The sequence below is a fragment of the Homalodisca vitripennis genome, chromosome 2 (assembly GCF_021130785.1).
Source record: "Homalodisca vitripennis isolate AUS2020 chromosome 2, UT_GWSS_2.1, whole genome shotgun sequence".
Lineage (NCBI taxonomy): Eukaryota > Metazoa > Arthropoda > Insecta > Hemiptera > Cicadellidae > Homalodisca > Homalodisca vitripennis.
In genome coordinates, this window is record NC_060208.1 from 171,658,825 (window position 1) to 171,947,182 (window position 288,358).

Genomic DNA, 288,358 nt, shown 5'->3' on the forward strand with positions numbered 1-288,358 from the left:
AATTTAACTCATACTTAACCTATAAGTTTCAATTTGGTACTGTATTTAACTTCATTATTTATGTACTGTACCGTACACAATTTGTCTTAATAAAATATTGTATGTCTATTTAATTAAAGTTTTCTTTGTTTATGTACGAAATGATGCACCCATTTTCATTTTTTATGTAATTAGTTCCTATAACTGTTCATTATCGTTATAAATAATTCCTCCTGGACCTGTTCGGATTAACCGACGTTCGGATTGCACGTGTTCGGATTAGCGGGACTCCACTGTATTAAAAATCAAGGTAACAATTATTGAGCCACGAAAATACCTTAAGACTGTAATTAAACTACAATTATGAAAAATAGTCGCTTATTGACCAAAGTAGTCTTTTCAGACCAATGTATTATTATATTTTCTTAATTGATCTGGACAATACAAACTCCACTACAGTACCATAAGCATATTACAAGAGCCAGAGGTAGAAAATTGTTGACTGAAGCAGACTTCTCAGACTAAATATTTAATTTTTTTTACTGTGGCAACAAGGCAATCTATACCATGGTATAAGAAATATAATTAACTCAAGCCATAAATGCTTCTTAAATAAGAGCTAGTGTAAAATTTGTTTAGCTTTTGAACCTCTTAACTATGAACAATGAAATAATATGTAACATAAACAAGTCTACTTTCAACTTAAAATAATTGTTATAGGCAAAGGATTTCATGAGGCTGTAGCTTACCAAACTACTTTTCGAAGACAACAGCTATAGCAGCACTCATTTGTCAATCATCTTCAAAAGCAGCGGATACACAATGTGAAAAATCAGAGTCGCTGTTCCATACTTTTCTATTATTTTTATTATGAGTGTCTATATCACTTTGATTCTGGGATACCAAATTTTTTGACATCTGCTCTTTCTATTTCAAATTCTTGATTGTTCAGTAATGGCTTTACCTGGTTACAGAGCTTAGTTACCTTTCTCATATAATTAATGATTGTGTCTGTTTTGTTTATATGAAATCCATCTCTAGCTAGAGAGGAGTAGTCGAAGCAAATTGCAATATCGTAAACTAAATCAGAATTAGTAATATTAATATATTCAGATTAGTTGAATAATTTAAAACGTTAATACCATTTTTAAAAAACTGAACAACTATTGTTGGATTAAAGGTCAAAACAAGGAGGGATCGATTGGACTGAGTTTGTACAGTAAGGTCTGCTCAGTGGATACCTGGATCCACAGTGCGAGTCTCATCCAGGAAAGATTTTTCTTTTGGTACGTGATGTCTGCTTCGAGAGGATGGAGCCAACCAAATTCGGTCGCTATTCCTTGACATGGTCTTTGATGAATGGCTGGAAGAAAGGTCTTACATTAGGAGTATAGAAAGGGTTCTGTCTCATGCCTACTAAAGAGAATTAAGATCTCTCCAATCAATCTATCCTGATTCCTTCTAACAGCCTGGGGAAAGAGGGTGGCTGTGGTGCTCACAATACTGATTCCACAATTCCACTAGGCTTAACACTTGCTGGTCCGTTCTGCATGCACAATATATGGCAAAGCCAAAATCAGACCAGATTGCAGGTACTAAAACTGTTTTTTTTTTTATTGGAAACACTTAATAATGCAAATATTTATTCCTACACTTGTTAATATTTAGACTTAAGATTGTTATAGATATCTAGCTGTCCTACAAGGTAATGGTAATAAGTGTTCTCAATCCATTAAAAAAATAATATATTTAAAATTACTTTACAAATTTTACAGAAAATGGTATGTATTCATTCAAACAAAAACTTTCAACAACAAAAAAGTCTACACGCCAGAATTAATTACTTTCTTTTTCTAAATTGTTTTAGACTTAAAGGTTGTAATGAGTTATATTATTTGTTATCAATACTGATTTGTTCAGTTATTCACTAAGTAAACATAGGAATATTTTAATAAAAAGTTAACTGTATAGATAATAACAATGAATAACAGAAAGGCAGAGGTTAAAAGTATTGTTTACCTTTATTTTTTAAACCAGAATCTATAATATTTGCTGTAAAAATATAATTTAAACCGGTTTACTTTTTTAATACAGTTGTCACAACTCATCTAATAGATAGTAACTTCAATGTATTTAAATTTGGGAGTTTCAATTTATAATAATAAGATGTATTCTAAAATACTAATGTTTAATTATAGATAATAACAATAAATTACAGTGAAAATACACATACCAGTGGTGGTGTTCTAAACAGTTATTTACAATATGTACAACACTGTATTATAAAGTTTAAAACTTTGTACATTGACATATTATTTTTTATTCGCATATAGTTATTACAAAACAGCTTTACTACAAAATATTTATTCTATTTGTATTTTTTTTTCTGTGTAACAATACAAACTAGAATATAAAACTGAAATACTTAAAGAAATTAATTTCAATAAATTAAACAAAATGTTTCTTATAAAAGAAATAATAGTTAATGTCAACGTCTGATACAAATTCAATCAACATCACAATTAAAAAAATGTCATGACCCCCATGTGAAAGTGTTATTTCTTACAAATATATGATTATTATGCCAAAGGATCGTTTGTAGATTCCAGTGTACTGGGCTCTTGGCTGGTTGTGCTCAACGAGGAATCTCTGTGTGTTGTATAAGGGCCAGGTAAGGTTGGGGAGTAGTAAGTGGTGCCTGCCTCAATACACCGTCTCTTGGAGCTGATTTGGTTTTCATTAGGGGGTTTGGTCTTTGCGTAGGGATTGTCTAGAAACAAAATTATTGTGTGATATACAAACAATAAATACTAAAATTGTAAATCAAGCATGTACACAAATTATATAATAATAGTTATTAATCTAAAATATATTTGCTAGATGAAGAATCTATAATCATGTCACAATAATTGGCTGAGTGCTAATGAAGCTTATTAATCAAGAGGCTGGAAAAATTGTATTTCTGTCTGTCTGTCCACATGATAATTAGAAAACAAACTGACCTATGGATTTAAAATTGACATGAAGCCTACATAAAGGCAACACTGAGTTCAATAATAAATAGTACATTCCATGGAATTTGGCTGAGCGTTAGCGAATATTTTTACACTGATTGGTCCACATACCGAACAGCACTCTCGATCTGCTAATGTGGAGATAATCGGTCTGCCAAAAAAAAAAGACTGACAATGAAAATATTGTCGACTGTCTCCAGCACATTGCCGGTGCCCCTTGGACTTGAGTTCAGGATGGAGGACATATCGATCGCTCATCGGCTGAGAGCTTACTCCACGAGAAAGGCATGTACATCCGCCGATTATTGTGCAGTTCGTCTCCAGACGCGTCAAGGAGGACTGGCTGAGGGCAGCGAGGACGAAGAAGAATTTAAACGCCGCGGACATCCACCCATCTCTCACACGGAGTAATGTATACGTGAACGACCACCTGACACCTCACAATAAAGCGCTTCTGGGGAAGGCTCGCCCGGCTTAAGCGAGAGGGGAAGATCGTCCTAGTCGGATTTTTCAACGGAAAGGTCGTCCATTAAGGCTGTGCTGAGGGTGCTGAGGCTGTTCGCGTCACCATGATGGAGGATCTCGACAGGTTTGACAAGAGATAACTTTCCTCTGTGGTCCGCATTACATAAGTAAGTTTATACGTCTATAAAATAGTTGTTTTTCTTTCGTTAGTATAATAATCAGGCTTTTTCTTTTGTTTTATTCACTTTTTATGTCATAAAGAAGATACTTTTAATTTTCATTTGTATTGTATTTATATAATCTAAAACTACATTTATAATTTTACAATACACCTTCTTATTAGAGAAAATAATATTTCATTTTTCTCTCGATAGGTTATTGTACGAGGAAACGATAAATTAAGTATGACAATGAGATTGATGTAATTAGTTATTATTAGTTTGGTGTATGGTTTTGTATTTTAATTTCTATGAGAAAGTCAAGTTACTAATAGGTAAGAGAGGCTCAAATTTTATATACAATTTTTCTTTTCATGTAAAATTTAATATCAGTATTTTTCGGAGTATAAATTCAGAACATAACTAACTATTTATTACTAATCAATTAAATATTTTCTAAATTACATATTTGCAATATTTTTTTTTCTTTAAGTGAGTAAAACATTGAAAAAATAAATTCAATTATTTTAGTATTGTTATATTTGCATTGTCTGTTTTTGGTAATAAATTGTCAGCAACTTATACAAGCATACGCTTGTTTATTATTCTTATTATTTTATTATGGTATACGCATCATAGGCCTAGGTGTAAGAAATTATGATTAATATTATATAGTTAAATACATTTAGTACTATTTTAATTTATGTACACAGATGTCTTTATTTAGTCTGTCTTTCCACTATTTAATATCTTTATTATTTAACCAGAAACTATTTTATGATAAAACTTAATGTTCAGAATTCACAAACTTCTAAATTTGTCTATGTAAGACTGCAATCTTTAAATTTGAAAAACTTTAAAATGTATAATTATGCAATCTTTTTAATCGTCTACTGAAATTGGCCATTTTAATGTAGTTACATTGTAATAATATGGATTTATATAAATGCATCTTACTGAAGTATAAATAAGTAACAGATTATATGCAATATTTAAGTGCTAATTAAACTTCTGTGTATGCCAGGGTACATATACGCATTTATAAAATATACTTTTATTACTTTCAAATATTTAGACTGGCCGGAGCGGGTGATTGGGCTTGAACGGCATAAATGGGTGAGAATGATGACAACTTCTTTGTTTTTCCACAACGATTGTTTAGAACTGGAAATCATATTTTGAATACAAAGATTTTTTTTTTAGTAGTAATTCTGTTGATAAACTTAAAATATTCCATTGCAATATAAGAAGTATTTCAAAAAACTTTGACGAACTTTTGATTTATTTAAATGATCTTCCTTCGCTAGATATAATAATATTGACAGAGTGTTGGTTGAGGGGAGGTGAGGAGGGGTGGACCATTGACGGGTTTGACTTTGTACTTACTGATAAAGCAGCGTAACAAGGCTGATGGTGTAGTAGTTGTTTACTACAATAACCGGTTGTCAGTTGCTGCATCACAGATTTCTATAGGTGACACGTACGGCATAAAACTCTACTTTAATTTTTGTCATAAAAACTTTTTGTCTCGTGGCTCTCTACCGTACGTTTGACTGCGACATTCAACTTTTTTTTGATTCTCTAGAACATTATCTTGACAGTTTGAATAAGGACGGAATAATTATCTTAGCTGGAGATTTCAACTTTGACTTGCTTGAAACAAACTCCCCTTATACTGACAGATACTTGAAATGTATAGTAGGTGCTGGTCTCATTCATTGTATAGATAAACCAACAAGGGTAACAAAATCAAGAAAGTCATGCCTGGATCACTTTATTATACGATATAAACGACATGAACAACGTACAGGCAGCTGTGTTACAGACTGAGATAACTGATCACTATAGCACTGGTCTTACAATTACTTTTTCCCCGTTACAGCACCATCGGTTATGACAAATACAGCACAGACGATTATAGACTTTGCACTCTTGTCCCGTAATCTTGCTCATATTGACTGGAAGACGATTTTTCAGAACGAAAATGTAAACGGTTCTACATACGAATTTGCAAAATTGGTAGGCCAAGCGATCGATAAATTCTAGAAAAAACCAATTAAAAAGTCATCTAGAATTCAAGAGGCTTAAGCCTTGGATTACAAATGATCTGATCAAATTAATTCCGCGATAGAGATAAATTGAGCAAAAAAATTAAAAAACAGCCTTTTAATATAATTCTTAAAAATAATTATCGAACGTTAAGGCAAATTTATTGCCAATTCTATCAAAACGTCTAAAGCGTATTTACTACAGGGCTAAATTAAACGAATATCAAAATAATCCTAAATTGTTTTGGACTGTAATTAACGAGTTGGCAGGTAAAAAAAATAATAAGGGTTTATTTCCGGTAGAAAGATATCTGCCTAATGTACCAAGTGTTACTCACGGTGTATGTAAAGAAGTCGCTAACGATTTCAACATGTTTTTTGCTAGCGTTGGATATAACTTGGCAAGTTCAATTAACAACCGGGGGTGCATTAATTATCGATGATGCAGATTACGGGCGAGACTCCACTGTTCACGCTTCGGACTGTCACTGAACTGGACCTATTCAGATACATTACTGCACTACGTGGCGGGTCCGCTCCTGGTTATGACGGCGTCACAGCTTCTGCACTCAAGATAATATTCATATTTTCTCTAAACCTTTTCTACATATTTTAAATCTTAGCTTGGGCGTACGGTATATTTCCTGATAGTTTTAAGTTAGCTAAAGTAATCCCACTTCACAAGGCTAGCACATTTACGGAGAAAAATAACTATGGTCCCATTTCTTGTTAAGTGTTTTCTCTAAGGTGCTGGAGAGATATCGTCAAAGAGCAGTTTGTAAATTACCTTCAACACAACCATATTTTAGCGGAGTGTCAATACGGGTTTAGGGCTGATAAAAACATTTCAGACGTTCTCTTTGATGTAAACAAAGAAATTTATCATACTTTGTCAGATGGTATGAGGAGCTTTTTAATTTTCCTTGACCTAAAGAAAGCATTTGATAGTGTAGATAGAAACAAATTAATTTACAAATTATCAGCTATAGGTGTAACGGGAAACGCTCTCGCATGGTTTAGGAGCTACCTTGCGGGACAGACGGCAGTTTGTGTCTGTCTGCGGTGTGAAATGGCGATGAGCTTCTGTGGATTATGGTGTAGTTCAAGGAAGCACTCTGGGCCCTATATTATTTTTAATATACATTAACAACATTTCAAAACTGCAGATTCATGGTAAAACCATTTCTTTTTGCTGACGACACGCTAATTTATTATCAAAGGTAAATCTTGGCAGGATGTTCAAAATAAAATCTTTAAATGACCTCATGACAATTAAAAAATGGATGGACCAAAATGTTTTATCACTTAACATCTCAAAAACTAAATTTATGCCCCTTTCTCTTACATCAAATTCAGATTACAACTTACACGATTTAATTATTCATAATTGTAATAATCTCTATAAACAATGCCTGTGGATGTAATAAAATCGAGAGAAAGTGTCGTCATACAAATATTTGGGTGTGTTGTTTGATTCTCGAATGAAATGGATAGATCACATTAATTTCTTAAAAATAAAGCAAGAAAGTATATATTTGCTTTTAGGCAGTTAAATAGCCATTTTGAGTTTTGATGAAACTAAAATCGTTTATTTTGCTTATGTGCAATCCCTTTTTTTATGGCATTCTAGCTTGGGGGGGTGCTTTTCCTTCACATACAAAAGTTTAGATATAGTTCAGAAATCTATTCTGAAAGCCGGTTTTGCGAAGTGTAGACGATATCCCTCTGATTTATTGTTTCAAGAAACAGGAATTCTGCCAATTAAAAAAATTTTTATTAAAGTCTTATTTATTCATATTTACAAACATTTCGGCTCCATTTTTTCTACAATCCCACATTTTTATAAAACAAGATATGCAAAATATAGTCGGAATTAACACTATTCACCAACATAAATCATTTGCGACAACAAACAGTTTTTTATCTAGCACACATTTTATATCGAAATTATTCTTAATAGTTTTAGAAATTTCAAGCTGTTCGACTCCCTCTCTTGAGTGGGTTTTTAAGAAACATGTCAAGGAGTTTTTGATTCTCATAGCAGCAGTGAGGGCCCCAGTTACTTATCATCTGTTGACTACAGACGGACCTAGACTATCACTGACAACTGACTGAGCATTGTCATTTCCCTCTCTCTCAAATTCCTCTTCCAAAACAATCCTATATAATTAATAAAATCCAATCACTTAAGTAATTAGCCTATTTTTTGTAATTTCTCACTCAATATTTTTATTTGTTTTGTCCTACTTTCTCCTCTATATTGCTGATTATCGGAATTCGAGGTTCATATCCGTAGTTTATTCTGCTTTAGATGTCTTCTTTCAATTATCAAATTTTATAAAATTAATCTACACTCTGCTCGAGATAAAAATTCGAATCGTAACAATTCAACTCGAGTCTACGCACAGGCCATTAAGGCCCATGTAGGCTCTTTTCCCTATTTGAATTTATCCAGAAATTATGTAGCAAACTTAATGCTGTTTATACTGGGTATGCGTGTATGTATGGGATATGTTTGTATATGCATGTGTATGTACATGTATGTGTGTATATATATGTCTCTTTATTCTATCATCTCTTTATTCATTATATTGATTTATTTATGTAACACAAGTCTTTTTATATTATTTAACGTTAATTATTTAATTTTAGTTTTTTAATTGTATTCTAGAATACTTCTGTATGTTTGTTTATATGAATTAGATAATATACAAATGCTACATTTGCTATCATTTCAATGTAAAGGTTTATTTTGTATTTCATTTCTTTTTGTGTGTGGAAAATAAACGTGATTTGATTTGAACGTGATTTGATTTGATTTTACACTGATTGGTCTATAGGTAGCCATAACGGCAATGAGAATGTAACAGAATCAATAACTTTGTAAACAAACTGAATATAATCATATGCGATTTTAACATGTGATATTTTATTTACAGAGTTGAAAGAAGAACAATGAAATGGAAAATCAATGTTAAAAACATTGGTGAGAAGATTTGATTTTGACACACTCTTGCGATGTAGTATCCTCCCTAGTTTACCGGAACCTTTTTTATTTGAATACTGCAATGAAACCTAAATTAATGAGCAAAAATATGAACTTATCATGTGGCAAGATATCTCGAGAACGATTTCATCAATATATTTTAAATTTTGCATAAACTCATTTCTATATAGACAAAAATGAGTGCTACGATGGTGTGTGTATATGTCCAACTATGAAATTTTGCTGAGTGTCATTTTGATGTCAGTATCTTTTCTATAAATTGTCTGTCTGTCTATCTTTTCACAGGACATCTTGAGAATAAAATGACTTTGAAATTTTCCATGCAATAGTCTGTTAAGTGACATGTATTGTGGCATGTTACCTTATATTTACTAAATACATAAAAATTTCAATTTTTTTAAGGACAATAGAACATTTAAGGTCATTCAATGAAGAATTCTGTAATAGAAAACCCAGTTGCAGATTGCTATAGAACACTACCTCCACCCACCTTACTACTAGTGGTGCCGTTGTTGCTTATAAATATATTAAATCCTTCAAAGCTAAGTACATTATCTTCTATGTATGGCGTTAGGTTTATTTCAAGTATACGATGTCATAAGAAGCAGATACAGATTGATATAAGTATTTAGTATATTCTTCAGATTCAGATCATTGACATTTTGAAAATAATAAGACACACATGAAAGGAGACCCACATGTTATTTGAAATTTTACAATTGAAGAAATATAATTTATGAACTTTATAGTGATGTAAATCTTGCCACCAGCTTTCCAGTTCATCAGCAAAGGTAAACCCAATATATAGCATAAAAATAAGTGGGCCTAATATGGATCTGTGGGTAAATCTCTTTGAATTGTTTTTGGTGATAAAGTGACCTTTGTACGTAAAATTATTGTAATACATTATTTCTCATACCATGATTAAAAATGTATTAGCAACAGACTTGAACAATTTCTACAGTTTTAAATCCAAGTATCAACCAGAAATTTTACATTCTTTCAACTTTATTTTCATACTATATTCATCCAATTTCTGTTTCAAATTAACCATTTACATGCTGTAAATAAGCTTTATGTGAACGGCAAAACTCTCCAAGAGACACAATACATTATTTTAAATATAATTTTATTTGGAGTTTATGTCAAAGTCTACCATTAAGTAAAAAATACAAATTCAGTTTTTATAAGGGATAATACAACACCGTCGTTTTATTTCTTAGCTAATAACGATATTGTGTTACCAATGTTTAATTCACAATACTTTTTATTTATTAGTTACTGTACTAATACAGAACCATAAAAAAACTAATTGAAGATTAATTAATTAATTAATTTTAGTATTGTAGAATGACTTTCCCAGTTGGCTTTTAGTGGATTTAAATTTAACCTTTGTTGGGTATTACTGTCTAATTTAATGGGTATGGAATGTTTCTAATATTTATATTATTGCTACATATTATGATTAAAGAATGACTTATCACCATTGAATGCTCTTTGTACTAAAAAGAAGGATCTAGCGTTCTTTGAAATAAATTGTGATAATGTTTTAACTTTATATATTCAGGTAAAACGTTTAATAATCTGAGCCTAGTTTGAATTATAGTTTGTAATAAATTTTAATCTATGTTATTAGGGTTTAGAAATGTAGTACACGTTTTATGTAATTATGAAAATTCTTTCATACATTAAAAAAAAACATTCCAGGTATAGTCGGTATCTATAATTCCAAATATTTTTACATGAATCGCTTTAATATCTTTATTAAATGCTCTGGTTTAATCTTTATTACAGCTTTGGTTTGTAAAACAAATAATTCCTAAAATTCGTCAGTATTCTGATTTTCTGTTCCGATTACTCTATAGGATAAGTGCGAGTACAATTCTCTTAATATGCCATTTTCCTCTTAATACGAGTACATGATTCCATAACATACAATATAATAATAAAGTACCTGGGTGCTGTTCGTTCTGGTGATTTCTCAAATCTTGACTGCTTGTAAATGATATAGAACAGAGAGAGCATACAAGCACACGTTCATTGTTGGTCTGATATGTACAATGACTGACTGCTAGGAGGTGGTCTAAGTCTCTCGGTCATACTGCCAGTCATCCTGCTCTAAAACACGCAATCACAAATCATTTTATTTAAATGAAAATTTAAATTTCAACTATCAGTATTTGGAACTTAATTTGCAGGTATACAACACTATCCAAATGATTACTTCCCTAGCTTAACCCTTTGCGCTCATGATATTATACACCTAGTTAGCCCCACAGCTCGTATTGACTGTATGCTGGTCCATCATGAGTTTCCCGTTTAACTCGGATTTTCTCAAATTGACCATTTTCTGATCCAACTATGTTAGAGCAATAATTGTGCTGCAGTTTATTTAATTTTGTTGTAAATAGTCCTGTATTTACCTCTTTAGGCTGCTATAATTCATGGACATTATGAACTACTTCTATAATGTGTTCTGTCAGCTGATTTATTCTTTTACCGACAGCACATTCAGGATGGGTAATGTTAGGGGGTAGGGGCCGCCTCCTATCGAGATCCATGAGGAAGAATTAGGGCACTAATCTCAAAGTCATGTCCCCCTGGAAGAAGGGGAGGCCAGCTCTGAACCAGTCTCTCCAGTCAAAGCATGCAGGGGGTAGCACAACCTTGTTGAGGTTAGCAAGAATATCTGATACTTAGGAAACGAACCCCACCAACTCCCAACAGTCATCTCCCGCAGTAGACTAAACTCATCAAATTGCCCTTGCACCCAGAATCTTGTTATTTGCGGTTAGTGATGTGCTGCTCCTGGACATACATAAAGTTGCCCATATTATTTAAATGACACATCAGTTTTAGCTGGAGGGGCAAGACTAGCGAAGGAGATTCACAAATTGATTCTGAATATTTGGAAAAAAGAAGTGATTCCAAATGAATGGAAGGAAGCGATAGTCATCCCTGTCCATAAGAAAGGTGACAAAAAAGAGTGCACCAACTACAGAGGAATTTCTCTCCTAAACTGTACCTACAAAGTGCTATCAAAGATTTTACAAAAAAGATTAGAGGAGTATACATCCAATATAATAGGTGACCACCAAGCAGGCTTTACTAGAGGTAGATCAACTACCGATCAAATATTCATACTGAAGGAGGCAATTGCCAAATACCATGAATTCAATAAATCCTTTCTATGCCTTTTTATTGATTTCTCCAAAGCATATGACTCGATTAGTAGAAGAAGACTCTGGAAGATTATGGAAAAGTATGGAATACCCAACAAATTAATAAACTTGTCAAAATCATGCTTATCAGGATCTAGATGCAAGGTTAAGATAAATGGGGAAATCTCGGAAAAGTTTGATGTAAGCACAGTCGTAAGACAGGGGGATGGATTGTCACCATTGCTATTTAATTTAGCTTTAGAGGAAGCATTACAAGAAGTAAGACAAACAGAAGCTGGAATTATAATAGGGACCAAAATAAATGTTCTTGCATTTGCGGATGATGTTGCAATAATAGCGAAGAGTAAAGAAGAACTGAAAGTGCTTCATTACTCAAGTGCTTCAAACTGAAGATTCAACCATACACAAAAAGTTGGTTTAAGCATAAATGAAGAGAAAAACCAAAATAATGGAGTGTGGGAGAACAACCCAAATAAACAATGAAAATAATATAGAAATAGAAGGGCACAAATTTGAAAAAGTAAACAACTTCACTTACTTGGGAGTAATGCTGACGAATAATAATGAAGAAGACATGGAAATACAACAAAGGATAAATGCAGCACACAGAAGTTTATCAGCATGCCACAAGCTATTAAGCTCTCGACTACTATCACACAAGACCAAACTCCGTATATATAAAACCATTATAAGACCAGTTCTGTTATATGGCTCAGAAAACTGGGTGTTAAGTAAAAAAACAGAAAAACGTTTGATAGTATTTGAGAACAAATTATTGAGAAAAATCTATGGGCCAACCCTTGAAGATGGAGAGTGGAGGATAAAACATAATGTGGAGTTGAGGCAACTATATAGGGACCCAGACATAGTGGCCGAGGTGAGAAGTAGGAGAATGAGATGGGCTGGCCATTTACTAAGGAAGGAGGAAAACTCCTTAGTCAAGAACGTCCTTGTAAACAATCCGGAGGGCAGACGACCACCAGGAAGGCCCAAGTTGAGATGGCGAGACCAGATCAGAAGAGACATAAGAAAACTAGGAAGAAGGGAAGAAGAGGCAATGGATAGAGAGATCTGGAGACAGTGTGTTGGCAAGGCAAAGTACCACCTTGGGTACCAAGAGCCACGGCAGTAGTAGTATCAGTTTTAGCTGTGCCCAATGGTAGGTTCAATTGGAAGATATAAACCAGCCAGAAGTGATCCCTGCTGGGTATTCATATTAGTTTAGTTATGACCTGTTAAAGTCTAATGCAAGTCTAAGAAAAAGGATATATTATGTAAACTTCCAGTACATGTTTATATGTCCTGCTAACCAAAAACAACAGTCATATTTTTAATCAGTACCAAATGCCTGTAACATATTACTACATATAAATAAACACAAGTGTATTACTTAACAATTAAGAGTGTACTACATGGTGTTTTTCCTTCAACTACTCTCTCTCCAATTAGACGACACAATATCTTGTAACCATAACAAAAACCTAAACTGATTAGCGATCACACTAAAGCATAAAATCTTACAGTGTATACTATCATACCATCCAAATTTATGAATATTTTATTTTAAGTGTGAGAATATGTGCTACTGGATTAGATGTTATGATACTCTGATCTAAAGTTCATTTTCCTACCATCCAAGTAATCACACTCGAATCTCCCTAACAAACTAGATCAGTGTGACAAACCCAATTGTTCAAGTTTATTCAAGAGAATTTGATGATTTAAAATGAAATTCAACATGAAAACAGAGAGATCATAAGAACACATTATCTCAACTCAACAAAAGACAAAATTAATATAGTTATTGAAGCTATTGTGTCTCTGATAAACAGGCCAAACTGAATGTGGAGCCAAACTGACAAGTAGAAATCAAACTGTATTTCAAAATAAAATCATACAACCTTTTGAACACAATATCAGACACCATTTCACTGCTTCATGACTTAAACCTTTATTTACCAAAAAGTTTATTCTCCAACATTGTAACTTATAGTTTTAGGAATTTTTGTACACACTACTATACAAATTTACAGCATTCCCATTTATTTGCTGTATTATATTATTTGTTGAATTAGTAATATTTGAAGTTCAGTCATTACTATTCCCGAATCTGTATGGGATACTATATTTATGAACCTTAAAAATATAATTTTATCATTTATTAATCCTCAGAATCTCCAAAAACTAAAACTGATTCACTGATTTATTCATAACAAGGTGTGAATTATTAGGGCTGAAAACAGAATTATGATTACTTGTAATGGGTAGGAAAATCAGGAGGTCTATCTTGAAAATTTCCTACTAGGGTCCACTGACTTGAAAAAAACACGCAAAACATGTTTTCTTTTATTTGTTTCTTTTAAAGGTTGACCTTAGGAGGAAGTTTTGAAAGTAAGCCTGCTGATTTTCCTATTCATTAAAATAATATTCCTCATAAGTGTAAATTTTTAGTAGAGAATACATATTATTACCTCTTTGTTGTGCTCACTGCTAGTGAATAGTGCACTGTCTGACTCTTCCATTTCAGACTTAATCCCAATAAAGTCTCCTTCCTGAAATATTTCCAACCATTATTTACAAAAAATCCAACTTTTAAATTATAGTGTATATATGATAGATTATGTAAAGATATTGTATGAATACAGTGTAATTATTTCACAAAATCTAAATTGTATTATGTAATGAGCAACATATAAAATCAGGTAGAACATAATTAATTAATCTTACAATTTTTTGTCAGATAAAAGGTTCTTACAAAGTCCATTTTCCCCTAATTTTTGTAACAATTATAGATATTGTAATGAAACTTAGTTATCAGTGCTACTTAACAAGGCAGTTTATTGGGAATTTCTTAACATAAGCTGGCACAGTTAAGGAGTTCACATACGACCTTGAATAATTCAAATTTTAATTAATGAGAACTCAAATTAAAACAGAATTTATATACTTTTTAATTATGTGTCTTAAAGTGAGAAGGTGAGTTGCTACAGTAGACGCCCTCTTAACCGGCTGCCGCTTTAACCGGCCACAAAGCAAACGATGAGTCATCGACAGGTCACAACTTGAACAGCTATTTTGGGATGGTTTAGACAATGCCTGTTCAGTTGAGAAGGTGGTTCCGACCGTGATACACACAGTTAGTTGACAGTTTTAACTTATGCAGTTTAGTGTTGTGTTGTAGTTTTTGAGGTGTGCAGTTTTTATTAAATGAACTAAAAGTTTGAATGATTTATACTTTTATTAGTTTAAAAAATGAGTAAAAGAAAACGTAAAAAAATTGTTTTAACTGTAAAAGAAAAGCTTGATGCGATGCAGCGAATTGACAAAGGCGAATCAGTGAAAAAGATATGTGAAGAACTTAACGTCGGGAAAAGCACTGTCAATGATTGGCGACGTAATCGCAAATCCTTACAGCATTTTTGCACTAGCGTCGAAACAGAAAAGGTGTTGACGAATCAACGAACTTAAAAAAAAAACCAACAAATGAGATGGCTTTGGTTATGCAGTGCGGAGGAACTCCGATAACTGGACCACTTTTACAAGAAAAGGCAATTTTTTTCATTAGAAACTAGAAAAACAAAATAACGCAGAGTTCCCAGCCAGTGGTGGATGGTTAGGAAGATGGAAGAAGCGACCTGGAGTAAATTTTGTAAACATTTGTGGGGGAAAATTTTCCACAGATATCGTTGCAGCAAACGAGTTTGTAATCAAACTAGGAAAGATAATTGACGAAGAAAATATTTCATCAGAACAGGTTTACAACGTTGACGAGACTGGTCTGAACTTTAAACGTCTACCACAAAAAACATTCTCTGTTGGGAATGAAAGTTCAGCTCCTGGATTTTAACTTAACAAAGAAAGGGTTACACTCGCCTTAAGCACAAATGCTGCAGGATCACACAAGCTCTCATTTTTGGTCATTGGGAAATCCCAGAAACCACAAGCGTTTAAAAATGTAAATGTTTCATCACTTCCTGTGTTTTATCGTGCCCAGAAGGCAGCATGGATGGATGCCATCATCTTTAAAGACTGGTTTGTGAATGAGTTTGTTCCAAAAGTAAACAAAAAAAAGGAACGTAAATTACCTGAAAATGCCACTCAATCTTAGGAGACAATTCTGGCACACACTTGCCTGATCTTGAGTGTGAAGAAGCGCCGGTATAAAATTGGTTTTCCTTCCAGCGAACGTCACAAGTCTCATTCAACCTATGGACCAAGGAGTCATAGAATGCTTAAAGCGATGTTATCGGCACAAACTGCTTTCAGAAATTTTGGGGAAGATGGACTCGGGAATGGAACTTATATCAGCTGTTAAGCACTTAAATATTAAGGATGTTATCTACATGGTCGCAGAGGTGTATGAAGAAATGTCTAGCACAATGTTCATTAAATCTTGGCGAAAAGCCTGGCCAGACATAGAAAACGTGGTTGCTAACCCAGCTGAAGATGAAAATGAACAGCTCATTTTAATAATTGAAGAAGATAACAATACAGCTCTACTTAACGACTTGACGAAAATTGAGTACAAGTGATAATCAACTTGAAGAGAAAAATGTAAATGATTGGGTGACAGGTGACGACGACCTTAAAAAAAGATTTTTTTAGTGACGATCAAATCATAGAAAAAGTCGTTGAGGAGGGAAGTGAACAAGGCATTCCAGAGGACTCAAACTCAGTCGATCAAGCAGAAAGAATCAGTCACAAAGAGGGGAAAAAAGCACTTCAGTTGGCCGCAATGTATATTGAGCTGTGTATGTGTTGACAGCTGTAGATGTGATGTTCATTAAAAAGTGGAGAAACTATGCGTTCATTAAGACGATGGAGAAGAAAACATAAAATAAAATAACAGATTTCTTTTAGTATTTATTGGATATTTAATGTGATGTTCTGTTTCTGTGCCTAAAATTATTATACTTCGGAAACAAAATGTAAGTTTTACTTTTTTTTACGTTTTTCTTATACAATGTAGTACAGTATTACTCTATTGTTACTATGTATTCTATATGCCACTGTTCTTTAAAATATTAAAAGTAATTAGGTTTTCATTAAAATAACCTTTTGAATTAAATATATATTTGTTTTTTTTACTGGTACAGTATTACGTAGTTGGTACGTATATACATTATACCAATTAAGGTTATGTTCGTCGGATTAACCGGGCAAACCACTTTCCGGCGGGGGGTTCGGTCCTGTAATGGCCGGTTAAGAGGGCGTCTACTGTACTGAAAAATTGTATCAGAATCAGAATCAGAATCATTTTTATTGCCATTTTTCTTTACAGAATTGACAAAGTCAGTCATAAAAACAATACATATTACAATAATGTACAGTTAAAAAACAAAAAACAACACAGTAAAATATACTGGCCTACAAAAGTATGGACATTTCATATGATGGGATAAACGCTAAGCATTAATAGCTACCTCTGAATTCAGAAACTCGTTTACAGAGTAGAAGGCCTGAGTGATGAGCCATTTGGAAATTTTTGATTTAAAAGTTTGTAAATCTAACACCCTCAACATTTCGGGAAGCTTGTTAAAGAGCTTGATTTGCAAATATTTATGACTCTTGCTGTATTTGGTTAATCTCATTGTAGGCAAAACTAAGTCATTAGCATGTCGTGTGTGATAATTATGTATATTGTTAAAACTTGTAAAATCTTCTACGTTTTCTCGTACATGAATTAAATTTTGAAAAATAAAAATGCATGGAAGAGTCATTATATTATTGTTAATAAAATATGATTTACAGCTATCCCTATAACCTAGACAAAACATAATTCTTATAGCTCTTTTCTGCCACAGGAAAACTCTTTCTGCACCTACACTATTACCCCATAAAATGTTAGCATACAACAAATGAGAATGAAAAAAACTAAAGTAAGCAATTTTAAGTAACTTATTACTAACACAGCTCTTTAGTTTACGTAGTAAAAAACAAACTCTTGACAACTTTGAAATTACATTATTTGTATGCTCATGCCAGATAAGCTTATACTGTAATTGGGAGGTACCCTGACATTGGCATGAAACTCAGAATATATAAGAAAATTTTCCTTGAATAGCTCATATTTTCTAATCTGTTTGTATTTGCAACTCTTAAAATATTAGCAAATGAAGTGACTTCTTGTTCACATTCTATGCAAATGTTGGAACTTCAAAGCTACTACTGCAGTATTGCACCGTTAACTTCAAATCTTAACATATATCAATATAGCTAAACAAATTCCAAATTTATTTGTAAATAAGACCATATTAAAAAAATTCTGACAGTTAAACATAAAAATAAAGTGTAGTACAAATTATAAAATATTAGCTACATGTTAAAAAAAGAGATTTTGTGTAAAACTTAAACAATAATAACAAAAATATGACAATTCATGTTATATTAACAAAAAAATTAATTTTCAAAATACTATATGTTACTAAATAGACTTAGTTCGTAGCTTTCAAATTGATGTACACAGTATTATTTAGAACAATAGTTACATGTATGAATCTTGGAATGTTGGTCTTCACATGACTAGATATCACTAGTCTTTAGAGCATCTCAAGCGTAACTTGTCATGCCAAATAGGTCCTCCCTGTACCTAGATCAGGAGCTTCTTGGATTTATACATTAAGAATGTTTTACTGGGAGATTCTATTACTTTTTATTATTACTTGACTATTATTATTGTGTTTTTTTTAGTTTTTTTACAAACTAGCAAATTACACTCTTTAAACTTTATAATCTACGTTTCTTATGTCTATTCTTTATAATGCTTTGGAAATATTAATTAGGAACATTTACTATAAAATTGGAAGAACTTTTAATTAATTAATTGTAGGAGGCGGTGAACATTGGGTGTCGCCAATAGACATCAAAACAGAGGTGACTGGTGATATATGGTTTGAGTGCAACAGTCGTATAGGAGCTAAGATGCACTGTGATCTTGTAATGGTTGACATCCATGGTTTGTGCTCTACCATGGTTTGATTGTAATCAAAACATGATACAGCACAAATCTAGTTACAATGTGTAAACTACAGTGCAACCTCGTTGTCAGACCCTTTAATGTTGGATCTCCAGGTAAATGGATCAGTTCAGGAAAATTAAAAATTAGCTTTTTCTCTTCCACCTGGAATGCCAAGTGTGGGACAGATGTTTTTTTATCAGCAGACTGCTCATATTACTCTATGAGTCAGCCGGATACATGACAATATTTTGGAGAGGGGTGGGAATAGCCTACCTGCTCAGTTCGGGCCACCACTCACTACAGTGTACGTGTCCCGATACTTTTCACTGCAATAATGTATCAGTTCAGTTTCTGTTAGCTCATTTATAACGTCAGTAGCTTTTATTTTCTCTGTTGTGTAGTAAATTTCTATATTTTAAAACAATGGCAACAAAATGCAAAAATGTTGTAACAATGGAAAAACGGCTCGAAGCTTTGGGACGGATTGATTAGGGTGAGTCATTAAAATTAATGGCACCTGAATATTGAGTTGGAACTTCTACAGTCTCAGATTGGAAGAAAAATAGGAAAAACATAGAAGGGTTTTGTTTTTAAATTATGTCTAAAGACAGATTGGATAATCAATACAGAGCAAAGTAAGCTAAAAATGAATCACTAGATGAGGCATTGTTCATTTGGTTTTTACAGAAAGGGAAGGGAGCTAATTATTGTCAGGTCCCATTGTACAGCAAAAGGCTCTTAGTTTGAGTAAGCATTTGCCAGATGGTGATCCAAATTTTACTGCCAATCAATGCTGGCTCGATAGGTGCAAAAAAACATCATATCAGCAACTTACTGTAACTGGCAAAAGCTTATTTGGCAATATTGAAGCAGCTGATAAATTCAAGAAAGAGTTTGAAGATTTTGTAAAGAAAGAAAATTTATCAGCAGATCAAATTTATGTAATGTATTTAAGAGACCGGTTTATTTTTCATAAGTTACCAAGCAAAATGCTGGTTATGAAAAGTGATGAGTCAGCAAGACTTAAAAAAAAGCAAGGATCGCCTTACTATAATGGCTTGTAGCAAATGTCAGGTGACCATAAGTTAATGTCCACTACTTTTAATAGGAAAATATAAAAACTCTTGAGCACTAAAGTATGTAAATCGTGAGTCTCTACCAGTAATGTATCAATCCCAAAAGAGTGCGTGGATAGACAGCGTGATTTTTTTAAGACTGGTTCTTTGAGTGTTTCATTCCTGGAATCACAAAATATTTAAAAGAGCATAGCTTTCCAATCAAAGCTGTCCTGTTTATTAATAATGCCCCTACATCCAGCTGCTGAATCACTTGTCAAAGTTATCACAGTTAAATGTTCACTGCCTAATGTAACTGTGCTGATTCCGCCAATGGACCAAGGTATTTTAGAAACCATCAAGCGTGCCTACAGCCAACACATGTAAGGCCAGGTAATTGAAGAGGGCGAACAGAGTGTGGTGGATATTTTAAAATCATTTAATGTCAATACAATTTTGCTCATGGTCTCCAAGTCATTGGAACTATTGTTGGCAGAAGCACGTTCATAAAGTCATGGAAGAAGTTATGGCCTAACATGTGTGACTTGCCAGAGAACCAAATTGAAGCCATGGGAAAGAAACTGACAACAAAGCGCGCCTCAGGTTATTATGGATGTTTAAAAACGTTGATAGATGCTCAAACGTTGACATCAATGATATTGAAAGTTGGTTAGAGTCTACGGTACTCTTACTGATGACCAAATTACATGTATTGCAAATTTTTGCGATAAAGATGCTGATAACAGGGAAGATACTGGCAAAGAAAACACTGAAAATATTGCAGTTATAAACCATGCAGCAGCAGTATCTCATTTGGGTGAGTTAATGGTTATTTCGAGCAACAAGAAAAGACAACACCGGCGAGCTTGTCATGATGAAAAGGAAGCATGGCCATATGGCACAGATAAGGCATTCAAAACCAATGCATCTCAAAATTAAAAAATTTATTTCAGAAAAATTAAACTACATGTACTGTATTATATTTTATCATGATGTGTACTTTCCACAATAAAAACATTTTGTATTGTTTGTACATGTTGTTCTTATTCAACATTCTCTCGAATATTCGTTATGTTGGATCGGCCAAGTCCCGGCTTGCCCGACTTAACAAGGTTGTACTGTACATACAAATTTACTAACATAACCCATTAGGGAAGGAGTAGAGCAGCTACAGTCAGCAGTTAACAAGAATTGGGAGTTTATTCATATTTTGATAGTTTTTCTAAGTACATCATGTTTTGTTTACAAATATTGTTACTCCTTTGCTATATTTTCAAATCATAAGAATAAAGCTTGGCTGAAAGTTTCACCAAGCAACACCAATACATTAGTTGGTTGGAATCCCATTAAACTCAAAATAATGACAATAAGAACCATAAAAGTTTTTTGTATAGGTTTAGATAAATTCTGATGGGTATAAAGCTGTTTATGGTTGCATAAAAACTGGTACAAAGCTGGACAAATGTAATGCATGCATAAACATAGCTAGTACTAGTTGATACTTAGTGGTTCTAATTAAGTTATTAAACACAATACTTACTTCAAATTCAATGCTAGCAACATCTTCACTTATTCTGAAACAAATAGAGTACACTAAGATTAAGGGATAGTATCAATAATGAAATACATTGTTAAAATGATATCACTTTATTTTTTAAAGAATGAGACTATGTAATCATGTTAATGAATTTTTTTTTAACAACTTCTGCAAACATTATTGGTAGTAAAGTACTTCAACAAGTACAGATTGTGATATCTCAAAGTAAAAAAATAATCAACAAAAATCTAAAGGAGAGATTATAAAAATTATTAAACTGGCTATAATATGCATTCATGGCCAGTGTAGGGTTTCAGCTGATACTAACTGTGTTCTGTTAGTTCAAGTCTGTATTATCTTCTTTAAAAAAAACATTTCCATTTCCATTTTCATCTGTTACAAATACCAAACTTGGAATTGTAGCAATTGCTATAAACAAACTAATCCTAAAATAACTATAAGAAAAATATTGTTTACAGTAAATTTGTAATGCTTTATATAAGAATGTTCTTTTAAGATTGTAGAAGACCACTAAACATTACGAACCCACAAGTTTTCAATCATATAATGTACAAAACTAAATTTCAGTAATGGCATTCCTAAATTGATATTGATTGATGAACATGCATCAAAGCAAATTGCATTGGCTGCTATTATTGAAATAGGCAATTACAGAATTACCTCTTTTTCAACAAGTTCATAGGAGAGGAAAGATCAACTAAAGTCTTCAAAGTGCAGTAGTTGATTTTAAAGAATTTACACTATTTATTGCTATTTCCACATAATTTTTAGCTGTCCCCAAAATTGTACCAATCCAGATTGCATTTACTATAAGTAATTTATGTTCTCAATTAATAGATTAAATTATAAATTTGCAACCAATTGTGAATGTTCAACAATTTAAAACAGATTTTGCAGGCGTTTATTTGTAAGAAGACATTTTAATGTACTGGTAGTGCAATCAATTTTGGATTTGGAATATATTTTCTAATGTTAAATACCTTTAGGTATTATAAAAGGTTTATACCTTTAATATAATTTATGTGAATGCAAAAAATAATACATTGCTATCATTATATTTAAAAAACAGGCTTTTAAAGTAGGAAATTCTGTAATCAAGCTCAAATAAAAATGGCTGAAGATAAAAACGTCAAATTTTTATATTATGCACATGATTACAGCCTAAATAAGTGGATTGTTTTCTTATTTATAAGAAATTTAAATTTTTTAACAAAATATTTTAAAAAGCATGTAATTTTCTTAAATTATAATTAATTAAAAATATATAATTTTCTCAAATCATAAATGAATCAAATACAGGTCACTTCCTATAGCTGTTACTCATGTACATACTGTTAAAATTCTGATGTGATTCTGATTTGATGTAAGGCCCTTCGTTGCTGCGCCAATTGATGTATGTCAGATTTGAATTGATGTCAATTTGATGAGAGTGGCAGATTATAACGCCAATTTGCTATGTGTCACCTTCACTTTCCTTGGGATAATTTACTGAAAGTCAGTTCTTTAGAGTTATTGACTCACCATGTAGTTGTACGCCCCCTTGTCACTAGTGGCACGTTGTTGTACCATGTTCCTCATCATGGTATCGGTCGCCATCTTGCCCAATGCTAGCTGTATTACTCAAAAATTATTAGATTTGAACGTCTCTGGTGTTATCACCAGAGACAAGTCTGTGTGTATGTCAGGGTTCCAAAATATGTTAAGTAATGATTACAAAATTTAACATCACTCCACACTTTTTATAAAAGGGATATTTAAAGAAAGTCAAACCAAGTGACCACGAGATTAATTTATTAAATGTCACACTCTCAACACATATTATAACTTCACTCACCTTGCAGTGCTTTGATAATTTTAAAAGTCTAAACAATATCCCATCCTTGATTAAATTTCAATATACTATACAACAGATCATTACTATCCCAGGAGAACTAACACAACCTCCTTGCTTCGAGTCTGGTGAAAGAAGAAGTAATCTCCGTATAAAACGACGGATACCGACTCAAAACAATACTCATCCCTTCTCTCGTTCAAATCAGCGTCTTCACGAATAAATTTAATTTAACTCTTTTTTTATAATTGTCGAAATTTATTACGTTTACTATAATTAATCAATTTAAGTATTTCTATTTTCTTTTTATTATTATTTTTTTAAAGCTTTTTATTTAAATTTTTAGCAACATGTGCTTTATGACGTCATCAATATACAATTCATTCATACCACAATTGGCTTTTCTGCGTAATTCTATTTAATGTTTTTGTAAAACGCGAATTTTGGTTATGTTTACTTCATTTTAATTAATCAAATCTTTCCCCGAATAAAGTTCAATAAATTTCTTCGTTATTAAATAAATCTCAATTCCGACAACATGTGATTCACTGACGTCACAGTCTGCCGATTCATTGACGTCATAGCCTGCCAATTCCCCGCGAATATTCAAATGTCGTAATTTTACCTGTTACAATTCCAAATGTTTATCTTCAGCCATTTTTATTTGGACACAATTAAAAATGGACCAAATTTTTTACTTTAAATACCTGTAATTTCACATGGAAAGATCAAAAAGTTTTTTTTAATTTTTTGTATTTAGCGAAGTTATTTTATAGGGCTATGCATTGAACATAAAAAATATATTCAAAATCGATTACCTAATCTTAATTGATTATATTGAAGTTAGCTTCTACACATTGCACATTAGTAAACACTGAAAAAAGATTACATAATATACTTACACTGTGCCAGTATCTGTAATTTCTTTATCTCCCCTTAAATCAGACAATTCACTTTCTTCCACTTCCTGTTTGATGTGTAGTGGAGAAGAGGGTTGAGCACTGAAATTAGAATTATCTTATTTAGAATATTTTCTTATTTTAAAACTATGTCATATTGATAGACAATATACTTTAAGGAAATATTCTTTGAGAACAGTAAATCAAGTCAATGTTTTTAGGTAACTACATAGATTTATGAGCCATTATACACATAAAATTACACATGTTTTATTGAATTCTCTAATAGGTTGCCACAGTTAACAACCTTACAGTGCAACTAGACAAATAAGAGAGGCTTATACAAATCTTGACACAAGATTTTTAAGATCTTCCAGAATTATAAGACTAAAGCTCCAAAGAGGTGTGGCTTGTTAAGCAAAATATATCAGAAAGATATTGATGGACAAAACTGGCTACCGGTTTCCAGTGGTGTAGCTACCTTGGGTGGAACCTGGTGCGGAAGTTGGTGGTGTCACCCCATCGAAAGTAAAAAGCAATAAATTGTATAAGATAAAGGTCATGGATCATTTATTATTTAAAATATCGCCAATAAAACATGACACACTTCATGAAACAAATTACAAATAATGTTGCAACTGAAACGTCAAAGATCAAGAGTATGGGACGGGGATTCCCCCACGACAGCGTCAGGCTCTTTTGCGGGAATCCCCGAAGTATACATAGAGCTGAGCTAGTACTAGTGGAGGAATCCCTGAAAAAGAAATTTTTGTGCTAGCGATTTATTTTTTATTTGTTTGTACATTGTTCTTAAAGTTGAGAGACCGGGTGGGTGTCACCCCATAAAAGGTGACACCCAGAGCGGCCTGCCCCCGCCGCCCTCCCTTTGCTACGCCATTGAATTGTACATCTTCTGGCCTGAAAACCAATGCCAAATAATATAATTACTAAGAAGTTACTGAATTTTTAATTTAATGCATTTTATGAACTTTTATACTTTCTTGTTCAAGACATTTCATTCAAAAATCTAACAGATAAACTCCAAGAACAATAGACCTTATTTAAAAAAATACAATTTAAATATTGAAATTTGTTTTACCAATACTTATTAATTAGTTATTTAAAATAACTTCCTATAATTATACTTTGAATTTTATGTATATGCCTTTATAGTTGTATTTGCTCCAATCCAATCTTTGTTGATCAGCAGCATTAACCATCATTCCCTGAATTCTCATTGTTCTACTAAATCTCATATACAGTATTACAATTTAATAACCTTTTAGGCTCTACCCGAACTTCTAAACGGCTTACAAATAGAATATGCCAAGATGTAAATAACAAAAATGTTGAAGCAAGTCTTGGCTCAAATAGTGACTCGGACACTACTCGGACTGAAACCTCTTTGGTTGCAAGTGACGATGTTTCTCCTTCTAAGACAGAAAATAAGTTAAATAAAGATTGGAAAGCTGTTGGGCCTAGAAGGAAAAATGTGAGAAATAAAATAGGAAAGCTGGACAGTGAGGTTAGGAATGGACTTGGCAAGGCTAATCTAGGCCTAAGCAAAAATAGGGTAAGCCCATACCCAGAGTCATCCAAATACAAAAAGAAACACTCTATTATAATCGGTACAGGTGATAGTGTCTCATCAAGCCTTCTCGGTGCTAAGAAGGCTTGGTTTCATTTGGGAAAAGTCGCTATGGGAACGAGTGAAGAGGATGTTCAATGTTTTGTAAGTAAAGCCTTCCTAATATTAGTTTTAGTGTTGAAAAACTTGAAAACAAGGGAGTAAACAAGAGCTTCAAGCTAGGAGTAGATTTTTTACATAAAGATAAGGTTATGGATTGTACCCGCTGGCCCAGAAATGTAACACTGAAGCGTTTTTTATTCAGAAACACACAAACTCTCAGTGTAACTTAGTTTCTCATTTGTCTAACATTCAGTCTAGTGATATTATTCTTCCTAGCTTAAACTCCCAAACAACTAGACATAGGCCTAAGTTAAAAAAGCCTATGAAAAATTATAGCTCAGACAAGGTAATAGCCTCAATAAATGTTCAATGTTTAAGGACAAAAATGGAGGTTCTATCTTTCTTTATATTGGAAACTAGACCAAATATACTGTGCATTTCAGAGCATTGGCTAGTTAAAGATGAAATTGATGTGTACACCCAAATTGAAGATTTAATTTTGGCGGATGCCTATTGTAGACAGGAACATAAAAATGGAGGCACAGCAGTTTATGTTAAAAATAATCTTAGATATAAAAAACTTAACCTTGAACAATTTTGTAAAGAACTAACTTTAGGAATTGCCGCTATTGAGCTCTTGGACTCTTTAATGATCATCATGTCGATTTACCGCTCTCCTGATGGTGATTTTGATGAGTTTATCCAACTTCTGGACAAATGTTTTACTTTTCTTTCTCGAAATAAGAAAAAACTTGTGGTCTGTGGTGACTTTAATGTACACCTGGAAGAAAAATCACGGGAAGAGAACATTTTTACAAACATGCTCATTAGTCATGGCCTATACATTTCAAACAGACTACCCACAAGAGGCACAGCGTGCCTAGATTATATGGCTACAAATTTTGATTCTTGGGATTATAAGGTGGAAGTCATTGAACCTATGATTGCGGACCATAGTGCAGTTATTATGACAATAAAGTCAAGTTTGGAAAATGGTAAACACAAAGAAGTTTCATGGCATGATAAGTATAGTTTTACAAAGCGCGTCATCAAGGATGAGCAGCTGCCTACTAAGGAAGGGCTCTAAAAAACGTAAACTGGCCAATTGAATTGGGTGATCACTATTTATCTGAGCACTCCTTTGATAGATTTCTTCAAACCTTTAATTACAATTTTGATATAATTTTTCCATTAAAACCTTTAAAAAAAATCCAGAAAACGGAACTAAATGTCATTTCAAAGATAAATCTTGGTATACAGCAGACTTAAAAACTTAGTAGTTCTTCTAAATGATCATTATAAATCAGCAGTCTCACCAAAAGACCGTGATGAGTACTATGCATTATATTGTAAAACAAAATAAACAATACAGACTGGAAGTAACAGAAGCTAAGAAGGCCTTCAACGTCCACACCATCAGGTCATCCTCCAACATGTGTAAAGCGGCCTGGGATATTATAAACTCACACAGACCTAAGAAGCCATATGCTTCCTGCTCAGAAAGTCCTGACAACATAAACAATTTCTTCATAGAGGCTGTTGAAGAGATAGTGACAAACCTTCCGGAGATGGACTTTAACCCTCTGTATATTGCAAATAGGCCTAAGCCTATATTAGACCATTGGTTAGAGGTGCGGCCACTAGATATTATAAAAATAGTAAATAGGCTAAAGAACTCTAGAAGCCCGGATATCTATGGTGTTCCTTGCTTTGTTTTGAAAGCGGTGATCCATGAAGTAGCAAACCCTCTATCAGTAGTAATAAACAAGTGTCTTAGTCGAGGTATCTTTCCAGATGCTTTGAAGATTGCACGCACAGTCCCCATCTACAAGAAAGGAAATCCTGAGGAACTGGTGAATTACAGGCCAGTTTCAGTTCTGCCAGTGGTGTCTAAGGTCATGGAGTCAATAATGAAAAAACAGTTGGTTGATTTTTTTTGAGTCCAACAATCTGCTCAGCAACACCCAACATGGCTTCAGAAGTGGACGTTCTACAACCACTGCCTTATTATCCATAGCATCAAAGATAATGGAAGCTTTCGAGGCTGGCGAATCAATGGCTCTTGCGCTCTGTGATCTGAGCCGAGCATTCGATTGTGTGCCGCATAAGATACTACTTAGCAAGCTAAATTCCTATGGGATCGAAGGAACAGTTCACAAAACTATTTCCAGCTATCTCAAAAATAGACAACAGAGGGTATCGCTTGGTGGGGCTACTTCAGGAAGTAGAGAAGTCATGCATGGAGTGCCACAAGGTTCCATCCTGGGACCTTTGCTCTTCTTAATTCTTGTGAATGATTTAAGACTGGGAGGCAGGGCAGTGCTGTTTGCAGATGACACTACGCTCCTGTCCAGAGGAAAGCTGATACACTCCGTGCTTCAGGAAGCCGAGGACTTGTTAGCAGATGCCAAGAGGTGGTTCACCACAAACAAACTAAAATTAAACGAAGAAAAAACACAACTGATATTCTGTACTCTAAAAAATGGAGATGTCATAGAGGACTGTGATGAGGCCGTTAAATTACTTGGTTTCTGGCTGGACCCGAAGTTAAATTGGAATTGCCACATAGACAAAGTCTGCACAAAACTCTCCAGGGTTATCTTCTTGCTGAGAAAACTGAGAAACGTGGTACCAGAGCGGTGCCTGGTAACGGTGTACCACGCACTTTTTCACAGCCACCTAGCCTATGGTATTCTGCTCTGGGGCCATGCATCAGCATGCAGCAGAATACTTGTTCTCCAAAAGAAGGCGCTACGCATCATTACATCTTCAGACCATCTGGAGCATTGTAGGCCTATTTTCAAACGCCTCTGGGTATTAACGGTTCAAGGCCAATATGTAATGAACTCGCTTATATACGTAAAGGAGAATGAATCTCTGTTTGGGAGAAGACAAGATGTCCATGGCTACAACACCCGCCATGCAAAAGACCTAAACACCCTAAAATGTAGACTTTCAAAATCGTTGAACAGTTTTCCAATAGCAGCGGTCAAACTATACAACAGCCTACCGGAAAGCATCAGAAATATGAACACTATTAAGTTCAAGGAAGCCATATGGTCCAGACTTACAAGTAGGCCTATCTATGCACTCAAGGAACTTGAAGATGACCCACTGTTCTAGTCCTGCCACCATAAACCTTTGTAAATAGTGTATATAGTTTTAAATACTTGACAAAATTGTTCTGAACAAATTGCAAACAGTTTTTAAACAAAATTGACACAGTCTATCTGGTTTTATCAGTCAAAGACGAAGACATCAAGTATCAAGTAAGTAAGTACAATATTGTATTTCTTCATTGTAGTGTAAATACTTGTCATATTATCAACATTTTGTAATTTTATAAATAAATACTTCATTTAATTCATTTTGTGCAACAGAATCAAATCAATGGTTTTGACAGTCTTTAGGCATTTCTCAAAAGATCAATGGTTTTACTTTTGGAACAATACAATCTCAACAGAAAAAAGGAATATCATTATAAATAAATCTTATTTAATAAAATGATGATTATTGACTATTTATAATTAATAAGAACAAATCACTAGTACCAAAATAATAATCAACACAACACAATTTAAAAGGGCTTATCAGAACATACCAGTCTTGCCAACCAATCCAACAAAGTAACTAAACTTCATCACATGTGTTACTCTGTCTGGTTGATAAAAATGTCATATAGTTGTATTTAGTTTATAAATTTGTTTACTCTTTGATTTTCTCCTTGTCATAATGGTTAGCCATAAGACTATGTAAAATTGATATAATTTTTCTTTTACCTTTTGACTTTGATCTTGTGACCACAAAATTCCTTCAAGTGAACCAAGTTTCAAATCTCTAAGACTTCTTATTATCACACGGATGGACAGACAACCACATGATTTTAAGAAGGACCTGTTAAATCATTAACAACGAAGTTAAAATGTTAGTGAGATGTTCCGCAACATAATTGTAAATTGAGATTGAAAAACATGACAAACCTTTTCTTATTTTACAAGTGTGCACATTGATATAGGATTATTTACTAGTTTTGGCTATTTCACACTACCTCTTGTGAAAGTTTGTTCCAGATTTTAACAAGTGCATATCGTGATTTTAACCACAGTTGTGTAGTGTGGTTTGTTTAAACAAAATTAACTCTTATTATTCATAAATACATAAAGATAAGTTGACAATGATTCCTTAAATATTTAAACCAAGTTTACATGTACCATGAGGAAGATGTTTTTCTTTTTCTCCTTTTCCTTTGACTTGTAGTGTTGGGACATACCACAGTATTGGTATGGTTAGAGACAACAACAGGAGCTGTTGTAGTGTTATTCATAGAAGGCGATGTCCTGAAACAAAATTAAAACTCATAAGGACAACATTAAAAACCAAAGCCCTTACATAGATTGTTTCAAATTCCCTCTCAAAGTTAGAGGATCCTATATCCACAATGAAATAAATTACTTTGACTGTGGCGTTGGCAGCTGTGCTATAACAGGAACCTACGGATGTGCTGGCTGGTAGAACGCTGCAGAGGTGGAAGTCAATGAAACATGGAGGCAACAAAAGGTCAAGACAACATTCCTCAAGCTTTTCACCTATGATCTGGAGTGGAGGACTTCGTCATCTTCAAATTCTTCATGATTAGAAACCTCATAACTAACATCCAAGTATATCAGTAGCAACATTGCTCTTTAAATTCTTGAAAGGTTTTGACCTTGTTGTGGGGAGCCTTTTCAGTCAACGGATGTTACAGCCTTCACTAAGTGGAGCAGGCTCTCCCAGGGAATCAGGAAAAGCCTCATCATGGTGCATGAGGTACGTAGTCTCTGTTTTACAATTAATTCCTATCTGTTAAAATACCTTGATATTGTTTTGTTTGTTTTTTCTTTTGTTTGATTGTATACTTATTATCTATTGTTGGTTTCATTCGGATCTACTTATAATATTTGTAAAATTGGTGTTGTACCGTTGAAATAAACTAAATCATAACTGACATCATTTTTGTTGTTTCAATATTCAAAACACCATATCTGCTTGTTTCCTCAAACACTTGATGTATGGAATTAGAATATAGTTTAGTCATTATTACAAATGTATTATCCGATCACAGTAAATAAAAGTATAACTTCACCTGCAAAACAATGAACTAGATTATAACAGGCCATTACATGAAAATCGTACGAAACTAAATGAATTTTATAGAGGTGATATTTGAGGTCGTACCGAAGAATTCTCCGTACAGAAGAACATCTTAAACCCAATTGTTGAGAACGGCGACGTATTGATTTCGCTGGACTAACAGCCACACTGTCACGAACCACCTCAATGTTCTGTTCAGTTCGGGCACAACGACGACGTCCAGAACTTTTGAGGTCGACTGTTAAACCCGTTTCTTGAAATTTTTTCATGAGTCTGCGAACTGTTGATTCATTCGTTGCTTCTTTACGTCCTAGAGTACCGCGAAGTCGCCTAACAGTAGCCGCATAACTCTCTCCACTCTGATAAAACGTTTTCACTATTAACACTCGTTGCGCACAAGTAAACTTCTCCATGGTTAGACACAGAATGCACAATGCACTAATGAGACTATGAGAGAAATATCAGCTGCGCCAACAATCGGAATGTAGTCAGAAATAGAATCAAGGTCAAACATTGTTGCCAACCGATAAAATAAAATTTACTGGTCTTTTCAAAACCGGCGCTCTTTTTGAATCACCCATTATATTATGAAAGTACATATATATATATATAAAGAAACATACAATTTATGCAACACATACACAGTTTCTGAAAATGAAATGGTAAGAAGCACTGGAATGCTGTATAATAAAATGGCCATTGTGTTTATGAACTGCGTAAATCATCCCCCCCCCCCCCCACCCCCCCCCCCCCCCACCCCCCCCCCCCCCCACCCCCCCCCCCCCCCACCCCCCCCCCCCCCCACCCCCCCCCCCCCCCACCCCACAAACTCTTCTCATGGAGGTGAGCAATTTCTTCTATTGTAGTTCCTCTTTTCTGTATCGTTTTCACAAATTTCCGTAATCAAATCATATGCTTTGTTATTAAGTGTAATGCTCGGATTTTGGGAAAGTCTCTCAGGTAATTAATTATGATCCCTCCAGTGGAAATGAAACTAATATATATATAGTAACTATCACTATATATTAATATTTTCCTATTTATTTTGTTGACACTGTTTAATAGACAATAAAAAAAATATTTAATTACTGCATTTATTCATTAGATTAGTAATTGCACTATAGTAATAATAGTAGGTGGTTATGACATGTTTGAAATTTTACATTTTTTAAATATCACACTAATGTCCTTTGGTGGAGAGAATCCTGATGGTGAATAATGATATTCAGTGGTACAATTATCTCCATACAATCTTGATAATCTGTTACAGGCTTAGTATAATAATGGTTTCTTATAACGGTCTACAGTATAATGTTATGAATGCCTAAATGTATGTGCAGGTGTTGATTGGATAACCTTGGCCCTCAGCAGTTCATCCACCGAAAGTTCTCCTGAGATACCCACCCTTGTCATCGGTAACAACATTGATATTAATAATTTGTTGAATTATTTATTATACTTCATTTTATTTTATTATGTTATGAGATCGTTATTGATAGAACATAATTTTCTTTCAGGTTGGCAACTGCTCTCTTGAATTTCCTGCATCTTATTAAAGATGATTCAAAATGTTATTTTTAAATATTAGGTATTGTGTAAACTATGAAATAGTAGCGTTAGTTTTGTACTGTATATTAACATAAATTACCAACATTAGTAACTGTATCGCTTTGGTAGCCATACCAATCATAAATCCATAGTTAAATATGTCAGTTACTGAAAAAAATTGTTTCGAGTTATTTTGTTGAATTAAATATTTTATTTTAATTAAAACACTAAATAGGACATTTAACAAAAGGTTTGAAAAAAGATTCTCTGGACCAGTCATACATAATTATCCATTGATGTAATTTCAAGTTTAATAGTTTTGGAGGTTATTTAAAGAAATTAGTTCCATTATATATACGGATGTTTTCTATGGAATTTTATCCAAAAACGATTTAATATCATATATCACTTGGATATATTGATGAACTTCTCTGTCTACACTGTTGTTAATAGATTTATGTTATCAAGGAAAATAATAAATGTATATGCCAGGAATTTGTTTTAAAATTTCTAGGTTTCTAGAATCCCTGTAATGTAACAACATAATTATAATAAATTAAATGTAAAAGCGTAAGTTGTTTATTTTAGTGCAGTTTTTGTGGAGTGCATACACAGTCAGGTCAAAGAGGTATACTACAGTTTGCATTTTAAGTTTTATTAATAAAAGTTTACAATAAGTTTAAGTGATTGGCACCAGTTATTCTTATACCTTGTTTTTGTATTAAAATGATAATTGATTTTAATATATAGTTTTGTGAAACACAAGTAATTAGGCATTTCAATAAATAAATACCTCTTGACAAACGAGTAGCTATATATTCAACGTGTGGTGTCCATGTTAAGTGGTTGTTATGAAAATTCCTTGACAATTTATGGAAGAAGAGGAAATCCACCTCAATGTTAAGTGTAGGTTTAAAACTAAAAACTACATCTAATGTCTTTTCCTCATTTAAAATAAATAAATTGGATTGGAACCAACCCTGCTGAACAATTCTTTATTGTATTTTAGTCAGCCCTACTATTCTTCTTTAACGAGTCATAAAATTGTAGGAGATGTTTTATTTTTAAAATTTGTATGCATCCAAATGCTTTTGAGTTTATTCTCATGAAGTGTATACATAAAATACTTCAACAATGAGCTAAAAATAGTTTTGGGATTTGTTTTTAACAACCAATAACACATCTGAAAACAATTAAAACAGGTTTTGGGTGCTTATTAAGTGTCATTAAAATGAGACATCTATTCTAGGGGCAAAAAATAAGAATGTAAAAGTGTGAGGTTTAATATTGCTTTTTATGGAGCTGATATGAAGAAGACTGCTAGTACAGACAGTTCTTAAAAATGTTCTTTCAATCCGAAGGTAACATAGAAAATTTATTAATAACATTTCAAAATATTTATGAACATATTGTTACAACACAAATTTTCGATATGTTTATAATAAAAACTGATGGTTTGATAGCACAGATAAATAGAACAATTTTGTTTGCAGTCGAGTGTATGCCTTGCGCCTAAGGCTCGGTGTGTTTTGCTTCGTTACGCCAAGTATCTGGAGTTGTGGCGACTTGGTGATACGCAAGGCTGGAAACCCGACCACTCTCAGCACAGCCTGCCACTCTCCCAGGACGTGGTGAAGTTGGTACAATTACACAGCAAGGACAGCCAACACATCCGATGCGCTGCTGTCTCTGGTGATGCTCACTGGATAGCTTATTCCACAGACTCTTTGTTCAGGACTATACTCTCTGGATCTGGATACTGTGAGCATGTTTCTTTAAACTAACTACTCTACAGATTTTATAAATTTAAATCTCATGTACCATCTTTTACATTGATTTAATAGTTTTTGGACACATCTAATTCTAAGCTGGTTAATTTATATTACCTTCCATATTACAGGCATTTTAGTGCAGAGGGAAGTCAGCTTGCTATTTCCAGTAATTTCTGTTTATGTTTTCTTACGCTACTGTATTATCATATTCATCTTTATAAATGAATATTGGTAGTAGAAGAGACAGTAAATTAACTCATAATTCTATAGAAGTCAGACAAAAATATGCAAAATGATAAACAATTTGACCATAATAAGTTTGACCATGGAGCCTGTGTCAATTAGTGAATATAAAACAATAATTATATAAAAAATAATAACATCTATAAACTATTATTCTTTAGTCCCTTTATGACCGTAATCAAAGTTGAAACCCTCCCTACGTGTAAATAGTTTTAAAACAAGTACAGACACGAGTCACTTACTGACTTTAGAACAGCCGGAAGAGTAGTAATGTTGCGTCCCACTGCAGTCAATGAGTAAAACTATGATACCATTCTGTGGTCAACACGTTTACTGCTACATGAATTATGTACCGACTTAGGTTAGCTGGAAAAGTAGTAAATGTGCGGCCTGTAGCAGTCAATGTGTTATTTAACAAAACTCTCTGGAATTTCATAGATTCAATATCTTCTATAATTGTACTGTTGATGATTAAATAATAAATATTGAAGTTATGTAATTGGCAAACATTGGCTACAACATCAATAACTGTATTATCGATCAGTATGGATGAAAAATTGGCTGTCATTGAACAAATATCAATCACAATATGGTATATGAACAATTAAGTACATATTGTTTTGTGTTCTTAACCTTCTAAAGCTTAAATTCTACTATGTGTGCATTAATAATATAGTTTGATTTTAACATAATATAACTATGCATCATACAAATGATAAAAAATAGTCTGAACATCAGCAACCAAAAAACGTCACTTTTTTTATCCATCATTAATTAGGTTGTTGAGTAAACACAACGGACGGATCTACAACTTGGTGTAGAGGAAACGCCTTACACAAGGCAATGCGCAAAACAATCTCCCAATACTCACAAATTCTGCTAACTGGAATTCTGCAGCTGTTCTCTTGTAGAACGATTTGGCTAATTAAAACTGTCATTGAATAGCATAAGTTAAATAAAGTTTGATTGTATGTTGTGTTGTATATAATGTATAATGAAAATTTTACGTTCAGTATAGGAAATTCATATTGTTTTTTCATATTCTGTATACTACATTCAGTTATCAAATGAAGGTAAATAAATCTGCTAATACTTTAGAACAATTTTAATTCTACTGGCAATGATCAACATTTTTCAGTGTCCTGTTTTTTTGTACATACCTAATTGTAATTGATAGTTAAAAATAATTTAGGTCCAAAAAATAATTTGTGAGTGGTTTAAATCTATCAAAATATAATCTTAAAATTAATTTTTTATTGAACAGTTTATGTGTATTCCATACAGGATGAGAAAGAACCAAGACTGACGAGAGTGAGCGGTCTGGAGTGCCGAGTGCAATGCTGTTCACTGCGCTCAGTTTGGGCCAGATAGCAACCTGCTGGTGTGTGCCAACCATTCTCTCCACTCTCATGGTGTTTTGAGCTCAGTGTGGACACAGGACCCAATCTGGTACATACATTCTCACCCCACTCAGATAATTGTGAGTACACTCTATGGCTGGGTTTATCCCCAATAGTTTTATCCTTTTGTTCCTAGCAATAAAAAAAAAAATCATAGTAATTACTTAATGATATTACAACATTCCGGGACTCTGACTGTTCTGCAGAACTTCTAAAAAAAATGTTTATTTATACTAAAGGCATATATTCTGGAAGCTCATATTTATAATCTATCAAATGAAAGTAAAAGTAGATGATATAACTAAGTTCTTTAAATATAGCTACTGTATTTTGCTGAACCTCTCCAAATCCCTTTAAAGTAGAGTGGTATTCTTAGATTACTTATTGTATTATTGGTGGGAGGGAGAGAGGGGGGGGTGATAGGGGGGAGGAGGGGTTTGAGGGAAGAAGGAGAGAGAGTGAATGAGATAGCATAAGCAAGTAAACAAAAAGAGAGATAGTAGAAAGATCTTATTTACTTACATTGTTGTAAAAGTTGTGAAATAAATTCTAGTAACTTGTTGTAATATAGTCAATAAAGAATTTGTCTATTGTCTATACGTAACAAATCTAGCAGTTATATATATATTAGAGTGATTTTTATATTTTTGTTACAGTAATGACTGATATCATCCACTTAATAAACCATCTCGCCTGACAACAAATACATTGTTGCAGCTGATAGGAAGAGCAACATTGTTGTCTGGTCCAGTGGCAAGGTATGTCATTTATATTTGTTAAGTTGGAATACTATTGTCTAGACAGATAAATAATTCTTATTTGAAATATAAACAACGAAGTAAATTGTAACTTATATTACATTTTATCATACAGTATGTTGGAAATCCTTGTTATATATAATATTAATGGAAATATGTGTAGTGAAGGCCTGAAATCACTTTCTTGAACTCACTTCAAACAAACCTTGTTTAAAAGTTTAAAAAAGTAATTGATAATTTGGATGATTGTCCTTTAAAAATATTTGTTAAAGTATATTTTTAAAGAATGGAATATCTGATCATGAAATAGAAATAAGAATATATTTAGATTTTGTGACTCTGTATAACTTTAAATCAGTTGTCGAAATTAATGAAAAAAAAAAATTCAAATTGTACCTAAAAACATTATGTGATAAATATGAGTCATCATCATGTTGGTGGTGGCCTGGGCAGTGGCCACAATAGTAGTGATTGCCATCTCAAGGTAGTAAATACTGTAAATTAATTGAACAAAAAGTGTACAAGTTTCTTGCAATTGAGTTGGCATCACCTTAAATAGGTGTAATAGGGTTTTAATTAATTTCATAATATGGAAATGAATTTTCTTTAATATTAAGCACTACATCAACCGTATATTTGTTTTCGAAAGAACTGTAAAATGGACAAATTTAAAACATATTTACTACCTCACAGAGACATCCCAAACTCTTGAAATTGACTGACCAAAAAATAAGCCAGTATTATAATTGAAGATGGACAGACAAATTTTAATTGATCATGCTAAAAGTGATTTAATGTGAGTACATAACGTCATTTTCATACGTTTTCAAATAGTCAGATCTAGATACAATTTTTCAGTGCATTTATTTGTCACACTGCAAGCATAGAGGTTTTTTCACAATTTTTATTGGATGGATCTTTAAGACTATACCAAAATTATCAATGTAGGACAAAGAAGTAATCATGTGTAATACTTTTGGTACATTAAAAAATAACTTGTCATTAGTGAATAATCTATCATTTTATTCACATCATTAGACATCCCCTTGAATATAATTCATCAGCTGATAAAGCACTGTAGGACAATGTTGTACTGTGCCTTGTTCTAAGTACTAATATAAGTGGAAGGATATTGTTTCACAAGAACGTTGTTATGTTCAAGATCTGATGACTTCTGTGGTACTATAATATGATGTTTGGTTGCAGCACTACTGTTCTCTACCCAAGTACCAATGCGCACCCACCGCCCATGGCGATACAACCACACACCAACCATCTGGTGGTGGTCCTATTGTGATCATAAGGTAAGAAAGTAGTCTGTTTAAGCCATGTAACGGGTATAGGCCTAGCCTGTAACCTAAATCAACTTTTACAATTAACAATTAATTCGAGAATAATATAATACAATAAACAATATTTTTCTATTAATAATAAATCTAAATGAATAGGAATCCAAACCGACAATTTAATTGCTTAGTTAATGTTATCATTCTCATATTTGAGAATAATCAAATTTCAATTCATTATGAAGCTTAGTTGTGCATGGTGACATAGCCCGTCACTGAAGTTTTGTAACCTCAAACATAAATCTCGAATGGTAAAGTGGCCATATTTAATAAAACTCTATAGTTGCTCATCAACATCAAAGAACAAAGGTAAACACGGCAAAACGCGTGCCACGATTGGCTAACGTAACGATTACTCTCATTGGAGGGTAGCGACCCCGCGGGAACGCAAACTCGTTCTCTGCGCACCGAATTCGAGTGGGTTTGTTAGCCAGAAGTAAAAAGCGGATCATTTTTCGACCAGAAAAACGGAAAATTTCCGTTTTGAAGGGTATCACTTTTCCCTCTCTGCGCTACTGGACGCGGAGTTTGGGAAAGAGGAGAGTCTTCTTCCTCGACCTCTTGATGATGTAGTACGTTGTGAAACAGTTTTCAAAATTTTTCAATTATTAATCAGTCTTTTTTCAATGTGATCCAAATTTAAATTTTTCAATTATCTGTGAGGACCGCCGTGTCTCCATCATGGGATTTGGTGAATATGTTTAAGAGTATTTAAACCTTTTTGATCAACATTTTTTAACTAATCAGACTCTAAATTTTAACTGCTAGGGAGTAGGGGTATTTTATAATTAATTATTTCAAGCTAATTGGATTTTGTGTTGTAGGATGTTATTTTAAGCATAAGCCATAATTTCATTTCATCAAAATCATGTTTCATTAGTATTAGTTATTATTCAATAAATCTAAAATTTGTATTCTATCAAAATTTTATTTTCATTTTAACCACACATAGCTGCCCTACGCCGCACCCATTGTAAAACGACCCTGTAGAGACAAAGAAGTCTAAAGCTAATATATTTTTCACAAAACCTATCTTTTTAACTATTTATTATAATGTAACGTATCCGTTACAAATGGCACCCAGCAACGTGGGGCAGCTAAAAGTGGTGTAGCTTAATAATTGTGTAGGGGGTTTTTCTAATTTGAAATAGACTAAATCAAAATTTTAAAAATGATGGATCAGAACTTGGAGAATATTGACAATTCGGACAGTAGTAGTGAGATGAACGCTCGCGGAACTAGCTAATAGGCCTAGATCAGACAGCTCTTTGGCTAATGCGAATAATGTTGAAACGATGGTAAGGCCTAGATAGAACTGATGGCATATCAGCAATTGTTGTTTTTGATGACACAACTCAATGACAAATTTGATGGGTTAAATAACAAGATGGATGAGGTAAAAACCGATATTTATAACAAGATGGATGACCTAAAAACCGATATTTATAGCAAAATGGATGACGTTTCAAACGGGCATGACACAAATTGAACAAAAATTAAACACAAAAATTGAGAACGTTCAAAGTGAATTGAAGGGAGAGATTAAGGTTGTGGGGGAAGAAGTTGAAACTAAAATTGCTAAAGTCAATCAAAAATTCGATCAAGAGGTTTCACAGATTAGTTCTCGGGTTGATGAGATAGTAAATAAAATCGATACACCATGCAACGGAGATAATGAGCATAAAAGATTATGTAGGGATGAGTGAAAGTACTAAGGTAGGCCTAATCCGAGGAAGAATCTAAATCAAATTTAAAAGAGGAATCAGACCTACTAGTTGAGTCGAACAAAGTTCAGACCACTGTGAAAAGCGTAAAAATGGAGGGTAGCGGTCTTAATCAAACAACCGGCTTGTAATATTATGGCGGAACTCTATTTGACCAGAGTTTGATGAGGGTAATGATAGGACTCACCCTATGAATTTTTTGAAATTGGCTGAAAAATTTACTAATAGTAAATCAAGAACACTGGGAAACAAAACTTTTGTATATTGTAAAATACTTGAAGGGGAAGCATCTGAGTGGGCTCGGAGAAACATTGACAAATGGGAGAGTTTTGAACAATTTTAAAAATGATTTCAAAAAGAGATTCTGGGGCATTACTAAACAAAAAGATTTTGAAAACAAATTGATGGGTAATGGGAATTTTTGTGAAGGTAAAACCGATTTGACAAACTATGTGCTTGGGTATTTTGACATAGCAAAGAAATTGGACAACCAGATGGATAACCTTACGTTTGTTGGCTTTATTTGTCGACATTTGCCGCCACAACGTAGGTGCCAGTCTGGCAATTCTACAATCCCTTGCTGGTAGGGAAGAACTAGAAGTAGTAATTTAAATCAGCTCAGTTATGTAAAGCCTTTCAAAAAAGAAAGTTTCAGGGATACATACAACACTAATCATGAAAATGGAAATAGACAAAAAAACATACACAGGAAGGCCAACACAAAACTTTCATGACAGTACCCAAGGACAGCAGTATAAGGCCCAAATCATGAGAACAGGGCAGTAAATACCACACAATTTTCTCATACCAACAATGGTAGGGCCAATCACACTAATGGGAATCATTTTGAAAGGAATCGGGAAAATAATAGGGGATACAACAGACCCGAGGGTTTTCAGAACATTTCGAGGTAGGGGAAATTACAGGGGTGGACCAAATTACCGGGGGGGACACAACTATAGGAACAATTCAGGAAAACTTTGATGGGCCTAGGGAAATTGAAAATGGTCAAGATTGAACAACCAACAATTCCAGGGGAAATAACTCGGAACTTAAATTTTGACGAAAGACCAAAAATAAACAACTTTGAATTGATAGGCGATAGTCAGTTTTGTAGACTATCAAACAAAATTTTGCAAATGGATACAGTCAAAACCCCTGGTGGTAGAACATCAATAGGACTTTGTGTGGGGGGTCAAACGATTAAAACAATTATATGAGCAGGTAAAAATACATTCATCAAGTTTATCTGAAAACCTAATGATTTTTATTGGTACAAAATGACATTCTAAAAAATAATTCACTTGAGCAAATGAAAACTGACATGAAAGATTTAGTTGAATACCTAATAAATAGTAATAAGAAATTAATCATTTTGACTCTACCTCCAATTCCGAAAGTTGCCAAAGACATTGGTATCAGAGGAAAGGTTAAAGATTTTAACAGGTTCATACGGGCATTAGACAATGGGGATACAATCAAGATTAATCATGTCACACCACACTTTGTTGACCACAATGAGTTAGGGTGTAATTTAAAATATTTTTGAACAAAAACATCAACTTTGGGGGAAAAACATTTGCTGATTTGGTTCATCTGAATAATTGATGGGTTGAAACTTTTAAAAGAAAGCATTGATGAGTTTTTTCAATCAAACAAATGAAGAGTTGAAAGGGGTTTGTGCAAAGTAACCAGAATCAAATCATTATGGATCAAAATATAGCGGATGATTTTTTTAGATGAAAGCAACTACAATGATGGAGTAATGCGTGATAAGGTTCAGTCGTTACCAGAAATTGATATTGGTATGGCGGGGTAAAATACAAGTGTTTAGTAGATTCAGGTAGTCAAGCATGTATAATGTCAGATGAATTCTATAAGAAAATAAAAAATCAAGTGGGGTACAACATTCCAGAGCTACCTGTTAGTAATCTGTCAATTGTAGGTGTTACAGGAGTCAGGTCCAAAAGAATAAATGTTTAAATAAGACTAGAGGTAAATAATTGGTGAACAAGATGTCCCAATAACATTTTTAATTGTTCAAGGACTAAAAATTGAGTTGATACTTGGTTGTGACTTTTTCAGCAATCATAAGGCTGTACTAAACTTTGATACCAATACTTTATACTATAGAACATGACGGGAAAATATCTAGAGACTAAATTAGTGTATAGAAATGGTGAAGAATTTGTGGGGGGGGTTAAGAATAATACATATTAACAGAATTAACTTGTATAAAGATGAAAATGAAATAGACAATACTTTAGCAAATTTAAAGCCATTTTTTGAACACAGATCAAATCAAGTAGGCCTAGAACAAAAAATTACTAAGATCAAACATGAATCTGAATCAGAAGCAATTGAACAGAGGTTAGTAGACAGAATAAGTGAATTAGAAGGCAGATAATGTGAGTATTAAGGATGAGGAACTAGAATTATTAAGAGTAGTACTCTTTGAAAATAAAGAAGTTTTTTCGGATCAACCAGGGTGTGTCAAAGGATACACAGCAAAGCTGAATGTTAAAAGTGAAGTCCCATATATTGGCAAGTCTTATCCGGTTTCCGTTCAGTAAAAGAAAAATCTGTAGAGGAAGAATTAGAAAGACTGAAACAACAAGATATTATAGAAGAGTCAAATAGTCCTTTTTCTAATCCCTTAGTCTGTGTAGTAAAGAAAGATTTGAGTATAAGATTGTGCTTAGACAGTAGGAAATTAAATTCGTATCTTGTTTCCGGATAGACAAAGTACAGAAACAACTGATGATATATTTCAAAAATTTATGGGAGTTAAATATTTTACAACATTAGATTTAACGCAAGGGTTTTTTTCCAGATCAAACTCGATAAAGAATCTAGAAAATTTGTAGCTTTCACATTCAACGGAAAAAATTTGCAATTTAAGCGATTACCATTTGGTTTGAATGTAAGCACGGCTTCATTTTACTAAAGCGATGAATAAAATTTTGGGCCATGAGTTTAGCAATTTCGTAACTTGTTTACGTTGATGACATTCTAATTACGTCCAGAACTTTTTTGGAACATTTAGATCATATCGATAGAGTACTGAAAAGACTGCATGAGTGTGGAGTGACTGTTAAACTTAAAAAATCAGATTTTTTGAAACAGGAAGTAAAGTTTTTAGGTTTTGTTCTTAGTAAAGATGGGATAAAGATGGATGAGGATAAGGTTGAAAAGATAAAGAATTTTCCAACCCCAAAGAACTTAAAAGAACTGCAATCGTTTTTAGGTTTATGTAATTATTACAGAAAATTTCAGAAGAACCATTCAGATTTGACGGGTCAGTTTGGTGACATTTTGAGTTCTAAAAGTAAATGGTTTTTGGGATAAGACAAAACAAAATCTGTTTGAGAAAATAAAAGAAACATTTTTAGACTCAGTTATGTTACATCATCCAAATTGGAGTAGGGCATTCTATTTAAGTACAGATGCATCAGACATCAGTGTGTCAGCCATTCTTTAATCAAGTAAATGATCAGGGGGAACATGAAGTGATAAGTTTTGCAAGTAGGACTCTTTTAGCAACAGAGAAAAATTATAGCATAACAGAAAAAGAATTATTGGCTGTGGTCTTTGCTTGTAAAAAATTCCGATCTTATATTATTGGACATTTTCAAGTAATTGTTCGTTCAGAGACCACAAGGCATTATCTTTCCTTACAACCTGTAGGCTATCTCATGGTAGAATTTTGAGGTGGAGTTTGGCATTACAAGAATACAATCTCACTATTGAGTACATCAGCGGAAGGCAAAATATTCCCGCTGACATTCTTTCAAGAGTAACGGACGAAAATTATAAAAATCCAGTTGAAAGGAATTCGGTAATGGTTTTGCAAAATAAAATTGAAATTGAAGTTAGCGATAGGAAGATTAAACCAATGTTCAGAAATATAGAAGAAAAACAAAGGAGTGATGATAAATTTGGGCCTATTTTTACTAAATTGGATGGTAATGATCAACAAATAAAAGATCAATTTGTTATTCATAATGGAATACTTTTTAAGAAAGATTTAAATGATGGTGATAGTTTTAAAGTCTGTATACCAAAAGCAATTCAATCAGAATTAATTCAATTTACACATTTGAAATATGGTCATTTGGGGGGACATAAAATTTATTTAATACTAAGGGAATATTGTGTTTTTCCTAAGATGGAACTTTCGGTAAAGAATCAGTTAAAATGTTGTCAATTGTGTCAATGTGCCAAACACACCACTGTTAAATCAATAGGATTTTTACAACCAATAATTCCTAAAAAATTGAAAGATATAATCTCAGTTGACTTGATAGGAGAATTGCCTGTAGGAAGAGGAGGTGTAAAATACATATTTGTTGTGTTGGATTTGTTTTCTAAATTTGTGAAGTTGTATCCGGTCAAAAGAGCTACTAGCCGAGTATTACTAAATAAATTGATCAATGAATACATACCTGAGGTAGGTGAGATAGGTAGTGTTTTTGTCCGATCATGGCTCGCAGTTCACTAGTAATTTATGGTATAATACCCTTAGAGACTTAAACATTAAAACTATTCATAGTTCTGTTTGGCATCCAGCCTCAAATCCAGTTGAAAGGGCTAATAAGGAAATTACTAAAATATGCAGGATATATTGCCATGAGAAACATACTAAATGGCCATTAGTACTAAATTTCATTGAAAAGTGTTTAAATCATTCCGTGCATGAGACCACGGAAGAAATCCCGTTTGAACTAATGTTTGGTAGGAAAGATAGGAATTTTTTACAGGATATGGTTCAATTTCCCAAAGAGAAAAGAATGTTAGCTGACTATCCAGGTAAAATAAGATTAGTCAAAGATAGACTAGTTTCAAAAGGGGAAAAAAGGAAAAGAAAATTTGATAATAAGGTCAAACCAATTAGATTTAGTATAGGAGATGAAGTTCTAGTAAAAACACATAATCTGTCTGACAAACTTGACAAGAAAATTAAGAAGTTCTTTCTGCTTTATGAGGGCCCGTATAGGGTGTCAGAAATAAAATTGGAAAATGCATATGTTGTGGTCAACGAAGATGGTGGTGTGATAGGAACATTTAATGTAACACAATTAAAAAAGTTTTATCGAAATTTGGTTTAGTTCAAAGATGGAGGGTTAAAACAATATGGGTTTCGTGATTTTTATTATTCCTTTGTAGCTTTTTCCCTTCGAAAGATAAAAAAGTCTTACAAAACAGAATAAAATGGCATGGCTGGATTTTGTACGATTTGACGGCCATGGGACAAATAAATGTCAAAAAACCACATATCACACACAGTTAGGTTTCTGGGTGGTTAACACAAAAAAACATACTTGAAATATGATTTCAAGACAAACAGTACAAGGTACACGATCACACACAGTTTATTGTTTCTGGGTGGTTAACACAAAAAACATACTCATCTAAGACGATTGAAGTCAACTTACAGTACAAGGTACATAATCACACACAGTTTATTGTTTCTGGGTTTGTAAATAGTTAAAAGTGTAAGATTCATAACAAAACTATTAAATATGGTTTGGATTGAATAGGAGAATTACATTCAAGTAAGGAAACACAGTTTATTTAAATTGAAACTACAGTAAATTCTAAAAAAAAAGAAAGAGAAGTGGAGAAAAGTAAAAGCACAAAAAGACTAATTAAAATATTCATTATTGAAATAATGTATTGTTTTTCTGATGAGTTAGTTTATTTTGTTGTACGGATAAAATAATAATAATAATGAAGTAACATGGGGGATACTGAGATGATAATAATAATAAAGCAAACTGGGGGGTATACTGGTATAAAAGTAATTATTCTTAAAGTAAAATGTTAGAGGTAGGTCAAGTAGGCCTGTTTAATAGTTAATATGATAATGATAGATAGAGGGGTAGTGTAAAATACACTGAACAAAGGCTAAAGGTGAAGGATATATTGTGAATGGAGTGGATAAATAATAGTAGAGAATAGGGAGTGGAAATTGAGAGGTTGGGAACAATTTAAAAGTGGAATGGAAAGTAGGAGTTACAGGATAATGTATATCCTGTCATAGAATTGAGCCAATAAAATAAATTCAAAAGTCAGTACTAAATTAATTAATTCAGAGGGGGGATGAATAAAAAGGAAATATATTAGGCTAGTAAATATTTGGTTTAATAATCATTTAATCAACTTATAATAATGAAGTGCAATGACACTTAAAAGGGATTTTACTGTGCGAAATGGGTATTTTATGGTATGAGGAAGTTAGGAGAATATTGTATTAAATGAATACAAATAAATGAGTAAGAAGAAAAGAATTCAGCTAATATAAAAAAAAAAAATAAAACTCAAAACAAAGGGACAAAATTGTATTATTATGACTTGGGGGTGGCAAAGGAATTTCATTAGTTAAAAAATTGGTAATTAAAAAATAGTACAACAAAATAGGTAACAAGGAGGGTAAATAAAATAATAAACTACAAAATAGACAGGTTATAATTATTATAACCTCGATTAAAAATAAACAAAACAAAAATATTTAAATTATGCAAGATTATTACAAAGGATAAATAATTAAATAAATTTTTACCATTTATTGTGTATAAATTTCTAAAAAAAAAAAAAAGGAGAAACAAATTTTATAAACTATGTGGAGAGATTGTTAGTCAATTATGAATGAATTTGTAAGATGAAAAATGCTGAGAATGAATTCTTTTTTTAGTAACAATATAGTAGTAATAATTTATTTGAAAAAATAATGGTTCATATTTATGTTATGTTGATTGTTTTTGACTTAGTTGTAAGAATGTTTAATAAATAATGTAAGTACTATTTGTGAAAAACTTTAATTTTAAATATTAGGAAATGTTTAGTGTAAGATGTGAAAGTGAGTGCGCGAATATCACAGGCAAATCACAACAAATTAAATCACCAAAGCAACTGGACTTGGACACTTTTAAAGTCATGGTGTGTTTTTTTTATGAATCTCCACAAGTATGGACACTTTGAAGTCATGGTGTGCTTTTCTTTATGTCTGAAAATAAGTCTAAGGACACATAAGTTTGAAGAAGTTTTTGTCAGTGAAGATGAGAATATTGTTTAAAATGGAACATTTTAAAAGCATTGGATGTGAGAAAAGTCAAAAACGTTTGGATCAATTCACTGCAATAATACAATTCACTTTGGTAACAAGTGATGAAATAAAAACTGTTCTCCCCAGAAGGAAATAGAAATGTGGAAAGGCAAGAACTTTTAATCAAATTCAACTTCCAAAGGTGATGTTAAATGAAGTAAATGTGGAAAGGCAAGAACTTTTAATCAAATTCAACTTCCAAAGGTGATGTTAAATGAAGTAAATATGGAAAGGCAAGAACTTTTAATCAAATTCAACTTCCAAAGGTGATGTTAAATGAAGTCAGACAGATAAAGCGCTGGGCCAATAAGTATAGAAGCTGTGATAACTCACCATGACTGTAAGTCTATGAACTAAGAGAGTAAACTGTGATAACTTAGCCTGTAGACAATAGCAAAACTTGAACTTTCACAAAATTTTAACTTTAAGTAAAAAATTTGTTCGTCAAGAAGCATGAAGAAAAATTTGTAATATTAGATTTAATTAACAGTTGTTTGTTCTTTGTTCTTCAATTTATTTGTTTTGTTTGTTCGGATTGTTTAATATGTATATCTTTGTTATTTTAAATCATTCACTGTAAAAGTTTTAATGAGTAAAATTTTGTAATGAAAATTTTCAATTTTACCACAAAATTTGGGGGGTATCTGTAACGGGTATAGGCCTAGCCTGTAACCTAAATCAACTTTTACAATTAACAATTAATTCGAGAATAATATAATACAATAAACAATATTTTTCTATTAATAATAAATCTAAATGAATAGGAATCCAAACCGACAATTTAATTGCTTAGTTAATGTTATCATTCTCATATTTGAGAATAATCAAATTTCAATTCATTATGAAGCTTAGTTGTGCATGGTGACATAGCCCGTCACTGAAGTTTTGTAACCTCAAACATAAATCTCGAATGGTAAAGTGGCCATATTTAATAAAACTCTATAGTTGCTCATCAACATCAAAGAACAAAGGTAAACACGGCAAAACGCGTGCCACGATTGGCTAACGTAACGATTACTCTCATTGGAGGGTAGCGACCCCGCGGGAACGCAAACTCGTTCTCTGCGCACCGAATTCGAGTGGGTTGTTAGCCAGAAGTAAAAGCGGATCATTTTTTCGACCAGAAAAAACGGAAAATTTCCGTTTTGAAGGGTATCACTTTTCCCTCTCTGCGCTACTGACGCGGAGTTTGGGAAAGAGAGAGTCTTCTTCCTCGACCTCTTGATGATGTAGTACGTTGTGAAACAGTTTTCAAAATTTTTCAATTATTAATCAGTCTTTTTTCAATGTGATCCAAATTTAAATTTTTCAATTATCTGTGAGGACCGCCGTGTCTCCATCATGGGATTTGGTGAATATGTTTAAGAGTATTTAAACCTTTTTGATCAACATTTTTAACTAATCAGACTCTAAATTTTAACTGCTAGGGAGTAGGGGTATTTTATAATTAATTATTTCAAGCTAATTGGATTTTGTGTTGTAGGATGTTATTTTAAGCATAGCCATAATTTCATTTCATCAAAATCATGTTTCATTAGTATTAGTTATTATTCAATAAATCTAAAATTTGTTTCTATCAAAATTTTATTTTCATTTTAACCACAACATAGCTGCCCTACGCCGCACCCATTGTAAAACGACCCTGTAGAGACAAAGAGTCTAAAGCTAATATATTTTTCACAAAACCTATCTTTTTACTATTTATTATAATGTAACGTATCCGTTACAGCCAACAATGTTCTGTTTAACATACACATTCTTGTTCAGTTCATTTACATTGTTTGCAATAAATATAAATATTTATTATTCAGAGTAAAGTTATGAAAGTAGCAGTATTAAAAAATTGTAGTTTATGTTGCTTGCATATTTGTACAAGTTAACAAACATAAATCATTTTACTGTTGTTGACTTGTTTTGTGATGTTAACTTAGAATTAGCATTATTTTATAAGAATGTAATAAATTTTCAGAATTAAGAGTAAACACTCAGCTTGACCCTTTCCTCTCAGTTGTTGCTGCTCTGGTGACATCTCTGATTTTCACTTCCATTCAAATGTTGCCAGTCCGGAACTTATAATCCGACTCTTTTGGTGATTTGTGTTAGTATTTTATTCCTTTTCAATGATTTTGAGTTTATTTGCAGTTACTAACATTTAAATTAGATGACATCTAGATTACTCCATGCCTACTTCAAAATAGAATATGGTTGTCATTTCGTGTGGATTTTAACTTACTAACATGATTTTAAATTATAATTTTCCATGTTAGAAACCTAAATAATACTTATTGCAACAATTTATTTTGCAGTTGGTAATACCTGTGCTGTATCACCTAAAAATAAAAAACTTTATATTAATACATAATATTTCTAAACATTTATGTGTGTGATATTTAAAATTTCTCTTCTTTTTGATTAAAAACTTCAAAATTTTATTTTAATTCCTTTTTTAATTCACAAATTTGTTTTAATGTAAGGCTTAACCAAAATCTACAAGTTGATACAGAAAAATGGTTGGGTTTAACTTTCAATAGTTATAAAAGACAAACTAATATCTAGATAATTAATAACACTGGACCAGGATATACTATGTGAGATTAAAATCAAAATATTTGAAAAAATTTGAGCCTGTCATGTCTCTTATCTTATATACAGAGAAATAGAATCATTACTTCTGTTTGTATTTCAGATTGTGGAATTTGCCCTGGACAAGAGAAAGTACACAAAGTTCTCCCGGAAGCTGAGTGGGAGCCACCCTAAACAATGGTTGGCTCGCAGTTTTCCCGTTTCAAATATTGTGTTCGATCCATCAAACAGTAACGTCATCCTCATGCATGACGACTCTAATATCTGTGTCATTGATAAGTTTAAGGTAGGACATCAAGTTTTGTTATGTCTCAATTATATGTTCAATTGGATGAAGTAATGAAATGATATAAAATTTAAAAAATGTAAGACATGATGGTTTGTTTTTGTATCACTAGCATGTATTTTGGCATCATCCATACATGCTCAGTTTTTTGGGATATTCATATCCCAGTATTTAATAATAATCAGTGACAATTTCAAGGTATGTTTTATGAGAATTAATAAATTGTATCCAGCCATAAGTAGTTTATGCGTTTCAAAAAATAGGTAATTATCTACTACAGACACATTAAGACCATTTCTCAAATGTAAGTATTAATCATCTCACTGGTATAATAATTAATTAGATTCAAAACCCAACAGCTACAATAAAACAAATACAACATCACATTAAACATAATGTTAAATTGGACAGATACTGTAATAGTTGTAAATATTTAAAGTTAGATGTACTGTAAAATAATGATCACCTCCCAATAAGAAACATACATTAATAATAATAATAAATTCGTTTATTTGTCGTAAAACATGTTACATGCATTGACAAAGTCTAATTCAGCTACAGACTAAGTAGCATTGTCTCTAAATAATATTTGTTATACTTATACCCCTAAGTGGCTTCTCTTGAGTAAAAACCATGATATGTCGTTTTGTGTTCGTTTTTAATGTGATTCCTATTTGCCTGATAAAAATTAAATGTCTTGACTAAGATATTCTTTGTATTACAAAGTCACAGGTAGGTCATAAAAGATGTGTTAATAAGGCGAACAATGTGTCATGTACAGATATCAAATTGCTCTTATCAAACTTAAAATAAGAGCATCTTATCAAGAAAATGTATTTGAATTTATACTACATAACTATAAAGTGAGTAAATTTCCCATTTCAAGCTTAGTTCTACTTGGTAAGTACACAACAATCAGAGACGATCCTTTCTTTGATTCAGTTGATGCAGTTTATTAATTTTAACCTTTTGTTAATATCCACAGAACTTGCCATCTCCGGAAGCCAAGATTCCCCGGCTGGTGTCATCCCACTCCCACCCCGTCCCAGACTCTGGAGACAATAGTAACCAGTATCCTCCAAGTGACACACCTCAACATGCCTTCCACGTTGTCAAGAAATATAAGGTTCATTGAATAATCAATTTTATATTCTTAAAATAAAACAAACAATGTAATATAAAACAGAATAAGAATGGGATATATGTTAACACTCTATTTATCTATTTATGAATAATATCATTCAAGCTGTGTACTGTATGTCTCGACAATTTATTGGACAATTATGTGAAAGAGTGGGCTATTTAAGAATTGGAATTGGAAAGTGTTTGCTCAGAATTTGGTATTTTTGTTACATCAAACGGAGAGTATAATGTTGGAAGATAAGTCAACCTCATATAACTCTCATTCATTCTAAATTTCAAAATGTTCAGTGTTGTCAGGTATAAAGTATTGGACATTACTCATTGGATGTTTGTTAATTTTCTTATATTCAATGAAATTCAAATACTATATAAAATAACGTACTAAATCAATAAAAGACTATATTACCAATATTCATTACACTGTTGTTATTGGTTTTAAAATTCTGACAGACAATTTTCAGATCTCATGTTGAATGTATAACAGTAACTATGGGTGACACATTGAGTGGTACATTAGCCAACTCTTCAAAGTTCTTACACATGTACATGTTGTGTAATAGCATGATCTGTGCCAACTTATGTTTATATACTAATGATAAATCAACCACTATTATTACTATCCATTTTAAATCTCTCTTCAGCAGAAGTTGATGCATTTGTACAGGACAGCTAGTTATCTTCAGAAATTCAGTAATAACCAGCTTACTGGCAATACTCTATGAAGAGAGTAAGGGTTTGAATATGATAGAGAGTGCAATCTTAGCTTCATCAGATTGGAAAAGATTTTCCTCTTCTTAACATAGAGACATTAAAAAATAGACTTAATGTCTTTTTATTAAGAAGAAGAGGAATGTACTATGATTGCGATGAAGGTAAGTCTGCTCTTCCTATTCTATGGAAGACTCTGGCTTATTGCCCTCATTAATCATAAAAATCCAAAAAACAAGGTATTTTTTCTTCATGTAGTGAGTGAGTGTAGAGAGTAAAGAACTGCCATTCATAGAGACAGCCCAGCCCAACCCCAGTTCATATTCTACCTGTACAAGCTGTCAACTTGGTTCTCTATTTACTTATTGTTGATATAAACATGAATAATGTTCCAACAAGTCAGGTTTTAGCTTTTTCCACTGTTTTTGCCAGGGTAAATAAAATTATAATTCTTCCCTGTATCAGTGCTGAAGGTTTCTACTAAATAATGAATGAGTAAGTATTGTATACTTCAACAAGGAACATATTTTTAGTGTTAAATAAACATTAAAACTATCCCTAGAGGAAACCTCTGTATAATGGTTGAGGATGTCTGTTGCAGCACCTGGTCTACATGGGCAGTCTGGGAGAGGGTGAGTTGGTGGCTGTCGAGGTCAACCCTCTGGTGCTAATGGAGAAGTTGCCCCCACCACTCAAACAGAAACACTTTGGAGCAATGTAATATTGTTTTGGTGAGTGTGAAGAATGTCTTCAGTATGTTATGTGTAGTTCAAGAGCCAATTCTCATTGTATAAACATATAACTTAAGGTTTTTTTATCAATAGAGAAGTTTTCAATCCGAAAGAAATTAACTGTCATCCATGCAGGTTTTTGGTTGAGGTTAATGGGACAGTATCACTCAAGTACTAGTCACTGTTACTTTGCTGACTCTGTTACACTTTTATTCTTAACCCTGGAACTGGCAAACGCCCGATATTGGGCGTTTTAGTCGCATCCTAAGATGGCAGCACACAATATCGGGCGTTTTAAATGTCTTTTATTTCTCAATATTACGTACTTAAAACACGATCAGAGTATCGGTATTGATACCAATCGAAAGAGGAAGTTTCAATTTATGTAAATAATACACTAATAAATAATTTCATCGTTTCGTTACACGTCCATATGTTTTATAATCTCTGAACTGTTTGTTTACATTCTCCCGCGTACCGCGCTAGTTGCGCGTGCAGTGATGAGTCAACTGGTTCATTCGGCTATTGTTATTTCGTTAGCTACATGGTGTTCTGTCTGGTTTATTGTTTGTTTGAGTTCGTTTCTAATGATGGTTGTGTATATGACACAATAATAGTAAGTTTTTTGTGCGTGTTTATGTAATGGATCGTAATTTCCGTGATCGTTCAAGTGGCATTCGAAAACTAGTTGTACATGAAATAAGCAACGATAAGGATTTCTGATTTAGACATTCAATCAGAACATAATTAAGAAAATATATAATGAAAAAATATATAATAAAAAAATAGAAAATTAATATGAACTAATAGTTACAAGAGGGTACAAAATCCAAGTGAGCTTTGAAGTTCTTACTTTTGTTGCCAAGTAGCACTTTCGAATGTCAGTATATGATTTTTATATCGTTTACCACATGTAAAAATAAATACCTTATAAACTACGTGTTGTTTTATTTTTACTCAGAATTAAATGCTCTTCCTTTGTTATATTTTGGATTTTCCATATCACTAACAACAACAATTTTACAAATCAAAAACTTTGAACTAACTTTTTTCTTTTTTATAAAAAAAAATTTTCATGAAGAGGTAGAGTAAGGATATTTTTTGTTTTAATTATATCACGTAAAACATGTTCCTTGAACAGTGCTGAATAAAAAAATATATAATATGACATAGGTACTTTTATAGTAAACATGTAATAATAAAATAAATATAAGATGCAATGTATGAAGTACTAAAAACACTCTGCCACTGAGAGAAATATGTCGCCAGTTTCCAGGGTTAAGTAGATCCTCTAGGCTTTCCTGCTCTGTATTACTAATACTTACTCTTCTGTTGCTTTCCTCTATCTTAATCTGATCAACATGTAACTATTTAGTTATTTTTCAATTCTCTTCTTTTGAAAACGATCATTTAAATATCTCAGGCATTCCAATATGGTGGACCATGTTAAATTTTTTAGGCAATTCACAACTCTGTTATGTATGAACCTAAAGCTTAAAAGTTAAGTGTTTTGGAATGTATATATTTTTCTTAAACTTCCTGTTACAAACTGTTACTTTTGTATCTCAAATTGTTTTTAAGATATCGATTACATGTAAATCCCATGGGAAAGAAATGCAGAAACAAGTTCAAACTTGGTACAAAAATGTATCTGATAAAAATCTTGACTAAGTTCATTTACCAGCCTGGAACGCCATTTCGTTACAATATGGCTGCCTTAAAACCTTTAAAAATTTCACAATAACAACTCCGTTACTTATTATGTGCCTAGAAATTGATTTTTTACAAATGTAACTCCAATCTTGTATTTAAAAAATAAATCATATTAATATTTCAGTTGTCACCAAATCTACCTGCTTCTTCTGGAAAAGTACTATTATAGCTTTAAACATGTTTAAATAACCATGAGACACATAAATAGTGGTTGTATCTGCTTTAGCCAACAAGATAAAGAGATTAATATTTCAAATATTGTAGCCAAATTTGGATTTCATCTAATTACATGCAATTGGATGATGTTGACAATTTTTATTTGTCTTACACTTAATGTTAGTGTAAAACTAAAAAATTATTGTTTGATATTTTTAATCCTTTTGTATTTATACTCGTTCATTTCGACTCTCAGAAAAAACTAATGTGACTAACAGTTGATTTCTTTCTTAGGTGAATTCATTCGTCTATCAGTTTCACTAAAAATCACATTTGTGTATAAAAAGGCAAATTGACTCCCACACTGACATTATTGGAAGATTTCTGAAATAAAGAACTACAATGTGTAAAAAAACAAACTGTACTAAAAAATTCAGTAGTTATAGGAATACTTAATTTGCTTATTCCTTTGACGATTGCTTTTGTCCACTATTTATTGTAATTATTTTGTTTTGAGGTTTAATAAATGTAAAAATTTAAGAAATAATTTATGATTCTTATATGTATCTCAAAAGACAATGTTTATTGTACATTAGTAAAATACTTACATTCAATTTTATAATCTTCAATAAACTTCAATACTTAATATAATTTTAGTATTGTTTGTTTTTTTTAAATATTTTGTATTATTCTGAAATCAGCTTTATTTTCAATCATTTAACAGTTTCCAAAGTTGAATAAAATACATGTGTATAAAAGTTACAAATGTGATCTCTACAAACATTTTTAAAAAGCTGCTACAAATTGCCATAACATTTATCATAACAAGACTGAGTATGAAATACATTTTAAGTTTTATTGTTTCAAAGCTGCAGTATCAGTATCTAATCTTTTAAGGTTGTGCTCCCTCTTTGAGATAAAACATTTCAATAAACAAAATTTTCAATATTAAACTCTTTGGTTATTTTTACATTTTGTGATGTACAGTAATGTATCTAAAAACTGTAAAATAATCATAAAATAGTCATAACACCTTCACTGCAGCTCTGTTCCATTTCTGAGTTAATACTGTCAATACTATTATGAGAATGTTGTGTGCCATCAACAACAGTCAATGTGTTACTGGTTCACATGATTGTTCATGTACATATCAACACTATGTAAAAGATAATACACACAGTTCACTGTCATTAGGTTTCAGTGACCCATTACATTTTGGAATAACAATTTATAATTTACATATAGAACTAGAATAGGTGAAAGATAATATACACAGTGCAGTGGACATTAGAGAAGGCTGTCAGTGACCCATCATTTTTTGTAACATATTGTAACATATTTTGTGTTGCCATATATTTTTGTTTCAACATACAAAAATTGTAATTGACACATGGAAAAATCTAAATTTTGGAATATAAGCTTTTACAGCTAGTTTTTGTTTGTTTGTAATGTTCCATCCTAGTGTAAGTTGTACAGCTTGTTTCAGTGACATACTTACTGTCAGAAAAAAAAGTATGGCAAAGTATTTATTTGTATACAATGAATAAAGGGGAAATTAGTACAAACAATTTAAAGGGCTTCTTAATTTTTCAAATCTTAAACCTGGTGATCAAGATGAAAAGTTTGCTTTAAAAAACATAATTACTAACACATTCATTTTTAAATGTTTACAAAGTTCAGGTAAATTCATAAATCACACATTAATTATTGTGAAGATTTATAATTTTATTCTAGTTATTTGATTAATTGTTAATTAAATAAACCAGCTGAAACTATTTATTTACTTATTTTATACCTAAAAGTTCTGTTCAAATGGCCAGTAGCATATCATCGAGAAATATGGTTCGATCTGTACAGTGTGAGGTTGTTTAAGATTTTCATGCAGCCCAATCCAGTAAACGTTTTGAGAGAGTAAAACTCTTTATTGATATTGTGTAATTCTGAATAACATGTAATGGATTTCTATCCACTATCAACATTGTATTAAATTTTGTCATAACAGTAGGATCAGGGTATCTGAATTTTAGGCATTGTACAGCATTAATGGAAAAAAGGTTTTTAAAATAATTAATAAAATCAATAAATGAACAAAACAAAATTATGAAACATCAGGATAACATGGTTTAAGAGTATAGCTATATAGTGTCAAAATTTCAAAACTAATCTAAATATTTTAACTGTACTACCAGCCAAAACAATTGTAAAATCAGGATTCTTATATACATTTCTCAGTATTAGTAATTCTTATAAATCAATCATATATTCTAAACTTAGCTTTTATGTATTCTATGTGATAATGTTTGCTATGAATTATCATTGATTTTGTACACAGTATAAGCTTATCTATCAGTGATGGATTGGGATGTCCATTACGTTTGTTTCATAATAAACATTATCTGTACAGGGTGTTCCAGAACACCTTTGCATTATCTGTAGCAGCCTGGTAAACCGATCTGCATAATTTGTATCAAAAGATACCACACAGGACACTTTTGGGGGTTTAGGAGTTGTTTTATGGAAAATTTTCAAATAGAAACGTCATGTAAATACCTCATTATAAAGGCATATACGCTGAACATTTTGGCACCTAAAAAGTTTAATATTATGGTTTTTTTTGTACATCAGACCCATCAATTTTCTGTTATGATGTTTATTACATACCCTATCAGGAAGTGTTTTTAGATTTTCTATGTTTTTAATTTATATCTGTGTTAATTTAATAAACATTTTCAATTTAGAGTTGTACTATAACTGAAAATTGTTTTGTATTTTATAAATAATAATATATAGTTGAATCTAATTGTATGAAATCTAGCATTAGCTTGATCAGAAGCTCATTCCCTATTTATTAACAGTTTTGGTTAGTTAAAATAACAATTTGTGAAGTTGTAGTTAAAGTTGCTCCTATTTTAACCTTTAATTTTAAATTGTTTAAAAGGAATATTGTGTTTCTCACACAAATTCAATTTGATTATTTGCTCGTTTTATTTTTAGATTTCGTTTAGATTTATTTTTGATCTCTTTTGAAAGAAGTACAAATGAATATTCGCACCATTGCAAGTATGTAGTTTTACTAAAGATGTTGGTTGCTGTTATAATACAGTTTTTAATGTAAAATGAATTCGACTTTTTCTAAAGAGCTGTCTGGATGGTTGAAGATTACTTACCAATTTTTTAAAATTTACTGTTAGGCACTGTAATACAATGTTTTCAAATTTCATGGATTTGGCTTCTACTGTGTTCAGAGCTAGTTACATTGATCATATTTAGCCAGAAACTGCCGTTGCAACCAATGTAAGCTATGTTAGTGTGTAAGATGTTGAGTGATATGGGTAAAGATAAATTGTAAGAAAGACTATGTGCAGATACAGTTCAGCCAAGATGGATATTTGTTTTGGTGAAGGGGGCAGGTCCTGTTCACGCCTTGGAGGGTCAATAGTTGATGTTGGAGACACATACAGTGGCCCAACCACCTCTAAGGAACACCGGTTGTCTGACGATCTCCATCCAACCATGCCTGCAACAGTTACATTCTCCGCATTTTTTTTTTTTAAAACTGTATTTTTTGTTTGTACATGCATCAGATGTCTAACTGTTTTATATCATGTTGTTTTGTGCTATTGTTCTGTTTGTTTTGTACAGAAATAAATCTATTTTTTACTTGATTGTGTTATATGATTATTTCATAAAAGTTGTTGATGTATAAGGGTCATCCATAAAGTAAGGCCTGTTTCGCGATAACAACTATTCAAGAGGTAAAGTGAATAGCGCATGAACGCCAACTTCCAGCATTGTTCAATGTCTTGCATATGAAATGACGACCATTTGCAGTGAAACTCATTGTGCGAATTTAAGATGTCCAACATAATTGATCTATGAAATATGATCAGTTATTCGGTTTTTGACAGCAAGGAACGTTCCAGCAGCAGATATTCAATAGAAAGATAAAGTGAAGTGTTCGACCCTGGGATGATTGACAGCAAAGTACGGAAGTGGGTAAGATTTTTCAAAAGATGGATGGGAAAATGTCCTTGATAAATAAACCGCAAGTTAGCCTGATATAATGTATCAAGGAAAGTTTGATCAATCATGTTAAAGAAAAGATTTGTGAAGATCGGCGATTAACTATTTCATCACGACATTGCACAAAATATTGTCTCTGAACATTTGAGTTTTTGGTTCAATATCACTTTTAAAGAACATTGCTCAATGGAATGGCATCACATGACGTCATCGGTTTAAAGTTAAGGCCAAAACAACAATCCCAACAAGGTTATGGTGACCATGTTTTGGGATAGATATGGAATATTGTTAGTCCCCCCACCCCCCCCCCCCCCCACCCCCCCCCCCCCCCACCCCCCCCCCCCCCCACCCCCCCCCCCCCCCACCCCCCCCCCCCCCCACCCCCCCCCCCCATTGGTGAATTTAAAAACTACATTGCTGGACTTTTCGATTTCATCAAGACGCAATGACTCTTTGAGTGAGGGTTGGCGATGCAGAGGTTTGTTTTGAGCAGATGGTCAAGTTTTTTGGCCTAATTGTCGATAGGAATTTTAGCTTCTCCTTTAGTCATGTCGCACGTAAAGTCTGTGCTGGTATTTTTGTTTCTTTCGTAGACTTTCATCTTTCACGGGGAACCGATGGGCTTCTGACTTCATATTTTGCATTGGTTTATCCCTACCTTTCATACGCTGCACATACGGGGTATATCACAAAAAAACCTGGCCAAAACTACATTTTTGTGATTTTGGAAACAATTTAGTGCCCCAAAATGACTTTTTAGAACAATAATAATTATTTACTATACCATTTTTCGAATTTATATGCAAACAATTATTAGTAAAAAAAATCAAAAATGGGATAAAAATAAAAAAACCAATATTATATATATATATATATAAAATTCATAGGTGTCTGATTTATTGTTATATTTTTTTAATCACCAAAGTAAACTAAAATTAAATATACTCTATACATTACAAATATTAGCTTATTCAAAATAAAAAGTTATATAATAAAAAAACCTTATACAAACGAAAAGTAAACAAAATTATAAACTAAATGCAAAAGTGAAGAACATCATTGTTGAAATTCACTATTCTTCTTATTAAGTATAAAAAATTTAAAATCTAACCCTGAGGAAAAACACACAATTTTATAATATCTAAAGTCTAATAGTTTAAACAAATAATATAAATAAATAGATATATGTAGCCACAACAAATAAAATCTAGTGTACAGCCTATGGCACAAAAATAGGAACTATTTACAAAAGCATTTGCCGGTTTGGGGCACAAAATATATTATCTAACATACTATATTAATAATAAATCACAAAATAACAAATACAACAATATTAATATACAATTACAATTATGTATGAAGGTCCGAAAGGAAGTGGAAGTAGTAACTTATTTACTAATAGTCATCACCGTCACTTTCGCTAGTTTCATCAGTACTCGTGCTAGCTGAACACTCGAAACTCGTCTGCTTTTAGAAACGCCAAAGTTTCTGCTGAGAACGGTTTCCGCTTCTTTTTTTATCAGCATTCTACTGCCTGCAGCTGAGGTAGACGTCTGAAGTGAGAAGGAGGTGATTCATCACATCTTGGATGCAGTCCTTTCTCGAAAATTTTTCTAGCAAAGTTTTGCCTGTATAAGCGGAAATGCTTGTTTGCGTTGATTCGGCCGCCTCCTCTGATAATTGGCCGATTGGTAGGAGAGCATGTTCAATGACCAAAGCTCCGTGACATAAAATTTTATGAAGAGTGGGGGTCATAGGGTGCCATTTATATAACTCCACATTATCAGTTCAGCTGTGGATCGAAGATACACAGAAAAACTTTTCCGTGTCAATAGGGAACCCACTTGCCAGAACTTCTAAAATCACTTTTAGCTTCTTGAGGAAAACTCTATGTTTTATCCCTATGATTCTTGAAGTAGTTAATGGGATCGGCAAAAAAACCTTCTTGATGTGTTACCATCATTGGTATTACCAAATCCAGCCTTAGGCACATCTATATGCAAGCCCATTTGATCCCGAAATGCGTCCTGAATCTGCTTTTTTTTTCTTCTCAGCTGAAATTTTCTTTTCCTCCTTGTTTAGTCTCCATTTTTGAAGAGGCAGTTTGTATGCTATGTGGAGGCATGTTTCTAAAAATCGAATTCGTGCATGCAAAACAGATAGTCCAAATTAAGTGTTGCTCGGATCTATGGAACTTTCTTCAAACAGTTTTCAACTCATTGAATTCTTTGCTTTGTCTGTTTGCATATGTAGCACTTCATCGTTGATGTTGTATTAGTAGCAGCATTGCCACACTTTGCCATCTACCATAGTGAGCACAAGAGTATGTGATACTTTTACGGGTTTGTTATTGGTCTCAAATTCCGTAGGATTTAAGGTTTTCAGTTTGGTTTTGAATTATGCTCTATTTCGGATCGAGTCACTTCATTGCTTTCATGCACAAACTGAATCCTTATTGGGCGGCAAAAAATCGTGAAGACGAAGGAGCCGGATTCTGCCACCAAACCTTTTGTGTGTGCCATTCACATTGCTCGTGAGTCTTAGTGGTACTAATGAGCTGATGAAGACATGGGCATCAGAAATCAGGATTTGTTTTCAAACATCTGTTTGAATTCTTGTGCTTTCGAGCCATCGCATCCCCATTTTGTGATTAATATTCATATTCTGCAACTCGGTATCACTTGCCGTTATTAATACTTCTTCTAGATACAAGCAAAGACGTTGAGTGGTGTGGTCGAGAAGATTTTGAACACGTACTTCAGCTTTTATTTCAGAGATGCTGATATCTTTAGGATAGCATTCTTTTTTCTCTCTTTGCAGCAGGGAATAACACGGGTATATATCTTCTTGCCCACTTCTTATCACATTATATTGTTTACGGGTTAAATCTGCCTCCACATACTTAATTAGTGCCTCTGTTAACGGTCAGCTTGCCACTTTTAGCACATTTCTCAGCCGAACTGATAATTTTTCTATATTTGGTGGCTCTTGTCGGGGTTAATGAGGCCTGTTTTATGAGCTTAGAAAGGTCTTTGTTGCCTGAGGCTCTTTCGCTCATTACTGCAGCGTAGGTTAACTCTTCATGAGGTACTTCTGACCGTACATTTTCTGTTTTTGCGCCTCTTGCTTCGCTCACTACTTTCCTGGAATTCCTTTGAAGGACGGCCGGGTTTATGGTGTCACCAATCAGATAGACATATTGATCCCTCGAGCCATTGTACATTTGCTTTCCGAAAACGGCATTCTTTGTAGCTGGCCGCAGACCACTTAAGCTTAAAATGATGTCTAAAAGACTTTAAACTATCGCGGAGTAAATTAATTCTATCACTGGGGCATTTGGTTATTTCTGAGAGTTTTTCTTCAAGAAAGTCTAGTTTTTTGTCCAAATTTTTCTTTTGCACTGTTTAATAATTTTGAACAAGTCCTCTCTCTGTATTGTCATCGAGGGCTCCGCACTAGAACCTGCCGACAAAAAACTACTGTTTTTATTACGGAATTAAAAATATTTGAATTATTTGTTATTAAAACCTCTTTTAATTAAATTGCAATAAAACAAAGGGGCGGAAAGTGGCGGAAGGTTTTTCTCTTAATAATTCAAGTAAAAGGTTCATAGAATATGTCTACGCAAGACATTTAGCTTAACTCCGTTTAACTCATAATTAAAATGCTCTCGGAAGATTAATTTATAAGAATTTTTTTACCACGACAACATTTATGACTGTCTGCTACATTTTATGAATGAAAAAGTTATTCTTATAGTTCAATAATGCATTATAAACAAAGTACATACCTGTGCCTGAAGAATCCATAGAAGTTTTTAGGATAGCACTAAAACACAACAGTGTTGTAAAATTTCACAGAAAAGTGATGAAAAATAGCGAGTGTCGAGAAAGCAAACGTGTAAATATCACAACAGATGATTTCCAAACTGACGTGGAGGGTGCAGGAGGCGCGTTGGCGGCGGGGATGAACCGGTTTTTGTATGAAGAGGGGTTCCCTATTGTCATTACAGAACAAAAGGGACCTCTATGGCTAAGTTTGTGAATTCGACTTTTGGCCAGCTTTTTGTGGCGTATACCCGTATGTGCGCTGTTGAGATTTGGGGGTTTTTGAAAATTGCAGAACAAACCATGTCTTTCTTTTGCAGAAGAAAGCGGTGAGAGCTATTGCTGGCATCCGTCAATCAGAATCCTGCAAATCACATTTTAAGAAGTTCAATCTGTTTACTTTTCCAAGTATCTATATTTACCACACATTGGTATTTTTTAAGCAAAACCAGGGCATTTTAGAGTCACTAATTCCACAGTCCAGGACACTACCTCAGAAATAGCAACAAATTAAATATATTCCCCCCCATGCAACCTCTTTTTTCAAACATCACTGTTTTTATAATGCCGTAATTTTTTATATTTCTCTTCCTGTGGACCTAAAGAATGTAATTGATGTAATGGTCTTTAAGAGAACACTGAAGGCTTTTTTAATAGAAAAATGTTTCTACACCCTCAGTAAATTTGTTGGAAATAAAATAGTCTGTATGTATAGATATAAACTGTACTTGTATTTTTGTAATATTTATGACGCAATCCAATGCATATTATATGTCTGTTTGGAAATAAAGGATATTTGATTTGATTTGATTTGAAAGACCAATCCAAATACTTTCCATTATATGTGTAAAATTAATGAGTAAGTGCCCTACAAAAATGATGTAACTTAGATAGAGTTTTAACTTTCCATTTGGGATTTGCAGACTAACTGGGGACTTGTGAAATTGACCCATAATCTTACCCATGATATTAATCCAGTTGCTGACTTCACTATCCATACTGTAGAGAGATATGCCCCTTAGTCCTGCATACAATCTCAACATTTCCTCCCCTGTCAGCACTTCGATGATGGCATCAAACTGGGGACAGTAGCCTATCTCCTTCAAATACTGAAAGAGAAAAGGCAAATAAATAAATAATGTCAATATGGCAAAACCTGACAATCCATTCGAAAAAAGTTCTGGAATATTTGCTTTTATAAATAATTATGGTGAAAAATACAACAAGAACATATTTTCTTTAAAAGTTTTTGCATAGTAACATATTTTACAATTAACAAGAATCCTACTGATAGATAAAAGAAAAGAAAGGCTTATCTTATGTCACTCACATCACCACTAGCAGTGACACCTAACACAGGTTTGTGACATCACTAGAAGATAAAGTGGATCCAGTCTGAGGTGCTTGGAACTTTGGTATGAGTTACTTAAAAGGAATTTATTTTGTTTTGAACTATTAAATTGTAAATAGAACATTAGTTAATTCTTGACATACTACCTGACAGAAAAAGGAGTGGGGCATTCCTATCAGGCAACAATATTTTATATTGGATTTTAAAACTATTCAGGCGAAGAGAGAGAATATATAATTAAAGAATAGCAAAACAAATCTGAGTAGTGAGTTTCACACAGTGGGCATTTTTAATTGGTGCAGCAAATTAAAAGGGGTAACAATAGTCAATGTTCTTTATCTACAAATTCAATGAGAACAGTATTAGCGTCATAGCTATATATGCAAGTGCATGTTAGAGTATAAAGTTATGTGTCAAAACCTCCTTGGGTGAATTCTTCTATGAAGTAGAGGGAATGATCAATGAGGCATTTGTGTATTGTGGGTTTTATATCAATCAATTCTTTGTTACTTGGTAGCATTATACGCTGCGTCCCGAAAACATTTCCTATAACTCATCGACAACAGCCCCCTTTCTCGGAATCGTACTGACACAATAAACACATCTCACTCGCTAAAAGTCAGTCTGTTTAGATACGGTGCTGAGTGTGGTGGTTGTTGGAGCTTTGTTTTTACTGATAATGTCTGATGAGTTAAATTTGAAATTCAAAGGTAGAATTATTCCCGAAATTGTATTAATGTTTATAAATTTATGAAGGAAGAGACAGACCATCAAACTGTTAATATTCCGTTGTCAAAGACTCGTCAAAGAACTGCTCCAGCAACTGGTGTATCAGTTGTGCGAGTTGTGACTCAAATAAACGGTGAGCTTAAAAATTGAAGGTTAGTGCAAGGTAAGTTTTACTAAAACAAAAAAGGCCGACAACATAGAACTGTGACTCGATAAGTGTGTAGTGAGAGGACAATTTCACATTGTAGAACATCAGATATCAACTGTAAAACTATTGAGGGAGGCGCTAAGGGAAAAAAATAAACTTCCAGGGCTGTGAGAATTAATTGAAAAACCAGAAATCCAAGAGAAAAGGATAACATATTTCAGAGCATTAAAACATTACGGGGAGCAAGAACGCCCAATAATTTATTTAGATTAGTCTTATATACCATTGTCTCACGTATCTAACCAAACCTGGTTTGATGGCTCAAATAGAGGGTTACACGTTCCGATTTACAAGGGAGGGAGACTGATAATTAATTTATGCAGGTGCAGAGAAAGGGTTTCTGACTAATGCTTTTAGCTGTTGGAAGTAAGCAACCAAAGTGGGGACTACCACGACAACGTGAACAGGGATATATTTGTTAAGTGGATGAAGGAAAAATGTTGCCGAATTTAGAACAAAATTCACTATGAATTGTTGAACGTGCTTTATCACAAGAAATAAATTGATAAGGCTCCTTCAAAAAGTATGAAACAAGATATGAAGGCGTGCTTTCAAAAAAACGGAATGCCATTCATCAGCGATATAATTTTACCTGGACTGTACAAACTTTTGCAGCTATATAAACCAACATGCCTAGTACGCCTTGGATGAAACTGTTCAGCTGGAGAGTCATGACATCCTACGACATCCACCCTACCACCTAGAACTCAATCCCATTGAATTAATTTATGTTGAAGTCAAAGGTTATGCAGCTAAAAGGAACACATCATAGCTTTGTCTCAAGCTAAAGCTCTCTGAGAAGACAAGTACCAAGTATGGGCGCAGAAGAGTGGTCAGTAAAGAGCAAGAACATGGAGAAAATCGAAAACAACTTTGCAGCCGCAGAACCCCAGATTGACAATATTATAGAATCCTTTACTGCATCTATAGAATTCCGCTGCAGTATTCCTTTCTTTTTGAATGAAACAAAATAACACTCCTCGATTTACGTTTGGTGAGAGAATCAACAGAGGCAGCCACATGTTTATGTGATTGCAGTGCAACATGAACTAGCTATTTGAACTCGGCGCAGTGACAAATGTAGCAGGAAAGATGTACAATCGATTTCTGTGCATAACGTGACCAGCCACATGTCTGGCCGTCATGGTGAGAGATCGGAGATAGAAAAAAATGACTCTTGTGTATATAGTTCAGTCTTTTGGAAGTTACATCAAAATCTTCAGCTTAAAAGATGATCAACCAATTTTCTTCAACAAGTAGACATTTGAGCTCTTGTAAATTGTTTCTTCTTAGACAGTGGCCAATTCTGGGAAACTCAGGACTTCATAAACAATTAAATTTGTATTAATATTGTTATACGTACAAATAGTTGGTCTACAGATTTTTAAAAATCTTATAAATCAAGAATTTTGTTAAAGTTATGATAGTTTATTTATTTTAAATGGAGTAATTAGATTATGAGGTTTTGTGTGAAGCAGTTAGAACATTTCTTTAATTTGTCTACTTCTAAAGCTGTAGAATGAAAAATGCTGAAAATGTACTTGTTTGTGCACAAAGCCTTAAAAATGTTTTACAACTATATATGGTGATATAAAAAAGTTAAAATTAAAACTGTATTTCACAGGAATTAAATTGAAGAATTGAAGACAAAATGTAAATAATAATGCATTTACTTGCTTTTTATAAAATCAAATATTATTGGGAAGGTGGGGAGCACAGAGTAATATGCCCTCTCCTATGAAGTTAAATAACTGATCAATGTTTGTCTAACATATACATTGTAATAAAAAGAAACAAGGTATCCAAGATAAGAAACAGTTATTACTGGAAATACATACTAATTATCATACAAGTTTATATTGATTTCGGCCTTTACTCTATCCATTTTTTCAGACCTACAGATAGAAGAACATTCATTCTCTTAGTGTAATTATTTTCTTAAATGCTCTATTTGAAGAGTTATGTTCCCAAAAATACCTTAAATGTTTTTCTGCATATCAGAAAATTTTCTTCAATACCTACATCATATTTATTAAAAGGAATAACGGAAAAGCCTCAGTAATAAATTGAATGGTATATCAGAATAGTTTACCTTTAATCTGTTATTGACAATATCATAAGACAATATGGATGCTGTTCCCACGGTTGGTATTTCCTCGCCAGTAAGCATCTTGAAAGTGGTGGTTTTTTCCAGCTCCGTTAACCCCCAACAAGCCAAAACACTGCCCCTTCTCCACTAGAATACTAACTTCGTGGACAGCCACCATATTGCGGTTGTACTTCTTGCCTAGCCCACACACTTTCAGCACTGGCCCATCTCTGACTGGCTGTTCGGGGTGGACTGTAAATAAGACAATACTTACAGGAACATGGTGGCGTTTTAAACTGAAATTCAATCAAATTTGCTAAATGTAAAATTGAAAAAATTTGTATTCCAAAAAAAACTGAATTATGAAATTAAAATTACAGATACAAAAATATAAACATAAACTGTTACAAAATTGTTGTGAATGGATTCATAACATTTTCACCTTAACCTTAAACATTTTCAATATCATAATTAACTTAAACATGGTGTGAATTGTATTTTTTTTCAAAAATTAAAATTTATTCTTTTATAACTTTTAAGAGGTTATTTTCCCAAATATGCAGTATGTGCCATTTTGTTCAAAATGTAATGGGTTCTGAACTGCTAAAACTTAATTAGAATCTGTGAGCCATGTTCAAACAAAATTATGTTTTTTGGATAAAAAACCTTAAAACTGAAATGAATAGACTATAAGGATTGTAAGGAACCACAACTAAAACCAAACCTATCTGCTCATTCATAGGTCACTGGAAATGTTCAAGTATACATAAACACACAACATACTGTATTCAATTAAATTTTCAAAAAACCCATTTTCACTCAGAAGGTTACAACTAATATTTTCTCTGAAACTCAAAGTATAATCTATATTATCACAATACTTTCTTCTATATTACAGCTGAGCTAATGAAACAAAATAAGAGGGAGAGCTGGCCAGCAAAAGGTGGATAGTTAGTATTTGTAAAATGTACACAAAGTAATTATTTAACTCAGAAGTCTGGTAGATTAAGAAAATGGGATCTCATAGATAGCTAGACTTCCTAGAGAGACTTTTCAGGAATCAGAGGCTTCCAAAGATCAGGTGATTGCGGTAGCTAGAGACCAACGGAGACTTCAAGTGGTTAAATGGAGTAATAGTGCCTTGTAAGATTTGGATATTTTTATAATATTACTCTAGAAGCCAGGGTCCTGAAAACTTGAATCTTCAGAAGCCTAGCATAGCCAATAATCAGTCAAAGTACTGGAGGCTTCTTGGTGCCAAAAGCTCACAAACCTTAAGTGAAGGCAGAGATAGGGGGCTCATAAAAGTTCTTTTCACCTAAAGCTTCTTAATTGTTCCAAGAGGTAAAGGCCTCACAGAGGCACATCTTTTCAGAGGCCAGAGAAGTATATAAAAGCAATTCTGTGGGTCAGGGGTAAATAGTTTATAGGATATGGATTTCAAAAATCTACAGAACCTAGAAACGAGGAACTCTTTTGTGTCTCTGTCGATGAGAAAAGAAGATTCCAGACCAAAAAGGTCCCCAGAATAGGGGTTGCTGAAGTCTTATAATGACTGGACATCACCAAAGACTAGGTGGTGCCACAGAATGGAGACTACAAAGAAACCATGTAATTCAGTACCTGAAAATTAATAAACAACAAATCTAGACCTCTTCTAAGACTACAACTGTAATCCACCTTAACCTTTATCTGTATTATATTGAAAGGTTTAGGGTTTTGTTTGCTATAAACTATTATACAACTGTTTGGGAGTGCCGATGGCCGAGTGGTCTAAGACGTTGGACTTTGAGTCTGAGTTAGAGATAGCGCAGGTTCAAATCCTGTCTGTGGCCGTTGCACTTTTTATCAGTACCTTCGACCTTGTACTGTATCGACTCTCCCCCTTATTCTGTTTGATAAGATCCTCGCACACACCAGTGGCCTCTGAGGACGGGTAGCATAAAGTTTTTTTTTTTTTTTTTTTTTTTTTTTTTTTTTTTTTTTTTTTTTTTTTAATATATTGTTTTATATTTAACTGAGATACTTACCATTATTGAGCATAAAATTTCTTGCCTTCTGTTTCTCTTCTGCTACATCATCATCATCTACAACAGTGTACTTGAACATCGGACCAATCAACTTACTTCTGACGTTGGACCAAAACAGCTCCAACAGTCCAAAGTCAATCATGAATATTATAAACCAATACAGAATCCACTCCGTCATTAGAAAGATCACATACTCCAGAATATTCCAAACAGAATGTCCCTCAAACAACGCAGAAGCTGTAACAAATTTAGTTTGGTTTATGTTATTTTTAAATTAGTAAAATTTGGAATAGCTTAGAATTACAAAACAATTACATAAATAACCTTCTAAGGAATTACTAGTAAGTCAAATAGGTCAGATAGAAAAATAAATTTCTCTGATTATTCTGCCCACCCAAACCATTTTGTGCCAACTCCCTTGTATCGTGTGGCGTATTCTATTTCCGGGACAAACCAATTGTCTCATAAATGATGGAGAAGGGTACATTGAATTCTTCTTTTATGAATATTGCATATTTGAGTTACAATGTGTTTGGAAAATTTGGATTTGTTTGCAAAAAGGTGTAATGATTTTACAAAAAAAGTCTGATAAAAAAAGGTTTTTTCTACATTATAGATATTTTTTATCATCTACTCAGTACAGCTAGATTTATATGTGGTACGAGTAACATGACGTAGGCAGTTCCATGCATGAAGGGGCTGGATGGGCAGGTACAGAAGAGAGAGAGGGTTGCTATGGTAGCAAGTGCAACCACAGTAACTGTAGTTTTCAGCTGCTAATCTTCCACACACATTGTTCATTGCCAGCTGCACTTGTGCAGTTAGATGTCAGCATATCCTGACAATTTATTCACTAATATTGTTCATTGAGTTGTAATAGTCTTTACAACAATCAACATCATTTATACACAAAATTAATCATTAACATTATTGTTTATAATTAATATGATTATAAATTAAATTCAGCCTGTTACTGTTCAACTCTTAATAATATTTAAGGTTTATAAATATAGATCTCGTCATTGTCTAGGTTTTTAACATCAACGCTACCCAATGACGGGTGGCCGAATCTGTGTCCTTTCTAAGCACCTCTCCGTAATTGTATCTATAGAGGTGTTATCAAAATCACCCTCTATATCCAGAAATACACAGAAAGCTACTTCCTACTCCACTAACCTTTCAATCTTGGAAACCAAGCTACTGAAGACCAGAGTTATGGACTTTCCACATTGATGGGCATACTGTTCAGGATCTAGATCTCTGTTACTCCTTTGATTTAACAAGAAATTCACCCCTAACATGGCTAATTGTAATATTTTCCATAGTTTTTAGTAGAAAAGATAATAAAATATATGGGGCTATATGATTTAAGCTCACCAATGGGGCAGGGGCCTACATTGAGAATGACAATTGCCTCCATCCCCATTTGTTGTAGGGAGAGTGTTTCAGGGCAAAGCTTGATATAAAGAAATCCAGCAAAGATAGGAAATACATTAGATTGCACGCAGATTACAAGGCCCGGAAATAGACACTTATTGCCCAGAGTGGGTTTCTCAGACCTACGTAATGTACATATTCTTTTGATCATGGCATCAAGGTAAACTCTACTAAGGTACTGAAAAATAGTTCATCAAAACTAAACGTGTTCATACATGCGCAGAACCTAGAATAAGGGCCAAATACAATAGTATTTAACTTTTAAATTGTTAACCTTGAACATCTTGTACCAATGGAAAAAGTGAATGTCAATTAATAACTCTAACAATACACGTGAAAATAAATGAGAAATCATTCTAATTAAATCAGATAAAACATAAAATACCTCTATCTAAGCTAATTATTTTTAAAGATATTGTTTTAATATATCTTTAAAAGTTGAAAACCTCTTTCAGTATATTTTTCAATAAATTGATTTAATTTACAGTGTTATAAATTGTGGATAAAATAAAGTTTAAAATATTTAATCAAAATATTAAGGGTTTTGATTTCAATCTAGTACAACATAATCCTAGCATTATAAAACTATGTTTAGTGTAATAGATAAAAGTACTGTATTGTTTTTAATATATATTTAAAATAATTATTGTTGAAGGTTTCATCAGAACTTACAATCACAGATGATGGAGCATTTACTGCAATTGCTAACCTCGATCATGACTTTCACCAAGCGCACAAGAGCTGATGTCAGGGCATAGAGGGGGTTGAGACATAGAAGGCCATTCGCCAAATCAAATTTCAGGCGGGGTGTACTTTTTTCTGAATAAATCGATTCAAGTCCCAACATCACGAGAGGGGCAACTATACCTGCAAAGCAACAAACATTTAATTTAATATACAACAGTTTGCAACAGTAGTTTTCAAACTAATAAAGTTACGTGTTAGCCTTTCAATTTAATAATAATGTAAACATTTGTTTTCATTAACCTAAACGACAATAACTTAGAAAAGCACACAAGAAAACTCATTAATTATGAATATTATTACAAATATTATTTGACAATGACCAGCAAATAATATTTTTTATTTCACAAAGTGTTAAAAAAGTTATTTATGCATGGATTAAAAAATGTAATATACTTAAGCTAGTCTTATACATACTGTAAAAGATTCATATTATCATCTTAAGCCATTTTTGAGCTGGTTATAAATTTGTCCAAAATGCTTGTAATTTCTCATGGAGAACTTAAAAGAAGTTTTTTCATATTTTTCTTATCTGCAAGAAAGCAACTTGAAAGTGGTGTGTGTGGCTCAGAAATTTAAATAAAAGTAACCCAACTCTACCACTGTGATTAAAGTCAGTCTTGAAAAATATGAAAGTGTTACAAAAAATAATAATAAGAAGCAGATGTGTTAACAGCAACAATATTTACCAGTCAAAAGTTGGAATATCAAGAAGAGTGAAAAAGCTTTGGCTGATGATCTGACCAAGAACGTAATTATGTAAGTGAACGGAATCCCACTGATTCCGTATAATACTAGCAGGAAAAACAACACACCTGAAAACAATATAATTAATTATAAAATAATAATAATTTGCAGAAAAATAATTTTATAAAATAATCCTCATAGTGACAGTGATTTACTTAGATAAATTAAATAATCAACAACAATTTTAATTTATCTATGATTGAGTAATCACTATTAGAAGTCAGAAGTTTGATTGTCTTTGAACACTAATGTGTGATTGACAAAATCAGACTCAACTTACATAAATATGTAAAATATATCAACAATATTGTATGTTGTATAAATGTGTATTGTATTGATATATACTGTATGTATATTGTATTAATACTTAAATTACTTTATATATAAATATATGAAACTTAAGTATTAATACAAAAATAATTTTCTGTTCACTCAACAATACGCTTAATGTTAAAGCTCAATAATAATTTAGTTAAAACTTAAAATAACAAGATTAATTTTAATCATCACAACAAGATTGATACACAATCAATGAAATTAAAAATACATATAACAAAACAAAGTTGGAAAATTGTCATAACGAAACGTAAATATATCTTATCAGTCTTATTTTGATAAAAGGTGAAATTTAAAGAACAATTGTGATTATTAAGTATAACGTTATATAAGTATGATTAATAGCAAATCTCTGAAATTCTGATCAATGATGATGCTGAAAACAGTTAAATTAAAGATCAATGATGACTTAATGTTTACAAATAGTTTTAAATTCACATTTCACAATTACTTACAATATCTTTCTCATTTTATTCACGAATTATGTTTACAATAATAATAAAAGCTTGGTGAAAAGAGGCAAGTAAATGTGGTTGCACAGTTGAGGGCGTTGGACTTTGAATCTGAGTTAGAGATAGTGCAGGTTCAAATCCTGCTTGTGACCTTGTATGCAGTGGGTCTCCTTATTCTAATAATTAAGATTATACATGAACAGGAAAGTGGCCCATGAGAATGGGTAGAACAATGCTTAAACGGGGATCAGCCTCTCCTTTTAGTAAAAAGAAAAAGATTCATTGGTTCTGAACAAGAATTTTTAACAATATGTTTGACAGCTATTATTTTCCTATTTGAATTGTGTATGGACTTTTCTTCAGACTTACCCATTTTTCCTGAGTGTGTCACAGTTTGCTCAACATCAAGTATCCAGATGGCAATAACAACAAAGATTATGGCAACTAGGTAAAATATGAAATCCAGGAGAAAGTGACTGTGCCAATAGACAAATGGGGAGATTCCAGTCATTAACTGTAGCTGTTTGGCGTTGTTGGCTCGCTCTAGGAGAGGTTGAGAGATAAATCTGCCAGAGATGATCATGAGACCACAAGCCAGTAACACCCACCTTACTGCTGCTGTCACAGTGTTCATCCCCATGGCTAACTGCATCTTCCTTGGATCACAGAGGTCTTCCTGTAAGAACAATATAAAAAAAAGTTTATTCTCATTTTGCAACAAAACTTAGAATTTTAAACATTGTTTTCTTAATGACCAGAAACTTATTTGCTTATAAACCTTTTACTACCTGGCAATTTGACCATGACATTGGCTGATTAATACATGGGGTGTAGAGGGGGATTCAGACGCATGCGCCACCATCGCACCATTTTTGTGTGGACTGTTCTTATTATATTCGAACCTCTATATTTTATAGTAGTCTCACTTCATGAGTAAATAAATGAATAACTTCAATGAAGTATTGCTATTTTTATTGTTTTATTTGATTACATTTATATCACATATTTAAAACTAACAGCATTAACATCTTTTTCTTCTTACTCATATGTAAAAAGCTGATTAGTTTTAACAAAATATCTTGATTATAACATTTATTGAAAACACTAAACTACAAGAAATTAATATTGTTCATTTTTTACCGTTCTGGTTCTTTGTATTATATACTGTATATATATAATTATATTCAAGGTGTTCACAAAAGGGTGTCACAAACTTCTGTGGCTGATAGTAGTCATAATTTTAAACAAACATGTTATATAAATATACATGGAGAAATGTTTCGTTAAGTTGCTAACCACCCTTTTTGTATTTTTTATAAAAAATTTATTATCTTTTTATGGAAGCAGTATACATGTTGTATTTGGATAGGCAACAGCTGTTTTACATAGGTTATACAAATTTTACAAGATAGTAATTAATTATTTTTAAATTTTTATAACAATTCCAACGGTACTTTTTTCAAAGAAATCCGTCAAGGCATAAGCGAGCATGACCACTTTACAGACACGTTTGCACAAGCAGGGAGTGCCAAACATGTCTTAGTTGAGAGGTATCAGTTAAAACTAGAAAAAAGCCATAGAAAAGTATAAAATTCACGAAAATTCTGAAACTCACAAAGAAAGTATCTAGAAACTGGCCTCCTCCTCTATTCTGAGTGTAATAGTTCAGTTAAATAAACAAATGATTACCGATAAGAAGAAGGCTCTTGTCCTATGGCTATTTTAACTTCATTACAGTTCTTATGCTGCCAAGGTCTAGCTATCCGTAGACATGAAGAGCTTAGCTCTAACTTTCGGCAACTACTCGATTTGAGACTAAATGACATTCCTAAGCTTAAGGATTACAAATGGTTGTCTCATGACACTCGAAATGAAATAATCCAACTATTATCAGACACTGTTCTGCACACTGTTGTACAAGAAATTTTTAAAATGCGAGTACTTTGCAATTTTGCTTGACAAAACAACTGTCATTTCAATTAAAGAGCAAGTTGTGATTTGCATTTGTGCTGTAAGTAATGATCTCGATATTAATGAGAACTTTATTGGTTTATATGAAACCACAAGCACAAAAGCTATAACTTTGTTTGAAATAGTAAAGGACATTGTTCTGTGACTTCCAATCGACTAGTTACAAGGTCAGTGCTATGATGGGGCATCAAATACAAGTGGCGAATCCAAAGGTCTGCAGAAATTAATTACTGATTTGCAGCCTTTGGTCACTTATATGACTGTGCTTGCACCCTCGCTAAACTTAGCTGTAGAAGACAGTTTAAGAAAACTTCTGTCATGAACGAAACGATGAGTCTTGCAAAAGAGTTGATGAATACGATAAGATCATAACAAAAATAAATATATTAAAAATCATAAATTATGATGATAAACCTAATTCAACAAATCTGCGTCCACTTTGTCCAACAAGGTGGACAATGAGATTAAGCAGCATTTTCAGAATAATAAAGACCTATAGCAACATTTTGATGTTTTTGGAAACATAAATGCTATCCCAAGAAGAAAATTCAGGTTCCGCTTAAAAAGGTTCTGGGTTTCATGACAATATGATTCACTTCAAGACATTTTCTTCCTTTCACTGTTTTGTCACATGATGGATCCTGTAGAGGAAGTCAACATCAGTGTTACAGAGGTGGAATCAAAGCTAGAGTCCCTAAATCTTTGAAGAAAAGTGTGCTGAGTTTGAAAGATTCTGGGATAATTGTCTAAACATAAAGCCTGACAGTGGTGAAGAGACTGAAATACCTTGCTAGAAGCTTTCATACCAAAGAAGATTCATAAACTTCACAGCTCATGAGTTCAAAATCCTGGAGGATTGTTTCCAAAGAATTTAAATTGATTTAATTGTCGCTATCAAAAATTGTGTTAATGAGAGGTATCGATCTACTGCACTACATAAAGTATTACTGGTGGAGAAAAAGTGTGTCTCAGCTGTCAATAATAGGGGTGTAAATAACATTAAACTGGAGGAAGCGAGGGAATTCTTCGCAAATGACTTGAATATTGGGAATGCAGCCCCATCTGCCAATGTTAGAGAACATCGCCAGAAAGAGAAATGAATCATTAAATATAATGAATGTATTAGAAAACTTATGGTCGATGATGAAACAGTGCATGAACTTCTACGCAACTTTGAAGCTTTTACGAGTTGTTCTGGTGACGACTGCATCAGACGAAAGGTCATTCAGACCACTTTGTAGACTATTATCATACCTGAAGTCAACAATGGGGTAGAAGAGACACAACAATATTGCAGTTCTCAATGCCCATCAGAACACACAACAATATTGCAGTTCTAAATGCCCATCAGAACGTATTGGACAACTTGGATCTGAGACCAATCATAAACGATTTTATTAAAGACAACTCTGTGTGACGGATGACATTCACATTCTTCAAAGACTAAACTGTCTAATCATAATATTCTACATATATGACATATTAAACATAAATATGTAAATAAAAAAATTATTATTTGTTCAACTTTGTTTATATGTTAATTACAAATTATGTTAATATTATTTTTATTTTTACCCTCAAAACGAGCCTGTAATAACCTACCTTAGATAAAATGTTGTCATAGGAGATCCAAACCACATTCTGAGATTAAAAATTGTTTATTTGTCAATTTACAAAATGTTTTGAGTTGACAAAACTTAAAATTGAAAAAAAGATAATCTGGCCAAAAGTAAACATTTGAGCAAAAATAATAGTCTAAAAGGAAAGTAAAGTTATGTTTAAGTATTATTTCAATTGGTAAACTCACCTAAACTATGAAAGGAACCCTATTAATATTCTGTACTGTACTAGTCTAAAGTATTTTGTATGACTTAACAATTTTTGTTATCAGGAAGGGCTTGAAACAACTTAGTACTACTGCCTGAGATGATAATTTTTCATATAGGTATATGTATGTTGCATATAGGTATACGTATGATATTGTATGTTGCATATAGTCACACATAGGCTATATTCCAAATAATGTGCACGCACCATCCCAGGACTCCCACCCAGTGATCCTACAGTTCTGCAACCCAAAATAATTGTTATAAGTTAGCGCCTATGGTGGTATTGCATGTACATTTATAATATATGAAAGAGTGATTAGAAACTTCAGGTAGTGCAGCTGGAGTGGTTGTATCAAATCGAATGACTGGAATATCTCAACTGCTTGTAGAGTATAAAGGATGTTTTATGTATTACATACAATGTGTCAGTAGTATTGTTTGTACATTTATAATATATGAAAGAGTGATTAGAACTTCAGGGAGTGCAGCTGGAGTAGTTGTATCAAATCGAATGACTGGAATATCTCAACTGCTTGTAGAGTATAAAGGATGTTTTATGTATTACATACAATGTGTCAGTAGTATTGTTTGTACATTTATAATATATGAAAGAGTGATTAGAACTTCAGGGAGTGCAGCTGGAGTAGTTGTATCAAATCGAATGACTGGAATATCTCAACTGCTTGTAGAGTATAAAGATGTTTTATGTATTACATACAATGTGTCAGTATATTGTTTGTACATTTATAATATACAGGGGTGCTGAAAAGTCCCGGGACGGTCTAATAACTTTTGAACTAATTACAATATAAGAACCAAAATTTACATCAAGCTTTTGCTCATATAAAACTATTATTTTATGCATTTCACCATGATATCCTGCTTATGGGGGACGTCCCGCTAGGGGTTGGTGAAAATTCTTAAATAGAAGCATAGGTCGAGTCGTACATCAAATTAAAGCTCTTTTTAATTAGAAACATTTTGGCGAAAATCTGACGTAAAACAGTTGACGCATTACAAAATGGCGGACACTCAAAGATTATAAAATACAGAATTTTTCAAATGCAAACATTCTGGCTGTTAGAGAAAACTGAGACACTTAATCTTTTATTTTATTTCTTTTACTTCAAATCACTTACCAAAACAGTAACAAATGTTCAAAGTGTTTGCCTTCAGTTTGCTGACAATATCCCAATCGATTGTAGAACGCTAATATCGCATTGTTTATCTGGAAATTCCTTATCAGCAGGTAAGGTTATTACCTTCCTTATCTGGAAGGTAATCAGCTGGAGCAAACAAGACCAAAAAGACAACAATGAAATTGCCAGCTGACAGATACAGTTGTTTTATCAACTCAGTCACTTAGAAGTCTTCAAGCCCTAATTTTGCAAGTAGTTTCAGTAGTGCTAGTTTATTTTGCTATGGCGCTTTCCGAGAGAGAAAGAATAACTTTATTAATGATGCGCGGGTTTGGTGACCGTATTAGATTATGTGATGAGGTAAGGCATCTGTTTAATGATACTTTTCCCAATAGACCTCCAATTTCAAAATCTACTGTGGGAAGGACAATACAGCGGTTTGAACAGACAGGAAACATTGCAGATCTCCCTAGATCCGGAAGGCCCAAGACCGCGACCAATGAGGACAAGGCTTTAGACGTTTTACAGTGTTTTGTTGAGAACCCACATGAATCGATTGTCTCAATAGCACAACAACAAGGAATTAGTCGATATTCAGTCTCAGATATTTTAAAAACTAATAGTTACAAAGGATATACAGCTAAATTGGTGCAGGAACTAAGCGAAGACGACTTTGATCGTAGAATCGAGTTTTGCGAAGTTATGATGAATAAAATCAATGAAAACTTGGGATTTTTAGCAAACATTGTATTTACTGATGAGTCAACATTTTGCTTGAATGGTACAGTAAACTGCCACAATTGCCGCTATTGGAGCGATACAAACCCACATTGGATGATACAAACACATACTCAGCATCCAGAAAAGTTAAATGTTTGGGCCGGTATTGTGGGGCGGCATGTGGTAGGGCCATTCTTTGTAGAGGGAAATTTAAACTCTGCAGTGTATTTAGCATTACTCCAAAACCAGATAATTCCTGAAATTCAATGTGTTTCCGGTGATAATTTTGAAAATATTATCTGGTTTCAGCAAGATGGAGCCCCTCCACATTATGGCGTACATGTAAGACATTTTTTAGACAATGTCTTTCCACATAAGTGGATTGGTAGAAGGGGAACAATAAAATGGCCTGCCCGTTCTCCAGATTTGTCCCCTTTAGACTACTTCTTTTGGGGCTGCCTCAAAGAAAAGTGTTTAAAACAAAACCTCAAAATTTGGATGAGATGAGAAACTGTATTGTAAGAGAAGCTCAGGGTGTTCCTGTCCAAGCTTTAAACAATGCGATATCAGCGTTCTACAATCGATTGGGATATTGTCAGCAAACTGAAGGCAAACACTTTGAACATTTGTTATAACTGTTTTGGTAAGTGATTTGAAGTAAAAGAAGTAAAATAAAAGATTAAGTGTCTCAGTTTGCTCTAACAACCAGAATGTTTGCATTTGAAAAATTCTGTATTTTATAATCTTTGAGTGTCCGCCATTTTGTAATGCGTCAACTGTTTTACGTCAGATTTTCGCCAAAATGTTTCTAATTAAAAAGAGCTTTAATTTGATGTACGACTCGACCTATGCTTCTATTTAAGAATTTTCACCAACCCCTAGCGGGACGTCCCCCATAAGCAGGATATCATGGTGAAATGCATAAAATAATAGTTTTATATGAGCAAAAGCTTGATGTAAATTTTGGTTCTTATATTGTAATTAGTTCAAAAGTTATTAGACCGTCCCGGGACTTTTCAGCACCCCTGTATGAAAGAGTGATTAGAACTTCAGGGAGTGCAGCTGGAGTGGTTGTATCAAATCGAATGACTGAAATAACTCAACTGCTTGTAGAGTATAAAGGATGTTTTATGTATTACATACAATGTGTCAGTAGTATTGTTTGTACATTTATAATATATGAAAGAGTGATTAGAACTTCAGGGAGTGCAGCTGGAGTAGTTGTATCAAATCGAATGACTGAAATTACTCAACTGCTTGTAGAGTATAAAGGATGTTTTATGTATTACATACAATGTGTCAGTAGTATTGTTTGTACATTTATAATATATGGAAGAGTGATTAGAACTTCAGGGAGTGCAGCTGGAGTAGTTGTATCAAATCGAATGACTGAAATAACTCAACTGCTTGTAGAGTATAGTTTTTATTACATACAATGTTCTAATGTGTGTGTGCGTGCATTGTGTGTATGGAATATTCTGTAGATATTTCTCATAACTTCATACATTTTAATATTTTTTTCTAAAAGTGCTTCAAACTACAGATGCTCGTAGTTAGGTATACATTTGAAATGCCCAAATTTTGACATTGGGTTAAACATTGGTTTGGATTAAGCAAAACACGCATAATATTTTTTAATACAGTTCAAAGATGCTTAATATACCTTCTGTACATGTGTATGAGTTGCCTTTGGAATTATATCTAGCAGATATCGAAATAAACTGAGGGTCCTGAAATTACAAGCTTTTTTAAAAATAACCTTCTTCTTACTACATTGAGCTTAAAAGCGTATTGTATACTAAATTACTAAAACAAGTTGGACAAACCAGTGATCAGCAATTAGGATTACTAATAGAAACTTACTATGCATCCAATTTATCCACCTGAGTATAGCAAAATATCAATAACAATTTGTTAACATGTTCACAATGACGGCTTATTTCCTGACTTTAATTTGCCATCAAATTTTCAATAATAATAGAAAAAAATAGTATTTTTGAAACATTTCAGTAAAACGAGAAAAGTATATAGGCTTCACAATATTGTAAAAAAATTATTTTAATATATCTTTTCAATTTATCTCTGTGTAGTCCACCAAGGGGCTAAAAGATTAATTTACCTTAAAAATTAAGCAATAGTGTTCCTGAAGGGGTACTTTTTTAAGCATGTGACCAAATTGTTCAAACCACCAAGATATGCAAACAATAAATACACAATAAGGACATGCATGGTAACAAGTACTTCATCAGGCGCACAACGCACTTTACAAAAGCCTGGTGTGTACCCGACTGGGTACATGGCGGCAGTTTTAAAAAAATCGCATGTACCTGATGGGGTACACGTCGTTATAAACGTTTTAAAGTCTCATTTATAACACTTACATTGTATGGTTTCTTGTGCAACCATAAAACAGATCACACTGTGTAATGCACATTTGATAGGGTCTTCAGTTTTAACACACTTCTTAACTCTATAACTGTTCAGTAAACATCTAAAGCAAATCCAACTTCTATTTGACTGAAGTGGATATATACATATAACACTCATTGGATATGGAAATACATTATTATTAATGTTTACCTCTTTTACATTGGTTTACATAATCTAGTCAATGATTCAGTCTTAAATATGAAAGTCTTATTGTTACATTAGGCTACTGTACCTTATCTGAAAACTGATTCCCAATGAAGGGATGGTTGACTACATTAATTGAGCTTGAGGGATTGAAAGCCTTGAGGATTGTGTTGGTGATGAGATTCAAGGATATTGGGGCAGAGTGAATGGCCACGGCATTGTACAGTGCTGTGACATAGCTACGATTGAACTCTGCTGCCACCACAGCCTTCCGGTAATATGACTTGTCCTCTTCTAGCCTGGCAATCAAACCTATAAAATATAGGAGTGTGTTTAGCTGTATTTGGTTCAAAACAAATCTAAAACGAATATTGAATTTACAAATAAAAGAAACTTGTATTGCAATAATTTTGTTTATTGTAAACACAACGAATGTTGTTTATTAAGAACCTGACTGGGCCTTCTTAAAATCGAGCCATTGTCTGCCTATCTGCCAATGTTGATAACTCATGATAGAAAGATTCTAGAAACTTTAGACATAGGTTTTTTTTAATCCAAGAAAGAAGTGTATTAATGTGGGGTCAAATGGTAGTCTGTTGGTCTGTACTTTTGATATAAAAATCCCAGGGACTTAAAACTTGGTATATGGGTTCCTTTTCGTCCAAGGATGAACACTATTGATTTTAGGATAAAACAGTAAAAAGACAGTCATTGTCTCTGTCTGTGTAATAACTATGTCCATTCAGTCAGTTCTTTCGGTACTCCATTGCAACAATTTATGGCATGAAAAACAAAAATTGTAATAGAACAAGTGCACAAAATATATGGATTTTAGCTATTTATTATAAGACAGACCATTTTTAAGATCAGAAGTATGACATTATATCTTAATTGCCATTTGTCTGCACCTGCGATTTTAATATTATTAAATCATACATAGTAAAAACAATTAACCTTTTATTTTATTTGCCCACTTCAATATATATATATTTCTATTAATTTGGAATTTTTGTAATCAAGAAAAAAAGCCATGTTTAACACTCTAAAACAGCCTGATACTACAGTAAAAATTTAACACAACATGTAGGGGTTAACCATGCGCCTGGCGGGAAACATGATAGTCTAAGATACTCATTAAAGTGCAAAACCACATTAAACAAACCAACAAGACAGGCAAACAATAAAAACACAATAGGGAAATACATAGCAATGTGTACCCCATTGGGCGCACAACATGCTTTAAGAAAGCACAGCGTGTAGCAGATTGGGTACACAACGGCAATTGTAAAAGATCATGTGTACCCGATGGGGTAAACATCTTCACGAATGTGTTAAAGACCTTTTCAATATAGATTTACATTGTTCAATACATTTCTCATCTCAAGCTGGGGTCAGTTTAATGCTATTTATAGTTTTTTTGTTCCCAAAGCTTTGCCTGGGATTGTATTTTAACATGATTCTAATGTTGTACATCCTTCCAAGCCTAATTTTTTTTGTAATTCCAACACATAATGCGTGTGTAAAAAGACTATAGCGATTCAGGTAGCTGTTATAATGATTAAGATGACATTGCATTAAAACCATGAACAGGAGTAAATAATAGAAATAAGGGAAATTTAAGAAAACTTGAATATTTTACACATGAAAGTGGTAAATAAACTAAGAATGTTGTTTTGTTATGGAAATTAAACCATTCTGGACACCTTGGTTAATATTGCCAGAAAACTCATCAGTGCTGCTCCCCTGGTTGTTGACAAGGTCATTATACACTCTGACTGTCTCCTCCGTGATCTTGTTGTGGGTGAAGGTGATTGGCACCACTGTCTCCCCGTACAAACCCAAGGTTCATCTCAAAGCTACCATCAGTCCTGTCGTCTTCCACCCACAGTCCTCCACCCAGCACAAGCATCAAGGACAACAGTGGTATCAAACCCTGTAACACACAAGATACATTTCAACATAGAGTTTTATAGGACAATGAACTTTCAAATTGAAGCTACTGAAATACCACATTTATATAGTTTAAAGAAAAGCTATGGATAGACTGGATGCAGCCTTGTTACACTATATTAAATTATACATTTTGATAACAGGTATGTTGGATCTTGATTGTGTCAGGTTACAACAAATGCTTTTTATGTACTGTCTGTGTCATGTTTTATTTATTTTTTTTATTTTCTTCATTATGCAACCCCTTGATTGCCAACATCTTGCTTACATCACACTTAATAAATGTTTCCCACAATGCCAAACAAACACTTTAACACTGTAAAGGTACACTAGTATTTTATACAATAAAACGTGTTGATGATTAGATTTCCCCAGAACAAGTTAAATGGACTGAGTTTTGAAGATTCATTCAAAGATTAAAATAAATGTATTTCAGATAAAGTAGTAAAAAAATGGTTCATTACCAGGACATTTTGTACTTTAAACACATCTTGAAAACTTGGTTTTCAAACACTTAAATTATAGAAATACATCTTGCTTAGTGAGAGATTTAAAAGCTACAATGTTACAAATGGTCTAGTGAATAACATTTAAAGATTCGGTTCAAAAAGTATCTAGTTCATACCCTTCAGGAAACCCCCAATATAAATATACTTTGAAATTCCCTATAACAAATCAAGATCAAAGATCCTTTGACAATTTGATTAATAGTGTCAAATGTAGTTCACTTAAAGAATACACTTTGAGACAGTACTGTATATTTCTATGGTAAAATGCAGTATGTGTTGAATATTTATTGTTGTTGGTTCACAATATTGCTTTTAGTAGAACACATGTAATAATTATTTTTAATATTGTGCAAATTCATATTGTGGCATTTCCATTAGTGCCAACATTTTCAAGAAAAAACCATTCAACATACTTTCCAACAACCCACAGGAACAAAATGTTGTTTATGACAATACCTGTCAGTTCACAGAATAAACTTACAAATATCAAACTGCTTAGCCAAGTCCGAAAGAAAACGAGCATCTTCTTGATGTTGAGAGCCTTCATCTGTTGCAGAGTCAGTTGCCATCCTTCTAAGCGTACTTTTGTATTAACTGAAACACACAAATATACAATTTAACACAGCCTATAGTATTTCTTTCTCTTGGGTTTTGTGAAACACTTTCCAAGAAATATATACAGAAAACTAATCTGATAATAAATTATTATCTTTCCTAAACATGACTAAAATTAAAGGATAACAGGATTTCGGACATTTGCCATTGTTACAGGTTATAAAAGGTATAACACAATGTTTCGAGGATTGGAATATATCCTCTTCATCAGGTGGGAAAGGTATTAATAAATACAAAAATAAAGAACAGAAAGAAATAAAGAAGCCAAAGAAAAGGGTTCAAATGTACCCAAAAGCTGATTAGACTTCAGTCCAGGTGTTGTCACTGCACAGGATGCAAGTCCAAACATCTTTCTGTTCTTTATTTTTGTATGTATTAATACCTCCCACACCTGACAACGAGAATAGATTATAATCCTCAAAACGTGTTATACCTTTTATAACATGTAATGATGGCAAATGTCAAAAATCCTGTTATCCTTTCAAACCTTCCATTGTCAATAACAAACTTTAAACAAAAAATTACTGAAATGCTATAAACATCATTTAGTTAAAGTAAAAAATTAAGTTTAGTATCTCGTGCTAATGTAGATTTTTAATTTGACAAATGTGAATGGAATTTCACTATTTATTGAAAAAATTCTAAATTGTACACAATTTTTTAAGAATATAAAATTTATCCAGGGATTATACACTTAACACTGGTAGTAATTTGGTAAAGATGGACTTACTAAAATAATAAGACAAACTTAGTGAACAAAGCAAGTGTTGCTGAATCAGGTTATATTTATCCCCTCTCCCTGTGCTCTGAGCTGGGGAGTGCATCTTGATGTGTGTCTCATCACCTTCTGGAACCTGAGGACATTTATCTTCCCAATCTGGTTTCTACAACTGGTGAGTGATAAAATAATCTCTTGCTGTCCCACCTCCCAAAGCAGCTGGTCCTTCATTAACTTTTAATAAAATTAATAATAATCCCAACACGATTATTACTTGAACACATGGACTCAATCTTCACATTTTTTTCCTTATGTCTGTCTCAAAGACAGCTTTGAAGGCTTTGGACTCTGGTGTGCCTAACCCCAAACTTCTCTGGGATTGTTACAAGATTGCTTCTCCTCTCGATATGATCAACAAAGTTACTATTTGTTGGATTTCGGGTCAGGTGGGGATCATGAGAAATGAAAGAACTTGTGCTTGTGCTATCTAATAATACATCTTTTTAGTGTAGCCTAAGTACTCTTTATCCAATATGTCGGTTATGCAGTAAGCGAGAAAAATTGTAGAATACTTGCAATTCTACGATCAAGTGTTAGGGATTATTATGCAATCTTTAGCACCTTAAACAATAATGGTGGGTTTCCTCTGGAAGACCTGTTTCAGCGTTTTGTGGCATCCTGAAATAGCTAAGACTTCCATTTCATACTTCTGGGGTGTGCAATATGAATATGTTCTTAAAGCTAAGTACTCGGAAATAGGCAGCCCATTAGAAGAAAAGTGGGGTCCACTTACTCCAGATAACAAAATTTGGGAAATGGTGTTTTTGTTTCTCTGATTTCAATATGAAAATCTTAGCATCTAAACTTTACTTTAAAATATGCTGGCTCTCCACAACAAGGCCTAAATATTAAAATGTTAAGTTATGTACAGCTGAGGTAACTCTCTCAATGTATTATCTCTGCTGTCCTCAACTCTTGTGAATAATAGTATTTCTTCACCGGTACAGGGCTTTAATACACCAAACACTAACAAAATTATTTTGATGCAAAAATTAGTGAATGAGTGCAATCATGTTACAAGAGAGCCTCAGGCTGAAAATAGTTATTTTTTTAAGGAAAAACAAACACCATGTAACAAAGCCTTAGTCAATAGCAATAGTCTATCATATGAAGCAAATAAGAATCATAATAACCATATTAACAATTATTTTGGTATGTTTTTGAATGTTCAAGGGCTCAGAAACAAAACATTACTGTTAGAGACCTCTTTAACTAATGTTTCAAATTTAATTTTCATTTGTTTATCAGAGCATTGGCTTAACCCTACTGAATTACCATCATCTTTCCCAAGTGGGTTTAGTTGCATCTCAGCCTATTGTCAGAATTTTCATAGTAGAGGTGGTTGCCTGATCTTTGTAAATGATCAAGTTCAGTCAAGACCATGTGATGTGAATGGTTTCTGCATAGAATTTCATTTTGAATGTTGTGCAGTTTTTGTAGATGGATTAAAAGTTTTAATAATATCTTTATACCACTCCACAGCAGGCGATTACAATATTTTTCTTGAAACCCTGGAAAATTTGCTTTCTTATACATCTAAGTGGCCAAACTATACTGTCATAGTCGGTGGGGACATAAATATTAATTTTGATGTAAATAGAAATAAAAAATCTGTCAAAAGTATGCTCAACATCCTTCGACAACATAATTTTTATCACTTGAACAACAACTCTACACGAGGTCATAACTGCTTAGATAATGTTTTTGTTAACTGTCATAGAAAATATGTTTTGTCATGTAATGTAGTTCCTTTTATTTTCTCAGACCATGATGCAATTTTAATTAATCTGACAAATAAAATTTATGACAAATATGAGGACACTTTAGCTGTTAAATTTGACTCCAACTATAAAACAGTCTCTTTTCCAAAAACTGCAATCAATGAATTAGCCATTAGATTAGCTTCATATGATTGGCTGAACCTGATCTCTCATTGTATTTCAGGTAAATACAATGCAGAGTTAGTATTTGAAGTAATATTTTCTATTTTAGTAGTTAATAATATCAAATTTCTACAAAAAATTAAAATAGTTAAGTTTAGAAAAAATTATGCACAAATAAAAAATAAGTGGTTCAACAATGAATTGTCTTCCATGAGGGATAGACTTTTCTTTTTAAAGTCACTGAATGGAGATTCTACCAGCAATGAGCTTCAGCAACATATTAAGACCTTACAAAGAGAATATTGTAGGCTAAGCAAAACCCAACAAAGTCATATTTTAATTTCCCAAAAGATTTACAACAAATTAATAGGTCTAGTTAATAAGTATTCTGTAAATATTTTTAAAACTAAGCTATATAACTGGTTAATACAGAACCCATTTTATGAACTTTCAGAGTTTTTTAGTATTAATGATATATATTTCTAGATTGTCTAATTGCATATTCCAATTTGTTAATCTAGTGGTTTAAAGCTTTCATCTGTATACTGGAATTATGTTTTATTTAACATCAAACCTAAAATATATGTACAGTATTTTTATATTTTTATATATTAGAGTAATATCTCTTTTGACTATGCCACTTAGGTGTATTTATGACTTTGTCAATGCATTTTGTAAAATGACAATAAACATTATTCTATTCTATTCTATTCTATTCTAGACAAGCAATAGTAGATGCTAATATGTCATACAATTCTGAACTTATAGAGTCCAGTAATAATAAGTGTAAGGCAGCATGGAGAATAATAAATAATAACATAGAAAATGGTAGTAAAGTAACAAATGGTATACCTCCTGATGACTTTAATGATTTCTTTATAAATTCCGTGAAAAATATTAAACAAAAAATAAATATGTCAAAACATGCTCCGAGCACTCAAGATCTTGTTCGGAAACATTTCATTCCATCTTTCTCATTTACTTGGAAACATATATCTCCCAATGACATAATAAATGCTGCCAAGCGTCTGAGTAACTCCAATAGCTGTGATATATATGATATGTCAAATTTTCTTATAAAACAGGTGATAACAACTTTAGCCAAACCTTTTTCATACTGTTTGAACCTCTGCCTACTTGAGGGAGTTTTCCCAAATAAACTTAAAATAGCTCGTATTTGTCCTATTTATAAGAAGGGGCCCAAGAACGAGCCAAATAGTTACCGCCCAGTATCTGTTATACCAATACTGTCAAAATTATTTGAAATTTTGGTATACGATCAAATTAGCATTTTTTTGGAAAGTAATGGCTTCTTGAGTATGTCACAATTTGGCTTTAGGTCAGGAAAAAGCACCTTTGATGCAATAGACAGCCTTGTTAAATTTGTGCTAAATGCTTTTGAAAACAAAGACTTTGCTCAGGCCACTCTCTGTGACTTGAGCAGGGCGTTTGATTGTGTAAATCACAATGACATCCTTATGAAATTAAAATATTATGGATTAAGTGAGAATGTTGTTAGTTTTTTTGAATCATACTTAAATAATCGTAGACAGAAGGTATTTGCCGAGGGAATGTGGTCAGGAGAGCTCTTGGTTGAGTATAGAGTTCCTCAAGGCTCTGTTCTCGGACCACTTTTGTTTTTGGTAGCTATCAATGACTTACCTTTCTCAGTCAATTCAAAAACTATATTATATGCAGACGACACAACCATTTTAAGTAGTAGTAATGATCTGAATGAATTGAAACAAATTTCAATGGAATCCATTCAACAAGCATCATTGTGGTTTAACTCCAATGGAAATTTTGTTGAATGAAAACAAGACACAGCATATAGTTTTTAGCCTCAGACAAGTAAATTACAATATTTATTCTGATATTAAATTGTTGGATAATGTAAAGTTGTTGGGTGTTTGTGTGGATGATCGTTTAACATGGGGACCCCACATTGATCACCTATCAGCTAAGCTCTCCAGGATTGTTTACCTCTTAGGACGTCTCACGTGTTGTGTGCACACTGATTACCTCAGAACTGCATATTTTGCTTTCTTTCAATCAGTGCTCAGATATGGCCTTGTTCTATGGGGAAACTGCAGTAGGATATCAGAAATTTTTACTATACAAAAAAAGCCATTAGAATTATTGCACGTTGTGAACCATTAGCTCACTGTAAACCAATTTTTATTGCAAATAAAATTCAAACAATATTTAACTTATATATATTTGATATTGTACTCTACATACTCAAACATCCTGAACCTCTGAAGACATACAGTGACAGACATATGTATAACACCAGAAATAAAGAAAATGTATCCATAGAATTTTATAGACTAAACAAAACTAATAATAGTCACACAGTTATTGCTTTGAAAGTATACAACTTTTTAAGACCACTTATCTTGAAATATAGTTTTAATGAATTTAAACAAAAATTGTATTCCTGGCTTTTAGTCAATCCATTTTATTCATTGAAAGAATTTTTTGACTGTGGAACTGTTAGTTTCTAGACATAACTTATTTAGTTTAATGATTAGATTTTAAATGTTAATGTCATGGTTTTTTATTTATACAAACTATATTAGAAAATTTATCAATGTTATATAATTCTGTTGTTGTAATTTCTGAGGCTGTGTTTTACTTGTTGTTGTTATTTGTTACATACCTGTTTTAATTTGTTATTTATTTATTTATATTTTAAAATAATTTACATTGTGGCGTGACTGTTTTGGCAACTTCATGTTTTGGGTACAAAATTTTCCTTGTTTAGACTTATGCTAATTTTTATATTATATACATGACTTGTGTCGATGCTCGTGTAAGCTCTATGACAATAAAAAAAGTAGCAGTCGTGGGACTGCCGATAGAAGTGAAAACGGAACTATTAAATTGAGAGTAATTAAAACTATATGCAAAAATTATATGAAATTTTTTATGTTTTTAAGTTGAACTTCCCACGTGGTCAATTTAACTTTACTTATGTATTCTACACTCTAATACTTAATGTACAACGCGTCACATTTACAATTACAGATGTACTGCTACTATAACGTATTGTTGACGTGACTCACAAAATTATACTTATCCAAAAAGCGTCCAACGCGCACATAATACAGTCAGAAATAGTCGATGTATTAGTGAAAGTTTTATAATAAACATCGGTGATTCTGAGACCAGCGATAGTGAAGAGGATAGTGACGCCAGTGATGTGGAGGAACTCGCCGCTCCATTGTAAAAAAGTACTGTAGGTATTAAAGAATATTATTTTAATGCAAAAAAGTTCAATGCAATCATTATACTTGTTGTAATTGCTCAATATTAATAGTTAGTTAAACATAGAATACAAGTGAGTAAACACCGAGTGAACAACAGTGAGTTGAACACCGTTGTAAATAATACAGTTATTGCTACGGATAAAGTATATAATTGCAATAACAATTAAACCCACAATATTTTTAAAACTAATAAATTAGTTAAATTAACTTGGTTCTTTCGTAAAGGTATTTTTATTGCACAATAAACTAATTTATTGAGTTAATACGGTATCAATGAGCCAATGCGCCAACTACAGTTCCGGCAGAAACGTTCACTCATCACTTCATACGCTACTACAGGCTAAACTAAACTTCCAATAAAAAATGATAAATTACAAAAAAAATATTCATCTATTTTCACACAACTTTCTCGCTGACAAATTTTGTCTGACCAAAAAATAAAAAAAATCCTCGCTTACTACTTTTTTTTTGTCATTGTAAACGCTATGTAAAATGTAAACAATAATCAAAATTATTTCGAAAATTTTTTTAATATTTAAAAATGTAACCAATAGATTGCCAATATTAAGAGCTTTAATTTGACACATCTTACAGAATTGTACGACATTGGCTTCACTTTTAAATCGTGAGAGGAAGCCGTAAAGGTCACTGATTTTCGCAGTCTGTTTTCATACTCCGCCGGGACAGTTTTAACACAGCGAGACTGACTTTTTCATGCAGGTTAGTAGTCCGCGGCCAAGTCTACGGTTAAATAAAAATATAAGAAATTAAGACAGCCATTTTCTGCATAACTTGCTTGATTAGCTACAACATTAATTGCTTTTTTAGATTTTCAATTTCTAGCCGGAGGGCTTCAGCCTCTTGTTGTTTTTGCACTACTATCTTAGCCCTTTTTTGCGTAAGGTTGTTGATAGTAGCCTGAATTCTCTTCCTGGTTTCCTCCTTACCAGCAGCTGCCACATTTGCCTTCCTTTGGTCTGCGAGGTATTCCGGCTCTGGGTCTGATGACATTCCATGATTATCTTCTTATCAATGTCGATATTATTTGCTCCACCAGCTCTCTTGATCTCCTCATAGACATGGTATTGGGAAATAAACGACCTCTCTAGAAGGTTGTCATCTAAGATTTCTTTATTAATTGAGAAACCTCGGTCCACAAAAGCATTTCCATAACTTAAAATCTTCTTGATTGACGCTTTAAATTTATCGGAGGCATTGTTTTTCAAGAGATTTTTTCCTCCAGAAATTGTCTGCATGCTCGTAAGCTTTGAGAAGAGTTTTTGAATGTTCCCTACTAACCATCGAGTTCACCTCTTTCAGGATTCGGTCACATGTATTTACCTTGATCCAATTGCTCCTGTGTGATATTTCAAGAGCACTTTTCAGTCTCTTCAGAGCAGTGTCGGTTTTGTGATCCATAAGGGATGGCTCATAAAGTGTTACAGCTAGGCACAGGTCACTTTTCAGCGGAGATTTAAGCTGAAGTTTTGTGCACATTGCTTTCAGAAAAACAACACACTCTGACTTAAACTTAAGTAGCTCTTGCTTATCACATTTCACTTTTTTTACTTCACCTTTCACACCAAAACTAAACTCAAAATTTTTTGGTTCAATCAAGGTGTTTTTATTTTTTTAATTCTACTTTGATTGGAGGAGAAACCTCAGAGAGGGCAGTTTTTTAAATAAAAACTATACTTAATAAGTCGTGCAACAGAACTGACAAGTCGGTGTACAAAAATGGTACCAATGGTTCATCGGCTTGGTACTTTGTCAAAAATGGCTTGAAAATATTAGAGATGTAACTGAAAAATGCTAGTTTAGCAGTCAATAACTTATCACCTAGTGTACTGGCGATAACCTTATAGCAATGAACCTTATATCAGGTGGTTTGGGAACACCAGGGTCCTTCTCCAAATGGGTCTTGTATTCATTCAAGAGAGGCACCATTTTGATAGCTGCACACTCTCCACTAAGCAACCACCTCACGGCACAAAATTTGGGGAGCATGATGTCTGAATTTGTTACTTGTACACAACATTCCCTTCTGGCAGGAACATCTTCAAAAAAATTGTAGAGAGCCCTAAGAAATTTAACTAGATCCCACTTAGCCCCTGATTTGAACACATTGTTGAGGATGTGCAAACCACAGGTAATAAATAAAAAATATAGGATCATCATCATTATTCTCAGTCTGAAGTTCCTACTCCAGATCTTTCACAAACTTTAAATTTACATTAAGTCTATCAATAGACAATGAGAAATGTTTTTTCTACATTTATGTGCTTTGATTGACTTCTGAATTTTAAAATCAAATTGCTCCCAGTGCTTTTAGTCAAAGAAGCAGAGGTGAAATATCTTGTGGTCACTTTATCACTTACAGGATCCCAATACCTTAGTGCAATACCCATTTACTGTTCTGGCTAACTTTATTCATGCTTTCGTTCCATATAGAAACAAAGGCAGATGATTCCTGGGCTTCCTTGTCCAGTAGGTCTTGAAAATACTCAACAATACTAAAGTTCACCAAATAACCAATTTTAGTATGCTCAAGTGAAATTTTTCCTGCGATCTGACTATCCGTAAACATTGACTCAAACACTTTGGATGCAACTCCTGCTAGCAGGAAAACCAGCCTAAAACAGCTACCACAAAATTTTTCAGGACCAACTTTTGAATTTCAATGACTTTCCATGACCTACTTTATTTCCATGACTTTACCGGAATTCCGGAAGCGTGGCCACCCTTTATGTATATTGCGATAGAGTTAAATAATGACAGAGTTTTGGAGTTAGACTTGCATCATAACTAAAGTAATGTTAAATGCAATTTACTACACACTGATCTCCCCACAAATCACTTCGATTTCAAAATCGATAATTAATTATGAGAGTTTACAGCCTTATATATGGCATTTATCTTAGTCAGTTGAAATATTTAAGAAACTTATTCTACAAATCAAAATAAAACATTGTCTTCTTCAAAGCCTTTGTCCACCAAATCACCGGAATCATGTGCTTCCAAATTCAGCCACAGAGATCATTGTAAAATATTCATATTTAATATGTTTATTGTGTAATTGTTGAAATTAGTAACTATGGTTATTACACATTCAGCAAAACATCATTCTAAATTCCAAGTTAGTGTGACCTATACATAAAATCTGAAGTATTAGTAAAACATTCACTGGAGGAAAAACCTACAGTCCACAATAAATATACTACACCTATAAATGTTCCATCCGGGTCTGAGATATTTGTTCAATATTTTGAATATTCTAAAATCGGCTAAGCTGAAACGAACACTTTAAATGTCAGTGAGCGGCCAGGACATCAACCCATGCAGCAAAAATTCTCTGTTGATAAAGAAGATTTTAACTGACACCAACACTAAATGTCAGTGAGCGACTGGGACATCAACCCATGCAGCTGAAATTGTCTGTTGATAAAGAAGATTTTAACTGACACCAACACTAAATGTCAGTGAGCAGCCGGGACATCAACCCATGCAGCTGAAATTGTCTGTTGATAAAGAAGATTTTAACTGACACCAACACTCTAAATGTCAGTGAGCGACTGGGACATCAACCCATGCAGCTGAAATTGTCTGTTGATAAAGAAGATTTTAACTGACACCAACACTAAATGTCAGTGAGCAGCCGGGACATCAACCCATGCAGCAAAAATTCTCTGTTGATAAAGAAGATTTTAACTGACACCAACACTAAATGTCAGTGAGCGACTGGGACATCAACCCATGCAGCTGAAATTCTCCGTTGATAAAGAAGATTTTAACTGACACCAACACTAAATGTCAGTGAGCAGCCGGGACATCAACCCATGCAGCTGAAATTGTCTGTTGATAAAGAAGATTTTAAACACCCTCTAAATCTGTCCTTAGGCCCGGACTTCAATGAAAGCACCAGAACTCATATCATTAACAAATTACTTGCACAACAAACAATGTTTTCCCCAGTGTAAACTTTTCACTAACCCCCTAAAATTTTGGTAATTTACTGTTTATAACTAATTCTTAAATTCTGTAATAGCTTAGTGGACTCAAGTATTGCCTGTACTTGGGGGGTGGCGGAGGGTAGCTCGCAAATAAAAATGTTGATAATATTTCTTGTTTTTATTTACAACACTAGTATGAAACTAAAAATGAAATATCTGAGTTTAATGAACCAAAAATTAAAAAAAAACAGTAGCAGTCGTGGGACTGCCGATAGAAGTGAAAACGGAACTATTAAGTTGAGAGTAATTAAAACTATATGCAAAAATTATACAGATGTACTGCTACTATAACGTATTGTTGACGTGACTCACAAAATTATACTTATCCAAAAAGCGTCCAACGCGCACATAATACAGTCAGAAATAGTCGATGTATTAGTGAAAGTTTTATAATAAACATCGGTGATTCTGAGACCAGTGATAGTGAAGAGGATAGTGACGCCAGTGATGTGGAGGAACTCGCCGCTCCATTGTAAAAAAGTACTGTAGGTATTAAAGAATATTATTTTAATGCAAAAAAGTTCAATGCAATCATTATACTTGTTGTAATTGCTCAATATTAATAGTTAGTTAAACATAGAATACAAGTGAGTAAACACCGAGTGAACAATAGTGAGTTGAACACCGTTGTAAATAATACAGTTATTGCTACGGATAAAGTATATAATTGCAATAACAATTAAACCCACAATATTTTTAAAACTAATAAATTAGTTAAATTAACTTGGTTCTTTCGTAAAGGTATTTTTATTGCACAATAAACTAATTTATTGAGTTAATACGGTATCAATGAGCCAATGCGCCAACTACAGTTCCGGCAGAAACGTTCACTCATCACTTCATACGCTACTACAGGCTAAACTAAACTTCCAATAAAAAATGATAAATTACAAAAAAAAAATATTCATCTATTTTCACACAACTTTCTCGCTGACAAATTTTGTCTGACCAAAAAATAAAAAAAATCCTCGCTTACTACTTTTTTCTTGTCATTGTAAACGCTATGTAAAATGTAAACAATAATCAAAATTATTTCGAAATTTTTTTTAATATTTAAAAATGTAACCAATAGATTGCCAATATTAAGAGCTTTAATTTGACGCATCTTATAGAATTGTACGACATTGGCTTCACTTTTAAATCGTGAGAGGAAGCCGTAAAGGTCACTGATTTTCGCAGTCTGTTTTCATACTCCGCCGGGACAGTTTTAACACAGCGAGACTGACTTTTTCATGCAGGTTAGTAGTCCGCGGCCAAGTCTACGGTTAAAAAACACAGCGAGACTGACTTTTTCATGCAGGTTAGTATCATTAGCATGTCGGTGACGCGAACCGAGGATTTTACCCTCTACCAAAACGCTCAACGCGCCTAAAGAAGTTTTCACTTCAATAAACGAATTCTTATTCTTATTCTTATTAGCCTATCACTGTTCAGTATCATTTATATTTGGCTCATGGATTAGTGTAAATTAATTTTTTGAATTATTTATAAGCTTATTATTACAGCTGATAACTATCAGCTGGTCACAAACAGCTGTGTTAGGTCATTATCGGTTTACTTTCTGTTAGTTTCTCTACTAGAACCTCGCTTTTCAACAGCCTTTAATTAATCATTTTACATACTTTTTGTGTAAATTTATTGTGAATTATAGTGTTTCTTTGAAATGCCTTACACAAATTAAGAAGCATTTCAATGTTAATGGTGTTGGGTGAATGTTTTCAGAACTACTCAGCTTCAGCGTATCTCTATGCTGAACACTATCCAGACAGAGAACTTCAATCGCGAAAGGACTTTCAAGGACTTGCTTGTCGTGTGCATGAAAAAGGACAGATGCGACTAAACAAAAATAAAGGAAAGACACTGGCTAGGTCTATAACAAGTAATAGGGCAGCCGAAGTTTTAGCAGCTGTTCAACTCAATCCAACTGACTCATCTAGGAGAGTTGCTCTTGAATCTAGTGTGAGCCAAAGGTCAGTATTGAGGATTTTGAAAGACGATAAAATGCATCAGAACAGGTTACAACAACGTTTGTGTGGTGATGACTACCTTTATAGAATAAATTTTTTGTCTGTGAGCTAGAGAAATATGTCAACAAAATAAAAACTTCTTTCGCATAATGTACTGTGGTGTGATGAGGCAACTTTCTGCAGCAACAGCAAAGTGAATTTCCATAACCTGAGATATTGGGCCTTTTAGAACCCACACTGGATGCAGGAGGTTGATAATCAGAGGTACTGAACTTTGAATACATGGTGTGGCATTGTTGGTAGCAAAATTGTAAGGCCCTACTTCTTCGCAGAACATTTCATTGCAGACTCTTACAACAACAGTTTGATTAATCACCTACCTAACTTACTGATAAATTTAGCTGATGAAGACTTAGAAAATATGAGGTTCATGCACAATGGGGCACCATCTCATTACGCCAACAACATTAGACAAACTCTCAATGAACAATATCCTGGATGGATAGGAAGAGGTGGTCTTGTTAACTATCCTCCAAGAACTTCTGATTTGACATACCTGGATTTTTCTACCTATGGAGTAGATTGGAATAATTTAGTGTATATTACACAACCAACAACAGTCGGAGATATGGTGCAGCACATCAGGCATGCTGTAAATTTGAATAAGTGTCCAAGAAGTGTTGCGAGCTGTAGATAGCTTCAGTTCCAAAATAGAACTGTGTTTAGAAAATAATGTATTGCAGTTTAAGCATCTGTAATGTAGTGAAATGAACAAGATTGTTTTAAAATTTTGTCAGTGTTCATTTATAAATTACAGTCTTTATTACTTTAAAGATTTTTCAAACCATTAGAATGAACATGAGTTTAGACCTGTACAAGAATATTTTGTTTTACTGATACCTTAGACTTAATAGTACCATTTTTTTAAATAATGCATTACTATTAAAAATGTTTTCACTTCTCATAATATAAAAATGTTTAACGTAGTACAAATTATGAATGGCTAAGGTATTACTATAAAACATTTGTAAAAATGATGTAAAAAACTTATTTCTGTTTATTTTTAAAAACCATTGGAGATACAAAAAAGTTTAAATACACACATTGTTCATCTTAACGAGACCTTTAAAATGATATACAACATTAAGTATCTTGCTATTGAAAAATTTTGACTTATATGAATTTTAAATTTTTTTAAATTTGAGTTGGGGATCAACACCAAAATATTCTCACAAATAGTCATGTGGCATATCAGAATACAGCAATATCTGATTCTGATTTTTTGCTTTAAAAAAACTCAGAATCAGAATAAGCTAAACTCCAATGGATAAAAAATACAGAATGTTCCGTAAATTTCAACATAAAAAAGCCACCATTTTGAAACGGATTGAGATAAGTAAATTCTGCCCAAATTCTTTGCCCAATGCTTGAATTTAAAAATGTGTAGATTAAAATACTGGACTTTTGATTTTGGAACACCTTGAACATAGATTATGATGAACATATTTATAATAGACTCCTCATGGGAATTTTATGGGGAAAACATTTTGTTTTATAACAATACACCAAACCGTTCTCCCACTATACATACTGAATGGGTAGGCCGCCTCACCCGGTATATATTTAAAAAAGAAGTAAGTTTGATATTTAAAAGAAAAGAAAAAAAGCAATTTATACCACAATAACTATTTGAGAAAAACTTTTCTTGGAAATCCCCATAAAATGAAGGGTTAAAGGAATAACTGAATAAAAAAATGTAATCACTAAACGTTTAAATAACAAACCATATATTTACTTTAAACTTGAATATTTTAAGGTGCCTTAGTCCACTTTGAATACTACAACAGATAAAAAATTAAAATGGTTATTTGGATCATGTTGAGCTTAAGTATCTAATAAGCATAAGTGAAGAAAATTGTAGCCAACCTACCTGGAGGACCTGTGTTCAGCAATACTTCTGCTGGAATTGCCTTCACATCAAATGGAAGACCACCCTCTGCAACTCTGTAAAATTTAACTTTTAACTTTGTGATGTGGAAGCTATTTATACACCTTAACAAAGGTTTTAGAAACATGTTAAGGAACAAATTTTACAGTAAGTTGATTCAACATTGACCACAGTATACAAATAGGGTACAATAAAAGTACTGAAAATGAAAAGGGATTTGTGTTTTGTAGAGTTACATCACATGTTTATTTTATATCTTTTCATATGTTTTTGGAATAGGTTAATTAGAGTATAATTGTGGTTCATAAAGTAAGTTGTAAGAACAAATCATATCAAGCTATCTGTAAAGTAAAATCTAAACTATTATTTATTTATAAAACAAAAAAAATACAGCAAAGTTGCAGATATTTATGTTTAAAATTTTGTTATTCTAGTTTTTTCCATAACAAGCTTTAAGCGACTTCAGGTTTTGTGTGAAGGAGCACTTTTTCAAATGAATTAATGTCAAGTGCCATACCTATTTTGAGTTTAGCTCTAATTGAGCAATTTGAGTTGCCCTAACTAATAATATGTCAAAAATATGAATGTAGATCTTGGAAAGCTGGATAGATGTTAAGCTGTGATTATACAAAAGAAAAGGAGAGGACTCATATTGAAACCTTGAGGTACCCCTGAAGTGGCAATAACATTCTCAAAATACTACTAATAATACTAAAACTACCTGAGAAACACATCTTCCATTGTAGTACATGCTACACTGATGCCAGTGATACCCAGATGATCCTTTCTCGTCTCAAGGGCTTCAAATAATGATGAGAATTTCGGTGCATCACTCGATGAAACATTGTAAGTCAGCTGAGTTGGCAAGTTGCTCTTCAGTTTTGGCTCATTCAAATGACTCTCCATTAATGTTGTAATAGCAGTTTCTGGTTTAGCCACATCTTTAGAGATCAGTATGTGATAACCAGTGCCTGAAATTAAAGACCAAATTGATTTATTGTTACATGCATGGAAGGGTTGGTAAGCAATATTTCTTACTAAATATAAAAGCCAGTAGAATGATGATTCAAGTAAATCATTTTCAATAAGTTCATTGTTCAAAGATCTATTGATAAAAATATACCTCTTTGGAAAATATTTTCAGTGGCAAATTAATTGACTAATTTAGCTGTACATTGCAGAAGAGACATCTTGCAAAATTATTCAACCAAAAATACAAGGGTGAAATGGGATTGTATAATTTAGCATTGTTCACAGTTATCATCTCCCTACGGAAACGATACGTGTCTTTCTGTTGACGCTCTTCTTAATAATTGTGAGACATAAATGAAAATTATAATTTTAGTGATTCTAATAAATGCTCTTAACGATGTTATGGGACATGAAATGATTAAGCAATAACTATCAAATACACTTTGGAACTTATCTGATTAACCCAAAATAGAACTATTGACCATTTCAGAGTTCAGAGATGAATATTATTTGCTGGCACTATTATTATTGTTGATAAACTATTTAAAAAAAACCTAAAATATACTTACCATACAGCTTTTTAAGAAAAATAGAAGTGCCATAACAACTAACTCGCCCATGGTCCATGATGGCTATCCTATCTCCCAGAACATCTGCTTCCTCCATGAAATGGGTTGTAATAATAATGGTCCTAGCGCCTCTGTATGTCTGTATGAAAAATTAAATTACACAGCTAAGTATATTTTGTATTAATAAAGTTATACAATGTTAATGTATAATTATACAATGTGGCATAAAACATGATATCTAAACATTATTTTAAAACTTTCATATTATTGACTTAAATTATTTAAATATTACTTATTCAAGTTCAAAAATGATCCAGGTTAAAACAATTATATTTTTTATAACAAAATAAATTATTAGAAACCAATATCTATGTTAATATAACAAATTATATACTTACTAAAAGAATATCCCAAACTTCCCTCCTAGACTCTGGATCCAAACCAGCAGTAGGTTCGTCCAACATTAATACCTGAAAATAATCCAAATATTATTTATGTGTTAGTTAACTTACCAATAACATGTTCTTCTAAAAGCTGTAACAAAAGGTGTTTCTTCAGCAAAGACAAAAATTCAGAAAATATCCATTTTATTCATCACATGTAACAGCAAGTGCCAACGCCAAGAGCGAGTTCAACGTTTTTATTTTAGTAAATTAGAAAGCAATTATTTCAGGATATTGTTTACAGTAAAGATGGCAACCCAAAAATAAATTATCTGTAATTTATTAAGACCTATGATTGTGAATGTTTGTTGTTAATAAATAACGATTCTTGATATAGTTATTTCTATAGTGCAAGACACATTATTACAAGCCTGGCCGTTTGGGCAGTTACATACATAAAAAGTCCCACTTCCCCCATCTTGTGATTGCCATATTGTCATATTAGCTGATTCTCAGTATAAGGCGATGTGACAATGTCTCTCTTCATTCCAGTTGTTTACATCAGTTTTGTTCTTCAGCATTCGATTATTCTGAAGGTTTTTATATTATTATTAATTTTTGCACATTTTGTGTTGTAGTGTAAACAGGTGTTTATTTAAATCGTGAAAGTTCAAGATTGGAGAAGTTGAGCAGTAACAATTGCATGATTGTTGAATTCAATCGGTTATCCCACCACTAGTTATTCTTGCGTTACAGCTGGCAACTAAGTGCCACAATCCAGGCTTGCATTAATATGTCTCATACTATAGCAATAATTATTTTGTTACTCTTAGATTGAAAATTTTTATTTATTCATAAATTTTTTAACTTAACTCCATCATTATGTAGTTAATTAATTTCTCAAATTTACAATCCCATTAAAAAAAAGTATTTTTCAATTACGTATTGCCATTTCTTTTTTCATAATATGGCAATTTTTATTTTAGATGATATAAAAATGGAGATTTTTTCAAAAGTTTAAGAGTCTCTTTCATGAAATAGACAGTTGTTATGACTAAATTACACTTCTTTAGATAAGCTTTGAATATACTTGTAAAATTTAATTTTTAAAAGCATAATACACTTTTCTGTAACAAAAAGTGATAATTCTTACTAGCTGTGTTTCTCCATAAAATATTTCATCTGATCTCTAAGCAGCCGTGGCACCTAAAAAGGTTGTAATTTTAAAACCTTGAATAAAAAAGTTTGTAATTGTAAACAATGGCTTACTAATTTTTTTAATGGTCTTCATTTGTGATTCTCAATTCAAAGTTCTGTACAATTTATTCTTTAAAACATTATAAAGTGTATCATTTGAGAATCTCAGATTTGTGTTATTACGAGGGTAAGTCAAATATAAACGGTAATTTATTCTTTTACCTTCATGTGAGAACTTTATACACTTATTCTTTTAACATTTTTAATATACTCTTCTGTGGGATCTACACACTTTTGACACTAATTTGGAAGTTTTAGTATTCCCTGATCATAGAAAGTTTGAGGGCGAGTTGTAAGCCAATTGTGCACGTGCTCCTCAATTTCTTCATTGCTCTGAATCGTTTTCCTCCCAGTGATTCCTTCATAGACACAAAAAAAAAGTAACAGGGGGACAAGTTAGGGCTATACGGAGGGTGCTCAAGGATTTTCCAACCTATTTCTTCCAGTGTTTCCTATGTCAAAGCCTTGTGAGGCCTGGCGATGTCATGGAGGAGAATGACATCTCTGATAGGCATGTCTTTTCTTTTGTTTTGTTAGGTGGCTTTTGCCAAGCATAACAACTAACAGTAGTAAACCGCATTCACTGTACGTTGATCATACAGAAAATCGAGAAATAAAATTCCCCTATAGTAAAAAAAAATTGTTGCAAGGACTTCTCTAGCAGAATTCTAACAGCACCAATTTTGTGATCTGTAAAGCTTGTCCTTGGGTGTTGATAATGATGTTCGTTTTCAACCTAACTCATCCACCTTTAAATTCTCTTGCCCATGTAAACACACTATTCTGAGACAGTGTACTGTCCACAAACTGTGCTCACAAACGAATTAAAATTTAAGACAGTTAAACGCCTTCATTGGATAAAACTTTAAGATAATCCGTTGTGCAACAGACAAAGAGACTTCTTGCTCAGTCATGGCTGTACTGACGGCAATGCCAAACCGAACAATAACCAGAATGGTTCCCCCACTCCTCATAAACCAAACGTTTGCTCTATAAGCATCATCTAGTTAGAACCTGCATTCTAAGAACAATATCAAAATTACCATTTATATTTGATTTACACTCGTAATTATGTATTTTTTCAGTATTATGAAAAAAATCGTGCTCACATTTGTCTTTGAGATAATATTCAATTCCAAGCAGTTATTTTTTACCCGGTGACAGTTTTATATGCATTTTATGTGTGCAGAATCCTATTTTGTATTACATCATTTACTGAACAAACAGAGGTTGTATAATCAAGAAATAAAACTATTTTTACTTTGAACAAAGAGCAGAAGATAAATAATGTATACATAAAATAAATAATAAAGGACTTAAAAAGGAATACTGAGAAACTTCAGTGAGAATCTCTTCTCAGTCTGCGTTAGAGATTAGTTAGAGGCATTACTTTAAATTTTTTTTAGTAAGAGCTAATGATTTACCAATAAACACCCTTGAATACAATAAATCCTAATCTTATAGGCAAATCACTGGGTCAGAGAAGTAACAAAATTTGAAGATGTTTATAGGAGGCTGTTCCAAACTCTGTAAAGACTGTAAGTAATTAGTGAACATTGAAATTTGTATTTTGACCAAGATTTAATGGCAGATACAATGTAAACTCAAAATAACATATTTATTCAATTATTTATTTGTTGGTCTTTTAACAATATATAACATTTGTGGAGAAAATTTACTATAATTTTTTTATAGATTGACATTTTCTACAGTATTTTAATTATTAACATTGGCAAAGTGTTGGGGATACAATTTGTTCAAAGCTAAAGGTGAAGAATGTCTTATAAATGCATTGATATCATTAGAAAAGAAAACATAACTGTTTAGTGGTTTAGGAGTTTTTGGATATTCAATATATTTTATTTAATAGACTAGCCATTACCCCAAGACTTTGCATGCAGTTTGAAAAATAAAAATCCTATAAATCTGAATAAAAACACTTATGAAGTAATATGATGGAGTCCTATAATCTTTTTCAAACCTAAGTAGACGTATGTATATCTAGTACATATTATTTCAGTGTTCATGGTTAAGAAGATTAGAGGTTATGTGAAATTGTGATATACTCTTATACCAGGTTTTGTGTATGTAGGAGCATCTCTTTTTTGAATTGTCTCTCATATTTCTGATGACACAGTTGAGTTTGCCTTATTGCTCTAATCATCAAAATGTATGCAAAAATTATATAGGTCTCAAAAACCTAATTAGGAAAAAAGCGTCTAATTCTGGCCTTTGTAACCTACTACTGGTATAAGATATTTTCAGTGCCATAGTTAAATGCTTTGTTGTCTAAAAGAAGAAAATATGTACATACACCTAGGACTGAGAAGTCTACACGGCCAAAAAGCCATACATAGCCATACATCTGGCCGTTTAAATCACTTCCGGTCTAATGTATTTCAAGTTTCACAGTTGAAATTGTCTTGTTGCTTCGATCAAGAAAATATAGAAATATGTAGGTTTCAAAATCCTACTTCGGTCAAAAAGCGTCTAATTTTGATTTAAAAAATTTTCAGTGCCATACTTGAGTTTGTCTTGTTGCCCTGACAAAGAAGAGTTATATACATGTAAGGCTGAAAAAGTCTAACACAGTAAAAAATTGTCTTTGCCGCTCGTTTAAATTCAACTCCAGTCTAATTTTTTTTATGTTAATTTATGACGTCACAATTGAGTAGACCTTCTTGAACTGATTAAGAAAATATAGACATAATGTTGGTCTCAGAAACCTACCTCGGTCAAAATATATCTACGTCCGGCTCTTGTAATCTACTGTTGGTCTAGGATATTTCTATTGCTATAGTTGTGTTTGCCTTGTTTTTCTGATGAAGAAAATATACACATATTGACATATGTAGGACTGAGAAGCCTAATAAAATTATAGAGCATCTATTTCCAGTATAAATGAAATATCCTTATGAAGTTCATGCAATATTTGAAAATAATTGTTTATAAAAGGGTTTTTAGAAAGTCTAACCAACTTTGTAGTCTTGTTGTCTTCATAATGAAGTCTAGGAAAGAATGGTTCATTAAGGTATATTAATTTTCATTCTTCTGATTTTCCTTAAGCCACTGATGAAATCCCATATCACAAAGTCAAGGAAGCTAACCAGTTTCGAGTAACATGTATGCTGGTTCACATAGTTTTTCATTAAGGTGGTTTTTATTACAGTTTTTATGTAAAATTCCAAATGCATTTGATGTTTTAGTTCGTCACTGGCACAATCTGGAGTATAAATTAGATAATAACTTTATCTTTTCTATTTGCTTTACTCTACTGATCAAGCACTGTATACTTACTGTTTACTAAAAATTTAAATGTGAAGATAATATGTTTAGCCTCTTTTACGAAATTCAGCTGAAAGTGTCAACAGCTGTTTAATGTGTGTTAAATTTGGATTACGAATCATAAATAATATCATTACTTTTATGAATTCTAAAATATTCTAAACATTTATCCAAACTTTCTCATCATATAAACCTTCCTTGGACTTCAATGAGTATTATTAAAAAATAATTTGCAGAAATTGGTTCAGCTGTTCTTGAAATTAGCGCTTAACGTTTGGTGATTGATTTTTATTTATAAGATTTAAGTACACATGAGAAAATTCTAATAATATTCAATACCAGCCATTTAATATAGGTATGTTTATTATATTATACATTTTTAAATATACTCACAGTACAGAGCAATAATGAAATAATAATCATTACAAAAGGATAGTAAAAAGGTTGATCAGGAAGACAGCAACTACAGATGAATGAAAAATACTATGAATTAAGAAGAATCATTTTATAATTTTCTTGAATCGACCAAAATTGCCTAAAAGGTTGGCATCTTGGGAAATCTTCATATCAAAATACATATGACTTCATTCAATTTAATTTTAAACAGTATTTAATTCACCCACTGCAGCATAGTTTACTGATTACTATCTACTATACTTTTGGTTGTGAACCTACTGGATCTCATCAAACCTACTTTATTTTGCAGAACATATATTTTTAACAGTTTTTCACTGATTTAATTGGGGAAAAAAGTGAAAAGTATATTCTATACTTGTTACAATGACGTGTATTATGAAGTATGAAGTATTCTGCCAATTTCACCTAGAATGCTCAAGCACTGACCTATACTAAACCATCAGACGAAGTTCCCCATCGGCATGAGTCACCGGTGAACCATATTCCACTGAAATAATGCATCTTAATGAGTCACCAGTGACTCACATTGCAATATGAGAAAGATTACCAAATTTAATAACACAGAGAACATGAATTAATTCTGGTTGACTCACTTTAAAATATCTATGAAATTGAATAGTTTACTCAGATTATCTGCATTATATATATACATACATATATATATATATATATATATATATATATATATATATATTATATATATATATATATATATATATATATATATATATATATATATATATGTATGTATATATGATTAATAAGTATTATTGTTAAGCTAAGTACAATTGATCAAACCTTAGGGTTCCCCATGAGAGCTATGGAGAGACAAAGCTTGCGCTTCATGCCACCAGACAATTTTCTGATAAACTCCCCACTTTTATTGGCCATGTGGAATGAGACAAGCAGCTTGAGTCCTGCAGCTTCTGCTCTGTCTCTCGGCAACCCCTTCAACTGCAATCAATAAAAAATATAGTTCCCCATAATATCAACCTCACAAGTAAAAAGACATACATGCATATGCCTTACATATTTATTTTTATATTTGGCATATAAATATGTGTGTTATTAAACTTAACATATTATATATGTATTTCTTTCACAATGTATTAGAATTGCATTACCAGTAGTATTAAGTTATGTAAATGTGGATAAAACTATACTATCTACAAAACTGGTACTAATTGTTTTTATTTTCTTTTGTATTAGAAGCGATCTTAAAACCAGTAATTTACACAAGCTTCTATAGTATGGGGAAAATATAACAACAGTAGATATTTATTCATATGTCAGCTCTAAGAAGTTTGGAGTTTTCGAGCACCAAAAAAAAATCAATCAATTCATACTATTTTATAATTGGGTTAGATCAACCTAATTATGTATTAAAGACGAGATAAATGGAAAACGCAAGTCAAAACTTTGGAAAATTGTTCAATGTTTATTTAACAAGAATTTTTTATAAAACCATCGAGTGCACAACACGCTTTACAAAAATGCCTGGTGTGTACCCAATTAGGTACAAAACGGCAGTTGTGAAAGATCGTGTAATATTCAGTTCAGTGTAATTCTTTTTTTATTTAGTGTATGTAAATTTTGTTATGGTTGTTTTCAAAATTTATACAATTTTTGTATTAATGAATACATAGAATATATCAAGAAATAGACAATGACTATGACTAAATATATTATTATATTACTAAAAAATACTAATTTTGTTTTATTATTAACTAAGTCAAGTTGATTGATATTTTAGTAAAACATTTCTTTTTCAATAGCTAATTTGAACATTTAAACTGATAAAATGTATTTAAAACAAATTAAATGCTATCTAAAAACCCAGAGGTAGCCTCCGTGAGCATTCTCTCTAGGGTTACCCCATTTCCAACCAAATATGTCTAGACGTTGCGGGTAATGGAATATCACGACTGATAGGTCTAGTTCAGTGTGAAGGACTAAGGTTGGAATGGATGAGACTCAGTGTTAAAGGATTTAGCTAGTCTAACTGTAAGGGAGATACTCCTGTCTTCCCTGCTTTGCCAGTAGAGGTTGGAATAGAGCTAGTCACCCTTCTTCTAAGGTGGCATCACTCAGATAGTGCCCCTCATGGTTACTGTACCAGAAGACCTATACAGGGAGGTGGTTCCAACCCTCTAACCTTCCCCATTCTGAATATCCTATCATTCTAGAATCAGTGCAGGAGACGGTTTAAGATTAAGCACAGTAGAGGTTTCCTCAAATTCATGCATACATTGGGTGTAAACCAAAGAACATGGTGCCAAACACGATTCAAAACTTGACATAAAGAAATATATACAAGTTACTGCAGAATTGTCTTCAGAAAGGCCAATGTATAGCTTGGATGAATTCCTGAGTCCTTGTTAATACATGTAAATAAAGTTAATAAACTCTACATGAATCCTTCTTTTGATGGTACTAGATTTCTAATTTCTAAATAAATAACAAATTATATATAAACTTAGTTTCTTTGATATTAACACCTTTTAAATAATGAAATTGCTTAATATTAACAAATTTTCAATCGTAATATATATAATTATAACTTAAATATTCTAATGTAACAAGGTGAGAGACTTACCATTCCAAAAAATATGAGGTGCTCAATGACTGTGAGGTAGGAGAAGAGTAAGTTGTGTTGAGGGCAAAGGCCGAGATTAAGGCGAAACTTGTCCATATCATTAAAAATATTCTTGCCGTCCACAATAACAGAGCCTTTAGTGGGGGAGTACAGACCTAAAAAGACAGTACTGATTATTTTTTAAACTTGAAAGAAGCAGAATCTCTTGTCTTTATTTTCTTCTTATTTCAGCACTATAAACAGAATCAATAGAAAAAAATCAAATAAATATTGTAATCCACCAGTCACTACATACCACCATACATGTGGTATGGTTAGAAAAAAATGTGAAAATGTGAAAAATCTTGTTTTAACAATTATTACATCTATTAAAACATTTTTAGCCTTAGTCAGAAGAAAGGTATATTTTTTGTAAAGGAATGTTTGTGAAATATAATAGAGTAAAATACTATTTTATTAGGATTATTGATGGTTAGATATAATAGTTATGACATATGGTGACATAGAGTATGAATAGTATTGTAGAGGACTTACAGAAATATAGAATATAAATTAAAAAAATAGTTTTAAAGATAACTTCAGAAATAAAGAAGACAATTATAAGCAGAAACATATTCACAATATTACCAGCAGATAAGAAATTCAAGGATCAATTACAAGTTTATTTACAATGCAATATCAGTACGAGAAGGGTGGTAACAGACAACACATAGCGAGAGTTGTGAAACAGAGTTACCACTTCTTACTCATAACAAAGGGTGAGTTACCATAATGTCTGGTAGCCAATAGAGAAAGACGTTTGAGTCAGCTCATAAATCAAGCACAATGATACAATATATCTATGTTGTCAGCACTTACCCGCTTCTCGACTGCAGACACTAATATACACCTATAGCACTTGAGGGGTTAATAGTATTTTGTAATTAAGTCCCATTTTATTACTTTTTACAAATAATAGATTGTGATGTGCAGAATCGAATATTTTACTTACTTTTTTACTAGTATTACATTTCTGTATAGTAATAAAATATTAATTAAGCATTTACATGGTGTGTGTTAATGGTTTCATTTGTTAAAATTTTGGGTTTTTTTAATTAAAAATTTGGTGACATTAAATATCATATCCAGATTCGTATGTTTACCAGGTGATTAATTATTCTTTGGTCTGCTTTTTATATAGGTAGCAGAATTAATCTTAAACTATTTGGGGTGCTATTTCCTATTGCTGACCTCTCACAATCAAATTAAATTCACTCTATCAGATATTTTAAATTTAGGCACTATCTCTTCCACAAAAAGATCAGTAAACCAGTGATTGAGAATGTATTAAACTGTATTAATATTCCATGGAATTTATGATATTTTCATTCTTTGGATGATATGTAAATTACCATCAAAGTTTCTTTACCTAAGATTTTAAGAAGTTTTTCTTGTTATTTTCATTGAATTTTGTTGTATTTATTTTCAAAAACAGTTTGTGATTTTTCTTTTGTAATTTTTGAGTCTACAATTTCAGTTAATTTAGCATTGTGATTCAATAGCTGGGTATTAAGTCTTTGAGCAGTTTTTTGTGAATATTTGTAAAAGCATTATCTATGGTACTTTTTGATGATCCTGTTATCCTTGTGGAAAAGTCAACAAGATAACATACTACACGATATATATTAAAACGTTATTATTAAGTGTCTTCAGAGCATTCTTATGAGTCAATACAAATTTGATTCACTCAAAAATATCAAATATATCTTAGCAAGCAGCACAATCAATTTTAAGACTGAGCATTGTTCGTTCCAACATTATTAACTTACCAATTTGGGATATAGCATTTAGTTTTATATACAAATCTGGGTTGGTTTTCTAACCTTACACATTACATACAGTACTAATAAAATACATGAAATAAAAGTTTTACCTGTTAGAATAGACATTGTTGTTGTTTTTCCTGCTCCGTTGTGGCCAAGAAGAGCCATGATCTCACCTTCATAGATATCTAGGTTTACTCTATCCACAGCAATCTTGGACCCAAACACCTTCCGAAGGTTTTGGATACTGATACCTAATTTTGTATCTAAGGGAGGTGGTTCATAATTCTCCTGGTTGTTAGCTTCGGATGAGCCTACCACCTCTGCATCCCTCTTCCACAACTGTCAAAAGAGTTTTCAAATAAAATGTGTAACTGTAAAAATAAAACAATTGTTGTACTCAAACCTAATTAGCTAGCAAATATTGTATTGTCACTATGGCAAAACTTAATAAAGATTAGCGATGTGTTAACAAACCATTTTCTAGCTAATGTTTGGATCCAAAAACATTAAAACATTATACATTAAACTTTAAGGTTTCCTTAAAACACAATCTTTTTAACCAGGCATATTATTCTGTTGAAAAATGTCTAAGCAAGTAATAAACTTAACATTTTGTTGATTGGTTTATTTTAGTTAGTGATATTTGCTTCTATCAAATTCCTGTAGATCTAAATAGATTTTAAGAACACATTTTTACATTTCTGGGATATGTAGAGTGAGGTGCTCTAAATGAAAATTAAAAAGTTGTAACTTGTGATTATAAAGGTTAAAATATTAGTTGTTTCATTCTGAATAATTTGTTTTTAAAATCAACTGGTCTGCATAACAATTATTTATTATTTTTTTCTGTAGGTGAATCTTAATTTTCTATATTTGGCTATAACGGGGCACTTTTTGCACAAAGATATTTTAAGATTTCAGAACATTAAATTAACTTAAACAAAATGATTGAAACTGTTGTAGTCACTAATTTACAAACAAAATCCACCAATTATAATAATTATATAATAACCAAACACAACCAACAAACCAATTGGTGTTTTGGTTTAATTAGATCATATTATTGTAAACTAATACTCTTTGTTATAAGATTTTGATGACACTAAATTCAGAAAGTAATAATTTACATCGGAAAAAATACAATGAAGAGAAAAAAAGTCTTATCTGAAAATGTGATTTCAGTATTTTCAGCAATTGTAAAGCCAACCTGGAAAGCTCTTCATTAAACAGTTCTTACATCACTCTACAATTTTTCTAAGAAGTTATTTTTGTAGTTATTAGTTAATAGTTATTGCTTACCTGAAATATGAAGTAGAATGGTTTTGCTCTTCCAAATGGTCCAGGTTTTACAGAATCCATATACCAGGTGATGAGTGCAAACAGTACCCAATCAACGTAGAACATAATCACTATGTGGAACATTGATAAACCTCCAGTTGTACCTTTCTCAAAAAACATACTCCATGACCATGTTTTACCTGAAAATAAATAAGGACTAAATAGGAACAAAATTAAAGTTGCTAGCAACAGTTAGGAGATGTCTTTTTATGTGAGGGCATTGCGTGGAATAAGGGTCCCCACTCTAAAATTGAATGTCACAGCTGTTTTGACAACTAAGCTACTACTCAAGATGGCACATAGTGTTTTATCATTCCCTACTATAACAAAATTAAAAATTATATGACTGTTTCTAAACTGTTTCTTCCTCAGGAGTAAATGATCTTTGCTTTCAACTGCTTCATTCCAGCAGTTAGTTCATGCAACTATTGGCAGTAGAAATGTGGATAACCTGAAAATCACTCCAGCGATTGTGTAGCAGCCAGCCAGACAATGATACACAACATGAACGAGTATAGTCCTTTTCTGGACTATTAATAAAAATAAAAATTTAGTGAGCCACAAAGCTTTTTATTGGCATAGGACACCAAAACAAACTCTATTATAGGAAGTTTTTTTTTTTTTTTTTAATAAACCTGATGTTAGTTTATTAAATTTTTTATTTTATTTTTTTCATAACTATATCTTATTTCTTTTTATGTTACTGAAATTTATAATATGTAAAATATACAGAAGAAAACGTTTGAAATGTATTAAGATGAAATCGTTTTCAATGTTCTAGGATCAAAATTAAAGACAAAAGAAAGACTTTTTACAAAAATCAGCATTGAATTTATCTTGTTTTGACATACCTATCTTTTTGAAAGTATATGACATTAAAGTAGTAAATGTTAATAAAACAACACAGTCCAATATAGTTTATTTTTTGGTCGAGGCCTTTTGAAATCAAAGGTTTCATCATCAGGCGACTCCACAAATAAATATCTACATTACTTTTATTACAATTAATATTAAAATACCATATAGTGAAAATATGCAAATACAAAATTTTTAAGAAATATTTCAGCCAATATGAAAAATTAGATATGACTACGGTTTACTTTTTGAATAAATTGAGAAGAAAGAAGACTGGAATTTTGAATAGGGCCTTCTCCATTGTATATTTCTGTTGTTTATGTGTTGTGTTTCCCAAGTGAAATGAAATGAAATGAAATGAAATATGAAATATAAATTTATTTATTTCCACAATCTTCATATAGGTACAGAGATTACAAATGGGTTTGCAAATAAATTTGTGTTAACAATGAAATTTTAAACATTGTAATTTCTAAATATATATTAGTTGGAAATTAGCCTACATGGGCAAGCAGCCTGTGCGTAGGCTAGAGACGCTATCCTTTACAGAAATTAATGTTAGTTTGTTTTGCCGGGTATGGTTCAGACGCAAACGAAAGAGCAACAATAACAATAATAAATTAAATTAAACAAACCAACAAAAAAATTTATATATAATTTATTTGAAATAGTTATCACTTTGAAATGTAGATGAATGACAGGTGGTATCGGAGGGGGGAGGGGTGAGAGAAAGGACCAAGGTCAAACCCGCCCATATTCTGATAAAATTAGGGCCTCGGCTCCCTCAAGGCCAATCTGTAGAAGGAAGAAATTAACGTTTTTCTTAAAAATTGAAATTGAAGTTGATTCGAATAAATTGAAGTTTTTGCAAATGTTTCTGAACAATACATGGGAAATATAAAAGGAATTTGTTATTGAAAATGATTTAACTAACCTTGTAACAGGTATACCGACATTAACTGCATGCCTGGTATTATAAGAATGTAATGTTTCTGGGAAAATTATGTTGTAATATTTATAAATATGAATTAAAAGATGCTTTATGTACAACTGTCGCAAGGAAAGGAGTGAAGATTCGTGAAAAAGAGTGTCAGGAGGATAACGCTTATTTTTCCTTAATCCTGCTTTTAAGATACATTTTTGTGTTATGTAAAGGGGCTCCAAAACTGATTTTAATGCGCCGCCCCAAGCAATGTTACCAAATGTAAGAAGAGATTGGACATAAGCGCAATACGTTATTTTAATTTCCTTTTCATTTAAAACATCACTTAATCTTCTGAAAGCGAAAATATATTTTCTTACTTTTGCTTGAATATAGGCTATATGATCAGACCATTTAAGGCGATGATCGAAAATTACACCTAAATATTTGTAACTTGTAACACGTTCAATACTTTTACATCCACATGTTAAATTTGCATAATTGCCGCATTGATGAATTCTCAAACTATTTAAATTGTAATCTGAATTATTGTTCAAAGAAATAGGTAGAAATTTTGTCCTAGATATATTTAGTGAGAGAAAATTTTGATCTAACCATTTTTTCAAAATCATTAAGTCGTTTGTAGCCTTTTCCTGTACTTCCATCCAATTGTTACCAGAAATAAAAATTAAGCTGTCATCCGCAAACAAAAAGAGTTTTCCATACAGATTTAGTTTAGAAATATTGTTTATATATATCAAAAACAAAATAGGTCCCAATGTACTACCTTGAATCACACCATAATCCACATTTTGAGGATCACTGTTCTCTCCGCAGATGGACACAACCTGTCGCCTCTCGCTCAGGTAGCTGCGGAACCACGCTAGCGCAATGCCGCGTACTCCTATCATTTCTAATTTTGTTAACAAAATAGTGCGATCCACAGAGTCGAATGCTTTTTTTAAATCCAAAAAAACAAGCATGCACCTATTATTTTTTGAAATACTTTTGTTTAAATCTCTGTTGATATCAAATAATGCGTCATTGATACTTTTGTCTGGCCTAAATCCATACTGACACTCACTTAAAATGTTATTGTTTTGTAAAAATGAGACGAGTTGATCCTTAACTATTCGTTCTAAGACCTTAGAGAAAACGCTTAACAATGAGATGGGACGGAAGTGGTTTTTGTTTGTAAATTCATTAGATTTGAAAAGAGGAAAGATTTTTGCTAGCTTAAGATTATCGGGAAATACACCAGTTGAGATACTTAAGTTAATTAAATGTGTTAACTGTTGAGAAATAACATGGATATTAGCCTTGAAAAGGTTAGCCGAGACCCCGTCCATCCCCGGTGCGGATCCACCCCTCAGGCCATTGACCTGGCGTATTACGTCATGTTCAGTCACAGTCTGTAGTGAGAATTCAGTGTTCAGCCAGTAATCAGAGTCACGTACCACTGGATCCCCCCCTGAATCAATCTCGTCGGCCAGGGTTTTGCCAACAGCCGAAAAAAAATCATTGAAATCATTGGCAACCTGTTTTAAAACCTCCTTGCTCAATATAGGTGCACCTGGTAGAAATCTTTGAATAGGAAAGTTATCTCTACATTTATTCCTCCCAATTAATTTGTTAATAATTCCCCAAAACAATTTAGCATTTTTTGTACAGTCATTTAATTTCATTCTATAGATTTTATTGAGTTGCTTAAATCACATCTTAACATATTATAATAAGTTCTAAGTTCACGATTAAAAGGTTGTTTTTTTAAGATTTTACTAATTTTATCCCTTTTACGAATCAAGTTTACTAAGTCATTGGAAATACATGGTTTAAGTTTTTTCTTCCGTGTTGTGGGATGTTTTATTTCTTTTTTAGCGATAGATCATTTTTCAGTAATCACGCCCGAAAAATTGGCTGAACATTCGTTGACATCATAACAATTCAGGACGGGATCCCAGTTTGAGGTGATAAGACACTCGGTAAACAGTTTTTCGTCAGTATACGTAATCGGTGCTAGCGGTGTGTCAGTGGCAGTCGCATCCTGAGGCCGGCGCTGTAGTGGTCAGTGACGGCGGTGTGCAGCACGGCGGCCTGCACATTCTGCATGTCGTTGTATCTCACAAACACGTGGTCCAGGCAGGTCGTGCTGTGCTCCGTCACCCGAGTCGCTTTGTCCACACATTGTACAAGTCCATGACCAATAAGGTAGTTTAATTATCTGTTAGTAATATCGTCAGGTGCCAAAAGGTTAATATTCATGTCTCTTAGTAAAATGCATTTTTTAATTATGTTTTACATTGTTATAATAGCTGTCGAGAGCATCTATAAAACTACCAACGTCACTGTCAAATGTTCTGTATAATGCCAAAATGTTGTAATGAGTATTTAGGTAAGTGAAGTTAAGTGAAATGCCGTAAAGTCACCCAAAAGTCGTAACTAAATCGCTCACCCAATGTATGACATTGTGTTGACAGTAAAGTCAGGTGCCAAAAGGTCATTAGTTGCATTTTTTATTATGTTCTACATTGTTATAATAGCTGTCGAGAGCATCTATAAAACTACCAACGTCACTGTCAAATGTTCTGTATAATGCCAAAATGTTGTAATGAGTATTTAGGTAAGTGAAGTTAAGTGAAATGCCGTAAACGTCACCCAAAGTAGCTTGTGATGTAACTGCAGAAAGTCGCTTATTTACATAAACAATGACGCCGTCATTCTGGTTCCGTAATTTATCACTCAGTACAAGGTAAAAACCCCTCAATGTTCACTCCCTCCTCCCCCTCCTTCAGCCAACACTCCGTTAGAACAATTACATCTACATTGCTTACTATCAAACTCAAATCATCAAAGTTTTTAGAAAAACTTCTAATATTAGAATGGAAAAAGTTAATGTTACTACTGATAACCCTGTTACTCTCCGTAAAACTGTAGAAATTTTTAAATTTAAGTGGGCTATCAATCTCTAAACATTCCTTTGGTAAATCATTATCACCACTGTCATCAATCATTATTATCACAGGCTGCCTGCCCGCCCTAATATGATTATAAGTTTAAGGTAGCAATATTATCATATTATATTATATTATATCATATAATAATAATATAGGATAAGACATTGAAGAACATTTAAAATAAACGCTGTTGGTTTACAACTGTAATAATCATCCAAATTATAGCTATATACATAATAAAAACAAATACATACACACATCTACACTCCCGAGCACACTCACACATACACAAACGTGCATACATATGCACATACATGTACATATTGTCAAAATAATATTGATTTGTTTTTAAAATATTGTAACAACTCCTTCAAACAGTATGAAAATGAAGACTAATATTTTAACTTACAATTCAAATGTTCTAACTACAGCAAGAAATCTATACGAATAAAATTGTGAAATAACGGTTTCATAACTGCATAATATAAGTTATTTTATTTAAACGGAATACAAAGCTAAAATGAAGAAAAATTACTTAAATAAATGTTGTATCTTTGTAACAGTAACAAGCATACAATCTATAGCTGTATACATACATATATACATACACGCATACACACACACACACACACACAAACACACACACACACACACGCACGCACGCACACACAGCCATAAATACACCTATAGACACACTTATAAGTGTACATGGTTTGTTAATATTTTCAAAACAAAATTTAATTATATACAAAATTATAAACTCATAATTGACTTGGTATAATAAGGAAAAGTAAAATTTTAACTTTTATTACGAATAAAACTCTACAATTATTTTAATCAGAAGATCTCATTAATCTTTTAAACTTAACTTAAACAAGGCTAATCTTGACTACAAATAACATTTAAAAATAACGATTCTGTGATTGTAATAAATTATAATAAGTATTGTTAAAAGATTAACTTAAAAACACTTCTTCTATTTAAACTGAAATAAACTTCTAATTGATATGAACCTATCATGTTAAATAGGTATAGACAAAGATGCTTTAGTTTTATAGTTAATGCATTGACATTTTACTAGCTTATATATTATTTTATTATGTATAAATAACAAAAAGTAATTCTAAATGATGTCAGGACAGTTTTGTTTCTATTTAATTTTTGTATAATGATCTTTTAAAATGTATAACAAGAAAATAAGTTTTCAACTAATCTCGTTATAGATAAAATGAAATATAACAAGATTATATTATTTCCACCTTGTTTGTAATGACATCAATAAACACCTTTATTTGGAAATTGTTAAACTATTTAACTCTGGTATTCATAAATGTATCTAAATTTCTAAGAGAACAAAAATGTAGCTTACGGAAAAGATATATTTTTACTTGGTGTCGCTGTGCGGGGCAGGCTGAGCCTGCGGGTGGTGGTCGAGTCCATCCAGCTCCTGGATGCTGCGGTAGATCCACGTAGATGGCACGTGAGTCCTGCGTCACCCGGATGAACACCTTGCCGTCCTTACTCCAGGCGTAGGCCAGGGATTTGGCTCTGACTCCAGCCTTGCAGTGCTGCAGCAGGGCCTTGTTATGCTGAGTCAAGTGTTTGCTGATGAACACAGGTCCCGGGGTAAACGATGTGTACAGGTCTGTCGTCTGGATCCTCTTCTTCTTGGCCGAGGCCAACCGTCAGCTCTTGTAGTTCGACGTGCAAACTGGACCACGATTGATGGGTGGAAGCGACGATCTCTAGGTCCCGGAAGACGGTGAGCAATAGAGATGTCTTGTCTCTCAAAGGGGACTCCGAGCGCTCCAGATATTGCCTCCAGGATGACGTAGACGTCCTCTCCTCCCGTCTGTGGAACACCACGGATTTCAAGATTCGCCATTCTAGAGTATTGATCTTGCTCGCTGATACTCCACTCGGCTTCCCTCACCCTCTTCGAAAGTTTAGAGTTTTCACTCCTTAACTCTATACACTGTTCTTTAAGAATTTTATTCTCTTCTTCGACCACAGACAGTCTAGCGGTTACCGCGGCAAGAGAGTCTTGGATCACGGACATGCTCCGCTCAAGACCACTGAAGCTCGCCTTAAACATCTTATTGTCTTCTGCGATCTGATTCTGTATACTCTTCAGTAGACTGAGCATAGAGGGGTCCTCAGAGTCCGATCTACTTCCCACGGATGCCATGTCTTTACTACAGTCTTCACACTGCCACACAGCGCCACTCGCGATCAATCCTTTAAGTTTAGCAACCGTGCGAATTCGGCAACACCCGGGGTGAAATTCGGCTTTGCACTCTGCGCACTTTGCCATTTCCGAAGGCTTCGAAAATGCCTCGTTACACTTTGAACACACCATTATAAATGGAATGAAATCCACTCACACTCCAAAAATCGCAGAACAAGTAATTAAGAATATAAATAATAGAAATATATTACACCCAAATGTTCGGAAGTACAGATATCCAGACAGACGCTCGCAGGTTGGAACGAGCGGGCAGGCAGGCAGAAACACGGTCTACTCTAGCTGTACGGAGCGCTTATCTCTGTGACCTTCCAGCTCGGCTGACTGATAACGACTGAAGTTCATCGGCTTTTTTACTGCATTTATTAATTTTAGAGTTTCAATCGATGTCCTGTGTCCTGGTTCAATGCAGTGCTTGGCTACAGGAGATTTTTCAACTCTTCCATATTTTGTGTGTGATAAATGCTCTTTGAATCGTGTTTTTATTGTTCTTTTTATTTGTCCAATACAAATTTTGTCATAGTCATCACATGCAATTTCATAAATGCCTGATTTATTATAATTTGAAATTTTGTCTTTAGGGTTTCCTAAAATTTGAAATTGATTCACTTGGCTTTGATTACTTTATTGATTACCTTTGATTGATTACTTTATTTACAGGTTCCAAAATTGACATAATTAATTATAAAATCTGATTGTAATATTGTTATCTTCAATTTTACCTATACTGAAAATCAACTGAGGTATAATTAAATAATGAATTGATATGTATGAATGAAAGTTGCAATATTATTACTATATCATAGATAGATACTATACAATTACTATAATCATAAGTATCAGATTTTACTGTACAAACAAGCTTTTGCATTGAGATTTACACTTCATATGCTTTATCGTACATTGGTATTTAATTTAACTCACCTTTATTCTGAGCATTGATGAAAATTGTGAAAGCCCAGGAGAGACAAACCGGAGGAGAGAGACAAGTAAAAAATTGAGACATTTTGCTGGCTGGAGAATTGGATATAAGTGAATCCATAATTGTGAATGGAGGAATGACCCACAGCAGGATCCCAGTTATCATTGCCATGTTCGCTGTAATACCAGAAGGTAAAAAAGTATTATAACTGCTAGTGTACATTCATTTTCAAATTTTATCAGTTATAGTACAATTACTATAGTTGAATTAAAGACAGAAGGGTATTGGGACGAGCTCGACCGAAGACAGCCGAACTGCCTCACGAAGGCTCGCTCTACCGCTCCACCAATCACAGCCGAGCACTTTCCTTTTCGACGGAGGCAGCGTTGTCACGTCTCCTCTGTTGTAGCTGTCATCCGGTAGGTATCAGCTGGGTGATGCGCAGTAGCAAACCGTGCTTCATTACGTTATTGGTTGTTGGTTATGTATGTTGTTTCGTGTGGTGTTATTGCGCTTCTGTTTGTTCGTGGCCAAGTGTTTAAACAGTCTTTTATCAGAAAATAACAGAAAAATGTACCATATTCAAATTATTATTATTAGGCCTATGTATATATTTTCAATAATACACTCGTGGTTTCAGTAAAAATCCTTTACAAGGTTTTGATTTCTGATTCAATTACTTATAAAATAACAACTCTCAAAACAACGAACGCTTTTAATTTATCGCTTCGATAAATGTGTCCACATGTTTCCGCTGCGAACCACCCCTACCTAGAAGCGGTTGTGAACGCTGTGGATGATCGAGTCAGACTGAACAACTTGGCAACACTGTAGCCGACCGGTCCCGAAGAGCCCCGAACCTCGGCCATCGCTGCCGGGTCTCAATACCCTTCTGTCTTTAATTCAACTATAGTACAGTAAGCATTAAAACACCCACAATGTGTGAAGTTAAAAAAGATTTCTACATTTTGCAAGGGTAAGTTGCTAATTACTAAACTGGCGTAAAGACATATTTGATTAAAAAATTATTAAAACTATGGATAATAGACCTCTTATATACAAAGGAATACAACAGAACATGAAACACATCCTTGAGGTACCCCATGTTCTTAGAAAGAGAATAACAACTGGTAACTAATACATTTTTTTATGTTTAATTTCAACCTACTTATGTGCTAAGCCATTTTAAGAATACAAGGACTTTAAGCTTTTGCCATTAATTCCTAAATTTTCATGTTATTCTAAAGAAGATGTGTGACATAAAGGCCTTACTTAAGTATATTAATGAACAACAAGAAAACCTGAAGCTCCAAATTTTGTTCGTACATCTGGGTGCTCTCCATCCTCAGAGTACTACTGAAATTTTCAGAATTGTCCCTCACATTCATTTTAAAAGGTAGGATTTTATTTGTTAATCCATACGTCGACCTCTGGCTGTAAAAGTAGACACTGTAACATTAGAGTGGGTGATTCAAGGATTTAGTATCTTGTAATCTCGGGTGAAAGTTTAAAAAACTACTCTTTAAGAAACCCTTCAGGGTTGTGATCCCAACAAAGAAGGCTTATTATGAGGAAAGAAACCAATTTCATCAGCTAAGCTTTAATGGAGCACATGTCTACTGCATTGAACAGCTGGTGACTACTGTCAAAATAGGTTCAAAACAATGAAATCAGAGACACAATATAAGACCTCAGTGCTCAACTCATCTACACTTAAACAGTACTTTGACTGCACATTGGGATTAGTGTGTTGCTATCGATATCTTGATTTTGCTTGATAACTATGAACTTTAATTGTTTAAGATTGATTTTTTTATTGTAGACACAGCGGATTACGATAATTGCTGTAGTGAGGTACCAGTTTTGGAATTAATGTTTCTTGGGCCTGTTAATGAAAATGAATTAACAATAAATAATAGTGTACATATTTGTAAATTAAATTATAATATTTTATACCTCTCTCAGAAATTTATGATCAGACCCTTTTTAATTTTATTCTGTTACATGATATGAGGTGCCTAGACTCAAACCCCACCGCATCCACCTGTATAATTTTTTGGCAAAGTGTCAAAAACTGTAACTAACAGGTCCACCACAATACAAACATACTTTGTACCAAAGAAATCCTAAATTTTATCATTTATTGTTGAAAAATTATAAAAACATATACACAAATATCAGTTTATTATGAGGAAAAGTAGTATTTGATCATTTGGATGTGGCGGATTTTGAAACTTTAACTGAATTTAACTAATCATTTTGCTTCAAAGGGGTTGTAGAACTAACAATTTTACAGGAATGAAGTCAACACATAAGGCATTAAGGTATAATAATAACATTTTTTTAAGATACAAATTCTGTATTGTGTCGTCAGAGTTAAACTTCACAAACGTTTACATTAAAACTAGGTTCTAAATGAAATGCAATGTATTCAAGAGCAAACATTCATGAAAGCATCCTTTTAAATTACTGTTTTTCACTAAATAACTCCAAGATTATCGTCTTCAATTTCCTCTACTACTTCACCATCATTTTCCTCTTTTGGTGTTTCTTCTGTATTTCGATTTTGATTTTTCTCCACTTGGAAGTCAAATTGAAGAGACTTGAGTTTTCTCCAGTCATCTCCAAAGTGTTTTGAGAGCAGTTTAGCATTATCCCTTATTTTCAAGGGCTTTAGACTCACTCCCTTTTCCATCTCAATCAGCAGCATATTTTCAATCAGTTCATGATACGTACCAATGTCTGCTCTGTATTAATACTCTTGTGTGAACTGTTCCGTTTAATATAATTTTGGGATAGGTGTAATAAGATGTTGTACTGAAATGTTGATTGAGTATTAATATGTGGTGTAAAGTGGACTTAATGTCAATGATACACAAATTGTTACTTATTTTAAAGTTTCACATGACACTTATGGAGTCTTTCTGTGTCAAACAACAGTTTTGTAATTACGCTTCAACCAGCAATAGATAAACCCACCCTGTCAGACTCAGCACAATAACAGTCTGATGTGACCACGATGAAACCAGTGATAAATATGTAAAATAAGTAGCAATGTAACATAAGCAACTGAACCAGCAAATGTTACCTTCTTGTCTTGAATGTACTTGATGACAAGGAGTTAATAGTCCCAGGGAGGAAAGTCCATCCATGCAACTAAGGTAGATACATTTGGATTTTTCCTAATTTCAAAATTGTTTTTCTAACTGTAGGGTTAACACTTATCAAGATAATACCACTTTTGCTTGCGGAATTAGTGGTTAAAAAATGCAAGTATTTTACTACCTTTCTACATTATTGTACTCTTATTACACAATGGGTCATATAACACAACACAAAATAAGATAAAAAAACTCACGACTGGTAAAGAAAGTGCTGACTGCAAAGCAGAAGAGAATCATTGTGACTATGAAGAGGAAAAAAAGGTACAATACAATGAGCCAGCCATCGATTTCGTATACTGGAGAGGACCGTTCAGCCCAGGAGTACTTGAACATGATTGTGATGATGATGATGGAGATCCCATAAACACAGAGGGAGTAAATCATCCAGCCAAACCATTGCATCCAGGAATGAAGTCCCATCATCTTCTGAAACTCCTTTAAAGAAAAAATAGTATTGAATAAGTGGTCACTTTTATTACCCAACAAATTTTGTAGGGTTTTTACAAATTTACATAGAGTTAATAATAATGTTACACTTTGATTAATCAGTTAATTTTTTAGCTCTGCTGTCACCTCCTCAAAAACACTTTTGCTCACTTTTCGAGTAAATTATTAAACCAAATACAACAAATGTTTAAATTACATAACATTAAAACTTACCTAATAAAATAGATTTCTTATTTAGTATCACCCGTCTTGACTCATGTAATTAATTTAAGTTTCATTTTAGGTGTTTTTCCAGACCGATTAAAATCTAGTACAGTAATTCCAATTTTTAAGAAAGGGACTTCCATGAAAATTGACAACACACAACCAATTAGCTTGTTAAAGGTTTTTTCTAAGATTTTTGAGAAATTGATGAATGTCAAGATTGTAAATTACCTTGACAGAATCAATTTTGAAAATAAAAATCAGTACGGGTTTAGAAAAGGTAAATCTTCAGAGGAAGCTCTTATAAACGTAACTATTATGATTCATAATAGCCTTAATGTGAGAAATAAATCCACCAGATTATTTTTAAATTTCATGAAAGCTTTTGATTTGGTAAATCACGAAATATTATTATTAAAGATATTAATATATAAATAAATCTATATTATTAAAGGTGGTGGGAGTGCGAGAGATAGTGCTCAGCTGGTTCCGTAGCTTTCTCTCAGGCCAAGAACAGGAAGTGCGTGTAGGCGGGTGCATCAGTGCCCCAATCCCTGTCAGGGCGGGGGTACTCCAGGGTTCGGTCTCTGATACTCTGTTTTTGATTTTTATTCATGATTTGCTTAAACTAAATTTAAATGGAAAGCCTAATACTTTCCAGTTGGCATAGCAATTTTTTACTCCCACAATCTTACCCAATTTTACAACAATGTTTGACCAAAGATCTAAAAGTTTTAAACGGTGGTGTTACATAATATTAAGTAAAATGCAAATTAATGTAAATAAAACTAAAAACGTAAATTTAGATTTTAGGGGGTTTTGATTTTACAACTGATTTGAAATTTCACTTATCTGATTGTCAAGAGGACGAATGTAGTTGTGTATCAATCGATAAAGTAATCAACTTCAAATGTTTTTGTGTTATAATGGACAAAGAGTTAAATTGAGAAAGTCATATCACAATTTTGCACAGTAATCTCAAGTCTCAAATAAGAACGTTTTATTTTCTTAAAATTTGTTGTGATACCAAATTATTAAAAATGTTTCATCTGAGATTAGTTGACACAAGAAAACAGTATAGAATAGCTTGTTGGGGGGTGACTCAAATATCTCATAGAAAAATTAAGAGTAGGTAGTTCAAATCATTCATTCATCATTTTTTAAGAACAATATTAAATAAGAAAAAGAAAGACAGTTCATTCCCATTGTTCTTAGAGCTAAAAATCTTACAACTGAGACATCTGTACGTATAGGCCGATATCGGCCGATATGATGACACCTCCAATAGGTCGCCAGACTTAAAAACAGATGTCACAGAAGCTACCTTAAAGCTACTAGGAACCAAACCCTGAGAAAAAGACTTTTTGTATTTATCACAAAATAGTGGATAAAATACATCAATATTTTCTTTAATAGTACATATACTTAATTCATCCATACCACAGCTTGGCTTATTTTTCATATTAATTATTGTATTAAGTACTTCTTGGTGACTAGACTAAACTGAGTGAAAAAAGACTCATATTGAGATTTCTAGGAATAGATCATATCCAAATTGATTATATCTTAAATTAGACACAGCATTTGAAAAATAATCATTGAATGTATTTGGTATCAAGTATTCATTACCTTCCACGGCTAAAAAATTGCCCTCAACGATCAGCTTGCTTAAGGATTGTTTTCTGTTTTTGACTATTTTCCTCACAATAGCCCAATATTTTTTTGAATTCCATTTGCCCCATTGATCATAACTAAAAAATAGTTCATTTTTGCCTCTCTTATCCTTCTAGATACTAAACATTTATGTGTGTGTGTGTGTGTGTGTGTGTGTGTGTGTGTGTGTGTGTGTGTGTGTGTGTGTGTGTGTGTGTGTGTTTTTGTGCATATAGTGTCACAAAAATGTTTAATATTAAGTATTATTATCCTTGTTAAAATCTATATCTTCATGCATTTATTATAAAATTTTCAATCCATAAAATTAAAACAGTCTACCAACCTTTATACCACTTAGTTTTTCTTCTCCAACTCGTTTGAGCATGGCAGGCATTATGAAGACAAAACTGAATGTAGTCATGAGTGGAAATAATGCATTTGCAATACTGAAGAACTCATGACCTTTGTCAGGAAATCTCCGCACACCAATCTGAAAAATAAATATTTCAAGCAAGGAATGAACAAAAAATAACCTAAACACACATTTTAAAACCATAAAAAATTGCATTTCTTGAAATACCACAACGTGAAAAAAACTAATGTGCAAATAGAACAAAAGAGCAAAGAAACAACTTCTTTCTGCTGAAATTCACTCTCATCACAATCTTAATGTTGTAAAATTTTCTGCTAACAGTTATCTGTCACATTCGCACTAGTATTTAAGTGTTGATACATAATATACTCTGCATATTAAATCGTTCTTGAAAATCGTTTTATTAACATGTTTTTATTTCACTAATCGAATATGCTGGGAATGGTTAGTGGGCAGAGGCCAAAATTTACAAGGGTCTATAATAACATGCGGATGACAATCAGTCTGATACAGAAAATAAAAGTATTTAGACGATTGTGTAAAAACATTCTTTGAAATAAAGATTTATTTAATGACCTGTATGAAAGTAATTCAACAATTACAACCACTGTTTATGCAATAGTGAAATTTGCTTATGTTGTAATTCTAAATAATTAAAAATTGATTGAAAAAATCCAAATGTTCACCTTTTATTATATTTTAAAAACAAAAAATATATATATACAAATCTAAACCTAATAAGAACATAATACAACTTTAAAAAAACAAACAAATAAATTAAATTAACAAATTTTCACCAGGTCCAAATAAAAACAATACACATTTTAAAATTTAAATTTTTTCATTAAGTACAAGTTAGAACATCAGGAAATGACATTTTTTAAATTATGTATAATTTAAAGAAATTATATGTTTTAATAAAATTTAATATAACTAAAAGACATGCATTTGAATGAACAATTACTTAAGAAAATTAAATTTTTATCAATCTTTAGTATGGATACTGCAAAAACATTATATCCTTCAACTGTTTTCCTTGGGGCAAGTCTGATTATAATATGACCCAAAATACAAATATATATATATATATATATATATATATATATATATATATATATATACACATAAAGGACACCAATCACTTCATTGACAGACTTTCTGAAATACCCCAGCCCCTGGACGGTGAACTAATTTTGGCTACAGTTGACGTGGAATCATTGTACACAAATATTCCTCATGACGACGGAATAAGAACTGTAGAACATTTTTTAAATTTAAGACCTAGGAATTCAAAACCTTCTACTTCTTTTTTATCTGCCCTAGTAACCTTTATACTTACCATGAATAATTTTAGATTTAAAAACAAAAATTACTTACAAATGAAAGGAAACCGCAATGGGAACCAGAATGGCACCTTCATATGCAAATTTATTTTTGGGACTTCTTGAACAAAATTTTTTAACATCTCAAAATTTAAAACCGTTAGTTTGGTTCCGATTTATTGACGACATTTTTATTATTTGGCGACATGGCATGGATAGTTTAACACATTTTATTCAACAATTAAATTCATTTTCAGTTTTAAAATTCACTTTCAATATTTCTAAAAATCTTGTTACGTTTTTAGATGTCGATGTGTTTTTAGACCAGGGACACCTAAAAACGAAAATCCATGTCAAAGATACAAATCCAATGCAATATTTACACTACTCAAGCTGCCATCCTGGTTACGTTAAAAAATCTATTCCGAAAAGTCTAACTATTAGAGCAAACAGACTCTGCTCTAATAAACATGATTATTATTGTCACACTGAAAAATTAAAAAATGTTTTTAGAAATAGAGGATATCCTAACAAAATTGTAAATGATAACATGCAAAAATTAAAAAACTCTACTCCTAGGAATTATAAAAACCAAGGAAAATTTATTACCACCTATCATCCAGGGCTATACAAAATTAATGGTATAATAAAAACTGCACACAATATTCTACAGGCTTCACCTGTAACCAAAAATATATTCACTAATCCACCTAAAGTAATTTTTAAAAAGCCTCAAAATTTGAAAAAACATATTAGTAAGACCAAAACTACCCTCTGATGAGCTAACTCAAAATTTAAACAAACCTTTTGGCTGTGAACCCTGTTTTAAGCCTCGCTGCAAAACATGTAATTTAATAATAAGTTCAAAACATTTCTGTAGCAGCACAACTAAAAGGAATTATCCGATAATTGGTAAAATGACTTGTGAATCCAGCAATGTTATTTACCAATTGTCATGTAAAGACTGTCCGAAGGACTACATTGGTCAGACCATAACTCCATTGCACATTAGAATGAACAAAAATCGCAGCGATACAAATCTTGAAATTAAATCAAATCCTATTTCGGCCCATGCAATGGAGCATAACAAAAAATTCGATGAATGCTTTTCTCTAAAAAGTATTAACAAAATTCAGAACCCCCATAAACTTAAAATAAATTATTTAGAAATAGCTCATCAGAGGGTGCTACAAACTAAACATCCGGATGGTCTAAATTTAAGATACGGATAGCAGTATGTATAAATTACACGTTACAATTTTAATTTATAACATTACACATTTAACTACAATTTTAATTTATAACTTTATATTCCTTGTAATAAGCAAGATTATTTACTCTTTGTACGTAATTCAAAATTAGTTTTATTAACATATGATGTTTCTTTTGTTTATTATTTTTTGTTGATATATTTGCTTATTTACCTACTGTATATCTCTTGAAAATGTCTTAAGACGAAATATAGAGAATTTTTATGTTCTTTTCTTCTATTCTTTTCTATTCTTATTGAAGATATGAAGATATATATATATATATATATATATATATATATATATATATATATATATATATATATATACAGGGTGTACAAAAAGTCCCGGGTCGGTTAAATATTTTTCAAAATATTTAAAATAGAGCTACAAAACCTAACACAAAGTTACTGGACATATTAGTAGAGTACAGAGCCGCAAACCCGACCTCAAACGGATAACCGAGTCAAAAATTACAACTGTTTAAAAATGGCTAGAGTTTGCAACTTAGGTTAATGTAAAAAGTACACTGATGAGCTTTTTTATTTTAACTTACTTTTAACTACCTTCAAAGATTTGGATTACCCCAAAAAATTGTCAAAAATCAAATTAATAAATCAAAATTTCCAAAAAATTCATATGATTATTCAAAAGAACCTAAATTTATTACTCAATTCTTCCCTGGTCTACACAAAATTAATTCCATTATGGGTTTAATTTACTTCAAAGTTCCCGAGACACTTCAAATTTTATTTCAAAAGCACCTCGAGTAATTTTTAGAAGACCTCCAAATTTGAAAAACAAGCTTGTTAACACACTAGTTCCAAAATCTATCAACTATACAAGAAATGGATGTGATCCATGTAAAAAACCACGTTGTGGAACATGTAAAATTATGAGTTCTTCAAGAGAATTCAATAGCAGTAGTACTGGAATGATCTATCCTATAATTGGCAAAATTGACTGTAATTCAAAAAATGTAATATACCAAATTAATTGTAAGTTTTGCTCCAAACAATATATTGGCCAAACATCAAACCATTCAAGAATCTGGTTTAATTTAAACAGGGCATAGGTTTGACATTTTCCATAAAGATGAAGATAAACCATTGGCAAGACATTGTCTAGAACATAAACAAGACAAAATTGAAGAGTGTTAAATTAAAAGGAATCCACCAAATACCACAATGCCCTGATGAAAACTACAACAGTTTAAAATTAAAGCACATGGAGCAAGCTCATCAAATTATGTTCAAGACAAAAAATCCATTTGGTCTAAATTTAAGATAACTATTTAAATAATTTTAATACATTCAAAATTTGTCATAAATTACAAGTTGTATTCCATCCTTCGTAAAAATCAACTGTTCCAACAAGATTGAATTAGAAAAATTTCATGTCAGCTGGACTTTATCAAATTTTATGCACTGTGTTTACATTTATGTTTTCTTAATTCTTGTTTACGTGTTATAGTTTTGTATTAATTTTTATTTAAAACTTCCTGAAGAGGGGGGTGGGAGGTGGGGGTATTAAATCCCCCGAAATATAGAAGTGAAAAATAGTTCTTTTGTTTTCTTCTATTCAAAACAGTGATTAGTAAGTAAGACATTTGGCATATACATATATATATATATATTTGTATTTTGGGTCATATTATAATCAGACTTGGCCCAAGGAAAACAGCTGAAGGATATAATGTTTTTGCAGTATCCATATATATATACAATCTACAAATATATGTAAAATTATTCTGTGAACATTGTCTTGAATAAAATTTTGATGATGAAATTATCAGCTGATGACCGAAACAATATATAAATATTGGGATATGTATGTATATTATTATAACTTATAACTACCATCACTTTTACAGTATAAACACCTACCTGTACAGAATTACCAGTTACTTGCTTTATGAAATTTGTTCCCAATATCATTTGTATCACCAGAAACATGTTTTCTATATATTGTTCTGAAAGAAGAAAACCAACGCAATAAAATACTTATTTCAAAATATCAATAGCATTGTTATAGAACAACAATGATATTAATCATACTATTATAACAGTTGCATTTTCATTGCAAATCCGTAAAATTTCATCATTATAGCTAATATAAAATCTCTCAGTTATAATAAAACTCAACATAGTCAATAACCATGACCTGGCAGGATCATATCCGTGGAAAAGGATGAGAGAGATATATATTAAGGGATTCCAAATCATTACAATTGAAGAGAGATATGAAAAGAAGCCAAGATTTTGATATTGATTTATATACAACAATAAAAAAAACAATACTGATTTTGATTGTTTTTATTAACATATCGTACTAGAATTTTTTGTATGGCACAGTTTTTGTTAGTAAAACAATTAAGTTTATACTTTTGGTAATGATAAAAACAATGTCCTATATTATAGTGATTACACTTTTATACTAACATCCTCCATTTCCCCTGCTCCAAAAAGACAAAAGGATTTAATAGATGGAGGTACGCTTCTGTAAAAGCAATACAGTTAATTGTATTTTTCAATTAAAATTTAGAGACTAAATAGTAACATTTACTGTTTATTCATTGCATACAGAGAGTTTCTTTTATATACCGTATATATATTGAAAACATTTGAACGTTCTGGAATAGTTTATATATTTTAAAACTGAATCTCTGCATGATAACACAAGAGTTGGAAATAATTATTATATTCAGTGATCCTTCACTTTCCCATGGAGATGAACCAGTAAGAGTCAGTGGTACCTAATTCTTAAATGAGAACAATGTAAAGTTGTATACCGTACTGTAGATAATACAAACTATAAAATACATTCTGAATAGAATGTATAGAATATAGAAACAGCTGATGTAAAAAGAGGGATCCCACAAGGATCCACACTTGGACCAGTACTCTTCCTCCTCTTCCTCACAAATGACATGACAAAGTGGTTGAATAATGCTTGTACCACTATAATGTATGCAGATGAGATTGTATTAACTATCTTAAATAAAGTAATAAAAATGCTTGAAGCAAACTATTGCATGCTTCAACCAAGCTAAACAGTACTGCATAAACAATGATCTAGTTTTAAATAAAAATAAAACTGTCCAAATAGTCTTCAATACACAAAAAATCACGAACACAGCACCTCCCTCTGGCCTGGAAATAAGCATCATGACAGAATATTTAGGCATCACTCGAAATTGTTTTAGAAGCCACACATGACCAACTTAGTAAGAAACCTGAGGTATAGCATAGTTTTCCAACAAAAAAAGAGCAATAAGATGATCACTAGCACAATATTACTCCACCAAGAAAACTGCCGGGAACCTTTTAAACAATTAAAAACTCGTATAATAACCTCTCTTTACATAAGGGTGCGATTTGCCTGGTGTAGAACTTTTTTTAAAGTTTGTTAATCATTGGTATAACAAATAATATTATTTTATTACCAGCCAAAATATAACACAATCACTACATATTTAAATTAGGAAATATTTCCTCAACAACTAATTAGATAGAAAGATGTATTCTTTTTAACATTTTTTACTTTGGCCTATTTTTGACGACAGCTTGCCCGACAGTATCGTGCTTCCTGCAAATCACACTGCTTCCACAGACAACAGTCCAACAACTTGCACAGAGAACACTTTTTTAGAGGAAGGAACACGACAAGAGAATATAATGGAATGAAACAAAATACCCAGGATCAAATCTCAATAGCTCACCAAAATATAGATGGCCTAAAAAACAAAATAGGAAGACTGACACACTTCCTCCACAAGTTCAATCCACACATAATAATTCTAACAGAACATGGGCTAAATAGTGATTACTTGAAAAACACCAAGATACCTGAATACGAATTCATCGGAGGTTTCTCCAGAACTCACCACAGGAAGGGAGGAGTTGCTGTATTTGTTAGCTCTAAATTAAAAAATACAATCAGCATAGTATCCATCTCTGACATATCATCTGAGCTATCGTGTGAAGCCATTTTACTAAAGATAACATTAATTTAGAAAATCCAACTTTTACTTAATGGGAATCTACAGATCACCACACAGCAGGCTAGAAAACTCACTGGATGCATTATCAGCTGAACTGGACAAAATACACTGTATAAACAATCCAATAGTCATTATGGGTGATATTAATGTGGACAACTTGACGAACAATAATGACAACCAAACTTTGACAGATGCCCTAGAAGGATACAACATAAAAAGACTAGAACTGCCTCCCACACGAATTACACATCATAGCCAGACATCTATTGATTGTATCTGTACAAATCTGAACGAGGACCATCTATCACATGAAGTAATCAGCTCAGGACTATCTGACCACACAGCGCAAATCTGCTACATCAAGACAGACTTACAAAATGACAATACAGCAAAATCCAAAAAAAGACTAATCAATCACAATACAATAGAGGAAGTGAGGAAAATCCTAGCCTCCCAAGACTGGTCACAAGTTACTCAAAAAACAGGCACAGAAACAGCTTTTTCAGCCTTTAACAGCGTTATGAAATACGCGATGGACATATCTTGCCCACATAAAACTTTTAAATTAAAAACCAATCACGCAAAAAGAGTATGGGATACTGAAAGTGAGACACTACGAAAATCATATTTGGAAGCCTTGAACATAGAAATACTTACTGGAGATGTAAATGATAAAAGGGAAACAGCAACTAGGAAGAAGATGTATGATCTTAAGCTAAAAGAACTTAAGAAGAAGCAAAATGCGGAATTCATAGAGCAGGCTGACAATAAATCAAAAGCTGTCTGGAGGGTAATCAACTCTGAAAGAAAACAAAACACCACAACCATAATTCCTGCAAGCTTCATTGTTGAAGGTGAATTACACAATTCTCCCAATAGCATTGCCAATGCTTTAAATCAATTTTTTTCCAGAATAGCAGAGAAGACACGACAAAAATAGAACACCGAATCAAAATCCTACACCAGCAAATGTTATTCAGGCTCACTTTGTTACTAACTTGCAGCACCACAACAATACTGAAGAAGAAATAGGAACAATTATTGACTCCATGAAAGCTAAAACATCTGCTGGAGAGGACGACATTTCTTCAAAGCTAATTAAACATTGTAAAAGTGAACTTTTAACCCCACTGACAACTCTTATAAACAAATCTCTGGACGAAGGAATTTTCCCTAACAGTCTAAAAGTGGCTAAAGTCTATCCCAAGTACAAAAGTGGCCAAATAAATGATGCTGTTAACTATCGACCAATATCTCTGATATCAAATTTTTCTAAGATCCTAGAGCGAGTAATGTTGAACAGACTTATAGCACATCTGCAGCAACACAACCTCCTGACCTCTAGAGTCTAGACAACATGGATTTATCAAGAACAGATCAACAACAACTGCAGTAGTACAACTAATTGAATACATTATTGATAAAGTAGACCAGGGATTTGTTGCAACAAGTGTCATGCTCGATTTCAGCAAGGAATTCGACTGCCTGGACCACAACCTATTAATTGGAAAGCTCAAGGCACTTGGGATAATTGGAAAAGAAGCTAGCTGGTTCACAAGTTATCTCAGCGATAGGAAACAATTGGTTGAGCTCAGCTACAAGGATAACAACACCCTTCTCACAGTAAAATCTGAAACCCTCCCAATGAAAAGAGGAGTGCCACAAGGATCTGTCCTTGGCCCTGTACTTTATATACTCCTCACCAATGATTTTCCAAGTTACCTTTCAGAGTTTTGTGAGACAGTGATGTTTGCTGATGACACAGCACTACTTATTGCCACCAAAAATCGACAAGAGCTTGAAATAAACTCCTATGTGGCATACAACATGGCAAAACAGTACTGCCTTCAAAATGATCTGGTCCTGAATGAAAGTAAAACCTATCAACTGATATACACATCACTTCCCAATGACTACCAAGGCCTTCCAGAACTAACAACACTAAACTCGAATAAATATCTAGGCATAGTCCTTGACAACAATCTCTCATGGACACATCATGTGACCCAACTTTGTAAAAAACTGAAGATGGGTCTCTATGCTATACGAAGGCTAAAGCAGGTCAGTGATAACAGAACAGCCATCATAGCCTACTACTCTTTATTTGAAACCCACCTAAGATATGGTTTAGTGGCCTGGGGTGGGACAAGCGCCTCAAACCTCCAAAGAGTATTGGTAATTCAGAAAAGAGCCATAAGAACACTGAAAGGACTAAGACCACAAGAGACATGTAGAGAAGCCTTCAAGGAGCTCAGGATCTTGACAGTTACTGCACTCTATATTCTTGAAACAGTAATGCATGCAGTAAAAATAGGCCGAGCCAGATTAGGAGACCACCACACATACAACACAAGGCATAGGCACAACTTCGCACTCGACACTCATCATCTCTGTCTATTCGAGAAGAAACCATCTTATCGAGGAGCTGCCTTCTACAACTGTCTGCCAGAAGAAATGAAGAGAATCCCTGAGAAGAATCTGAAGAGAAAACTCATGGACTGGCTGCTGGAACGAACAATATACACAGTCCAGGAGTTTTTGGATTGGAGAACTCAGCAATGAAGATGAATAATGACAAATTCTGTAACTCTTACTGTACATACTTTTTACCTAATTCGAACTTAACAATTGTAATTCAAATGACACAATCGCTGTACTCAATGTATATGTGAATAAAGATTTGATTTTATTTGATTTGATTTGATATTTTTTCATCCTTATCACCTTCAAAATTCATATTAAACATAAAACGTTAAAAACTTTTAACATTACAAATTGCGCCAAATTTATCTTCTTAAAACCTTTAGATTGCATTTGTGTCTTTTACAATACAATTACAGAACAGATACCAAAACAGCTCATCACGGTTCAGTTCTATTGTTTGGTCTTTGACTTTGATCACTCGTGTCACTTACACTGGTGTCTCAAAAAATATTTTGTAACCTCAGCTATCAACAACACATTTTATAGCTGAAAGATAACCTATTTTTGCCATGAAAGAAAGTTATACTAGTTATAATAATGGTATTATATAATGGTCAGCAACATAGTTAAAAAGCAACATAGTCTAAATGGAGAATGGGTTTAGCTTTGGCAATTATTACATGATGTAATAAAATTTAACACACTAACACATTTTAATGCTCTTTGTTTTCAAAAGCGAGTTTGAAAAAAAAAATTTGACACAATTTTGTAAAAAAATTTAAAAGTAAGTGATTTTAAGTGTTTTGCAGAAATTTTCTGAAGCTGTATTACCCTCAAAGCCGGAAAAAAGATCTTCAGAGAAATCTGGTGATATGGCAACCCTATGAGATGAAATGGATGCTGCTGCTTTATACTCCACTATGCACAGCAAGATTGCCAAACTAAGAAATTTTAGTGTTAGGGCATATGTTCCTATTTTCTAACACAACTTAAGTAACAAAATAAAATACCATTCACTTTGCAATACCTAGTAATTCAGCTGTCTAAGTCAGCAACGCACAGAACTACTAAAATCTTTTTAGTTCATGTTTTTAAATATGGTACCAAAATTAAAAAATCCTAAATTTTGCGCCTTTCTTCCACATTTTGTGCCTTGGGCAGGAGTGTAGATTGCCTATATGGATAAGTCAGCACTGGGAAACAGTCTCCAGCTTTGTTGGCTATGAGTGATCATTCATTGTAGAGTACCTTCCTCAAGATACACCAATATCTTACCACACCACAGAGGATGAATGTCTGCTGAACCTTAATATGTACTACTTTACCGAAATATAAATAATTATATTATTATGCTACTTTCAGGTATTAACTGGTTTAAACTTAACTTTTCTGGAGTAATTTTAAGATCTTACCTGCAAAAAAGCTGTAACCAAATAATTCATTTTCAGGACTTGTTTCATCATGGTACACTCTGATTTCATATTTTAATTTTGTTTTAGAAATTTCGTTCCCAAATGCGATGCCAACCATCTTCGATAGTTTAGACTCTTCTTCTTCACTGTTCAACCACTTATTCAGGTCACTTTCACTAAAGAAATGTGTTATATCTAAAACATAAAAATCATGTTATAAATTGCACATTCATATTTTGTCTCGCTTTAGAGGAAAAGTATTTAATGAATACATTATATGATCAATGATCAACTATTAGTGATTGAAACCTCAATCATTTTCTCATGAATAGAAATTTTTCACTGGCCTTATTGTTAAGTCTATATAATAATGCACAATTTAGTTTTTAAAGTTGTCATTATAACATCGTCTTTATATATACTACACGATTACACAATTACTGTTATGTTAAGATGACCATAATGCACCAGGGTGATGCACGAAGTTCAGTACTTGGTATTTGCAAATGTGACATAAACCTCTATATAGTGCTGGGAACAACAGATTAAAACAATTTGGAAAAACCAATTTGATCGATTCTATTTTTTGGTAGCAGTTGAAATTTTTATTAAATTACTTGCTCTGAACTAAGGGAAACTAGTTATTTAATTTTAGCTAATTAGTTTTGTTTTATCAGGTGTTTCATTTAAGTGGGTGAACCAGCCAAATGGACTCAATTGGTTGTTTTTCTGAAATTATTTTAAATATTTCAATCTACTAATGTTACTCCATAAACAAAATTATGAACCATAAACATAAACTAGTTGAGAGTTAGCTCTGAAGTCAGGCTGAAAGAACTAACTGAGCAAGAAAATAAAACTAAAGCCTTCTTAAAATCCCTCTTAAGTACAACTCAGGCTTTTTTAACACAGGTTCCACAGATAACCACGGAGATAACTGATTATACCAGGAAGCAACAATACACAGAAAAACATGAAAACCTGCAAGCCAACTCATTAAAAACCAAAGAAATCTTACAAAACCAAACTATAGAGATTACAAAATTGCCAACAGCACAAAGTCAAGACACTAGTAATGAACCTCCAGCTCAGGAATCTTCAATATTTTTACACCCTACACCAAAGAAAATAAAAACTACAGCAAATCCTCCTTCTTCAGCAGGAGAAACTCTGCATCAAAGCTATATCCTCAACGAATGCTTAAAGAACACCAACAATAAGAGAATACCCTGCTGCTCCTATATAGAATCCTCAATGAAAAAAAAGAGAACTCAGCTCCACTGTAAGCTATTGAGATTGGCAATGTAACCTCAAACACAAAGCCAATGTCAGAAACAGTAGGCCTTATTGACCATGGGCACCTTAAAACTCAAGAGCATTTTTTAGAGTTTCGCCAAAAAAGGGAGAGGAAACTAAAAAGCACCCAAAAGACTCTAATTTATTGAAACACAAAACTCAAAGGCCGAGCTGTATAAAAATACTGCACCAAAATGTGGATAGATTAGCTAATAAAATTGATAAAGTAAACCATTTATTAAGTGAAGAGGCTCCAGATGTAGTTGTTTTAACAGAGCATGGACTGAAAGACGATGAACTAAAAACACAGTATTAGACGGATACAAACAGATAACTAGCTTCTGCAGAAGAAATCACTTAAAAGGTGGAGTCACAATCTATGCCCAAAACGATGTTGAACCCCATACTGAGAGTACGAGTACACACTTACTCAGCACAGAACTAATATGTGAGCTCTCAATGGTCAAGATAAAGACCAAACACAAAGATGTCTGTATCTTGGGAATCTACAGACCCCCTAAAGCCAACCTTGAAGATTCTCTTAAAATACTATCAGAAGGCCTAGACGAGATTACACTCTGGAACAGCGAGATCATTATTGTTGGAGACATCAACGTCGACAACCTTGAAAAGAGCATCAAACCCCAATAAAACTAAGCTAAACGAATACCTGGCAAACTACAACATACAAAGACTAGATATAGGAACCACAAGGAAAACTTCAACATCTGAAACCTCTATCGACTGTGTTTGCACAAATATTGACCAAAAAGACATCCAGGTCAATATCCTAAATACAGGAATATCCGATCACAAAGCCCAATTATGTGTTGCCACCATCGCTCTTGAAAAACCAAAGCCAACTATGGTGTACAAAAGAAATTTTACAGACCGAAAACTGGAAGACCTAAAATTGCTACTTGAGGAACAGAAGAGGTGGTATGAGATATACTCAGCAAGCAGTATAAACACATCCTACAATACCTTTCTTAACATTCTCACCACAAACATGAACACTGCATGTCCTGTCACGAAAAGAAAAAATAACGGAATGAAGAAGCATAAGTACAAGTGGGACAAAGAAGTCAATGCCCTCAAAAGAAGTTTCATAGCAGAGCAGGAAAACTATCTTACATCAGGCCAAGAAATGCACAAACAACGAATGGTTGAGAAGAAAAGAGATTACGATCTGAAGGTAAAACAACTTAGAAAGGAAGCAACATCATACAGAGTAGAAAACGCTGACAACAAGAGCAAGGAACTATGGAGGATAGTCAACAGCGAAAGATGCACCGGGAATCACAGAACCCCAGCAAATTCAACACTCAATACCAATGGAAAGATTATTCGTGACCCCAACATCATTGCTCATGAGTTCAACACATTCTTTGTTAATATAGCTGCCACAACCTTGGCCAAAGCAGGGCAGATGGACACTGAAAGGAGAACTGTCAACCATATACACAACATAGGCGACCTAGTACTCTACCCAACAAACGAAGAGGAAATCAGGAATATCATCCTGTCCATGAAGCCAAAGTCATCATATGGATATGATGAGGTCTCCAACAAATTACTTCGTCACTGCATGGAAGAACTTATACCCTCGCTTGTACATATTGTAAATGGGTCATTCAGAGAAAGCACATTCCCAAAAAGGCTGAAGATCAGCAAAGTGTACCCGAAACTAAAGAAAGGAGACACTACTCAACTAAACAATTATCGACCCATCTCTTTCGTACCTACCTTTTCCAAAGTTCTGGAAAGAGTAGCCTTAGCCAGACTAATAAAGCATGTCAAGAGGTATGGGCTACTAACTACAGCGCAGAATGGGTTCACCAAATGTCGATCCACTAATACAGCAATCATAGACCTTGTGGAGACAATGATTGATCACATCAAGGAAGGAAATACTGCCACAGGAATATTTTTAGATCTAAGAAAAGCCTTCGATTGCCTAAGCCATAGCCTCATACTAGAAAAGCTAAAGTCAATAGGTGTTAGGGGAACTGCTGCCGACTGGTTCTCCAGCTATCTCAGTGACAGGTCGCAAATGGTAGAAGTCCAACACAAACTAAACACCAAGATCACAACAGTCAGGTCCAAGCCTCTGCCTATCAAGAGTGGAGTACCGCAGGGCTCAGTACTGGGGCCAGTACTTTTTATACTCTTCGTGAACGACATGCCCTCCCAACTTGAAGAGTTCAGCAAAGTTCACATGTACGCAGAAGATACCATTCTCACTCTTGGGGCGAAGACACCGGACAACCTTGACATACAATCCTTCATAGCATACAATATGGCCGTACAATACTGTCAACAGAACAACTTAGTCGTCAACAAAGGAAAAACTCAACAGATGGTGATTGGCAAGGAAAAAGAGGGTGTAAGTGGAGTGCCAGAGCTTGCAGTATGCTACGAAGTAAAGTACCTTGATGAAAACCTTAGCTGGGCAAGGCATGTCGACACTGTATGTAGTAAGTTAAGCTCTGGGCTCTATGTCCATAAAAGAATGAGCCAGATCTCAGATGACAAAACTGTAAGGACAACTTATTTCGCCCTTTTTGAGACGCATTTGAGGTATGGCCTTGAAGCCTGGGGCAACTCGTCAGGAGGCAACTTACAGAGAGTGCTCATCCATCAGAAGAAAGCAATAAGAGTGATGGCAAGACTGGGCTTTAGAGACTCGTGCAGAAATGCTTTCAAGGAACTACGCATATTGACAGTCGTGGGACTATATATTCTTGAAACCACGATCTATGCAAGAACAAGCAACCTTGAAAGACGAGGCAATATTCACCACTATGGAACCAGGAACGCTGGCACTTATGACCTACCTGCCCACCGCCTTAACATCTTCAAGAAAAAGCCATCATATATTGGTGCAAAGTTCTGGAATTTGCTGCCAGCACATGTTGCCCAACTAGACATCAAATCCTTCCGAAGAGGACTTATGAACTGGCTGATGGACCGCCCATTCTATTCGGTGCAGGAGTTCCTGAGGTGGAAGGAGGACTACAACCCCTAAACTGGAGAACGAAGATACCAATTGTTCTGAAAATTTTTCTGAAACACACACACACACACACACAAATACACCTTTTGTAACACATACACACATAAAAATGACAATTGTACTGATCTTGACGATTATGTTCAAATAAACAATGTCTTATGTCTTAAATTGTTTTTATTTAAATGAATGAGTTTACCAGTCTGCAATTAAAGTTCAAGCTCCTGCCTTAATTAAACTATTATTAAGAGTAACATTTTATGACATACGTATTTCATTTCCTAATAGTCACAATAATAGAGGTAATTATATTAAATCCACTGTAAATGTTGAATCAAAACTAGTAAATGTTTATTTTCAACATCTTTCACAAGGTTAGTAATTGAAAAAACAACCGATTCAAAAGGAGGTTTTAAAATTAACTAATTGTCTAATCACGACACCAGATATATGGGACAGACTATGGTAATTAGATGTACTTAATAAATCGACATCAAGATTATTATTTGTTAAGAGATGAACGTAATTAATCAATTTTATTAATCAATAACTATATCATAAAACTTTTATTCAATAAAATAATACAATAGAGTAGTCAGACGTTTTTACTTAAAGTACAAAGTTAACTGAAAATAAAAACAAAGGAATCATGTCAAATAAAAACAAATCAACTCGAAGATATGCAATTGGAGTTGCTTTCATAAAATGAGCGAATCTTCTGTATAAATATAAACATCAAGTCTCAGTAAGTATTCATAATGATGATCTGTATGACTCTACAATTCCACGTTTCAACTTATTTTAGTTGCCCCTCACGAAGTTCCTACTGTGACTATATCTCATGTATTGAAAGTTATTAAATTTACATGGTTGTCAACAGTTAAATGATAACCATTTATATGATCAAGATGGTTGAATAACACGCTTTTAACAGATATTGTAAGATTGTTATCCCTGGCTTTACATGCTCAACTCATATGAGTGGTGTGATGATTTTGGCATCTTTCTTTTAATTGGGCATATGAAAACATTGAAAATCAATATAACACATCAAAATAAAGGACTGTTTGTTGTTTAAAATGACTTTCTTGTAGAGATGATCGATAGGTTGACATTTTATAATCTCATAGGTGTTGATTAACATCGAATATTGAGGAGCACATGTTAGCCAAGTCTGCCTGTAATATAGTGCACAGTGTGATTGATGGTTACATTATTTTACCTCCAATTGTACATCCTTAATATTTTATAAGCAATTACAGATAAAACACTTGGTACATGATTACTACACCTAGAAATCCACTTTTTGAAGTAACTATCAGTTATCTATCATATCTATGGAACAGCCTGTAAGAAGCCAGAAGAAAATCTTAAATGAGAGCATAGGTCGAGTAGTACATCAAATTAAAGGGCTCTATTAGGAGAATACAATGCCAAAAATCCTACCTCAAAAAGTTCACTCCATTATAAAATTGCACTGGTGACAATGTATATCCTGTTGTGGACTGTTTAATATTCTTTTCTTGGCTCAAGTTGGGAAAGATAAACTTTATTAATGCATATTGGACCTAATAAATAATGGTTTAGCGTAGTTAGTGACGCTTCACATTCAATAAAGAGTATAGTATACAAGGAGTTTGACAAAATATTAAACAAAAACATAGGTCAAGGTTTACATAATTTTAAAGGGTTTGTCTAGCAGAGATGAATACCACAAAGGATCATCCAGTGCATAATGGCAGATGTTCAAAAATTTTACTTGGTTGTAGATAGACATTTTATTAGTACCGTACCTACAATTTAAGTGCACTAATATATCAAAGATAAATCGCTGCTATAATCTGAATACTGCGTTATGCCCGTCATAGAAAAATACACTGTGATGTTATTAATTAATAAAGTTTAGCAATTTGGTCTTAATTTACTGATACAGGGAAAAACCTGGTATCAGTTACAATGGAAAGTTCTTATAAGGTTCCTCTTCGGAGTTTACAAATAGCAATTAGCCAGTCTATTCGTAGTATACCATTTTTTCTGATGTAGTCCTGCTGTCCAACCTTCTAACATCTCAGTATTGTTTAACAAATTTGTTATTTTTAATTTAATTTGGTTGAGAAGAATAAACAGCATTCTCTAAAATTATTTCACATTATTCAATATACACTTATTGAACACAGTCTTGTGCACTAGGGCTTTTGTAAAAGACTGTGGCGTAAACTATCATGATGATATCTGTAATTTCTTTACTCACTGAAGTTATTCTTGAGTGAAGTCTCATTCAAACTGTTCTCAAGTTGGTGCATTATATTTTTTGTGAACTTTGTGTGAGGAGCGTATGCTATTTGACGAATGCCATAAAAATTGTAGCCTGCAAAAGTATCAACCAGATCCTTAAAGTTTTGAACAGGGTAGGTATGGTATTGATTGTCAGTACTTTGCTCTGTAGGAGCATACTTTGTGAGTAGGTAATATAGCAGTAGAGGTAGCACCACTTCCAAGCAGCTCAAGAACCAGTGTCTTTGCCTAAGGATGTAACTCTTCCAGAGTATCACCTTGAACTTCTGCCATAGATCAGCCATTCTTCTTTCTGAAAACAAAATGAATTTATATTAAAAATACTGAGGAAAAAAAATACAGTAAGTCTAAATAAAATGTCTTCTCGAATAATAAAATAATAAGAAAAAAGTTCCATGATTATTAATAAACCATAGAATTGAGATCATCATAAACATTGTTATTGTACCTTGTTTTATTCATAAAACACATAGTTACACAAAGAAATATTTTTGTTCATTTAGAGGAGAATACAAAGCTACTAATGCATAAAACTTCATTTACAGTACACAGTGCCAGTCTAAATATAGTATTAAATCACATTCAAAATTCAAAGTTTGGTCTTACATTACTCACAAAACTTTTTATTAGTAGATACATTTTCTGCCAATTTATTTTCATTAACAAGTATTGTAAATAACAGCTTACTCAAAGCAGTGTAATTCTGGAGAAATAATCTGGATTCTTGTTTAAATTTTGTAAATTTTTAGAGAATCGCTTAAAAATTAATTAGAATTTTAATAGTACATTCTCACCTTTGAATGCCAAGGTATATGAAGGGGATAGAGAACCACAAATTGCATTTATATTGTTTCAATTTACCAACGTATAACTATGCCATAACTACAAAAAAGTAACAAAAACGAAATTATGCGATTTAACAAATTATGAAACATTAAAAATGTCTTGTTAATCTTGTGAGATAGACAATTAATAAACAACCAACAACATGAATTCTAACATCAGTTGTATTCTATTTTATTGTAATCTACATGAAAATTCCTTTCCCTTGAATAAAAAATGAGTTTTTTTAACTGAATGTTTAGAGTATTGTCTTATATTGTCATGAAACACTTAATAAAGCTTTGAGAATCATAACAAAATTAAATTTTAGATCATCTTGTAGGTCTATATTTAAACAGTTAAATTTATTGACCATTCCATCACTTTATATATATGAGGTCTTAATGTATACCCATAAAAACTTACTTAATAATATCACCACAAAAGATCATGATTATAATACAAGACAGAGAGACAGACTTACATACCCAATCCATAGAACTAAATTATTTGAAATGTCCCCTTATTACAAAGGACTAAAATTTTACAATAAAATTCCAATATCTCTATCCTCTTTGCCTCCAGAAAAGTTCTCTGTAAAATTAAAACATATTTTAATAGAGAAAGAATATTATTCAGAAGCTGATTTTCTAAATGATGCAACCTTCATTAATTAAATTACCCCCCAACCGTATCAAAACATTTTGATGTATATATATTAATTCCACTGTATTTATTTTATCACTAATTATTTTTAAATGTGTTTTATGTTTTGTAAATTATTTTATTTTAGTGTAATAATAGCTACATCTATCTTTATTTAATTTTAATATGAATTATAATCTGTACCTGTATCATTAGAGTTTACTGTTTTATATACTGGATCACTGTTTGTGCGATTAATATTGATTATTTATCAATGAATTGTTAATTATGTTTATAACTTTTTTTTAATTAGGTTTAGTATATTTTAAACTATATTGACGAGTCACCTGTTCATTGTAGATTTTATCTACTACATTTATGTAACGTTATGTGACAATAAATTTCTGATTCTGAATAAAAAAGCTCTGTAAAATCAACCACAAGCATAATTTTGCATCGTAAGTACTGTAGATACAAAATGCAACCAATATGAGTTTGATTACTCAATTAATTACAATAACCCCCCCCCCCCGCAAGATTTTCTATTGTAAGAACTTTTTCGGAATAAGCAAAATATCTTATTAAAATGTATGCACAAAATTTTAAATAAGCAACTAAAAAGACGTAATATAAGGTAAAAATATTCCTTTTCTTCCTTTTTGATTGATTTATTGATTCCTCTAATCAGGATTCCACATTGACATGAAACACATGGAATCCACTTTTTTATAAGATGCCAAATACAAACAAAACTCCTAAAAAAACAAAATCACAAAAGTCAATATTTAAACAAATGGAGCAGCTATTTTTCTACCATAGTTGAGAAGAATAGTTGCAGCTTATGGCGATGAACCAAAAATCATCCCTCGAGATAATTCCTACCAGGAAATTATGAAAATTCTATAGTTTGAATTTTTCTTAAAAAAATCACATTATGTGAATAAGGTGGAAAAGGTTCAGTATGTTTATTATGAGTGCTATGGTGTTGGTTTTGATAAGCTGCTGTAAAATAAGCTTTATCTTTTCAAAGTACTAGCAAGTCTCTTGTTAAATCACACAGTTTAAGTTAAGTTATAAAGATATTCTTATACAAATTATTCTTATTCTTTTTCGAGAGAAAAGAATAAGACCTGTTTGAAGGCGAATGATACGGATTACTTCATGTTACACCACTATCCATCTATTCTTTTGTTTATTTTTTATGGGTTTCCAATGAATGAATCAATTTTTTATTTTTTTATATTAATTGTCTCCCAATTATTATTTGGTTAAAATTCTATAACATCAAATAACTGTTTCCTTGTTTTCATTATTACATAAGTTTTAATACTTGGATTATTGATAAAAGTAAATACTTCATACATAGGGCATATTCGCAGGACCAATATCAGACAAAAAAACCAAAATAGAAGATAAACATAATGATGAGGCAAAATTAAATATATACTATTGCATAATCACAAAAAACAAATTGTATAACTGATTATTACAAAAATCTTCAATATTTCAAAGTCAATCCAATTTTATTCATTGTTGTGATGGGATGAATCATTTTTGTCCACTAGAGATCATTTTATATTGAAACAAACTTTTAATAACTAAATTGTGGCAATCTGTCAGAAAAGGTAAGTTTGTTGTAAGGGAAAATAAACATCTAAAGATTTTAAACAAACGTGTAGGCCTACAATAAAATTTGATGCTGATGACCTCGAATTGTGGTGGCACATCAGAGTAGCAGAGAGTGAAAATAGTCTAGTATTGTATGCCTCAGTCAATCAATGTTCTACTCTTCTTTACGAATAGATAGTGCAGGATAGATAGCGCAGTCAGTAACGCTGCTACCTAGCGAATATTCCATGAACACTGGACAACTGCCGGATGGCGCGACAGCTAGTTTTCGTACACAATCAAACCGTCAAATTAAGCTGTTACTGCTGATGTTAATTTCTAGTTCATCGTTATTCGTCACTCATCGTTCCAGATTCTGTTATTCGTTATTCCGTTACTTAGCGATACTAAACATGTTCATCGTTATTTCAATAGTTATAACACCAAGCTAATTAAAATATAAGGCCTATTGAAGTTACATTTCAATAACAGTTACAAAATGATAATTAACCAATCAAGCTCATCACTGACAGAGGAACACGCACTATCATCAAATCTCTCTTGCCCATGTAGAAATGGTGTCATATAACATTTCAAGTGACAATAATTTTTTTTTCTCGAGATATCCTGCAGACAGACATAAAGACTGAAATCAATTATACAAGCCCTCTAAGTGATGGTAAAAAATGATGTAGTCTCACGACAACACAGCCAATTTTGTCTATTTTTTTTATTTACACCTGTTTAAAGTGTTAATTCAAATAAAAAACGCTTATTTTTAATTCGGTACTTTATTTCAATTCTCAATTTTACATTCAATTATTAGCCTTTTTATTACAAAGTTCCACATATTATACGAACTTAAGCTGCACTATAGTTCAACTTTTTATGGGGTTCATATTTTAGACAAGATTTAAGCTTTTGATACTTAACTTTGTAATAACGGTGCTTATTAGTAATTTCGTGTACGGCATTAGACAAATATATGAACCAAATACTATGACTACTACTACTGAGGTCTGAAGGGAACACTCAACACTATTATAATAAACTTCATCGGGATTATATTACGTGACCGTCTGTGAATTTTATCGTTTGTTAAGCATATTGTGATCGATTTTAACTTTAATTGCATGGCAACGCTACATGAAACAACGGCACCGAACTATCCAACTTCAGCTGAGTATAACGTTCGCGAATTGACAGCCGTTATCCGCCAATAAAGAGTTGCTGCTCCTCCATCGATTCCTTATCCATCGACGCTCGTTGTACACACATAGTGCTTTCATCATCAGGCATTCGTACTCAACTAACTAGTCTATATACTAGTTGTTGATATATCACAGTAGTATTTTTAATAATAGTTATTGCGCTGTAAGCAAATCTACCTGCAGACTATCTGAATATTAAGCTTTTGAATCGGTATTGCGAGCCATGTTCTATAGTTTGTCGGTGACGAGCTGACATTTTATCCATCGATCGCTACCACCCGAGGCTTCAACCATTCGCCAATCGTCCTCCATTTTAGCCTTTATTTAGTGCACATCCAACCCTATTCGACCTATGACAAGGCCGTTTTAGAATGAAACAAACTGTTTTGGTAGGTTTACCTTTTTAAACTTTCAGTCATCTGTAGATGGAAATAATATTTCAACATTATCACTCCGCGAGAATTTCAAGTACGAATTCTGGCCACAGAAAAAATGTATGAAAATACGTGATTTTTAAAGTAACTTGTGTATAAGTTATGATTTTAGTTAAGCAAGTGCTTTTTAAATGATTTATGACTTAAACGATATGCGTCTTAATAGAATATTGCCTCAGAAACTTACATGTTATAGATAAAAACCTGCAAGTGCCTTCAGGTTATATACAAATATTTTTATATGCTGTATTAGGTTACTTAGAATATCACACACAATACAGGATAGAACGTATTTTAAAACATTTTATGGATCTCGACCCCAGGTCCTCCCTGTGCCGAGCCCACGGCAACCGAGATTCATTTTTGGGCGGCCCTGCCTATATTACGACCTCCTCTTTCCTATCGATGAACTCCATTCTTTGTCACCTCAAAGTCCGCCCCAGGTCCCTATAACATAAATTATGGTTTGTTGCGGAACCTATGGAGGAATAGACGAAATATATCTAATGTTATATAGGCTAATATAATCTACCTGGTAAAGAAATTCCCCGCATCTTAGCGTCGCTCTTATGTCATCGCGCATCACAAACCTAGCCAGGATAGAAATTCTCCTGGAAACTATTGGCCAATCCTCTTTACGAGTAACCTCTGTAAACTCTTCGAGATAATTGTCAATCGGCGACTTTTTTTAGAGAAGAACAACCTTTTGTTATCTTGTCCGTGTGGCTTTCGTCAAGTCAGGTCAACTAGCGACCATTGGATTATACACCGATCTGATGTTCCACCTTGGGGCGTTTCAAAGGCCTCCATCAATTTCGGGCTGACCCGTTTTAAGAAGTTATCTACTCCAGAAATGGCCTACCGACAAGAATTCCATCAAATAATACATAACCTCGCACCATGCGATTTGAGCCATATGTAGCCATGGCAGATGTGAGCACAGACTTCGACAGTACCACACAATGGCACTCATCCGCCGCCAATTCTAGACATTAAATATTTCTCCTGCCGCTCAACCCTCAGCTCATTCTGTCATTGCTATGCAACAGGACGCAAACCCCTTCTCAGCGTTACTTGTAGCTAACACACTATTTTCTCCTCTAAAAGATATTTTATCAGGCTTGGTAAAAAATCCAACTGACATTCTGGTGTACTAATCGACCGATTTTAATTGTCAAATCATTGTTACTTTTTTTGGGGGGGGGGGCGTTAAGCTTGCCGCGGCACAGGAGTATAACTAACCAAGATAAACTCCACTGCACTACAACACTAGTGGAGGTAACCAGCGTCAGACGGAGCTCGCGAACATATGTTGATCTTCATTGACAATTTCATGGACCACGTAGCGTAAAATACAATGTTTCGAAATTAATCAGTGCTTGATTCAAGGAGCTGTCAAATTATGTCTTGATTTTATAAGTTCTTGTAGACGGAAGATTTGTTTTTGAAATTCTCCCGGTTATCAGGAAAATTCCCGGCTTATTCCCGGTTTCCCGGTTTTCCCGGTCGGGTGGCGACCCTGTTACAGCCAAAAAAGTACAGTGACAAATTCTCAAGGAACATTCTTGTTCTGGCTATTTGGAGCTCCTTTTATTCCCTTCAATCTAAATGAAGGGGTAGTTGTTAACTTTGTTTGGTTGCCAGTCATGTATGAATATCTGAAAACGAGCAGGCAAATAAATGAACGAAAATGAACTTGAACTCCAGCCTTTCTTCTCACGATGGTGGCATGAGACATTGCCCCATTGGTTAGGACGAAATTTAAAGGGAAGTACAATTCCGAGTGGTGGGCAGTCGACAATAACAAACTTAGATTAATCAAAGACAGTGTTAAATAAATCATGGAACACAGCGTCTCGGCAGTGGCGTCGTGAGGAAGTAGTGATTTCTCATCTCCTAGCAGACCACACACTGCTGACGCTGACTCACGGATTTCTTATGACAATGCTATCACAGTGGCACATGTGCTTGTCGACTGTCCTTGGCCCTTGCTATTCGCAGAATAGATGTAACGCGAATCTGCAGCTTCGTTGACAGATATTCTATGCGACAATGAGCCAGTTACAGAGAGGCTTCTTTCATTCCTAACCTCACTAGTAAATGCGATCTAATTTTTAACCATGTTAACTGTTGAGATTGAGGAAAACCTAAATTTACTAATTAAATTGTAACTAGTTTGTAGTTGCTATTGTTATTGTTTGTTATTTTATCAAGTTGGTCCAAGTATTTATTGGTAACATTTCTATTGTAACGTTTAGAGTTTGTTTCTTTTTATGCTGTTCGTGTGCTCTTTACAAATATACGTTTTGATAACAATCTGACACTAACAAAATACGTGTAGGCGTCAGTTTTTACCAAGGGAATTGACAACAAAAGTGTTCTTCACAGTAAACAAATGCCGTTGAATGGTCCTGAATAGACCATAATGCCTCCGAATAAGGTATTTCTTTTAGTCGTCGTTATTATTATAAAGAACTTATTTTAATTTCGTCTCCTGTTCTCAATAGACTCAAATTATCGCCAAAAGCGACTCAGTGCTAGATGTAATAATGTAACAATCAGAAGTTGTGGAACCGTGAATATCTCCCTATCATTTGGATTGAACAAATCCGCAACCAACAATCAAGATAGCTCTTTTCCCTCGAGCTCATTAAAACCTACTCCTTTTGATATTTTTAGTTTTCATAAAACAATTAGAAACAAAAATAATGGAAAATGTCGAAGACCGTTTACTCTTATAAAGAGTTGTAAATAACTTCTTATTTGAAAAATATACACAAGTTAATTCATAAATATTTAATTAAGGTTCTTACGTTCCAGAGCAACATGTGGAACACTTTGAATCGATGAATAGTAAACGTTAACACGTAATTATTTTTTTTTGTGGTTACGTAGCTAGGAAAACATGCATTCTAGTACAAAGTTTCGATAAAAATAAGAAGAGGAGAGGACAGTGAAGTCACTTAATTCGTGGGAACCCAATAATCTCAGTTAGAATAGCCGGCTGTCGCATCAGCGTATAAACTCCTAGACGAACTTAAGCACATTTGGGTATACAGCTGAACAAGAGAAAGCTGTCAAACAGGATAAATGCAACTACACTAAGCCTATATTATAGGAATTGCCATTGTAAAACTACAAATACCGTTAAACACGTGAGGCTCATTATGCTGTAAATCACGTGTTAAACCACAATCATTAACCATTTAAACCACTAGAATATTATAATACTAGCAGTTACCCGCAGCTTCGCACGCAATTTTGTAGCCTTTGCACGTGTGTGAGCAATGCTGGTTCGAGAGAATTATATTTCCGACGCCAATGTTGAGTTTGCCATAATCAAGAAATTGTGATAAAAAGTATATTTATGGCCATTGTAATTTACTCCAGCGTTAGTATTTTGTGTTCAAAAGTTGATTTTGCCTTGCTTCCCGATCAAGAATATATATGTCACAGATCAGAGAAGCCTACTTCTGTCAAAAGACAACTAAGATGAGTTTTATAACAGTATTTAAATTTATAGTAAAATTTATAATTATAATAACTTTGTTTTTTATATCTAATAATAAATATTTGCTAAAAATGCACAGTTAAAATTAAAGACACTACTTTTACGTGTTTATTTCTTTATAAACTGAAAAATATTTTTAATATTTTACAATATTTAGAGCTGGAATTGGTACATTACTTCAAAAGAACTGTACAGCGAACTTTCATCTAGCATAGTAATGATTCTTCCCGACTGCTTCAAAGGGAGTCGAAGGTACATGAGTACTTACTTCATCGCTGAGATCTAAAAACGGCATGACGAAAAAAGAATGTCTATGTAAAAGTTCAGTACAATCGGTTAAGTATACCGTAGTTTACACGTGAACCAAAACAAACAAACAAAGGCAATTCACATTGACAGTATATCATTATTAGGATTCTAATGATGGTGTCACGTTATCATAGTTCTGTGATCTACATTACATCATATGTATCTGATAGAAGATCTTACTGTGTAATGTACCAGATATATTATAATAGTTGAACTACAGTATGATAATATGTCTATCTATGGTCATATGTTCTCCTAGAGATTATGAAATAAATTATTATAAATCTATGTGTAATATTTATCTCTACATAACATTGTAATATCGGCCAGAGGAGAGAGAAAAGGTTTTATTGAATTACCCAGACGACTTGTGATACCATAAGTCATTATAATTAGTTTATATTAACTGTCTAGCAATAGTAGTCAAAATGCACAATATACATCGAAATACAATTTTTATACAAAAATAAAAAGTGAATGAGGCCTGGGAAATCGAAAACCTCTGGGTATAGATGCATTTCAAAGAAATTGGAAGAATTAGATTGTTTAGATAAAATGATACACATCAAACACGCGCGAATGTGATGGCGCCTTATGACTCAACCGGCTTGATTAAACTAGTGGTATTGTGTACTCACCTGTAGAGATTATTCATTCTGTTAGTTTTATTATGCTTGGTGGCAGCAAATACATTTGCTGAGAATATAAGAATTTGGCAGAACTCTTACAACTTTTTTACTTGCTCATGGTAGAAGTAGAGCAATGCAATTTAATCATCTTAAGAAATATTTATATTTTATTAATTTTATTTTTTTAATTTTTAAGTTAAAAAATGGGTTTAACATTTAAAATAAAAACTAATCAACTAAACGAAAATCAAAAGTAAGATACTGTTTTTAATTATAAAATTTGTTTCAATGGACCATTTACGTTTCTATGAATATACATAACATGGTTTTATAATGGAAAACGTAGCTCAATATTAAAAATTCCAGGCTCATTTAAAATAAAAATATAACAGATGTGTCTGTTTGTTTTTTGTTTATTTTTTTTCACGTGAAATCAACTATATACTATTTTACGCGAAAATTGCATTAGTTAAAAATACTGAATGTATAAAATTATTATTAACCAAAACACTTTTTATTACTTAATAGGCAGAGAAATGTTTGTGTATTACTATACATGTAGATTTACATTATAAATTATTTGTATATTTACACGGCACATTCTCCTATTTTAAAAATTCACTAACCTTGATTCAATTCCCGGTGTGCCGCACCTGGTATCATAGGCCTACAATCTTCAATGCCTTCATCACTATTATTGTCAATTCGATTGTATTCACAATCACTGTGCATCCCGCCAACTCCAGAATAACGTAAATGTTCACGTTCCATCACTAAACACGATGTAAACAATCTGTCTCTGTCAGCTGATGAAAGTAAACTATCCGAATTGAATGACAAGTATAACAGACATCGAAAAGAAGAATAGCCTCCGCAGATTGACAAACAGAATACACTAACTTGGTTGCCCCTGTTGCAATACATATAATGTACATCCCAGTGACATCTAGCGGAAGTTCGATGAACTAAATGGCAGAACACAATGCCAAGGGCGTCTCTCTACTGACCTTGGCCACAGAGAATAGAGGCCCTGCAACAGTATACAATCATCGTACGTACAGACCATCACACAATAGCGAAATTCCGAAATATGTGCTTTTATCACAAATTGTGGAAGCGATTTTATGGCTAGTATGGATTTTGTTATGATGGCAGCACACCGAAGGAACATGTAAATCTTTCTCTATGTGATTTTCATCAAATCTTGCCTACATTGGCGGCTCTAAACCATCGCGCGGGGCACTGTTTGGTAAGGGCGCACAATCAATATAAACATACAATGTAAAATGGATTTCACTTTACAATTACATCTATTCGGAGAGTTTATTCCGTTTCGTAGCATGACTAATCTGATGGATTCCGGAAAACTCCTGCGTTACAGAAACAACTTTCCTGCTCTCGTTCTTCTGAGAATTGATAAGGAGAATCGCTGATGATTCAGCGCGATTACATTGATTTCTTCCGTCCGCGGTTTCTAGATGAGAGAATTCCAAATGCAATTAATAAAGTCAAACTACCTATTATGTAATGGCAGCGGCGTATTCGGGGTTTCCTTATAAAATGTGTTCATATATCATAGACAATTATATATAAATTTGATTCTATCATTATTATATCATCGGTTGAATTGTTTCAGAAATATTCATGGAGCTGACTGTCACTGATATAAGATCAGGGAAAGTAAATATGTTCGTTAGTACACACTATCCAACGCTATATAGTAGATGTTTTGTTTCTGTACAGTTTCTGGGTAATAGAATCCGCCCTAGTCGTAGAAATTCCAGTGCACAATTTCTGGAATTCCTACATCTTTAAATAGTCTACGTTATATTCTAAAAGGTCAATAAATGGAAAGGCAGTAGCGGGACTAACCTATAGAAGTGACTAATAATTCTTATAACGGCCTGTGGATATATATATCTAGAAAAAGAACGTTAAATGGTTACTTTGTATATTTTAAAATAATATGCATCACTAAATTCCTTAACACAAAAGTGTTATTAATATATTCTATTAATTTTATACATATTTTTGTAGTGTGTTTTTCATTTAATATATTACAATGATCACTGACTTCTAAATATTAAAGTAATAAGTATGTATACAAGTTCATTACTATTGTCTATATTACTTTCTATAATTCGGCCAATATAATTTTCAATACAATCTTGTACTTACGGAATAATTACTTCGTTTTCATTGACATTATATTTAAAAAATAAAATTATGCGTTTATGATAACTGAGATAAAAAATTTAAATTCCGGAATAAAACCTCGCCAAACATCTTGTAAACACAGTATCTATTGTTGTTCCACATCTTGTTGTACATATGTTTTTATCGTTTGACATTGTTGAATTAATTTATGTATTAAAAAATCAACTCATGGTTTTGACGTTTCTTGAACAAAATTTATATTAACAATTTTATGTAATTTATTTAAGCGGATGTAGTAAGGTAAGGCCCAATTGAGTAAAGGTTATAGTTATATTCAACATAAATACTAATTTTCTGAGTGCTGTGTTGTTTAAAAACGGACCGACTCCCTCCCCCCTCACAAGAAGATTTGGCTGTCTTCTGAGGCGGGCAGGTCGAATGAGGCGCACTGTTTTACACAATCATATATTGCATTTATTGTAGCATTTATTAATGCATTTATTTTTGAACAAAAAATCTAATTTTTATAGCCTTTATTTAAAAAAGTAGGTGCTTCTAACTGGGTCTTTATATTCTTAAGTTTTCTCAACTTCATTGTTTCAATAGTATATGAACAAACAAATACAAGAAACCAGATGCTTTTTGTATGTAAACTACTATTACTATATTGAGTTATTACTTAATAAAAATTAAGTAAAAACTTAACTTTTAATTCTGTTTCTCATATGAAAAAGATCATTGTAGGCCGCACGGATTTATTAGTGCATTTATTAATTGTATTGTCAACCTCGGCTACGCCTCATTCGTAACACACGATTTCGTACTGAAATCAATCACTTTTGCTCCTATATGGTGACGAAAACTATTATTTGAACACATGTGATCGTGGTACAAAGTTGCCAGAACACTCATGACAGCAATTACTAATTTTCTCTTTCAAAATTAAAATATGTTTATGTTAAAAATGTAATTTCGTGTTCTTCAATTGGAAGTTTGGACATTTAACCAAGTTTGCTAATCTAAATTTCAACTGAATGGTTTGAAGACAGTTTAGTAATCCAAAGTGTAACGTGGCTAGAGCGTGCCCAAACCATTCCATTCATAGACTGAACTATAAATACCCGGCTGACCTTGAAACAAACTGTTCTGAAACGACTAAAAACCTATCAAAAATTACTTTTCTTACACCAGTCTATTCTTACAGTATTCGCTAGTTTGTGAGAAATCTAATGATTCTGATTTAATAAATAAGTTGTTATCTAATTGTTCGTTTGTAACTATGGTACGAATGTGTTCTGACATTTGGAGCATAAAGAAGCTCTTACATAGCAGCGGAAAAAATCATTCAAGACTGTAATTTACGTCTGTATCTAGGCCCGTGTTTAGGCACGTGCTATTATTTGCTCACGTACAGGGCGATAAGATTTGTGAGGCGGCAGTTTCAAATTTTAATTTTTATATTCATAATCAAATATTCACAAAGTAAAAAAATATTTATAATACGTTGTATTACTTATGAGCCATGCCATAAGTGTCTGAATGAGGACCGTAACGTATATAAGGTTATGTAGATCAGGGGTCTACAAACTGTTTCGTTCGTGGGCCAAAATGAAAGATCTTTGAGAACAGGCAGGTCCAGAATTGAGAGACTATGTGGCTATAGGTAGACTATGTATAGCAAAAAATTAAAAGTTCTATTGTAAATACGACAATGTAGTAGATTCCTGAAGAAAACTTTAAAACATTTTCATACATAATACATTTTTCTCATATTTACTCAAATTAATATTCTTTGTACTAGTTGACAAAGCCCAAGTTACAGTTTTCTATTCAGTTATCCCTTGTTTTTCTTGTGTATGTGAGAAAGTTATATACGGCCATTTTTAGCCAATAATGTCAATCTACCTTGGCTCGAAGTTTGAAACCCCTGTTACCAAAATATATTTCAGGCGTTCATAAGAAAGATTCCCTCTATAATTGGATTCATAAAAAACAATTTTTAGAAGTTAGTCCTTAGATTTGATATGTTCATCTAAAATTTGAAAACTTTTTACTTGTAAAGTGTTTTGTTCTCTTAAAGTCATCGCCCAAAAACCTGCAACGAAAAATATAAAAACCTGGATGTGCGACAATTTGCTGATTAACTATTGACAAATCATTAATCAATTCAATTAATCAATCAACCTAGGATTCAGAATACATTTGAGACCCTAGAGTAATAAAACGGAGGATCTTTATTATTTTAGCAATCCTTGCGGTATTCTTTCAATTTCTCATTTGCAGCTTGTTCAATCAGTTCAAGTTGAAGTTCTGAAGGTGCATTTTAAATTTCAAACTTTTTAATATATGTTTTAGGTATTAGCTGTATTTGGCAAATTTAAAAGTGGTTCCAAATTATGTTTCTTAATTTATTTTTAAATAGTTCTAGAGGCTATCAAACGGACGTACGAATTTTCGCGTTAAAGTTTCAAGTTTAAACAAATAAGATGAGTGGCATAAGATCTACTGCAAATGCAAACTTCCCACGCCAGTGATTATCTGAAACTCTTCTACGGGCTTGGCCTGTTAAATCGTGAGCATGTCCAATAGCTTGACGTAGTTAAAAACCTTAATAGCATTCTCCTGTGCTTAACCAACGAACATCACAATGATAGGGCACACCTGGATATTTACTCCCGAAAGAAAAAGGTTAAACTGGCGGTGATTCAGAATGCTAGACGTAATACAATTCACTTCTAACAATTACCTTTATTACTTCCACTACATTTACCTTCAACACTTTGAACTGCATACCAAACACTTACTACTAAGCCTGTTTTAGGGCCATAAATAATTATTCTTCCATCTATAATTATTTCCATAAGCATTTTAGATGAAGTTAAAGATTAGCAATTGTTTAATTTATCGTCGTGAATAAACTAATTTATCGCGATGTCGAGCATCAGGAGCAGGAGGCCTGACGGGTGCACCATCCTAATAATATATATGAGTGTGTGTGTTTTTTTATAAAGTCTTAACACGAATTTATCAGATTCAAACGACAAGAGATATCACAACCAAATTTGGCATATCGTTACTGGTAATAGTAAGCTACTCTTCTGTGTACAGGGTGATCGGTTGTCACCTTTGGGGACTCAGCCTTGAGTTGTACATTACATTAAGGTCTTGTTGAACTGAAATCAGTGCCGCAAACCGGATTTCAAATTATGTTTAAAGTTTTAAAAACGTTTAATAGGCCTATGTCATAAGAAGTAACTAATACTGTACATGTTACAAGTTGAAGGGAATTGTTATTTGAGTGAAATAATTTCATAATATGTGTTTGAAATGCCCCCACCCCTCCGACCGTCTGGCAATGTGCTGACCTATTTATAAAAGCTGGCTACTTGATTTTGTATGTATTCTCTTGGAATAGCTTCCGTACTTTCCTGTTTGATTTCGATCAGATATGTATGTCGAATAAATTGATCAATCTTGTCTTTGAGGTAGCTCCATAAAAAGTAGTCGAGCGGAGTAGGTCAGGAAAACAAGCTGGCCACTCAGTCGCTTTACATCTGCCAATCCATTGGTGTGAGACAATTGAATCTAAAAATTGCCTCACTTGAAAACCATAGTGTGGCGGTGCTCTGTCTTGTTGGAAAAACGTGTTTGGAGTCAACGCCAAGACTGAATAGGAAATATCTCATTTATATATTTTATAATATTTTAATAATTGATGGCATTTTAATTTCCATCAATGAAACATGGTCTAATAATTGAATCACGTATTATATCTGCCAACACGCTACAATATTGGGAATTTTGTGTGTGACACTCTAACATCAAGTGTGAGTTAACATTATCCAAATTTTAGTAGTTATGCCTGTTAACATGGTCATTCAACATAAAAGCTGACTCATCTAAGAATACAATACCGTCCAAAATTATTTGGTTTTGGTAAATTATGTTAATAATAATTTCACCCATATAAAAAGCCAAAATATATGGGTGTAAAATTCTTTAATATACTTCCAAATTACTTAAAATTAACAGAAAAGACTAAAATCTTTCAAATTAAATTTCGAAATGACGTAACTAACTTACCATTATATTCCTGCTCTGATTTTTTTGAAATTCGTAATAGATAAAGAGTGTATGCATTTATGTTACCATTTATTTTATACTTATCTAAATTATTCATAATTAATATTGTTTATTATTCATCATTGTTTATGGATTTATTGTGTACTTTATAAACATCCACTGTATTTAGAAATATATACTGTGTTTATATTCTTGACACCATTCATGTACATCATATGTAAACTTTGAATAAAGATGTTTCTGATTCTGGTTCACTGAATTCCATCCGACGACGATCAAAATTGACTTCGCTCAGTAGCTGTTGGTTATGAGGGTTGTACCGCCCCCCCCCCTTTTGATATAAATATTCAAGGTATATTTTAACTTGCATTAAACTGAAAATATACTCGTAGTCGAACAATGTATCATAATCCAGTTTTGTTTTAATTTGCTTTTAGTTTGTTTGACACATAGTATACATAGACATACGCACAAGACTCATGCTTCGTAATGTTTCGGTATGACGAGTCCGTCTGTGACTCGTGGCGGTTGACAAATACAATGCGAGTTCAAAGTATGGATACACTCTGTTTAGTTTTTGGTGGATAACAATGGAAGGTTGCAAATCGGGACACCTTTCTATAAAAAGAAGTGAACTTTTAGTCACTGTTTCAACTTTGCCCACTGTCTCAAAATGGGATTGGGGGAGGGGTTCAAAGTTTTAAATGTAAAGACTCATTAAGGGGCACCTCATTTGAAAAGATAGATCTTTCTATCTCAACCCAGTACAAAATGGCAGCTCAATGAAATTAATAAAAAACTAATTTAGGCAAAAAATTAACATCCATATTCAGAAGGTAACTTCAATAGACATCCACTCTCCTTACAAACTCAAACTTGTTTTACAGTTATTACCTGCTGCAGGGCAGACCTCCCTCGTATCCGTTTTGAAGAAATCCAATATCAGTTTCGGGTTAAAATTAACAAAGTTAAGACGTGTTTTTGTGATACTTTAGGTTGAAATAAAGTATTTAAGTGAACAAGAGCGTATTATGATCCTGATGATGCGGGGCTACGGAGACCGGTGAGATATTATGATGAAATAAGGAATTTATTTAATGACACATTTCGTATGAAAAACTAAAAATATACATTCATTATTGCCTTTATGCGAGACTAAATGTTTAATGAATGTTAAAAAATTTAATTAGCATTAATATACCTACAGTTCAACAAACTACTCTTACATTAAAACGATTAGATATAAAAAAAGAGATAGCTACGCCATCGCATGAATAGCGTTATGGTGAGAGACTCGAAGGCGCATTCGTCACTATTTCTTGGGACGTGTTGACTTGACGCTACACATGACTCTTCCACCCAGACAAGCCAATAAGCATGACATCGACTGGCAAACATATGTTGTAATATGTAGTCTGCTGATAGTAGCAGTTCAATGTCGGGTCGAAAAGGGAGCTTCAAGCTCCGTCCCAGGGAAACCGACCATTCGATTTGGACCCATTGCATTATCCATAGAGAAGCATTAGCGAACATCTCACTAAGGAACCGCACGATATAATTAAAATTGTTATCGGTGCAATCAACTACATTAAAAACTTTCCTAAAAAGTAGGGGTTTTTTAACAGATGAACAAGGACATGTGATCTGACCGCTCATGTTTTATTCTACACTAGTAAGTAGTGTTAGTTGCCTCTTGGTAACTCTATTTCTAGAGTGTTTGAGCTGAGATACGACACATGCGCTTACCAGAAGGATAAACACCATGTCATTGCCGATAAATTTATTGATAAGAACTTTCAATCAAAAATAGCTTTTCTTATTGAATTGTTTGAAAAGTTGAACACACTAAGTAAGTAATTGCAAGAAAAGAACACAAATATCTTAAACCTGTCAGACAAAGTGGAAGGTTTTTAAACGAAACAGTTTATTGGAGAAAGACCTTTCCAAACTGAGTGTATTTTGATGAATATCACCCCTATCAAAGATGTCAACGAAGGATATAAAATCTTTTTAACAAAGCAATGCATCTAACCGTTCCTGAGATTGAACAACTGGTTGAATTCCAAACAGATGCTTCGTTAATTATTAAATTAAAAACGAATTATTTGCTAGAGCTTTGGTGTAACGTCGAAAAAAGTGAACGTGCAAATCGCCAGGAAAACTTTGCTTGTGATAATACTCTTTGCTAATTCCTAACCTTTTGAGGTGGGCTTCTCAGCTGTGGCAGTCATCAAATCAAAATACAGGTCAAACTTAAAAAAGTGTGTGTTGCAGTTTCCAACATCAGTCCAGACTTTTGTGTACTAGTTAAAGGAAAATATCTTTCCTTCGCATAGACATTTAGCAAATATGTCCGATTGGCTCGTGTGAAACTTTAAACAAATATTACGGACCGTGATGAATTTCATTAGATATAATCTGACTAGCTAAACCGTAATTTTTATGAAGCAATCATTGAATTATTGCAACAATATTTAAATTTTAAAACAACATTTAAAAATCTTAGACTGCCCCCCAAAAAGTCCATTTTAGCGAAATTATTCGCTTTTGTTTCCTATAGGGGTGTACTGAGTTACATTTTTCTATATTTTGTCCAATGAAGGTTGAACAGGGTCCATCCATGCTTTTAACTAGATTAATTTCAATTAACTGCCATTTCCTACGGGGTTGAGATAGAAAGCTCTAGTTTGCACTGTTCTTCTTCTTTTATCAAGACTTAATGAGTCTTTACATTTAAAACATTTGAGGCGCCTCCTGTGGGATAATGGAATTTTGGGGAAATGGGCAAAGTTATAACAGTGACTAAAAGGTTCACTTCTATTTCCTATAACGGTGTCCCGAGTTCCATCCCTCCACCTTTATCCATCATAACTAAACAGAGCTTATTCATACTTTTAACTCACACTGTATAACAAATACCTCATTTCCGGCGCTTCGAGCGAGTGAGATAGCGAGCAAAGGTCATGAACCAGTCTGTTATCTCATAGAACGGCTAATTTGTATATTAACGTAGTTCTCATCGCTTCCGTTGTTGGCGCTAGTCCTGTATTAGTCACTTGTGTTATTCAAGAATATCGATAGTGGTAGTTGTAACAGAAATAAAATAAAATTACAAATCCTCTAGATTGCTCATTTTACCATTTAAAAATATTCTAATTTTTAAAAGTCCGTTTTTCATCTAGTATTGAGTGATAGATGACGGGAAGGGGCGGGTAAAAATGGAGGGGTTCAACCTGACTGCACAGGGGCGCACAATTACGTAATACGTGCATGCCTGTATCAGCTGTGTTCGGCTGAGAGCTGCACAGAGTACAGGCTAGGCTTCACACGTTTTACTGACGAGACGCATGGTTAGCTCTCTGGTTCCTGAGAAAAGCAGAACGGCTACAGCGTGATTATACTTAGACCTTGGTTACGGTAATTTTTTGCGCTTTCTACTGAAGCAAACAAAGCCTTCACTGGAATCTCGTCAATAGGTCGAAATGGTTGACCATTTGAACCCTAAGGTCTATTGCTTTACCACTACACGAACCGCTTTTTATCGGGTCCAGACATTTCGGGAATTTTTCTTATTTTGGGCTGCACAAGTCTTATTTTGTGTTTTTTCATTTCAAAGTTACATTGTTCATATGTAACAAGCTAAGCCAAATAAAAATAAAAATTATAACAGTAAGAGTTATGCATATTATGTGTTACGTTTTGCCTGTATTCTAAATTTTCAATATTTTCACTGCACATTAGTATGTATACGAGTAAATCAATTTCTTAAGACAGCTGAGGTATTGGTAGAATACATTTGGAATCATATGAGGAAAAATACCGCTGTCAAATAACTATCAATTAGAATTTAGAAGTTTCGTGTTATTTGACAATAATGGGCATTTTTATCCGATTTACAACGCAATGGAAGAAGTTCAAGCAAATGATTTAAATATCGGAACTTCCTCTTGGCAATACTGGAATAAGAACAATTTCATCGCTATCGGTTGAAGATACAGAGTAACAAGAAATTTAGTATTGTAGCAATAAAAAATACAGGGATTTTAGCTGTACTAGCCTAGTAGGCTGAAACTTGTGAATCTATAAAAATACTCTAGACAAGATATGAAAAATTACAACGCTGATTCAAACTATTTACGTGTCATTAGTTTTTTCATTGAAACTGGTAAATAAATACACGACACACAGGTAATGTACCTTGTATGAATCACCAACAACACTATTTACACAAAATATTATGTGGTTTTAATATCACGTAACTTCGTGTAAGTTGGATGGGGGACGTTTTCTTTAGATACAGCCCTGAATAGCTGGATCGTTAAATTGAGCAGGAGAAGAGGTGAGAGGTCATTTTGATCTAATACTAAATGTCACCTACTCCGAGACATTTCCTCTCTGTTGTCTTCATCCAACACAGTAACCGAAGAAATCAAGCTTCGTAATGTTGATGAACGATCTGCAATTTACATTTCATGATAATAATAATAACTTTCAAATAGCGTTAACTAGCAAGGGATGAGCATTTTTTTAATACTTGTTTAATTTCTGAGGGGAAAAATTGAGTAACCAGCTTAAGAGCCGGCTGTACTGGTGGCCATCTTGGCTTTTGCCTTAAAAGAACAATACTAAAACAATTTTACGATAATCTTTTTAGTAGAAGAGTTATAAGGCGTGTTACTTTATAAATATACGATTAATACTAATTCAAACTCTCTTTATACTTTTTCCTAGTTTTATCCTTAATTGGTTTTCCAGGGGGAAAATCTCAATATTGTTTATTTTATATCGTTAAATATTGAGTGTTTTGAACTTTATAAGAACAACTAATTAATGTTTACATGCGTTTTAATCATATCTTTCAAATTAGACACCTTCCATATTCTACGGCCAAAAATAAGGACGTAAAAGTGCTCGAAGTTTACCATGAATTGCTCTTATGAGGTTAAAACTCTAGGTAGTTTCATTACAGTCAGTCGGCTCTTGAAGTTTTAGTAGGAGAAATTTATTTATTCTATTCATGTAACTTAATTCTGTAAAATTACTAGTTTCAGGAAACTAAAAAATAAGTAAAGAGAAATCAAGTATTTGTTGTCTGTTATAATATACGTTAGGAAGTTATTCAGATTTCAATTTGTTGTGAAAGGGTGACCTGGGGCGTATCCAGTGACTTTATTTAGAGGAGAGATAATGCCGGGAGTCTAGGGCATATGTTTACTATTGAGAATAATTCAAAGTAAAAATTATTAAGCATATGTTTTATGCCTTGCCAGGGAGGGACAGTACCACTACTGCATAATTGCAGTATTTCAGTGCACTAATGTAAATACTATTTTTATGATTACCAAGAAGGTTATGTGTTAAGTCCACATACACACAGATATACAGTAGAGTCCCGTTAATCCGACCTAATTGGGACCGAGCCCTATTCGGATTATGTGATTGTTCGGATTAGCCAGAATTACAGAAAAATACGGTTTTAAACTTGAGAATGGGTCTATTTTGTTATAGATTTGAGAATACTAAGCACATTTACCGTATTTAGTGTGAGAGTTCTATTGTTAAGCAATGTGAGTCATCCAATAAACTCTCTTCAATGCGACAGAAGACAATAACTGAACTTATGTCTTTTAACAATTAATATTGTACTCAATAATAATATCAGTACTGTACGTCCAATTTTTGTTTGATTTCACTTCTTAATACAGTAATTTAACTCATACTTAACCTATAAGTTTCAATTTGGTACAGTATTTAACTTTATTATATATGTACTGTACCGTACACAATGTGTCTTAATAAAATACTGTATGTCTATTTAATTAAAGTTTTCTTTGTTTATGTACGAAATGATGCACCCATTTTCATTTTTTAAGTAATTAGTTCCTATAACTGTTCATTATCGTTATAAATAATTCCTCCTGGACCTGTTCGGATTAACCGACGTTCGGATTACACGTGTTCGGATTAGCGGGACTCCACTGTACATACATTCATACAAAGCCTATATATACTGATCAGGGTGCTGAAAAGTCTTGAAACTGTCTAATATTTTTGGTGCAAACAAATCTTTGTACAGTGATATGGTATAAAATTTAACTTTTTGTGCATTCAGTACCTTTTCACCACCTCAAGGGGGCGGCCCGTAAGGAGGTGGTGGAAAAATCTAAAATGTGAGTATAGGTCGATGTGTATACTATTTTAAAGGTATTAATTGGTAGAACATCATGCCGCAAATTAGACATCAAATAGGTTATCCTAAACGAAATGGCCATATCAGATGAAGCTACAAAACTTGATTACTGTACACAAACATCTACTTTAAGATGTATTCAGTGTCCTGCTATTCTTCTATGGGAACGGTCCACGAGGAGTCAGTAGAAAATCTGATGTTAGTATAGGTTGATATGCACATCATTGTAAAGGGCTAGTCAAGCAAAAAAGAATGCCGTAAACCTCACTTTAAAGAATTTATCCGTTACAAAATGGTAGCGGGTCAAAGATTTAAAAAGTAAACTGTAAATTCAGCAGAAAATTCAGGACGTTGCTTTAATTGGTTTAATTTTACATTAACAATTTTTAGTAGTCAGTAACAAAATCAAAACAAAATCATCTACCTAGATTGTCATAGGTGTTCTGATAGATTTACCTCGGTATCTTGGCAATATCCCAGCCGATGATAAAACGCTGACAACGCGTTCAGGACGTATAATGAATTTATACTAAAGAGTACAAAATAATTTTGAATTAAAAGACTAATTTCTGATGTTGGATGAACAGTTTAAGTTCAATATGTAACAATCTATTTTCAATATTTCAATCAAATTTGGAACTTACATTTGAATAGATAAGAGGAAAAAATGTGTTATTATTTTGTAATATTTAAAATGGCATTTGTTGAATATTTTTTAATCAAATAAAAAACAGTATGGTTATAAAAACCTTTATTAGATACTAACTATTTGAAAAATTTCATTACAATTCTAACGGTACTTGTTTCAACGAAATCCGTCAATGTATAAGTAAGCACTGCCACTTTAAAGGTCCGTTTATACAAGCCGGGAGCACCAAATGTTGCTCTTGGCTTGTGCAAGCGTACCTTTAAAGTGGGTGTGCTCGCTGGGCCTGGTTCGATTACTCCATCGATAGTTGGCCCAACGACCCAAACATTAGTTTAGTTTTAAATATGAGGGTCGTTGGCCCAACGAATAGTGGTGTAATCGGACCGATTTGTTTCATAAAGTAAAACAACTAAAACGGGTGGTTGGCCCAACGAACATTATTTACAATTTAAACAGTAAGTTTACAATCAAGGTTCGTTGGCCCAACGATCCAAAATTTACTTACAAATACTAATAGCGTATATGGTTCGTTGGGCCAACGACCCTATTGCAATAACAAGTGAAACTGTAGGACACAGGTTTGATTACACTGTTCGTTGGGCCAATGACCCATTTTATAATTTATAGAGGTTCGATTAGTCCACTGGGTCGTTGGCCCAACGATCCGATCAAATAAAACATTGCATTTCAAACGAAAAGGGTCGATTAATCCACTGACCGATTAGTCCACTATGGTCAAGGGCAGGCGGCACGGCAGCCGCTCCTCCTGCACTGTAGTAATTCTATCTGCATTATGAGCGTGAATACATTTGATGAATATATATATATATATATATATATATATATATATAATTTACAAAAAAATAATAATAATTTACCAAAAAATAATAATTTACAAGTTACCTCATATCTGCATTTAATTAATATATAATTTATAATAATATTTATAGTTATACACACACACACACACACACACGCGCGCACAAATATAAATATATTTATATTTGTGCGCGCGCGCGCGTGTGTGTGTGTATAACTATAAATATTATTATAAATTATATATTAATTAAATGCAGATATGAGGTAACTTGTAAATTATTATTTTTTGGTAAAGAAAAATTACATTGGTTAATATAAACGTAATATATTTTAGTGCCAATTTCTTCTACAACATTGACGTAACTAAACATATATATGTGTGTGTATATATATATATATATATATATATATATATATATATATATATATATATATAATTTGTATAAACGGAAAAAAGCGCGATTTAATCTTTATTGAAACTAATTAGTATCGATTTTTTATCATATACATATACATGTACAAGTAAAAGAACTGGCCAATTCTCTTCCAAAAAGCCATTGTATAATGTTCTGAAGCATTAAAACATTTTCCTGTATCTGATAAATTTCTTCAGATGGATATAAACTACATTAACAGTACATATTAAAGAAAACTACCAATCATTAAAACTTAATTGAGAATATGTTGCCAACTTTAAAATAGAAGCCTCTGAAGAAATAATGTTGATTATTAATGGGATGTGAGAGAAGGCATTACATTATCTTATAACGGGTATTCTATAAGAGGTAATCTATAAACTAATGCAGCTGTTAGACTCTTAGTTATAAGTAGAATAGTGTAATTTGTGGTAATATATTAGAAAAACAATGTTATTAGAGATATCGCAAAAAGAATTCAACTGATTTCACATGCAACTGACCACTACTAGAGCTTTAATTTCCCATAAGTTCAATATTATTCTTTTGATGGTGTCTTCCTCAGTTTCTTTCCAAGTTGAAACATGGAAACTTGAATTGATGTCTACGTGACAAACCTTGTTATAATTATTAATAGTTTTAATTTGAAGTAAACGTCTTCCTTGTAACTTTGTACGCTGTTATGGTCTATAAATTACTTTACAGATACCGAGCCAGAACATACATAAAACAGGCTCGTGACACTTTAAAACTCAACCGTTATCCTATCAAACACTACTTAGAGTGTCAGCGTAAACCTTAGGTAAATTGACTATAGTACAAGAAGCCTTTGTAGTTCACTCTATGTAAAAGTGAAGACAGCAACAGTGTTAGTGTTGTGTTCGGGGTTGGGCGTGATAACACTGTGAAAAGCACATTGTCGCATAGCTTCTATAACCCCATTACTACTACCTGTCTAAACCTTTACTCAAGTCAGTGAATCAATCAATCATTAGGCTAGTTTTGGGGGTTTTTTTATCGACACTGTGTAGTTTTTATTAGCTGTATCTAATGTAACTTGATTATGCGAGCATCCCGTACGTAAGAGGACACGCTAGTAGATGCCGCCTGCTCATCCTAGGCTCTATTTTTAAAAGGAGCAAAAATTGAATGGAAAATAGGCACTTGACTTGTCTCAAACTTGATTAGTCAATCTTTCATTCCACAGACTTTATAGTAGGCCTAAACGCCTGGGGGTTTTGACCTCGGATTACAACTACAGTTAATGCATTTATATGGTCGATGTGGTATTTTGATTTTCAGACTATAAATTACAATGTTTATCAAATTTTTTATCGAGGTTTTTTCAATATTTAAACAAATTACTATAAAAATTCATCTTTGAGCATCTAGTTTTGCTTTAAATGGTATTTTTTTCATATTATATGTGAAATTTCACCTAAATAGATGTAGAGAAACATCTATTAAGAACACCACTCTTCTTGTTGTGTTTTTGTTTATGTGTAGGGTTGTCGGACTCTTTAAATGTAGTAAAACGTGAAGGGGAGAGCGGAGCTGCAGGTGCAAAGTACAGTGGAAATATATAATATAAAAAATAATATACATGTGGCCTTATTTTCACATAGTTCAGTGCCTAGCAACGAGGATTTTTATTACTAAGACAGTTTGTTTGTCTAAATTGTAAGATTTTGAACAGTCTATCAATTGTACTCCATCTCGTACCATGTATATACAAGTATTGTTATTTAATAGGAATCAACCCAACCTTTTCCTATATTGGTGACCTCGACGTGGTCTAAACACGTAACCTTCTGATCTGGAAAAGGTTAGGTTGATGTCTAAATAATAAAACTTGTATATAGGTTAACGAGATATGTATTTATTGAGTATTGATAGACTGTTCAAAATATTACAAAGTAAACTGTCTTTATAACAACAACAACCCTCGTTACGAGGCACCGAACCATGTGGAACTATTGTCACATACACATATAACATCATAAACCTATTTCTTATTTAAAGTATAGTAAATCCCTATGACTAAATCCATATTCGAACAGTACTGCTGGACGGTGTACTGATCTATAGATTTTAACCAACATTTACATGGTCCAAATGTTGAACCATAGAGACGAAGTTCTAGGGCCAACTCCACATTCATCACGTCAATCCTAGAGGATTTAGGGACCCATTGACTTTAACCGAAATTGACATGGATACTCCTTCGGATAAATTACGATAATTTTTTAATCCCCTTTCCCTTGAAGACAAGGGACACAGTTTAAGAGCATAAATGTTTTTCGGACAACTTCCTCTGCATGGCAATGGGAGTGGGTGTATAAATTTTCGTGAGAATTCACTTACTTATTGACTTGAAATTTTGCTTGAATAATCATTTCTGCATAAGGAACATTGGTTCGATGATGCGTGCCATGGGATTTGCCTGAGTGTTAGGAAACATTTTTACATATTTATCTTATGAATAACCACGATGAAAACGAAAAAAATATTAAATAAAGAAATTTGTAAATGGATTTGATTACAAATTAAAACACAGAATTATTTTTTGAGGCACAAAATTAGTACAGAAGTCTCAAGGTTTTTTAGTATTTCTATCATGTTTGTGTCGAAGTTCACGGAGCCGTTTATCGAGGGGACTGAAGTATTTCCTTTTTTTTTGTTCTCTTAGGACAAGAAGCTTATAAATTGCACTTAGTCCTGTAAGAACCTTTGCGCTGCTTCCGGAGTGACAGGATATTCAGGATGGGTAACGTTAGGGAGTAGGGGCCGCCTCCTATCGAGATCCATGAGAAAGAATTGGGGCACTACATCTCAAAGTCATCCCGGAAGAAGGGGAGGCCAGCTCTTAACCAGCCTCTCCAGTCAAAGTAGGCAGGGGGTGGCACACCCTTGTTGAAGTTAACAAGAACCTCTGAGGTAAGGGAACAAACCCCACCAACTCCAACAGTCATCTTCCACAGTAGACTAAACCTATCGAATTGCCCATGAACCCCAGAATCTCAACATTTGCGGTTAGTGATGTGCCGCTACTGGACATCCATAAGGTTGCCCAGATTGAAGTGGCACATTGGTTTTTGCTGTGCCCAGTGGTGGGTTCAACTGGTAGGTATAAACCAGCCAGAAGTGATCCCTGCTGGGTAATCCAGACTATTCTTAGTAATCAAAGTATTTCCTTAGTCGCCAATTGTGATAACGACATGTTCTGTCAATCAAACGAAGAAGAGTATGAAGATATAGAAGACAAGACAACAGCACAGAGACCAGGAGGAAGTGCTAGGCCACACAGATAAGCTGGCTTCCGGGAACTAGGGCATAATAATATTTTTCTATCAATAACCTAAATTACGGCTGTTTTGAAAATTCTTCCTCTTCATTCGTCCAATTTCAAGCACAAAGCCTGGAACTTCACAACCGCCTAAATTGTTTGAAATGATAAACATTTCATTGATATATGTTCATTTATAAAACTATCCCGAACAATTATGGACGTCAGTGATTGCCGTTGATAGATGTCGTAATCACAAAAACAAATACGTTTGGCTTCGTCAGCCCTAAAACCCTTACTTCCCAAAAAAATTCAAAACAAAACGGAAACTTATTTTAAATATCTAACATTTCACTCCTAAAATTAATATTACAATTTTCAGTATGCATTGTAATATTTTTACCAGTTGATACCAAAGTTTATGAATTAACGCTTTTACAAGAACTATATTTTACTTAAATTTTGTACATAAAAACAAAATCAGCAATTTCATTAATTTAAATTACCTCACTTTCCTAACTGTTGATTTGCGCAGATTTTTACATTAAATCAAGTTTACAATGTAGTAGTCAGAAATGTACAATGTGTATGATATTAAAACCAAACCTGATATAATAATTCTTAAATTTAAAATTAAGTTTTATTGTAAAATCTGTAATATTTTTAAAATTACTTACACCCTGTTATTACATTGTTATTCTCTTTGCTTAATATTCAAAGTTTACACATATCACAGTTGTTGTTTATATTTTGCTTGTATCCAATTCTATTTTACCACTAACCTGATGTATAAAATTAAATTAAAAATTACGTTACTTCAAAATAACTGTCGGGCTTAAAAAATAAAATTGTATTCCTTGGTTGTTTTGTATGCAAGAAAGAAAACTTATTCAAGTAAGGTAAGCAAAATATAAAATATTTATATTTAATAGAAATATTTTATGGATAAAATGGTATAAATAAATTGCACTAATTCTTGATTATTTAAAAGATATTTTTATAGAGATTATTTCTCAAATAATTCCAGTATCGATTTATTGTGGTCAAACAATCACATCGTTAAATAGTGAAGATTTATTCCATAATTATTCTTTTTGCTATCAAAGAATAAGTGTTTGTGATGAAGAGTACTGCGTTTATAAAAGTTAAACATTGCAGATTATATCAAAAGAATATTCATCTTAGCGATATTATTTAAATTTAATTTAATTCAAATAATTCAGGTAAATCCATTACGTCCTACTCGAAACCTTAGTCAACCTTTATTTTATGTCACTGGCAATGTAGTAATCGATAGTAATATTATCTGTAGGTCTTTATGTATAAATCTTGTATTATAGTTTCCCATTATGTGTCTTGTTATGTTATTTGTATTTTATAAGTGTTTGATTCCAAAGATTTAAGATTGAAAATTCAAATGATTACAAAATATTTTTAAGTGAAAGTGGTTCATCAATCGAACTACACATAACCGTCGATCAAAATTACATTCTTGTGTAACAATGTGTTAATAACTTGTGTCAAATGTCAAACACCATAAAATATGTAAATAACGCTTCTAACTGTAGTTATAACTATATATTTTGTAACAATTTTTACATGATATTAAGGATTATGGACCCTGAGAAATCTTACAACAATAGGTTTTAAAGATACAAAATAATTCTTGATAAATTGTATAATGAAAAATAATTGAGTTTGAAATGGCGTTAAAATGTTATATGATATTATCATATATATATATATATATATATATATATATATATATATATATATATATTTGTAAACAAAAAAAATTTTTATATATATATATTTGAAAAACAATTATTCCTAAACTTGTAAAACGTATGCGTCTAACAACGTTTACGGAATTTCAATGTATTTTACCTACTTCTTATTAACCAGAAAAGATATAACTATCAACGAAATTAATAATCTAATATTTGATTACATATGAAACCACTTATACTTTATATTAACCTTGTTATGTAAGTATTAAAAAGGTCATGATAAAAACAAAATGTCATCTGATAATTATGTAAGCATTTGTGGATACTAATACTGATATAATAGTACATAATCCTACTAATATGTATATCTTTATTTTTAGTATTTAATATTTATCGGGTTACTTTATCATATACGAAATATTTTCTACATACATTAGTATTTAGAGAACAACACTAAAAAAACATATTAATTGGAATGCTAAAAAAAGTAAAACATTGTCTTGCAAGAGGGCTTAGAAGGAGACGGAGAATAAAGTAGTGGACTAATGGACCCTCTGGTCGCTTAAAAAAGCTAATGCAGCGGCGTGGGTCGTTGGGCCAACGCCTGGTGGTGTAATCGGCCCTCTTTTAAAAATCGTAGAAATCATTCCATTAAGGTTGTTGGCTCAACGACCCCCTTCAAATATTATTGCTTAATATTAATTCATGGCCCAATTATACCACTGACCGTTGGCCCAACGAACCTATACCAGTAAATAATAACCATAAGGTTCGTTGGGCCAACGACCCTATATTTACAATTTACAAAAACTAAACGAATAGGATCGTTGGGCCAACGAGCCAGTGGAGTAATCGAACCTATGCATGTTTGTAAAATGGGTCGTTGGGCCAACGACCATCTGTACAAATTTCATTTCTTCCAGGAGGGTCGTTGGGCCAACGATCAGTGGAGTAATCGAACCGTCCCCTGCTCGCTTATTCGTTAATGGATTTCGTTGAAAAAAAGTACCGTTGGAATTGTTATACAAATTTCAAAATAGTATCTTGTATAACATATGTAAAACAGCTGATGCCTAAAAGACAAATGTTTGCTGCTCGCCGAACATTACTGCCACCCGGCTGTTCTAAAGTCGATACATATCTCGCGTGACAGTGAGAGTGTTAAACTACTTCATCTATGAACGCTTGTTTTATCAAATTTACAATCCCGAAAAATTCAAAACCTTCAACAACTCATTTTCCAAGACATTTACTGCATTAATTAAGTTAGTAGTGATTAACCAATTTTTACACATAGTTACAACGAATGCATTGGTATCCGTAAGTAAGTGTTATACCTCAAAATTTGTTATATTAGTTTCCCAATTGATTTTATATATTATAGTGTTGGCTTTTTATATAGAAGTCAAGATAACATTGAAATTGTGATATTTGAAAGAAAGCGTCGCCCAAGTTCAAAACAATGAATAAGGAATTTGTTACGCACTATTAAGATAGTAATATGAATACAATCTGTGTGTCGCTCGATCACCGAAACTTCAGCTGGTGTATGGGTCTTTATTAGGAATAATAGTTTTTAAAATTTTAAATTCATAGCCATTATTCCTGAAGACGGAATTGAACAAAAAAAATCTGATCACTACACGAGGAATTACAGGTATTTAAAGTAGAAAATTTAGGCAATTTTGTTATCAGGGCCAAATAAAGACTGCTGAGGATAAAAATGTGAAATATTTACAGTACATGTATTTGAAAATGAGTTATATACAACTTTAGAGTGTGACATAATGTTCGTTCATTTATAGCTTAAAAATAAATTAACTGTAATTTAAGAAAATTACAAGTTTTCATATTTTTTCTCAAGGGTATTTTAACATTGTTATAAATGAAAACAATGTCATTACCTCCAGTCATATATTATGCGCATACAGTACAAAGTTCATATTCGTATCCTGATCATTTTTTCTTTTGGACTAATTACAATGTGCTTTTAAATCCTGCTTCAAGTGAATGATTATTCCTTAAAGAGTGATAAAATAATTGTCCATGTTTTACTGGCATCTTAAAGGGTTGCAACCAAAATGTTCTTTAAAATTAAACTAATTATACTATCCAGTAAACCGATTGCACCACCAAAGTGGAACCAAACTAACTAGTAAGCCAGGTCATGATTTGTTTTACGTACGGTATTTATAAAATTGTATAAGACCAACAATTCTGGATAGCGCAAACATAGGAGGATCTGGCTAATACAATCTTACCTTAGTTCGACAAGTGGTCAAATGTCAACAACTACGAGCATCGGAAGAACCGCTCTGGGAACACGAGTGCGGGAAGGTAAGGTTCCGTTGACACTGGCACCGACTGCGGTACTGAGCGGCGCGGCGCGGGGTGGCGCGGTATGACGCTCAGGCTAGGCGAGGCGTCGTGAACATCGACTAAAGGTGGCGCCACAGTCCGCCCTTGCGCCTCGTCCACCCCACCTCCATCCTCGTGTCGTTCCGTTGTTTATCATAGCACTGCTTGGAAAAACGTTGTGCTGGACCTGTTCCAGACATTCCAGAGTTACTTGTATTCCTCGTTATAGTACATTTCCTTTTCAGAGTTAGTTCGTTAATTATTATCGCCTATACTATAAAACTATCCCGGATTGATTTATTTGCCCCACACTGTCCCCGCGAATATTGGTGTTCGTGATTACTGCTTGAGTCGATGTGACTGTGATTAATTGTGTTCCATTTCTGGAGTGGGCGTTAGCTAGGGCGTAGGGCGAGCCGATATTGTTCTCGGTTGCTGGAGAAGCGTATTCCAAGAACAGTCCGTACCCAGGGATAAATGACTTGGTTGTCTTTACCAATTAACTAATATGAAAGAAATCAAGATTTGGTAATATGTGTTATGTACTCAAGATCATTATTGACGTAGGTGAGTTGAAAGAAAAACAGAGGTTATTTTGTAACAAGAGCATCACGACGTTTCGAGTATTGGTACTGTCCTCTTCTTCAGGCGCACAATCTTAAATCGTACTGATAACCATGCAAGAAAGTGAATAGTACAAAAAACATATCGATGGAAGAGGCGAAGTTTACGACAAAAACTTACAAGTGAAGAACACAAGCATATAAATATGAGACAGCCAAAAATCAGAAGCATAAGCGTAAATCTCGATGCCCAACATTTATACGTACTGCAAGCAACACACTGTGCGCCAAAACAAGTAGTTGAACTTGAGCAGGAAATTCCCCACGGGCCGAAGAAGGTACGTCCAAGAGGCTGAGCACGGCATGACATACCTGGAGTGGAATACAACCTACTACAGAAAGCATGGCGGGAGGAGGAAGATAAGGACTGACGTTTTCTGGTTGCTATCATGGCCTATTTATTGGATGGGTTTTCTAATTTGTATAATTTATGTAGATTTTCTAGTTTTCTTTTCCTTTTTTTTTTTGTTAAGGTAATCACAGTGACTTAGCAACAGAAAATTGACGTAGGTAGGTCTATTAATTTTATAAATCACGTATCAATGTTACGAGCTTTGGTAAAAACGGGATATTCGTTTGATTGAATTTTAAATGTTTTGAAAAGTACAAATCAACCCCAATAAAATAAGATAGGGGTAGCATATGCCACACCGCGTGTCGTAACAGGCTTCGCTGTGTGTGTATGCAAAATTCAAACCTATAAGTCATTTCTTTCTCAATATGCCCTGCGAACAGTCAGTCGGGCAATCATTAAAAAAATAACTGCTTCATCAAATGGGTTAAGCATTAATGGCTTCAATCAATAAAAACAAAAATGTAAGAACTCGATTTCTTTAATTATTTGCTGTACAATACGTTAATATAAACAGTTAACTATATAAGACAAAAATATGTAGCATAGTTAAACGATACTTCTTGGCTTAATAACTACTACTATGAGCAACAATAATACGGACACAGCTCGCGAGGACTTGGTTTCATAGCTGGGAAAGGCCAATTTGTCTAATGGATATCATCAAACTGATACCGGAGTGTGTGTTTAACTCAGCCACATAAAACAGAAGCGTCCATAGCAATTTTGTATCGTACTATTAAGTATTATAGTTATGCCATTTCCATATGGAAACATTAGTTGTTTCACTCGTTGTAACTACCATTTCCGATGTTACAGTTAATATAAAGCTGCGTGTAGAAGTTAGTCTCCTTCAGGACGTTTTAGTAATGTTAATTCGATTTAGCACAGGGCTCTAGTGTGCATTAATCGTGACCACTAATTATTTAAAACAGAGCTCGAGTATAGTGATAATGTTTCCATCACTTAGTATTTCACCAACACCTCCTCCAATTTATATTATTATCAATACAATATTTATAATATAATAAAGAAAATTCAAAACTCTAAAGTGAAAAGTGATTTATTAATATAAAAGTAGCATTCCAAAACTATAAAAATCGCTTTGAACTTGATTGTTACTTGTAACAATCCCGGCTGTCCTAAAGTTTGTTCATGACCGGTGTCGCAGTGAAGGCGTTAAATCAAGTGTATGTACCCTGTCCATATTTTTTAGATTTTAATACAACCACAAAGTAACAAGTCAACTACTAGATCCTCGCACGGCACGGATAGTCACCGTACACTTACACTCGACTATATTACACATGCACAGAATAATGCAACTGCCAGATGATTCGACGTCTGCTCTGCTTATTTGTCGCGCCAGTCGCAGCACACCTGTCTGCACATGTCACCAGGCATACAGCATCGCACTTCCTGCCTCCTACCATGGCGGACCGCTGAGTCATTATTTTTTACCAACTCGCATATTTGGATTTACGATGGCAACAATGTTTACTCGCAATTTGTTTACAAAGTTTTATCTTTATGTCAACGTTTGTCTGAAACGCAACAAACTTCTCGGCCAAAACGCTTGACACAAACTGCTGTGTATGGATATGGAGGATTCAGACTGTCCCATTTGCTTTCCTATGGGGGAATATAATACTAACGTTAAAATCCAGGCCCGTGCGCATGGGGGGGGGGTTTTGGGGGTTCAAACCCCCCCCCCCTTGAAGATTGGGATATATCATATTGTTTCCATATATCAGTTTAATTGTGCTCTATTGCGCCGTCAGTTTACGCGCATGCGCGCGCAAATATTTCCAATCGTTTGATTGCGCGCGCTTTCCGCCTGATTTGTGTTATATACTGTTTAAAAATTGGAGCTCCGACGCGCTACACAATTGGTCGCGCGGGACCAAAAACCCCCCCCCCCAAATAAAATTCTGCGCACGGACCTGTTAAAATCTGATGGTGGGGGTCAAATGAATTTTTTGAACGAATTCAAGTAGTTTATTGTTGAGATTTAATAATAAATTACATTATGCTGAGTCCAAACCCTCCACCCAACCCTGTAACAGTGCGTAACGCTGACGAAAAACCCCCTCCCACTCTTAGGGGTTAGTAATTTAGGGACGGCCCTAAGAAACAGTTATTCTTCACTTGAGGGATTAGATCGTCCTCAAGGCCATATATTTCCTCTGCGGTAAATTTGCACCAGTGATTTGCAGCTACGACCTATGATTTCCCGACAGTTAGTTGACACAACATCTAAGAGTCTGCTCCTAAAATCAAAGTCTAGTCTGTAAATACTCACATTGCGTAGAGATAAGGTACTGCAGTTCTCTAACTGAGAGGTGACGGATTCGATTCCCGGGGAGACATATTAATTTACATATGGTTCTGGGCAGTTTTCCCTCATACATATGTAGCACGATAAATTTAAATGCCAACGGCGTAATAAGAATTCCCTTAAAAAGACTCCACCACAAACTATCAATTTAGGTAGACGTGTGAGTCCAAGCTTCATACCCGAATCTGTTATTTTTCGTGTAGGCACTAAATCACTGCACTGGATATTGTGATTTGTGACAAAGAATTTCTTTGATGATAAACAGATTTTGAGAATCAGTTCTCAGCTGAATCAATTATTACATGTTTAATTATTTTAACACATTGACTGCGGCGGACGCAACTACTACTAGCCTACTCCTGCTGTCCTATAGTCGTAACAAAGATCGTGTCATAGTGAAGGTGTTAACTACGTAATCTGCAGCTAGAGATGTATCATAGTCACATATTGATTGTGGTGGACGCAACTAACTACTATTTTAGCTGTCTTAAAGTCGTAACAAGGGTTGTATCGCAGTAAAGGTGTTTTGTACGTCTTTTGTCAATCTTAGAAGGTTTATCTATGCTTTATAAATTGCGTTGTGTTTCTGACTGTTTTTATTGTGCTCTGACGATTTATTTAATCCACAAATACAATATATATATATATATATATATATATATATATATATATATATATATAATAGTATAATAGTAACACGTTATGAATGGGTGGCAGAATAGTAGCAGAGCAGTAGTTACTAAGCAAGACAGTCATAGTGTATGAACTTTAACTTCAACTCTTGAGTCTTAAGTTACATATATTATCTGTTTGCGAAACGGTTGCAGACCATAGCTAATAAAGTCAGAAGATAAGCTTTTAGGAATAAGTTGTCCACACCCATCTTGCATGTGTCATACTTTCTGTTCATGACTTTTATAGAATTTAGCTGCTTTAGTGTTAATGTCGTATTTATCCTGACCAACGAGTCTCTTTGGCCTTCATGCCACAGTTACCTTTCAGCAACAAAGTTTATAGCATTAGGTTAAGACCAAAAATTGGTTATGGTTAAATGAACTACAAAAATACTCGAGGATACATGTAAAGTATGCCTTCGAATCAGCCATTTACCAGAACACCATTCATTTTTTTAAATTTCTTGGTATCCCAGACTACATGATGCATAATGACCATCTCTGATGTCACATGCAAAATGTAAAGGCTGTAACTCATGACATTCTCTGATCCTGTGGGCAGGCAGACATACAATCAGACAGAAAAAGATTTTTTACAGACCCCAGCCAGACAGAAGAGAAATTTTGCCAGCCTACTGAGTAAACACCAATATGGCTTTAATTACGTATTAAAAAATGAAATAGTTAATTTTAACGTGGACATTTTTTCAATATGAAATAAAAAAAAAAACTGTTGATAGTTGCCAAATTTTAAATACATCCCTTATAATAGTACTTTAGTGTACTTTGACAAATAAAAAGGAATTGTTTTGAGTTAGCTATTTTAATGTGTATGCAAGAACAACACTGCATACACCCAGGTCTCATATTCTTTTTTTTATTAAATTTTCATTACCATGAGTGTAAAATAAAGGGCATTTGACAAAAGAATTCAAAATCTATCTGGTGGCCAAATATCTTCATTAGCTATATTTCCAAAATGTTCAAAATTTTAAGCAAAAATCTTGGTTATGCTACGAATTTAGTTGCATAAAAATAAATAGGTAGATGGCTCAGTGGTGTTCTAGGGGAAACCAAATTCCCAATGTCATACTTATATTTTTTGGAGGAAGGAGTAGATCAACTTCTTCTTTTAAAAAATATTTTGGTATTATGGTAGCTTTGTCCTCGTTTACTTGATTGCTGGTTTTCATAATCTCTGGTTTGAAGCTTTGCAGACTCCAGGCATTTTGAAAATAAATCACTTTTAATTTTAAGATGCTAGTATAATAGCAGTTTTCTGTCCCGAAAGTGTTTAGAAGCAAATCACTTGGTCTCAGAATGTCTTTATTCAATATGGTGGATAACCTGCAGGAGTGGTGGGCCAGAGCTCTCTTCAGTTTGATGGATGGTTTTGACCTCACAGAGTTCATAAGTTCGGATGAAACCTGCTTAGGTCAGAATAATGTTAAGTTTGCAACGTTCCATTCAATCCACATAAAATGTTTTATATTAAGTGTTGTCATGTGATGCCAGTCCGGAAGTGATAGCCGAGACACATGCTTAGTTAATTATTCTCTTATTAAATTTTCACTAGATATCGTTCTAATGTTCTTCCTAAGTTGCTACAACCACTTGGGTGGTAGGCCTCTCACTCTTTTTTTGTTTCACTTTTGTCTTCATTATTAGTTAGGAGCATTTATTTTGTCATTGTCTTTACAACAGCTATAATTGCGAAACATGAAACTTGTGTGATCCAGAAGTTGCTAAGGTCTTCTATAGTGATAATGAATATAATTCAAGTAACAGTGGTATGGTGAAAGTGTTGTGTGCAATACTTGCCACCACAACTTGAAATTTGTTTCAAGGCGAGCAAAATACTAATGGAACAAATGAACCTTGTCAGCCTGTAAATACTTGACCTGTATACAGTAATAAGTTTATAAATTAGTGATATTTTTTATTCAATGTAATCTATTAACACAATACTGTGGAAAGATTATGTTTTTATGGTTTTTGATGCAAAACCAAAAAAGTCAAGCCTTTTTATACAGAAATATGTTTTTTATTTATTTAATAATATTAATAATTGTTAGTTGCTGCAGCACACAAATAAACAAGTATAAGAAGAGTGAAATAGTCAGTATAGTAAGGAATTGTCTATCAATCAGACTACAAATTATAATATGTTTTACATTTGAGTTTTGTTATAAATAGAAAAACAGTCATAAGTATAAAACCAAACTCTTACGTTTTCACCTGGTTAAATTGCTTACATGGGACTGAACAATTAATACTTAACCTCAGTGGGATGATAGGCAAACCAATTATTATGATTTAAACTGCCTAAATTTTATTGTTGTGCTTAAGTATGATTTAAATTGTTTGTATTATCCTCAGTTTCCTTTAATATACTCCAACAAACTCACACATTTTCAAAAAACATAACATTCATTTAGCAACTTTGGCTATCACAGTTTCAAAAAATTCACCAAAACAAATTTACTATCATCTCACCCAATCACTGTAAAAATATTTCTAACACTACTATTAAAACTCATAAGATAGAAAAAAACTTCAAATACAAAAAAGGTTTGTCTTTAATAGGATATTTTTAATGGTGTACTTTGCAACATAGGTTGCTATTTTAAAATTTCGACTTCACGGTTTATAATTTATATATTAATTTTTCATATTTTTTTTATTTGAAAAGGAAGTAAAAAGTTACACCACTCCCAATTTCCTGACAGGGTATATAATAAACACCATACAAAATAATTGGTGTGTGTAGTTTTAGAGGGGAGCTGGCTGCAGCATTTACTGTTAAAACCTAAATTAAAGACATTTTGTCATATCCTGTACATACAAATAAATATAATACTGAGTTTTTGGTGCCAAAATGATCATACAAGGGCACTCAGACCCTTAAAATGAGGTATCATGTGATCTATGTTCCCATTAGAACATTTTCCAAAAATGACTCCTACCTCCCTAAAAATGCCCTTTAGTTTGAAATTAATTTTACGGAATTCTTTGGAGTCAAAAATGGGGGTATCTGTTGAAACAAATTATGAAGCTCAGTTTGTTTGGCTGCAACAGATACTGCAGTATATTGGTCTGAGACACTCTGTATACTGAGTTAGATTAGTTCTTAATATCTAACGAGTTATTGTTCTCCTCATAAAAATGTGTACTGGTAACACATTCTTACAGCTATTTTGAGATTTCATAGAAATCCCTTATGACATCCTATAACAGGCCGCCAGTTCAAAGGGACATAAAGATCAAATTACTTTTATGCATGTTTATTTTAATCTTTTTTATTGATTTAACACAAGAAATTGAAATAAAAATTGGTTTAACATATAATACAGTAATAACATTTTAAAATCTATTGGCTAATTTCAAAAATGTGTTTGAAAAAGTTAATTAATTTACTTTATTACCTTTTGACAAAAAATGGAAACTATTGTGAATGTTTACTGTTAATTTTATTTTTGTAGACTATTTGAAATTCCAGCTAACATTGCAAAGTAGCTAGCTACCTTCAAATTATTAATTATTCAATAATTTTTTTTCATTCACATAACAAATGGGCTTAAAAATTCAATTTTAGAGACCAGCCAATGATTTTAAAGAAATTATCAACTAATTGCATAAACCAAGTTACATCTAATTCCAGCCTAAAATATAAAAGGTTTGATTTGCTTACATGTAAAACTGAAGATTATAATTAAATAATAAACCCATTGGCATAGCATTATGCAAGAGCTCAGTGACTATATCAGGTAGCCCATTCATACCACCTAGCCGATCCACAACGATGACAGACATCACGTTTTTAAATATTTATCATAACAAATTTTTAACAACTGAATTCAAACATGGCTCTACATCTTGACAATAATTGTTTTGATATAAGTTGTAAAGCCTATTTGTAAATTGTATGTATATTGAAACCCATTTCATTATATCTTGTGTTAGTAGGCCCTAGTTGTTTTGTAACTTTAAAGTATCACACGTGTTGTAATTTTTGGCACAAGATGAATTTGAATGAAACAAAAAATTTTTCCTTGCAGGGAATTAAATTTCCTATCGAGATGAGGTAAAATTTGCAACTGTAAATTGTAATATTGGAACTGTAAAAAAATTAAAAAAAGATTGCTCTCAACAAATTTAAATATAAATGTTTTGCTTTATACAGGAAACGTTTTTATTTTAGATTTCATGTGCTTTTAGCCTTTTTTTAGTGATTCTGAAAAGTACATAAATGATCAGATACGATTAGGCATAAAACAATTACACATAAAACTCTGCACTTTTGTTTAATATAATTATAACATGAAGTTAGCTCTATTATAAGTAAGTACGCCAATATGTTAAAATCTCTAAGAAAATATTATTTCTGGAATTTAAACAGTTTTTACACTTATTAATATTATATAACTTGTAACTGGAATTAGATACTAAACAGCATGGATTCTAATAGACAATGGTTTTGAAACAAATAAAAATTAACCTACAAATAATAAACTATCCTCATTACATCTAATAAAACTGGTCATTACTACTATATTCATTGAAAGTTAAAAGATATTTGAAACAAAATTGTTGCATTCTGCCGATATTAAATTATTTGCAAAATAAAAATTATTGAATATCAATATAATAAATTCTATCTATTGTTCCAAATTTTAACTGAAAGATTTAATGCACTTAAATTTTTGTATCTAACCAAGAAGTTGGCAACATATCAAGTTCAAATTTAACAGCACGACTTCTTATGTAGGTTTATACAATATTTTCACCCATCTTTATGAGCGCTATAGCTTGCATTATAAATCTTAAATGTAAAAATATATGCAAAAAGATGTAAATATTAAAAATGCAAACAAAATGTTGTTTCCTCTGATTGTTAAACTTTTTAACAGTGAACACTAATCAAAATATACAGTATTAATAATTCATTGTCTGTGAACATTCAATGAAAGAGATCTTTAGGCCATAAATATTTAAATTAAAATTGGAGATACAAAAAAAATACTAAAACCAAATAATCACATCATCACAAAATGTGGAAGTAAACATAAAATTTATAAGAAAGAGGATTGACGCAAATAACAATACAGCAGTCCTCACGTTTTTCTTCCAACTTAATATCAACACCATGTTACTAAATTAAGATTAAATTACAGAGTTGATTACTTTACAAATATACAAATTTATCGAAAATGCTGATTTATTTAACCCTTGTTGTGGCAAGCATCGCTTACACGATACAATATCATTGTATTAACATTAGTCATGGACAATAGAATATGCCTGTAGTTCAGGCGTCAACTAAGTTATTTTTGCAATACGCAAAATGCACGATGACTCAATCAGTTGTTTACTAAATTGCATTTATTTACAGTTTGCCGTTTTAGTGCAAAACAGTTAGTTATTGAGTTTCCCTAATTCCTGATGCTTGGTACTTTTATGTGTGGTAAACATATACTTTATTTGCCAATACATATAATTATTGATCTAGGCTACTAATTTGTAGTGAAAGTATTTATTCTGTTAGTTTTGACTGTTTATAAACAATTATTATTATCATGTATATCAAATAAGTAATATTATATTTTATAAACATTAGATGAATTAGGATTGATTCTTTTCTTATAATAATAGTTATTGGTAGGTGTAGTGCATAAATATAAAAACCTAGATTTGTTGGTTACTTTTAAATTTTCAGTCATAGCCTTTGTTTACGTTAATATATTGTAATAAAAATATATATTTACAAAGTACTTAATACTTAGCAACTCTTAGCTATCTTAGACTTTCAAATTCTTTGAAGAAAAGTATTTGTACACCATACCCCCATCAATATTTTGTAAATACATTTTTCAAAAATCTTACATATCACATTAATTTTTTTATAACTACATATATAAAACATTTTGATTTATTATTTTTATGGTGTGTGACAATTAAAAACAGAGTGGCATTTATTAGTGAAATGACTGCCACTACTAGGATTAAATACATCAAATTGATATTAAATTACTCAGAAAACATTGAAATTAACATATTGTATTTACAAACTATATACACAAATAACTATTTTACAACACTACTTGGGTTTCCTACGTACAACAATTTTTTTGTTTAACCCTCCAAGTGATAGCGGCTCAGACCGAGCCGTTAGGGACCCCGCCTGAATCGATAACGGCTCGGTCCGAGCCGTTCGTGAAAAACGACGTAAAATTATAACTAGTATCGGAATCCAGCTATATTTTTATACTAAACAGTTTAGAAAGAGTTCCTTTACTTGATACTCTATGTCGTATATTTTCAAGTACATATAAATAATAGTATTACGTCATTCACCATCAGCTGATTCACGGCGTCTCTCATTCGCTGTGTCTGAGACACTACGTCGTTCGGCAGCAGTGTTTTTATTGTTGTCGGTTATGTCGTTTGATGGTTTATATTAGTGGGTTTAGTTGTTTTATTTAGTTTGTATGTTGGTTATTGTTCGTAAATATGATGAACTAAGCCGTTCAAGTCAAATACGAGCTTGTCTACTTGATATTTCAAGTGATGAATCTGACGTAGACAATGGACGTAAACAGTGATGTAGGCACGGATTTGGAAGATTTGCCAGCTTCTGATTTATCTCCATCATTGCTAGATCATTCTTCAGGTAGTGGGGAACAGTACGATCCTAATTTGGATCAAAATCAGTATAGTGACTCAGACAATAATATTCAAGTAAATAAACAACCTACTTCGAGTATTGGTAGGCCTCAGACTAACTTGGCTCAAACCTCAGCACACAATTTATCTGATGTCTCTGACAATGAAAGTGATTACAGTGATCAATCTGCACAACAAAACCCTCAACCTGCATATGGGTTTATGGTTTTTTTTCCCCCAGAACCTGAAATTAATTTAGGAAACCAATTTCGCGTCAGAATGACAGGGGTAAAAAATTTGCCTGAAAAAAATAGCACCCCATTGAAATATTTTTATTTGTTTTTTTCTGAATTCATATGGTCTATGATGACAAGGGAGACAAACTTGTATGCACAAGACAAAAATTACGAATAAGAGAAACTCTGGTACAAATTTCTCGGTTCAGTAGGCTGACAAAATGGGTTGAGGTCACCAAAACAGAAATGAAAACGATACATTGCCATCATAATAAATATGGGCCTAAGCTATAAGAATAATTACAAACATTACTGGTCGACTCGGAAATCTCAAAAAAGTCCTTTTTATTCAGAAACAATGGGTATAAACAGATTTGAGGCAAATAAGATCAAATTTTCACCTTAGTTCACTGAAACGAATTCCTAAGGGTCAGCCTGGACACGATCCTTGGTATAAAATAAGGCATTTTTATGACCAATTGAATGCTTGTTTCAAAATGTATTTCGTACCTGGGCAAAACATTTCCATAGACGAATCTATGGTTGGAATGAAGAACAGGTGTTCTTTTTATTCAGTATATGCCGAATAAGCGGCATGCTCGCTTCGGAATTAAAAAGTTTGAATTATGTGACAGCGAAACGAGCTATGTTCTTCATTCAGAGATGTATAGTGGGAAAAGGTGTTTTTAGAGGATAATCAAGTCCAAGCTCCATTCACTCAGAAAGTGGTGATGCATCTTTTGACAGTGTGTAACCTACTAAATAAAGGATACCATTTTGTACACTGATAATTTTTATACGAAGGTGCCACTTTGCAGAACAACTAATTCAAAACCAAACTTATATGACTGGGACTATAAATAAAAACTCCAAAGGTTTATCAAAAAAATCTTGTCACACAAAAATTGGAACCTCTACAATCTGTTTATTACAGAAAGGACAAGATTCTGCTTGTAGGCTATAAGCAGAAGAAGACACGTAAACCAGTATACCTTTTATCAACAGCATTTCCTGCCAACGATAAAATTATCAGAAGCACGAAAAGTGGGATTGAGGCTCTAAAGCCAGAACTAATAAATGAGTACAATTTGTCTATGGGTGGTGTTGATGTCAAGGACAAATCAATTTATCACACAACATCAACACGCCCAACAAAGAAATACTGGAAAAAAACTTTTTGAAAATTTTCTAGATATGGCTTTGCTCAATGCCTACATATTATACAAAAATAATACTGATGTACCCCAAAGCAGACATGATTTCATGGTAGACATTGTAGAATCACTTGTTGATGATGAACCTGAACCTGAGCCTGTACCAGGCCCAGCAGGCACTGAACATACTTTGGCACGACACCCTGGAGGAAAGTTTACGTCTTTGTGTAGTATGCCTAGAGAAAGGTAAACATTCTAAAAAGTAGATTTTGGTGTTCAGGCTGCAATGCAGGTATCCATCCAGACTGTTATAAATTGTTGAAGCATTTCTGGAGAGCTAAGGGTCACAGGAAGAGAAAAGCACCTGATGCAGGGGAATCAGATTCCGAAATAGGGGATGTTTATATGTGACATTATAAGTAAATATGTATATATAATTACAATTTTCTATAAAAGGTATTGTGTTTAGTTATTTAAAAGTGTTTTATATATGTAAATAAGGTGCTACAAGCCTATATAAAACATTATATGGAAATTGTTGAAGAAAAGTACATTTTTTTGCAGTTTTTGATTTTTTATGCTAGTGAGAAACATATTAAAAATCAATTTTCATGTAAATATAAACTACAAGTATTATACATCTTTGTGTTCAGAATTAAATTGTGAATCTTTTGTATATAATGAATTTCAAATGTGTTACCATGGAAGTTATGAAAAATAGCCTCAAAAAACAAAATTTTGTTTGAAAATCTTTTTTCAAGATCATCAGTACAACATCAAATTAAAAAAAAAAAAAAATGGTAAGTTTTTCTTTTTTTCATTATCATTTAGTAAATATTATAGTGAACATTTTGATATATAATATGTTATATTTCAGGTATATAGTATATGTTTTATGAATTAAAACAAAAAACACTGCACGTCATCATAAAAAGGCCTATCACTGTAGAGTAATATGAGTATCACTTGGAGGGTTAAAAAAGTTAGGTGAGTGAGAACCAAACAATTTGTTTTAGCTAGCAACTTGTTACAATAATTGCAACAATGAAACAACTGTTGTGTTCATAATACTTTTGGACTATATTATTTAAGAAAGCTTAGTAAGTCCTTAAACATAACACATTTTTAATTAGTGCTAAAAAAACAATTTAATTGGATCACCACAAAGACTATTTAAAATTATTTAAATACTGGGAAAAAATATATTTATCTTATATTGAAAATGAGAATATTAAGAAATACAGCCTCACTGAAGCAAAAAGTATTGGGAGCAGTTACAACAGTGCCCATGACTTAATATGGTATAGAATTGCTATTATTCAAAGTCTGCAAGGAAGCAAGCTCTGGAACTGAAAACTTTTATTAACTTTTGCACAGGATTTGCATCAAGATCTATACTTCATCCCTGTAGGGTTCAAGTTGTCCATCTGCTGTTCAAAGGTATCATGCCAGGAGAGTTGATTTTTTGTAATGAAATGCTGGAGATAAGGGATCAAAGCTCAACACTTTTGAAATATTATTTTCACTTTTCCAGCCCTGTCAATAAACACAAGATGCTCTACTGATGACAACACTGTGAAATTAATCTGAAACCCTTGTAGAGTTCACAGGTAACTCGTGAGTTGAGTTTTTATTGAAAATTTTTAAAAGGGCTCTGATAGCAGTACTTTTTGTAACCCAGCTTCACATGTGGAGACCATGAACTCTTTAGATTCTGTAGACAAATGAGTTAGGAATTGGTGGTACTACCACCAAGGTAAGGTGCACCACCATCACAACAAAAGTATGGAGAAATATTTTTAAGGGTAGCTTGATCTAAATCGCAGCTGAATTTGATGGTTCAGTGAGACTATATGAAGTGATTAAAACTCTAACAAACATGTCCATTCATTTGACTAAACTCAGACATCACATCATCATCAAACTTTGGTAACATCTGAAGTCATTTCAGTGAGATATTAACAATTTTATGTGACGAAAAATTCAAGTTTAAGAGTTAATATTCCTTGAAGGATGTTATTAAAAATATGAATTTAATGACAGAACTCTTTAATTGTTTTACATTAATATTTAGCTTTAAAATAGTTTTATTAATTTGAGACTAAAAATTGTTGTCCTGAGTGCCCCACTCAAAAATCTGATAATTTTTTAAACTAATACAGTATATGCTTTTTTTTAGATTTTATTTCGTGATCCATGTTTGATTTCCTACATTTTATAATATTTTTTATATTATTTTAGTAAAAAATATGAATCCAATACAACTAACATATTTAAATATTTGTTAATTTTTTTTAGATAGTTGTATGTTACATCTATGTTAGTTAAAGCAACGTCACCTTGTAAATTAAAGTATATTAAATTATTCATTACCAAAATTAATACACAATGAGTTTAAAAGGTACAAATAGTTAAAGTAAAATTAGTTCAAATAAGATGAAATACGTATTTGTAAACATATTGCAAACATTACCTTTGAGACACCTAGAGTAAATAAAACATTAATAGAGTAACTGATAGAAAAATCAATATGACTGCACCTGACTTCTGTGATTCAATTTAAATAATTGAGATTTCTATCTGAAAGACAAACAGCAATTCTAATGTTAATTGTTTATCAAATGTCAACAGTAACTGAAACAAAGTGAATGGCAATTAATTGTAGGAAATTCTTTAAAGTGTATATATTAACTCTGCCTTGAAATTTGGTAATTTATTGTTGAGGTACTTTAAGTTAGTTCATCTGTAAATAAACGTTTTTGGCAGTTAATTTATATAGATTAAACTATTATATTATTTTAGGGAATTATTAATAATATTCATTTTCTCTTCTTTGCATTTATGTTACCATTCTTGTGAATTCTGCTATAGTAAAAATAATTTTTTAAATGTAAAAGACTAATTTTAAATTAAAATGTTTATAAATATATAAATCTAGAACTTTATCATTTAAAATTAATTAAATAGTATTTTACGTTTATAAACAAGGTTTTGACTTGAAATATGTCAATATTAAATCAAATGTTATTTTTATAGTACATGTGTGATTAATTGTCTAGTAAAAAAACTTTCTTCACTATAACTAATTAAATAAAAGCATTACAAAACACTAAAAATAGCAACATTTTTGAATACACCTATTTAAAAGCAGCCAGCACTTTAGCATAGTACAACAAAACAAAGTTACTTAAACACCCAGCACTCAAGGCCCAACAGAACATCTAAAATATATTTAAATAATACATATAACACAATGATGAATCAAGAATGATCAGGTTTTTAACTAAAACTAAATGAAGAAATAACTGTATCTAGACAATTTCTTTGAATCAACTTAAATTGAATTTGATGAATCTCTTTCTAGACTCCCATAAAAGAATTGTTCAGCTTAGAGATAAAGGTTTGTGCTGATAAGTCTTGAAAATATCACAGATGTGGGACGAGCTAGTATAAATTCATCGCTGAAGTTGTGGACAATTCTGTTTGATAATGTTCCTTGCGATGTCTGTATGACCTGTAACAGGAAAATGTCACAGACCTGGAACACATGTTTGTACAGATTCATAGCTACAACTGTGGTCAATTAATTGTGCTTGACAATATTCCTTGCAATGTCTGTATGACCTGTAACGGTAAAATATCACAGACAAGGGACACATGTTTGTACAGATTCATAGCTACAACTGCGGTCAATTCTGCTTGACAATATTCCTTCCAATGTCTATATGACCTATAATAGGAAAATATCAAAGACATGTATATTTTGTATATGATAAAAATTTGACAATTTCAATTGATGAATTTTGTTGTAATGATTACAGAAGCTTTAGCTAGTTCTATGACTAATTTTAAAATCTGACGTAAAATATCCTAATCATTTGTAAAAAAGCATTAGTCAGTAAAAGGTAATGAATTTTTCACATTTTACAAATTAAATGTTATAATTCTTTATTTTATCTAAAAAAACTAAAATAACTAGTCAAAAATAGCTGTTCAATATTTCAGAATATTAAATTATTTGTTACTTTTTTAATCATTTACATTAAAAAATTATTTAACAATTTGTACTTAATTCAATTTTAGTTTTACTACTCATTCATTCTTAACCGAAATACACGTTTATCTGATTTATGCCATCAAAGTTTACAGTTGATTATGTCAACAAATATCGACCTGAGAAACATTGGATGGAAACTATTCAAACACAATTTTAATATCTCTCAACATTATGTTTGCCACAATTAAATCATGAGAAATGCTAGTATTGTTTAAGATAACACTTACCCAGAAGCAGTTCTATGTACAAGGCCAGGGCTATGACATGTATAGGGACATCACATGTATTGTTTAAGATAACACTTACCCAGAAGCAGTTCTATGTACAGGGCCAGGGCTATGACATGTATAGGGACATCACATGTATTGTTTAAGATAACACTTACCCAGAAGCAGTTCTATGTACAAGGCCAGGGCTATGACATGTATAGGGACATCACATGTATTGTTTAAGATAACACTTACCCAGAAGCAGTTCTATGTACAGGGCCAGGGCTATGACATGTATAGGGACATCACATGTATTGTTTAAGATAACACTTACCCAGAAGCAGTTCTATGTACAGGGCCAGGGCTATGACATGTATAGGGACATCACATGTATTGTTTAAGATAACACTTACCCAGAAGCAGTTATATGTACAGGGCTAGGGCTATGACATGTATAGGGACATCACATGTATTGTTTACGATAACACTTACCCAGAAGCAGTTCTATGTACAGGGCCAGGGCTATGACATGTATAGGGACATCACATGTATTGTTTAAGATAACACTTACCCAGAAGCATTTCTATGTACAGGGCCAGGGCTATGACATGTATAGGGACATCACATGTATTGTTTACGATAACACTTACCCAGAAGCAGTTCTATGTACAGGGCCAGGGCTATGACATGTATAGGGACATCACATGTATTGTTTAAGATAACACTTACCCAGAAGCAGTTCTATGTACAGGGCCAGGGCTATGACATGTATAGGGACATCACATGTATTGTTTAAGATAACACTTACCCAGAAGCAGTTCTATGTACAGGGCCAGGGCTATGACATGTATAGGGACATCACATGTATTGTTTAAGATAACACTTACCCAGAAGCAGTTCTATGTACAGGGCCAGGGCTATGACATGTATAGGGACATCACATGTATTGTTTAAGATAACACTTACCCAGAAGCAGTTCTATGTACAAGGCCAGGGCTATGACATGTATAGGGACATCACATGTATTGTTTTAAGATAACACTTACCCAGAAGCAGTTCTATGTACAGGGCCAGGGCTATGACATGTATAGGGACATCACATGTATTGTTTAAGATAACACTTACCCAGAAGCAGTTCTATGTACAGGGCCAGGGCTATGACATGTATAGGGACATCACATGTATTGTTTAAGATAACACTTACCCAGAAGCAGTTCTATGTACAGGGCCAGGGATATGACATGTATAGGGACATCACATGTATTGTTTAAGATAACACTTACCCAGAAGCAGTTCTATGTACAAGGCCAGGTCTATGACATGTATAGGGACATCACATGTATTGTTTAAGATAACACTTACCCAGAAGCAGTTCTATGTACAGGGCCAGGCTATGACATGTATAGGGACATCACATGTATTGTTTAAGATAACACTTACATAGAAGCAGTTCTATGTAGGCTATGACATGTATAGGGACATCACATGTATTGTTTAAGATAACACTTACCCAGAAGCAGTTTCTATGTACAAGGCCAGGTCTATGACATGTATAGGGACATCACATGTATTGTTTAAGATAACACTTACCCAGAAGCAGTTCTATGTACAGGGCCAGGGCTATGACATGTATAGGGACATCACATGTATTGTTTAAGATAACACTTACCCAGAAGCAGTTCTATGTACAAGGCCAGGGCTATGACATGTATAGGGACATCACATGTATTGTTTAAGATAACACTTACCCAGAAGCAGTTCTATGTACAGGGCCAGGGCTATGACATGTATTGGGACATCACATGTTGGGCTTTTTGATTTCCACACCTGAAATGTAACATTGATTATAAATATTAGCAGAATTGGTTATTATTTAATTATCTATAACAGATTAAGGATTTTATCTATTTATATAAAAATAAAATACATTATTTAAGAGAATATCAACCACCTATAACACTTTTACTACTTTTTATTTGTTCTATGTATATTTCAAATTCAGAGAACTAACCTATTAACCACTTTTGGAGGCTACACTACTAATACGTTATTTAATTTAGAAATTATTCTGGAACCAATACAATTTTTCCTGTCATACATATTTTTTAATACAAAGATAATTCCAAAGTAACATAAGATTCTCGACAACAGCTAAGCTAAGAAGAAGAAGCTGTTATTCCACCGTCTACTAGTGGATAGGAAAGAGATGTCTTCTATGCCTGGGCTTGCCAAGACTTTGGCACTGAGGAAGCCCCATCCACTTTAACCGTTAGTAGAATTTAAACCTACTGAAAGATTTTCCCCTCACCCTAGTACGAAATATTTGCTGCTAGTATCAGGTTCGTTTTCCCACATGAAAGTAAGACCATAAGTTTAGGCTCTAATGAACATTTACAAAAAAAGCATAAATTAATGGAGTATTCTTTTGGAATGGAGTTTTGTTTATGGAGGAGTCCAACAAATAAACAAGGGGCTGTACAATTTGCAATGACAGAAAGACACATGGTGGGATGAGAGAGAGTGCTCAATTTACTGCAATATATGCACATAGGTAACTAATGTAACTGATCTGAAAAGTACCACAACCAAACAAACTTCAGATAACCTGGCAAGTTAGTTAAAATGTGTCCCTAATTGTATTCTAGAATTTGTTACCTCTTCTATGTAAGTTTGGTCTATTTAAGAATGTACAATAATAATGTTTTTTTATTTAGACATCCTATTTTTACAAATTAATATTTATAAACATAAACATGACATTTTTAAAGGATGTAAATGTTCTTAAGCATTATTTACTTTGCTTTGTAAAGATAAAAAATAAACAATGTTACAGAAAAGATTTGTATTCTGTAAAAAAGCTGTAAAATAGCAAAAAATAAGTATGACCTGTGTACAGTTGAAACAATTTTTGGTGAGCCCTCAAAGAGTTCAATTCATACAATTTTTGCAATAGGCTGCTGTTAGTTGGGTTAAATATGAAAGCCTTTTGGTTAGCTCTTAAAGAAATTAAATATTTACATTACATAGCTAAAACAGTATATAATGATCAATATAAATTTAACCGACCTGTTTGAGCATATCACCAGCCTTATCGAGTTCACCACGCAGTGCCAGTGCCACAGCCAGGTTATACTGCAGGACTGCTCGGGCTGTATTAGTCGATTGGGGGAACCAGGGACGCAGCGGGCGAATGCAAGGGTCAACAATGTCTGCTACTGACTCTGGACTCAACATTTCCACAGCTTGCCCCACACGATCCAGCAGCACGTAAGCCTCACCTGCATACAGTCGCCCCAGTAACCTGCAACAACCACAACCACTGAATTACCTTTAAACAAAATATATTAATCCACCAGTTCTGTATTTTGTATGAACAAAATATATAAGACAAAATTAAAATTCACTTGTACCCACAAATTTGAAGTAATGGTAATGTTTTACAGTTATTTTAAGTATTTTTTTTAATTAACAAAAATTACCCATCTTCAGTAGTCTATAAACTTATTGCAGAAATAGTGTTAGAAAAATTCCAAAACTTTTTGAAATATATTAAATCTTGATTGTTTACCACTTTTTGGTTGCACATATCATTCAGAAAGCCTCAAATAACTATAAAACTTAATAAGAAATATTTTTGATCAAATATAAGGTATTCATTCCACTATTATTTATTGAGATTTTATTTTCTCATATTTTTACTGCTTCAGAAATTGATACTTTGGTGCAGACCAAATCAACATCAAAATTACAAGTAAATATTTTAAAAAACATTTTAAAGTTCTTATGATTTTAATTACATGTAAGTGAGTCTCATGTATGATTCAGTCTTTCCCAAAATATCACAGAACTTTAGAATAACTTAGAGAAATACTTCTTCACTTATTCATCCTATTGATGTATACTACACTATTCTACAGTACACTCTATCTTAACTGTCCACACTATGTCAAGAATAATAACTATTTCATATAAATTGGTTTTCTGCTTTTCTATCATCCTGTGGCTGCAATTATAAATACAGATACACCAGTGCAATAAAATCTGTTATATCCGCTCTAAATGTACCACAGGATAACGTAAAAATTGGAAATGAAACTCTAATATGAAGGAAATAATTTATTTACAGCTAATGTGTTACAAATACTGCAGGCCTTATCTGACTGTAAAAACGTTGAATACTGTGCTGAAACTGTTTCATGTGAAATTTTATTAATTCATGATACAGCAAACATTTATTCTATTTTAAACTTAAAAACAACACTATTGTAACTGGATATTTTAGTTACATGTTTGTGTAGTAGGTTACATATATAAAATTAAATACATTTTTATTTTATTACAAAAAATTACAAATTCAGTACTGTACAATATTTACAATTAGGATCATGTATTATTGAAAACGTAAAAAGAATACAGCATTAAGATCACAGGTTCGCAAAGGTTGTTAGAAAAGGAAACAAAGCTCACCCATCCGTGTCCTCCTTTTAGCCTTCTTTTTGAGAAAGTAATTGAGCTTTCCTATGTAGCATTTCTTATTCAAAATGCTTAAATGTACAAAACGTTTTATTGTTTGTATCTAAACTGGACATCAGAGGTGCCGGATAAGACTGTTTATACTATATAACCAATATTTGTCTGAAAAGTATTAGTTGTACTTACTTGTGCACTCCAGAGAGGTTGGTTTGTACCAGCAGAGCTTTGGCATGTTCCAATGCGATGACCGGGTCGCCGAGACACAGCGCGACGTAGGCACTCGCAGCTAGCACACAGGCACGCAGGTAGGGCACCTGGCGCGGGTCCACTGGGGGAGAGGGAGGAGCCATGACGGGTGGACCTCCCTCACCTCCTGTGGTCGGGAGCAGAAGCAAAGCATTCCTCAAGCACAGTGAGCTGAACTCCAGGCTGACCATTGGGATGGCATACGACTGCGCCTCACAACTGCCATTCCCCCAACATTACAGTTTTATAAGTTATTTGTTAATAGCCTTGCAAAATCAGAATGACTTTGTAAGAATTTAAATTACTTAAATTCAGAACTTGAACTGTTTGCTACATGCAGGAAGTGTAATAGTTTTTATTGTAATGATGATGTGCTACTATTAGTTTTATTCTATAATATGGGAGCACAGTATTTAGCATGAGTAATAAGTTATGTTGAATATAAAAGCCGTGCTGCTAAAAGGCACAGTGACGAAAGGTAAAAGAACATTTACTCAACATATGTTTAAGAGCATTCTTCGTAATGGAGATGTTGTTTTAGAAGATTGCTTAATATATGCACAGAGTCAACTGGAAAATTATTTAACATTCAATGCTTTTTATTTCAACCAGATAATGAAAAACACATTGTTCTAGCAGTTTTAATGGGAGCACAGATACGAATTACTCAACAAACACCATGACCATTCTCATGCTCATAGGCGCAATATTCTTATGACATCACTAGACAAAAATAATGCAGGCTGATAAAATTATCCTTACACAGTATTAAGAAAAGGTAAACTACAGACAAAGTATACTCTCAAAAATAATTTCTGTTGCAGTATTTTTAGCAGTTAGGGGTTTACCATTCCAAGGAGACAATGGTGACTTTGGATCAGCTTCAAATGGTTTGTATCCTGTATGCCTTGAGTTAATTAGTGAATATATTGGAAAATATGATAACAAAGGTCCAGTGCACACATCATATCTGTCTTCTGAAATATTTACTTGAAACTGTATGTTTAAAACTGTTGTCAATGAAATAAAATAGTAGGTACTATTCTCTTATAGTACAGTCTTGAAAGTTAACAAGTTAAATCGATTATTGTCCAAATTTACTCTTTCACATAGTGCCATGGTGATCATAAAATTCTAAAGTTTTGTTGTCCTCTCTGGAATCTGATTGAATTATTTGGTAGTCGATACATCAATGTTTTTCAACTAGTTGTTTTCAACTTGCTTACAAGTCTACAGACTGCCTGCATGATTGCCTACAGACTTGAGCCACAAAACCTTGATACCAAGTTTCAGAATTTCAAGATCACTTTTTCTTTTAGTTGTTTGGGATGACATTTTGGAAAGAGTAGATAAGTGTAAAACAATTTGAAACTTTAGAAGGATTACTCAAAGCGAAAAGGGACAAATTTGACATTTATGAGCAGCCTGCTTTGAAAATAGGTGATGTGATGTTCCTAGCTACTGAAGAGTAAGAAAACGAAAAATACTTACAGACGAAACAAGGAGGGCAGAACAGGCACAGATGACAAAACAAATAAAAGCAGAATGTATTTTTTAAGATAATGGGATCACTTCTAGTAGACATGGTATATAATAGAAGGAAAAAAGATTATAAAGTCATAACTTCTAGATTTAATATGTTACCTTGTAGATTTAAAGTGTTAACTCTTCTACAAACTTGTTCAACCGAATCATCAGAAGTGAAGAACAATACAGTGAGCCACCCATAAAGGCCTGACAAGCTGAACGGAAAAACAGTGAGGGCTATTAGCAGTGGCCTAGAGAGCTAAAGGACAGGTTATGATCATAAACCTCTGACCTGACAGAGAATACTTTTGGCCACAGTAATACATGTTTGAGTATGAGTGCAATGGGTTTATCTGTCAAATTAAATTTGTTCTCATTAACCCTAGAAAGCTAAGGTTCGTAAAAAACACGTTACAGCTAAACATTCGTCAGGGAGACTACCATTAATAAAAACATTTTTATTTTACATAAAAAGGGTTTTAATGAGAAAAAAATTAATATTAAAGCTTACTTACATTAAATATAATAGTTTTTTTTTCAATTGAAAACTTAACAAGTGCAGTCCACACACCACTTCCCTTGGTGTTCGCCACACATTGCCTTTGAGCAGCGGCCGGCAGAAATGGGAGGTCATTCGTCGTTTTTTTGAAGGACAAAATGCACAAATCTTTCTTCCCTGGACAAGTTGAGGATCTATTTGGGCAGCAGGAATATCAACTTCCAGGATGCTGGCGATAGATTCGCGTAGACGCTTTGGCAAAGTTGTGATGCGATTTCGATGTTGAAGCCAAGGCTTGACGAGTTCACTGTGCAATTCTTTTGCAAAATCACGTCTTGAAACTGGCTTTGAGCCCTGAGCAACCATGTTATGTGCGTAAATTGTGTAGCAATTGACTAACATTATGTTAATCATGCCATAAAAAACGCACAATGGCCATCTTCTAGTTTTTCGGCTGCACGACATGTTATTGCACATCTGGTCAAGACTGTCAACGGCGCCTTTGGTTGCATTGTAACATTCGATAATCTATGGCTTCTTGCTCCTTGGGTTGATGGATGGTTGCTCATGAGTAGTTGAGAGCAACAACACGACTCTCTTACTCTTTGCTTTGTACGACACCATTGTTTTATGTCCATCAAAACAAAACATTGAAGACCCAACCGGTCGATCTCCAGCTTCTTTCATCTCTGAGGTATTTCAGGTTTGTTCCGCGACGTAGAGTCCCAAACTAAAGTCATATTTATTGGTGGATTTAGAAGTTGTGTTGCTAATGAGATCGAAGTGAACCAGTTGTCCATGGTGAGGTTCCTATTTGAAACCGTAGACACATTGTGTCAGCTCCTTTACGAAGAACTCGGCTTGTGGTATATTCCTGGGAGTGGTTCCTTTACCCAAATATGGCATCGCATTTATCATGTATTTAGAACCTGTATCACAAACCATCACAATCTTGATTCCATACTTTGATGGTTTGTTAGGGAATATACATACGAAATTTACAACGACCTCTGAATGCCAACAGCTGTTCATCAATTGTTAAGTATGATCCTGGTTTGTAATTGTCTCTACAAGACGCCACAAACATCTCCCAGACTTCCCTTATTGGAGCGAAGCGATCTTGCCTACGTCTCTCATTCCTTGTTTCATATCCATCAAATCGAAGGGCCTCCACTAAAAAATCAAATCGCGCACAACTCATTGTAGCCAGATAACGGTTACCGCAAAATTCTACATTGAATAGTTTTCATTAGAGGGCATGTGATTATCTTTTTGACTTGCCGTCAAAATCAGGACACCTAAAAAATGCATCAAACTCCTCTCTAGTAATTTCTGAAATTGTACTTGTAAAGTTGGTGTAATTTACTTGTTTTTCTTCTTATTGCAGAGTTAGTGTGACTTATAATACTGTCTTTCATATTATCTGTACAAAATAATGAAAACACATCCAAAGGGTTTGTTTTGTCTCTTGCATTAACAGTTTGGACCTGGCCGAATATGTACTATATTTCTTGCAGATGCTCTGGTATTTGTTGGTCGTGATGGAATGTTACTCCACAAGTGTCCGTTCCTCCCCCGCATACGCTGATTAGGACATATAAAAGTGATGTGGATCACGAGGAACTGGTGGTGGTCCATGAGCTACAGTTGGTGGTGAAGTCAGGACGAGCTACGGCTGCTTGAGGTACAGGCACTAGTGGTGAAGCAAGGAAGAGCCACAGCTGCTCGAGGTCTAGGCACTGGTGGTGAAGCAGGACGAGCTAAAGCTTCCTGAGGAGTCTAGACATTGGTGGTGAAGCCGGACGAGCTAAAGGTGCATTTCCTACCTGAGGAATGTCTGTCGGTGGAGGATGACCATGGCAATAAGCTGCAATAACAGCATTGATAGTTTCATCTATAGTATCCATAATTAATCCCTTGTGTAGCAATTTTAGCTGTAGGTATTTCCAGTAAGTCTTCATTATCACTAGCAGAACTAGTACCTGATGGTGAATAGTCCCGGGTCAGCGTCTGTATCATCACTGTCGTCTATACCGGAGTAATATCGTTGATCAGTGGTTTCTTCTTCTTCAGATATAAAGTCATCAGATAAACTTTCATTCAAACATTGTAGAATACGTTGTTCCTGATCCGTATCCATTTTGAGAGTTCACCAATAACTATATTACATAAATATTTACAACTTTATCACATAACAAAAACACATAGAAACACTAAACATTCGTACATATGACGAGCACGTAAAACACTAAACTATCGTCGGCAAGACAACACAATGCTATTGTAAAAACAACGTACAAGCTAACGTTTCGTCTCCACGACTACGCTATTCGATATATTGCACAAACTATACGAGCGAGGTGGCTGCCAAACTACTCACAGACCCGGCGGAGCGTTGACTGACCTTACGTGGAGGGGGGCGCGCGTTCAAACAATAACTTAGCGCGGCAACACTCGAAAAACTGTATCGCGTCGTCACAGTGACGACGCCTTAGCTTTCTAGGGTTAAAAAGTTATAAAAAGTATTATTGAAAAATAATTATGTTGATTTTCTTTATCATAGGATGTTGATTGACTGAAAATTTGTATGTAATGAAAATTGTACATTGGACTGGAGATATTGAAGCAATGATGGTTCTTACACAACTTGCTGAAGATTTTTACAGTTGCAGTAGATTAAAAGTAATACTCTGTATAGTTGCTAGAAAAAATTCAAAATTATAAATTTGAGTAATTGAAAGAGTTCACTTACCTGTATTTAGAATCTTTCCAGATGTTAGGATTTAAAATGATTTTCCTGTGAACACCTCCTGCAATCACTCCTTGAATAAGATCTTTCCTTCGAGCGCTAAAGTCAAAGCTACCTGCATTGCTCTGAAAATTACAATAATAATTTGCATTAATATTTTAAGAATTAAAATTATTTAAAAAAATAAACAAGAAACAATATATTTACTTAACCCTCCTAGTGCCATCTTCTTTACCTATTGACCAATCAAGAGTATCTTAAGTACAATGAGACATAACCTATCTTGTGTTGTTGCATTCTATCTTCTTTCACCTGGTTTGGTGAACCCATTAATATTGGAGTTTTACAGTACAGTAATGGTATGTTTTTATACAAATATAGCGATGTGATGTTTCAAGTATGAAATGTAAAATCACTCACCTGTTTGTGAGCCATAATGCAACACTCGGCAAGTCGTAGCCATAACCGAGGGTTTGTGTGGTAGACCTGCACCGCCTCAATGAGACAGTCGAAGGCTTGTGTAGGCTTGCCTCCATGCAGCAGAGCTACACCCAGGTTATACATGAGGCTTGGTGCCTTGCTGCCACCCACACAGAACAGTGGTCTCCCTGACAGCATCTCGCCTGCACATACTTCAACTCATTTACATCTATTTTATTAAGTGAAAACCAGTGATTTTCACTATCAACTATTTACTTCAGCATTTATGAATTACTCACACTTTTCAATTTGATATCTTAAAAAATAAAACAGAAATGGTATAAGTTTGATGAATTGTCTATGATAATAGTCGATTTAACATATTTATATGTAGTAACAATGGTAGTTCTTATAAATTAAATTTGTCATTTAAAATTTTGCTTTTGTATGACAATGCCCGAACTCACATGGCAAAACACACGCAAGAAGTCTTAAACATGTTCTTTACTTTCTGAATAGCCTTGTAAAATAATAGTATGTTAAAGAACTTACACATTATATTAAATTTACACATTTCAATTATTGGTTAAATAGTTTTATATATTTTTTTCATATGCACAGCAATGAGTACACAAAACAAATGCTTATGAACAAGGATATAGTACGCCGGCAAGCAAAGCAAAGAAATAAGAGGTTTGATGTTTGTAATTTTACTTTTTTAAGTTATTTTAACATAATTGATCCTATTAAATTTACCCAATCACTATATATTTAAAACTCAACTTAGATATAAGTAAATAGAACAATGATAGTCATCTATATTCAATCTGATGTTTTATATTTGTACTGTAGTCATATATAATTAATTGGAGAATAAAGATTTTTAATAATACAAATTTTTCTCTTAATATTAAATATGTACAATTTTGCATTGTGAATAATGTAATTTAAAGTGTAAATAACTTTTTCAATTTTTTTAGCTACATTTACATTATAATTGTAAAAACTGATCTTTTCAATGAAGGGATAAATCTCTGGATTGAGCTTTTTGTAACATCGAAATCCCACGATTATAAAAATGATTTGAAATTGCAATCCCTGGTAAAAACACATGTCATCTGGAGTAGTTGAAAGGTATTTATTCTTAGAATTGTTTACGTATATAATTACAGTACTCTTGGAAACATATTACCAAGTAGGTTTGTTAAAACTCCTTACATGAAGTGTGCAAGGAAAGGACCACACTATGAATAACTCAGTCTGTAATAACTTGAAACAACTTACCCTGTTCTGGCTTCGGGAAGGCGTTGAGAGCTACTCCGTTCTCCTGAAGAGCCTTCTGCAGATAGAAAGCAGCCAGGTTTGGTTTGGCCATGTAATGGTGCAGGCAACCCATATTGTTATAAAACAGTACAGATGGTGATTCTCCTGATTCTCTGAACCATACAGTAAATAATGTTTTTATACATAAATATGAGGAATTTTGTTTAACGATCAGTAGGTGATGATAAAACAAGTTAAACATGTAATACATTTGCACTTTTATAACTTAAATTTAGAATAATTTTCAACATAGCCACAGAGATGGTTGAAAAATATACAGCTTCCTCTAAATTTTTATTTAAAAATCTGCAGTGTAAAAGAACCTGGTTTTGATGGTGTCTCATATTAATTAATTTTCTTTAAAGATACTTAACCTTAACCAAAGTTTGTTGGTATGGAGTTTGTAGAAAGATTTTAGGAGATAAATAGTTACGTATTTTTATTTAAAAAAATTACATTTTTAATTTTCTAGTGTACTTATCCAGTACACACCTTCAGAACATATATCATTCTATTACAGACATCCTTCTTGACAGTTTTGATGGTGTCCACAATCTTTTACTTTAATGGTACTTTACATCAACCAAACTCTGTTTGCACGGAGTTGATAAAAAGATTTCAGGAAATATGTAATTATGTTTTGTTATTCAAGAAATTACACTTTTATATCTTCTAATGTGTCAATACACGGACTGAAGATGATAAGTCTTTATATTACAGGCTTTGTTCCTTGGCCACCTTCGTCACAAATTTCAGTTTTTGGCTGAACATTAGTATCACTACAGAGGTTAGAAAAGGAGAATTTCTGTTTGTTGGTCTGTCCACATGATATCTAGAAAACCAACTAATCTTTAGTTTGGAAATTGTGCATGAAGATTTTTATTTATATGGTGCATGTCATCCTATGGGATTTGGCTGAATGTTAGCAAATATTTTTATATTGGCCTTATGGGTAACCACGAGAATGCGCAATGAGAAGATCTCAAAATAAATAAATTTATTAAGAAAACTGACTACAATGAAATGGCATTTCACCATATTTAAATAATATATGTACAACACTACTATGTAACACTACATACAAGATATCTCGAAAAAGATTACATCTGTAAACTTTATCGAAGTTTCATGAAACTTCATTTCTACATAGACAAGAATGAGTTCTATAATGGAGCATGTTCATCCACGGGATTTGACTGAGCATCATTGAAGCCTATCACTCGGTACAGTGGCACAATTTCTCTTTTGTCTTCAAGAGAGGGATGTTCAAACAAGCTGTAGACATGGTTGCATGCAACCTCAACGAAACCTCTTAACCAACACATGCTGTGGTGTACTCATACATTCTCTATTTTTAAACACTATCACTTATTAAGTCTTCACCGTATGCAAGGGCCATTCTTAGAAGAGTTACTACAGCATTAGAGTCTTCAGTTTTACACAATCATATATGAAAATTCACAGATGTTTACAAGCAACTAACCAAGCTTAATCACATTTTGATATAAATTAGGACATTAAAAAATTAAAGAAAAATTCTATAATTAAATTTACAGACCTTTATTTAAAGAAAACACTAGGAGATATGTATGTATGATATTCAACAGGTATAATAACAGCTACTTTATCCTTTTTTTTATTGTAGATAAAGCAATCAAATTGACTAATTTTACCCTACTTCAGATGAAGGCCCACAAGAAGAACGATTAATTTCAAGACGTATACAATTAGGATGGTTTTCATTTTAAACGAAAACATAAAAAAGTTGTAATTTTACACCTTAACTAAGCTGCCTATTTTAGTCTTTGGTGCCTTTATAACACTTCCGATTATTTTCCCTTGGGAGGATGGAGAAAAGTATTAAATATTAGCATGCAATTTATAATAAGTACATTTCCACTACAAACCTCACAAACAAGAAAAATAATAAAAGAAATGTGTTATGGTAATTTATAAACATAAAGTAACAAAGATGTCTCAATAACAACAATAATATTGATAATAAAATTATTTTTTAATCAAAAAGCCAAATATTGTTGTAGATAAATAAAGGATGGATGATATATAAAATGTACTGTTTCTTATCTTGCTTTTGTTTATAGTAAATGCTTGAAATATTTCCCTCCTATGAAGGCTAGGTGGTTGTGGTAGACATCTATAACAATTTATGCCACACTAATAAGAAAGTTTACCACTTTGTGTAAGTCACTGTTTGTATCAGGCTTTTATTTGATGAACTCTGCTTTATAAATACCTCCTAAATAAATTAATCAAAAGTACACAGAACATGAACCAGATAATTCAACTGAGCCTCCTGACCTATGTATGTAGTGGAGTTGCCATAACAGGGTGACATGAAAATTGATAATTGATACAATTAAGTTCTGTATTAAAGCTTACTTGAATATGTTGAGGGAGTTGTTCAGAGGTATGGAAGTAAGCACTTTGATTGACTTCTTGTAATTTCCTCTCAGATACTCCAAGTTGCCTTTAAGAAAGACTGGGGCTAGATTCTGTAAATTAAAAAAACACTAAATCAACATTCTGTAACTCTAATTATTTAAAAAATACGTTCAAATCCAAAATTTATTTTTTTAAGTGTTTTATTCATTTTTATGTCCTAACACCACTAGGCCACCTGATGGCCCACAGGAAACATAACTCAAGGCAAGAAACAAAGGAAAGATAGTTCAAACGGCTTAGCTTGTTGTGCCAGACAGAAGAATCATTTTAATAAATCATTAATCTGAATATATATATTATCTGAATATATTTATTTTAATGCATCTCCATGAGTTTGCTGCGTTGAATTGTGGACAAAAGCTGATCGGCAGTCACAAATGACCAAATATTAAAACATTTTATTGTTGTATTTTGTTTATGAAAACATGTAAGTAGATATCTTACTTAATAAATCTTCGCAGTTTTGAAATTAATATTTTGCTTACAGTTCCTATTTTCTATGTCTACCACATTTGTGCTTTTGATGCATCTATGCACAAACCTCCTTCTAACTCAACCCAGTACAAAATGGCACCTCATCTATATATATAAAAGAAAGTCGTGTTAGTTACACTATTTATAAGTCAAGAACGCCTGATCCGATTTGGCTGAAAATTGGTAGGGAGGTAGCTAAGAACTGGGATAAGAACATAGGATACTTTTTATCCCGTTCCCCCGATTCAGGATTCCGCCCCCACTGGTCTCTAAAAGTTACAGAAATACCCGTAAGAAATGCATTGCAGCAAACATATGTTATTAAGTGAAAGAGCCTTTTCAAATTTAATCAGCTGTTCTTTGTAAACATGTAAAATGCGACAAAAGAAACATATGTTTATATCATTTAATTACTATTTTACATTTCTTTACACTTATAGTTTGAAAGCATAGAGTAAGCTTAAGAGAAACAGCAAATTTTTGTTTCAACTGTTTCTGCAATCACTGTTAAACATAGACTTTACTATCCAGATAATACAATTCAAATTTTAATTTTTTACAATTGAAAGCAATTATCTCTGCATCTCCAAGTCAGATTACATTATTTGCTATCATCATTTCGACATGCTTTCCATCGAACCCATCTAACCTATGGCACAAATACAAGGATAATATGGCAGAAGATATTTTACATCAAATTCGTGTCAATTCAAGAAAATCCCAATCTTGAAATGAATTAGGAGATACATAATAGGGCCTTGCTTTTGATTGAAGACATGTGCTATCTCATATGCGGTAGTTTTATTAGTCAGGTTAGGAATGCCAGTGCCAAATTGTGAAATGAATGACGCATTTAATCGAGAATTGGAACGGAAACGTAAATATGATCACCAGGAATTAGATTTTAGAAGTTCAAACGAATGTACCCCTGATGAATCCCCAACAAATGGAAGTTTTTATGATACATTAATGAAGGCAACTGATAATGGAAATGGTGGTTTCTATTTCCTGGAATGCCCCTGGTGGAACTGGTAAGACATTCCTCATGTCAGTAATTTTAGCCACTGTTCGTGCAAGATCCAACACTGCGTTGCAGTTTGTTGCTTCTTCTGGAATAGCAGCCACATTACTAAAAGGATATCGTACGACACATTCTGGCATTAAAATTGCCGTTATTTCTGGAATAATATTGGAAAACCAACATGCAATATGGCACTCCGCTATGGCCAAAGTTTTATCAGAATCGAAGATCATCATCTGGGACGAATGCACAATCGCGCATAAACGTGCATTGGAAGCACTCTACCGAACATTGCAAGATCTACGTAATGACTCGAGATGTTTTGGAAGCTCAATGATTTTACTGCCTGGCGATTTCCGCCAAAACCATTGCCAGTAATTCCCATAATTCCAAGATCGACTGCTGCCGACGAGATAAACGCTTGCCTCAAATCATCGAATCTATGTTAAGAAACTTCAGCTGACAACAAACATGAGAGTTGCAATTGTTGAACGATACATCTGCTGAAGATTTCTCTGAGCAATTGCTGACTATCGGTAATCGTCGAGTACCTGTCGACAAAATCGAGCGGATTGATATCATTTCCTCCGAATTTCTATAACTTTGTCTCATCGAAAGATGAACTCATTAACAAAGTATTCCCAAACATCATTACTAACCTCAAAAATAATGAATGGTTGAGTGAGCGAAGCAATTTTGGTAGCTAAGAATAAAGATGTAGATGACTTAAACTACATAATTCAGAATGAGATCATTGGTACACGCATTCTATCAAATCTATTGACTGTGTAGCAAATGAAGGTGATGCCACCAACTATCCCAATTGAATTTTTAAAACTCCTTGGATGTACCTGGCTTACCACAGCACAATTTACAACTAAAGTTTGGTTGTTGTAATCATGCTTAAAAACTTAAACCAGCCAAAAACTGTGCAACGAACACATTTGGTGGTAAGTAAATTGATGAACAATTTTATTTACGCCACAATACTCAAAGGAAAATTCAAAGGTGAGGAAGTTGTCATTCCGAGTATCCCGATGATCCCAACCGACATGCCATTTCAATTTAAACGACTTCAATTTCTGAATCCGTCTTGCATTCGCCATGACTGTAAATAAGTCACAAGGCCAATCGTTAAAAGTTTGTGGTTTTAATCTCGAACATCCATGTTTTTTCCCATGGTCCATTATATGTGGCATGTTCACAGGTCGGAAGACCTTTCCGCGTTATTTTTTTCGCGCCTAATAAAAAAAAAAACAAAAAATGGTTTATCACAAGGTGCTACAATAAATGGCAAATAAAGAATCATTGAATAATTATATTTTTTTATTTACAATTATCCTAATTTAAAAAAGTACAAAATGTGATCATGTGATATTTGCCTTTAAGGCGGAACAAAGTTCGCTGGGTCAGCTAGTTCAAATTAATTGTTAAAATCATGGGTGGATCCTACTCAATTTTCAATGGAGAGAGAGAAAGAAAAATAAAACTCAGGACACCCCTCTAGGAAACAAAAGCGAACCATTCCCCCAAAATGGGCTTTTTGGGGGCAGTTAAAAAGTTTTGAATGTAAAGTTACAGTAGCACTAGTAATTACAATTATGTTAAGCTAAAACTTACTAACCTGTGTTTTTTATATCAGATGTTCAAACTGCTGACCCAGGACAGTTTGGCTGTATCGATTCACACGGTAATCCACTACTAATACTGTTGTTTCGTTTTATAGATGTTGTTTTTAATCAAAATTGTCCTCACTTAGCTCATGAATTAAACACATTTTGTACATTTTTTAACCACTGTCGTGTAAAACTTTACAAACTGATGTTTGAGGTATACCTAATACTTGAGAAACATTTCTTGTTGAGGCATGAGGATCTTCAACAACGGACTGTAAAACCTCAAGTGACAATGCTTTGTTTGTAGCCGATTTTGGTCGTCCAAGTTTGAGGCGGTCTTTAACAACGCTGCCTGTTATAACAGGAAGGAAATGCAGCCAGTCTTATTCCCCTGCACGGCCCCAGCTGCACTCCCTATTTGCTAGTACTATAATTGACTCACCGAAGTAACAGGGTTTGCAGACGTAATGATACTCTTTATTTCCCGCTTGCAGGCCTTGAGTGCACAAGTGCTGAGGTAGCAACGGGCTCTATACTGAAGAAGCTTCAATCTGAAGGCATCGGTTGCTGCATCCAATGTTACTGGCTGTAAACATACATACGAACAAATATAATTGTGCAATTCAATATTCTACTCCACAATGTTCAATGGAATGATTCCAAAATAGATCCAATTCCATAACTCAGTATCACACTAAAAATTGTCACAAAGACAAAATTAGTTAAATTTTGAGATCCTGATAGTATAATTAACCCTTTGAGGTCTCAATAAAAATTGCTTCGACTGTCCTCAGGTCGTATTTAATTTCTGTTAGTTTACAGTTCTTTGACAATACACAAATGCAATTTTTAAATCCCTTTTTCTGCAACTTTTTTATTTTTTTCTCTTTATATATCAATGTAAATAACCTAAAAAGAATATTTACATGATTTTATAGTATTTTTTTATAACTTTAAGTAACATTTAAAAAATATAAAAAAGAAGTATAAAAATATAAAAAACATCATTTTTATTTTTTTATACAACATATGTAATAAACCAAAATTACATGAATACAGGTGAAAAGGCACTAGGATCTCATCAGATACATGTTATTCATAATATTATATTATATAATATTATATATAATACATTATATATATTATAATTTTGCCTTGGTCCAGCCCTAGGCCTATTTTGGGTAACATGTCTAGCTCTTCCTCTTAGTCTACTAGTTTGTAGCCTAGGCCTACCTCTATTATTTGCATCTCCTTGTCCTACTTCTATCACATTATCCACGAATTGATCAAATTCTTCCCCATCATTACCTAAAGTTTCCAATCCAAACACATCACTTTCGTCGTCTAGGTTACCGTCATTTACCACAATGTTTTCAGAAGAATTTTCACTATGATTCAACTCACAATCACTATCACGGTCTTCTTCAATAATCTGTTTTTCATTTTGGATACTAATTTCACTGAAAATACTATCACAATCATCTAATTGATCTAATATTTCGTCATCGTCAGTAAAACTTGTACTTGGACCAGCCATATTTGTAAACACGGCGCAAGTGCAGACGTCAGTTGTATTGGTCTTCTATTATCACTTCCAATGCCTCCTATATCGTGAATAAAGATCGACGTAGCATTCACGTAACCAAAATAGAAGTCCAAAGTACTGAATAACTCAAATACCGAACAGCAATAGGTTAGAAATGGCCAAACAAGCAGTGCCATTATCCGGTCGACCTATTGTCGACATGCGAGCGTTCAGCGAAACTGCCGCGGTCGACCTATAGTCGACGACCGATCGCAAAGGGTTAAGAGTTTTCACATGCATTTCTATTTTTTTTTTAGGTTTCAATGGAATAAAATTTCAGTTACATGGTTAAGAAAGATGAAAATATTAGTAAATAATCTAGTTAGATCACATAAACGAACATGCTGGAGATTTTAATATTTTGAATATCTTACTTGTAAAAGTCTAAATAAAGCAATGGTTTTAATTAATAATAAACCAAAAATTGTATGCAATACATTTATACCTCTACTTCAAACAGGAATCTATGTTTGCTGTTGACAATTGAAGGTTTGAAATGTTTGTGTTATAAGGATAAAATTATTTTATAGGATAGTATTGGAAGATCTCTTAACACGTTCACTGCGGGCGGTAACTCTGGTTACCACTGCTACACTGCACTAGGAGCGGGCGGTAACTATGGTTACCACAGAGCCTTTGTTCTGAAATGAGGTCAGTATACGGCCAGCACTCGAGCTATCACAACTCTGTATTTCTTGCTCCTCGGGAGGTACTTTTCCCGCATTTTTATGCACTTCTATTTCACATTAGACTTTTTCATTATTTTTAATGATTTTTTAAGTTTTTATAGTAGTAAGTGATTGTGCAACACAATAAATCTTCCCCTGGGACCAAGTGGTGTACAACAACCAAGTTCTAAGCGTACAACAGAGCCAGTATTGAGTTCAGACAATGAGGATGACAACATGGACGATGTGGAGTACCAGACAGACTCGGAAGTTAAGGATCCTGATTACGAGACCAACCTACCCCAAATGAGCGCTCACAACCAGATTGGAATAATTTTTATAAACTTATGTACTACAATTTTTTTAATCATTTCAAGTAAACATTGAAATATATTTTGTTATAATTACTCACCACATATTTGTAAATAATAACTTAATTTGAGTGAGTTAGCGGAGATTTATATAAACCTTTTCACATTTTATAAACTTTTACATTAATTTTGGTTTTCACATTTACATATAAATACTGTTTATGTTTGTTTAAAACAAATAAAATACAGTTCACTTAGCTACGATATATTCATTTGGAACATTCCCACTGCCAAAAAAGGGTGTTCCCTAGTGCGAGCGGTAACTTAGAGTAACAGGAAGACTGTCCCCAGGAGCTAGCGGTAAGCACAGTTACCACATTCCCAAAATGGTAGAGAGTGATAATTTTTGTGACTTATGAGTAATTCTCATATATTTCTATCATATTTCATCCAAAGTAAGCAAAAAATATTTAAAAAATTTCAGCATACAGGGAACTCTAAATAGGGATTTTTAGCAGCGAACGTGTGTGTGTGTGTGTGTGTGTATGTGTTAGCACATAATCCAACAACAGCACACAGGGAAATTCTACCACTGCTTAAATTATCAGTGAGATATGCAGAAATCTAGTTAAACTAATAATTGAAATTTTATATTTCTGTAATTTTGGGGGAAATTCAACGTATTACAGAAGCAAACCTACCGCCCTCTCCTGGTGTTCCTTTTCCAGATTCTTGAGTTCCTTGTCTCCAATCATCTTGGTGGCATTGTCTGTGGATACAAACTGGTTCTCAATGTAAGCTATCAGTGACAGAGCTTTCTCTGGCTGCTGGGTGCTGAGGTGTAGCTCTATCAGCAACAGACACACACGGTGTGCCAGCCCTTCCTCTGTTATCACAATACAGTACGTTATCAGTAGTCTATCTCATACACACTACAAAGGTAAGTTAGTAAGTTAGTTAAAACGGGAACATTACAATATCTACTACTAGCAACTTATGTGGGAACCATTATCAAAAAAATACATGATCCCGGTAAGCATTGTGTATACATAGCTATTTTATATTTGATTAAGAACATAATGAATTAAACATTGTACAGTTGAAATTTTTGTACAATTGGTATTGGACACTCAATGTAATGTAGTAAATGCTCAATAAGTTTAGTGGCAGTTTTGTAATACAATCTTACTGTTGCAATTGTTCCAACCCTGAATAAGCTCTGAACATCTGCTGTGCTTATTAACATAAATGAACTGCCTCCATCTTCATGCAGATTCCCTGCAGGATCACTGAACATTAACCGTCCATCCCTCCAGCGTTGTTTATTCATTATGAACATTATCCCAACTAAATATTCATAGACAAGCACAGTTCTTCATTGCTAGTGAGATAGTGATATTAACTCAAAAGTCATCTGTAAAACTGTAACTACTGAGAAATCAGAACACGCCTAATAATAAAGTTTATGTTTTACCAAATTCACTAAAAAGTAATGCTAAGTTATCAAAGTTTTACTAAAGTCTGACTTCACATTTAGTTGTTTTCTTATATTGATAATAGGCTTAGACTTGATATAACAGTCTTATACTAACAACCTCCATGAAGCAAAACTATCATACAAGAGCATAATATAACGAGCTTTCTAAGAAGAGTTTTCACTATTCAGTTGTCAATTTTGTATTGGAATTGTATAGGAACCATATAATATTATATTAAATGCTGTCTTCTATAGTTCTATATGCACAATCTAAACTGTTAAATTTCTTCTTCTTTTTAAATCATAAGCAAAGAACGATTTATGACAAAAAGGATTAATACTCTCAACTTCTAAAGAAAGATTTGGGTGTGGAATCCCTTCAAGCAATGGATGTAATAAACCTCAGGAAAGTTAACTGATTATTAAATGGTTTTAGTATCTAATAGCAAGCCACTTTAGAATGGGTCCAATTGAAATTATGAAATTAAAAACCATTATAAAGTAGTTAAAAGAACAGCTAAACCCAATAGTAAAATCAATAAATAGTAATAAAATGATAAAAACTACATTATAAATTTACAGTAAATGTTAAATCAAAAGAAATTTGACTGTAACTTTAGAATTAAAGTGCCATTTGACTATTCTTAGCTGCAGCCTCCAATGGACTAAGCATGTGTACATTGACAAAGTACAGAGTGGGCCAGATAAAACCGGTCCCGAGCGAGTTTACGTAATACTCATACAATGCGTACAGGAAACTGAAAAAGTGACTAGGCGAAATAAAAAAAATACATAATATTAAGTAAAATGAAATTTTATTTTGTCTATTTTACAACATGTACATTTAAGGATTTACAGTCTCTGTTCAAAATGGGAGCCACCAACTTGTATGCAAATTTCAGCACGGCGAATCATGTTCAGGAAAACAGTCTGCAATTCTTCTACTGGAATGTTGGCAATTTCTTGTCGTATGTTTTGCTTCAATTCTTCTAAAGTCCGTGGGTTGTTGTGATAGACATTACCTTTGAGACGGCCCCAGAGATAAAAATCGCAAGGCGATAGGTCGGGCGATCTGGCTGGCCACAAGTCTTTACTGATGGTTCTCTCTTTAGTAAAATCACTGTGGATTCGAGCGAGAGATCGATCAGAAGTGTGACAGGTTGCCCCATCTTGTTGGAAGTACGCATATGACACTTCTTCTGGATTCAGTTGTGTAACAAATTCTTCATAGATCCGTAGATAAACGTCTGTATTAACTGTCTCCTAGAAGAATATTGGTCCAATGATCCGGCGACCAGACATTGCGCACCAAACACCAATTTTAAAGTCATGCAATGGTTTCTCATGGGTTACATGAGGATTGTGTGTTGCCCAATACCGCGTATTTTGAGAATTTACATACCCTGATAAGTGGAACCATGCTTCGTCTGTAGAAATGAATAAAAATGGATCCACGTTACCTTCTGCAATTTCTTGAAGAACCCATTGACAGTAACGTACACGTCTAGCCAAATCAACCTCTTTCAATTCCTGAACAACACTCACACGATAGGCATGCATTTTTAATCCATGCAGTATACGCCGACAAGATGTTCGAGAAATTCCGACTTGTTGCGATAATCGTCGTGTTGACTTTGAAGGACTCCTTCCAATAATGGTCTGTACATTGGCCACAGCTTCTGGTGTTCGTACAGTTGGTTGTTTGTCTCTCTTCATATTGGACACATTGCCTGTTGTACGCTACTTTTTTAATTAAATCCTGAATGGTTGATTTAGCAGGAACTCGACCTTCAGGATACTTCTCAAGAAACTTTTCACGGACCGACATTATTGAAGTTGTACGAACATATTCCTCCATTATGAAAACACGCTGTTCTATTGAATACGGCATGATCCACACTGCTCGGTCAAACACTCAAGCTACACTGACGTGGACAGATAGACAGGACAGGAACGGACGGCAGACAGTAGTGGAAGGGGAAAGGTCAATGTCCCGTCATGCTGTACATCGGCGCGCCTACGCCTCTCGGGACCAGTTTTATCTGGCCCACTCTGTACATTAGCTGACAATCAAAAAGAAGTTGGCCAGTATATTTAGCCCTCACAATGGATTTGAATGTTGCATCTGGCCTAAGTTGGTTGGTTCTAGCTGATACCATTCTCCTATATAAAATAGACAGGTGGTCTAGGGCACTCTGTATTAAGAGTGAGTATGGTATAAATCCAAAAGAATCTTTTCTAAAGGTTTAGCTAATTCAATGCAGCAATTTTTTTCTCACAGAAAATTTTAGTTTGTTTGTAAAGCAAGATTAATAAGAACACAAAACTCACCCATAGGTTCAATGAACACAAACACCTTGTTCATAATTCTAAGAGCTGCATGGTGCTGTTGGAGGTGGTAGAGTATAACAGCTTGGTTGTAGTACAGAACACAATGTTCTACATCTTCTAGGCTGTCTAGATCATCAGTATTCACATGTGCCTGAAAAAATTAGTAAGATGAATAACTGAGAGAAAAGCCATGTCTCTTACCTAAGCTATAACAATTAAATAAAGCAAAAACATTTCAATGGAATTGAAATTGCTAGGAGAGGGAGATTATTATTTGTGGGTTATATAGGTGCAGTTACAAACAAAATATCCACTTAGGCTGATTGAAATGTAATAAATGAGAGTTCTTTTTTCCAAATAAAACTTAGGACCCAAACTTACAATAATCACCATGTTAGATTTTTGCTCACCAAACATCCCCAGCAACAGATAGGCTGAAAGTAATATTTTGCACCTCAAGTCACAGAAACAGGGAAAATGTTACAGTAACAGAGAGTGGCTGTAGTTGTGGCGCATAAAAATATCTGGTTGGCTGAGATTGGTTGGTTAATAGTGGCTGTAGTTGTGGCGCATAAAAATATCTGGTTGGCTGAGATTGGTTGGTTAATATAAATTAAATGATTTAAGTTAGAAAGAATAAATTTATCAATAAGAAACAAAAGTTAGGTACAATTCAGTGGTCATCCATGTTGACTAAACATGCAGTATGAAAAACAAGAAATTCAAGATCAAGTTATAGTCTAAAATCACAGATAATAGATCTGCCACTCAAGCCTGGAACTAGCACCTGACTGCTCAGTAGAATGTGACAAGTCACTAATATTATTCACTGATATCTTTTGTCACACTCAATGTCAATCCAAGTACTTTTTAGTTACCGACACGCTCATCTCTATATCCTCATTTTTATAGCGAACGAATATTATTAAAATCAGTGTGACTCATCAGACCAGATGGTCTATTAGTAGCATCATGTCTGAACAAAAAGTACACACACTGATAAGTAACACATAATTATACAATCTTTTTTACAGGAGGACATAAATCTGCCAAAGTTTTGCGGCAACTACAGAGTTACCTGTTTGCTCTCAAAAGCATATAAAGATTTCTATAATATTTTACATTGTGAGTTGTTGTCAGTTACATGTTTTGAATATCACTCCATCATTAGATTACAGCATAAAATTGGCTTTGTAGTTAAATTCATATAACACACATAATATAACACAACAAACATTTACTAACACACGGCACAACAAGCCTAGGTAGAATTATCAAAGTAGTATCAAGTTTAAATCAGCTGATGATTGTGGTCAAAGATCTACCAAATAAGACTCAACTAAAAAATTTTTTAAAACGAAATGCGTATGTAAAGTGCTGGCTTTTTTGTAAATGACAATACAAGTACATCAATGTCTGCAAAACATTAAAGTGGTTTGATATAAATTGGTTTGAAAATAAAATAACTGTTTAGTAATTTTTAGAACAACTTGAGGGTTACAACAAATGTAAATGTATGTATCAAATTAATTTTTAGAACCAGTCTCTCAAGTGATAGACTTCGCTAAAGCTTGGCCAATTACAGTATTAATTATTAAAATATTGCTTGATTGCATGGATTCCACGTTTTGATAATATACTGTATTTCAGTATTAATCTTTTAACCCTTTCAGGGCCAGGACCAAATATGAGATGTTGCAAAATTTTTTCACATATCATATTCCCTTGTGACGAGTCATAAGTGCCAGGCTAAAATTGGCGATTTTGCAGTCTCTTAGATTAAAATTTATAACTTTTCATAAAAATTAGAAAATGACCTAAAAGTTGCACCAAATTACTCGTATAGATATATACTATCAACAAAAAAATATATAGATGTAGTTTTAAGTAATTAAAAATTTAAAAAAGAATGTTTTAATAGATTACATAAAAAAAATTTATTTTTTTTATAAATAACTAAAAAAGGAAAAATAATTTTAAGGTGGGAAGCTATTTTATTATATTGTACATTTAGAAAGGAACAACCATACAAAATTTTGTGTTATTTCTCTCATAAATAGATTTTTTATGACACATTTTGTATAAATACGCATAATTGTACTTTGCAACATTTTATAAGTGATAAAGCAACTGACTCTTACACTGCAAGAAACTTAAAATAAATATTCACATTGTGGATGTACCGGTAAACAGATGATTGTAGGATCCATAAACAGTTTAAATACAGTTAAAAACACTATTTACCAAGAAATATTTACACAATTTTATTTGAAATTTAGTTACACTTTTTCTATTTACAAATATGCTACTTACAATTTCACTCCCGTGAGATCACAAATTGTCAGTCATTGTAACTACTACACACAATAGCTAAGCACGTAACTACTAACACTACTAATATTTACAACCACAAAATAAAATAATGAAGAAGAATCCAGCATACAATAATACGATTACACTAAAGCATAAAGAATTAACAACAATAGATCGAGTCAGCTGATAATGTCACGTAACAATTACGAAATAAAAATGCATAGACCTCCAAAATAAAAACGATATTCATATTAATTATCTACAAATATACCAGGAGGGGAATAAAAAAACATAAAACTTTAATCATTTGACGTCGTATTTATTTAAGAAAACGACGAATATCAAGGCGACTATATATTGCCGCCTGGCGCTTTTTGCGTATTTCACCGACGGCAATATTTTGCTGCCTGGCACTTTTCAGACGCAATCTATAGCGGCATATTGCCGCCTGGCCCGGAAAGGGTTAATACACAGATTTAGCTGGAAAGCACAGTCTACTTTACAGCTATAATGTATCTTACCTGCTGACACACTTGGTTCAAGTTCTTTCTGAAGAGATCAGTCTTCTTTAGTTCACTTCTGTAGTATTCAGCCACGGCTCTGTTGTGTACTACTTTAACATCATTTGGCCGGCACGATTCCAGTTTACTCAGATTCTGGAGGCAGGCGTTATAATTGCCTTTGTTGAATTCAGCTAGTGCAGTCTGTGCTAGATCTCGCTCTTGATCGGATATCTGGCTTGTCTGGTCATTGTTGTTGTTTCCCTTATCACCTGACTGTCCTTCCTTCTCCGCCATCTGCTCAACAACCACTAAATTACTACTACTTCAATAGTATTGATAAGATATAAAAACTACTCTTTGAACTTTGTTAATGACTGAACAACTATTCAGTTTGGTCAGCTATTCAGTCATGTCACTCAACATCTCTCACAAAATTGTGACCAAAAATATGGCTGTTAGAATGGTTGGAATACAACAATGTGTTTATGAGAAGCACAAGGTTTATTACACAGGAATTAGTGGAGACAACAGAGATTAATTCCCTAGCACCGTAGCTGAACGATTTAATTGTAAGATTATTAAAAGTTATACACTTTCATTGTTTCGTTACTTACAACAGAGTACAATACAGAGAAAACATTGTTGGTGACAGTAAACTTAATGAAAAATATGGCAAACTATGATACATGAAGTATATATAGTCCTCCTCCATAGACAAATGGTTATAGTCTCGGCTCTCTAACCTAGAGATCACGGGTTCAAATCCCGGGGGAGTCCAATCATGTACTTTGTACAAAATAAAAAAAACCAGTGCACTTCGAAGCCAGCATAGCTGACGCTGAAGCTTAAACAAGATAAAAAGAAAAATAGTAGGTAATTCTAAGCAATATATGGGTCAACCTCGATTTTTCTCATATTACAATACAATGTTCCAATAGTCAATTAGAAAAGGAAATGACTAGAATTTCTTGCCGGAAAGCAGTTATAGGGGGCAGGCAACCGCCAGACGGTCATATATTGCTTAGAGTTACCTATTAGTGATCAGGGGCACTGACGTGATCTGGGCTTCAAATTTGGAACTACTCGAGTTAATTTTTTTTTTCTAAAAGAGCAAGCAGCGCGAAGCGCTGCGCAGCGAGCAGGGCATCGTGCGTGATCCTTTTTTATTAAAAATTTCTGATAAATTGTTATTACATATTACAATATAATGTAGGTAATGTATGTAAAACAATTTTAAACACATAATTACATGCTGCAAAGCAAAGTAAACCAATATAATCCGCCCAATACAAAATCCCCGTAAAAATCTGGTAAAGGAATCTGTGTCATTCCTTTGGCCTGAATCAATTCAGTATGGACGAAGATCACGCACGATGCTTGCCCGCTGCGCAGCGCTTCGCGCTGCTTGCTCTTTTAGGAAAAAAAATTAACTCGAGTAGTTCCAAATTTGAAGCCCAGATCACGTCAGTGCCCCTGATCACTAATAGGTAATTCTCGCGGTTGCCTGCTCCCTATAACTGCTTTCCAGCAAGAAATTCTAGTCATTTCCTTTTCTAATTGACTATTGGAACATTATATTGTAATATGAGTTGCCTGCTCCCTATAACTGCTTTCCGGCAAGAAATTCTAGTCATTTCCTTTTCTAATTGACTATTGGAACATTATATTGTAATATGAGAAAAATCGAGGTTGACCCATATATTGCTTAGAATTACCAAATAGTAAATATAAAAATCTTGCACATAAGTTACTGTCTATTTTAATTTATAAACAAAAGTTTACTTATTTCAGATTCAAATGTAATATTGAATACACCATTTTACTCATAAAAATGCACACAAAATAATGGTTAATGCTATTTTACTGTTACTACATGATGTTCTTAAAACTATATAAAAAAAATCAAAACTTTTAACACAAACCTCTAAATTTATTTTGTTTTACACTTAGATTGTATTTTGTAAAAGATAACATTCAATGAATACATTTTATTCCAAATTATAACATGATATGATAAATATATCGTTACATAACTAAAATATATTTATATACATATTTGTATATAAAACTATGTAAAAATTGTTAAAAATATACTAACCCCCAAACTTGTAATAACTAATTTCAAGTTTAAAAAAACATGTATTCAATAAGTATATTGATTTAAGATTGTATTCTAATTTAAAAAATACTGTTTCAAGGCATTTGACTTAAAAATAAAATTAAAAAACATTTTTATGGCAATTTATAAGTAATCTGCTTTCACAGGGTGTTATAACTAACATCTAAGTTTCCAGTTCACAACATCCTATAATACTGCACTGTGACTGGGATAAATTAGATGGTAATTTAGTTATTGTAGAGATGTTAGATTTTTCAATTGGCTTTTGTGTTTTGTTATAATACATCGTAAATCAATTTTTTAAACAAATATTTTAATTATTACTGTTGAATTGAATCTTGGAAATACAGTAGGCCTACTACAATAGTTTTTAAAACACGAGAAAATAAAAAGTATACAATAAATACAATGTGACACCTGTTTTACCCACCAGATGACACAAGGTCCATCTATAGAGGAATCCAAAAATAAAGTAAAATCTAATATTAATAGAAGGTTGATTATTCCTATTCGAAAGAACATGGATTTTCTGCATTTTATATTTAATGACAGTAGTATGAAGACATTGTTATTACGTCCACAACATCTTATTTCAAAAGCACTTTTGCCAGTTAGAGCATGGTTACCAATACAAAAGTTACATACCATACATGAACATTTGCCACTTAAACAGTGATTTAATTCATGCTTATTCAGAATGGGCCACTTACAGGATTAGGCTAAAATAATACACTACCATTCCAATTTCAAGAATTGTTTTTCTAATTGATTCTAAAAACAAATTTCATAAACAATAACCTATTTAGGCTTAATTTTTCAGCCAATTTTTGGTTCCAAATGTAAGGAGAGTGACCCCGAGATAACTTAAATATCTAAATATTCGGTTTTGCAACCACCAAAGTTAGCAAACAATGCAGACGAAGCAGAAAAAGGGGTTTATGGAATTCTTTGGACAGTGTTTGATATTCTGTAGCATCAATAAACACATTCAGTTATTATTAAGCCAATTCTTCAAGTTACTGTTGTTAGACTGTCTTGGAAGACTTTAATAAGCAGCATATACTCGTAATTCGGTTGTTATTATCGAATGATTCGTTAAATTATCCTACTTCTATACTATATAATAATCATACACTACAAGAATTATAATACAATTAATAACAAGAATAATAGGCTACATTACAAGTTTTAATTAAATAACCTGAAGAATAGCATGAAAACATAACAAAACCAATCTTTAGTCCTCAGTAACAATCATATGTTTTAAATTAAAATATGAATTTAATATTTACAGTGATCAAACAAACTATTATAACCAAAATTAGGAAAACTGAAGACGACCATATTTGCTCCTCTCACAGTGTTACAGTTGTTTCTTTCCCACAAATTTTACATAATGGGTTTTTCGATACGAGTTCAACATATTAAAGCCACGAAAAACATGTCTTATCATCTTTCAAAGTAACTAAAATTGACAGCCATTTTTAATAATCAAATGTTAAGTTACTTATGTAAAATTGAAATATTACCCTACATGTATCATTTGAAAGTGTTTACAGCTGTTGATATAGATTATTTAAGTTAATTGTTCAAAATAATTAATCAGTATCAATTGATTATATCGATAGTTATGATTAAGTAATATCGTTTGCCAATTTCGATATAAAAACCGGGTCCGCTTATCGTACCCTAAGTTACCCGCCAAATCCACATCATGAATCCACATTGAACAAATCTAGTCACTTTTAAAGGATCTCACATAAGATTTCCCCATATTCACAGCCATTTAAAGTTCTCCAAAAATGAGTTACTTCATAGGGTTTATTTTGAAAACTATAAATTGTTGTAATTAATAGGCTAAGTTGAAATCATATGTTATAAATAAATTGTAATATCAAATTATTCATTGGATAAAATCAATCTAACCATTTGATAAAACAACCGAATTACGAGTGTAGTCTGCTTATTAAAGTCAACCGGTCAACTACTATGCTAGGCCTAACTTCTTTTTCAAGAATATTTTTACTGTAAATACTTTGTGGCTCAAACTCCAAAAGCCAATAATTTTTTTGCTTTCCCACTTATTTTATTAACACTTAAGCTACCATTTGAAAAATCAACAAATATAGTGATATGAATAAGGTAAATGTGTTTGATTAATACACAAGTTTTCTTTGTTATTCTACCTATTCATGTTAATATTGTTAATATTCATGATCTCATAAAATCTTATTATAGACTCAAATAATACATAAGTTGTATGAAAATATTGAGGCTGAAGCAATCAAAGTAGGCATACCATGTACTTTTACACCATAAAATAATAATAGCGAACCACTGGTTTGCAACTGTACAGTGTATTATATATTTGTCATTGTCTCAGGTAAAATTTACATGTTAACACCATGAATTTTCATTAGGCCTAGTCCAATTCTTGAAAGATATGTTATACATAGGTTAACTCTGTAATGTTACTTGTAACCTAAACGTATTTAAATTTTAAGATGAAACTGAGTGAATCGATTATCTAAATAAAAGATTAGGAACCAATTTTGCCTACACTGTACATTAACTAGAAATTTTGAAACTAAAATATTTATTTACATCTAATATAAATCCTAACCTTAATCATACCGGTTTTCTGTTATGCTTCAAATTTCAGAGATGAGGTTCATCCCCTTAGTATAAAAATTTAGCTCAGTGATCAAGTAATGCTAATTAATAAATGTACTTACATTAATAGCAATGTTAAAACATCTACAACACAACTACAAACTGATAGTAAAATTTGTTACATGAGACGTTCTAAAATAAATAATTCCAATTTTCAAAGGTCTTATCATCGATATTAATTTATATCGATATTTTCATTTCGATACTCCCGACGTAGTATCGGTTTTGGACATTCCCCTTATAGGTATCGGAATAATAAAATTATTAATGTTGGATTTCTAAGATTTTAAATTATAAGTTGAAACGTATAAAGTTAAGAAAATTCTTCGGATTGGGCTTATGTTTGAATTCAGTTTTTACAGTTAATTTAATAATTTAGTTCGGTATATATCGCTTTTACCGACTATCACTCCGATTTAAAAAAAGCTCTTTTTTAGTGGATTCTTTAGAAAGATTAAAAATTGTGAAATTTTATTATAGAGCTTGTTGTTATTTAAATATGATATGCATGATTGTCGAAACATGGGAAGAATTAAATCAATGTTTGGAATGGAGCTAATGGAACAAAAATAATTTGGTACCTATATGGATAGTCAAAGCTTTGGTTTTTTTGACAATCTGCTCAGTGCTCACACTGTTGGTGACGAACGAAAACAATAGATAGTACCTATTAGATAGACCGAAATTACGAGCGGTGTGATCACGAATGCTTCCGTTTAACATCGCAGCACCTTCGATGCTACTGTAGCCTGTACTTAAACATAAACAATATACATGCATGATGTTTAATTTTGAGAGATATGATTAAAAACTTGGAATTTATTTGTCATCAAAATACGGGATGAATGTAAAGTCTACATGAAGATGATTAAGGTATCGGGAATTCTACTTTCAAAATAATCGAAAACATTGAAAGAACTATTCTTGCCGTATTCGGACAGATCATTCTCCTCACATTTGGCGAGGAGTCTTCCTATATTTAAAAGGTCAACATAGGTAAAAAGTGTATACTGCGCTAAAAATAAAAAGCGTATTAAAAGGATTATAAAGGAAATTGAAATCGTAAAGGATTCTTAAAGTCGGTAAACACTATATTTACAATTTGTTCTTATCTTTTTGTGGGCTGTACTATAATTTGTCGGCGGTGCAAACCGTTAAATTTACATATTATGTTTTTGTATTAACGGTCTACCCATGTGTACAGTATGTATATGCATTAATAAACAGATTAAACACACTCATATTTCAGGTCTAGCTTCAGGTTCACATCCACCTCACGGTGGACAACATTTTGGTGCACATTATTTACCACTTGCGGTCCAGAATCAATTAGGGGAGTATCCTGTGATTTTGTGGAGGGTCTGGGAGGCATGGAATACCACTCAGAACAGGGGGTCTGAGGATGTACTATCGCATTAAATATGAGCTTCAAAGCTAACGTTTCAGGCTAGTTTTTGTTTAAATGTGAAAATATTACTTATTACAAACAAATGGAGAAAATTATTCTAGTTTTTGTTTTATGTTACGAAACAATCATGTGCATACAGGTTTGAAGTGTTTTGGTTTGATTTTTAAGTTTTAATTATCAGTGGATATCCTTATTTATAATGTATTTACACCAACATTTTGTTTTAATTGATTAAATTGTTTTAAAAATGGACATCTGGTAGCTTTTTGTTGACGGTTATCTAACATTGTTTAACCTTGCTACTATGCAATAAAACATATTCTAAAATATTGTTGTGTGAAAACATCAGTAACTCAACTAAACATCAGTAAATAATGTAAGGTAAAGTACACCACACCACGTGTCACTAACAGGCTTCGCTTTGCTTTGATAGTTTGCTTGCAAAGTTTCAAATTATCAATTTTTTTAAGGAGAGGCCGATCCCTTTTTCACACAAATCACACAAGAAAAGAAATTTGGACATCTCCTAAAAAACAAAAGAGAAAATTTTCAGCCTTTAACATTGTCTTTATACTTTATTATTTTTCTTGTAACTCTATGAATACAAATGTCACATGTGTGAAATCTCTACGATTTTACTAAGATTGTTTACAAATTTAAGTATTGTGCAATTTTCTCATTACCATCATGGTTACCCGTAAAACCAATGTAAAAATGTTCGCTAACGCTTAGACAAATCCTATGGAGTGACATGAACCATCATCGAACTCCGTGTTGCCTGTATAAAAATGAATTTCATGCACAATTTTCAAGCCTATGGGTCAGTTCGTTTTCGAAATATCGTATTGAAATTTGTTGGCCTTACCAGTGATAGGCTTTGCTAACGCTCAGCTAATACGTTATTGTTTATAGCTACGTGTGTGCCATCGTTCAAAGGGGATGATAGTTCATTAACTAATTAAATCACTCTAAAGCTTGTAAAATGTAACCTATTAAGCGTTTAGTTGTTTCTCTCACTCAATGGTTAAAGTTTTGATCATTAGGTTTTATCGCCTTATAATTGGGTAAGATTTTCTTAGAATATTATTTCATTTGTATTCAGCATTAATAATGTAAACATACAAAGTGTTCATAATTCTATGTAACACCTATAGCGAGCTTTTCTAGGAGTTAAAATAAAATAAAAAAAATAAACACTTACCTTCCACTAAACTTGTGTTTACGAATATTCTTTTCTGAAGTCAATGAGTAAAGTAAGCGTACACGATCTTTATTCCATCACAGATATTGAACTAATAATCTGAAGAATTTTTATGCACAAAACAAGGTTTTGAAAGACGACAACCCTTGCCTTCCCTCTCAAAGTGGGTTTAGAGGTTTACGTCGATTTTTATGTGATGTTGTTAGAAAAAGGGTCAATTTTTCTTGTAAGATAAATTATTATGGATGAAATTTAGTTTGGAGCTACAAACCCTCGATGTATGTGTGGATGGAGATGACTGATTAAAGGATGCAAACTAAAGAATCCGGACAGTCACTACTGTACTTTCACTAACACAACAACAAGGTAGGAATACACCACGTGTCGCAGAACAGGCTTTGCTGACATTGCATACAAAATGTTAAATGTATAGCTCATTTCATTCTCATATTATCCTGTTGACAGATAGAGATGGCCAATGATACAAAAAAGAAATTTTTACATCCCCCGAGAAGACAAAAGAGAAATCGTGTCAGTTTATTTAGTATCAGCTAGTGTTTCAATGACGCTCAGCTAAATTCCTAGGTTGAGCATCCACTCATTCTTGACTATTTTAGAAATGAAGTTTTGTGCAGTTTAATGTCTATGAATGAAATGTTTCTCGGATTTCTTACCATAATATGATATATTTAAATTTGTTGATTAAGTTACGTTTCATAACAGTGTTTAAATAATAAAACATGAGCTAGGGCGCTACTACAACGCAAGAGTGCACTCAAATAAAAAATTTTGTTACTGTCTTGTTATTGATTTTCACTCTATTACCGTTTACTTTTACTCTATGAATAAATGTCACTTGTTGAAATTTCGTTTTTTTTTTTTGTTGATTTCGGTTTGTTTACAAATTTATTATTCAACTATTTCCTCGTTGCCATCATGGTTATCCATAAGACCAATATAAAAATACCAGCAGTTACCTGCGGCTTCGCAAGCAATTTCGTAGGTTTACTACCTGAATGAGAATGTCTGGTTCGAGTGAAATATATTCCCGATGCCAATGATGAGTTTGTCTTTTTGCCATGATTAAGAAAATATGTAAAACGTTTATATTTATGACCATTGTAATTTACTCAGGTCTTAGTATTTTTTTTTGTATACACATATTCTTTAATTAATTGTATAGTATAGTAAAAGTCAGGTTACTTTATATTTTATATCTGCACTAATAGCAGTGACCCGCTGCTTTGCAAGCAATGTAGTAGATTTTGCATCTGTATGAGCACTTCCGGTTCGAGTGAATTATATTTCCGACGCTAATGTTTAGTTTTACATGTTGCCACAAAGAAAATACGTCAAAATTGTATATGTTTATAGCCATTTTAATTACTTCGTTCTTATTATTTTTTGTTTCGTATGGTTTTTGCCTTTTTCTCAATAAAGAAAATATATATCACACAACAGAGCAGCTTACTTCTTTCAAAAGGCAACTAAGATGAGTTTTATAAGAGGCTTTAAATTTGCAGTAAAAGTTAGATAGTAACTTGTCTTTTATATCTAATCCTTAATATTTGCTAAACATGTACAGTTAAAATTACACTATTTACGTGTTTGTTTCTTTATAAATTGAAAAATATTTTAGAACATTTAGAGCTGGAATTGATTCAAAATCACACTCCAGCAAACCTTATCTTGCAAAGTTCTTGCCCACTGCTTCCAATAGAGTTTTCAGAGTCAAATTCTAACCATTTTATGTTTTAGGGCATTTTCTAAGGAAGGTGAATACTTATGTAATAACTTAAATAAATAATAAAAAAAAACCGGCGAGAAAACTAATAGCTACAGTAAGAAAATAGGTATTGTCTGCGTACATAACACACTTACTATGGATATACATAACTAGGAAGATCATAGAGATAGACTAAAAAGGAAGTACCCATCACTGACTCCTGTGGCACTCCGCTAGTATTTCTAAATATGTCTGATCTCTGGTATCCAATCTTTTGTGCACACACACCTACTTTGAGGAAGCAGTGCAGACTGGGAGAAAAGTCCATACATACCCACTGATTCAAGCTCTTTCCAGCGCATCACAAGTTTTGTGACCAAGAGCAAGTGTAGAATTCAGCTGCAACGCACATACTTACTCGTACATACTTAATGACATTTGCGCTGAACATGCTGTTGGGATCAGCTGTTACAAAATACCCCCTTTATTGCTTGTTGAAGGGATTCTTTGATTTCAATAGTTTTCAGGTTAGTAAACTTGGGTGATTGCAAAACACTACCTTTGTCACATTTGGTTTTACGATCAGCCGTTTAATAATGCATGCTTTTCTACAGTCGAATAACATTACAGAAAGTACCCGTACAGAAGTCCATTGGGGGAGGAGCCTGTTGGTGACGTGTTCTTCAACTAGACTAGTTCATGCGGTGTTGCCAAGTTGTTTTCTAGCTTTGAGGCATAGTAAATACCAACCAGAATATTAGGCCGGAAAGTCCGAGTATGAATAGTCGACCATAAGAGGCCAAACAACATTCGTATATTTGCCAGTTGGACAAAAATCGTTGAGGATAGAGCGTGATTGTCACTTTTAACAGCTGTTCAATGTCACTAATGAATACTTTGAAAATAATCCCTGGTAAATGTAAACACACAATATAACAACCGTTTAGAATATTAATATTAATTATTAATATTGAGCTACAGATGATTTCTAAGTATAAGTATGCACACAACAAAGAGCAATAAATATACAACTAGCATTAACAATGAGTATGACTTGTTTTATACAAGACACGCCTTACATTGATGATGAAGACGGAAACTTTAGGTAACTAATATGAGGTGTCAATACATAGAGAGTGTCCTAATGTTCTTTTATTCACTATATGCCTAATATAATATTACATTTTTAAGGACATACCTAATGATTAACAATGAACATAATGTATGAAAGACATAAGTTATTTGTGAGTTTGTTTTTAAATAAAAGCTGAAAGCTTAATAACCCTAAGATTGCAACCTGATAAATTCCTAAATGGGTCAGAATCATTATGTTCTCGCAATTCTAAACATTTTTCTATGCAACGGTAAAAAAATTTCATACTTTATTTAAACAGCTTTAAGAATTACTACTGACTATCAGTTTTACGACATTATAAATGAATTACCAATGTCATCGTTATAAAGATAACGAACTTGGAATTGGTCAGCCGATCTTCCAACTCCAGCTTTTTTTATGTAATACCTATTTGGAAATGAAATTATGTTATTTTATAGCTCCTTGACCTTGTACAATTGAGTACTGTTATGTGATATGCTCTGTTTCGAGGGATGTTCTTCGTTTCGCATATTTGGTCAATCCAAACTTAGTGGAATGGTTAATTGCATTGAAGATTGTGATTAAAAATGTACAATAATCGATATACCCAATCTTCCTGCATTTCGACGATATTTCTTCACATATAAACTATGAAGAAATAGTGAAATACGTGTCCGCTAAGAATCCATGTATATTATAATTACTCATAGAATCTACTTAAAATCAAATGTTTCAATCGGAGTATAAGGTTTACCTAACTAACTTTAGTTAATATTTGCCGATTAAATAATCAGTAATTTCATACATTTTATGAATATAATTTAAGTATTTAGGCTATATTACTAGCAATATTAACGAAATTGCCTAATTTTGTGATTTGATATAAAAGCTTAATAACTATGTAACTTAGGAGAATGTCAACAAATTTTAGTAAGTTACGGCATCCACAACCATAGTCTTACATGATCGTTGTCATAATGATCATGTAATTTTTCAGATTCATACTGCATGGAAATATAGTTAACAAAATTAAAATATATAACGGTTTTGAACGTTAGTGATGTTTTAACGCTATGGAACCGGAAAACTTAGATGATAGTCGTTAGCTTAACATGTTTCATTGAATTTATAAATGTCTGAAGTTCATTATTATCGATAAGATAAAAAAAATATAACAATTACAACACACTGACCCCAATGTGGAGTCAAAGCATCGCTTGAGCTTAGCTGAGTTAAGCACTTAGGTCTTATATTCTGATAGTATTGTGTCTGAATCAATTGTTTTAAATTGACTATATTGACAGTAGTCACCACCTGTTCGATGTGGTACCCAAGTACTACTCTGCCATTGGCTATTTCTCAAAGGATTTCTTTAGTGGCTCTTGATATAATTTCTCAACATATGTATTTTGAGGATCGAAAAGCTCGCCGTAAAGTTTTCTCATGACTAAAAGATGGATAGATATGTTGTTTGAGTTTACTGTTGTGTGAAAATTAGTGAGGCACTCGAAACAACAGTTTCAGCCCATGTAATAAAACGATCCCTAAGCTCGACATTAAATCGACTACCAGAAACGTTTGTTCAGTTTCAATAGGATCTGTACACCGAATTCTGCCAAAGAACAAATCTGAAACAAAACTTGTCATCGATATCAGTGGTAAACTATGGTTTCTTCCATTGTAAGATTAGTAAACTTGGGTTTACTACAATACAGCAATCCCCTTAATGGTAAAAATCAGTTTATGGATTTTTAATGAAATACTTAAGAAAGGTATCAAGAAAGGTCACATTTGGTTTTAAGTTCAGCTTGTTAAACAATACATACTTTTATTTAGTAGAATAACAATAGTTTCTCGTACATTGGTCAGGCCTCCGAATTTCCAGAACTGAAAAGCCGGCCGTAATTCATGGCAAACGATTATGGTATTTTTGAAATCAGAAAAACAGGGTGTGTGCCTTTTTTAAGTGCAGGGTGTGAACGTCACCAATTATTAACTTAACAACATAGATTTGTTAGTCTCGTTATTACGCACAACTTTGTGGATTTAATCTTTGCTGTATCTCTTATAGTTTTCAAGATTCCTTCAATTTTCATAAAATTTGGTACATCCGGTATATAGTTCAATAACCAACTGTAGAAAGGCGTCACCATTCTTTAGCTTAATAACTTCTCACGTTTGCCATATTATCATTCATTATAAAGCAGCTGATCATAAAATCAATTTTAGCTTTTTTGTATACCAGCCCTCCAATTAATGCAAGAGCATACAGCAATCCCCTTAATGGTTAAAATCAGTTTATGGATTTTTAATGAAATACTCAAGAAAGGTATCAAGGCCGGCAGTATTGTTGCAATAACAAAAATCGTATCTTTCTGTGACGGGAATTGTGCATCAATTTAAGGAAATGCGCTGGAATGGAACCCAGGACTTTCAGTTTTGAAGCCTCTTGAAATTTTCGTTACAGTTTTCAAAGCCTACTGAAGTTTCGTGCTGGATCCATTTTAAAACGGTGCAGTGTGAGTGCTAATAAAGTATTGCAACAGTATAGAATCTTTCGCAAACCTTTGTTTTTAGGCGCAATGAATTAAGTGCATAACTGTGATTTAATTTGGATGCATTTAACTGTGAGGTGTGTGTTACGCATGTCCTTTGTTATTGGAAGGTATCTATAGTGTGCACAATAACAATAATTTTAACAATATACAAGCTGCTAGTATTGTGTATTTTAGGTAGCTTTAAAATTTAACCATTCAAAATCATAGCAGCCTGTCACGCAAAACGTATAAAATTTATGTCACAAAATATTCTAAATCTGTTACTAGAATCTTTAAATGACTAATATTTTATTTGTGGTATAATGTTTTGTTTTTGGCAACCAAAGCGTAGATAAAACGTAAGGGCAGTGTTGATTTTATCTATACCAAAACTATGAAATTTATTCGGCACATTACCAATATGATAAAGATATTTATCAAAAATATCAGCTATAAGAATACCAACTTGTTTAGTTAGAGATAGACTTGCATCTTTTAATCAGGATAAGTACAAATCAAACGTTATCAGATCATTAGTTATTGTATTACACGAAAAACTAAATTTCTGTTAGTAAAATTCAGTGTAACATATCTTGTTAAATTATCTGTGCAAAATTAAAACTTGCCAAATTAGGTTGTAAAACTCACTACAACTTCTGAGATCATGTTTTACTCTCAGAGTGATATACGGGGTGTAAAAACCCATGCACCATTGGATGTGAAGAGTCACCAATTTGGTGTTCTACTCGACCTATACTCTAATCTAAGATTTCCTACTGACTCCTAGCGGGGCATCTCTTTGATATGACAAAAAATGGAAGTTCGAAAAGTAGATTTATAGGTGTAGTAATGGCGTACCAAGTTTTATTGCTGTATCTGTAAGAACTCGGGAATTATCAAGCCCGCGAGTGACTCTTTTACATTCTGTATGTGTACGAAACCTGAAATTAAATATCCGCAATACAATAGGTATAACTGTGCTTTAATCTCTTTAAGGGAGGCACCTCATCATAAAAAAGGGAAATGAGGCCATCACTCGAATTGAAATTAAACAAAATCCTCCGATCAACCTGCCTGATCAAAAAAGTGTTCTGAACCAGCAGAGCGATGGTCCACTGTACTTTCTATGCCCTTTGTCGGCAATGCCGCACGTTATCAACACCAGGACCCATGTTTTGACATGTATGTAGGTCGGCCTGCGGGGTTGTGGGTGTGGGATACCGCGGCTCTCAGCCCCGGGCCTGATAGCATCTTCACCTGTCTCGGTTCCCAGACCCACAGGGTCGCAACAATGTAACCACCCTGTAGATGTTATCTGCACCTGCATCACGGAATTGGCTACACTAGAACACACTGTTCAGTGCATCGTGATCTAGAACAGAAGGTGTTTAGTGAAAGCGTACTAATCCTCGATCAATATTAGGGATTCCCTATAGTCTAGAACCTGAGATCAAATTTGCATTGTATAAGCACCCTGGTTTTCAACCTGGGTTCTCTTGGAATCGATAGAAAAATTTCCACTAAGAAAGAAATTTATCGTCAAATATACTAGTTTTGCTAGAGATTGAAATAGGATGGTGTCGAGAGGGTTAAAAACACATATTATTAGTTTTTCAGATAATTTCTTTCATAGCTTTTATACAGTTAAAACGGATCACCAGGAACATAAATAGTGGTTATACGAGGGCTGTTTTTTTTTCAAGTTCCGATAGGCCATAAATAATAAACACATTGAGATAAAAAGATGATTTTAAAAGTAAAAATTTCATAATCAATAAAAGATTATCGCCCACCAAATGACCTGCAAATTTTAAATAGAAGTTGTGTAAAATAATTTTGTTAACATAAATTTTCTCCTTTTATAAATTAAATTCTAGGATTGTTGTCTAATTTGGAAATCAGTTTAAAAAATTAAAACTTTAAAAATAAACATAAATTTGGTCACAGAGGTAGACTATATTGCACTGGAATAAATTTCTTAACACTTACCTGTATTTTAGCCTTAAATGTCTGTATACGGTTATCTGACGTTAATTCAATGATCATGTAGCCTACGTGTCTGAGAACTGATGTTAAGTGTCATAAGCTAATGAAAATGTGATCTGAAAAAGTACTACCATTTCATAATGTGAACCCTTTTGATACCCTTCCATTTCGACCTCCACCATAACTAACACGGTTGACGATCGACTTCTTTCTTGAACATTTATCAATAAATTCCAAGAAACCCCAGATTGGAAACAAGGGTGCTTATGCAATGTAAATTACTCACGACGCCTAGACTATTATCAATCACTTAATAATAAAAATAATAATAAAAAAGTAGCTTACATAAAACAATTCAAAGAATGAAATGGATAACTTTAAAGTTTAACTTGCTGACTGCGACAGACGCTAGTGCGTACTACGTGGTATCACTTAGCTTAGTATTAGAGCCGGACAGTTGTATTGTTCAGTAGTTTAAACCACCTAATGCTGATAATAATAATAATAATAACAACAGTAATGTAGAATGTACATTGAACATGCCTGATATATAACAGGCAATAGAATGAACATCACAAATAATACAAAAAACACATATAAAATAAATAAAAAACTAAAATTATTTAAAAATTGACTGAAATAAATAATTATAGAAATGAAAAACGTATTAAGAAATTGCCGTAAACATGTTTTGTTGTATTGTTCATTATTGTTGTTGTATAATTCACATTTTACGTGTTGCAAATATTTGTATTTTTTATCATTAAAGAATTCAGTTTTTACCTAACTTGGAATGATCAAACATTAACTGACAATTAATTAAAAAAATAAAAGTATTCGCAGTAAAGCTTAATTGGCATCATTACAAGACTGAAAAGAAATAAAATGCCTTAATTGATCCACTACACAAATTGGGCAACGAACCATTCGTCAAAAGGCTACTTAAGAAACAAAACAGTGTTTAGTGCAAGGGAGATTCTGATATAAAAATATTGTAAAAATATTCTAAATTAACATGGCAATGATCATTGTGAATAAGTTACAGAAGAAATTACACGAGAAATTAACTATTACATTAAACGCTGTACAATAAAGTGCATGTCAAAATCATTATGAATGAAAGAAATCATTCAATTTTATAAGTATGACAAAACGGGGGTCTCCTTGAAAGAGACTTCGAGCTTAAATTTTGTATGCAAACGAAATTATAAAAATATCCTAAATATAATTATTATAATGTAACGAGTATTTACCATAAAAACTAACTTATAATTAAGGCAGTTTGCACTTTTCTGTTTGTGTTCAGCTTAAATGTGTTCAATTTAGCTTGATGTACTTTTGTGACATCTTCGTAATTGCTGTTTTAGTTTCGTTTACAACTACTTCTCCTGTAGGAACGTCTGTTTTCATTATGACTTTTAAAGTTTAAACGGCTATGTATGATTCAACTTTGAGATGAATATGGAGAAAATGTACAATTAGTCTCTTTAGTTTAATTGAATAAGTGTACTGAATGGAAACCAGTTGTATCTTTAAGTGCAATTATTCTCTTACACTGATAAAGCAATATAGATACATTAATATCAAACACGAGCAAATAAACTCATATACACTTTTATAATTTAAAATTGTAAACATGAGTATATGATTATATGAAGTGAATATGTATGATTAAGGGGTTGTATAAAATGAACGGCGAATGACGACCTAAATGAAGTAGCTTTTTTAAACACGAAACAGCACGTAACTAATGTCAAATAAATTACGACATACTACGTGTTTAATTATTGACACAACTATTGCCAACTGAACTTAAGAGATGTATAGCGGGAATAATAGAACGGAATCTTGACGGTTCGGCAAATCTCACCCAAGAGATAGATACCGGAAGAGGTGCAGAGAAAGAAGACAAAAACAATAACGCTGAAGCGAGACCAATGCAAATACGAATCGACTGGTCATGATATATCTGTCATATTTCCATTTTCCCCCTGAAAGGATTATTTTATTTATTTTCTGCTTACGAGGGCGCAGCGCCCCGCTGACCATGCAAATGACCACATCTTCGGCCCTCTTGAATTTATGACGTTCTATTCTCTTTATTTTTATCTCAATATTTCATTTTTCCGGATTACATTAAAATTTGCCGCGGCACCATTGTGCGCCTGACAGCCAGGGCAGAAATGGCCCTTATGTATCGTACAGTTTTTATGCGCTGTTGCCGACCCTTCCCTCCGCTCTCACAATCATCGCGTGACAACGCTTTGCCCGCACACTGTCAGATCGATTTATGGCCGGCCTCTCGGCCGATTGTCTTTACAGTTTATCAATTGCCTTTCAATCGGCGGTTTTCACTGTGATTGGTTTTGCTGCTGGAATTTACGCAGTTGTAAACGCAATGTGGGCTGCAATTGGATGGCAAATTGCAGTTCCACTATCACAGCTACCTTCCGCAACTGCTCCTCATCAAAATATTTATATACGGAACAGTTGTACTTTCCAAACTTGGATTACAGTATAGTATCCCATTGTTTTTATTTAAAACCGACGAAGAACTCTTTTTTGTACTTACCTCTAAGCCATACGAATTATTAGAAACTTGTTTCATAAGAATTTTGCATGTAATATTGGCTGAAAAGTGTATTTATGTCTGTCTGTCCGCACGATATCTCGAAAACGAACTGACCTATAGATTTGACTTTGTGCACGAGCCTCCTTTTTACATGAAGAACACTGAGTTCGATGATGGTAGCTACATGCATGGCATTCGATGGGATTTGGCTGGTGGGAGAGTTAGCGAATAATTTTTAGATTGGCCTTATGGGTAACTATGATGGCAACAAGAAAATATAAAATCGTTTTGTAAAGAAACTCAATACATCCATAAGAGATATATACATGTGACGAACATATACAAAATAATGTTATAGTGAATTGGTGTATATAATTTGATTATTTAAACGCTGATATTTCCAGCTCTAACACTACAAAACTAGAGGTTTCTTTAAAGTTTATTGAATTAAAGTCATAGTGACAAGTGATCTGTGCAAATAAACCAAACTTAAGGTTCATTGTCTCTGGAAATTCATGACATCTAGCATCTCCTGGCCTTCAGTAGCTCCCAGTATCTGGTAGCTCTCGGCCTTTGAAATCCAGTTTACAGATTTCAGTCTCCAGGATTATTCTGCCTCTGGGAGCTACCGACTGCTGGGAGCATTTGGGTTCTGGGAGCTCTCGAACTCTGAAAGCTTTCGGTCTCTAGAACCTCCTGCTTTAGGCAATTCACGGCCTCCAAAATTCTTATAATTTTCTGTCTCTATAAGCTTCCGGCCTCTGGTATTTTCCGACCTTCGGTAGGATCCTAAATCTATGAGCTCACAGTGACTCTTAGATTTATGCCTCTTGGAGCTCCCGGGCTTTATCAGCTCTCGACCTGTGGTATCTGTCGACTTTTAGCAGCTCCCGGCCTTTGGTAGCTTCTCACGTCTTGGAACTTTCGGCCTCTGTGAGCTTTTGGTCTCTGGAAGCTCTTGGACTGACATTTCTCAGCCTATATAAACTCTCAGCCTCCAATTTTCCGGATTGTGGCTCTTGCTTTCCAGCTCCGCTCTCCTGACTAAAACTTTTAAGGAAACACACGTGTGCTAAACATTTATACAATAATTGTATAACAAATAGTTTTGGTCTTAGTATTCCACTTCCTTTGCTCCTAAGATGGTTATGAGCTATCCTGGGTTATTATATGTTAAGTAAAACATTCATGTAAACTTTAGTTAAATTCATTTTACCGCATGGTGTCTACAGTAGCTCTACGCAAAAGGTTTTGGTCTGGAAACTTTTTCTCCTTAGCTATAAAACCAGTTATGAACTATTCTTCATTATTATTGGTTCTATATAAAATTCAAGTCACCTGGTTAGACTAGGTTACATACAACAGCAAGGTGTCTATAATAGTCGTGTAGAACACTTTTTTGTATCGGGTTCCCGTTTTCTTGGCTCCATTGAGCTATCCTTGGTAATAAGTTGAATAATGATTTATTCTATTGTTATAGTTTACATTAATGTGTTCATTAATGTAAACTTTGCCTTGCATTTCATTCAACTGCAAGGCGTCTAACGCAATTATTTATAAAATTGTATTGTTCTTTGGGCTTTTTGTTTCTTAACTCAAAAACGCCAAAAACACATTTTTGGTTACATGTATCATATGTAACGTTCATGCATAGTTTAGTCCATATCCTTGCAATCTCAAAGTGTGTAGATAATAGTTGTGTAGAACTCTGAAGCTCCGTCCCTTTCGCCCCAACTGACCCCAAGAACGAACTCGGCTCTGTCATTCACCTTACATCCTATTAATATTATAAATGTGAAAATGGCTTGGTTTGTTTGTTTTGCTTTCATGCGTAAACCATTCAACTGAATGACATTTTACATATATATTCTTAGAGTACCTAGTATGAAAAATTATTTTGGAATTCCTTGCTACGCCCAGGTGGATTCTAAAGTTGCGACAAATCCCATCTTGATTTCTATAGTTGGAAAATATTAATTGAAAGAACCTGTTAAATGTTATCAAACATTTTGTATAAACATTGTTTTATGACAGCTCAACCATACGTAACCACTATTTTCCATTTGTTTACAATTATAGTTTGAAAGCAAACGTGTATGGTGAATGTCAATGCGATTGCCAACATACGCCGAGGAAAGGTATCCGAATGCAGAATAACGAGTATTCTACTGTTTGTCTGTCCCTGTACTAACTCAACATTTATTGTTGTATAATTATTACTATGACAGTTGCGTATTCTGCACGTGAATATGCAAACATGTATGGTGAATGTCAATGCGATTGCCAACATATGACGAGGAAAGGTATCCGAATGCAGGATAACAAGTATTCTACTGTTTGTCTGTCCCTGTACTTACTCAACATTTATTGTTGTATAATTATTACTATGACAGTTGCGTATTCTGCACGTGAATATGCAAACATGTATGGTGAATGCCAATACGATTGGCAACATATAACGAGGAAATGTATCCGAATGCACGATAACAAGTATGCTACTGTTTGTCTGACCCTGTACTTACTCAACATTTATTGTTGTACAATTATTACTATGACAGTTGCGTATTCTGCACGTGAATATGCAAACATGTATGGTGAATGCCAATACGATTGGCAACATATGACGAGGAAAGGTATCCGAATGCAGGATAACAAGTATTCTACTGTTTGTCTGTCCCTGTACTTACTCAACATTTATTGTTGTACAATTATTACTATGACAGTTGCGTATTCTGCACGTGAATATGCAAACATGTATGGTGAATGCCAATACGATTGGCAACATATGACGAGGAAAGGTATCCGAATGCAGGATAACAAGTATTCTACTGTTTGTCTGTCCCTGTACTTACTCAACATTTATTGTTGTACAATTATTACTGTGACAGTTGCGTATTCTGCACGTGAATATGCAAACATGTATGGTGAATGCCAATACGATTGGCAACATATGACGAGGAAAGGTATCCGAATGCAGGATAACAAGTATTCTACTGTTTGTCTGTCCCTGTACTTACTCAACATTTATTGTTGTACAATTATTACTGTGACAGTTGCGTATTCTGCACGTGAATATGCAAACATGTATGGTGAATGCCAATACGATTGGCAACATATGACGAGGAAAGGTATCCGAATGCAGGATAACAAGTATTCTACTGTTTGTCTGTCCCTGTACTTACTCAACATTTATTGTTGTACAATTATTACTGTGACAGTTGCGTATTCTGCACGTGAATATGCAAACATGTATGGTGAATGCCAATACGATTGGCAACATATGACGAGGAAAGGTATCCGAATGCAGGATAACAAGTATTCTACTGTTTGTCTGTCCCTGTACTTACTCAACATTTATTGTTGTACAATTATTACTGTGACAGTTGCGTATTCTGCACGTGAATATGCAAACATGTATGGTGAATGCCAATACGATTGGCAACATATAACGAGGAAAGGTATCCGAATGCAGGATAACAAGTATTCTACTGTTTGTCTGTCCCTGTACTTACTCAACATTTATTGTTGTACAATTATTACTGTGACAGTTGCGTATTCTGCACGTGAATATGCAAACATGTATGGTGAATGCCAATACGATTGGCAACATATGACGAGGAAAGGTATCCGAATGCAGGATAACAAGTATTCTACTGTTTGTCTGTCCCTGTACTTACTCAACATTTATTGTTGTACAATTATTACTATGACAGTTGCGTATTCTGCACGTGAATATGCAAACATGTATGGTGAATGCCAATACGATTGCCAACATATAACGAGGAAATGTATCCGAATGCACGATAACAAGTATGCTACTGTTTGTCTGTCCCTGTACTTACTCAACATTTATTGTTGTACAATTATTACTATGACAGTTGCGTATTCTGTACGTGAATATGCAAACATGTATGGTGAATGCCAATACGATTGCCAACATATAACGAGGAAAGGTATCCGAATGCAGGATAACAAGTATTCTACTGTTTGTCTGTCCCTGTACTTACTCAACATTTATTGTTGTACAATTATTACTGTGACAGTTGCGTATTCTGCACGTGAATATGCAAACATGTATGGTGAATGCCAATGCGGTTGCCAAAATGTACCGAGGAAAGGTAACCGAATGCAGTGCAATTCCCGCATTACTACGTTAAAATAAAGATCCATAGGTAATTTTAAAAGGGATGAATACATAATGATCGACATGGAAAAGGAGCACCTTATTTTGAAATTAATTAATTCTGTTTTTCATCTAATTTTTGTGATCTGATCTCTTAAAGTGGTCTTTTGTACCTATCTACGTATGATCAGAGACTAGTCAGTAACTCAAATTGAAGATGAAGATATTCACGCTTTATTGAAAATGTTATACTTTTTTCAACTTCTTTTTGATATTTCAAATTTTAATATTTTTCATCTAAATTGGTCAGTGAACCTAACGACAAGTGTAACCCGCACCAACGAACGCAGGCATTGAGAAGATAATTACTAACATCGACAGTGCAATAAAAAATATTGACAATGTAATCAATCAGAAACATCCGGGTGTTAAGCTCAGCTATTTCTGATCATTTTACGCAGGCAGCTGTTATTAACGGGTGTAGTCTACGGCACGCTTGAGACCGTACCACCACTTTTAAACTCAAATGGGTAATTAGGCCCTCGAATATAGAACATCTTGATTAGTAACGTTAATACTAAACATTGGGCTTTTAAAACTAATTATGAGTCTCCAGATGAATAATATAAAATGTATAATGACTGTACGAAGTTTTATTTGCACGTCTCTTGACCTTTCGAAGAGGTCAACAAATCATTACAGCCAATCCGTATGGCAATAGACTCACTTAGCGATATTTTTTTATCCCGAGAAAAGTTAAAGATTAATCAGTCAATTATTATTACAAGTAAAAATGAGAATTAAAAAAATGCATGTCTTACAAAAGAATTTACATCATATCAGCGAAGGCGTATGACATCAGTCGTACCCTAACACAAACGGAGCCTGGAATATCATTAACCTAACTAAAAAAACCCAGTTTCAAAAATGTTGAAAAATGAAGTCAATAGCCACATTTCTGAAGAACCAAAAAGGGGCTGTGAGTTTAATCACCGTTGTTTTCCCTCGTCCACCCCTTAGGGAATGGCTCGTTGTCATCCATGATGCTGACTACGATGAACGAAGAGGCTCGTTTGTACACTGATTGAACGTGAAAAATCCTCTAACATAATAGTATGTCCATATAGCTGCTTAAACTGTACTTCAAGCATATTTAACATATCTAACAAAATTAATCAACTTAATCTACAAATGTTGTATTAGTTTAAAAAGTGGGCCCAATCTTATAAAAGGCTATCCATTGCAGCCAAACAATTAACATCACATTTAAATACTTCCGGTTTTAAGTAAAACCCACAAAAACATCCATGGAAAGATTGATGCAATAGTTATGCTACTTCTAACACTTTTTAGAAGTCCGAAACAGTTTGAATTAAGGGAGAACTAATTCATATTCGATGCAGTTACGGAAATTGTGAATTCTGTTATCAATGGACTGGACTGGGACATGGGCAACCATATTTGTAGACCTGTCTATATCTTTTGACTGTGGAGATCATGAGACACTTTTGCACGACTTAAATTCACATGGTTAAGTGGTATGCCACTAAGTTGGCTCTCCACTTATCTGAAAGACATAGACCAGAGTGTTATTACTGCTACTTAAAGTTAAAGTAATATTTAAGTGATTATAATAGGCCTATATAAACATAACATAATATATAAATGATATGATTCATTATAATATATAAATAATCACTTCATAATTATTTTAACTTTGACAAATAATCCATTGCCGCATTTTTTTTAATTTCTTGGGTCTTTTGCATACAAATTGCCATAGCAAATATCCAAAATCGTAGTCTATTATAAACCAACAGCTTTTGCATGGCTCCCAAAAATACGATGTCCGACTAAACAAGGTGCTTAGTCTACTTCCTGAGGTAGTTAAGAACATTACATATTTCAATAATTTTATTTTTAATTAATTTATATTTAAATTTAAATTTAATTTAATGGTCTAACACACATTTGGCCAGATGTGTTTTAGTATAACGATGCATTTCTGACCACATCCTATGTTTGAATGTGATAGAGTATGTTTATTTTTATATAGGTAGACTATTGTAAAACAGGTATCTGATACACATTAAAATGACACCTGTAATACAATGTACATTGTTCTACTGCAATAAAGAACTATTATTATCAGACAGAACCTCATATCATGCACAGCTCCCTAGCGTTAAATTAAGGTTATATTTTTTACTTATACATACTTATTTTTATGCACATAGTATCATACTACATGCAATACATTTATAGTACATTAAATGGCTCTTTGTCCAGTGTCATATTTGCTGAGTAACCTAAAGGAAATATAAAGTAGCGGAAATAATTAAAATTTAGTTACGAGTAGAAGGAAACCGTGAAGAGAAATCGCAAAGAATAAAGCACTAAGCAAGAGATAGGTTCGACAGTATAACAGCGGAAGGAAGCTGTGTCCAGATAAACAGCGAGAAATAAACCGGTCGACATTGTTAAACAATTCTAAAATCATCTCCATTGTGTTTTGTTGTATAACACAACACTGGAGAGGCATAAAATTAGAGAGTCATTGTTATAAGTCTGAAAAGCGGGGGGGCGGAGCAGCACGGGCCAATGGTGAGTGAGGGGCGGGACATCCAGGGACGGGTGGAGGGGGGGGGTCGTGCTGAGTAGGGGAGAGAACAGCTGACGCCAGTGAGGATGAGTCTGCCGTCCGGTGTAGACATGTCGCTGCACAGTAGCGTGGACATGTCGCTCCATCCAGTGTTGGGCGCTATACCACCGGCGTTCTTCTTGCGCGCCTCGGAGCGTTACCAGCGCACTCCCAAGTGTGCGCGCTGCCGCAACCACGGGGTCGTCTCGGCGCTCAAGGGCCACAAGCGATACTGCAGGTGGCGAGACTGTGTGTGCGCCAAGTGCACGCTGATAGCCGAGAGACAGAGAGTCATGGCCGCTCAGGTCGCGCTCCGGCGACAGCAGGCTCAGGAGGAGAGCGAGGCCCGAGAGCTGGGTCTCATGTACCCGAACCCTGCCGCCCCCGCACTGCCCGCCCCCAACCAGCCGCCGCCCGACGTCGGCCTCGCGCTTATCCATCAACCGGCCTTCCCCAGCAGCCCCCACAGTCCAGGTGAGTCGATGATAACAACTCAGACAATTTCTTGTTACGACAATTATTGAAAAGAATACAATTTAATTAGAATAAGAAGTAACCTCTAATTTCTGTATCCTTCAAGCCAGGTACTGTGTCAAAGTGGTAAACAATAAGATATGACATGGCAAAACCAGCTATTGGTATTCCCAGACCTTCCTAGTGGGCTTCGGTCAGACAAAACAAAACTTAATAAATGCTATGTTAATCATGGTTGTTGATGTTTGATAATTCTTGTAACTTTTTTTGTGATTTTGTGGCCTAAGTTCTCAAAATAACTAGTGAGTGAATGTTTTATCTGCCTTACAATAACTTTAAATGCAGTTTAAACTGTGGGTTTAACAAAAATTTAGCCATCAAATTCGATAGAGTAACATTAGAGTTTGTGCCATTATTCTTATGTTTATAATATCTTTAAAATAAGGTGTGACTTGCAGGATTTCTATTTTAACAAATTTAGAGGAGAATAAAATATTGTCATACGTCAAAAACCTATTTGGTCATATAAACATCCCCCAAAGTAATTTACTCCATATCTATTCATAAGAAACTTAATACGGGAGAGGGGGACATTTAAGACACCCGATATAGTAGTGTCTGGTCAGGAGGTATTGATATAGAGAAAAGGTTCCACTTTTGAATAATTTTGTTTTAATTTGTTTTGCGTCCCACTATTTTTAACATGACAAATCTTAAATTTTAAATTATACAAAGTTGTTAGTTTCAAATAGGTGATAAATATCCCACTTACACTACAAGATATGTGAAACGTTAAAAACCAGAAACTTGAAGACACTTTTGACATCGAATTCATGGTCATAGCCTACATGGGAGTAAGGCATATGGTTATATGACATATAAAAAAATGTTAGAGTTAATATTGAAAAATACTAATTTCTAAGTAATAATAAATACGATTTCATTGTATAATATATGTTACGTTGTATGTTACTCTCCAAAATGTAGATCGTTGGCGTAACTCATTTTTAGATGGCCGAAAATTAGTAAACAAACTCAATAGTGTATACGAGCGATATGCCATTGTAAAGTGAGACGCGTAAAATATAAAAGCTGTACACGCGATGTAGGAGAACGTGACGGTTCTGTTTTATAATTACGAGTAACTATATATTCAAAACATTTTGAATTTGGACGTCCCGTGAAAAACCAGTGAAACTTATTTTTATGTTGATCATTTTAGAATTACAAATTTGGTGCTCGCTTTTAGAATCGTTATTAATGTTTTATATCGGGTTATAACAAAATGTGTAAATAATTTTGTTCAACGCTTTTTAATGAAACAAACGTATAAGTATTGAAAATAAAGGAGTATATTTTTTATCTACTTTCGCTTTGTGTAAAACTTGGGACAAAATTCTTATCTAATCTTGATGTCTGAAATGTTTATGCCTGCTGCAAAATATAGACTATGGTTGCCTGTAATAGTGTAATAGTGTTTGAAGCGTGCAATAGTAGCAACTATATGATGAAAAACTGTCCTATGAGTAAATCCGACATACAGATAGTCTGAATTAAAATTACAAAACAATGTTCTGTGGGCCAGCAATCGCACAAGTATTATTGCGTATGCAACTCACGGCACGTCTCAGACAGTGTATGAGACAATAAAGAATTCAGCTTTGCAAATGAGAAAGTTATTTACTGCTAACATACAGGTACAACTAAATGACATGTTACCAATTAATTAGAGACTTGAGTGAGCTGTAAGCATTTATTCATACTGATGCAACTCAGGCGTTATTTCGACAGTTAGACAGTATTGTTATATTCCCAATTCTTGAATACACTCCTCTTGAAAGTACTTGATGCTCGTTAATTATAGATTTATTCACTTATTTCTAAAGCGTTCACGGTGCTGATAATAATATCGAATATCAGCCAATATCGAAAATATGGAATCAAACCTTGTTGCAAAACTTTGACAGCTAGCTGTCAAAGGGAAACAGAAAAATAATTTAGTTGATAACTTAATGTAGTGTATTAATAATCTATTTCACCATATTTGTTTTTGCAATTGGGTTCAAACAATTCAACGTGTTTATAGTGGGCCGCAATCCTTGGATGTATACCTACTTGTTCAACTCATTTCCACAATTGAATTACGACCGGCTCCGTAGTACTCTTAATGTACAATTAGCAACACAAATGTTGTACTGTATTTGTCTTATTTTAAGCCAGTTTACTCACATATAAATGAAAGTAATCACTGTGTGAATTTTAATCTTATGCCGCTCTTTAATATAAGCAATGTATTTTTCTGCACCACTTCATGTGTTTATTGTAAACACTATATGGTGAACATTTTATTGGACTATTTGTTACACATTTATATCAGTAGTAAATGATTTATTCATAAATCATTAAATCTATTAACTTACCTTATGTAGAATTATGATAATAATGGGTAATCTTTAATCAGAGATGATATTTGTACAATGCATTTTAGATCATTGTTTTCACAAAAGATTTTCTGATATAAGTACGCAAATTTAGAATATTTTACAAATAAATTGAATAGTAAAATTTGGGACCGATGTTACCCGCAGTTCTAAAACTTTGATTTAAATCTTAAAAAATGAAGAATGATATATTTTCTTCCATTTCGTAGTACATTGTAGTTAATGTATTTTCTCTCTAATCATCTTTAAATCATCCAGCGTCAATGGCAAACAATCAGTATTTTGCCTCGTGTAAACTTGAATCTCTTGTTTAATTTCATAAAAGAATGTACCTCAAATGCTTAAATATAGAGACACTATGGACTTGTAATTAAATAAAGACATTCATTCAAGCCGTTATTGAAATTTACTAAACCAATTTCTTTTCAGTTAACCTGTTAGACTAAAGTTCCTCAATTCAAGTTTCATTTAGTAATTGACTGACATAACATATTAGGATCAATCTAATTCTGTCTAGTATGTTAATCTGTTCTGTCTAAATGTATTAATTGTAATTATTGATTTATTTACTTTTGTTTTGTTAGTGAGAATTGTCAATTGTAATCAAATTAGGGTAGAAAATTAATAAAATCTCACAGTGACTCTTATGACTCCTGTTATAATTAAACAAATAATTATGTTGAATAATAAAATAAAACAGTTTCATAAATATATTTAAGTTTTTAATTTTATGTAGCTTATTTCCGGTCACATGTATTAGTTTAATTATTTTAGTGCTATAATAAATTTTGAGTGCAGATTAAAATCAAGAATTTGTTACTCAAATTAAATGAATGGTTAACCTTAATGCTATTTCACCCGAGAAACATACACTGATTCATTTGGATCGACGCGACGATTAAAATTATTATTCATTTAGTTAATCATTAACATTTATATGGTCCTAATAATGTTAACTTATGAAGTCGTAACTTAAATTAATAAAATAAAATACTTACCAATTAAATTTAATTGTTTATTAAGAAACTAAATATGAAGTAATATTATATTTAAATCGGAAATATTTATTCTAGTAAACGTGGAACTTAAAAGTGAAACAGAAAAAGCGTTAACAATTAATAACTACAATTATTTTGTTCTTTATAAAAAAGAGCATCTCATATAACTTATGAGTGACAGCGCGATAATAAGTGAAAATTAAATTTTATGTGCGTTTTCTATTATTATATTTTAATTTTGCTATGAATAGCGACATAAAATCACGTTCATTTAAAAAATATGGAGGAATTTAACTTATTTATAATATTTAAGTTTATAATGTCTAATTCTTTATTCATTTACAAGTGTAACACTCCAATAATACAATTTTATTTTCGTGAAATGAATGAAGAATTGAATAAAATAATAACATGGAACGCCAAATTTTAGTTTATATATATATATATATATATATATATATATAGAGACTTAGAGACTTCAGTGAGCTGTAAGCATTTATTCATACTGATGCAACTCAGGCATTATTTCGACAGTTAGACAGTATTGTTATATTTCCAATCTTGAATACACTCTTTATTTTATATATATATATATATATATATATATATATATATATATATATATATAATTACTTATATATGTAACTTAACTTTATTTAACTGTACAGTTGGTTACTATTAAGGGCTAAATACTATTTTACGAATTATTTATGTTACTACTGGTTTATATAACCCAAAAAGTTTATATTTTTACGATATTCTTCAAATTTTAACATTATATAAGCATTAATTGAAACATATTGCTAGTTATTTACTAAAGAATTTGGTTGAGGATCTATTTAGATTATCAACACAATAGAACAGTTAATACTTAGCTTATTTCCAATACCATTTAATTAAATTACAATACTATTATAAATTGTAGAAGTACTTCAAATAAATAATTAATTTGCAGAACAATATCGAGAAATATACATAATTAATTAAATGATAATTTACAGGATGCGAAAAACGAAGCTGGGAGACAATGAGGGCGGCACGGGTTGCTAAGCAACGCAATAATACAGTTGTCATATTATAATTGAGACACTATCAGCTGGAATGCATTTAATTAACATCACTGACAAAGGTTCATCCCCAGTGCCTCCTAAATCGGCTGCGACTGAGACTACTATAGAAATTGTAGATATTGTCACCCGGTAGCTGGCGAACAGTCTCCAGCAACTCAAACAGCTTTCCCCTCACGATTGTTGTTTGTCATCAATTAATTTTGACTCTCTCTGACCTCCTTCCCCCCTCCCCTTCTGGAGGCTAGACAATCTAAGGCTTACTTCAATATTTTATACAAAATGTATGTAGAATAATTATCCCGCCAATTTTATTTCACTAGTACTTCTTTTTTTACTAAGATATATTAATTCACTAGATTCTTAAACTTCTCCGTGTTTACGAATCAGTCATTTGTAAACACCCTATTATATAACAGTGTAGGATGTTACCTGATTCATTTGTAAATTATACATACATGCAATCAGTCGGCTCTGACCAACAAATAAACAGTCGGTTTTGTAACATTTTTTATTAACAAACGTTTCTTATGTCATACCCAGCTTTTAATGTACCTTTTCCCGATTAATAGTTAGATAGCCTTAAATAATTATGGCGAATTAATTGCGTAACCGACTCCTAATCAGATAGACTAACGTTTTGCAGGTGTTGATGTCCTAAATGATGCAATGCAATCGGTTTTAGTTAGGATATTTTTCTCTTAATTTCAGAGTCATTGCCATTTATAATACCTTTCCTAAAGTAAGAAGAATAGGACAATTTTAATCCACTCCACTATGAATTATATGCATTTAAAGCAAGAATTTTGTAACCAAGCCAAAAGTGATTAAAACTTAAAAAAAAAAAAAAAATTACTTACTTATCTTTGAATGAACTTAATTTTAAAAATTACCTATTTTATAATAAATGCTACTTAAGGAAATTATATTTTTATATTCTTAAGCCACAACACTAAAAATTATAGGCATTTTAAATAGAGATTTCAGGAAATGATGTAATCAGGAATATAAAAAACTGCTAAAGATACGACTGCAATAAAAAGTAAAATATTTTATTATAAATATGACATATTTTAATAAATATAATTAAAAATGCCTATTTTATAATAAAATATTACTTACGGAAATTACATGTTTCCATAAATGAAAAATATTTAATTTCCATTAGCCATCTTTCATTTATATATAGTAAAATATTTATATTTTATCCACAACGGGTTTTCTGTGAGCAAGATTACAATTACCTCATACAACACTACTTTAAATACCTATTACTTTTCGCAGAATAAAGAGTGAATGATCAATATTAATTTCTATTTTTCTTGACAAGTTAAAAATACAAAATAAATAATATCAAGCGGATATTGATTACACTGTGTCTCTGATACGGGTACGCCCGCATGGTGTCAGTTTACTAAACAGTAAATTAGTTCAACAGTAATAACTGTCATTCTTTTTAGACATGTACATATTTATAATGAATCATTTTTAAGAAATACGTGATATGACAGATAATGACCTGATTGTTAAAAGTAATAATTTGTAAACACATGCAACTGTAGATAAGTTAACAAGCAATTCCTATAAATACACAAAATCTAATTGATTCAAAATAAATTAAAATAAAATAATATTAAATTCACACAAATTGAAATGTTTGCAATCAGATGTATATACAGTGTAATGACGAAAAGATAAACTTATTTGTAGAACATTGAATTTCTTTGATGGTATTTCAATAGCATTAAAAAACTGCAATAATAATACTTAAGAATTAGTTTAATAAATCTCGAACTGTTTTTTTAATGTTTCGTAGACAAGTTTAAATAACAATTTAAACAGTATTTAAATATTTATTTTTCATATTTCTCGTATATCTTACCAAATTGAAAGTGGATCGTAGACTACATCTCTATTGACTCATATCAGCCTAATCAGTTTATTAAGACATGTTCTTCCATTAAAGTACAGAAGTTAAATATCATCGCATTTTTTGGTTCCAACCAATCGTATAGACTATTTCAAAATCCAAAAGGCAATAAGAGTAGTATTCATGTTTGCGTGGGCCTCGACCTCGGTTGGTATCGTTTAAGTAAACATACGGAGGTGTGGTGAGGAATCCGCAACACTATCTCGCTAATACAGGAGACAACACAATCCCACCCACGCACACACTTTCTCGCGTCACACTGACCCGACCCTCCAGCTTCGCTTCTCATGTCGTTGGTCAGAATTACAATAATGATACAGTACCTCAATTTACAACTCATGTAGTGCTAGACAAATTAGTACTGCTTTGTGCACTAGTATCAGTATCAGAATTTGTATTTAATGAAGTAAAATGTTATTAGGAGGGGACGTTTTACGTGGGTAAAGTTATTTACGTGGGTTAAAACTGTATTATACATTGGAACTTATATGAAATCCATACATTTTTTACTTCATATTTTAGTGTTTCATTGCTAATAAATTTAAAAAATATTAGTATCTGTTAGTAATAGTGATTTATAATAAATTTTTATTCTATACCGAAATACTATAAACAATTAATATTACCATATAATCGTATTTTAAACAGTAAGAATTTATGGATTTGAGACGAGTTCCTAATTATAATGCAGTTTTAAACTTTATCCCCATGTTAAAAGCGGAGCCCGAGATGCGCAGCAGGCAGCATTCCTAGAGAAACGTGGAAATACATTAACGAAATTATAGCTTGTTTTAGTACTAATTTTGTAAACTACTTTATACGCATCAGTATCACAATTTGTATCCTACTATATAAAAAGTCAATTATAGTAAGTAAAGAACATTACAATAGAAATTAATAAACCATTCCGTTTTTGTTACTTACTTATAAGGACTAACAGCAATGCATTCGAACAAAATATATTGTACTTTTATTTTTAAGTAGTACAAGAGTATTACAAGAACGAACATCAATCAAACAAGCTTCTTAATAATACAGCATCCTATATCACATTGTTTTGCCTTTACATTTATTTCTCCAGCCTATGTTTTAGTAATTTTTAATCTATTTACTTAGCAAAATTATACTACGTATTTCAGACATAAAATAAGTAAACGTTCATTTCTTGGCAATTTTTATGTTGGTAATAATGTAAATGTCGACATTAAGAATATTCCACGTGTGTATGGCAATAAATTATTTTAATAGTCCATAAAGTAATTAACCTATGGAGATAATAACCTACATAGATACTAAATCTGATACTACATTTTATAAAATATATCGATCGCAAATGTCCGAAATTCTATTATCCTTTCAATAAACATTCCTGAGTTGTTTTTGATAATAATCACACTGAAGTAAATCCAATCTTCCTCTTTGGGTTTATCTTTTGGTTAATCATCCTATACTTCTACGAGATTTGTTTAGCATTGATTTAGAACTAAAAGACGTTCATAATTATTTGACTAGACTTTCACTTGTTTTCGATAGTTGGGCAAGGTAAAACACAAAAGCTGTGAAACTCCTAAAACAACACCTCATCATTTCGTACATCCCTGCGTTAAAGTCTCTAAAAATGTCCTATAACTCCTAATCCTAACGTTTTTTAAACAATAACATATATTGTGTTTTGTGTTTCTTTGATGGGACAAAACGCGTTTAAGAAATCTTAAATGTAAAAAATGAATCTCAGAACACTCACTCATTCACATTTAAATTTATTCACGTAACCTCAAACGCGAAGCATACAGCATCTGATCCCTCTCAACGGCGCGGGTCGGACTATATCCAATTACCGCTCTTTTCAACTGTGTCCTCTATGTATTCAAGAACAAGACGTAGACATGGACTGCGAATATCATAATGGCCGCTGTTCCGACCCCGTCATACTTCCGTCCCTTCTCTCTCGACAGACATGGGAACCCCGGACGAAGACCGGTTGGCAGCTGGAGACAGGGTTAGGATAGGGACTGTCATGTCGGTACAAAATGGCTACTTCTGTTTGTATTATGTACAATATTTCAATAGTTTATATTTTAAAATCGTTATTCATGAATACAATTAGATTAAGTAGTAATGGTTTAATAAACAAACTCCCCAAATAACTATTCTTTGATTAGATTTACAAACTATATTCAAAAAGTATGCACTTTACAAAAGCAATAACTAAAAAGCGTATTAACTTATATCTTTAAAATGGAAAAATCTTTATCCCATACTGATACTATTAAAAATGAGGGCGTAAAAATACATACCTGTAAGATGTAATATTGTTCTTATGGGGAAAATCAAGAATTTACTGTACTACATCCTCTTAAGATATTCGTCATAAATGCTTGTCTTAAATTAAATTAAATTTGCTGCCTATGTTGTGTGTTCACTGTGGCCGACGGTTGCAGCATTCACAAAGTTGACACTATCGTAAAGACGAATAAATATATCGGAATACATGTAATAAACTAATGCGTGCAAATTAGATAGTAAATATTCGTTACTCTACAAAATTTTTTCGTTCTCTCCTTCTTTTCCAATGACCGATTTACACAAACATTTTAAATCTCTTAAATAATGTGTTCTACAAATAAATCTTTCAAATTTTGTAATTTTACAGTTGATTGCAACGTCCATGGTTCTACAACAATGATTATAAAAACCATGCGAGTAACCGAAAGTTTAAACTTTTCACACATTCTTGCAAGAATGAACAGCATTTTTTAATTCTTGTTAATACTACACATTTTCAGAACCAAGTTTGGAATACCTTTTGTAAGTATTACACATGTTCAAGGCTTGAATTGTGTATTCTTCTAATTGAACAAATGTTCGGGATCGAGTTTGAAACACTAAGGAACATTACACTATATGAAAAATGACGAACAATGTGCATTTTTTCAATTTATTAATTGTTTATCTCTTTGCCTAATATGGAGGTATAAGAATAAATAATGAGAGTTAGTCAATCAAAATAGAATATTTTTAAGATTATCCATAAACTTAACTATAAATCTATTAAGCTTTATTACTAAATTAAATTACACATCACCAACAACTTTTTATTTCTATCACAAAAACTAACCTTATGAATAAACAAACAAATAATTGAATATAATAATAAACTCCGTGTGTTTATCCTTCAGCGTTTATTATAAATCAATAGAAATTGATTGTAAATATATGCAATTTTAATAAATTCGTGCCTGGTGGATTTTTAGAATGTAGGGTGACCTTTTTATTGATAAAATGTCGTTTATATAACGTCAAATTTTCTAAAATTTCAATGACCAGTGGTAACCCACACACCACATATGATTTGAGCCACGCAGTTAATAGCCGAGGATCGAATGGTTAGGTCAAGTACCTCTGGCCAGACTTAGTCATTGCTAGTCACCCATGTTGAGGATACTCGGAGCTTATTGTTCGCCAAGAGGTCATTCACAAAATGATGCTAATTATGAATACAGAGCTTAAATGATGTCTGGACATTGGACCAGGGACGACATGCAGATGTGACATAAAAACGGGTGGCCGCGGCGCGCGGTGGCTTCAGTCGATAACCCTTTGTAGTGGGGACATCCCCAGCCCCCTTCCCCTAACCCCGTCCCCTCGATCTCCCCTCGCCAGTGACCTCACTTCTTCCATGTAAGGGGTCATGCCAATTAATTGGATAACCCAGTTTTCTCGACAGACCAACTCGTTTGGGCCGTGACATCCGATTAGATGACTACAGCGTTGGGAATATCTAAAAATTAACAAAATGTTGAGAACACGTTAACATTATAAATAAATATATACCTCATTTCTTTAGTGCATATAAAAGTTAGATACAGAATTTGAATTGAATTATAAAACAAAATAAAACACAACATGTAAACTGAGGAAAGTTGTTTATACATTTTAAAAACATTTCAAATAAAATATAATGAATAACACAATTTTTCTATTTCAAAACCGATGATGACTCCTTGTTAAAGAAGAAAAATCTTTAACTTTATACAATATTGGTTTTGAAAGATTTTAAACCTGATTTACCAGATTTTTAGACGGTATATTGTTTAAATATACAGTAAAATAAAATCAAGTAAATGATACAAATACATATTTTCATGTGGTTCGTGAATGAATATTATTATGCTTGTCATATAATTGAAAAAAGGGTCTACTTTGTTAACTTTCTTTGAGCTCTCCCCTAAGTTAATTTATTATCTGTATAATTAGGTCATATGCTTTTTTATTAGACATGCTTTATCATTCCCAGAGTAAAGAAGAATAACTCTGTGCTAAACTAAAAAACATTGATTTTTTTAGTGTTGTCTAAATTTTATTATAAGTTTGTTTAATTCTTCGAATCGGATTTTCGTGTACGTGGTTGAGTTTTGCTTCACTGTCAATAGGACTGGCATATTATGTTTCCGAAGTAAAATAGAAGAAGTAGTTAAAGTTTATTTATGTTTCACCAACAAAACGGACTCGAGAACCGAGAAGTTGAGCAAAGCGGTCGGAGCAATGTAGCGCCGCCGCCGCGGCCAGACGGAGAGAAAGACCGAGCTATTGATGCGGACTAACTCACACAATAGCGTAAACAAGCCAACAGTTGAATGAAGAGTTAAAAGTTGAAATTTGCTGAAGAGCTCCACTCCAAGTTGAATCTTGTACAAAACGTTGTTAAATGGAGCTTTGAAAGCAATAACAAGCTGAGTGGCCGGGAAGTATACAGTATAATGCGGGCAGTGGCTGGCCGGCCGCGGCCGCTCGCTCAGTCGAGAGCCCTCTAATTGCCTCGGCCCCATTCAGACCAAATTATATTTCATCTCAATAATTCTTTTATTTGGAAACGTTTCTTCGACTTGACTGACGGTCAGTTATTTCCTGGTGTTTTTCCTGCTCGACAACCGCACCGAACTCCATGGTCCCGGAGTGGACGATAAGTTGTTCGGAGTTCTGTCGCAATTACTTTGATTTGGAGGTGTATTGATTTTACAATATTATTTAGTGCATTACATCTGATGTTTCATTGGAATTTACGAATGCCTTATCAATCACACGTATAATGGATGTCCTCAACTAGTATGGATATTCCAATAAGGTGGGTTAATCTGTCACGTCAAACAACTCAATAATAGTCTGATATGAAAAAAAAACATACACAATTAACATATTAACACATGTAGCCTAACTACTCCAACACATTTATCATTGTATGGTGACTTGATGTGTGGACTTTTATTATTTAAACACTGCTATGAAATCTAACTTGAACAAAAATGTGACTGTACCATCTAGAAACATATCTCGAAAATGGTTTGTAACGATCTGTATACTTTAAATAGACAAGAATGAGTTTTATGCTGGTGCATGACCAACCGTGGAATTAGACAGAGTGTAATTTTGAAGCCTCAATACGCTGACACAACTTTGTGTGTCGGATATGTAAATAAATTTCTTTTTTGTATGATTGTCTGTATAATGTGCTATAAACCTTGAAATTGTGTATTGAACCTCAGCGAAGCCTGTTATGTAACAAGTGGTGTAGTGTACTCCTACCTAATTTAAAAAAGCGTTGTTCCTTAAATCGTAAAAAAATCACAAAATACTCAAAAACAGATATATTGTTTACACCGATTCTTTGAGATATCATTCGTTTTATCATACGAAATCACTGGAATTTAGCATTGATTGTAGTTAGTAACTTATGTGAATCTCTACTGCAATGACTATCAAAACATTCTAGAAGTTTCCATTATCGGATTCAAAGTCTCCAAACCTTGAGAGGTGAACTGCGTATGAATGAAATACTCCAGCAACAGTGACTCACCCTGTACAGTGATGAGAATATCAACCACACGATGACGATGGGGTGGGGGAGGGGGTGAAACTGTCGCTTCTGCTGCCACTGTATTACGAGAAACTCCGGAATGTGGCAATAACTGTGGAATGTTGGGGCTCTATCCCGGTCGGCAAACGATACTTGGTGCACCCTCCCTTGACACATTAGCAACCCTGTGGGAGGGGGAGGTAGCAACTGACTGGACGCGCTTATTTGTTTAATATTAGTGATATAAAATATGTCTAATATTTAGCACCGGGAAAAACGCCGCCACCGTTTTAACACTATTTACAATGTAGGAGTAACACCCGCTTTGAAGTCTATAGTTCAAATTGTTCTCCAAATATCGTGTGGACAAACTCGCAGACTAACAAAAAAGTGAAACCCCCCCCCCCACAAATCTGTATTTAGCAAGATTTTCTTTTATGGTTTTTTACACAGTAACATTGATGGTAATTCAATGGATACAAAAATCATGTCTTGTTATTGGAAAGTTTACAAGTCGAGTTTGTGTGAGTCTGATGTATTTCCCTCAACAGAATTGTTAAGAAATCAAAATCAACTATTTTCAGAAACTTGTATACTATTTTAACAACAAAGAAACAAGTTAATGTCATTGGAAACGTCAAGTTCTCTTATCTCTTATATACAGCTGTAACATGTAATCAGTAACTATGTAATCCGTAATTATGAATGAAGCTGCTTAAGAATGGTTACATTTTAGCTAAACCCCTGATTGCAGAACCGGCTCTACATGGTAGAATGCAATAATAATAATAATAATAATGATTTAATACCAAGGGTAAATAAATAATATGTTAGACATTTGTTAATATTTTGTCCTCTGCGTATTTTAACTGTACCACAACGAATAGTATATAAATGTTATATAAAAGGATTTATATAAAATTCTTTCCTAATTGAACAATTGATACATGTATATAGTTTATTCACGTGTTCTAAAGATTTGTAACGTGAGAACCTCCTAAAAGGAAATGTCGCAGCTTTAGAAAATCTTGAACTTCTCTTAGATAAGCTCATATAGCCTCTTTAGAGAAGATATTATGACATTAACAATAGATTTGAAATCCTAGAAGATGTTTTGACTGAACAACGATATTCAATTGACCTGTTACAAATTGCACAAAGATGAAAGGGACCGCCCTAATCCAGGCTTTGACACTAGGTCGATGAGGACCATAGGAGAGATACCTTGTTGTTGGCAGTGAATAGGCCTTCTTGTGCTTTCATTCACACCTGGGAAAGATCCAGTTTTGAAGAAATCTTTTTGAGATGTTCTAACGCCTTCTTAGAACATATAAAATGAAATGTATATCTGGGCGTTCCTAGCTTTTGCCTTATGTATTGTTGTGTTTCCATATCATATTTCCACCTGTAGATATTTAAAAAAACAGCACAACTAGACGATTAGCAACCTGTCTTATAAAAGTGTTTATTTATTGTTTGAAATAAGTATAAAATTCAACATTATTGAGGAGAATACCACTGGATGATAGATAGGGTTATTCGTTGAGTAATTTGCCGTCAGTGGCAATTGGAGTCAACTCGACTATGTCGACTCCTTTATTATGCAGATCGGTTATTTGTGTATGATGGGAACGAAGGGTAACAGGAATTAAAAGAAAGTCTGGTTCCGTGATATATAAGTTCTAAGTTTAGAATATTTGAATATATTTTCCTTATAGGTGACATTTAAAATCAAAATCTCATTTCCTACTCGTTTTTTATCCTAAGCAATACTTTTACCCATAATAATAGACTATTCAAATATTTACGGAAGTACTTTACTAAATGTTGAACTTGAAATTTAGTGTTTAGATATAAATAAACTAAATTCAGAGGTATAAATAAATTCTAGTTGAAACTTTTTCAAACAATTTTTCTTAACAATCTCACTTATTGGCTAATTTGTTCTTCCCAATCATGCTCATCTTCAGGCGTTTCTCATCTATTTGTTTACTTGGCTTTAAATCTGCTTTGACACTAATCACTTGCTGAATGTCCTCAGGACCCAAGAGGGCGCGGATATCTGTGGTGGACGACGACGGTGACGACTCCGCGGAACCGGAAGACTTAGACAGGAGTAGGTCCAGGAGCAGGACGCCACCGCCTCTCGTGCAGGCGCCGCCCCCCGACTGTCCTATGCCACCTTTGGCGCTACCCTCTTCTGAAACTCAGTCTACGCCACCTCCAGAGGTTTGTTTTAGCCTTCTACATACATACTTAATAGCAGGCCACTTAGATGTTATTCTAAATGGTGATTTTGAGATTGTTTTTGTTGCGCCTAAAAGAAAGAAATTGGTCAATAATTTTCATTCTAGTAATCAATACCTGTTCCAACAATCATTTATTGTGCTATTTCTTACTTTAAAAAATCTCAGATTTTCATGAAAATGTTCTTGTTTTAAATGAAGTAGATAGACGATTTATTTTTAACGTGAAAAAGGGTCCAAGGATCAGCTTTTTACCAACCACTGAATGTTGTTGCAGGATTCCAGCAGTGAAAGCGAATCTGCTCCGGAGAACCTATCACTGCCCAAACCGCGCTCTGTCGAGCCTCCCAGCCTGAACACCCCGTTGTACTCGCAATACCCCGGCATGACCGTACCCTACCACCACCTCCCTCAGAGGTCCCCAGTGGATGTCCTCCTCAGGGTGTTTCCCGGTCGCCGCCGCTCTGACGTCGAGGCGACCCTCAGCCGCTGCAAGGGAGACGTTCTACAGGCGATCGAGCTAATGGTAATTATTACTACCCTCTTGTTTATAGGGTGTATTATTTAAATAGCAAAGTAATTCTTAGTACTGACTGTTGTGTAAATTGTATCTTTGCAACGTGTTTTGGAGTTATGCTCGTTCATGGAAATTCAAACTATTAAAATATTTCCATTGCCATCATCTCCGACTACGTTTCTTGTTATCGTTATTATGTTTTCTTAATAATTTGAAGTCAAATGTTATAACTTTTTCTCAGTTTTATATAATATTTAAATCGGTAATGTTTGAAAAGAGACAGTTTATTCTGTATTACATAACTCCAAATAGTTTATTAAATGTTTGCTATTATATACCTACAAACACAATATAATAAATTCAAATAACCAATGCGTCACGGGGCCAGTGTAATGACCATCATATAGTTTCCGGTTTTGATACGGTTCACGTATCAAATCCGTACTAACACAATATAAAAATTGAAATATTCCACTGCCTGCTGAGAGTTATTGTCAGTCAACTGGTGTTGCAGTTGGTGTTTAAACAATTTTAGTCTTACCCCCTAAAAGATGAATAAAAGCCTTTTTGAAGAATAATACCAACTTCTTGATCATTATATGTGGATGTACAAGCATTTAATGTAGTATTGAGAGCCATTTTAAAATCAGGACAATAGAAAAATTGTTGACGATTAATAGATGAAATTTGTAGAGTATGTATTTTTGAACCGACTGGATGAAATTACATGTTTTATGTATAAAAAATAAAATATTGTTTTAAATATTATGTTTTATTGGAAAAAAAACAACTCCATTAAAGTAGTCACTGCCGGAGACTAAAAGTCATATGTATTATGCAAAACTAGCATTTCAGCAGTCTGGTTACTTATTAGCTCAATTTTCTAGTATAAATACCGATAGCTTGTCGGGGAGTTGTCGTACATTTTATTTATATTTTTTATGTTCACTGGTAGGCTATGAGTTGAAAATTGTAAAACAATTAACTCGACCAAAAAGTGATTGCACCACTCTAAACCAAAACAATTATTAGAGCTTTGGTTTAGTGCCAGTTGACCGAGAATGGCTGGCCACAGAGAGGAGGAAATACCACACGATTTCGATTTTTAATGTTAATCGACGCGATTTGAACCAAAAACTTAGAACATAGTCAAGAAATTGTATCTATTGTTGAATAATTTTTCGTTATTTTTACCATTTTTATTTCAAAACAAAACTTTACAGGTCAGAAATACGCCAACCGAAAGGCCATTCAGCTGACCTTGAGTAGTAAACAATCTTTGTGCACATCGTTGTGTTTGAGATTCTCAAGAGATTTTTATAAATTTTAGATATATACTATATGGCATGACTCAGTGTGTTAAATATCTCAAACTCGTATTGCTAGTTTTAATTATTAAATAATCACCAAGCATTGTTTGCGTGCAATGCCGTACTATTGATCATGAATGTAACCAATAAAGTTGTAATTAATATATTGTAAAAAATACCTAAAATGTTTTATTGCATAAAGTGCAACACCTATAAGCTATTTAAAAACTGAAAATTTCTCATATTCTCGTATTTGTTGCAGCATCTCAAAGATTTCCATACAAAGAGCGAAATTTTTTGCTCTCTTCTAGAGCAGAGCTCCAATCTTCAAAGAAACCCTTTTACAGTAAGCATACATTTTCACTAAATTACAGATAGTTTGGGAGTTGGAAAATATCAAAAGTACTAACGTTTACGCAAAAGGAGTAATCAGTCTAGTCGTTGATAATATTAGGTGTTGAATTACAATCCTGGATCAAAAATATTCCCGGTTTGAACAATTATTAACGAAGGATTCTATCAAACATACAAAAAAATAAATATCGTTAACAAATATGATTTTCGTCACTCATAATTAAAAGTTTGTAATACTTTATCTTTCTACAGAGTACCCAGAGACCTGAACTGGAAGTTTGAGACCTAGTCTATTTATTATTTATGTACTATTCCACTTATAATTTTGACTTATGTTATTTATCACGTAATTTATACCACATAAGAATCTTCAGGAAATTTGATACCAATATTTAGTAAAAACTGTATAAATAAATATATCAAATATGATGCAATTACAGGAAATTCTTTGATCAAACTTGATTAATACGTTAATCGCAGCTTAAGTCATTGGAGCAAATCGATATTTTATCAAATCTTAAACACACGCATCTATGAACTAATAATATTAATAAGTTGAAATCATGGTTAATCAATGGGAAGAATTTAGCTCCATTTTTAATGCAGTGGCTGAAATTTGACACTGTACCAGGCCTAACTTCTGGAATCTACACTAAGCGGAAGGTGAAATGTAGCTAAACTCAATAATCGCATTAAATTGACCATTCCCACCATATGATAGCTATGTTATCTGCAGGGTTGATAAGAGTCAATTAGGATTTGTTAAAGTTTTTCTTAGGCTGTACTTTTTTATAATATGCTCACAATATTACTTTCTTTTATGAATTTGTATGTGTTCACCTCGACCCTGTGGATTAATAAGGTATCTCTGTTATGTTCCAGGTATGTACCGAGCCCGAGGAACCAAGGTCCGCATTCTCGCCATTGGGGCCCCCCTGCAGCTCTCTTCACAGGGCCCACTTCAGCCCCCAAGCCCGCCGTTTTCTCTCCGCCCCTTACTCCGGAACCGGATATCTACCCACGGTCATCCGGCCACCTCCAGAGTATGCGCTGCCTCTCCACCTCTACTCCGCCCCCGAGAAGACGACCGCCTCCTCCCCCGGCTCCAACACCGGCTCAGACAAGACTAGCTATTCTGAGTAGACACCCCCGTCACCCGCGTTTGTGTATATAATGTAAGTTAGTTGTGATCTGGAGACAGGCGGAAACACACCAAAGATTTTCATAAGTGGATATTATTAATTTTAGAATTAATAACCCATGATATATATTTGTTTTCCAAAATTCAAATCTTTTGTATCAATTTATTTTGAAGGATAACAGGATTTTAGACATTTGCCTTGGTTGTATGTTACGAGAATAGGACACTACATTTCGTGGTTTGAATCTACTCCCCTGTTCCGGTGTCAAAATCTTGTTACATAGGGAAGCAAACAAAAGTCAATATACGGTCATGGACTCACCAAGTGTTAGAGATTTTAATAGCGGAACAAGTTGTACGCATGCACTCGACACTCACTGCTATGTAAAGAAACACAAGCTACGATTTCAGATACCCATATACGACATGCTATACACACCAAAGATGGTGAGAGATTGTATTTGTAAGATTCTTTGACATCTGAAAAAATGGATAAATTTCACTCCTCGAAACGTAGTGTCCTATCCTTGTAACATATAAGGATAGCGAATGTCCTAAATTTTCTTACCCTTTCTGGTCAGGCTTCGCTAATAATACATGTTAAACAAAATTTTCTTTTCTGATTGATCAATATACAGGTTTGAACAAATGGCTTACTTAAGTAGTTTCTTCTTTTAACTTTAGTGATCTTTAATAAGGCCAATGTAATAATGTGTCATTTAATTTGACTTTGTCATTGTTTGGATTCTTAAAACATTTATTTTTCACTTATGGAGATTCAGGTGTGTAACAGCCACATTCAGAAAATGTGTTAATCTCGTTTTATTTCATATATTTAGGTTTATTTTGTTGGATTTTTGTAAATAATAGCTTTAAAACAATTAGTTAATATTAAGATGTTTACAGTTGTATATTTTCAGAGATAATTTACTTGTAATGTCATTCTTCGAAATTAACTTTTCTGAGATAGGTTCAGTTCATTCCTGTTTGTTCTGTTCCAAATAATATGCTATGTGAGTTAATTATGCAAACTAAATTATTAATCTTACCATTTAACGCATATGAAACGCTTACAATATCGTCGTGACATGTGCTGAAAAGTAATAGGTATTAAAATAATTTGTACATAGGTTTTGTACTGTGGAGTAGTAATCACAGTTGAGCACTTAATCCAAAATATTACAGTTCATGGAGTTCTAAAAACGTTTACACAGTTTACTTTCGATTGGACAGTTGATTTCAATTTCTGTTGGTTTATAAATACGTTCAACATAATTTGTATTATACATTTAGACTAATTGTCAAATTCGATATAAAGAAAATGACCAAATTATACAATATTCACTGTATCTATGTAAAATAGCTTTAAAGTTGACAATTTAGCAAAATATAATGACGAAATAAATGTTGTTCATAAAAGAATACAATCTTTTTATTTTTATTTGTAGTGCCTGAAGAGATTTCCCAAAAATTATAACACAAAAACAAGTATTAATAAATTCATTACTAAAATATTGTACGATTATTATTATTATATAAAATAGAGAATTTCTCTTATGTTTGTTCTGGGAAGCTAGACTCTAAATTTTGCATAAAGGTTTATTCGTATATAGGTAACATTGAGTTCATAGATGGAAATCCATTCATGGATTTTGGCTGTGTTAGAATGCATGACATCTTGAAATCAAATTGTGCCTTTTTTTCCATTTTTAGTTTTCACTCAGGGGGATGGAGAGATTCACCTTCTGTTCGTCTGTCTGTCTTCTGATATCTCGACAATGAATTAAATTATATAATTGAAATAGTGTTTAAACAAAAGATCAAATTCGATGAATTTAAATTAAAAACTTGTAAGTCGTCTTAATGGTAGGGAGGCCCATTACTAAGAATAGGTCTACATATATATTTTAATGTTACATTTTGATTGACATAAAAAGAAGTTTGATCTGTACAGTGGTCGAAATGAAACCTTACAGTAAATTCGTAATAACACCAATAATTCACAAGTGGTATTGATTCTGTGTTTTCAGTTACTCATAAACAAACGAGAGAAATATTTTCCAAGAATTGCCTAAACAGCTGGCCGGGGAGTCCTGAGGTTCACCCTTGGCTTTAAGTACTCACCATAATAAGAACTCGTTTGCAAATCTTATTTATTAACTATTCTAGGGGTAAAAAGCAGTATAATTTTTTTTCGTGTTCCGAAACTGACATAAATATTACACAGCGCGGTCGTGCTCAATGGACAGACATGTCTAACACAATAATTGTGCTCGCTCAATGTCACAATAGCCGCTCACCGCTCAGCGGGTGTCAGCCTCTTTGTCTCACGGATCATTGCTCAGTACATGGATACCAACCGGCTGTGTTGTCCGCCCTACCCCGCCCTCAACCCTCAAACAATAGTCATACAACCGCTCTTTACATCCACCGCGAACAATCAGTCTCCTCGACAACAGTCAATGAGGGGACCACGTCTACAAAAAGTTCCAAATTAATTTCGTTTGGGAAAACGGCCAATTTAATTGATCAATTATTATTTAAGGTAAATTGAATCTCTGAAGGATATGATGTACAAGCGTATGATACACGTTCTTTGTCTAGCGTAACAAAACATTGGACCATGACAACTCTAGAATTAAAATTTGATAACGACTTCAGCTGAATGAATTATGGGTTGTTTTTATCAATTTAACACAGTTAACGGTTTTGAAAATAATATTGACCCATAATCTAAATGTTTTTACCGCCATTTCTACAAAAAGTCGTCCACGAGAATGAACAGAATTGAGGAGACTCAATTGCTCTATTAGAAGCAAAAATTCAAAAATCTTTTTTATCAACGTATTTTTTCGTTAGTAGATTTCTTTTTTATTTCTGTATACTGTATTCAAAACCTTTATCACAAATTGAAGAAAATATATTATAATTAATCCACTATACCTTATAACTGTTGTATAGAGTTGATCTATGGTAAGCCAAAACTCCTTAGAGTACGATAGGGTTCTTATAAATTAAACATAATTTTTGTGTCAGTACAACAGACAAATAACACAATTTGGGAGATTCAGGCCTCGGATTTTTATAGTGGCAGGCAGACTCAATTATATTACCCCACTTACTGTTCTTTTTAAACTTACGTTACTCGTGGACTTCAAGGTTGAGTCGAAAGCGGATGATACTTAAATAATTCTTGAATATCGATCATTTTAAACATTAAAGAAGATGCCTTTAAACCCCTACTGCTTAAAAAGTAAAAACCTCTCATTTTTAGCATTTATGCTCATTTTATCCTTGGGAAAGTGAGGTGTATAGTAATTATGTATGTGCAAATATCATTTAAATAAGTATTTGTATTAAACTTTACGTGCTTCAATTCACAATTCAACATTGGCTGCAACTTTCAAATGATGGCTTAGGGCATCCTTCCCAGGACTTTAAAAACTTCTGTTTTAGGATATAAGTTTAGAAAGTGTAAAAACTAAATTTGATAATTCTTAGTAGGTTTTCAGGGCTGTATAAGCCAGTATGAACTGATTACATGGCGTGATCTCTTCGAATTGATTCGAATGCTCAAAGAAACGTCCCTGCTCACAAATTCACCAATTAATATATATAATAATTCTGATTAAGAACAAAATTTCTAGCGGAAAAAGGATTTTCGTATATTCAAACTACCAGACCAGCTCTTTGCGGGAGGGATCAATAAGAAATCAATTCTAATTATACATTATAAAAATGTACGTTGCTACATGGACATTAAACTTTACAATTATTAGATATTATTGAAAAATTGAACTTAATTTTGTATTGAATAAGTTCAAGAATTTGGGTAACAACAAAGCTGATCGAATACGGCATTTCATGTGGTCTATAGTTCTGTATAGGCTACGTCGTATACCCAACCACGGCCACTGCTAAAGAACAACAGTATGAAAGTGGTTGGGAAACTTCATTAAACTGGCCACTAGACTGATGACTCTTTCTAAGGATCAGTTACCTCAGATAGTGCAAAACTACACAGTTAGTCTCACTTATTCTATTCATCTTACATTCACTCATGGCTTGACGTCAAAAAGTGAAACAAATAGATCTGCTTCGTAAATTAATTATATTATTGCTTCTCATGAAGGAAGGAACGTGTCTCTCATAAGGATTTTTTATGTTCGTAAACTGTATTTACAACACTACTATCTGTGAAACAATAAAGAAACTTCTCTTGAAAGAATCAGATTGTTCTAAACAATACGAAAGATTTTTAGAGTACCTTTCACATCCTGCCTGCCGCCCAGCGCCTGTTGCCAAGAGACAGCTACTGTAATCACCAGAAGCCTCTTAGCTGCTCCCTTTGTTTTTATTACTTTTCGAGCAGAGGTTTCAGTTACATACACAATGTAATAGCCTTTCCTCCCCCCCCTCTATGTGATCCTTCAAACAGGTCTTTGTTCTCCTCTTGTTGCTAAACAAATTGAAAATGTGACACTCAACAGAAACTGTTATCGGGCCGGGTCGGAAACCCTTCAAGGGCATACCTTGTTGTAGCGTTTACTGATCTTGTCTCGAACACGTTAATATTTCGAAAATGGAACTTATATAGAAGACAATCAACTTAATCTGTACAATTTGTAGTCTAAATTCTCTCTGAGACAATAGAATAAGATAGTAACATAATCCAATATACCTTTCTAAGAAATACTATTATTTTGTGAACAGCAGTAATTTCAAAGTCACTAAACCAAATTCTAATAATTAGTTTATCAATAATTAAATTAATGAGTTAACCTAATCAGATACAATACCTTCAAAAATGCATTGAGATATTACAAGTTGTATATGATATAGAGTACAGTGACAATAATATTACTATTAAACTTATTAAAGATGTAATGACTTTGCTATACTATACTAGTACGAGGACAAAATGTAGGTTTCGATTTTGTAAAACGACTGAAATAGTTGCTCAATCCAAGGCATAAAACGATAAATTTAAAAATCCCTTTTATAAAAAAATATAAAACTGCCCTTTTTTACTTACCTTGATTACTCTTGACCAATACATTTCCATACAGTTTTAAAGTGAAAAAGTAAGATTAGTAATATAACATCTATTTACAGTTTAAAGTAGAGGAGTCTTCTCCTACAGACACCACACTTCCAAGGTCCCGTTCTGTCCCAATATCATCGAAAAACCAAAGAAGGAAATCGGAAACGATTCCTGAGGAGCACTAAATAGGAAAAGAAATGGTTTCACAACTACAAAGAATAGATCTAAAATATGCATGAAATAATATAAGACAACATTTTATTATTAGATGCTATAAAATAAATAAAACTACTTTATTATAAGAAATGAATTTTCTTTTGTAAAAAATGTTCTTATTTTGTAAGTAACTTGTACATGGTAAACACTATGGAAGTTATTTTTATAATCAGTCGCCTTTAAACATATCATCCGGCAAAAATTATCATGCGGCTGAGAAAAATATTATTGTAACGTTCTCAGCGGCTGAATCGGAGGAAGATTCAACAACCGAGTCTTAGGATGAATAAAGCTTGACATCGTTCGGAGTCCTTAATTTGTTTCCTCTGTTAGGAGAGGAATTCTGTAAGAAATATAACACTGATTTGTACAGAAAAAACTGCAATGGTCGGTGCTATTTTTAGTGTCTGAGTCTAATTAGAGGGTTTTTTATGATAGAATCAAGGCAAACTTCAATATTTAAAGGGTTTTGCCATCTTGAAAGGTGTCGAAAGCTGAAACTAATTTAACGAAACAAAATATCGAAAATATCAACAGAGTAAGTCCAACTGTTTCTACATGAGTGTTTTCTTCTGGCCGATTTCTCGTAAATACCAGTAGAAACTATACTTGGTACAGGAGAAACAAATCCAGCAGAAACCACTTACATCTTTACAACCCAACTGATGTCCAGGAGCGATATATCTCTATCCTTAGATGCCGAAATATTGGGGTAAAAGACATGGTTGATAAGCGTTGTTACTGCTTAGGATAGTTGTTAGGGTAGGACGTTGGGGATTCCTCAATGATAACTGTTTTTATTGGCTTAAAAATGATATCTTCTCCTTGGCTCACTTTGACTGGAAGATGCTGGAACAGAGCTATCCTCCACTTCTTCTATGATGTCATGACTGAGATGTTGATAGTGGTGGATGTAGCTTGGAATCCCGACAGAAAGTGGCCCTACCCCCAATATTACGCATCCTGAATATACTCTCAATCTGGAAGCAAACGCAAAGGTCCTTTTGGGACTAAGTGCAGTGAGAGGGTTTCGCAGCTTCTTGTCCTAAGTTAACAGACCAGGAAGTACAACCGTCACTATGCAACCCAAAAGAAGAACAATTCTTCGACCGGTTGCCCAACTCAAGGGCAACTGTAGGGTTGCAACAAGGGCATGTAAGATCATAGCAGGAAGGTGAGGGTTACCACAATAGTCACTAGTGGCACCCGCCGCGCCGTGCCATGATCAACTTAACCGCCATTGTGCTCAATAGTCGTTCAATACACAATGGAAACAAAGAGTAAGAAAACACGCGACCAAGACCACCTACGGCATTGTTCTATTGTAATGAGGCCTGTGTGCCACTAGAGGTAAGAGTACAGTGGTCTGAGTGGTCCAGTCAAACAGGGGATTGATTGTCTTACAGGAAGAACACAAAGGTGTACAAATTAGGTCAAATCTTTAACGTTTTCTTGCTCTGGAGCATATATAGTTTTAGAGTAAAGATTTGCCAGTGAGGGCTTCATTAGATTCCAATACATGTGGCTTTTTTTTGTTTATTTATGTATTGGATAAGTAAAGGCATTGGCATACAAAACATTATTAAGATCTCATTTGGTTAATTTAGAGCTAGAATGGTAAACGAAACATCACACTGAATTGACACTTTAGAAGTCACTCCTGAGTATTACAAAAATAAGCATACAGTATACAAAGTTAATACAACCTTTAAAATCTGAATTCATGCAATTGAACTGTTAATTTAGTTTCATCGCAATTATTGTTTTTGAACTCAAAAACTGACTCATGAAAATCATTGAAATTTAAAATAACTTATATTATGTTGAATAAACTTCACAGGTTTCAAAATACTGTAATTTGGTTTGAGAACCAGTAACATTTCTAATTAGGATTATATCTCCTGCAAGAATAATGTCCTCAGTTTGTATACGTTTTTTAATTTAAGTGTAGGCGTACGTTGTAAGTTAAGAGATGGCAGCTTATTATTGTCTACTAATCAGTTAACAAAATATGAATTATTTTTATCCAAACCATAACAAATCCAAAATATGTTGGTGCTTTTCTGTATTTCGTATGGAGGTTCAAGTTTGTGGTTTCAAAGTTTAGACGCACTACCGTATAAAAACCAGAAAGTATCTCAAAGCAAATTTGTAACATAAAAACGAGCAGCATGATTATACGTTACTTTGTATTTTGACTACATAACACATATTACTTACTTTAAAATAGGTTACTGAAATCAGAAAATTAATTTCTGTATCTGGGCATGAAATCCAAGTTTATGAAAACTATCCGTGAGAAATTTGTTATGCCGAATTCGATATTTGTAACTATATAGAAATAAAATCGTATGACATTCATAATTAATTTTACTTTTCAAAGTTTTTTTTATTATAACTTATAATAATAAATGACAATTTATAATTATAATGAAATTTATAATCATAATTTGTATGTGGCTAAGACATACGGGTTTACGTTGCACAAAATAGAGATATGGAGAAAGTCCATGAGAGATTATATTGCGTTATTAATTAAAAACGGTTTTGTTATTAATGTGTAGATAATTGAGTCTATGAGGCAATATTTGCAAAATGAATATTTCAGCTTTAGTCTTACTTATTCAATACCAGTCTATTCAATGTAAGTTAGCATAAACACGTTGCTCTACGTTATTCTCCATTCTTCTCTAAAACATTTTTAAGATGATAAGCATGTTATAGATTAAAAATAAATGTCATATTTTGTGGACCTTTGGAATACAAAATACAAAATCATATATATGTGGAGACAAATTTTATTACACATATTATAATACATATTCGCCAATTAATTAACACAATACGGCAACACCAGACACGCGTGGCGCGGCGCCAGTCGAAATGTCAACATAAATTCATATTCGATATCGTTTTAATTACAATGAAGTGTCCGAATGGGAAATTAATTAAAGGGACAATAGCGCAAGGGCGGGAAACAGGAGCGATTGTCGAGTTGATCCGGAAATAATCGACACATCATTTCCGAACGAGACTCGGCGGATAATACAATTATAACAATAAAGCAGGGCAGTAATAGCATGCATAAACTGTATAATAGCGAGCTATTGTGGTGCTGGAGTGGACCAGCTATTGTGTGTCGCCTGGCAACCACGCGATACAGTCTATAGTCGTTGGCGGGGGATCAACAGACAGACAACACGTCCCTCACCACCCCTCACCACCACCACCTCGCCAACATCATAATGCCAGTTTAGTGTCAAATTATTCCGAGAACTCAAATGTTGCATTACAGTGCTGCATTACGTGATCAAAAGTTTCTGCTTCACACGAAGCAATGACACGTGAAACAGAGTAAAATTACATTTTGTGGTCATTTACGTTTTATACTACACAATTATTATAATTAATTACGGCAATATAAGATTTACTCGTGCCCACATTCTTGACCATAAATAAATAGATTGTACAAAAATATACGTGAGACTTTTCCAAATAGGTTAGAAGTGTTGGACAAGTACGAATGATCTCGATAGCATATTTAAAAAATCTTTCACTCCTTGGACACAATGTATTAGAAGAGTGTAAAAACTATTATTATTGGATTTAAAATTTCTGAAGACTTAAACATATAGTGCTTTCCTTAATATTTTTATAAAACAGATCTAAATTATGAATTTAATTAATATTCCGCACCATTCATATAACGATTCAAGTGCATTGAGATAAGTTTTGGGGTTTTTTCTTTAGGAATCTGACGAAAATAAGCTATATAGAGCGTTTTAAAGACAAACAAAATCTTAAATTAAATTAAAATTTAAACAAAGGGATTTTGGCTATTTCCACCAGCAACATTACATCATTGCATGAGCTTGAAATGGCACATCTTTGCTAGAACATAAAATATAAATTACTAATATGAAAGTAAAGGCGATGGATTAAAATTATGGATGTGAAATAAAAGTATACAGCAGTTTCTTAAAAAATAAATGGCGTGGTATCAGAATCAGCAATACTTCCTAATTTCAATAAGGTTGGATTCCTCTGAGAGGAACGTAAACATCTAAGAAACAAGTTACTTTACTATCAAATTCAAGACGCTTATATATATATATATATATATATATATATATATATATATATATATATATATATTGTTTGTATAGTTATAGACAATATGAGGAAGGAACATATACATTAACAATTAATTACAACCCTAACTAACATAAAATGCGAAAGTGAGTTTGTTTGTCTAAAGAGAGTTTTATTGTTTTAGTATTAAACAGTAAAAGGCCAGTCCGTTCGTCTGTCTGTCTAACTATCTGTGCGATAACCCTTGATAGAAAGATCCTAGACACTTGGGATTTGGTACATTGGTACATCTTGGTCTAAAGAGAGTTTTATTGTTTTAGTATTAAACAGTAAAAGGCCAGTCCGTTCGTCTGTCTATCTAACTATCTGTGCGATAACCCTTGATAGAAAGATCCTAGACACTTGGGATTTGGTACATTGGTACATCTTGGTCTAAAGAGAGCTATATTGTTTTAGTATTAAACAGTAAAAGGCCAGTCCGTTCGTCTGTCTATCTAACTATCTGTGCGATAACCCTTGATAGAAAGATCCTAGACACTTGGGATTTGGTACATAGGTACATCTTGGTCTAAAGAGAGTTTTATTGTTTTAGTATTAAACAGTAAAAGGCCAGTCCGTTCGTCTGTCTATTTAACTATCTGTGCGATAACCCTTGATAGAAAGATCCTAGACACTTGGGATTTGGTACATAGGTACATCTTGGTCTAAAGAGAGTTATATTGTTTTAGTATTAAACAGTAAAAGGCCAGTCCGTTCGTCTGTCTATCTAACTATCTGTGCGATAACCCTTGATAGAAAGATTCTAGACACTTGGGATTTGGTACATAGGTACATCTTGGTCTAAAGAGAGTTTTATTGTTTTAGTATTAAACAGTAAAAGGCCAGTCCGTTCGTCTGTCTATCTAACTATCTGTGCGATAACCCTTGATAGAAAGATCCTAGACACTTGGGATTTGGTACATAGGTACATCTTGGTCTAAAGAGAGTTTTATTGTTTTAGTATTAAACAGTAAAAGGCCAGTCCGTTCGTCTGTCTGTCTAACTATCTGTGCGATAACCCTTGATAGAAAGATCCTAGACACTTGGGATTTGGTACATTGGTACATCTTGGTCTAAAGAGAGTTTTATTGTTTTAGTATTAAACAGTAAAAGGCCAGTCCGTTCGTCTGTCTGTCTAACTATCTGTGCGATAACCCTTGATAGAAAGATCCTAGACACTTGAGATTTGGTACATAGGTACATCTTGGTCTAAAGAGAGTTTTATTGTTTTAGTATTAAACAGTAAAAGGCCAGTCCGTTCGTCTGCCTGTCTAACTATCTGTGCGATAACCCTTGATAGAAAGAAAGAAACTAAAAATATAGTTTGAGTATGTCTGGGTTCTTGTAACTTTGGCACTGTACAATAAATACGGGACACAGTATCAAACATATATAAGATCTATGCTGTCATAAAACAATGTTTACACAGAACAGTTGGTTACATTTAATATTCTTTTTCAATTAATAATATTTGTTTGGTGCACTGCAACTTTAGAGACTAAAATGAGATTATTTGCAACTTAGGCCCTAACAATGACTAGGCCTATATAAAACTTCAGTAAAATCGGTTGAATAGTTAGGGGAAAGGTGGGGCATAGTGGCCACCCTAAGGAAAACTTATTTTTTTCAAGCTGTTTATAATTGTTCAAAAGAAATGAAAATTATTTATAAGATACCATATATAGTTACACTCATTAAAAAAAAAATAATATATACCTGTATCTTAGTTACTTTTTTTTAAACATAATTTTTTTTTGTCACGCCCTACCAAATGGCCACTTTGCCCGTTGGGGTAGGGCAAAATGGCCACAGGGTGGCTACTTTGCCCGATGTCAAAAATAATACTACAAAATGCATTTTAAATACCAAAGTATGTATGTATTGTTACAAATTTAGTTATTATTACATTGTCTACATATTTTGAAACGTGTAAAGTAGAAAATAATACAATAAAAAAATTACTTTAGGCCTACAACTTTTTGCGATTTTGTTGTCTTTTGTTTGCAGTCCCTATTTACATAGGTCACAAATGAATTCATTATCATCCTCTTCACATCCGGCACACGCTTCATGTGCCCATTTGTGGCAACCCGAACACCGTATCCACCCTTCATTACTTTTAGATTTTGAGAACAAGTTCTGGCAGTACAAACAATCCGCGTCACTTTCATCACTATCTGATTCGTTTCAGAAACAAAGCACGTTTTGGCCACTTTTGGTTTCCTTTTCTCTTTGACAGGCTTCTTTTTTTTGTTCGCCAACTTCTTTTTTTTCTTCTTTTTTCTCCAGTTTAATTTTCTTCAGTCTTTCTTTGTTTTCCTTTTCTGCCTTCGCTGCCTCAAGTTTCAGCCTTGTAAGGGCTTGAGGTTAACACTGCAGCCGAACCCTTTTTCCTCTTATTTTGTCGTTTGATGATGTTTTGTTTTAGGAATCGGGATAATTTCTTGAGGGCTTACAACAAATGATGTACTGGGTATGGCGGTTGGACTTAAAGCAGATGAGGTAGGCCTACTAGGCATGGAGCTTAAGGCAGATGAGGCATTGGGTTTTAATGGACGTTCATTGCTTGAGGTATTTGGGCTTGAAGAGACGAGAACAAATAATGTTGTGGGGTCTCCGGAACCTAATATAGGCCCTGAGGTTGTACTTGCATTGGGATCGGGATCAACAGGCCCTGATGTTGCACTTGCATTAGGGTCGGGATCAACAGGCCCTGATGTTGCACTTGCATTAGGGTCGGGATCAACAGGCCCTGATGTTGCACTTGCATGCATTGGGATCGGGCATCAGCAGGTCCATCTTTATCAGGGTCCGGTGAAAACTGGATTGATGTCAGCTGTTGGGTGTGACTGAGATGGATTGGGAATTTCCGTTGTTGTAGAAGCAACAAAAATCTGCATCAGTGAACACATCCCTGTTGATTGGGCACTATGCCACACCTTCTAAATCCCTTAACCGCAAACAGTAGGAGTAGCAGCACTTAAAAATGATTCCCCGAGAAGACGAGACACTTGGTATTGAGTTACTTGCCTACCAGGGTTATTTCGTAAAAATCTCTCGATTGCTTGGACATAATAGGTGTTGAATGGCCCCATAAACGCTACGTCTAACGGCTGGAGCTTGTGGCTGCAATGAGGGGGGGATGCAAACCACAGTTGTATGGTTTTTCCTAGCCTTTTCGATAAAGTCAAGGTTCCTTGTGTGAGTTGCATGTCCATCAAGTACCAATAAGACGGGGTCGTCTTTTGAAGGCCTTAGCAAAGCCGCAAAAAGTGCTCAAACCATTGAGTGAAAATGTCCGTTTGCATCCACCCTGATGGATGGCAGGCAAAAACTGTCCCTGGTGGAGAACCATCTTGCAGCTCAACTTTCATTCGCTGCCTTGGAAATATGACCATAGGAGGTATAAAAGTCCCTCCTGCTGACATTGAAACTACAAATGTCGAGAGAACACCTCTTTCAGCAGATGTGAGTGAGCCAACTTGTCGTCTGCCTTTAAGTGCAAAAACCTTTGACGATTTAGTCTGGACAGTCATAAGTCCTGTTTCGTCGACATTGAGGAAAACCCTGTGAGGTGGATATAAGTGGTTTTTCTGGACATCCTCTAAAATGTCAAAGAACTTTGTAACATTTACTTTGTTAAAAGCCTGGGCTCTTGCTGCCGAAGTAGCCTCTGGTACTCTCAACACCATTTCAGGGTGGCGCTGTCTAAAGCCCCTAACCCAATCTTTCCCAGCTAATTTTGTTTCATGGTTGAAATTATGTGTGATATTATTTTGCTCTGCAAGTTTGTAAGCAAGACTACGCAAATCATTTAAAGTGATTCCAAAAAATCGTACCTCCATTTCTAAAAAGATATTCTACAAGATGCTGTTCTTGTTCTGCATTAAAAACAGGACGGTAGTGGCCAAGAACTTTGTTTGTTTCCTTAGCATGCTGGTTTCTTATTTAAAACCCGGCGTTTCAACGTATTTCTTGGCACATTGAAGTTTTTTGCAGCTGTTTGCATTGGCATACCATCTCTCACGGCGTTGATAGCTCGTTGCATCGCCTGAGGGTCCCAAGACTGCTGCTCGGTTTTCCGTTTGTATTTGGACACCATGACTCCAACTAAAAAAAAAAAAAAAATACGTTGTAGTTGCATACAAGTGAATACCGTTCTAGGTCACCACCTAAATTGGATTTGGGCACATCGACAATTAATATATTTTAAATATAAAACTAAATACTTGCTTTAGGGCACCTAAACTGGGTTTCGGAACAGGTAAAAACAAATAATATTTGTTTTATATTATATAAAATAAAGTATATTTTATATTAAAAACTAAAATATTTGATGTCGGGCAAAGTGGCCACGGCGGAGGGCAAAGTGGCCACGGCAGTGGCCACTTTGCCCTTTCTGACGCCATTACAAAATAGCGACCTTGCACGTACATCTGTAACACCCAGCTCTTACTCCTACACATGAATTGATAGCCTAAATCACACTCTTTTTAATGGTTATTGTCAGCATTACTTACTAGGGGGTCGTAGTTATAGTTTATAACAAGTAAAGCAGACCACTTACCTTACATCAGCAACTTGAAAAACAACACATTTGATGATAAAATCCGAACACGTAAACTGACCACCTTCACAACGCTACAGAACACTAATGGAGGTCTCGCGCAGTAGTTGAGGCGTTGGCCGCTGCGTAGCAGCACTGCGTGGCAGAGAAATCGGCCGTGGCCACTATGCCCGCAGTGGCCACTTTGCCCACCCTTCCCCTACGAGTAAAATCGTAAAAAAACAAACATACTCTTTCACATTTATAATATTAGTTAGGATTGTTATTAATTGTTAATGCATGTATTCCTTCCTCATACCTAAAAGTGTGTTTAAAGAATTTAAATTCCTAATACATACTTAAACGTAAGATATGTTCGTAAACCGTATTTGTTACATAAAGTTAAAATGTTAAAATTCAATTCTCTGGTCTTGATTTACAAACTTATAGGTTACAAAACTTTAAGTTTGGTATGTAAAACAAAATCAGTTAAAGTTATTGATTAATTTCATAATTAAAAATATAAAGGTGTGATATTTAGTTTTGTTCTTTAAATCAGCATATTAAGTGATTAATATAGTGGAGAAAATTAAGTAATTAAGTTAAAATACAAAGATTGTTTTATTTTGTTACTTTATACCAACAATGTATTACTAAATTGCGTTCAATGTTGTATGAATTTAAATATTTCTCCTCAAGCACTAGTTCAAACAGATCAGAAGACAAATTAAAAAATGTAAATCTTTGAAATAGTTAAAAACTGTGATACATAAGTTTGGAGGGATTACACAGCTATGTATCAGATTTGAAGATACTGCGATTTGTACTCCGATCGATCCTTGATGGAAACTATGTCAATCTCCTTATCATCACAGATTTTGCAGCAGTCGATCAGAACCAGAAGCAGCGAGAGCGATATCGGCCGCCATCTTGGACAGATGGAAGTGGTTACAGAGCTGATCAACTTGACTGCTAATTACACTCTACACCGAGTTCGCACCAAGATGACCCTGGGGCTGACAGTCCAATTACAACACAATCGGTCCACAAGTTGTACACAGTCTCCCCCACTCTCCACAGTAAACACTCTATAAACACTCTATCCTCTTCATTGGCCTAATTGGCGCTTGTAATCCACGCCTCACCCTCTCTTCCCTTCCTTCTGAGGCAACTCTTGATGACCTTCAATTAAAAGGCTGCACTTATTCAGTGTAATTTGGATCTTCAACTCTTATGACTCTGCACTTCAGTCTTCAACCAATATGATCTTTAATAGTTATGTAGGTTAAAAAGTTAAATATATAATTTACCATAAAAATTCTTTGCTGTGTCCAGCTTCTATTAATTAATTTTGGAGCTTTAAAATATCTAAAACTAGTTTGTTACAAATCAGATACTAAAGGAGAATATCGCTTATGTGTGTGGAATCAGAAAATAATAAACGCAATGAAGCCATCCTAATATAAACAAATCAATTAAAAAGTAACTGATAAGATAATAAAAGAGCTTTATGATAATAACGTCTCGTATTATTATGAGTGTCTTCGATAGCTGCCATAACTGGGAGATCACAAGAGTGACGGTCCAGCTACCAAAAATTGCTGTTCGTTTAGCGTTACCCAGGGAGCACGTGTAGCAAGCTACGGACGCGAACAACTTCACCCCCCATTTATTTATTTATGGATAGCTGCCTTTGTCCCCCATACGATATATATATATATATATATATATATATATATATATATATATATATATATATATTATGAGTGTTATAAAAATATTAGATTATGAGACTACTAATAAATAGTAAAGGAAATTTTTTTCGGGAATTTGTCATCTTTCGGTTATACAAGAAGTCAGTAACACTACGTTTCGAGTTGTGCAATCTGACTTCTTTCTTCAGGTGAGTAATTAACCTAATACATTGCTATAATCTAGTTTAAAGTAATTAAATCATTCCTTAACAAATGCAACAAGTTGTGTGTCAACTGTATGCACTCTATTTATAAACCATGCACTTAATAAAAAATACTAACACTAATTATTCAAACCAAATAACTGTATTTTTCCAATGCTTCAAGATTCTTCATTCAAAATAAATGCTGTAGACTAGTCTGTAATTCTCCTTGCCTTACTATCAGAATGCTAAACTGATCTCTTCTCTTCCCGTGAGCGCGCGGCGACAAGCAGCCGTCAGCGCAGTGACAAGACAACATCGGCCGGGTTGATGCAAGAGGTGGAGACCTCAGCTCGGTCATAATTCTAAGACGAGACTGAGCGACGACCGAGGAGTGGAATGCTAAACTGATCTTTTCTCTTCCCCGAGCGCGCGGCGACAAGTAGCCGTCAGCGCAGTGACAAGACAACATCGGCCGGGTTGATGCAAGAGGTGGAGACCTCAGCTCGGTCATAATTCTAAGACAAGACTGAGCGACGACCGAGGAGTGGAATGCTAAACTGATCTCTTCTCTTCCCGTGAGCGCGCGGCGACAAGTAGCCGTCAGCGCAGTGACAAGACAACATCGGCCGGGTTGATGCAAGAGGTGGAGACCTCAGCTCGGTCATAATTCTAAGACGAGACTGAGCGACGACCGAGGAGTGGAATGCTAAACTGATCTCTTCTCTTCCCGTGAGCGCGCGGCGACAAGTAGCCGTCAGCGCAGTGACAAGACAACATCGGCCGGGTTGATGCAAGAGGTGGAGACCTCAGCTCGGTCATAATTCTAAGACGAGACTGAGCGACGACCGAGGAGTGGAATGCTAAACTGATCTCTTCTCTTCCCGTGAGCGCGCGGCGACAAGTAGCCGTCAGCGCAGTGACAAGACAACATCGGCCGGGTTGATGCAAGAGGTGGAGACCTCAGCTCGGTCATAATTCTAAGACGAGACTGAGCGACGACCGAGGAGTGGAATGCTAAACTGATCTCTTCTCTTCCCGTGAGCGCGCGGCGACAAGTAGCCGTCAGCGCAGTGACAAGACAACATCGGCCGGGTTGATGCAAGAGGTGGAGACCTCAGCTCGGTCATAATTCTAAGACGAGACTGAGCGACGACCGAGGAGTGGAATGCTAAACTGATCTCTTCTCTTCCCGTGAGCGCGCGGCGACAAGTAGCCGTCAGCGCAGTGACAAGACAACATCGGCCGGGTTGATGCAAGAGGTGGAGACCTCAGCTCGGTCATAATTCTAAGACGAGACTGAGCGACGACCGAGGAGTGGAATGCTAAACTGATCTCTTCTCTTCCCGTGAGCGCGCGGCGACAAGTAGCCGTCAGCGTAGTGACAAGACAACATCGGCCGGGTTGATGCAAGAGGTGGAGACCTCAGCTCGGTCATGTTTGCTCGCCACAAAGTCGCCGCTAATGGCTGTACAAACAGCGGCCAGGCTACTCACGTAACAACCCATGTTGCCGGGGAGAAAAAACTCTTTATTTGTTTCTTGTCGAGGCGAAAGACTTGTCATTGTTTGAGCAGCGGCATCGAATTCCGAGAGATGGGTTGGACCGGGGACAGGTGTGCTGACTCAAGTTCAACATTCGCCCACGCATGCAGCGCCGCGCCGCAGTGTTACTTACTGTCAGGTAGTGTGTATAAAGTTAGGTCTTCGACAGCGATAGTTTGCCAGGAATGAAATGTTTTAACCAGTATAAACCATGCCAGAACATTAAGAACAATTTTGAACATTTTGAACTACAGATTTTTAGGTATAGTCAGGTGATGCTTTACAGGCCAGCTCTAAGTGTTCAGGTAGTTTACTGTGCATTTTTAGTATGCTTTTTAGAGCCAGTTCCACACTTAGTTTAATTTTTCGTTCTCCAGAGGTCTATGTGTTGATTATTTTGTTTCATTGTGCGTCCACTTCTGGATTACACCTCTACTGTCAGGGCTCCTTATCAATCTGGGCTCGTCCATGATATCGAAAGAGTGCAGGTCCGCTTCATCAGAGTCGTCGGATGCCGGATGAGATACAACTACCTTGATGTTCCTTTGTCACTGCTTAAGGTTCACTTCTGTCTTCATGACTCGCAGAATAATTCAAGATTGGATCTTCCTCATGAAGTTGGCGAACGGTGTTGTGTGCTGTCCTGAGCTGTTACTGGAGCTTCCTTTTCACTTACCAGGCCGCACCAGATCCCAAGACGTATTTGTGAAGCTCCATTGCGCTACAATGTACCAGTAGCGTAGTACCCTTCCCCAGCCTTATGTGACTTGGCTTGGAAAGAGATAATTCACCTTTTATTCTAATTAATAATTCAGTAGTACAACAAAGTAGGTGTGTCAAATATTTGGGTGTACAAACTCGTAGATGATGACCTCAGCTGGTATACTCATTTCAACTGTGTATGCCAGTCGCTGTCTTCGACTGTATTCCTAATGTCCCAACTTGCCAAATACCGTAACAAGTTTCTTCTTAAACTTGTATACTGCTCTCTCGTTGAGTCTCCCTGAGATATGGCCTGCTGGTCTGAGGCTCAGCTACACTAGCACAAATTAATAGAGTGTGTGTGTTGCAAAAGCGTGCTGTTCGTGTACTCGCTGGACTGAAAAAACGAGAATCATGTAAAATTGCCTTTAAAGAATTCGACGTCTTAACGCTACCGTCACTGTATATATTTGAAGCAATAATGTTTGCAAAATTTAACAGTGTAGCAGTTACTGATGGATCCGCAGTACACGAGCACAACACCCGGGCTCGAGTAAACCTCCGCCAAACTCCACACCAGACCGTTTGGGCGGCGAGTTTACCGCACAATGTCGGTGCCAGGTGCTTTTGTAGACTTCCTGAACCGCTGAAGTGCATCCAAAGTAAGGAAGAATTAAAAAGAAAACTAAAGGAGCATTTAGTGGCGGGTTGTTTTTATACAGTGGGAGAGTTTCTAGTATAATAATATTCTTGTTTCTTGTTTTGTTTTTCTTGCATTATTAGTTGGAATTGTAAACTTCTTTTTAATCGGGCATAAACTAATAATTGTAAAGTTGTGACTCGTTTTACATTTTTAGTTTTTTTTTACAATAATTATGTAGACTAATTAAAAAAAATAGTTTAATATTTACTGTTGCATAACCATTGTATACTTATTGTTTTACTTTATAAGCTATGTATATATAGCATGTACTTGACTCTGTCATACAACAAAAGTTGTCTTACGACATTAAACGAATTTGAATTTGGCAACGATATAGGCGGATCAGGCGATATAGGACCTTTTCATCTAGTGTGGTACACTTTCGAAGCCAGACCCTGCGCCTTTTCACTGCATCTGGTTTGAGTGCTGCTTAAGTTGAGGGATAAGTGTGTGGTGCCTTTAAAGGGACACAACTGAGTTTGAGATCAAGATGAAACTTCATAATTTTTTTTATTCTTTGGTTTGTTACATTTTTATATTTATTGTATATGTTAGACTTTTTCTTATTGTAGTTACAGCAATTGTTAAGTTTGATTTTGTTGCTTGTTATTTATCGGTTATCTTGCTAAGTTATTAAACAAATAATTATCTAGATTTCCTAGACTTGATTGTTAAGTTTATATTATATACAGTATTTATGTACATCACTTTTATACATTATTATTTTACAGAACTTGATGCAATTTTATTATAATTATTAAAATTGTTAGGTTTTTGTTATTTATAAAAGAATTAAAAAATACATAGTAGTAACTCAATCTTAAACATAATATTTGTCCTATGTAAGAAAAACTTACTAGTCAGAGCTTGGCGTCTTGTTTATATATTTGTGCAAAATGGTGCATACCGTATAAATAAATGATCATTTAAGTCTCTGGAGGTTAGAGTTAAAGGTTAACAATCGTGTATTCTTGATTTCGAGCTTGATCATGCAATCCTCTGGAGGTTACAGTTAAAGGTAAAAGGTAAAGAATCTCTATCTCATGCTCGACATTGCTTGGCAGAGTTATGTTAATAATCGCCATATTAGATCACTGCGCATTTGAAAGTAACAGAGATAACCTTTAACATCATGTAGTATGGATTTTGAATTTCATCATGTAATCCTCTGGAGGTTACAGCTGAACATTGTATACTCTGAATTTTGAGGCTTGGTAAAGCAAACTCTCAAGAGACTAACGTTAAATTTGAAAAGAAGATAACATAATTACAATTAGCTATCTTTATATTTTTATCGTATAATATAACGATGGCACAAGTCCGCGATCCTGTTATCATTCTAACTATCCATCGTCTATATTCGAACAAAATTCATAGTGCAAGAGTACTATTGTACAACCTTTTAATGACTTAGCATTATTGATATGTAGACATCTAAGCATTTGGAGACTAATCTTATCTCAAGTTTTTCAGCTGTAACAAACTAAAAATGTTGGTCTCTTTTTCTGTACAAAGCAAGATTTTTTAAAGTAATTTTTAAAAATACTAGTATTTTATAATATGGTACATCGTATTTCTTTTCATGAGACTTGGTTTCAGAATAAGTTACATAATTTCATATATTTTACTGTCAGTTTATATACTCACATGAATAAAAGAAATAAATATGTATATATACGTTTTAAATACTTTGGAATTAGCAAAATATAAGATTTTAATTTCATTTTAATTAATTTGTATAAATTTATGATTTTATTTTCAAGCAGGGTAAAAGCTGTATGTTCTAAATGGGTTTGTTCATGTATACGCAACAGTAAGAAATTACAAGAGAGAAGTTGTATTTTATGTAACTTTATACAACATCGATATGATTGAAGTTTTTAAAATACATAAAAAAAATAAATTTTAGCAATTTAAAAAAAAAACATTTACTGTTAAGAGACAAGAAAATTTTTTGAATACGGTTGTTGCTCAACCGGCAGAATCATGTGTCCTAAAACAAAGTTGTTCACTTGTTTGTCAAATCACATTTATTTGAACACTTGAATTGCATAATAAAGGACATTTTTGGAAATCTATTTTTGTATTTTTGAAACGATTTCTTTGGATTGCAGATGGCAGAGATTTGTTACGTAAACTTAAAATTTCGATCCAAAGATTAAAAACGTATAGAAAACGATCAAAAGAAACATTTTTTTAAAGTTTTTGGTAAAACAGTTATTTTGCCGCACCATTATTGATGTTGCCCAAAACGTAAGCGCTATATTTAGCCTAATACCTCTCTCAACGATTGTATTAAATTCTCGATCAGCTCGTCTCCTCCGACCTCATAGACGCTATTTACCGCAAGCAAGCTGAGGTAGCGTGAGCGAGCTTGAGGTGATATTGTTCTAGAACTCTCGATATTGTTCAGTCAAGATGTTCTATTGTGTGTCTGAGACTATTCTAGCGACTCACACTTCTACTTTGGTGTAAGGAGATAAGCAGTTTACAATCAACCATCGCTGCTCCGCGTCGGTAAGCGTCTTAGTGTTAGCTTCGTTTAGTGTTTCATACCTCTCATCTCATCTTCCTTCATGTACTACAGGATGACAAAGTTGAATACCTCCTTCTCTAGTTCATGTTCATGAACATACTTAACTTTATAGAATGTTTAGTTCAAGGTACATGTAAAAATAATGAACAGTTTTCTAAGAGATCCAACGAATCTTGGATCACCTTGTAGATTGGATTAGCAGTCCTTGCAAAAACAGTGAGACGTCAGCTCACAGCTATTATCAGTTTATATTTTCTTGAAAAAAGTCAAAAATTTTCATCCTCTCTGGAATATTACTCCGTGTTTAGCGCTAATTTGAATCACCCAATCCAAAATGTTACTGTCAGAGTTGTTTTTAAATCCTTTCATGAACGATATCTTGTCGTCCTAACAAGTTTTTAGTATCTAAATACTCAACGCATTTATTTCCCTATGGATAAGTAGGTGGTTATCAAAGTAAAACAAATCTAGAAGTAAACTTGGGATAAAGTTTGATCGTATTGTAATCGAACGAGTTTCAATTTTGCACCCGTAGCTCCAAAGAAAAAAGCCAGCTGAGTTTCTTATAGACAATGACGTGAACCTTTCTCCTGCAACACTTTCTGTTCAATCATCATATTAAAGATGCATGATCTACATATATGTATAATGCATACAGTTGTGACCATTTTTCATTTCTCCAAATAGTCGGATATAATCCCTTAGACATTTCAAAAAATGTAATAATCTTATTAACCTTCTGAGCAAAAAATAAGTTTTCCCTTTGTTGCTCACACTGCTCTGGCAATCCTATTCTTTAACATGTAATTTTGTGTTCACTATTATTGTAGTATATTTACTACGGAAGTCATTTAGATTTCTTCTAAAATTCTGTGTAATTCAAAACTTTGTGTAAACGATTCCACGGAGATCACATTAATTTTATAATCTAAACACAGTTTACACATAAAATGATAATCAAAAAATACGAAAATTTGGGTCAACTCTTCTAAGATAAAACGGTGTTAATTAAAACAGTTTGTATATTAGCCTGTTTTAAGTGTAACTAAAAATAACAGTTCTGTAACTTTTTAATGACATGTGTTTACATATTAATACATATTGTGTGAGTAATTTAAAAAGTAATACAAACGCAATGCTATATGTGGACTATTAGTAATAAAGTCCTAATATAATTAATAAATTTCAAATATGAGTTTAAAAAAATAGTTAAAAGTCAGGTTGTGGTAGTGTAGACGACTGTATATTTTTGAACAGTTTGCAGGAAAAGCATTGGAACTTTACATATCAATACTGTATACGAATATTTACTATCTCATTTGTATCATACCAGGAGACGGTTTACAAGAGTCAGTATAAAACATTAAATATGAAAATAGGTCTCATTACTATTAATTTGATGCACTACTCAATCTATGCTCATATTTAATGTTTTATACTGACTCCTTTAAACTGTCACCTGGAATGATACAAAATTAAGGGATTAAATTAAGGGATTCTATTATAAGAGCGCAGTTATGTAAATCCGACTTCAAACTATTCAATTTATACAGAATCGCTGTTTCTTGTAAATTTTAAATAACTAAAAGAATAACAACAAAACTATTTTAATTTTATAAAAAGTTTTTACATTCTAAAATCAAATTTTTAATTGTTACCAAAGAGTTTGTGAAACTCCCCAGTTGTTAAACTTTACTGTAAAATTAGTCGTTTTTGAGATAACAATGGGTGGCCTAGATAAATTTGACACTCATTATTCAAAATATAGTCCCCAAAAACTCTATAAGATTGCAAAATGTTATTCCGAAGTAATTGAAAAATCGAGTAATATAAAATTGAACCTGTATGTTTTAAATTAACGTTTGCATTAATACACAATAGGAAATAACTTGATTAATGTATAAAGAGGACAAAGCTAAACTTTTGAACGCATTGACTGACCTGAGGGTTTGATATCTCCATTGAAGTGTAAGGGGGGGGCATTGGTCGTGGGGTGGCTGTGGCTCTCTTACCAAGAAGTCACGGGTTCGAACCTTTGGGAGGTCAATAAAAGTTTGTAAATGGGTTTGGACAAGATAGTTTAATGTAAATTAATGAAGAAATAACACATCTAACGGACTTTAACAAGTCTATAAACAAATTGTGCAATAATTCTCATTGTCTTATTTGATGTATAAATAATCATAGAATGCATGTATTAAGAAAACAACAATCGGGAATTTTCACTAATTTTGTGAAAAATTTAACCTCTTTGATTAGTTATGTTGTATCGTTCTATGTTCTATGGTAATCAAACTGTGACCGAACCCCCCCACCATAAAGAACGGGGTTTCTCTAGCTCTGCTCTGCACGCTTCCAAAACCAAATAACAGTCCACAATCGATACCTCACAATCACTGCGGTGTTCACAGTCGGGTTGACGCGATCTGGAACGTCAAAAGAAGCCCAATCGACAAAGAGGAAGTAGGTGCGGATTGGAATAAATTAAACGCACTGTAGTCTCGGGTGGGTGACCGCGGGGTGACAAGTGGCTTGGAGGGAAGTGCCAGGGCTGTAACTAAGAGTGGTATGTGAGGGTGCCAAATCGTTCAAAATGTTACAAGTCACAATATTGATTTGGTTGAAAATAAAATTTACATTAAAATTATGGACATAAAAAATAATACAAGATTAAAATAAAAAGTTAAGCTGATATCAAAACGTGTTTTTATGTTCAAGTTATGCTTTTTAGTATTTATAATCTATTTTTGAAAAATATGAATTTTTACAACATAAAAAGATGTTACAAAAATATTTTTAAGATTTAATACTCTTTTACTTTTAAAAATATCAAGTATATAAAACACCACAAACGTACCATTAGAAAGATTTAATAAGTAGTAATTTTTATTGTAAAGTGTAGCTTTTTTCACCCAAAATTGTATATTAAGCTACAGACTACTCTATAAACAATTCTCCTTGCAATATCAAGTTGAAAATCCCTTTTTCTTTATTTTGTCTGGTTGAAATTCAAACTTACATCTTTAGATATCGGCAAATAGTTTCTAAATTCTTATAGGTAAGGCAGTCAAGGTTTTGGCAACTTTAAGGAATGTCTGTGAATTTACCCTAATTCCCCCGTATTCCAATGGTCATGATCTGGAGTCCCAATCATTCATATCCGGAAGCCTTCAGAATTTTTGAATACCCTTTAAGGACCTGTGGGTTGGACACCTAACGTTAGAGAAAACAAAATTGACACTGAACATCTATCAGGTTATACTATTGTTCATTAAAAATTCCACAATATGTGGGGTCAAGTAGTTAGTCACTAATTAATGTAAGTTTTAACTAAAGTAATTAAAGTCAGTGGTGCGAACAATATAAGATCATGGTATTTGTGTCCGTATTTATGAGATCTTAGAAGGTTTTACTAAAAGTTAATATTATGGTGACTCATTGATGATGTAAAGTTTATTAAAGTTCTGTGTATGTGTTTATGACATTAGTTGATGATTGATTCAGTTAGCCAACAGCATTGTCTCTCTTATATGTTTTATTAAAGATATGATACGTCAAATTAGTATGTAGAAACAGAGTAACCTCTGGTTAGAAAAAAAGCAACTAGATTAAAACTGAAATTTTGCTTTCGAAAAAGTTAAGCAAGAGTGGAAGGGAGACTCTACATGGAACTTCATGAGTCGATGATAAACTCGTAGGTATATGGCTTTTAGTGATTATTCTCGCATATTTACATTGCTAGTAAAATGGTAAAGCAAATAAGAAAGAATTACAGAAAGGGCGCTGGTTTCCGAAGTACAGGCGTATTTTCATTTACCCAACTTCTACGCTTGGGATACGTGAAACGTAATACCTGGCCTACCATAAATCTACCAGTTCCAATTAATAAAGTTAATATGTCGCAAAAACAGTTTTCAACTAGATTTTACTGCCTTATATGGTACCTTCAGCAAAAATATTTCTTAATTTGGTGGTGTTTTGTATTCCCTTTGAGAAAACAATCTCATTTCCCTTCAATTTCAATTGTAAAAAGTGACAAGTTAGGCCGTCTGGAGAGTTGTTCTAGGATGAACAATTTTCATCACTTAGTTCTGTATATAGATTCGCCTTGGTTATAAATATGATGATCAAAATGAATTTTATCTAAACAAATTTCATTACAAAAGTAGGTTTGATTTTAGTATCCATTTAAAACTTTTCTGTCAAACTTGATGGAACATTTTAATATAATTTGTACAAACTCCAGTCCGAAGTTGGCTTATAATATGATATGACAGTGACACAACCACCTACTCAAATAACATTGTGAACATTTGAAAAGTAGATAATTGGATGTTGTTGAAGTAGATTTAAAAATTTTATTTTTCGTAGAGTTAAATTAATTTTTATATCCAATATATGGAAACGTGTTAACCTGCTACGCCAGAAAAGTGTAGACATTGTTAAGTTAAATGTTCCAGAAATGACTGAACCCCATTCCACTCCCCCCCTGATTTGCGTTTGTGTACGGCCCTGAGACGCAAGGGCCGTGTCAATGGCAACACTGGCCACAGAGGGGCGCCACGTGCCGCTAATTGCCCTGGCCTGGTCCGGACTTTAAGTCGCTTCACTCTCAATCGCGGATTAAAATCGATGGGGGCTGTCAGCTGGTAGGGGGTAGGGCGGCTGTAAGCCTGTGAACTCTTTCCTAGCAAAGGGTTGCTGAAGTATGCGTGAAAACAACAAACTTATACACGTCACAACAAACGTTTCTCATCCTACAAACATGTCAACAATGGCGAAGAAGTAAGTTTGAAATGTAGTAAATAATAAGAATTTGTGCCTTTATTTACTTTCTGAAATTAAAAATTAATTGGCGATAAGCATCAAACAGGTTTTGGAGATATGTTGAAGATTGTATAATGAGTTTTAGTGTTATTTCTTCGCATTTGTTATATTATATATTATACAAGTACATCATGAGAATAGGAAAGTGTTGTTGAAAGACACTTAATTATTTAGAAAGTTTATTGAAACTAGTCTACTATTGAATTAGAAACTCGCTTTCGTGTGCCGTCTACCGAAATGTGCTGGAGATCCTTTGAGGACGAGGAGGCGGCCACTGAACGTTCTACCAACGAGGGACTTGCGAACCTTGGTCTGATCCACTCCATAGAGGCAAGTTAAGATCCTTACGAACCTTGGTCTGATCCACTTCACAGAGGCAAGTTAAGATCCTTGCGAACCTTGGTCTGATCCACTTCATAGAGGCAAGTTAAGAAGATCCTTGCGAACCTTGGTCTGATCCACTTCACAGAGGCAAGTTAAGATCCTTGCGAACCTTGGTCTGATCCACTTCATAGAGGCAAGTTAAGATCCTTGCGAACCTTGGTCTGATCCACTTCATAGAGGCAAGTTAAGATCCTTGCAAACCTTGGTCTGATCCACTTCATAGAGGCAAGTTAAGATCCTTGCGAACCTTGGTCTGATCCACTTCATAGAGGCAAGTTAAGATCCTTGCAAACCTTGGTCTGATCCACTTCATAAAGGCAAGTTAAGATCCTTGCAAACCTTGGTCTGATCCATTTCATAGAGGCAAGTTAAGATCCTTGCGAACCTTGATCTGATCCATTTCATAGAGGCAAGTTAAGAAGATCCTTGCAAACCTTGGTCTGATCCACTTCATAGAGGCAAGTTAAGATCCTTGCGAACCTTGGTCTGATACACTTCATAGAGGCAAGTTAAGAAGATCCTTGCAAACCTTGGTCTGATCCACTTCATAGAGGCAAGTTAAGATCCTTGCAAACCTTGGTCTGATACACTTCATAGAGGCAAGTTAAGATCCTTGCGACCTTGGTCTGATCCATTTCATAGAAGCAAGTTAAGATCCTTGCAAACCTTGGTCTGATCCACTTCATAAAGGCAAGTTAAGATCCTTGCGAACCTTGATCTGATCCACTTCATAGAGGCAAGTTAAGATCCTTGCGAACCTTGGTCTGATCCACTTCATAGAGGCAAGTTAAGATCCTTGCAAACCTTGGTCTGATCCACTTCATAAAGGCAAGTTAAGATCCTTGCAAACCTTGGTCTGATCCACTTTCATAGAGGCAAGTTAAGATCCTTGCGAACCTTGGTCTGATCCATTTCATAGAAGAAAGTAAAGATCTTTGCTAACCTTGGTCTGATGCAACTAATGAGACGAGTATCTTCCACCCGATCCTAAGTTGGATTGGTACATTTTAAATCTTATTTAAAAGATTTGTACATTTTAAATCTTATTTAAAAGATTTGTACACTTTAAATCTTATTTAAAAGATTTGTACAATTCCAATCTCGTATAAGATTTGTAAATTTTAAATCTTATTTAAAAGATTTGTGCATTTTAAATCTTATCTAAAATACATAATTCCAATATTAAGAGCAGGCTGTAGTAAAATGATCTCCAGTTTTCCCCTAAGAGCAATGTTGTTTACAGTTTCACACAGGTATATTTTATCGTAGCATTATGAGTACAATTAATAAGCATCCAAATGCGTTATTAGTATTATTTTGTGTGTGTGTTTTAAAATGTATAATTTTTAATTATTTAAACTATAAAAAGTTTAAGATTTCTTTTATGAAAAACCAATAGAATATCGAGGAAAACTTTTAAAAAAATCATTGGATGCGTATTAGTTTTATCTTTAAAATGAGATACCCCCCATAATTCTACCACTAAAAGTAAGGGCGTAAAAGAGCATGAGTTTCAGCATTGTTCTTACGGAGGAAAACTGGAGGTCATATAACTACAGCCGGCTCTTACATTGCAAAACAGCTGAGTGTATCTTAATCGAATAAGATAATATTCTGATGTATTCTACTGGTATTAATGCTATCAACTAATATTATTTTATATTTCTTATTAAACATAACACTCACATCAATCTAAAACTAAACCATAATTAGACATGAGGATTAAAACTAATCAATACTTTTAACAGAATCGATAAAGGTCATCTCGACGGTTCCCAGTAAAGACCTTCAGCATGTAAATGCACTGGTGATCCACTATTTACCATATCGAGTTGCCGCCATTTCCATACTGTATCGGGGCCTGGTGATCGGTGATCTGCTCTCGTCAGCAGACACTAGCTGATGTATAATCGAGGACTACACGGTCTCACACGTCACGTCCAGAAACTCAAGTCTCACTTACCAGCAGTGTAGCCTGAGCCTGCATTTGCGCTGTCCGTTAACAATCGTTGTTGAGTTCAGCGCTAGATTTTGTTTGAATGCGCAAAATTTTTCCGCATTAATATTTTTAATATAAGAGGGCATTGAGCGATAATAGTTAAGTAGATGTGCCTAGAGGGATAAGAAATGTAAACTCTCACAATTGATTTATTTTTCAATTTGTGAATGGTAATTTAACAGGCTAACATTCTATAAAACTACTAGACCTGAGGACGAGTTTCTTGGTAACTAATTTACAATTTATGAGTATCCCACGTGTTGCTCAATCCATTCTCGAGATGCCATGTAGAAAGATAGACAATCAAGCAGAAGAGAAATGTTTACACCCCCCCCCCCGGCAGACTAAAGAGATTTTTGTTCAGTCTACTGAGTTATAGGATTCAGTGATTCTAGGCCAAGATCCATGGTTGAGCATGCGCGACCATATATCTCATTATTGTCCATGTAGAAAAAAAGTTTCATTAAATGTACAGATGAAATCTTTCTCAATATCTCTTGCCACGTGATAAATTCACATTTTTGTTAATTGAGTTAGGTTTCGTAGCAGTATTCTGGTGATACTATAATGCAAGAGCCGCTAAAATCAAATTTTATAAGACTTTTAACATTGAATTTTCGCTTCACTATTCTTCTTTTTACTCTATGAATAAAAAGCCAGATGTTAAAATCTCTTACGATTGTACTTAGTTTGTTTACAAATGCATTTATCTAATATTTTCTCGTTACCATCATGGTTAGTTATAAGACCAATGTAAAATATTCGCTTTCCGGACATTTGCCATCGTTCTGGGAAACAAAAAATCAGTAACACTACGTTTCGAAATCTGAAATCTGATCTCTTCTTCAGGTAAATAACCAACCTGGCACATTACAAACTAAGATAATTAATTTCAAACTAGGTTAAAATAAACAAATCATACCAGGGCGTTGTGACACTCTAAGTCAGGAAATAAACTTCAAACAAAGAATTCGCTAAAGCTCAAAAAAATTGTACGGAGTAACATGACTGTACCATTATCGAACTGAGTGTTACCTATACAAAAATGAAGGTTCAAACGAAATTCCAAGTCTATAGGTCTGTTCGTTTTCGAGATAGCGTGCGGACAGCGAGACAGACAGACAGACAGAAATAACATTTTCTAGCCGCTCGTGTGATCAGCTTCACTAACGCTCAGCTAACTATAATGTTTTTAGTATTACGTTTGGTAGACAAGTTCTTCTTTCCCAAGTAGGGTTCCTTGACTAAGAGCCCAAATCTAGTTTGGTCCAACGCTCTATGCATTTTTAAACATAAAATCCTTTATATAATATAAGTGTTTACGTACTGATCAAATAAGGAACATACTGTGATAGTACATGTACTACTTCAATTGATTGATGGGCACTAAAAAAATCTGTAGATTTTAAAAATTATTCGTCGACAGGTAAGTAAAAATTCTGAAAATAAAACTGATGTCATGTAGTTATTTCTTGTACAGCTTAACAAAGAATAAGAATTATACTTTAACAAGGTTCAAGAACTCATGAGGCATCCTTGTTATACAGTTCTATTTCTCCTCAAGCAGATTATAAATATCAAAGAAGAAGAAATATAATTTATTCTTACGCTTCTGAAACTAATTATTATTACACATTTTTACATAATCCATAATTTTTGTCAAAACCGAAAATTAGGAATTGCGCATTTTTTTTAATAGTTCACATTCCTAACATAAATAACATATTAGTTAATGATACGAAAGTTTTGATCAGCTGTGAGGATAATTATAACAGCAAATGAAGGCTCGAGGGGCTAGAAAATTTAATATCTGTCCACAAAATATATTTAGAATGATTTGGAACCAAAATGAGTACTTTCATATGACATTTTACTATGCGTGTTTTCATTAAAAATTTCATGTCTATAGTTCTTCTTATTCTTGAAATGTCCTGCGGACAATAAACGGGTGGCAGAAAAAGCATATTTACATTTCCTCAGGAGACAAAAGAGAGATTTTAAGTAAGCTTAATGAGTGATAGGCTCCAATGAGATTTAACCAAATCTCATTGTTGCACGTGCAGATTATAGAACTCTATTTCCCATTATCATTTCCCCCTAATATCTGATATACTCCTTATGATAAATAGTCTCACTACTTTCAGGAGTAAACCAGTACAAATCTTTCATGTCCTTTGCTCAGATTTTGGGCAACCATCTGACTGCCAAACTTTTTCGTCTCTCCAATAGTCTACGATTTGGGCTTCTAGTCTGGATGCCAAAAACAGTTGTGAGGAATTAGATTCGATGCTTTGAAGGGGCTGTTGCTGTTTCACACTTCGACCTTGAAAATTAATTTTATTGAACAGGATACATTTCGGAAATCTATTCAATCGCGTAACGCTTCCGAACTACGAAACAAAATATTTAGTAAATTAACCTTAGAGTACGATTTGAGTGTTATTACGCGTTTCCAAACTTTATTCACGGGAATACCAGCATGACATTTTGTCATGAGATTGTGAAATCGATTTAAAACTCATTCAAACCAAAAACCACTCAAAGAATTATCCGGTCGGACTCATTTCACAATCATGGTCAGTTCCTACTAGTAGGGTCACAGTAAATCATTTCCCTCATAGGAGTTCACAAATGGTAGCATAAATACGTTAAACTTAAACCAAAATTTGAATTTGCATTATTTACGTTTCAATTAAATTATTCTGGCAATAAAGCGATTTATTATTATTATTATTATTCATTGAAAAGAGCAACTTTTAGAAACAATATTAGAAACAGGCGTTTAAAATAATTGTATAGTATAAATATTTAATATAATTTACATTTTCGAAATTGTGTATAAAAACTCGTTTTAGTTATTCAATAGTTTCTGAAAATGAAACAAATTCATAGTCTTCATTTTCGTTGCCGGATCATAAAACGGTGTTAAATTAACATTAAAATAAAAATTAACGTTGAAATGTATGACCGGTCCAATAACATTTTACAATGTGACATTCCCTCCATACTCGGAGACGATACCGCGAACCGAACGTGTCGAGTTTCAATGACGTGTAATTGGATTTGGATGTGGATTTGCGACGAACACTGCAGGCCGGGACAAGTTAGAGCGACATCTGGTAACGAAGGCGGACTACACTGCATGTGTACGGCAATCAATTATCAGATATGGCGGCTTGTGTGTGTCTATTAACTTGTTAATCACATCCACCACACCACACAACCCCGCTATTTCCCCTCTCCACACTCCACCCACACCTGTATATATCAGATTACGTGACACCTCCTGATGTCGCGTTACTGTTTATAAACGACTGCATATATAGTACATTTTTACAGTGATGGGTTCCATTCAGTTACAAATATGCAGTTTTGTATATTTTTTGAAACGTTTGGTTGGTAATAAAGGGTAAAACTCTTTTTAACCTGGGGACCAACGATTAAAGGTGTCTTCCGTTCCACCAATGACCGTGCATGTGGACCGCTTGCAAGGACAGGATCAAAGGAGCCAAGCTCATCCTTGTTTCTTGCGATAACCGTTGTACCCTC

General features: G+C 33.4%; 5 protein-coding genes across 7 annotated transcripts; 2 read left to right on the forward strand and 3 right to left on the reverse strand.

Moving 5' to 3' along the window:
• Window positions 1–1,707: 1,707 nt before the first annotated feature.
• On the reverse strand, window positions 1,708–30,202 carry LOC124355035. Its single transcript, XM_046805940.1, has 6 exons — window positions 30,056–30,202; window positions 24,158–24,256; window positions 21,407–21,440; window positions 14,325–14,405; window positions 10,626–10,789; window positions 1,708–2,749 (listed from the first exon to the last, which is right to left on the reverse strand). Exons 1-5 carry the CDS (start codon window positions 30,166–30,168, stop codon window positions 10,709–10,711), a joined length of 408 nt encoding a protein of 135 aa, XP_046661896.1. The 5' UTR covers window positions 30,169–30,202; the 3' UTR covers window positions 1,708–2,749; window positions 10,626–10,708.
• Window positions 30,203–32,322: 2,120 nt separating this feature from the next.
• On the forward strand, window positions 32,323–57,733 carry LOC124355036 (U3 small nucleolar RNA-associated protein 4 homolog). 3 transcript variants are annotated; one of them, XM_046805943.1, is made up of 9 exons: window positions 32,323–32,389; window positions 34,016–34,283; window positions 35,822–36,017; window positions 36,594–36,695; window positions 37,902–37,999; window positions 49,557–49,739; window positions 50,725–50,865; window positions 52,192–52,321; window positions 57,601–57,733. In XM_046805943.1, the coding sequence occupies exons 5-8, from the start codon at window positions 37,928–37,930 to the stop codon at window positions 52,309–52,311; spliced, it is 516 nt and encodes a 171-aa protein (XP_046661899.1). In that variant the 5' UTR covers window positions 32,323–32,389; window positions 34,016–34,283; window positions 35,822–36,017; window positions 36,594–36,695; window positions 37,902–37,927; the 3' UTR covers window positions 52,312–52,321; window positions 57,601–57,733. The 3 variants fall into 3 exon arrangements, with proteins under 3 accessions (XP_046661899.1, XP_046661897.1, XP_046661898.1); XM_046805941.1 differs by having other exon boundaries at window positions 57,556–57,727; XM_046805942.1 differs by having other exon boundaries at window positions 57,595–57,727.
• On the reverse strand, window positions 57,623–150,803 carry LOC124355899 (ATP-binding cassette sub-family A member 2-like). Its single transcript, XM_046807053.1, is given in 27 exon segments — window positions 57,623–57,707; window positions 62,004–62,041; window positions 62,838–63,149; window positions 66,421–66,516; window positions 66,518–66,669; window positions 68,448–68,684; window positions 70,557–70,751; window positions 71,318–71,443; window positions 72,533–72,839; window positions 80,485–80,708; window positions 82,161–82,329; window positions 83,337–83,449; window positions 97,311–97,384; window positions 98,050–98,299; window positions 98,870–99,008; window positions 99,268–99,339; window positions 105,010–105,165; window positions 106,808–106,962; window positions 108,720–108,951; window positions 109,912–110,090; window positions 117,851–118,024; window positions 121,207–121,447; window positions 123,660–123,806; window positions 128,148–128,233; window positions 134,101–134,295; window positions 140,661–140,996; window positions 150,500–150,803. Coding segments are annotated over 27 exon segments (4,788 nt in total). The 5' UTR covers window positions 150,798–150,803.
• A 33,772-nt stretch (window positions 150,804–184,575) lies between these two features.
• LOC124355037 (CCR4-NOT transcription complex subunit 10-B) lies at window positions 184,576–218,827 on the reverse strand. The gene is made up of 13 exons (XM_046805944.1): window positions 218,721–218,827; window positions 213,885–214,160; window positions 211,051–211,201; window positions 207,944–208,128; window positions 205,121–205,264; window positions 201,505–201,617; window positions 199,066–199,217; window positions 197,782–197,984; window positions 197,365–197,486; window positions 192,527–192,805; window positions 190,934–191,168; window positions 189,616–189,694; window positions 184,576–187,115 (listed from the first exon to the last, which is right to left on the reverse strand). The coding sequence occupies exons 2-13, from the start codon at window positions 214,158–214,160 to the stop codon at window positions 187,057–187,059; spliced, it is 1,998 nt and encodes a 665-aa protein (XP_046661900.1). The 5' UTR covers window positions 218,721–218,827; the 3' UTR covers window positions 184,576–187,056.
• A 19,168-nt stretch (window positions 218,828–237,995) lies between these two features.
• On the forward strand, window positions 237,996–257,660 carry LOC124353362 (doublesex- and mab-3-related transcription factor A2). Its single transcript, XM_046803203.1, has 5 exons — window positions 237,996–238,422; window positions 252,754–252,941; window positions 253,236–253,484; window positions 255,048–255,131; window positions 256,022–257,660. The coding sequence occupies exons 1-5, from the start codon at window positions 237,996–237,998 to the stop codon at window positions 256,280–256,282; spliced, it is 1,209 nt and encodes a 402-aa protein (XP_046659159.1). The 3' UTR covers window positions 256,283–257,660.
• The last annotated feature ends 30,698 nt before the right edge of the window (window positions 257,661–288,358 follow it).

Excerpts from the sequence above, each read along its gene's own strand:
- LOC124355036 (XM_046805943.1), top strand. The coding sequence starts at position 37,928 with ATGCGCACCCACCGCCCATGGCGATACAACCACACACCAACCATCTGG. Across the intron at positions 49,740-50,724 it reads GTGTCATTGATAAGTTTAAG|AACTTGCCATCTCCGGAAGC; the intron begins GTAGGACATCAA and ends TAATATCCACAG. Across the intron at positions 50,866-52,191 it reads ACGTTGTCAAGAAATATAAG|CACCTGGTCTACATGGGCAG; the intron begins GTTCATTGAATA and ends TGTCTGTTGCAG.
- LOC124355035 (XM_046805940.1), bottom strand. The coding sequence starts at position 30,168 with ATGAATAACACTACAACAGCTCCTGTTGTTGTCTCTAACCATACCAAT. Across the intron at positions 21,441-24,157 it reads ATTACAGATACTGGCACAGT|AATAAGTGAAGATGTTGCTA; the intron begins GTAAGTATATTA and ends TATTTGTTTCAG. Across the intron at positions 10,790-14,324 it reads GCAGTGAGCACAACAAAGAG|AGCAGGATGACTGGCAGTAT; the intron begins GTAATAATATGT and ends TGCGTGTTTTAG.
- LOC124355037 (XM_046805944.1), bottom strand. The coding sequence starts at position 214,160 with ATGGCGGAGAAGGAAGGACAGTCAGGTGATAAGGGAAACAACAACAAT. Across the intron at positions 201,618-205,120 it reads CTGCAAACCCTGTTACTTCG|AATCTAGCCCCAGTCTTTCT; the intron begins GTGAGTCAATTA and ends TTTAATTTACAG. Across the intron at positions 197,985-199,065 it reads CTTCCCGAAGCCAGAACAGG|GCGAGATGCTGTCAGGGAGA; the intron begins GTAAGTTGTTTC and ends AAGTATGTGCAG.
- LOC124353362 (XM_046803203.1), top strand. The coding sequence starts at position 237,996 with ATGAGTCTGCCGTCCGGTGTAGACATGTCGCTGCACAGTAGCGTGGAC. Across the intron at positions 238,423-252,753 it reads CAGCAGCCCCCACAGTCCAG|GACCCAAGAGGGCGCGGATA; the intron begins GTGAGTCGATGA and ends GAATGTCCTCAG. Across the intron at positions 253,485-255,047 it reads TACAGGCGATCGAGCTAATG|CATCTCAAAGATTTCCATAC; the intron begins GTAATTATTACT and ends TATTTGTTGCAG.